Source organism: Epinephelus lanceolatus, chromosome 6 (genome assembly GCF_041903045.1).
Source record: "Epinephelus lanceolatus isolate andai-2023 chromosome 6, ASM4190304v1, whole genome shotgun sequence".
NCBI lineage: Eukaryota > Metazoa > Chordata > Actinopteri > Perciformes > Serranidae > Epinephelus > Epinephelus lanceolatus.
In genome coordinates this window covers 13,255,133-13,498,925 of record NC_135739.1, presented here as the reverse complement: position 1 = coordinate 13,498,925, position 243,793 = coordinate 13,255,133, and the positions used below count along the sequence as shown (strand labels likewise).

The 243,793-nt window shown below is 41.3% G+C and overlaps 5 protein-coding genes across 5 annotated transcripts in view; 1 reads left to right on the top strand and 4 right to left on the bottom strand.

Moving 5' to 3' along the window:
• Positions 1–3,705: 3,705 nt before the first annotated feature.
• Positions 3,706–41,445, bottom strand: fgf22 (fibroblast growth factor 22). Its single transcript, XM_033620818.2, has 3 exons — positions 40,201–41,445; positions 9,046–9,149; positions 3,706–6,860 (listed from the first exon to the last, which is right to left on the bottom strand). Exons 1-3 carry the CDS (start codon positions 40,571–40,573, stop codon positions 6,666–6,668), a joined length of 672 nt encoding a protein of 223 aa, XP_033476709.2. The 5' UTR covers positions 40,574–41,445; the 3' UTR covers positions 3,706–6,665.
• Positions 41,446–53,883: 12,438 nt separating this feature from the next.
• On the top strand, positions 53,884–126,230 carry polrmt (polymerase (RNA) mitochondrial (DNA directed)). Its single transcript, XM_033622729.2, has 21 exons — positions 53,884–54,077; positions 56,243–56,341; positions 56,681–57,549; positions 58,537–58,670; positions 67,035–67,221; positions 72,766–72,915; positions 75,870–76,037; positions 76,546–76,716; positions 78,219–78,458; positions 80,034–80,819; positions 81,154–81,276; positions 83,835–83,957; positions 85,636–85,815; positions 86,919–87,005; positions 90,526–90,639; positions 105,348–105,400; positions 114,317–114,415; positions 115,818–115,890; positions 118,598–118,689; positions 121,602–121,675; positions 125,386–126,230. Exons 1-21 carry the CDS (start codon positions 53,936–53,938, stop codon positions 125,433–125,435), a joined length of 4,014 nt encoding a protein of 1,337 aa, XP_033478620.1. The 5' UTR covers positions 53,884–53,935; the 3' UTR covers positions 125,436–126,230.
• A 19,437-nt stretch (positions 126,231–145,667) lies between these two features.
• Positions 145,668–216,283, bottom strand: hcn2b (hyperpolarization activated cyclic nucleotide-gated potassium channel 2b). Its single transcript, XM_033620893.2, has 8 exons — positions 215,337–216,283; positions 213,294–213,717; positions 205,793–205,954; positions 189,249–189,467; positions 167,842–167,988; positions 166,709–166,949; positions 155,769–155,933; positions 145,668–146,830 (listed from the first exon to the last, which is right to left on the bottom strand). The coding sequence occupies exons 1-8, from the start codon at positions 216,170–216,172 to the stop codon at positions 145,869–145,871; spliced, it is 3,156 nt and encodes a 1,051-aa protein (XP_033476784.2). The 5' UTR covers positions 216,173–216,283; the 3' UTR covers positions 145,668–145,868.
• Positions 216,284–219,984: 3,701 nt separating this feature from the next.
• Positions 219,985–238,085, bottom strand: bsg (basigin). The gene is made up of 8 exons (XM_033621673.2): positions 237,846–238,085; positions 228,155–228,323; positions 227,255–227,343; positions 225,110–225,246; positions 224,618–224,894; positions 222,020–222,044; positions 221,856–221,928; positions 219,985–221,725 (listed from the first exon to the last, which is right to left on the bottom strand). Exons 1-7 carry the CDS (start codon positions 237,907–237,909, stop codon positions 221,868–221,870), a joined length of 822 nt encoding a protein of 273 aa, XP_033477564.1. The 5' UTR covers positions 237,910–238,085; the 3' UTR covers positions 219,985–221,725; positions 221,856–221,867.
• A 3,301-nt stretch (positions 238,086–241,386) lies between these two features.
• Positions 241,387–243,793, bottom strand: part of LOC117254477 (E3 ubiquitin-protein ligase RNF126-like) — a 9,461-nt gene continuing 7,054 nt past the window's right edge. The window contains exons 8-9 of the mRNA XM_033622816.2: positions 241,999–242,114; positions 241,387–241,873 (exon numbers count right to left, since the gene is read on the bottom strand). Coding sequence (XP_033478707.1) covers positions 241,697–241,873; positions 241,999–242,114 — 293 coding nt within the window. The 3' untranslated portion in view covers positions 241,387–241,696. The remainder of the gene's footprint in view (positions 241,874–241,998; positions 242,115–243,793) is intronic.

The window sequence follows — 243,793 nt, the reverse complement described above, 5'->3', positions numbered from 1 at the left end:
TATAATACAAGATAACGATGCTCCCACTTGTGTTTAGAAAGTTTAAAATGTCAGATTCAGATAGTCCCAGATAAAGATAAAATTGTCCTACTTTGTACTGTAAAACATGGTATTGTTTCAAATCACTCAATGCAGTGTTCAGGCACATTAAAGCTACAGCAAACCCTCTGTAAAGGAAAATTACGAACTATCATTTTTGCACCACGTATCACTGAAATTGAATTAAAGACAAAACCTTGAATCGCTTCTGTATTCTCATGAATTTGGTCATAAACATAGTGTATACCTGATAATCATACACACACATGCACACATGCTCACAAACTCACATACACACTCATCCGTCGTCCACCCTTTAGTCCATCTATTCAGCATTATAACTTGGGCTGTTTTTGTAACAAAACAAGGCCTAATCCTAAATTCAGGGAACTGTGAATGTGCCTCAACAAATGGCAGACAAATGAGAAGGATTAGCGAGGGCCTGTGAAAGAGTGAAAGGTTTGCCATTGATCTACGGTGGTCCTGTTCTCTTTCAGGGCCACTCGGTTTGAAAACCCCACTGAGTAAGAGCATACAGGGCCACTCCAGAGCCCCCTAGGCCACCGAGAGACACACAACAGCCACAATTAGTCTCAGAAGCTGTAATGGCAATTCAATAAGCGCTTTAAAATTGTGCCTTAGTCCGTCTGCCACCCCCCAACCCCTCCCATCCCTCCCATTTTCGTCTACATACATAAGATTGGTATTATGAGTGGCGAGGGGCTCTTTTTTTCTTTCCCACCCACCACAGTTCTTTTCAGTCACTGTGAGAGAAAATGACCACACAGGGTTTCAAAGGTTCCAGAGGCTGTGGTTTGTTGTCGCTGAAGCAGCATGACTTGTGCCCCTGTAGATTTTGGCTAAGGCCCTCAAAATGGGCTTCTATTATTACTTTTTTCTGTCACTCAGCTGCAAATTAATTTCGAAGCAGTCAAAGTAACCTTCTCTATAAACACTATTTTTATTGGGTCATGCAGAATACCTTCATCCAAGTAATGTTTTCATGCATGTGCAGTTGTAAAGATGTGTTGTGCTTTATGGTGTTTTAAATGACAATTCAAGCAACTTAAGATTTTGAAAAGGCCTCTGCAGAAGACATGACGCGCTGTGCAGCTTACCAGGTGCTGTCTGACAGACACTTCAGCAACAACATCATTGCATGACTCACTCTCTCAGTCCTCTGCTTACACCGATCAGATCAAACACAGCCCAAACACCTGTGCTCCTGACATCAACACATCATGGCAGAGGAGGAGCAGAGGATGTCTTCTGGATGGCTGTCATTTCCATTCTCCTGGGTTCTCTTTTGGACATTCCTCGTTGATTTTACACAGTGTTTAGGTTTTTCCTTTTGCTTCGTGATCAAAGGCCAAAGCTTTTGATCAGGACTTCCAAAGGATCCCTCTTGTTTTGCTGGCGAGCACACTGACAGGACAGTGGTGGAGCAATGATAATTACAGCTCCCATTTGGTGTCCCTGGAACTGGCACCAACAGGCAGTCGCACCCTCAGGCCAAGAAGAAAGGAGAGATTCTTGGACGGTTAAAAAAGGAGAGAGGAGAGGTAGAGGAGAAAACATGGAGGACACACTGACAAAGAGGCGAGTCAATCGAGAGAACAGGCAGAAAATGGGATTACTTTGTGGCGTGCATGTTTTAGTGTGTCTTTGCCAGCTGAGGGTTGGATAATGATCATATGTTCAGAGACACCTGTAAAACTTAAATGCACTGTATTTGGCACAGTTACACACAGGAGTATTTTCTTAAAAAGACTGAAATATTTATTATACGTATTCTCTCTGATGAAACTTGACTGAGCAGAACAACTTGGAACACAGGGAAACTGCTAGGAAAAACTGGTCTCGAAAACCAAAATGTAAAAACAAGAATGCTGTTTAACAGGGAGCTATTCTGGGGACTGCTCATTGTTCCGATGGCCCAAAAGTTCAAAGCCTTGATAGTCCAAAAAATGTCCCATTGGACCAAAAACCCATTTCTCTGACAGCCCATTATCCAAAAAAGAAACGCCCATTGCTCCCAAATCCTGTTTTTCCAACCAAGTCACCAGAAAAAATGTTCACCTTATAGCTACATTTCGGTAGATCATTCGTTACATTTGTACATTATTTTAAAGCAGATACGTTGAAACTGTAAGTTTCTCAACAATGCTGTAGTGAATGTGTGTTTAGGTAAAGGCACAAAAACCTCTTGGTAATGGATAGAAAAAGATCATGTTTTAGCTTGAAGCACCCACATTTGGTGGCACAAAAATGCTGAAAAAGCAGGGACAGGTCAGCGAAAAACACTTGGGTTCAGTGGCTCAAACACCACTGGGAAACGGAGTGAAGGTTCGGTAAAAATGCAGAGATTGGAGGCTCAAATGCAGCAGGGAAACGCAGCGAAGGGTTGGTAAAAACACAGAGTGATTGCTCAAATCCCGCCAAGAAACACGGTGAAAAGTCTGTAAAAACACCATGGATTGGTGGCTCATATGCTACAGAAAAAAGCTGCGAAGGGTCATTAAATACACCCAGGATCAGTGGCTGAGATGCTGCTGGAAAACTAAAACTAACTGTAAGGAGTGTGTAACTTTCAGAAAAACAGGACTTCGGAGCAATGGGTGTTTGTCTTTGGGATAACAGGTTGTAGGAGAAATGGGCTTTTGCTCCAATTGTACATTTTATGGACTAATGGGGCTTTGGAAATTTGGGCAGTTGGAACAACGGCATGGCACCACTATTTCTTGGTTGGGCCCAGTGACTTCTTGGAGTTTCTGCAACTGGCCATTTCTATACTCTGGCATTTGTACAGGTAAAACAAACAATATGTGTTTTCTTTGGTGAGCTTTGGTGTTGCTATGCTGATTTTGTTACCTTTAGACACCCCAATTCCAGTCTTTCTGCTAAGCTAAGTTAGCTGGCTGCTAATGAAAGCTTCATATTTAGCGTATAGACATGAAAGTGCTATCGTCTTTCTCACTTAACTTTTAGCCAAAAAAGCAAGAGGCCAAAAAAGCCAAACCTCTCTTTTAGATGACATGTCTGTGTTTTACAGTTTAAAAATAACAGCAACAAACAGAACAATTACAAATAGTTTAAAATTTAACAATCCCTCACAGCTGAGAACAAAGACATTTGCATGGCAACAGTACTGGCAGACCCCCCATACTGATATTTGTGTGCTGCACCCAGACCTTTTGGAGCGGCACTACAGTGTGACTTCACGCCATTCTGACCAGACATGTACCCCGTCACAGTAATCTCACATTATGACAGGCTGAAAGGTTGGCCTTTATTCACCCCAAACAGCCACTATTCATCCCAGACTCTCCTTTCTGTTCACTGAAAGGACCGAGTGGCCTCCTGTGCCACTGGAGGGCTCGTCTGTGTGTAAATGACCTTGATGCTTGGGTGCATAGTTCATAACCGCAGACCTTTCATCAGACACGGGGAGATCCTCCACATCAACGCCTCTCCTGCTGTGAGTTTTGTCATGATTATGATGAGGAGGGGGATTATGTTGGAGAGCTCTGATGGAGATGTTAGCAACACTTAACAATCAGTGCCACGCACGAGACAAGATTAAAATGCTGTCTTTGCACTTCATACTTTTTCAGACTAGATTCTAAAAAGGCTTGCTAGCGTAAGGGAGTGAGCCATGACTCATGATTCATCCACATTTTTTATTGAAGTTTACCAAACTCAGCATGGACCAAGGCACTCGAATGATTTCACTTTGCTGAAATCAATCTAAAGACTTTGTTCTGAGACGTTGGCCTTATATACAACCTACTATTACTGGCCTATATAGCTGACAGCTGTTTATGATAAGTGGATCACAATTGTACCGATATCCAGTAGTAATACCATACAAAATGAGCTGAATATGGACTTGAATACGATTACTTTTTTCCCTTCTTCTTTTTTTAACAGTATGACTACAATCCAACACAAGAAGTTGACAATAACAATAAACATCAACTTCAAACAGTTAAAGAGTACAAAATGTTTTAAATATATTAAATGTTCTATTAGCAACAGCCTTTTTGAGAAAATGTTAGCTAGACTTAACAGAGAGGCAGTATGTAATAACCATTTACTACTGTGTACAAAATTAATGAAGTTGTCACTATGTGACATCTGCGTTACCTATGGCTGCTATAATGCATTAAATGACTCAAAATGTATATTATTATTTCACGACTGAATTAAGGACCAAGAATCAGAGACTAGAGACACAATGCATTTTTTTCTGATACTGATTCCTAATCTATTAGCTGTGGGTTGAATGAGAGAAGCAGTCCGACAGAAGCATGCACAAACATGTAAAAGGTCATCCAGCATATTATCCCAGTAGTTAGCTTAGTTTCTGTTGTGTTCTTATCATACGTAGACATATACAGACAGAACAGTACATTTATCAATGTGTTTGAGTCAGCAGAGATTTTATCTCCTCTGTGCAGTTCAGGTGCAGATCAGTGTCTCTTCTTATCCAGTAGTGTCAGTACGGTATATCCCAAGCAACAGTCAGGGTTTTGGATTTGCAGCAGGGCCATAGCCAGGATTTTAGAAATACTCGGGTCACAGGTCCAAATCCCCCCTTTTATTAGTTATTTGTCATGTTGTTTTTGAATGATATGAACCCTCACCACTTTACTCCACATTATATAAAATCTGTTGTTGAGTTGTTTTGTTTAGGCCTACTGTTGGTCTAGTCCAGGGGTAGGCAACCTGCTCTGGAGCCACATGTGGCTCTTTAGCCCCTCTCCAGTGGCGCCCTGTGGCTTTGACAAAAAAATGGAAATGAATAATAGTTATTTTTTCGACATTTTGATTTTATATGCCAGTGTTGTAGGCTCAAAGAAATTCTTACATTTTCCAATAGTAAAAAATATGAAGCCTATATACCAAATAAAGACAACTAAAATGTATGTAGTCCAGTTGAAACTTTGCCGAACCTCAATAGCAGTAGCTAGTCTTGAGACTTCCTAGCTGGTTAGCTATGGATGCCAAATCCAAAAAAAGTAAAAGTCTCGGAATAAAGTAGAGACTTTAGTAGTGCATGGACAGATTTGTTTGCTTTCACTGCCAGCTCTGCAAAGTTAAAGTACCAAGTAATTATAGATAGAGCCCTGCAGAGCGGCCACATTATGGTAAAACATGAAAGAATGCTCATTTAGTTCTATTAGTATAGGCTAATTTGGACTTAATAGGCTGTTTTACCTTCATTAAAAGTGTCAAATATGTTTTGCGCCTCCACACAGAGGTTTGTTTTTTGTTTTTTAAATATTTTTGTCAAAAATGGCTCCTGTGATAGTAAAGGTTGCCGACACCTGGTCTAGTCATATTTAGCCTTACAAAAAAATAGCATGTGAAACTTTTCACTATCACATTTCATGTATGAAATGTCTAAAAAACGATTTTTTTTCACCATGATTTTGCGTGAACAAAAACAATCACTTCCGAGCAGGCAACTGGTAATTGATTTATTAAATAGTGGAGATGTATAAAATCCACAAACTTGTTTATTCATGTTGTCTTTTTTTTAACCCTATCTATAAGGTTTAAATATATATTGTTTAACATGGTGGTCCAACCTATCTGACATTTCTGCTGTGCTTGTTTTATGTTTTGTGTTGCTTTTTTTTTTTTTAAATCAGTGTAAGTAAATACTATGTTTGGAATATTTTCACCGCTTTAACCTTACACACTAATTGATCGAGGCAGTGGAGAGTGGCAACTCCAGTGTTTTGCAAGGTAAAATTACTGTTTTTGTCAGTGGAGTCTAGTGACTTTACAGCTTCAGTTCCCAGAATAGGCTGTCTGACAGCAAGGTAAAGCAGTGAAAATATTCTAAATATAATGTACACTTAAACTAAAATTGATTACTTTAGGTGGACCTTTTTTTAGGTAACTAAAAACTAACCAATTGAGGCAGCGCTTGCTCAGCACAGTTTCATTTTATGTATGTGATGTGGGTGTGTTTTCCTACCCGGAAGTCATTACAAACAAACATGGTGATTTGGTCTATATGTAAATTCAGTGAAATACTGGGGACCCCAACCACCTAAAAGTCAACCAGAAATACAGAGAACATCAGCATCCTCAGTCGGAGCTGTGGCCCTGGCTTGTAGTTATTTCAAAGTTGCTTATTTTTGTTTTAATAGTGAAACTTGAAAATATAATTTTTGCTGTACCTGATGCTTTCGTTCATATTTAGCTGAGCATCAAAAAAAAAAAAAGGCTAAATAACAAACCAGTGAGCCGTATTTTGTTGTTTCTTAGCCTTGCTGTCCCTTTTCAGCCCTCTTATAGCCTCTTAAATTCACCCAAACATTGCTTTACATGCAGTTCAGACACACAGACAGATACTGTGGCCAGACAGATGCCTGGAGTATAATTCTACTGTATATTTACTGTATTATTGAACATCATTAGAAAATGGAGAAAATAACTTAAAAGTACATATTATACTAACTCTACAAATGTTACAACCCTCAACAAATGTACATTTATGTGACAGGAGGATGGAGTAATAAAAATAAAGATTGCTGTCATGGCTAGATCAACACTAGTGCGAGGAGGCAGGTGAGCCGGCCAGTCGCCGGTCAGAGTTCAGGCTTGGGCAGCTAGGAGGGCAGCATGGGCAGGAAATGAGTAGACGGGTGTCTTCGACGAGCCTTGTGGCCTCGCCGTGGCTTTCCCCGCCCATTCAGCGAAACAAACATCTGCCTGCCACCGTGCTTCCAACGGAGGGAGGCGTACGTGTTGTAGCCGTTCTCCTCAATGCGCTCCTTGAACTTGCAGCTCGGGTTGTACTTCACCTGCGATCACAGGGAGGAAGACAGAGACGTTAAAGAGGTTATAACAGATGAGTGAATAGCAAACAGCTGACTGCTATTCCTGCTGTGCTATGCTAGGCCAGCTTCCAAGTGCACAAAGGTTAATATCTGTTGTTGCAGTAAAAGACCTGCCTGGTGTTTGTAGCTGATAGAGTTCTGCATCAAGTATTAAGCTGGTTTGTCTTTTTAATGCTACAGTAGAAGCAGAATCAAAGGGCTGGTTCACCCAAACTGAAAAAAAAACCAACATAATTTTGTGTCTAGCCAAACAAACAGTTTTGAGGTTTCGAGATGTCCACCTCTGAAACTTTTTTCCCATCAACCCATACAGTTTGCGTCGGTGGAATTTTGTTTGTGCTGCTCAAAGCATTGAAGAATTTAAACCCAAAAGCAGCATGTCTTTCCAGAAACAATGTTCTGGTTACTCGCAATAATCCACAGTTAAGTTTTCATTGGGACTGACCTCTGAAAACTGATCACTGACTGAAACTGATCACAATGAGGTCTGTGATATATCCTGAGTAACCAGGACATTGTTACTGGAATAAAATGTTGCTATTTTTGAATTACATTCTTTAACGGTTTCAGCAGCAGACACAAATTCAAAACCTCAAAAGAGATCAGAATACCACAAATTAAACCTAAAATATTGAGAACATTTAGGGTGAACAATGCTCTTTAAGGTCCAGTGTGTATGAGTCAGGGGGATATATTGGCAGAAGTGGAATATGATATGACAAGTACATTTCTTTAATGTATAATCACCTGAAAATAAGAATTGTATTTTTGTAACCTTAGAATGAGTCATTTATATCTGCAAAGGGAGCAGGTCCTCGTTTATGGAGATTGTCATTTGCACCACCATGTTTCTACAGTAGCCCAGAATGGACAAACCAAACACTGGCTGGAGATAGAGCAAACATGAAGTTAACAGAGGTTAACAGGAGCCAGACTCAGACATGACAAACAGCTTTGGAGAAATACTGATTTTTAACCTGAAACTGTTTTCTTCAGTGTTTTACTGGTTTTATTCTGGCCTGTTTGTTTTTGAGAGGAGGAGGAGACCTTTGCGAATAAATTGGCTCCCAGGAAAAACTCTCAGAACTATGAACACTGAAGGAATTCTAACCAGGAGAAGTTTCAGCTCATTGCAGTCTGCAATCCTCACTGCTAGATGCCACTAAATCCCCCTAAATGTTACACACTACTAGCGAAAATTGATAAAATATTGAGAATAATTTGAGTGAACAAAACCCATAGTATTCTCAAAATAAAGTTATTAATGAAAAATACCTTTTTAATCAACAATTGATGTGAAAATCATTGTTTCTCCTTTCTGATCCAAGTCTTCTTTTAAGTAACGGGCCTTTTTTACAGGTATACTGATCTGTGAAGGTAACCCAACAGCCACTTTTTCCATGGGTGGTTACCACCTCTTATCAGGCAGTCACAGAGTCTTGAAAGATATTGTAGTGACAAGAGATTCTGCTGCATTCCCTTTTCCAGATCCTTATCTGCCATAATGAGGCCCTGTCTGTGATAGCATCAGGATAGTATGAGACTGCCATGATTCACCTGCCTTTTTTCTCATTATGTGGGGTTTCAGACCTGGGTCTTCAGATCTGTTTATGTCTTATTTACTACGGTAAAGGCACTTCTCTTATCACTGCTGCTGACTGATTGCTTGTCCCTGATTTCTCCGTTTCCAAGATGTGAATACATGAGCTAGACACCACACACCTCAGGTCTGATGTGTGGCTGATTTTAACAAAGAGAGGTGATTACTTTTGAAAGCTTGCTGTGGGAAACAACAATTGGCAGATGGCACGCGAAGACCTTTAAAGGAGCCCAGCTGGCTCTTTGTCACTGCTGGTTGGGTGTCTCTTCTCTGCTATTTATTTTGACAGTGGAACAAGCCAACTCAAGCTGCAGGTATCATCAGCCGTGGGCCCAGGTGTACAGCCATGATTGATTGTAACACTCTGAACTTTCTCTGGACTTCCCGGCAGAAGATTCCCTTCTCTTCAGCAGAATCAAACATGTTTGGGTAGGCACTCATTTGGGACCCCTATACACATATACCTCCCCTACCCTCGCCACCCTCCTCCCCTTTCACAGCCCTCCCATCTTGACCTCCAGAAACAATGTTGCCAGGTTGTATACGCACCGATCCAAAGAGCGTGCCTTTCTTGGACATAGCTAAGTACAGCCCGGTGCTGACAGATTTGATGGCAACAACTCCCACACTGACAGATCGGATTTCCATCAGGCCTGGAAAATAAAAGAGGGAACAAGAGTCTGGGTTAGAAACATCTAGCTTTGGGAGTTTCCCCATCAAAAAGCCACTCTATCATTAGCGATTAGGATACCAGACAGCCATATGCTCCGGGGAGAGGGAGTCCAAGAGGAGAGAAAAAGAGACACACATACACAGGACATGCACAATGGCCCGAGAGAGCTCCCTTTGTGTGAAGACAAGTCAAGCTTAGCATTTCTAACATCATTTTAAGGTTTGATCATATCAGAAAAGGCAGAAAATTAACATTATTTTCTCATAGAAGCTTAATTGAGCAACTTTACCAATGCACACCTATGGACCACATCCTGAACTACATAAAATTTGTCATACACACTTCTGTAGCACACACATACATGCTGTCTGAGTATGCTTCCATTCAAACCTCCTGACTCCAGATGTGACACTCCATCCTTATGATGCCCAGTGTTGTTTACTGAGGGACACAAAACCAGTGTCTGCGGGCCACTTAAGCAGCCACTCCAACTCACTTCACCCCATGAAAAAGCTGGCAAGCTTGTGGGCTAATTGTTTCCTCTGGGCACTGATTGCAAACAAGTCCCATGTGGTTCACTCTTGATCTGGTTTTTGTCTGCACACAAAAATAAAGGCACACACCCATTGTCATGGCTACGACGAGGAGATGTTTGGGAGATGACCTGAGGGCTTACCGCAGGGTTCTGAATAGCAGCTAATTGCTAGAGATGAAGCTCTCTTCTGGATGATATTTTTCTGGCTTTATTCACCCACTTACACCTTCAAAAGCGCCCTGATGTGGCCCTGCTATCTGATCAGAGCACGGAATCATCTTTTAACACCCCTGAAAACCAAGTCTGTGCAGAGAAAACATGTTGCTGCTCAAGGGCTAGGCACTGCAGTATATTTGTGAAAAGGGGATTGTTGGCTTTGGATAGATGCTGTAAACATAGCACCAGATCAAGGTGCTGACGGACAGGGTGATCCAAAGCTGGTAGGAAACGCAAGTCATAAAAGCAGCAGTGGGCCACTGGCCACCCAACTGACCAACCCCCAGCTGCTTTGGTACAACCGCAAGTCTTGTGCAGGGCAGTGACTGAGCAGTCTCACTGGTCTAACCCATCCAGCAATGAAAAATAAACGCTCACATCAGGGGTTTTGCAGGTGCTACCCCCCTTTCTACTTATTTATTTGTGCAAATTCAGATTTTGTTTGGAAAGAAGAGTAAAGCTGAACTTGGCACAAAGGCTTGACTTAATATGTTGTTGCATGAAATAATGAGTTATGTATTTGTTTTAGAACTTTAAAGGGTACGTTCACATTTTTTCCAAGTCTGTCTTAATACACAAGTCCTCTGAATTAAATGGCAAAATAAGTTGTTTGTCCATCCTGATTTTATTACCCTTATTGGCGAGATGACATCATTTGAGTGTACCTGCCAGAAGCATCTGTTCTCTGTTTCATAGTTTACGTTTGGTTAGGTTTAAGCACAACAATGACTTGGTTAACTTTAGGGAAAGTTCATGGTTTGTTTTAAAATGAGTACTTGGGTAAGGTTATAGAAACATTGTGGTTTAGGCTTAAATTACTACTTTGCTAAGCTTATGGATGCTTCGGCTTCATGGCCACAATAGTAAACACCTGGTTAAACTGTTCCCTTCCAGACATGTTTCAACGTGTGTAGAAATACTAATTGATTAATTAACATTTTGTTTGAGATGGTTTTACCATATACAAAGAAAAAAGAAAATTATCCCTGTTTGAGAAGTTCTGGATCTGGCCTCTGCCTACGCTGTTCCATTCACTTTCTGCTTTCTCCAGTGCTAAAACAAAGTGTGGAGATAAGTCTGACTATGTGAGGCTAGTGCTAGGTTGACTGGTGGAAGAGCAGTGTGCATCAAGATGGCTAACATTAGCTAGTGGCTAACATTAGGAGTCTGCTGTGCACCAAAATCAGCAGTTAGCAGTCGATCATAATCGTTGGTGGAGTTAGCATCTTTCATTTGTTGATGTTGTGTTTTAGCTTGTTAGCTTGTAACTGGCAGTGGCTGACACAGTGTTACTGTCTGTGAAACACACAATAGTATCTGCTAAGGCAATTGGTACAGTAAATTTCCAGCACAGAGCTTTCATTTTAAAGTGCCATTTCCTGCTGTAGAGAGAGTGAATAATGGACAGCTACTCAACAGAGACAGAAAACTAGCTTCATGACGTTGCCAAACACAAGTATAACTCTCTCTGTGTGGACCTTGAACTAATGACTATGGAGAAATCTGGAACACGTGGCGGGACCAGTTGGGAACCACTGTGCTAAGGTGTTACAGTGTGTTCACATAGGTGTAGTTTACACCCAAAAACTAAACACTCTATCATTTGCTGTCAAAACTGACACCATGCTAATGCGAACTATTACTCTCTGTACTGACAAATCCGCTCTGTGCTGGCAGTTGCCGGTGTTGTGTCGAACTCTTTTCCCCCACCAATATGTTTGCCATATCTAGTCTAGCTTGCCCAGTGTACATTTGAATCTTGGATTTTAGGTAAATACACAGTAATGGTAGCCTGGAAATCCAGACCCAAATCTAGAAAGATTTAGGGTCTGGCCATGAATAATGAAAATGGCCCAACTTGAGGGGTGGCACCAAGCATGCATTTGTAAATATCACTGCACGCAATTGGATAACACTACGACCAATCAGAACAATACACGGGATGACGTATACGCTTAGTTTCCAGCGGAGCTAACTGGTAGATTAGACTCTTGCCTTAACCGGTCGGCAAAACAGCAAAAACGTCCTTCTTGCAAAGGAAAGATTCGAGCACCGTCTTCTGTTCCTCTTTTAGAGAAAAAGCCAAGTCTAACTCGTTCATTGTAGCGGCCAAAGCCGTTTCAAACAACTGGTGTTCATCCGTAGCCATCTTGCAATGTTTACTCACTGATTCCGGACTTCGTCGTCGCAGCGCTGTCGTCATCTGTTTAGCTCGCCTCTGGTCCGCCTATATTGGATACACCGATGTGATTGATGCAGCTCGGTTTCATGGGCATAGGTAATGAGCATCATTACTGATTGCCAGAGTGACTCGCTGAGCAAATTCAAATTGCGCTCTCGCGAGAACTCTGGATTTCCAGGGTACAGTAATGGCCCCCTTCAGTGAAAACACCTCGATTGCGACGAACTTAAGGCTTGGGAACGATTGTGGCCTTGCTTAGAAAAAACAACACTGACTGTCGGTTGTAAATCTGATGTTTTGTTGACTATTTCAACCATGCAAACCGTCTCCCTATGCTGACTGTTTTACTCTAATGTAACACCTGACTTCCTCCTTTGCTCCCTCTTCATTACTACAGCTGCTGGAGGTCTTTGTCACTTGATAGCAAACAGATGTTTTGAGGCTCACACTGAAACAACTGGTGGTGTTGTTCTTGGGTCTCTAGCAGGGCTGCTCCCGACTAAGAATTTTCCTAGTCAACCAATAGTCGTTACTCAGGGCCATTAGTCGACTAGTTGCCCGCATGTTTACGACATTAATGTAATTGTTAAATTGTACATTTTGGGCGGGGCAACACAGTGATTTGAGTTTAAGGTTAAGTGACTTCTGTCTGACTGCCGAGCATGGCCACTTCCTGTGTCTGTCCTTTCAAATTAAATTTTGTTTTTTTTTCTCTTTGACCAAGTGACTGATGAAATCTTGCCGACTAATGACCTTTCTGGTCGACTAATGTTTGGTCGACTGTTAGGGGGCAGCCCTAGTGTCTAATACAGAACTCAGATGCTCATATGTGCATTGAAAGTGCTTTTGGTTTTCTGTATTTGTACCTCTCATTACTACTATGTAGTTAAGAGATCCCCTTCTGAAGTAATCTGATGCAAAGAGATGGGGAAAAAAACTCTTTACAGCCAGCATGGACAGGAACAATAATTACAGCGACACAAACAGTTTCCATTTGGGGCATGTGAGTATTCATAACAGTCTTGAAAATGCGACTGCAAACAAAGGTGCTACTAACCGCTCTCTACAGCTTAGCTGCTAATATTATCAGACCACTGGTTTCAAAGAGCACATCTGAAGAGCTCCACAACTTAAAAACACACATCTGCTGGTCCCATCACTCTAAACACAACTATCTCAAACTTTTTTCTTTTTTTTTTTTCAGCTCTGAACATCCCCAGTCGTGCTTACCAAGTGAGGTCATCTACTTTATGCACAAAGAAGTACAGAGAGTAAAGAGGAGGAAAGAAAAGACGAGGAAGGTAAACAAACACAAACTCCTGTTGAGTGTCTTTCTTCTCTGACAGGACCGTGTAAATGAAGCCCTCTCTCCGCTCGCCGCAGCTGCAGGGAAGGGAGGGGAATGCCTCAGTTGAGTCCATCCAGGTACCAGCCCAGCTGCACCCCCATCATTCCTGCGCTGCCTCTGATCCTCCGAGGAAACATTAACACTTTGATGGCAGCCTCCTCTTTACGAGCTGTGTTTACAAACACCGGGTGTGCTACGGTGGCACCTGGAGCGTGCAAGGGACTCATAAGCAATTAGCTGAGGCCCGGCTGGTGATTGGAGTGCTGCAAGGATTTATGGGGGATTAGTCCAGGCCAATGAAAACCGCTGGTGCCTGAAAGTGGTGCCAGCAGTCATTGCCATTATTTGCTGGTTTGAGTTCCAGGCACAGTAGGTGTGTTGGATGGATGTTTGTCACATCTGAGACATTGCAAAGAGTTGGCCGTGAATAGTTAAGTCAGGTTTTAAGTGTTTAAAAAAAAGTCTTGAACAAATCGCAGTTTAGAATAGTCTACTAGCTAATATCTGTATTGATAGGTAAGTTTGTGTTAGCAATAATTTTGCAAAGCTTTTCAGCAAAAACAAGACTGTAGCACATTAAATATTGTTCAGTCTCTTTTCGAGTCTCATAGGTACCCTACATGTCATTTCATTCATACATGCTGCTGTAGCAGCCAGCAGACACAAAAGATCTGAGGACATGAAATGGGGATTTCACATTGTCTCGAGGAATCACTCGGGCTCTGGACGCTTGACCACACATCTATAAAGACCAGTTAGATCCATATAACTCACAGTCCCCCCTTTGAAAAGTCACTCCATTGTGCTGGAAGCCTGAGAAATCAGAGCGAGGTATTCCAAGCTATTAGAGGGTTTTCCTAACTGCTGAAATCCAAAGGTCACTTTACTGGAGGGAAAGGCTGTGTGCTGAGTTTAGCCTCTGGACTTTGCTGTGATATAGATGTTTTCTAGAAGTATATATTTTTGACTGAAACTTACGTTATTATAAAAGGGTTTTAAAAATATAGTCCACCGATTTGATTGATGGCAGCTCTTTAGAAATGCTAAAATGATTTATCTGGATTTTTTGTAGCCCCCTGCAAACCAACGTAAATTTTGGTTGTATCTCACATTTTAAGTGCATTATGGGGGTAATCCTCTCTTTAATAATCCTTTTTTGTAACATATGGCCTGGTGTAAATTCAAAGAATTGTAATCTACACAAGGGGACAGGAATATTTAGCTTGCTCATATAAAATGATCTTATTCTAGTATAATGTTTGACTATGTTTAGAGAAAATTAAAGTTTTTAAAATTGTGAATAATGTTCATTCAAGAACTGTTTCAAATCTTTAACAAAATCACAATTGAAAAGGAGAGAGAGTAACAATTGAGACAAATTAATTCTTTGTTCCTGAGTTGCATTGGAAACTGAGGGTCACTCCCGCTCCATGTTCTGCTGAGCAAGTATCAACTGATGGCCCTATTGAGCTCAAGAAAAAGGTACTTTTGGCTTCCCACTTGCAATTGGCAAGATCTCTTAACCTTTGACATGTTTTGGCTGGGACTGTCAATAAGCTCAAGCTGCCATTACAAGCAAATCCTGCACTATACATGTCTAGTCAACTGTGGACTTGCCATTTATTTCTTCTCTATGGGATTTTTAAAAGCATAGAAAAAAGTCTTTTACCCAGTCTTTTTTTGTTTACTCTTTCTTTTCTTTCCGTCCCCCATTTTTTGGACGTTAGCCCAACGTCAGATCATTCAAGCCTTTTCTGACTTTGAAAAAAAAAAGGCAGAAAGGAAAGAGAGAGACACTCTCACGGGGTTCCCTTTTGTCAGACTCATGGTATGGGGGAGGAGGAGGGAGTGAGTACAGGGTGAAGGTGCTGGTTATAAGATGGGGGTTTCGGTGGTGGGGGCAGGCGCTTCCAATGGCTGCTCCCCCAAATAAGTCTTTGTTACTCACCTGAGAGGTGAAGAGCTAGACAAGATCTTATTAATGACCAAGCGTTTTGAATGGGGCTCTACAAAGTGTGGCAAAATGGTTCCTTTCATCGCAAATTTAAAGCAGAAAAGAGTGAAAGACTGAGCAAAGAGAGAGTGAGAAAAAGAGATTTTTCTGCTCCTTTCCTCCTGTCTTCTTTTTGTTCCTTTTCCCAGGTCTTTAATTTCTTGGGTTGCCCCCTTGAGCAGCCCTCCATGGCTCAGTGCTCGACCAGAGCAGAGCCTGGGAATCTTGGAGTTCCCGCTGTGCTCCTGCTCTTGATTGACATACCTTTTCAATTATTTCACAGTTTGCTTGCTTTTTAAACGAAGAGGGCCCTGTTGTTTTTTTCCTTCTGCCCTCCTTTTCAAAACACAAGCTTTTCATGTCGGGTCTGGGCTGCCGGGCCTAATGGCTGTGACCAGCACCTTTGATCTGCCATGACCCCCTCGAAGGGTCTGGTACTGGGCGAAGCAGCCGCCTGTGTGTATCAGCACAGACAAAGGCTGCATCACTCACTATTGCTTTAAACACCTTGAGAGATTACCATGAGAACAGGCGCTCTAGTGGAGGCCATCACAGGTGCTGTGATATGGAAACTTGGACATTAACCCTTGAATGTACAGTACAGTACCAACCAATGACTAGCAAGGACTTATGGAGAACCTGCATACAATTTATGTTTTCACCAAAAAAACAAACTCAGGTATATTCTAGTATATTTACGCATCTTTGGCTCATGGACACCACTGCACAGTTTTCACTGGTTTTTGAGAAACTATTGACAACATATACTCCACTGACAAAAAATTAAACAGAAGCTACACTCACTACGGGCTTTAAATGCAAGCCAACCTGTAATCCACTTGGTGTGTTTTCTGATATAGATTACAGTTAGAAACATCAGTCAAAATGTTGTTTTCAGTGTTGCTTGCACTGATGCAGAATTTCAGAAATGTTTGAGACGATCTGACAATCACACCAAATTAACGCAGTGATTGTCTGGAGGTGTGGATGCTGGCAAGATTTGAACTTCTCTCTTTCGGCGTTTTCTCACATGAACTCAGGAAAATGTCCAGAGATTAGGTCCGTACATTGTCCAGAGTTTGCACGTCACACGTGTAGCACACAACATGAGATTATCTGTGTTGCATGCGTTCTCACCTACTGGAAATACTCAGTTTGGTTGAGGCAAGGGATGGTGCATGGGCTGAGCGTGCAGGAGGCAGAACAAGACACGGATTACAATGCTGTCACGTAGCCAGTTGGCCATAAACAACGGTGTCTTGCCGTTCCTTGAATTTGTCTGGGGATTTTGGCTTTTGCCCTCACCGACAGAAGTCATCTCTCCATTTAAACATTTCGTTTCTGTCTTTGTTTAAATTACCTGTCTTCTTCACCCTTGGATGTTTATTTTCTTCTGGTTTTGAGCTGCATGATAGAAACATCACCAATATGCCCACTTGCTCACTACGAATTTTCGGACAGTGAACCCCTATATTCACACATGAGCTCAACCAAACATTACACAGACTTTGTGTTGTGATTACAGTGATGTGAAAGTGAAACAGAGTTCTTGGGCAGAGATTCTGTGGCAGTGGGGTGCAGTCAGAAGGAGGCTGTGATGGCAGGGTTTTCCCCACTTTCCCCACTAAGTTTTGCCTGTAGATGTGGTCAGACGACACATCGTACAACCCAGTTTATTTATAGCACACAGAGGCTTTTAGGTATATACAAAACAACCAAGATATTAAAGGGATGCTTCAACCATAAATTGATATTTTGTACATCCGTTACTGAACCCATGAGTAATTAAGTTGAATTTGTGAATAAGGCTATGCCTCCACAGTGAACGAAGAATCCAAAAACAAACAAAATTCTGTTTACAAACTCCCACACTACTCACGTACCGTATAATCAAAGCCTCATTAATCCAGTCATATGCTCAGTACTTCCCAAACACGTCACCTCACTATTTAAAAACTACATCAACAGTCTCACGTGCATTTGAACTGCTCAGTAGAATGCACTCACAGAGTTCAATCGCACACGCTTGCCCAGGTGAGCTACTTGTATGTGGAAGTGTTTTAAATAGTGAGGTTTTAGCCCAAATGTGTGTAGGAAGTACTGAACATACGACTGGATTAATGAGACTTTGATTATATTGCACGAGTTGGGTGAGAGTTTGTAAACAAATTGGTTAGCATTGTCGCCTTACAGCAAGAGGATTTCTGGTTCGAACCTGGGGTGGAGGGTTCAGGTCTCACGGTGAGGGATCCCCTCTGCATGGAGCTTGCATGTTCTTCCTGTGTCAGCGTGGTTTTTCTCTGCGTACTCCAGCTTCTTCTTACAGTCCAAAGACATGCAGGTTGGCCATAGGTGTGAATGCGAGTGTGAATAGTTGTGTGTTTCATGTGTCAAGCCTGCCTCTTGCCTAGTGTCAGCTGGGATAGACTTCAGCACTGCCGCAACCCCCACCAGGATAAGCTGTTACGGACAATGAATGAATGCATGTTCCTAATACGACCCCCTTTTACCTTAATTCATCAAGTATTTTCTCTGTTTTTGGATTCTGCGTTCACTGTGGAGGCGTGTGGGTAAAACACAGTTTTCTTTACAAAGTCAGCATAACACAGGGTGAGTAATTGATCTTAAACATAATCTTAATCAAAATCTTAAACATGAATTTAGACCACATATAAAAAGTGGCTCAGAAAATGGTTCCATTGTGATTTTTTTCTGAATGTGGTGCCATTAAGAAGTGATGTGTTTCACTTGATAGGAAAAGAAAATCTGATGTGAGATAGGTTTACCTGCAGTCTGAAAGGCAGCCAAAGAAAAACAAGCATACATGCACGCTTGCCCTTTAATTTAATAGTCCATAAAGCGTAATCATGACTTTTGATTTGGGGCAGAAGCCACTGTTTATGCCCTGACAATATAATGTTGAGCCACAATAACTTTGATCACGGCCCTTGTGGTGACAGATCAAATCCAAAGCAAGTGGTGTGTCAGCAGAAAAATAACAGCTTCTGTGTCAGTGGGTCAGAGGCCATGCGGAGAGCAGAATCAGTGCTCTGCTTTCACTTTTAAACATGCTCTGTCTGAGAAATATGCTTAACAAATGTATACACATAATGAAATATCAACATAACATATGTTTCAGTCAATAACTACATATCTGTGTTACCTTCCTAATTCTTGGTGTGAGTGGAAGAAAAATCCAGACACTTTATAATGATTGGTAGCTGATGAAGAAATGTCTTGTCAGGAGACTCGTATACTGAGAGGCTGATGGTTACTTATACACAGTCATCAATACACTGATACATCTACTTTGTGGCATATGATACTGGATCAGTGATGATCTCATTGCAGTGAGTGGCTGATAGGAAAGCTGATCTTCAATTTGCTGTGGGATATGACAGTGCTGCTGAGGCAGAGAGATGATTTACAGGAAACGCAGTGTGCTGGACTGAAATAGTTTGCAATTTGAATTTTATTGTGTATTTTACTCTTTCACAAAGACGATGATTAAGTCTCATGATTTTTAAGGCCTTACACCAAACAACTTTTCAAGTGATTTCACCGTCGCAGACAAATTTTGATGATATGAATATTGATAAAATATGGTGATGCCGAATTGACAAGAATGCTGTAGACATATGATGATTTTTGTCTTGTTATTCTTGAGTTATGTCTTTTTGCGGACATGTAAGGGATTGTTAATGCGTCATTTTTCCTAAAGAGAGTCTGCTGTAATGTGTTCCACCAGGAGCAGGATGGGAAATAACCTTCAAAAGGAATATAGGTGTAGTCTTGTAAAGAGTGATCCTATAAGATCCCCTGTTTTTGTAACATCTGATAGTGTGTGACCAAAAGCTGACATTGTCTTAAGATGTGAGATGGTCTCAGACTTAAGTATTTTCAAAGAAGTTGGAGATGTATCACAACACACAGATGCACAACATATATACGAAAAACACTCAAACTGAGTCAAAGACAAGAGTAAACATGATCCTCCTTGTGGACCAAGACTTCAGTGGCTGACTGAGTCTCCCCTGGTAAAGTATACTTTATCAACCAAACTTTTGACCCCTGGGATAAATCCACCATGTGCAGACAGCCCTTGATTAGACGTTGGTGTGGAATTCCCTAAATGGCTATTTCCAGTGCTGAGGGGGTCGGTATGAGTTTAACCCATTCAGATTCCATGTCTATTCCAATGGCCATAATGTTTCCGTCTGATTACTGTCATCAGACTCTGCCCAAGTGCACAAACTTATTTGATGAGTTTTCTGTAAGCCAATCATGGTGTTCTACATCATCTAAAGTGGACTGCAGTAGAGCCACGCCCCCTTTTCTAACAATCGTAAGTACTCTATCATAGGCAACTGGACTTGATTGCGTCTCTTGAAGACGTTTTGCATCTCATCCAAGAAGCTTCCTCAGTTCTTAATGACAGGTATGAAGTTGCAGGCTTTAAACCCTGTGTGGGTGGGAACCCTTGCAGAGTCGTAGGGGTCACATGTGAGCGCTTAGTTTCAGAGTCGTCAAGGTCACAATGTGAGTCGTTGACCCACCTGGCCACCATGTGAGTTGTGAGTATATGTAGGATAACCATGATTATTGCTGGCCCTCATGGGTCCCCACCTGGTGGCTGTGGCCAAGAAAGCCCACCCCCTCCTTTATGGGCAACCCTGACCAAGTTGCATTTCCTCTCCTGCAGCCACACACAGCAGCCAGCCTTCAACATTAGGCTTGTTTGAGATGAGACAGGCCTGCGCAGATTCAATCACCAGCGGTGGCCGGTTAGATTTGTGCCTGACTTCATCCCAACTTTCTCCGACGTCATACAAAAGTAGACAGAAACAACCTCGTGGGATCGAGGTGGCCGCAGTGGCAGCTCATTTAAAATGGGGGTTCAACCATGAACCTAAATTACAGATCGCCTTTATTGCATTTATATAGAGTACTGTGTCATAATTTAACAGTTGGAGACTGCAAACAAACTGATATATGGGCATGATAACATTTATAATAAATAAGCATCAGATCTAACAGGATGTGAGCGTTTGTGTGACTTCCCGTACAGACTGAAGGCTGTTGGATACTGTCGGGGAAACTCAGCGGCTTGTTGTCACCGCCTCCTGCTGCAGCCGCCTGCTCTCGCCCACTTTCTTGGCGAGGCGCAGTTTATCTCAAACGACTTGACTTGGGTCCTCACCGGGATGATGTCACTGTAAAGGACATCTCTAACTTGGTGGTCAGCTGCCAGTTTTTATGCAAACCTGTATTCCAAAACATCAACAGTGATGCTGAACAGAGACTTGGTGTTTTGAGTGCAACAGACTAATGAATATAGGGACTTTTGCCCACACCCCAACGAGCGATGTCAGAGCAGGTGTTTTACATCTGCTTTTAAAGGCCAGACTACCTGCTTTGACTGATTGGAGTGCCACGATGATTTTCTGCCCTGTATCTTAAACAGCATTATAAATTAGGTCTTCTTTGATCCCCATTTTCAGTTTTAATACAGCTTCTAGGATGTTTCAGGCCCATCTGAAACATTCTGGGTAAGGCCAGGGGATTATACTTTATGCTCTTTACTCTGAAGTTTACTCTGAGGAAGGTTAGACTTTATTATTTTGGTTAAAGTTGAGGGTTTGCTCAGGATTTCCCTTTCATTAATGTAAAAACACCCTGGCTGAGTCACTGTCCATAATGTTTCACACACATAGTGATGAAATTATGACATTTATTTTTGTTTGAATAAGTGTGATCAGGCTCAAAATACATATGATGCAATGCTGTTACTGGTTTTAATTGAGCAACCAGTTCTGGACAGCAATATAAAAATTTACAGTCTCTTTAAAAGGAGCTCTGACGGCCACTCTGAGAGCTCTACTGTTCCAGCAGAGATTCGTATTTTGGTGTGTGTGTGTGTGTATATATGTGTGTCTCACGTGCAATTTCATGTGTGTTTGTGAGCGGCCCTCTGTTGCAGAGCAGAGCAGCTGTCGGGCAACAGGCAGCTTCTCCCTCCCTCACGACAAACTGTACCTGTCTTTCTCTCCTTCCTCCTGTCTCCCATCTGCCAGCTAGCCTTTCACTGCCCGTCTGTCCCTCACTTCTCCTCTGTCGGACTCGCACCTCTTAGGTCTCTCTGTCTCAGTCTGGTTCTCTCCCTGCCTGGGTCACCCCTCTTCTCCCTCCCTCCCTACCAGCCTGTCTGCAGCGGGTCTCCGGACATGCATCATACCTATTAACTCTCACAGGACTGGGATGATTTATTCATCCCTTACCGACAGCTATGAGATATGTCTGCCACGAGCTGAGCCGGGCTGGACTGGTCGCACACAAATACGCAAAATATCCAGTCTGCAGTTACAAATATCAAATTTTCGTCACTTTTTTTGCAATAAAAGCAAGATTAAAACAACCTACGAAGGATAAAAACAAGAAATGAAATGAACTGAACAGCCCTCGCTCTCATCACCCACCACGTTTGTCAAAGCAGCACATTCAAGCCAACATGCCAAGTAATTCAGTACCTCAAATGAGCTCAGACTGTCTGGAGGTCTGAACAGTGTTTCTCTTGCCTAATTTAGCTCTGAATTCCTGGACAGTTAGGGATCCTTCAACTCGACTCATATTTGATCAAACAGAATTTATAAAGCACATAATTAAAGTAACAGCAAAGGAAATAAGAAACAGGATTATTTTTGCACCTTTCTTTTTTCTGCACACACTTGAACTTTTGCAGATCTAAACACACTGTCACTCTCTAATTCACTCTGTACACACGGTGTGCATGTGTGCTGACATTTAAATATGACTGCGTACAATCAATGTCCTCTATACCTTGAGGAAGTAGGACGCAGGAAAGGCTGTTCTGCATGTGTTGTGTATTTTTGTGAGTGAAGTCCCTCGCACGCGGCCCGCCCTGTCAAGGAAACAAGGACGATGGATAGAAAAGACAGGAAGAAAGGAGAGAAAAGACTGGCAGAGGGCTGGTCTTCCCTGCCCACATATCACTTGCTGTTCCTGCATTCCATTAAAATCTCTGGGGGGACAAGATGAGACTGATAAGATTATTTTCCTCCTGTCTTTTTAATCTCAGTCCATATTCAGTGGCCAGTGCCTTTTGTTCAGCGGTGGTTTTATTATTATCATCGTTATCCTTATTATCATTAGTTTTGCTATTAAAAGAATACTTCCCCCGCAAAATGACTATTTGAATAGCAATAGCCTGTGTTACCTTGGATTCAGGAAGAAAACATTTTTCTCGCGTGCCTCCTCAGAAAAAAAGGCGAATATTCTTCATAAATTGAAGTCATTGGGGACCACATTTACCAAAAGCAAAACTTCATCAAAACATCCGTTAACAAACAATCACAACTTGTGCAGTAAAATCCAAGTCTCATTTATCCAGTGGAGTGCTTTAGTGCTGCCCCCTATGTGACTGAATGTTAGTCAACCAGAAAGGTCATTAGTCGGCAAGATTTCATTTGGTCGCTTAACAAACAAATGTGAAACTATTAGGAGCTGTGCCTTGTCAAAATAAATTGAAACCTATATGATTGGACCATGTGGGAATTTAATTTGAAAGGACAGACACAGGAAGTGGCCACGTTCAGCAGTCAGACAGGAGTCAGGTTAATTTCCAGGGCTGGTACCTGTGGTTATTCCACAGGCTAGTTAATAATATGTCGGGCAGGAAATCTAAAGTGTGGGATCATTTTGAGAAGGTGAAAGACGAACCCAAGGTGATATGTAAACTCTGCAGGCAAACATTGCAGGGTCATTAACAGGCGGCTCGCTCAGTGTGTGACGTGCACTTGTAGATAAAATATAGGCCTATATTAATGAAGGTTCATTAGTACGGTTTTGTATTTCTCTGTTATGTGGCACAGTGTTAACAATGTTACTCATACTATTCTTTCTCACACCTTCAACTCAAACCATTGTGTTGCCCCGCCCAAAATATACACTTTAATAATTACATTACTATTGTAAACATGCAGGCGACTAGTCGACTAATGGCCATAAATGATGACTAGTGGTAGACTAGGAAAATTCTTAGCCGGGTGCAGCCCAAGTATGCTTAGTACCTTGCAAACACATGTATGTTCGCTTAAATATTACAATATGAAATACTTCCACCTATGAGTGGCATGTGCGTTAAGCTTGTGCATTCAGCCGTCAGGCTTGGACAGGCCATTGGGCAATTCTGGCACATGCCAGATGGGCTAGCCAACCTTGTGTGCCGCATGGCCACCACCAACAATGCTGTATAACAAAATTGCTGCCTGCAGTCCACTTGATGTTGGAAAAGCCTTTCTGATTAGGGATCACACGGTCCTTAGACTGTCAGCAGAGTACCTATACTGTAAGGTATGCGCAGTGGTACCAGCCATCATCACCTTCCCTCACACCTTCAAGTGAATCGGTCCATCATGTGATGTCAGAGGTCAAGAAGAAAATAAATAAGATTAAGACAGAGTGGAGTAAGTTGAATGAAAATACAACCTAGAAGAATAAAGGAGCTAAAAAACAATACGTTGAACAGTAAAGGTCAGAGACAAAAGGAAAAAAGTACTTGAGGCTGATGCTCCAAAGTGTTTCTAATATTAGCAGCAGTTATAACTATAAAAAATACTCTGTTTGTGGCACCAAGTAAAGCGGAGGAAAGAGTAGCAATGGCTACTGTGGGCAACGATGGGGCTGGTCTCAAGGAAAATTGCCAGACAATCATTTTGTTCCCAGTCTGATCCTGTTGGCCATGCATGAGACTGCCTGCACAGATGTGTTTGGAATTTGTAATGTTTTAGCGAAAATGCTTGTGTTTGGGAAGTACTGAGCAAACAACTGGATAAATGAGACTTGGATTATACTACACAAATTGAGAGTTTGTAAAGGATGCTTAGATATAGTTTAGCTGTTTAACGCTGTCGTTGTTTACTTCAATTTATGGAGAATGTTCACCTTCTTTTGGATACTCACTATGGAGGCATGAGAGAAAAACAAAATTTTTCTCAGAAATTCAAGGTAACATGCAGTAATTGTTATACAAATGGTCATTTTTTGGATCAAGTATTCCTTTAACTGGCATGTAGTAATGATTTCAGAAAATCTGTGCCGTTCACCAATTTTTCGTGCAGGTTGCTGTCGGAAGGAACGTCTTCCATTCTAACACCTGACAGTTGTCAGATGACGTCTCGTCATGGAAAAAGCTTTGCCTTAACTTCAAGTCAAACCATTCCGTCTTTATTTCTGCTCCTCTTGCAATCTGCAATACAAGGGATATCAATCTTTTCTGATATTGAATGAGCAAATGTCATGAAGCAGTACCTTAGCACAAATTACAAAAGGAAATCTGGAAACAATTTGAAGTGCACTCTCTCAGAGTTGTGTGCAGGCTGGTCTTCGGCCAGTTCCCCCCGCCTGCCAGACTGAGCCACTGAGGGAGGTGTAAAGCAGAGACAATCTTCTTCTCTACAAGCCGAGCCCGGGTTTTTTTCAGCCTGTGAACAAGCCACATGGTGGTGATCTGCTGAAAGCTGACTCCCGCACTCCCTCGGCCCCAGCCCCGGCCGCAAGGGGTGACATTCTCTCACACACAATCCAGAGGCCGGTCCTCTTTCAGGACTCGCACTCGGCCCTGTTACCCCCACCCTTTCATACGGTGCTGCTGGGAGAAGTACTCCAGGGATTAGCCCAGCCAGGTCTTTCAAAGGCCATTAGAGCAAATTACAGGTATCCTGTTACCAGTGCGCTGGGACAGGCCAGGTGAGGGGCGCAGAGGCCAGGCGGGAGAGCAGGGGTCAGCTTGGGACAAAAAGACAAGGCCACCCTGGGCCCCACTCTATCGGAGTGTCTCCCTGGCTCCACAAACTGGTAGGCCTGCATCTATGAATGGCTCACTTGATGGGACCTCAGAGACATTGTCTCACCACCGTAACTTTAGCCTTTTTTTCTCAGTACCCCTCCACCCACCCCCACGACTCACTCTCCCCACCCTGGTTTTCTCGTCTTTCGATTGATGTGGGCACGGTTTTGCCCAGATAACTGATCACACAAAACAGCTATAAAACATGAGCAAAATTCAATAAAATACGACACAGGGCTGTTTCATATCGACCGTGGTATTGAGAGAATGACCTGCTGCAGACACTCAGTTATGTCGTCTCATGGCTACGCTATCAATATGTGCCACATAAAAAACTCTGCCTTGGGCCAAAGATTTGAATTACATTAACCATTTTTATTTAAAACCTAAATTTAAATTGTAATGGCAACCACACAACCATTAATGTGTGTTCTGTCAATGTATCAGTATGGTGCAGGCATCATGAGACTGATGCTGCTGATAATGCTGTGGAGATGGCCATAGGGAGTTCCGCATCCTGCCATTTTCTCTACTCACACACGCTCTCGCCCGCACACACATGCCTCTTGGCCACTTGCGCCGGCCGCACTCACACAAATACACACACGCATGCCTCACCCAATCCCGACTGGTGGATGACAATCTAGTGGAGGAGTTGCGGAAGTGTTTCATTAGCCAATTACCGCTGGTAGATAAAGCCCGCGTTCCCACAGTCCACCAGGCCGGGGGTCAAATGTGACCAATTACCCTCCATCTCCTCACAGGACAGATTAGGCTGTCTGATTTATCCCCAGACGGACTGACCTAGTACTCCAGAATCACCACCCACGTCTGGATATATCTGTGTATGTGTGCAGAGAGGCGGCTGTGTGTCTTTGAGCAGTTTCAACACACACACACACACACACACACACACGCACGCACACGCACATACACACTTCCCATCATCTAACAGTGATTAGTGTATCTGCATGTCCTGTCAACATGCACCCCATGGTAGTTATACCACTGAACACTAACTTCCTCGGACATGCTAAGCTGTGATTGTATGTAATGAAACATCAGTCAGTTCATTAGGGACCTCCAGGATGCTGAATCAGAGGGGAAAAGACCCTCCGCTGATCAAACCCCAAATTTACAAGCACAGTGGGGGCAAGCCAGCCAGAAAAGGTAACACTAGAGGACAACCTGAGGGATTGGGCGGGCGGTGGGGTGTAGGGCTGGTGTAGTGAGGCTGAGGGATAGCAGAGGTGAAAAAGGTTAACGAAGCCCACGGTTTGCTCGTCTGCGTCTGTGTGGTACTGAGGGGCCGCTGTCTTACCGACCAAGAGGCCTTTTCTTTAATCAAGGAGGGCAAACTGCCTCCAAATCATGCATCACATCCGTAACAAGCGAACAGCAGGCTATCAAAGGCTTCACAGATAGTTACGAACAGATCTGCCCGCCGAGAGCTTTGTGACTCACGGCTCCTGCAGTTTCCTGCGCTTTGGTACCTTGGGAGGGGCAGCTGGGGATGGCGGGATCCACATTAGACTGAGGTCATTCTCCTGTGCCACTAAATTGCAGTAGGCTGGTGTCTTCCATCTGTGGCTGGTTTGGTTGGCCGTCCAGACCAGACTCAGCCACCCTGAGTGGAAACATAATCAGGACCAAACAAAGGCCTTGTTTACAGTTTCCTATCTTCATCTTCTCTGGTAGTTATTGAAGAGCATCTGCATCTGAGCCAAACCAGCATTCCCTGACAGTTTTAACCACAGTGAATCTGTGTCTACACTGGCAAATACTCTTATACTTTTAGATTAAATTAGAGTAAGCCCAGTGAGCCACTTGTAGTGCCTTCCTCTCAAGCACAATGGGCTCAGATATCTCTTAGGTGATGATTTTGCAGGCTGACTAACTGAATTTGTCAAACTACCTAGTTGCCAGAAGAAAATGTTGGCATTATATGTTTCAAACCATGAATACATTACAGTTGCATGTTTCATATGTATCATATCAATTTTTCTAAAGTGACGTAATATATGAGTTGACTGCAGACCACTTCAGATGACCAATCAAGACCAACAGACGACAAAACTGGTTGTGTGTTTGCGAGTCGTTGCTGTGTTTCCAACAAATGTTTTGGCTCCAAACTTGACGATAAGCGTCTGTTTTTGCCGAGACATCGCTGCTTTTCCTGCTGTGATTGACTTAACCACATGGGTTGTTAAAATGTAATGTTTCAACATATTTGCTACATAATGACATGGAAATGTAACGTATCAGTGGTTTTCGGAAATGCTCAGTGCCACCATTTTTTCTGGTGGTTGTGTTGTGTTGAAATATTCACTCATGTTGCATTCATAACATACAAAGTTATCGTGAGTAAATGTAAATGTAAATGTAGTAAATGTATTTAAACCTGAATTTTGTGGATATTGAGAAATATTGTCAATGCACATCACTTTTAAGGCCCAGACAGACAGAGCACATTGTAGCAGCCCTGGGCGGCTTTTGTAATTGTTTTTAATGAGAGTTTTACTCACTGGTTTTGCGTTGCTGAGTGTCTCACATTTTTCTGCTCTATGCGCCTTGTGTTTTTGCAGGAGTGCCCTAAATGCCCTGAATCCAAAAAAAAAAAAAAAAAAAAGTGCCCAATTTCATTAGCATTTCAGCCTATTGTCTAGTTGGATTAATTCAAAGGTGGGCCTTGTGTGGTGGCAATTGACAGCAAGTTATAGCGTACATGGATTGTGTGAAGCTTATGTTAGCTCACTCTCAGTGTTGCCCTAGGTAAGCTGCAAGACGTAGGTAAGCTGTCCCCAACTCTAAAGTAAGCTTTGAACTGACCATCATCCAGGTGAAGCTCCTGGACCAGCCGGTAGTATTCCCTGTGATTTTTCCTCTTTCTGGGGGTCTCATATACCCACAGGGGATCATGTCATATTTCACTTTGGCCTGAGACTTTTTAATCATAACGTGTGCATTACTAATTGGAGGTGTGATGATTGGGAAAAAGTTGGCATGTAGGAGGCTGGGCAGGTCTAATAAACTATCCAGTCGCATTATAGAAAATGTAGGATGCTGTGATTTTGGAGCTTGACCCAAACTTGGGACCAAAATTAGATATTTCGGCCTGTGCCGCTTCAAATCTGACCATTCCTCGTTGAATCTGTCTCTTGTGACTCCCTCCCTGCATGTTTTCTGTTATTCTCAGAACTTTGTCTACCATGTTAGCTCCATCTTTCCTGGACGCCATTAAACAAACAGAATACAGGGGGTTTTTTTGTCAGTAGTTCTGTATTCAGCAGCAGTCTGAAAACCCACTGAATCTGAGTTGGAGAATACTGCCGACTAAAAGTGTGTGCATGTGCAGCTCAGGTGTGCAGCAAGGTTCCAGTGAATGAGCACCAGGACACAGAATATTCTCTGTGGCCTGAGCCTGCCCCATATTTACATTATTAAAATGAGATGGGCGTACAGGGAGGTGACAGAAGGCACAAGAGTGAAATCAGGGCCCTGTCAGAGCTGTCACTTGCTCCACTGGCCAAAGGGCCCTGACCCCAATCCTATCCACTGCAGGGGAGGAGAGGGGGAAATGGAGACAGCAGGAGAAAGAGAGGGATGGTGATAGGTAAAAAGGGGCAGACAGACACAAAGAAAGAATCAAGGTGAAAGATATGTGTATAGGAAAAAATATATGAAGAGAAATGGGTACAGAGAGGCAGGAGGTTCACATCAAACCAGCTTCTACCTGTGCCAAGATGAGATGAAAAGCTGGTGTTTAACATGCACTTGAATATTTCTCTGCAGGAAAACACTTTATAGCTGCAACCTTTTGTTCTTGAGTCACTCAGAAATAGATGAAAAGGGGGGTAATTTTATAGATGAATGTTATGATAGTACACCCAATTTGTCATGCTCTGAGAAACTAAATACGCAAGATGAAATTTGTAGTAATGATTCAGCAAGACAGACGCTGCGTTCAAGGACAAAGATCCATACAGGAGTGGCCTGATGTGTGATGTGGACTGTACTGTCCTGCTTCAGCTTTATCACTGCAATCCTCTGTGCCACCCTCTGTGTTCTAATGAGGAACACGGCCTTCCAGACGGGAAGAACACCCGTGTGCACACAAGCTTGCACATTACGGCTTGCGCACAAACACACACACACACACACACACACACGCTTCTGAATTGAGTGCAAGGTAAGGTCTGGTTCGTATTAGCCATTAGGGAGAGGAAACACACATCTTTTTCAGTTTAGGGTCCACTTCATGCTCCCACAATGGCACAAGTATAAACACAGGCACATGCTCTCTAAAAAGTACACACACATTCAAAAGAGTCCTGACACGATACTCACATCCTGCTCGTGGTCGTTTAGCGAAATGGCCTTAGAGATAAAAAGCAGGTACGGCTGAATGTGTGTAATGCGGTTCAGAGAAGACGCTTTATAGTCTCAACCTGTTGGTCTGCGCAGACCTGCGTCCGAGCAGCTGTTTTTAGCCTTCCACATTTGCATTAATTATTCTACTTTCAGGAAATGTATTCGCAAGTTATTCAGTCCAGACAGAGACTTCCCCTGAATGTGGATGGTCTATCTTCAGATATGCACTATCTGTACTCCACTTCATGGACTGCAACAAATTGCAAACTAAATTTACTATAGTCTCACATTGGGGCTTTAAGAGTGAAGTTCACGGAATTGCTATATGATCTTAACACTTAAAGCTGCAAATCCTTGGCACATATATTCTATATAAAAGCCGTCACAGTCATTCATCATTTAAGCTCACAACCTCTTCAGTCTGATTTCCACATTCATGATCTTGTTCTGTCTGGTTAACTTTTTTTAGCCAAGTGAGCAGCATGGCTTTGCTACAGACTGAAATATCTAAAAAAAAAAAAAAAAAATCTTTTGCATGGATAGTCATCACAGTTTGTACAGAAATGTATGGTCCCTGGAGGAGCAATCTTAATGATTTTAGTGATCCCCTGACTTTTCCAACCCAACTGCCAGAATAAATGTTGGCATTGTACGTTTCTGCAAACCACAGACAGGGGCTTAAATATAGACAGTGCAGGGAGTACAGTTGCACTGGGTCCCGTGGGGTGGAGGGCCCTGTGAAGGAGAGGGGGCCCTTGATTCAGATTGGTACCTTGAATAAAAACCCGCATTCAAAGAGGATTGATTAAAAAAAAAAGGATGGTCCTAAATTAAAAACAGTACCATTTGCTGTATATGTCCTCAAAAAGGCAAACCAATCTACATCATGATTTACTTTTTCATTTTTATTTATTTGAAATAGTAGCTATCCAATACGAAATTTTATGCTTTTTCTATATAAGCTATAAAATCTATAAATAAACCATAAAAACTATTCAATTAAATGATTCATTTCTTACTTTCTTTGATATTTTTGTCAGATATGCAGTGATGATTGCCAGGTAATATTATGTATGTTGATGTTAAATGTCAAGTCTGTATTTCTGTCAACACAATACATGCACGATAGTATGCACTGGGGCCCGTCGTAAGTTCCTTACGCCACTGACCACACACAGATGCTGTACATTTATACGTTCCATATGTAGCTATATGTAGTATCTGGTTCAGTTGCTAAAAATATGGCAGGAAATGTCCTGACCTCTTCTTAAAAAGTACCCACTCTTGTTGGTTTCAAATAGTGGCATGCTGCTTGGCAGCTGTCTCACCCAAGTGTCATGTCATCCACCGTCACCTCCTCCTCTTTAACAGAGATTGAACAAATCCATAGTGTGCAGAAACGTACAATGCCAAGATTTTATTCTGCTGTCTGAGCTGCTTTTCCTACAGTGTTTTTCTTCTGGTGCCATTTTTGTTTTTTAATTGAAATATCTCGACAGATTTCTGTCAGACTTTGTATCTACATTTATGATGCCCAGAGGATGAATGCTAATTTTATGACTTTTTATATAGTGCTACCATTAAGGCAAAGTATTCACTTATTCTGTGAAATATCCCAGCTGGCCATTAACATCTTTAGACGCTGATGTTTAGCTGAATGTAGCTTGTGATGTCGGGTGACCAAAATTCTCTTTCAGAACAACTTGTAATGCCAACGTCAGTTTAATGTAGAATACTGCCAACAGATGATAGTGATATCTTGTTGGTTGTAAATTGTGTTGTTAAGTAATCAGAATCCAACCAGCCAATCTTCCAAACAACGTGGAATGACAACACTTAGTTGTAAGGTATGAAGAACAAAACCCAACATTTGCCATAATGTCATAATGTTAATATCCACACAAGATGAAATTCTAACTTCAGTAGACATTTAAAATGTTGGCAACTCAGTCTTCATCGCAACCAAAATTTAATGTCTTTCTAACGTCATATTGACATGAGGTGCCAGCTGGTATCTTAGCATCTACCAGATGGATTTGTATGAAAATTTCCGGAACACAATTCATGTTCCCCAGAGGTTGAATCCTAATGACATTGTTCATCCCCTGACTTTTTTTCTAGTGCCATAATCTGTTTACAGTGAGTATCACAGCCTCACACAGCAGCTGGTCTGGCTGTAGACTCTTGTGTAAACTTGTGTAAGCTTTACAAACTCTTAACTCACAGGGAAATACATGACGAAATGTCTGCATGATAAGAAATGTTTGTTTGTTGCAGGCTTTCTGGTGCTGAGTGCGATCAGTTAAATATAAATATATGTTGTTTCCAGTTAGTCAGCACCATTTCTCCACAGAGGTGTCGTGATTCAACAGAATTCCAGTCTTCTACACATCGCCAGGTGTTGTAAACTAGATTTTTATGACCCAATTGCCTGACAGCGAGTCAATATTTAGCCACACAGATTGATGCACAGGTTGTGGTCACTCCGTTTGCGTGTGTCAGTTGTTTGTGGCTGAGATTAAAGTCTGCTGAAAGTCCACGGAGCTCCCATGTGCGCCTGTGGCTGAAAGCTTCACAGGGAAAAAAGGGTGTGGAGCCCCAGATTTACCTGAATGTCACCTATGAGAAAGACATGCCAGATTTTACTGCTTGTTATTGCTTCCTTTATGATTGTGAAGAAAAATCCTTCAGGGAGGGATATCTGTCCTCAGGGCAACAGGTGCTTTACATTCCTGCTATTATTGCTTCCTAGTCCCGGGCTCCTTGTGATTTTAGGTTAAATTTGAACACCTTTAAACTCCTGTAGCTTTAGCCAGTCAGCCGTAGCTGTATTTAGGGATGCCAAGTTGTTTTTTTCCTCCCGTCTACCAGGGGTTCTCTTTCAGCTTCTTTATTCCTGGGCCAGTGGTTAAACGCCTTCCAAGACATGATGTCTGGCTCAGTTCGAGCAGGGAGGTGAGAGGCTTTATTGGAAGGGTCAAAACAAAACCATTAATCTGTCTTGGTCTATCTAGGGTTGAGGCAAGACCTGTCTCCCTCGACTCAATGGGCTGATTACGTCAGCGCATATGTGTGTGTGCGTGTAGGGTCCGAGATGTGAGTGGCGGCTGCTCCTTGGTGAGAATTTCCTTTTGCGAATGATTTCAAACATGTGGTGCTGCATGAGTAAGACTAGCTGGCCGACTGTTCCCATCTGATCTAATTAATACTCATTTTACACCTTTCACAAAAAAGCACACAGAGTAATAACAGAGCTAATGTGTTCTCATTGAGGAAAAGGCCAAACTCTTTACCCCCATTTTAAAAACTTACTGCCTGGCTGTGACCATGTTCAATATTACATTGCCATGCGGTAATTAATAGTGGCTCATTACGATGATGTATTAAGCACCTAAATCATTGAGGGAGCAGCTTTTAGAAGGCAACAGATCATCTGCTTATGGGAAAGAGACAGAAAATCAAAGTATAATGGTTATTTTTACTGGCCCGAAGAATATTTAAAGGTCAAACCTAAACTTGCTCCATAACACTCTTTAATCATTTTCTGATGTTCACACTATTTCTTCCTTCGAGTATTTAGAAATGGATATACTTGAACCTATTCAGTGTCATTCTCTGATTTTAAAAAAGCTTTTCAGGACATCAGTGCAAACATCTTTTATCAATGGCTTTAAGATCCAAGTAGCTGGTTACTGGCACTGTGAAGTCTTCTCCTTTGTGTTCCCTTCACACCCACAGGATGTCCAGAGCTGTGGGATGCTATAAAGGAATTGGCTGCTGGAGCCAAAGTCAGACTCTATAAACCTGCTGATGAACCCAGTAAATCCCAGAGAGGAGCCGGAGCCAGACTGCTAAAGGTTGTTAGCTACTAATTGCTACATTTCTCGAGCCCATTCATGATATCAAACCCTGGTGGCATAAACCAGGGATCCTCGGCTAATTAGGGTGACACTGACACTCTTGTCCTGCGATGTTCCCAGGATGGTAATAGTGTGTATGTGTGTGTATGTGTGTGTGGCTGTGTGTGTGTGTGTGTGTGTTTGAGAGAGATTTAACATGAGTGTTCAACATGCATGCGTGTGCCAGTGATGTTTTATTTAGCTTTTGGCCTCTTAATACGAGGAACAACTGACAAAGGGTCGATTTTCGTTTGTCTCCCACATGCTGAGGCCATGCACTGTCCTCATTGAGGGGATAATAAATGCATGATTCGTGGGATTTTACCCTCCTGTTGGCATCCAAAATGTCCACGAATCCCCTCTCAGTTGAGACGACCCAGAGGAAACCTTACATAATGCCTAATGAGCAACGGGAAACGCTCCAGCACTCCTTCTAGCCTTTAATTTCCACCTCAATACTGAGCAGAGCACGCCCCAGCCCTTCTCCTAGCCTCATTAACATGTGTATTCTCCCGATTCAAAACACCAAAGCACTTCCTTCGGCCAGGTGCTTCCCTCTTTAGCCCCTCCAGCCCCCGGTGCTCTTGATCCAGTCACACGTCCTCGTCTGAGCTCTACCAGAACTAATGGTGAGTCATGGTGGGGATGTAGAATGGCCAGAACAGAATAAACTTTCTTACACCTTTAAAATGGCAGACAGTGCGGAACAGACATTTTGTAATGTCTGTGACTTTGGCATGTGTACGCCATTGTCCTTAAATTGCAGCCGAGATAACACATGAGCTGGTGGTGGAGAATAGTGGTATTTTTAGTCTGATTTTATATTAATTTAAAAAAAGATGAGGGCTTTGTATGCATATATTGTATCCAATTAAAATAGTTTTAAGTGTTTTCTGTTTTAGTATATTACGATGGTGAGTACTTCAGAGCTGGAGAATACTTAACTGTATATGACTGTTCATAAATGGTACATAATGGTACTATTTCCTGAGAATGAGGTATGACTGAAGCAGCATTTACGCCTACACTTACACCACCTTCTCGCCAAAATAAGCGCGTGTATGCAGGTTTTTTAAACTAGGGAAAACCCATGAAAATATGGCGTTAGAGTGCTTCCTCACTGTCAGTAGACCAGAACCATGTACAGTGATCTGCAGACAAGCATGCCTTTCTGTGTTTTTTTCTTCTTTTTTTTTCCTGGTATGTCATGTCTGACATCACAACCCGTGTCCAGTCAGGATAGTAAACAGTAGAAAACAGCATGGAGGCCAGTGAAAATGTTAAGGTGGTTACTTGTTTTGTTATTTCTATTACTTATTCAGTCTTTCTCAAACTCAGTGCCAACTAAATTAGGATGATATTCAAGCTCTGTTTGGACAGAGACAGATGGTATTTTCTGGCAGCCCGTCATAGCGTGAAGCCGGGAAGAAGGCTAAAATTAATGCATCCACCCACCTGGGTGGATCACTGCTGACTGGAGCCAATCGTAGCTGGAGACAATGAATACCCATGACTACTGCAGAGTCATTTGACCCACAAGCGAATGCTGATTGTAAGATCATAAGATGATAGCAGTGGGTTTTTTGCTCAGTGGTAAAGGGACAGTTCACCTCAAAATCAAAAATACACATTTTCCCTCTTATCTGTAGTGCTATTTATCAGTCTCAATGTTGGAGATATCGGACGTAGAGATGTCTGCCTTCTCTCGAATATAATGTAACTAGATGGCACTTACCTTGTGGTGCTCAAAGCCCCAAAAAATTGCATTGGAAAAACTCAACAGCAATGTCTCTTTCCAGAAATTATGACCTGGTTAATCAAGATAATCCACAGACCTTATCATGAGCACTTTCGTGTAGGAACTGTTTTCTTTGTACACCCGCCAACCGTATAACTGCGCAGAAGGAAGTGTGCATCTGCTGCTAGCAGACCTTGCACTACTGAGCTAAGTAACGTTTGAGTTCAGCTGAGGCAGATGCCATTAATGTTTACATCTCGTACTGTCACAAGCCTCTCGTCCATGAGTGATATGATATGATATGATATGATATGATATGATATGATATGGTTAGTGTTGTAGTCTGGTAGAAAAAAAATAGTTGACCTGATGAAGAGTGGTAGCTCGAAACGTCGTCATTTTACTCTGTGAATAAATTGCACTGAAGAGGAGCCCTGCAGTGTGCGAGCCTTTTCTTTACCTGCTCAAAGAAAATAGTTCCCACATGATTTGTTCCCAACAAGGTCTGTGGATTATCTTGAGTAACTGGGTCATGATTTTTAGAAAGAGACATTTCTGTTGAGCTTATCGAATGTATTTTTGTGGCACCTTGAGCACCACAAGCCGAGTGCCATCAAGTTCAATTATATTCGAGAGAAGGCAGATACCTTTATGGCTCATATCTGCAATACTCGGCAACTCACACCAAAACAATTTAAACTGATAAATAACTCTACAGGTAAGAAGAAAAATATGTGTTTCTGATATTGTGGGTGAACTCTCCCTTTAAGTTCAGTTGACCCATGAATTAAACAAATCTTCAAATATGAGGAGATAAGATTAAAAAACACCCACACTTGAAATTCACATACCAGTGGTTTAACTCTTCATTACTGCCAACGCTGTCGAACTAGTCAAACCTTTCTGGTGGATTTAGTCATCTGTCTGCAGCACTCGTCCTGTCTTTTCCCATTTCAAATTCAAGTCAGTCTCTCCTTGGTGTGTGACAGTTTCCCCTGTCTAAAACAAGTTTGAATAATTTCCACAACATATTTCAGTAGGGTGGAAGATTTTCTTCCCATGGGTCCCATCCAAGTCAAATACACTCATGAACTAGGAAAACTCTCACATCAAACAGCAAGATGTTGCACACCAAGGGAAATTTGGTAAACACAACACACCCTGGCTGTGAGAGTTGTGCGGCTGTAGAGGCAGAATGGAGCTTGCCTGGCCGCAGTGACTTCTGCGATTATAGCGGCGTGGCGAGGTGACCTTATTCCTAAGGGTGAACGGGCTGTCACTACCTGGAGGCTGCACAAGCGTTTGATGCCTTCAGCTACACACACCCAAAATTTAACAGCCCATCCTTTAAAATGAGATGAAAAAATTAAACATTAAATTAAATATATGCAGTGCAGCATGCCAAAAAATACACCTAAGAATTTGTACAACAAAACAGAATGATGGAGTTAAATAAAAAACAGGCTTGTAATTAAAGCCATAAAATTTTAATTAGCATTCATTTATTATCTGAATTCGACTTTAGTGACTGTACATGCAGCATTCCCCCCCTGGACTCTACTCTCTAGTCCATACTACTGTACTTTATGATTTACATTGATTATGAAATGGTTGCTGGGTGTGCCCATGCAGCTGTTGTGCTGCAGCACTGTCTAATTAGCAGGCAATGACCGATGACCCAGGACAGGATATGATGCGTACCTGCCTTTGGAGCTTTTGTAAACATTTGGGTGTGTTTTTCCCCTCGATCATTTTCTGCTTTGCCATAGGTCAAAAGAAAAACATGTCGAGGCCCTCCCCTTCGCTCCCTCAAAGTTCTGTACTTTGTCTCTTCTCGTGGCTATTTCAATGAGTTATTTTTAGAAACTTTGATGATAGCTGTATGGAGTTGGATCTATATTTAGAGCAAGCAGTTTCACATGCGGATGATAGTTAAGTCTTGAATCTTATCTGATGTCTGTCTGATTTGATTAACAAATGTATTGAAGCTTATGGTAAGCTTACAGTACAGAGTGCCTGATTCTACAGAACAGACATCATGAATTGACACCTGAAACTAAAGTGTTTGTGTGTTTGAGTGTATGCTTGTGTATGTTTCTGCATGTGTGTTCTCAAGGCAGGACATTTTTCTCAGGACACTTTGGAGATGGAACTGATACACATTCAGCCTGATCTGTCTGTTGCGGATGGAAGTTTTGAATTTCATCACTCAGACAGCATTTAATCTCTTATCTGTCCTTTAATAGCACCTGATGAGGCCTTTTAAAAACTGCTGAACAATATTTTTGCGTGTCATACTTGTAGCTAATTCCTCATGCACTAAAAAGCAAGACTGACAAACAAATACGCATCTATGTACCATTTGTGTTTTGTGATTTTCTCTATCTCCCGTCAACCCTGTCCGACTCTCTCATGTCTTTCTCCCTCTCGCCTCTTCCCTCAGCTGTTCCATGCCCCTGCTCCACTGGGATTGATACAATATTTTCCAACCTCAATTAGCAGAGAGCCTGTTGACTAATTCCAACTGTTTTTGCACCTGAGAGGGAGTTGGGAGTTGGGGCTGGAAAAACTGAGTGGGGTGGAGGTGAGGGCCGAGGCCTGGGTGTAGCAGGCAGAGCTGTCGGGGCAATATAGCTGTGTCGACAAGAGTGTAAGGGCAACACAGAGGACAGAGGAGGGGTCGGCCAGACTGCTGGGCAGCGCTCGGGGAAGCTGCATGCTAGGGTCAGCTAGTGTAGATTAATGTTGCACAATGGAAGAATGTGGGAATTGTAAAACAGGCCAAAACAGAGCTGTGCCTCCAACAATGTGTATGTCTGCATTTGTCTATTTGTGTGTGTGTGTGTGTGTGTGTGTGCTTGAGTGCAAAAACTCAAATCTCAAACTTTTTTTATTTCATATTAGACAAAAAAAGATATGTCAAAAGTTAAGCTAACATCCTGAGAAGAAATGTGTCCTTTTTCTTGTGTGAGACTTTATGCCCATGTTGCACTCTGCGTCACCGCTCTTGTCATGAAATATGCACAACTTCCTGCTTGTCCTGCCACTCTAATCTATAGCATGGCCACCGTATCAGTATCAAGAAATTGTCTGGGTCAGGAGGCTTTAAGTCTGATTGAAAGCCTCCTTATGTGATGGCAGTAATGGTAGCCTCACACAGAAACAGAGTGAGACCTCAAAACGGCCTTAAACCAGATCTGCCCCATTGTGAGGCGCAACCACAGGCTGACCACAAAGTCTACATGACTGCTGGTTTGGCGCTGTGCTCAGCTCAGGGTGCAGGTACACACCCTCGCTCTGTGCGAGCGAGCAGATAGAATCGTTCTTTCCACCAAAGGAAATGAGAGGATGATGGCTAAAGTGTATGAGGACATTATATTTAAGAGGACTGCACTTTTTCACAGAGAGCTACTGCAACCACATAAGCATTAATGACATGGCAAGAACAAGCATGGATTTCTAACTTATAACTTTTGCTGCTTTCCAAAGACTCTGAGCACTTGTTTCAATTCAAACTCCCTCATGTTGCCAGATTGGTATTGCTACCACTCTTCCAGCATGACCTCTGAAGTGTCAAATTCAAGCACAGTTTGGGAGCAATATTTTATTATGGTAGCTGACATATATTACCACTAATATGAGAGAATAATGTCCCAACTTGGAGAAGCCCACAGGTCCAGATTTAACACAGTAATAATTCATCTCAACTTGAATTTCTACCAGTGTGTGTGGTTTTAAAAGATTCTGCCAGGTGACTAATCCCGACAGGTTAACAAATGTCATCCAGTCTGCAGCTTGGAGCTTATTGAAACAGTGGCAACAGACTGGCTGGCCTGTTGGCTGGACGCAGCAGCTGCTCCAGCCCCCGGTAGCCGTATGGAAAAACTCTGACTCACCCACTTGTATAAAAAGGCATTAACGACCAAATGCATAAATATTACCGTCAAAGGCATAAACGTCTCTAAGGGCTATCCAGTCAGTCAGTCAGCCTGTGACTAATGGAGGAGGAGGAGGTCAGATCACGACCAGACTCGGCTCATCTGACCTGGTCAGGCATCTGAAAGACGTCCATTGATGGACACGGTGAAGAGGCACGGCTGCTGCATGAGCAACCTCTACTCAGGTGTCTCTGAGCCACAGATACAGACTACACAATAACCTATGTGGGCCTTTCTGGAACTGCACCATTGCCCGCTGAATGTTGTCCCGCCTGAGAAGCTGCTAAGATTTATTATTGTGTGGTGCAACAGAGAGCCACAATCATATGAGACTCTGTAGAGGGATTTACAGCTGTGTGCGTGAGTGTCAAAAACTATGATGGCAAACAGTAAATTGCTCAACAAAGAAAGCACAAATACAAATGCAGATTGCATGAGGCTTTAAATTGAAGCTTTTTTTCTCAGCACTTTAAATCTGACGTCTGCTGTCTCATTATTTAAGACAAATCAAACCATGAACAAAACGCTTCATCCGTGTTTGCATATGTCGGAAGAATGTGTTCTCATTTACACCTGCTACTTAAAACTGTAGCACGTTCGTCACAGTTTTGACAAGTTAATCCCCAGTGAAACTTTTTTTCCAAGCCCAGTTTGCATTGCCAACTGATGCTCAATGTCTCTCCTCAAGTCAGCTTTCTTGTGCCGGCTTTCCCATGAGGAGTCTAAATCCACACTAGGGTATTCCCTTCTTACCTAGCAACGAGTCTCTCATGCTCCAAACACAACACAAATAGCTCAGCAGTGATAGAACCATAGGGTATCCCTATGAACTGCTATAAAAGTGAAAAGATAAGAGTCCAGCCATAAAAATAAAAAAGAGAACGTCACAGGGCATCCTGTCCTCTCTTTGACACACATAGGAGCTACAGAACTTAGATGCACTTACTGTCTGCGTAGTTTTTCCGCCGAGTGCCGTCCACCTTGCCTGTTTTGTCAATGCAGAGGAAGAACTTGTTGGCGGAGTAAAGTCGCCGTAGTCGGACATCGCCCTCTAGGTGATTGTAACTGCGAGTGTGCCTTTCCAACGTCCATGAACAGTTGATGCCACTCGCCAGCACCTGCAGGGGTTCATGTCCAACCCCAGGAGGACAGGCCCCTGTGGCGGTGCCAGCCGTGACCAGGAGCAGGGTGAAGCATGCCAGGCAAAGGGAGGCTGCGCTGGGTAAGGGGAGAGGTCGCCCGGCAGAGGCTGCGATAGTGGTGGTGCCAAGGGCAGGTTCAGGACGGAGATGAGCTACGGACGGCGTCCATCTGCACATGGTGGGTCAGACTCCCAAGGTGCACCTTGTGCAAGCTGTAGGCATGCTGATGATGGCGAGATGTCCAAATGGAGGGATGACAAGAGGGTGGGAGTCCTGAAGAGAGAAGGGTGGGAAATGGCACTCACAGCAGATCCTTTGGATGTCACAGATGACCAATCTCCACTTCAGGCTGACAGCAGGCCTTCCTACAGCAACAGGCTTGTCAAAGTTTCTCCAGTTGTCATCTTCAGTCTTGTTTTTGGTTCTATTTGTCCGATCCTTTCATGGAGTGTTGTAAATTTATGAATCCACCTCTGAAAGTTCCTCTTTAGTGTTGCTCCTGTTTGTTGTCCTCCTTGGACTGAGGTCTTCTTTCCCGTACCACAGATAAAGTCCTTGGCTGTATGAGGATGCGCATGTGTGTGTGTATTTGTGTTTGTCTGTGTGTATGGATAGGTGTGTTTCAGTGTGTTTAAGTATGTGTGTGTGCACCTTGCGATGCTCTACTCTTTCCAGCTGAATAGGAACAAGGTGCCTGTCTGAGCTGCTGACCCGTGGCTGAGAGGGAGTTGAATGAGGGTTGGTGACTGACTGCGTGCACGTATGTGTGTGTATGTGTGAGTGTGTGATACTGAAAGAGAGAAAGAGAGAGAGAGAGAGAGAAAAGGAGAGAGCGAGTATGGGAGGGAGAGAGCCGGTGTGTGTTTGCGACAGAGAGAGAGGCAGTGAGAGTGTGTCTGTGTGTGTCAGAGTGAGCGGCAGTCAGCGAGTGTGTGGCAGCTAGCACGGGGCAGTGAAGCAGTCAGTGAACGGCCTCACGCTCTGCTGTGCGCAGTCAGTCAGTCAGTCCTCTGTTCTGTGGAGGCACCGGCTGAGTTGTCCTGCATTTTATCCTGGGCAGGGCCAGCATCTAGGGGGTTGAAAGAGAGAGAGGTGGGGGGGTGGGGCCACCGCACTCATTCATAACCATTTCAAACAAATGAGAGAGCCTGCATCAAGCACCGTCCTCTTTCTGCTCTCTCTCAGAAAAGTTTACTCTGTTAGAAACAAGTCATTTGCTTTTCACCTGAGGATTTTATTGTCCTCTTTTCTTTATCTTCCTTTCTTTGGTCACAGACACCTGGAAAGACTTACATCCCCTTTCCTATCCCATGACCTCTGCTGTCTCCCCTTGATGTGAGCATTTTGTAACACGGTCAAATCAGCTCCATTACTGTCTAGTGAACCAGCGAGGAGGCCGTTTTTTGACACCTTCACTCTCTTTTCTTCTCTCTGGCCACATGGGGCAAATTAGGGGAGCCTTTCTTTTTCTTTTTTTTTTTTCTTTTACTGCTGCTGGTTTGAATCATCAAGCAGTCGGAAACACAGAGCAGGTTGCAGGAGTGTCAGCAGAGTTAGTCCAGATGAAGCCTGAGAGACTTTCTGATCACCTGTGTTAATATTTCAATGAAACACCCTCTCTGATCTTTGCAGTTTAATTTGAGACAGCAGGACGGAAATGAAGAACACCTTTTTTGTGACTTCCCACACTCTTGTCTGTTTTTTACAAGCTGTGTAATGAGCCTGATTAAGGCAAGGCATTAAAGCTCAGCCCACTCCAGTCAACGGTGATGACCCCTTTATTTCAGGCATTTGCTTTTATGCAGTATTTTTCTTAATTTTCTTAATTTTAATAAGAAGAAGAACAACAAAAAACATGTAATACTGTCTGTGTGGATCAGAATTTAAAAAGAAAAGTTTGCCTTTTTGGGATATATGTTATGAGAAGGTTGATACCACTATAATATCTGTAACTGTAATCTGAAACTTTTATGCTCTCTTCAAAGCCAGGCTCCATTGACAAAAGCTGTAATTTTACCCTTACAAACACGGGAGCTGCTGGTCTACCACTGGCTTACTTAGGAGATTGTTTGGGTTATATTGTGACTTTGCAAAACCTGAATTTATCCTTTAAAAACAATAACAGACACAATTTTTACTGGTTGAGCCAGTGGTAGACCAGCAACTCCTTCATCAAGGTAAAATTACTGTTTTGTCAGTGAAGTCTGGCTCTGAGGAGAGCATGAATAAGTTTCACTTTTAGGTAAGCTCCCTGTCGGGAAGTGCTGCCTGTTTGGGAAGTACTGAGCATACGCCTGGATAAATGAGATTTGGATTATACTGCATTAGTTGTGTTGGAATTTGTAAACACCCTTTTACTCCAATTTATCATATATTTTCTTTGTTTTTGGATTCTTTGTTCCCCATGGAGGAGTGAATAAGGAGACCACTGCCCACAGAAAGCAACAGAAAACCTAAAACTCTTGGTCCTCTAGTTATTAGATGATTGTGATGTCGTCTGACAATCTGCATAAATGCAAGTTAATGTTTTGATATAATTTTGCTGTTGTTAACACGGACCCCTATGACTTTAATTCATCAAAACTTTTCTGTTTTTTTTTTGTTTTTGTTTTTTTATTCGTTCACCGGAGGCACACAAGAAAAACACAGTTCTCTTCACAATTCCAACATCACACAGGGTGAGTAATTGATATACAAAAAATGATTTTGTGGGTGAAATATTCATTTAACCCTCTGCAAAAAAAGGAAATAACTGCTTTACCAAAATGACAAACTATTTATTGAAATTTTTCATTTCTGAAGTGAGATTAAAAGAGAGAAATAGAGAAAACGCAGAAGTGGGGCTGTCCTGTCAGTGGTAGCAATTACCTGCTTTTTAAAAGAGTCCCTGTTTTAATTATGAGTACCACCCTAAGGCCACGCTTGTCTGGTGCTGGAAGTGTGTTTGAGGAGTGTGTGCTCAGAGAGGGTGACAGTCACTTCACACTCTTTAGCTTGTTAACTGCCCCCCAGAGATTTGCTGTCCCCCTAGCCCCTATTTAAACCTTCCCATCATAAAAGAAACACTTTTGAGAGAGAGACCAGTCACCTCTTTCTCCAAACTCCCAGCTCCAGCCCCACAACTCCCCCCGAGCCATTCCTGTCTACCTGCCGGTATGTTCTAGCCCTTGGTGCCCGACAGGCTCCTCATCAAAGCTACTTTCAGCATAGATCTACTGTATGTGGGCTCTTCGTAAAAATCACAGTCCTTCACCCTCAATTAAACCACGCTGCCATGTCTGTTAACTTCCTCTGGCTTTAGCCGCTTCAAGGTTCTTAGCGCGTCTTTTCTCTCTTCCTGTCTCTGTCCTCGGATGTCAAATCTCTTCTGCACTTTTTAGTCACCACAACACATGAGCTTTTCAATATCACTGGAACTGATAGGAGTCAGGACCAAAAACAAAGCAGAGCAAGAGAGAGGGGCAGAGATGATTGTAAATGTGTTTTTTGTTAGGGTTGTATAAACTTCTTTCCCCATCTTCAACAACTACAAAAACATCAGGACATCTGAGTATTTGCAGGCTTGGCTCGGTACTTCATTTATTGTTCTCTCTCTATCAGCACTGTGATAGGAAATAACACTCATGAAGAAGTTATATAAGGTGTTTGGATAGCAACTGCCTTTGCTCTATGATACTTAACAAGCGTGTAAAACATTGATGGATCAGCATCAGCGTGGCTACTCCTGAACTCTTGGTAAACTTATCCAGTTAGTAAGTGAGGCATTATTGTTCTTAAGAAGTAATACATTTAAAGCTCACTGTGAAAATCAATCCTACATACAAGGTGCAGCTCTCTCTGTTTCCCATGTTGATTGACGCTGATTGTTTTGTTGCACATGCTTGCTTTAGATGATGCTTCCAGCTAAAAGTCCCAACAGACTCCACCTGTCAATTATAAACTCTCTAGCCCTCGCCATTTATTTTCCCAGTATGAAATTGGTAATGTTCAGAGCAGACTTGCCAACTGTTTTCATTCTTGTCATAGAAGTTGTGCTACTTTTTTCGTTACCTTAAGCCCAGTTCAGACCAAAGATTTGCGAGGAGACAAGTTGAAACAGACAACTCCATGCAACACTCCATTCTGCTACGTTCTGAAAAACTGCCCATTCACACTAATGCAACTAGGTGAAATGGTGTATCATCTATTTGCAACGACTCTTTGTTCTTCCAGCTGAATATAATTTGTAGCTTCTTAAAATATGAATGAGGATAGTGATAGTGAGATCATGGCTACAGTTACATTTGTAGTAGTGATGAAATGGTGAAAAACATAAACAAAACAAGTATCAGATTGACTGTAATCATAATAAGTACGCCACAATAATATAAATAACCAGCGCCAATTAAACAGTCAGTGAGAATGTGAGGCATAAGCACATACAGCAAGCAGCAGCAACGACCTATCGGCACACCTTGAGGACAGAAACAGAGGACTTGGTGGGGACGGAGCACCTCCCGCAGCAAGAAAACACACTGTCTGCAGTCATTTTAACTTGACCAGCAGACTTCACTACAAGCTGACTGGGTGTTGAAACAGCCGACGTGCTTTACGTTCTAAAGCCAGCCACCGGCAGACTGGCCAGTTTCTCTGCAGTGTCCGAAAACAGTTTTGTCTCGCTGTGAATCACTGGTCTGAACTGGGCTTTACAATCAGGTATTCTCTAATCAGATGAAAAATACAGAAATTTTACAGTATATGAAAAAATACAGTATTAGCTTTAATATTTAAAATCATGTCTGTCAATGTCTTGTTTAGCTACGGTGATGGGATATAAATTCAAAATACTTGAAATAAAAAAAATGACTTAAATGCTTAGATTTGTGCACACTATTAATCAAATGTTACAGTATTTTGCATGTGTATGAGTTATATTAGAAAATTTGTAATTTTATCATGACTGAATTTAAAAGTATTTCAAGTTCTTTGAAAACCAGTGGGGACATGGTCGACCTTTTCAACGGTGCAATATAGAGCCTTGCTTTGTGTTAAAATACCACAGATGTATTAAAGTGCTATCCTTATCTACTGACAACTGTAAATGATGTGGTGTTCTTTTTAAAAATAAAATAAAATACACTAATAATCACTCCTATTTTAATTTATTACAATACAATCACCAGAATAATAGTCGGCATTGAACATTTTTGCAAACTAAATGGATGTTATCATGTAGCAGATATGTTAAAACTTTATGTTTCGTAACATTTCAACAACACTGTGGTTAAGGTGGTTTTGTTTAGGCACAAAAACACTTGGTTATGGTTAGGAAAATATCATGTTTTTGCCTATAATACCTGGTTTTGGTGGCACAATCGCTGCTGGAAATGCAGCACTGTCTTGCTAAAAAAAAAAAAAAGTGGTTTTGTTTGTTGGTCTTGAACAGTGGTCTATAGTTTGGCAGCTGTCTCACTGCTGCGTCACAGCATCCACCGACCCCTCCATTCCCACTTCCCAAAGACAAGGTCAGCGCACATGCATGTAATCAGAACTACATCACTTTAGAAACGCTGACATGATACATATGAAACATACAAATGTAACATATCAGTGGTTTGAAGAAACGTCCAATCCTGTCATCTCCTGGCGACTGAGCTGCAAGTTCTTTTTATAATTTTCTGCTAAAGTGACGTCTATGTGATGATATTGGAGTGAGAATGTGTTGTTCTCTGCCAAACACATGCAAACAAACAACACAAAGAGAGACAGAAACACAGAGAAAGTTCCAGTTTTCCTTCCTTTGCTGAAATTCCCCATAATTAAGATCATACAATCACTCTATGTACTGTATAATTTCTCAAAAATCAGAATGCCCCCTGAGGTCAACAACAAAGCTTGGGCCTCATGTGAGTGTCAGATGTGGCAGCAGATTGCTTTGTGGTGTCCTGGATACAAATGTTTGGGCTCTGAGCTCAGTACCAGAGCAGACTCAGGCATAATGAATTTCTTTGTTAAAAGTCATAAAGTGCAATCTCTAGCTGTTTTACAGCATGCGTCTTTGATGTCGAAAACTAACGTCATTTACATTATTTCAGCCTCGTAACACATCCTGAGGATTGTGTGTCCAGTTGAGAACTGACAATCAAGTTAGGGTGTCATCCACTGCATAACTTCAGATTTTATAGATCAGAAAAAGATTTGGGCGGCATGGTAGTGCAGTGGTCAGCATTGTCACCTCACAACAAGAGGGTTCCTGTTTCAAACCCAGGGTGCATGTTCTCCTTGTGTTAGCATGGGTTTTCTGCGGGTACTCCGGCTTCCTCCTACAGTCCAAAGACATGCAGGCTAGATTAATTGGTGACTCTAAATTGCCAGTAGGTGTGATTGTGAGCGTGTCTCTGTGTGTCAGCCCTGCGATAGTCTGACAGGGTAGTCAGGGTGTACCCCACCTCTCGCCCAATGTCAGCCCCCCCCGACCCCCCGAAAATTAATGAATGAAATGAATGCTCCCAAACTGGCTTTGAGAAAGGTATCAAGTGTTCTTAAGTCAAAAGGCTGAAGTCCAAGTGAAGTCACAGGTCACTGGTGTTAAAGTCCATGTTTGGTCAAGTCTAAAGTCATCAAATTTGTGACTCAAGTCTGGCTCAAGTCCAAGTCATGTGACTCAAACACAACTCTGCAAACTACAGCTATGGTTAATAATAATAAGAGTGCTGTGCGAATTTAAAAAAACACCTGATGGTGGCCAGTAGAGGGACTGGTAAGGGATCAGCAAGTTATCATAATTCATCCTGAGGAGAACATGAACCATAAATGTCACCCTCATGGTGGTGTTAGAGGAAGAGTCAGACAATCAGCAGAGTCATTGGGATTCCTCCTCTGGGGACCATGAGTGTCTATACAAACTTTCATCTCAATCCATCTGACAGTCGTAGAGATATTTCAGTCTGGACCAACATGGCGGTGATCAACTCTCAGACTGAGCTGAGTTAAGCTGAGCTGTGTGGGTGTGCCCTGAGCTGAGAACACCACTCTGTGAGCCAGGCACCCAAGGAGGATGTTCTCAAGTGGAGGAACCTAATCTTTCCCAGCAGGAATCCAAGCGGCCCTGTAAGTGTATGAATAGAGATAATATCTCTATAATGAGGCCTGTTTTGTACCATCAAAGTCTTCAAAAGGGTCTGAAACCCGACCTCCCTCCTAGCACTGACAATCCCTCAGTAATAGCTCCCTATTATTAATTGTTTTGCCTGCCTGCTAAGTCCTTGTCCCTCTCTTTCCCCCTCTTGCTCTTGTAGTTGTGTTTTAGCTCACCCATGACCTTGTGCTTTAAAGAGTACTGACATTCTGCCAGTTTGTAACTTAGTGGTAGAGAGGCATTTGTTTTTAAAATGAAACTGTTTCCAGACAGCAGTCTGATTTCTCTTTATTTTATAAGCTAAACTCCAATGAGTTACAACACTCACATAAGGAAATTATCTCAATCACATTATTTACGGCAGTACGTTCTTATAATTTCAGCTATTAGGCAATTTATCCTTTTAGCGTGTCCAACACCGCCTGTGTTGTTGCGTCAGAGCCGACACAGGTGTGCTTGATATCTTTGAGCTGTCGGCTGTGGTTGGCCAACAAACATCCGGACGTGGTTAAAGGAACTGACCAGACCACCCCAACTCAGCCCCACGGAGGACGTGGTCTTTTGCATATCCTGCTTGTGACTATTGTCTATTGTCAGTAGCATTATGATAAGTGGGTCGTCTATCTGATGCTGCAAAACGTTCTGAGAGATCCAGCCCTCCCAGTTCTCCTGATAGCAGGCAGAGATCCAACTGTCTGATAGCATTTGATGAAAAAATGTGACTTGTCGGGGTGATTTAACATCTGTGCACTGCTAATCTGATGTATCAACTCAACAGAGGACACAGACAGAACAGGATGGCAGTGGTGATGACAGAAAAAGAACTTTAGAGATCTCATATTGTATAAAGTCAAATTTTCATGTTTTTTTTTTAAATGTATATTAAGTGTGTATAGGTGCTAAATAAATACCGTGCAAGTATCAAAATGCTTAATCCACAGAGAAATGCACACAGTATTCAGAAACTGCCTTCAAATGAACCGTCATGACTTGCGTGAAGTTGTGATTTCACAACTGTATTATAGACAGAATCACTGTGACATCAGGCTAACCACAACAGTCATGGCCAATCAAATGTGGAAATATGTGAAATCTGCAAACTTGTTTGTTTCTGTAGTAATTTTTTAGCCTAGACCGTAGCATTTAAAAAGATATGTTTAACATGATGGTCCGACTTATTTGAGCATTTTTTAATGTACTGCGTTGCTTTGTTAGCATGTTTGATAAAGTGGCAATGTAGTGCTGTGAACCGGGGCCACAGAAAAATGTATTTAGCTACCTAAGGGGCCGTACACATGCATGTCTTTAAGCGCCTGGAAAATGTGAGTTCGGGCACTGGGCGCTACTTTTGTGTCTTTTTTGAGCCAGCTTTCAAGAGTGAGGTGGTAGCTTGCATCTGAACTTACGAAGCAACCTTAACAAGCACCGTATTATAGTCTATTTACCTAAAATCCTGAGTGCAGAGCTGATCTTCTTCCAGGCGCTGTTTATAAGTGTGTGGGCATATCGTCCATGGGACAGATATAAAGCTCTGGCAGCCCTGCACCAAAATGATCGACTTTTCCGTGTTTATCACAGACTGATATTTATGGAGGAAGGGAAAGATATCTGTCACCGTTCTTAGTGCCTTTTTCAGGCTTGATTTGCTTATATTCTTGAAGCAGCATTACGACAACAACCTTGTTCTGCTAATCTGCTAGTCTTCTAACGTAGAAATTAAAAATTATATGTCCGCTTGGGACCATCTCTTGTTTTTAGAGGTTGCCATCTTGTCACGCTACATAAGTCATCGCACCAGAAGGGCAACGAAACGAGCATGTGCAGAAAGACCAGAATGAACTTAAAGAGGAATGAGTGTATACAAGTGTGAGCAGTGCTTTCATTCGGAATTAGAAACGGAATATTCCAGCCCCTTACATCGGAATGAATTGTCAATCGCATTGGCCATTTTCATTCCGAATTAGGTGTTTACAAGATCACTTTTAATAGGAATGAACTTTCATTCCGAATGAAAAGGGAATTAAACTGTCCATGTTGCGTTCCAAAAGTTGAATTCTGTTTATCTCATAGTGCCGTTGTCGGGCCCTGAAAAATAGGCGCTAGGGAATGCACGCGCGCTGCAATGTCATTGCTCTGGCTTTTAGCGCGCCTGCAGAGCATCATCATTGAAAACAATGAATTTGATAGCACAAAAAACACGGCACGTGTACATCCCCAAAAACGACTGACCTTAAAAAGCATCCGTTTAAGTGTATGCCACATTTGGAATATTCTCTCTGCTTTACCTTACACACTGACCAATCAAGTCAGCTGTAACATTAGACCAGCAACTCCCATCTTCACTAAAAGTACTGTTTTTGTCAGTGGAGTCTGGTGGCTTTGAGATAATGTTTTCAGTTCCCCATCTGAAATGGCGGCAAGGTGAAGTGCAAAAAATATTCTTAAAATAATGTACACTTAAACTGCTATTGATTTCTTTAAGTGGTCCTTTTTTTAGGTGGCTTAAACCTAACCAATTCTGGCAGCGTTTGCTCAGCACCGTTGTTTTTCATATACATGACAGGGGTTTCGCACCCACAACTTATTGTGAACAAATATTGTGATTCCGTCTATACAGATAGAAAGTGCGCTACAGTGCCGTCAGTCATTTCCCTGCAAATGTGGAAGACCCTGAAACATTGGCCAATCAGAGCAGACTGGGCTTTTTTGGGAGGGGAGTTTAAAGAGACAGGGGCTAAATGGAGCGTTCCAGACAGAGGCTGAAGACAAGTATATTCAGGCAGACAGTACCAGAAAAATAATGTGTTTTTGAGCTTTAAAGCATGTAACTATGTCCTAGTAGCAACCCAAAATACAAACATGAACCTGATAATGAGCTTGGTACCGGACCTTTAAAAAAATTCTTGCTGACTCAGCATTTCTTGGGTGCAGTAGCTTTGTATTAATGTTGAGGTTATCCGAGGATCACTGATGTCTGAAGTATACATGATTCTTTTGAATTATTCTATTAAGATGCACTTGTGAATAGTAGCATGACACATCTTAAAACATTTTAACTGACTCACTAATTGAATCCATCTTTAAATGCAGTAAGAGCTGTGTGAGTCACAGCTGTCCAGTAAAGGCCTGTGCAGAAGCCCGAAGGCTCCGTCTGATGTCTATCTCTCTGTAATGGACAGTAATGGACATAAAGTGTGTGATGTGATGAGTAATATTTCATAATTAATGTTTGTGTCAGTGCTCTGGAAGTTTAGCGAAGACAGTAAAAAGTACTAATGTGCTGCACGTCCCAGCTTGAGCCCAGGAGTGTGATTTGGAAAAAAGAAAAAGTTAAATAAAGTTTTCAAAGTGAGCTCTAAATATGACTTCTCAGATGTCACATATGTGGAGTCTCACGCGGGGAGTTTCAGAAGGTTTTTTTCCACAGGTCACTAATTCCATGTAAGTGGTGCAGACACACACACACACACACACACACACACACAAGAGACTCACGCACACACACAAACACATGCCAGAGGCATTTACCAACACAAGCATCTCTTGGAGAAGTATCTCCATCAAAAACAGCCCTCTCTCCATCTGTTAAACAAATAGGGAGCCCCTACAAAGGTGTGCAAAAGAATCCACATGATCAAAGTGTATGAGAATGGCAGCCTTGTCCTGGCCTGGCCATTATCAGGCCCCATGAATGCCTGTCTTCTCCTCTTTTGTCGGCCGAGGCATTGACAGTCACTCACCCGGCAATGACTGTCACACCAGCGCAAAGAGCCAGCCGCCGACAGGGGCCAACCACATCAAACGAGGCTGTCAAGGGGCCCTGCTCGTGAACCGTGGCAACAAACACCTCCTGATCCTCACCTACAGCTCAGCAGCAGACACCCACCGCTGTGCTCTCAGCCACTGCCTCCACTGAGAAAAGATGTACTGCCTGGACCTCATTTCCCTCTCTGCCTCCCCCCTACTCTCCCTCTCTCACTGTCAAGTAGTGCTTGTGTTAACCTCCAGCCTGCTGAGACACAAAGGGCCGCTAAAGTGTTTAAGAATGCTTTATGGATGCATGACGGGGGAGGCTGACACTGGTGGGGGTCAGAAAGTACACAGGATGTGAATGAGATACATTCAGTTTAACTTTCAGTTTGGGGCTGAGTCGCACTTGATTTAAACTGTGCGATGTTGGGACTTTAAAAGTCGAGTGGAAGAAGAAGACAGTCATTTTAAATTGGCTGCAACAAGTACTTTGGTCGAGTCAGCATGAGTGCGCATTGCATGTGTAAGCTACCAGCTTCAGATTACTTCCATGGAAATAAATATGACCTCATATGCAGCGTTTGTTCTCCATTAATGAGATATTAATAGCCATAACTGTGTAACAGTCCTGAGACAGTGTACACACACACCCACACACCTGTCTAGAATTTTGTGTTTGTTATTTTTTAAGTGGAAATCTTTGTACTGACAAAGCTTGAAACATTGAGACTTTTCTCTTCACTTTATTTTTCATGTTGAAGGTCTTCTGCAAATGTATTCACAACTTTGCTGCTGTGAATTCAATAATTATGTCCACAAAAGAAAAGCTAGTGTAGGAAGTAAATCTGAGTGCTGGACAATTTTCCACTTCAATTAACTGGTACACAGTTAAAACTTAACTTATTTCCTTACCTTTAAACTGTACCAGTGACATTAACATTGCATTTAAATTACATTATATGTAAACAGAGTGGAAAAATAACATAAATGTGGATACAAATGTCAGATTATAATACAAAATGTGTTACTTGTATCTTTGTGGGACACTCACTATCACCTTAGTCTCCTCTTTGACCTCTGTTCCTGCTGTGGTTGACTGTGATGAGACTGCCACCTGCAGGCCGAAGATTATCCTCCATCCAATTTCATCCAACATTTCATTTGAGTCATTGAGGAGACAGATAGGAAAAAAGAAAGATTTTTATGCATTTTTAGCAGTAAACAAGAGCAGATCTACCTATAAAATTGAGAAGAAATAAAATACAGCAAGTCAATTCAACACAAGGTGGATGATAACTAACTTGTCTAAATTACTGCTGACCATTTGAATATATCCAACTAGGCAGGAGAGACAAAAATAAACTAGCCGCAGACAAGATGGTGGATGTCAACCATGATGATCATCCTTATACAAGAAGTGAAGTTCATATGCACAACAATGACATGCAGAGAAGCAGTTATTGGCAATGGCAATTTTAAATCTCCCTCTAGTAAGGCTGACTCAAGAGCTTACTGTATGTTTAAGAAAGAGAATGACACAAGTTAAAAAGAATTATGAGAATTTAAGACATAAAACAGTGCAAGTTAAAACATAGGGATAAAATATATGTGGTAGATAGTACTTGTAAATGGATAAACTGAATGTAAACAGGAATGTAAAATTAAGTTAAAATACACAGGTACAACTGGTACCTGGAGAGGTGCCAGCCTGCCTCCTGGGCACTGCCAAAGTGCCTTTGAGTAAGGCACCAAACCCCCCCAACTGCTCGGGGTGCCTGTCTATGGGCAGCCCCCTCACTCTGGCATCTCTCCCTTTAATGCATGCATAGATCCTGTGTGAACCTGGTGTTTGTGGTGGCAGCAGTTAGAACAGTTTGTGGCAACAGGAGGAAGTGGCAGCATTATTTTTTTGTATTTATTTAAGGGATTTTTTTCTGCCTTCTTATCATATCTAGTTCACTTCTAACATTTCTTTGAGACAATAAAAGTCACCCTTTTTAAGAAATATTTTTGAAAATGTAAGTCTTGATTGTTTACCCACTACAACATATGAAACGTTTGTAAAACCAGAGCCTCAATTTGTTGAATATTGTGTGTAACATTGAATTACATCACTATTCAGTTTCTAGTTTGTAATGTTTAAATTATCATACAAGACACATGCACCATGTAACTGTTACATATGTGGACACCTGAATTTCCAACTCAAATTCAATATTTTAACATGTAAATAAAAAAAAAACCTCTACCAGAAGTAACCTACACAAAGTAGGCTATGTGGACAGGTAAGTCTACTTACTTTTGGTGATATAATCATACCATAATCACACAAGCACATGTGTTCTGTTTGTTTTATTGTGATGTTTGGTCTTGTTGCACCAATTTCCTTAAATCCAAGACCCCTTTCTCTCATGGGGGGCAATAAAATAACCTTAACTTCAATTAAATGTCTTTACAAGCACTCCAGCAGGTCAAAAGCTGACATTATATCTCAATAAACTCTCATAGAAACGATCAACTACACCAGAATCCTTGTCACATGTAGCCGCTCGATTTATCTGTGATCTTCTAACTAGGCCTTAAACTGCGATAATCGCTCCCTCGCGACTAGCTTGGTCTTATTTAAGATGGCGGCCTAGTGCTGAGAAGTAACGCGGTTATTACATGTCAACATGTCACTTCTCAGAGTATGTGCCTTCACTAAATGTCTCAACCGTCGCGGTTTATTTGAGAAGTTTGCTTTTCGCGTGTCTCCGGCGGAACATTGTCAGCTGTGTGTGTCTCTGAGGAACGGAGCAGTCAGACGGATATCAGGTGAGTCTGTCTCAGCTTCATGACCCAACCTGAACTGTTCAACACAGTGTGATGGACAAGTTGTTCCACTATCATCGAGGACACTTGTCTTAAATGTCCACATACGAACATGTTTATCTAATATGGGGTTCACCAAATAGTTGTTGTAACAGTACACGAGCTCATGGCACGTGGAGCAGTTGGGTAAGGGGATTTGTTATTGAGTTTAGCCTAAGGTTATGTTGTTTGTTAGCAGTTAACGGTTTCTGCGGTGAGTGAGAAAACTTCTCAGACGGGTCTTTGTAGTTGTATTTCTCCATTCAGGTGATATAACTGTCACTGATAATGCTAGAAACTGTCTGGTAACACCTGCTGGACCGTTAATTACACCGATCTAATGTTATCACTACTCCATTACGAACCTTACTTCACTAAACTATCATTACATAACCATAGTGGCGCCATTGTAGCCCATTTTGGCACGTTGTGTTGTGTTGTGGTTGAGGTTCAGGTGATGGAGCTGGTCACACAAATGGTTGTAGGTTCGATCCCCAGCTCCTCCTGGTCCAACTCCCACATCCTCCTCGTCTTAATTTGGTGAAAACGTAGCAAAATGAGCATAATAAAATAAGCAAATGTTTATTAATTACAAGAAATAAGCATTATTTATAGTTAGGGCTGGGCAGCAGGAAGATATTTTATCATTCTCGAGATATTAGACTATATAGGCTATCGTTTTAGATTTTAGATATTGTTGTGTCGTGATGAGGCATAAATGGTGTTTTCCCCCTGGTTTTAAAGGCTGCATTAGAGTAAAGTGATGTAAATTTATCAACTTACCAGACTTAATCTGTTTTAACACTTGCCTCAACCCATTTAGTCATTACGTCCACATTATTGATGAAAAATTGTTAGGCTAATATTTTTTAAAACCAAAAACAAAACAATTGTCATCCGTATAACGTCTTTGCATTAGAGATGGTTTTTGGTCAGAAATATTGTGTTTGATTTTGTCCCCCAGTCCTAACATGAACATAATGAAGTGCTTTTGAGGACAATTGAAAATATTGAGCTACTGTATCAACCATAAATTGAGATATAGCTTAAAAATATCGTGATGCAATTTCCAGGACAAATTGCCCAGCCCTATGTTTAGTTTATTTATTCACACATACATGTGTGTAGAAAAGACAGAATAAAAGCATTGTGCAGAGGAGGTTTGAAGTCAAAAACGGCTTATGAAGATACTTCCATTATTAAATGACAAGAATCATTAGGGGTGGGAATCACCAGAGAGGATCCACGATACCATGTTGTCACAATACTTAATTCACGACACAATATTGTGATTTTAAATATGTTGCATTATGCTGAGTATTACAATAAAATATATTGCAATTTATTACCTTTTTTCAACCGTCAGTTATGTCCCCACAGGAAAACTTTGTCAACATCTGTTTTATCTAATAAAATGAAGTTTTCAGTCTGTTCATCAGCCTTTTTTTCTTTTTTTTTTTTCTTTTGCAGCAAGACCTATCTAGTGGACTGAAAAAAGTAATTGATGATATTATTCTGGGGAGCTACCTACATTTTTGTTCGTATTTGTAATTGTAATAATTCATATACTAAAAAACATGATACTTGGCACTGTGTGACAATACGATATTGCCACACAAAAATATTGCACTACTATGCTGTATCGACTTTTGCCCCCACCCCTAATAATCAAAAGATAAAAACAAAGACTGCATAATTGAACAAAAGTTGTTGAATACTGTGTGATTGGTTAGGAAGTGGTGGTTTATTGTTATCAGGTTTACAACAATATGAGATTTTCTCAGTAAGATAGTTGTCACAGGAAATATCAGTTTCACGGTACGATGACAACACACAATTTTATTGTCAGTTTAAAGGATTTATTTATGGTTGAACAAATGCTTTATTACTAAAATTGAAACTTGCAAGTATGTAAAAAGTCTCACTTTTGAAAATAGCTAAAATGAAGATTTAGAGATTCTCTGTTGCTTTTTTCTTTATCAATGTCGTAGATAAGCTAATGTACAAGGTATGATAATCGCCAATTTTAATACCATGGAATAACTTTAAACTGGTATACTGCTGTACCCTTAATTAATTTGTATTTTTGTATTATCTCTGATGGTATATGACTGTTCTTGTTGTTTCAGAGACACCCTTGCAGCTTCAAAGAAGAAATGTTTCATTTGTAATCCCAAAGAGAGAAGAAGCAAAGAAACGTGTACAGGAACAGTTTCAGTTATTAGACGGTATGTTATCTTAGACAGCTGGTTGTCAAGCTCCTGCATCTCTAACCCCCAATATCACTAAGTAACGTGTTATAAGTAATTTCAATTTCATATAAAATACTGATACATTGGAGTTCATTGGTTTTCTACTCTGTATGCTGCCAGCTCAAACTGCACGTGTTTACCGTTTTGTCCTGCCTGTCAGATGTTAGAGTACCTGCTTGGCCTAATCAGGGATGATAGCCCGTAGTTCTGTCTACTTTCCAGTCTGTTACTCTGAAATAGACTGGTCATGCCCTTTCTGTTCCTCTCTCTCTCTCTCTCTCTCTCTCTCTCTCTCTCTCTCTCTCTCTCTCTCAGTTCTTGAGGCCAGGATCCAGCAACTCCAGTCTGACAACGTTTTAGATGTCCAGCATGCAAAGGTGCAAATTGTTAAAGTCCCCTCTTCTGGAAGTGGGAGTTTATCTGGTAAGGGTCCCAAAAGCACCCCTAAGGAGACAACTGACATTCTTAAATCAGGACCTATTGGTGCTAAAGGGGTTTTGAAATCTCAACCCAGCCGCTGGATGGAAAAAATAACTCAGGAGCAGAAAAACAAGCTAAAAAAACAGCAGCACCTCCGTCAGAAACTACTGAAGAATGTAAAGGAGAAACCTCCAACCAAATCTAAAGGGAGCAAAGGCAGCTCGTTGCTCCCTGGTACATCACGCAAAATTATACCTACCACAGCTAAAGAGACTGTGCCCTCGATTAAGAACAAGAGAGCTTGGATGATAGTGTCTGATGAGATTAGTGCTGCAGCTTCTTCAACAGTTCCCTCCACCTCTGCTGCTTCTGCAGCTGGGACAGCAGCCATTGCACATAAACTGTCTAAAGGAAAACACAAGGGCTCTAAGAAATCAAGAAAGGAGGGCCAAATGCAGACTGTTGCTGACGCCCAGACCAGGGCCCAAGAGCTGGCTGAGGTGGAGGAGCTTCAGAGGAGGCTTAGTCAACAAGTAAATCAGTGGACATCTTCAAGTAAACCAGAGCACCTACACGAGGATATTGAGAAAACTGCATGTGGTGACATCCAGCCGAGCATCTACTCTTACCTGGAGACGTGCGCGTTTGTTGGGGACATTGACAGGGCACACAGTTTCCTTCTCAGTCAGCACAGAGTCATGAGTCGACGTAAAATTCTGAACACCAGCATCTACAACATCATGATGAGGGTGTGGGCCAAAAAGGTGAGTTCAGCAATTAAGACACTGTGTTTTAAAACTGAGCGTGTGTGTGGTAGGCTGTGTATTTGTGTGTCCCATGAAAAAAAATCAAGTGTCATTTTTAAAACAGATTAAAACTAGCATTTGTTCAGCACTTTTCTGCAGGTTTTTATGTGTTTGTGTGGTCAACCAATTAAAATACTATCAAAGATATATGAGGCTGAGGTTTAAGAAACTTTAAAAAGAAGACAAGCCAGATATTAAATTCTATATTAATTGCATTGTTCCTGTTTATGACGGATGGCAAATGTCCTCAGAAAGGTAACTTATTTGTGAATGAGATAATAAGGTATTAAAAATACCTGCACATGCTATGGGTCTCTGGTAGGCTCTCTATTGCACATTATTGCAATGTTAAGGTCCAGTGTGCAAGAAATAAGGGCATATATCAGCAGAAACAGAATGTAATTGTGTTTTTGTTCACTTAAAATGAGCCATTTATATCTACATAGGGAGTAAGTCCTCGTCTGTGGAGATCACCATGTTTCTAAAAACCCAACACTGACTCTGAATAGGTTCTCACTTTCGCTTCGGCCACTGTAGTTAGCTGCCCCTCTGTGATGAGAGCGTTGTAAAAACATTGACTTTCTGATGTGAACTGCCTTATTCAGTGTTTTTATTCGTTTAAATCACTGGGTCTGTTGGTTTTGGAGAGGGAGAGACCTGGATAATTTTGCTCCTGGTAAAAACCTCCTGAACAATGAAAACTGAAGGAATTCTAACCGGGAAAAGTTTCATCCAGTTGCAATCTGCAATCCTCACCACTAGATGCCACTAATTCCCCCTAAATCTTACACACTGAACCTTTAAGTCTCATCTTTGATCAAACATTTTGTTGAATTTAACTGTCACATGTTTCAATAAACATTTCTGGGGTAAGCATTGGTATAAACATTGCACATGCGAGCAAAGTTTAATGGCCTTCCCATGTATCTCTTGCTCTGTTTGTAGGGCACTTTAAACCAGATTGGACGCATGTTTATTCTGTTAGAGGAAGCTGGCCTGAAGCCAAATCTGGGATCATACTGTGCTGCTCTGGAGAGTATGGGCCGCAATCCTAACTGCTCCCCGAAGATCATCACAAGGTATGTACATATAACACACACACTAACAAGACTCATCAACAGCTGTGTTTGTGACAAGAACAACTTACAAGTTAACACTTTTTTTTAACAAGACGGGTATTACCAGAGTCCATTGACAGATGAGACAGCTCACCTTAGACTCATTTCCTGTATCTGCATCATGTGGGTTGCCCCTTTAGGAGACCAGCATTTGTCCTGAGTCTGTTCATCCCAATGGGAAAAATTAACGTGAGCACAGACTATCACTGATTCTTTCGCCTTATAGTCAGTGCAGTGCAGTAAATAAAGAAACCAGTTTTTTACAAGCCACATATCTCCCAAACAATCCGACACTGAAATGGCAGCTTTGAGACAGACAAATTAGGAGAAAATTAACTTTGTTTGAGACCTTTCTCTGTTTCAGCACACCCTCTTGCGAGATCTGGCAACAACTGAAATGATCTTGTACTTGATTGATATCTCACATTAAGCTAGCAGATAAAATGAGCTGCAACATTTTAGAAGCAAGCAGTGGTAATACAGAGACTTACCAGCAGGGGTCATGCTGTGCTCATGGTTCTTTTAATTCTGGCATATAGTATTTCTTTATGATTGTAGCTGTGATTGTCACAAATTGTGAACATTTTTTCCCTAAAATCAGAAGTCGCACAGTGAAATAACTCAAAAGTCTCTTTTTCATGATTTGCATTGTTGGTTTGTTGTTGATTTGAAGCTGAGGGTAGCAGGATTGTGGTGTTGGTCAGATGGTGGTTTTATCACTTTGGTTATATTCTATAACAATTCAATTAAAGTGCTAAATCAGTTTAGCTCTGCTGTGACTGTCAAAGGTTCCTTTTTATTATTTCTGCTTCATCCTGACTGGTCTCACTGTCCTGTGTTTCAGTTGTAAATTAAGACGTGTTCTTTTATTCTGAGTGCCAAGCAGCACCAGTGTTTGGTGTCTCTCCTGTATTAAGCAGAATCAAGTGTTCCTCACACTTTGCACTTCATTTGCTGTTCCTTTCCCTCATTGCTGATATTGTTTCCATGGCAACCCAGCATCACACTTTCTTTTTTTTTCTTTTTTTCCCTTAAAATTTTTGTCGATAGTGGAGGTTTGAGTAATAATTATTGTAGCTTCACAAAGCCACTTAGAGTTGTTTTGGTTGTGGCAGCATGCTGACACAGTGTTAATGAGGTTGGCTTCGACTAATTAAATTGTAATGTGACAGCAGAACTCTGCTGTCATGCACTGTGGTGTATATAATTAATTTTTGCTCAGACAACCCCAGCAAGTTTTTGCAACTTTTTATTTCATCAAGGACAAACTTGACAGCCGGTAGCCCAGTTGTGTCTCAGTGGTAACTAGGTCATCCTGACAACTCACTGTTAAGTATTATTAATGACTTTGTTATGTTACTGACTGTTTCAGCCTTATACTTAGATGTATTACATGACATACAGCACATACAGTGTACACTCGGTTTGCACAGCTTACAGCTTCAGCAGAATGCTGCATGTGCCACACTGTGTGCGCCTGTTTGATGGCAGCCGATACAATCAGCTGGCCTGCTGCCCAGACAGTGGCAGGGCCCATATTGACTTTTCTTTTTTTGTCTTAGAGGCCTGACATTAGTCAGGAGTTATGATAGCAGGAAAAAGGTACAGGGTACAATCAGTATCTGTTTCATTTATCCTAATGTATGTTGATATATAGACCCTGTTGCACAATGCACTTTCATGCCCTGTGTGAACTGGGCAACCTTAGACATGTCCCAGTTTAGCAGTCGCCTTCTCCACAGTCTCAATTTCAAGAATATATCAAAACATGTTGGCAGGGCCCTCTTACATTAAAAGCTTTTAACTCTCAAACATTGATATCTGCATTGTGCTCAAAAATCCATTGTTGGTTTGGTCCATATATTTACTGTCATCTCAGTGCATTGTGGGAGAAAGTTATGAGAACTTGTACATTAAACTTGACTGTTTACTCCTGTTAGTTCCCGCAAGGCCTAGGTGGTGTCAAGGTAACAGGGTATACAGCGATATTTAGAAATCCTTAAGGAATGATTTTCAATACCAGAAAAAAAAGATCCTTCTCTTAGTATTAAACTGATACAGAAATGCTGTATTGAGGCAATGTAGTGCAGAGCACATGCCACCAGAGGTCAGTCTCTAATGGTGGAACAGGCAGCTGAGCTTAGAGAGATGGAGACAGCGAGTGGTGGGAATAATAGCCCCTTTTCCACCACAGGAACTTTTATTAATTATCCGGAATTTTGAAAAACCTCTGCGCGTTTATTATTATTTATTATTATTTCCCTCACCCCTAAATTCACTCTGGAAAAAGTACCTAGTAGGGGGGTAGGACTTTTCGGATTACCCGGAATTCTTGAGGGGCATGGCTGTTTGCCGAAGAACACTGATCGGTGGAGCACACACTTGCAGCGTTCCGCACTTCCTGGTACGGACAGCGGCTGAAAACTTTTTTTTTCATCTCTACAGGCTTCACTTAATTTGTGTTTTGATTAAGGATGGGCACCAAATCCCGGTACTAAATTAGCCCCAGAGATAAATTATTAAAGACCATAATATTGATCAGCGCTAACGGTATCATCTCTTATTATCTTTTGTGCCGGTGCTGATCTCCTCTACACACACATCTACACACCTACGCGACACGGTAACGAGTGAACAGCTGAGCGGACGCGGTGGAAACAAAGTGAAGATAACTCGAAAATGACTCGAGTTGACCACAGCTAGACTCATTACTGTAAGTGACATTAAACCTTAGCGAGTAAGAAGCCAATACTTTATCAATACATGTGTTCAGCAGCATGAACATGTAAACTTGTAGACAGTGATATTCAATATGCTCCATCCACAGTCTCTCATCCACCGACACTAATAAGGTTATGTCTTACACAAGGACAGCACGCTAATTGTCTTAACTATAAATGATGAAAACTCTGTCTGTCTGTGTGTCTGTTCCATGTTTTTCTCCTCACTGACTTGGTCAATCCATGTGAAATTTGGCACAGTGGTAGAGGGTCATGGGAGGATACGAATGAAGCAATATTATATCGATTGGCCTAAGGGGGGCACTATAGCAACTGATTGAAATTGCAGACTTTGAACGGGCATATCTCATGCCCCGTATAACGTAGAGACATGAAACTTTGCACAGAGATGCCTCTTCTCGTGAGGAACAAATTTACCTCAAGGGCTCCCCCTGTGGCCGAATGTTTTTGGGGTTTTTTTCTCTAATTTTTGGTATGACTAAGTCATGGTATGGTATGCTGTACTGTACATAATCACGGAAACTGTCAGTGTGTCATTCTGTCAGTCAGTCATTCTGTCTGTCCCACGTTTTTCTACTCACTGACGTGATCAATCTATGTGAAACTGCACATACATGTAGGCATTGAGGATTGGCATAGGTAGAAGGTGACAAAGCTACCAATGGGTATGGGCTAGTTACTAATAAGTTCAAATGACAGCTGTCTGTATGTAAACTAACTTAGTTTGACACTTATCTTAAAATACTTATAAACTTAGCTGCTGGCTGAGACAAACAGCCCCAGCTCTTTACCAGCACATAACCAGTCAAGCTAGCGGAGCCAAATACAGGGCACATTTCGAATCATCTACGTCATCACACTAATTTGAATAAATTATCCGAAACTTTGAGGTGTGGTGGAAACGCAAACCACACAGATTGCCTGGAATTCTTTTACCCAGGTAAACAAATTCCCGGTAATAAAAGTTCCTGGAAATGTTGGTGGAAAAGGGGCTAATGTCACAGACATAGTCAAAAGGAAAAAGCCCTCTGCCCCTGTTTGGGAGTACTGCCACATAAAACTTCATCTTGAGATGATTTTTCCACCAGCAAAAGCAGTTTATTAGCCATGAGATTTTATTCAACACACCATCTCCTTTCAGCCCACTGATGTGTCGGTGTCTGCTGTGTGTTGCAACGTCATCTGGTCCTCCAGCAAAAAGAGTGCTAAATTCCTATTAATCCATTTTTCTGTGGGTTGTAACTATTCAAGCCAAGCAAGACTAGAGCAGGCAAGTCTTAGTGGGCTAACTACATATTACAAACACAGCATTGTAGGCAAGCTAGACCAGTGTTTCCCAACTTTCTTCCTTAACGGACCCCTTTTCTATCATTGAGTAGACTGACGACCCCTGACTATGTGACATATTTTATGGATACTTCATATTATTGTACAGAACAACTTTATTTTGTTTTGTTTTTTGAGTTCACGTGTTGCCTGAATGCACCACAAATTTTGGTCTTCTTGACGTAACACCCCTTCATTTGGAAAGAGAGTGCAGGTTCAGCCCACAGTCTTTAGTCTTCTCATGGTCTGACCTTCTTAGGTTATGTCCTTTAAAGAATGCACCTTGTGAGCCGGGACACAGCTACTGTAGTTTCTAATCACACCGTGCAAAATAGCCCACTTCTCGGACATGATTATGTAGTGAAATGATGACGTTTCATCACTCCCGCGTGTCACTGCAGGCTTGATTAGTTGTTTGAGAGCTTCATCAGCCTCAGTCACGTCAAGTGCTTTTGCACAAACTACACACAGGGACACACATACTTTCTCCCCTGGAGTCAGGGGACATCACCCTATGCAGCATGGTCCAATAGCGGGACAGGTGGCAGGGCGTTAGGGTTGTGTGTAGGTATCTGGTTGGTCCATTGATCACTGTAAGCTGATGCTTGTATGACATTGTTGTTCTGCAGTGGTGCACTCCTGCTCAGTCTCAGGCCAGGCAGCCTCTCCTACAGTCCTCACTGTCATCATTTGCTCTGTTACTCAGTGTGTTTGTAGTGCCTGTTCTTTTCTTTCTGTGTTGTCTCCCCTTTATTACGGTCAGACTGCTGTACTCTCCTAATATCACTCTCGCCTCTGAAGTCTCCCCTGCAGCATCCTTGCCCTCAATGTACCAATCTGTTCCCCTCTCCTCTGACTCTTTCACACACACGCACAAACCCACACGGACTCACGCACACACTCATCCCTTTAAGTTTTCCCTTTTGTAAGTGCTGTGTCCTCCAGAGCTCTTTGCTCCCTAGGGTGCAGCAGAGCAGTCACCAGGCTGATTATGCTCTATCTTTCAACCTCTCTGCTCTTTGTTCCTCTGGACCACAGTGCCAGCACCCAGACTAATCCTCTCTTTGTTCAAGGCTCTCTCATTTACTCAGACCAAAATTGCACATTGCATCACAAGAGACTCTGAGGCATGACGGAAAATACTAAAAAAAAATTGACCTCATTGGCTTGCTTTAGAAATAAAACATACACTTCATGACTTCAAACACAACAGAATATTATAATGCAATGCTTTCTTCTCTGTCTTCATTCATTCATGTGCAGAACCCTGCTCACTTCTGATTAGATTAAGTCAGGGGAAGTTGCTGAGTCAAGGTTTCCTCCAGATGGTAATTAGCGTGCTGTTACCTATAATTGTCTTGAGGAAAAGGTGTGCAGGGTGAAGCAGAGCACTCTCATCCTCTGTGGTCGATGACAAATGGGTTTTGCTCGCTCCTCTCTCTTGGCTTAGTCATGTAGTTTCTGTGTTAACCTCTAGAGAGCAGTGCAACCAAACATGGCCTTGAGGCTACTCAATCGTTGGGCAGCAGCTTTTTACCCCAAAGTGTGCCTGGCACTAACAAGGTTTTACCCCTGAAGACATGTGACACCTGTAATTACACATATAAGAAAAAGTGCACACTGTAGGTCATACAAATAGCTTACAATACCAGGAGAATATTGCATTGGCCCAATTTAATGACCAGCAGAATACATCAGTGTACAGCTTAATAACATTACATACCAAAACTCATAAATAATTTACAGATATGTATCACTGTAGCCCCCGCGTCTCACCAATCATGGACAAATAAAGATCCACTAGGCTGAAAATATTAATTCACCAGGCCTCTTAGGTAACATATATCAAATTGAGTTATAATATAATCATGTTATTGCACCTCTCATTTGTATTCCAGGGACTGGTTGCACATTAGTATTATCTGCAGTCCAGTCATGGAGACCGTGCTCTCTCTAGGAGATTCTATTTAAATAAACATTTCACTGATGTCGTCAGTGCCCATCTGCCTCTGGATCAAAATCATAGTCTGACAGAAAGGCCCGTCAATGCAAATACTTGGATTGATATTCCGCAACTGTAGATCAGGGCGGGCGAGACATATACAATGATCCCATAGACATGGGAGTTTTTAAAAAGCTGAATTAATCAGTAGCCCAGCAAGTTATATGATTATCGTACTCCCATTCCCACATCAACAGGCAGGTCAGAAGGTTGTGATCTCTGAACTTGTTATTAGACTCAAAAGTTTGTTCCACTATAATAACCATAATCTTCCACGTAAATGTAAATCTATTTCTCATGCGCTCTGGCGGGCTTGTACTCTAGCTAACTTTCTGAACACTGAGCTAACCTGATGGAAAGGAAAAGTACTGTAATAACTTTATGCAACAGAGTTTCTGCCTCCCTAAATGCACCACAAACCGTTAGAAATCGTCCTTTGTCCCGTCTGCTATCGGTTATCTTAACCAGCAGTGATCATTAATGTCCATGATTTACCCCTGACAGTGTGTGATACTGGAGACTGTGTGTTTAGTTGTACTCACGACTACTGTCTGTATCTCAAATTGCCCCATGGGGACTTGAACTTTACCTTACCTTACTGTACCTTTAGAGTTGTATGGAGGTTATGTTTTCTTAATTTCCCTGTATATATATGTGCCCGTTAGTCTTTTGTTGGCATGATATGAAAAAATAAATAATGACATTTAGTGGACTGATACCCTTGCACAGATATGGAGGAATTACATTTTAATAGTTATTATATACCAGTTGTATTAGCCACAATTATTATTGCACACTGTGCACATGTGATGGTGAGAAGGTCAAAAGTCTGGGACAACCAGTTTGGCTGCTAAACAGTATTTATATGCTATTGTGTGGAAAAATGAACATTAACTGAACCCAATTAATCATCCACATTATGAAAATGTTCATTTTCCCAGCAGAGGAAACTCTAATAGGTTATTATGTAACAAGCCATGTGGGTTTACACATACATGAAAGTCTTAGCACACAGATGCGTGTTAATCATGGAAAATGCAGGCAGGGTTTTTACACACAAAAAAGACCGAAAAAAAAAAAAAAGCCAAACAGTCAGAGGTATTTTTCATTCATACATTCTGACTTTACTTTTCAGAGGGAAAAAATATATTTTCCAATGAATCACGAAGCAAGGTACAGAGCTTTGTTGTTTAGAGTCCATAATGTTATATTTAGACAGCACATTCTGTTGAAATTTTGTCTGTATATTCTAACTAATACTGAATGCATGTCTTTCGGTTATATAGTGCATCTTTATGTGAATCTACTGTAATTGGAATGGGAGGTAAAGTCAAGGAATTCTGCACCTTTAGTGTATGTCTTTGGGTATTAAGTAGCACAGCAAGTGCATCAAAGGGTAACTTTGGTATTTTTCAGTCTGGACCCTATTTTCATATGTTTCTATGTCCATGTGACTAATGGGAACAACAGCACATGAAATTGGTCCAGTAGTGAGTGAGGCCGCTGCAGCCGGCAGCCGGCAGCCGGCAGCCACGAAACAGGCTACAGTGTAACCACTAGAGGTATATGCACTTCCAATGTACGTCTACTAAAAGTGCTTGTTTTTGTCACTGACGGGCTCAAAATAGTATTCTAAGGATCCATACAGAGATAGATCTTTTTGTTAAAGAGTAAGATGCTTTTTGTCAAACCACAAACTGCCTCAAAATCGCTATTGTCAAACCCACCAGGATTAATTTAAATTAACTGTCAACTTTGAATGAAGTGTGTTTTATGATAATAAAATTACTGATTATGTCAAGAGAGTTTGGTGGGTATGGCGATAGCAATTTCTTGGCTGTTTCTGGCTAAACAAAAACAACCTTACTCTTTAACAGAAATGTCTGTCTCTTTAGGGGTCCTTTCCATAATGTCGATATGCTTAGATAATAATTATCTAAGCATATCAGTGGCAAAAACAAGCACTTTCACTGAACGTAAGTTGACAGTGCGACCATGCCGGGAGCAGCCCTCTCACTCAACACTGGACCAGTTTCAAAAATTTTATTTCTTTTAGTTACTTAGACACAAAAACATGTGAAAATAGGGTCCAGGTAGAAAAATACTAAACATGCCCTTTAATATTCTGGTCACAAATTTCAGAACATGGCTAAAATAATCTTGTTCTGTTGAGCATCAGGTCCCTGCAGATGTAACATGGCTGCTTAAGGGCCAATACAAACCTGGTGCACCAACTGTATGTTGCTGTGTGTGCAGGTGCCTGAACCAGATGAAGGAGGACGGCATGTCTATTGACGACCTGTTCAGCCGGTGTTTGTTCCGGGAAGATGAGCGAGACATGGTGCTAAAGGCCGTGCGCATCGTCCAGCCCGACTACCAGCCCAGCATCAAATCAAGCACAAGCGAGTGCTCCTCATCACTGGTTAAGGACTTCTACACACAGGTATCACAGGCTAACTTGTACCATGTGTTTGTAGTTATTGTGATACAGTACACAGTAGTAGTTTACCTAAAGGCACTGATGACTTATTTTCTCAATCAGCTTCTGTGTTTGAGATATGATGTCCTACATGAACAAACAATTTTCTACTAATGTTCAAACAGTTAAGGTTATTTACATGAAAGATTTCTGTATTTCTTTTCTCACTGGCTTGAAGTGGACGGGGTCTGTTAGTAAAAAGGTTATGTCTCAGATTTCTGTGCACCAGTCAGAGTTTAGCATTGTTTGTTATCAAAATTTAGCAGTTGATGGGTTGGTTGCTCATGTTGCCAGACCACTGTCAATGACATCTGATCAAATCAAACCGTAGACTGTATACATGTAAATGGATGGATGACATGAGAGCTCCCCAAAAGTAAAGCAAAAACATCTTGATTGCCCCCTGGTGGCTGGCTGCAGTATTGGTCATAAATCCCTTCCTCTCTGTGTGAGTGGATAGGACTTGGGCCGACTCAAAACATCGAAGTACACATCAGATAAATTCATCCTAAAGATGGTTTCTGTCATTTTAGACAGTTGAAGTGCTAATTTTTCTAATAAGTTTGGTTATCACAAATTATTTAATGCTATTAAAAGGGGGGTTGATGTCGGATTGACAGCTGTGTGTGTCAGTTCGTTTGCTCAATCAGTGGCGCTGCTCGAGATTGGTCTGACGGGTGTGTGGGCGGGAACACAATACCACAGAGATCTCTATTGTGCAGACTCTGGCTCCAAATGACATCAGTGGCACAAGATGCAGCGTATCTTATTTTGGCTTAATTTTTTGTACAGTTGGAAGAACTTCTAGTTAAGCATTCAGAGATACATAGAGTTTAGCATGCATCATTCTTTAAAACAAAACACTAAAGCCACGCTTCCACCTAACACTTTCAGTAAAGTACCCTTAAAACCGTATGTAACTCATATGGACATGTACCTAAACCTTAGTTCTGTTTAGTGTGTCTACTGCAGACAGTACTCTTAATGTAGGCAGTTACCGGATAGTTATTGCATCACTGCTTCCAGCTTTCGGTTTCTTTTCTTTTCACCGTCAGTGTCTGCACCTATCATATTCATATAATAAATTTGCACAACATTTTCAGAACAAAACAGAACAGGCTTGAGTGTTTAGAGCAAAGGTGTAGTGCTACTGGAGCACACAGGAACGATGCTCCACCACTTTCTTTTCCTCCAAGTAAGGAAAAAGAATATTCAGTTTGTTTAAACTGGTTGATATTCCAATGTATTCTCATAGAACAGTTCGTCTTATATCCTACAAATTAGTGCCCCATGAATGAAGTTACGTCCTTAAAGTACAGTTACCTAATTGATGTTAAGATACAAAGGTTAGGTTGAAGGCCCGAACATACTCGGGCGGAACGTACGCGGAACGGACAAAGCTCAGATTTTACGACCGCGCGGACTCCACTCCGCGAACCAGTGACTGCTCGGCATGTATTTTTCACATCACAGGGATTTTTCACGGACATTTTTACAGGAAACTACAATGCAGAAGTGCGCTCGACTATGGAAGCCCGAATGACTGCGGACATTCCTCGCGGAGTCCGTTCCGCCCGAGTATGTTCGGGCCTTTAGACAAGTGAAGTTATCGTGGTTGGGTTTAGGAAAAGAAGCATTGTGAGGACATGCCTTGATGGTTCCGAACATTCGTCTCCAGGGAAAATTCTGGACGAAAGTCAGGTTTTCTGTGACTCATTCACCACCCAACCTCTCTCCTTAAAAGACCACTTGGGACTGCTTCCTTGTTTACTCCCATCAGGGCACTGGTCACGTGTTCACAGCCTTTTAAAATATGTGGGTATGTACGAATTTTGGTAGCTCCACCTTTTAGTATCAGATCAGTGTGCGAGGTACCTCAACAGAGGGGTAACAAAAAACAGGATAGAACTGAACGGTTCAGTTGGTACCATCCACAACTGTTTATGATGGAAACACAAAAATAACTGTTTTAATGTGAACCGAACCAAACTGAACTGAACCGCGCTGCTTCGTGGAAATAAGGCTTTAGCAGAGATGGCTGAGTCACATAACCAATATAATGTACATCTAAGTGTTGGCGGCTGGTCTTCATGCTTCAAATGATCTTGAAATAGATGTAGAGGATGTAATAGTGATTGCTAAATGCTAATCTTCTGATGCAAGATGTTTGTTGTAATCAGCAATTTTTCACCCCAGTTTGTGTTACTTTAAAAAGATGAGATGTAGAATAAGCGTCCATACCATGACGTGCATGATAGAAATTAGCTAAATTTATTCAGATACCACATGGGTCTTTATGTTTAAGAGTGATAATGTACGACTATAAATACAGATCAAGAGTTTTTTTCCCAGCCTGAGTGTTGTGTATGTTTTGAGAGTCAAAGCATCACAGAGCTGGGAAAGTTGTCAGAAGGCTCCAGCGTGACTACGAAAGATTTGATTGTCACCCCTTCACAGCCAGACAGGCACTGGCCTATTTATAGTGAGCCAACTCTGCTTTCTAATGGGTCCTCCGCTTTCCTTGCCTCTCCTCCTCTCACCTCTCCTCCTTTCTTTCCACCTCCCTTCCCCTCCTGATTCTCACATGATTCATTAACAGCTTCTCGTTCAATTGCAGTATTTTTAGCCTCGATCCTTGCGCCACATTCACTTTGGTCTTCATCTGAGTGACATATTTTCGGTCTACTTTATGGTAGCAATCAGCAGGTTGTGTATTTTTATCATGAGCGTGTATGTGAAACTATGCCACTTAGTGAAATGTGAAACAGGTCAAATGTGACTGCTCCATTACTGCTCCCTCTGATTGCGTTTGTAAGGCTGGTTATCTGACTGTGACTCTCTGGCAGGTTGATTTAATGACTGAAAGGCTGTCCAAATAACTGGTCCACTAGATAACAGAGGAGCAGACTGGATGGTCTCTAGAGGATTTCAAATCAGTGTTAGCAGCAGACACACAATCTAATTAGAATATTGTTTGTTGTTGTGAGATGGAATTTTGATTAAGCTGATGCTCGTACAAAATGCAGTTTGATCTAGTTTCAGCTTGCCATCAGAGAGAGATTGTATGGTATTCTTTCATGTGATTATATTTTTCATCTGGAAACTGGCCTGTATGTGTTCTCATTTTATCAAAGCATTTAATTTTGCTTACCTCGCAATACTAAAAGTAGTTTGTGGACTCCTCAGTCTCCAGGTCAGATCTTGTTAATCCATCCAGTGAATGCACTGTGGGTTTGACACAGTTGGGACAAGATGGAAAAACATGATGGGTTTTGAACATTTGAATGAAAGGTCCAGTGTGTAGGATTTAGGGGGAATCATTGTGTTTTTGTTACCTCAGAATGAGCTGTTTATATCTACATAGGGAGCAGGTCCATGTCCACAGAGTCTGCCATATTGGATTGCCATGTTTCTACAGTAGCCCAGAACGGACAGACCAAACACTGGCTCTAGATGGGGCCATTTTCATTTTCGATTTGGCCACCAGTCCCTCCATGATTCATTCTGAGTCAGACTAGGGGTGTGCCATATCATCTTGTTCACGATGTACCGGTACCGGTATAATTTTTAATATCATATGACTCCGCGATGGTTCCAAAAAGAGGAGCAGCTTCAGTGGTGTGGAATAAACGGTAGCGTCCTGAATGTTTTATGAACAACCCAGACTTCTCAGACTCTTTTAGTGACTTACCGCTCAGAGGGAACTCATTCAGCGGCTCCTCCGGCAGCAGCACAGCATATCTCCCTCTCCTCTAACGCCATGCGCGCACAGGAGTAGGTGTCGTAAAGTGATTTTGTCATAGACCTTTGGTAATGTAAATCTACATGCCCCTCATGGCTCAACAAAAAAGTATGTTAACTTTATGTTAATGTGCGATTGTTACCATAGCATACCAGCCTGTCACAGGTTACAGTGTGATGATTAGAGGAGAAATGGCAGAACATAAAGGTCCAGGTGGGAAATAAAAACCAACTCAATCGTTTAGGATTTTGCTAAAAGAGAAGGAAAGCATCTGCTGATCTACATATAGAGTATATAGATCCCAGGGGACATTTTTTATATCTGGGAGCTGTTTGAAGGTGTAATTAGTGGTAGATTTTATTTTGTTTAACAATTGATATTGTATACAGAATCTTAGTTACTATTGTTATTCACAAACTAAAGAAATTGGAGATAATTTGTGTCTAGTTTTTAATAAATATTTCAAGGCAAATTGTTCGGTTAATATGTAAAACTATATTATATGACTATGTACACTATTTTATGAACACTGAAGGAATTCTAACTGGAAGGAGTTTCAGCTGTTTGTAATCTGCAATCCTCACCGTTAGATGCCATTAAATCCCCCTAAGTCTCTCAATGCTCCTTTTATTCAGTTTTTTTATTAAGTAATCTAATATAATCACAAAGCTGTACTTAAACAATATTTTATTACAGTCCTTTTTATAGAGCTTTTGCTTTATTTTTGTACACAGTTTTCAAACTAATCATGCCAGCACATTTTTCACTTGCTTTTTATTGATTTTACCCCCCAAAGATAATGTGCTGTTGGCTTCTCTGCTCATTTATTGTTCTGAAGTTGGAATATTGTACAAGAGCTGTCTAGTGAGCAATTTATGTGCCACAATACCTTAAGCTTCGCTCTGGCTGCTGCCCATGCTCCATCTCTCCGAGGCCTGATTTACAGTCTATCTTTTCTGCTGTCTATGAGCTAATAAATGTTCTTACTGCTGTACTACATCCACTCATGCCTACAACCTTTCCAAGACGTGCACAGTTAATATGCTCTTGGCAAGGTCACTGTCTCTTTAAACAATAATTGACTTTAAAGCACCCACTTTTAGCAAGAAATTTAGCGATGTCTGACAAGTCCGCTGCTTAGTTAGTCACCTTGTCAGTGCAAACCACTTTGATCTGGTGAGATGTAAGGAGCAGCGCGTTATGGGTCTGTTAGCAAGGCGTTTGAATTGTGAAGGGCTGATTTACTAAGCCTACACACACACATACACTTAGCGATCAATATTGGCTTTAGCAGACCAATTTGTTTGCTGGATTTATTTCCTATCATGCAACAAGGACTTCAATCCAAGCTTCAGATCAGCTAACCTACTATTAAATGTTTAGTCAAATCTTGAAAATAATAAACATGTTTAGTTGTTTGCTCTTTTGCAAAACTGACCCAAAACGTGTGAGATTGAAACTCTCTTGGCAGCAGACTGGGATGATTTTATGACTTGGCCTTTGCTGACTGGCCTGAAAGTTCTCTCTTTACTTCTTGTCCTGAATTGATCCTGTTCAATGAGGTCCTCAGGTTGTGTACTAGCATCCTCCTACAATCAAATGCTTACATTTAGGTAGGTTAGAAGTGCTTAAAATTAAGGTAATCTTGCTGTCTCTAGAGGTTGAGCAGGGGCAAGAAAGTCCCTTAATGTCATTGAGTACGACAGAGCTGTTATTATTTATGTTTATGTCCTTCTCACTGTTGTTTGTGTTTGTGTGTGTTTTAGAGGGTGGACCACCATTACCCCAAACTAGACTTCACTCTGAAGGAGCTTCAAGAGCGTTTCAAACATCAGCTCAACGTGGAACAAGCCTGCACTATCACCATCAAATCTGTGGAGGATCCTAAGCCTGTCACTGAAAAGATGGCCAAAATGGTAAACAAAGCCCCCTTTTGCCTCTCATCATCTTCATCACACTCTTGGTACAGTAGACTGTAGGGCCGAGCAAGATACTGAACCCCAAATTGCTCCCGATGGCTTTTCCATCAATGTGTGTGTGTTAAAACCTCAGTAGCAGGTGGCACCTTGTATGGTAGCCTCAGCCAACAGTATATGAATGTGTGTTTGTGCTGGAAGAACAACACAACACTTGTTTTGTGCTGTAATTTTGCCTCTCGAAACTGCAAAACAATCCTGTAGATTTCCTGCAATGTCCAATCTGCTGGCTCACAATACAGACGTAGAGTGTTTATTTTGGCAGTTGTCTGTTTGGAGTGATTATACTAATATAACACCATTAATGTATTAATAATGTATTGACACTAGTTTATTTTTATATCTCAGGTTGTCTTCTCGGAGGGAAGTTTCTCCAATAAACTTTTGTATCATATGTATTTAGGCCGGACAGGTTAGAGAAAGAAACGTCATATTCCTGTGGTGTGCCTTCTTTCCAACTCTGGCATTTACAGTCCAGCCTGGCTCGTCTGCCTCTGCAGATGGGCTACGTGGGAAGCGAGCAGGCTGAGAGTCCCTGGTGGTCAGGAAGCATTTACAGACAGGCAGGCCAGAATAATAATGTATTGTAATGGAAGCCTCTGGAGAGGATGCAGAGTCACCTCTCCATCCACGATCCAGACTGTGTCTCTGTTTCAGTCAGACTGGATAAAACTCTTCAACTGAAGAGTGAACACATACACACAGTTGTGCACAGAACATACATTTAATTTCAGGCACATGCATGAACAAATTGCTCACCCATCTACTAATTCTCATTTTCTGTGATTCAGTTAATCTCATGTTTATCATGAAAGCCAAGAAGCATCTTGCTGAGGCAGGTGCTTTTTTTCTAGTCACAAGCGATGTTTTCTCCCCCATTCAAAACATGTTAGACCAAAATATGCACCTCATTGTGAGAGCACAGCGGAGCACTGGTTTAGATGTCTAATTTGAAATAAAAAAGGAAGATAATCAACACAGCTGAAAGGTACTAAGGTTTCTTCTTTCTGGCTGTTGTGAGATGACATTTTGTGTAGTGAAAGTTATTGACAAAGGAAATAAATAAGTAATAAATAAATAATAAGTAACTTTAATCACAGTCAAGAGCAGGAAATTCACCAACACCAAATGTGAATGTAACGGCCACAGAACAAAGAAATGCCTGTCTTTAGCCACGTCATCTGGTGGTAGTTTGAACGTCCAGTTTGTTGGATTAAGTGGCATCCAGCAGTGAGGAGAACTATGGTGGCCAATGCAACAGTGCAAATGGGCCTACCTAGAGCCAGTGTTTGATTTGTCTGTTCTGGACTACTGTAGAACAACATGGCAGTATCTGTGGAAAAGGACTCATATGTAGATATAAAGGGCTCATTCTAAGGTAACAAAATCACAACAATTCTTAATTTCAGGTGATTTTAGAACAGTTATAAAATTTGTATACCATTTCTGCCAATAGATGCCTGTAAACCTACACACTGCACCTTTAAACATTTAATACTCTATGTAAAGCAATGCTAAAAGACCCAAAATACCCAGTGGCTCAGTGGGTGGAGCCGGTGTTAGATTTGCAGGGGCGGTGTCCTTGCCACAGTGGCCGTGGGTTTGATTACAACCTGCTGTCCTTTGTCGCCCCCTCTCTCCCCATTTCACACTACTGAAATACTATCTTGTCGATAAAAGGCAAAAGAAAAATTATCAGTCAGACTGTCATGGTGAAGAGGGAGCTGAGCCAATGATTTACTGGTCCATCTACGTCCCAACCCACACCTATGGTCATGAGCTGTGAGTAGTGACCAAAAGAATGAGGTCGTGGATACAAGCAGCTGAAATGATTTTCTTCTGTGGGGTAGCTGGGCTCAGCCTTAGAGATAGGGTAAGGAGCTCGGACATCCAGAGGGAGCTTGGAGTAGAGCCGCCGCTCCTTCTTAGCAAGGTGTCACTTGAGGTTGTTCGGCTATTTGATCAGGTTTTGGGCATGTCCCTCTGGTAGGAGGCCCAGGGCAGACCCAGAACATGCTGGAGGGATTACATATCTCATCTGGCCAGAGAACACCTTGGTGTCCTCCAGGAGGAGCTGGAAAGCATTGCTGGAGAGAGGGATGTCTGGGGTGCTTTGCTCGGCCTGCTGCCTCCGTGACCCAACTTTAGATAAGAGGTTGAAAATGGATGGCTGGATTAATTATATTGGGGAAGCCATAAATAAAAAAGGATCCATGATGAATTTTAGTGAATAGAGGTCAACATGATAGCATCAGCAAACTAATTTGTTTATTTTCCCTCAGTAAATCATATTCATTCAACTGTGTTTGACGCCCCACAGTTTGAGAACCACTACTCTAGCTTTATACTTAAGTGCTATCAATCCTCTCCTTAGGAAAGTGAATATTAAGTGTACTGTATTTTGCGAAATGTTTGCGAAAACAATCGGTTTTATTTCTGCTGGAATGTGAGTGACGAATGATGATTAACCATTGATCAACTGTATACATCCCAACTGCAAACCTTTTTAATGGTCCAAGATTCTGGGAAAGGTAGAATAGGGTTTTCCTCCCCATAGAGTTTAGTCTTAGATGAATCAGTCTGTGGCCCGGTGTGCTCCTCTCAGGAGGATAGTCTGTTTTCTCCCTGTCATCTGAAGGTATCTGGGCCAAACAAGCCTAACCATCAAATACAATGCACGCTCATGCTTCACAATACCTGGCGTCCAGTGGGAGGCGGCCCTGCGATCAACTGTTTCACAATTTATAATGACGTTCCATGTGGTTCGTGCAGTATGTGATAAACAAACATCGGTGCAGCATTTCTCATTTTATTCGATACGTTCTTTGAGAGGTTTCTGGCTGGCAGTCGCTGTGATGAGATGAGGATGACTTCCAGTTGTGTTGTCCTTTCAGAGGAAGCTGCTGGCGGATCAGCAGGCACAGTGGAAGAAGATCCTCCTCCAGGCCCTGAGGGACAGTAAGATGATCCTGGCTAACACTGACACCAAGGACTACAGGCTTAACCTTTATCCCTACCTCTGTGTGCTGGAGGATAGCGAGTATGTTGATATCATGATACAGGTAATACAAACCACCTAACCTAGCCTAACACTCAACCAAAATGCCAGAAGTCTTGGATTTAACAAAGACTTGTCAGTGTTTGAGTCAAAGAGATTTGATGGATGACAGCTTTACTTTACTACATTATAAAAAAAGATTTGCAGCGTTGCCACCGTTACGCTCTTTTGTTTTCTCAACACTGTTGTTGTGCAATACGACCCAACCAATCTGGGAGACCACAAAACACAAATCAAGTGGCTGACGGTGACAACAGCTGCAGAAGCATCAGGCTTTATCTTTGGCAGCAAAGGAGAGGATGCTTTGATCAGATACCTCTGCTTCCAACAAAGACAAATACATAGAATGTGATGTTAATTCTAAAAAAGACCATTTTCACTTTGATTTCCCCTCTGACTGAAGGATTGCTTTTTCATTAAAACTGAATCACATCTGCCGAAAGATCTGCTGTTTGTGACAGAACTGTCATAAATGTTTTCTTCTGCGTGACCTGTGTCCTTCTCTTGTCCAGAGTGTTGCCAGCCTGCCTCCCAGTGGACAGTCACTGAAGATTTTAGCCGGCGATTTGGGCAACAGGGTCTACACCAAGTACACTGTGCGGCAGAAGCACAGAAATAAGATGGTGGGAAAGTTGGGCAACATTTACAACGCTTACGCAGACCTGCTGGCCAAAGATACAAAGGTAGAAAAATCATCATGTTACATTTCTTTACGAATATGCACTTCTTATGTGTATTAGTTTTGCCACAGAAAATGTATTCCCTGATAGTTTATCTGAAGATTTCTTTTGAATGCACCACATTGCAACACAATAGAAATTTGTTACAACAAAAAGTGCGAGGCAAACTTGTTTCTTTGTTTGGGCGTATGTCAAAAGCTGTGTTTCTGACTGCATAACAACTCTGATCCCAAATGATTCCAAATGCAAAGGAATAACAAGCGACCATAATTATTACCCATTAATTGTATATGTCGGTCCTTAATAAATTGTTATAATCGTCCTTATTCCTGTTGATTTTAATTTTTAATAGGCCTGCATTTTCCGCTTTTACAAGTTTATCATCTCAACCACTTGCCCAAAAGGCAAGTTAAAAGCTTAATGTCAAGTCCTGCACATAATCAAAATAACTGTTAAATTAAATTGTGTTTGTAGTTGTCAATCCATTTTCAGGACTCAGAATGATGTCACAATAAAAGCTATAGACATACTATATGTGCTGTACTGCACAATGAACACTGCATAACCTGCAAAGGTGCAAACTGAAGGACTTTGCAGTTCATTGCAACAGCTCTAATTACATATGAAAATACAGTACATGACTCTCAATTCTGATTTGCAAAATTAAATAATTCACAACTCATTTAGTTTAAAATCTGCTGAGCAGCTCTGCAGTTGTTGGGCTGAGCTGAGCTGATCTCCTCTGTTCTTGTCATGTCTTGTCGGTCTTCCATAATTGCAAAGCGCTGCTTTTGTTTTGTGTCAGAGAAACCACGCTGAATGACTCAGCTGTTTTACTCTGAACTCGTAGATGTGATGCCTCTGTGAAGTTCCATGTTGTAGTGAATCAAAAATGAAATCTAGATTCAGGAGTCATGTACTCGTTATTTAGTACTTTGTAGGAAAGTTCTGGAGTCACAACACCACAGCCAGTATCATGGACTCTGTGTTCCACCAGTGTTTTGATGCTTCTGGTACACTGGGGAGAAAAATACTCATGTCATCAAGACTGTAATGAGCAACAGCTCATTATACTGCAGCAGCTAGTTATACTAGAAGTTAGTTAAGGTGTTTGTTTACATGCAGCCTTTGTAGTTAAAATGATGCCTATTATTGTGCTTTGTGTTGCTGTTAGGACACCAAACATTAATCCAACTTCTTACTGGTCTGAGGACTAAATAATGTCTTTATTCTCTTGGATCATCGCTTTCTTTAAGGCTCCCTAGCTGCAGGTTTTTGTTTTGGCTGATATTTTAATGCATGCAGGCTTTTACAATAGTTATCATATGTCTTGAAACATGAAAGGTATCTTTTGATTAGATCAAAAAACAGTGCCTGTTTGACAATTTCTGATCTTGGGGATATCTCACGCATGTCGACATGCCTTCCAAACACTGTATCTTATTGTGGTGAGTAATCCATCCATACCAAATGAAAACAACTACTTGTATTTCCTCTCCCTCTAGGAGTATTTCGTCCTTCCTCGAGAGCACTGGTGTAAGCTCGAGACAGAGCAGATTTCAGGACCTGTGCTGCGAGGAGGAGAGACCCACTGGCCGTACATAGTAAGCCTGGAGCTGGGCACTTACATGGTGGATATGATGGTCAAGAACCTCAAAATTAACAGCGACATCCTGAACCCGGCTTTAGACAGGAAGCTCATCCCCATCATCTACCACATGTACACCTTTCGTAGCACACGGCAGGTACAGTGGATTTGCAGGTCTTTTCAAGTTGCTCGCAGGGATATCAAAGGAGCTGGCTAACCTGGAGTTGGTCGCGATTATGCTAAAGGGTCTTGCCAAACAGACAGGGCTTTGATAACCTGGTAACAGGATTCCTGAGCATTAAACCCAGACTACAAAAGATCCTTTCAACAGAGATTTACGTGGAAAAATGGTCAAGGATTATTTTTAAAGAGATCTCCTGAAAAACTAACACTGAAAAAAAATATTCAAAAGGGATTAAAGCTTACAATGAGCTTATCATCATAAGAACCCTCCATCAATCAGATCAAATTATTGTATTCATTGTGACTTTTTGGAAATCACACACAATTAGCCTGATTAAAAGATTTGTCAGGCGCTGTTGAAGTAGTTGCATAATTAATATTTCTAATAATATGGAAAGAACCACAGTGGAGCAGAAACAAAGGAAATACCTGAAAACACTTGACCTTCACTTTGGACAAGAATACCGTCTGTCACTCTAAAGCCCATTGCCTCGTACAGACTTGTGCACCCACCTATTCAGTGCGAAGCTCCAAAGAGTGTGAATTATAAAACTATTTCCCTCTTGTGTGAATTGGCAGCGGGAACAGTCGAGCAAGATGAATAGGTTCCGGGCTAATCCCTTTTTTAGTGTCCCCTTAATTGGCTCGCTGATTTGGTGCCACAGGACCCTGCAGGAGGGTGAACCGACCGTGTCAGGGGAAAGAGGCAGAAAGAGAGAGACTTTTGGACTTGATGCACTTTGACACTGTTGCAGAATTTTGCTCATGTGTTTTTGTTTTTTTCAGTTTTCTCCCATTACTTTCTTTTCTCCTATTCTCTCCCTCCTCTTTTCTTTCTCTCTTTGGAGTTTGGCTCATCAGGGGAGCATCCTAATGATTTTACAGCACAGCATGACAGTCTGACTAATGCAAGCAGTGCTGAGGTGTTTTATTTTGCTGTCAGGTTACTGTATCTTTTCTTGTGATAGTATTTATGTCGAGTCCTACATGCTGTATTTGTGAGTTAGAACTAGGACGCATTTATTCTGTCACAGCAAAGAAAATGGCCTAGGAAAAAATATCTTCCTTGGTGAACCAACCTGACTCCTGACCAGGGTTTTACTCAATTAGATATAAGAAAAGCAAGTTCAGGGCAGCACGGTGGTGCAGAAGTTGGTATTTTTCATAGTGAGAGGGTTCCTGGTTCGAACCCAGGGTGTGGGGGAGCCCTTCTGTGCGTAGTTTGCATGTTCTCCCAGTGTCAGTGTGGGTTTGCGCAGGGTACTCCGGCTTCCTCCCACAGTCCAAAAACATGCAGGCTGGGTTAATTGGTGACTCTAAATTGGCTGTAGGTGTGAATGTGAGCTTTCATGGTTATCTGTCTCTATGCGTCAGCCCTGTGATAGTCTGGCGACCCTGCCTCTCTCCCACTGTCAGTTAGTATTTAAACTTCAATTTAACAGATGTTTGAGTCTCATCTCCAAATATTTATTTATCAGAATTACACTTAATTTTGTGTCATTTAGATTTCTGCTTCTAATTAAATTTTTTCTGATGTTTCACCCTCCAGATCGGCTTCATCAAACCCCACCCTATCCTGACTCAGATGCAGCAGGAGGCCATGGAGACCAAGTTGACCTTTGACTCCTACGTGATGCCGATGCTGTGCCCTCCCGTGCCCTGGACGTCTGTCGAGTTTGGAGCCTACCTGCTGACACCTACCAAGCTAATGCGCTCAGTGGAAGGGGCCACACAACACGAGGTGTTGCTAAAGAAATGCCAGAACCTCCATGCAGTCCTGGACTCTCTCAACCAGCTGGGCAGCTGTGCCTGGAGGATCAACAAACCTTTGTTGGATATTATTATCTCCATCTTTAATGATCGGGGTAGTGAGAAGCTAGATATCCCTCCTCCTCTGTCAGAGGCCCCCAAAATACCCCACTTCGACCCCCATGATCCCACTCATACTCCTTCTGAGAAAGCCCACATGAAGAGGGAGATGATGAATGCCAAAAAGAAATACAGTGAGATGCACAGCCTGCGTATGGACGCTCTGTATAAACTGTCCATCGCCAACCACATGCGGGATGAGATCTTCTGGTTCCCTCACAACATGGACTTCCGGGGACGTACCTACCCCTGTCCTCCATACTTTAATCACCTAGGAAGTGATGTCACACGGGCTATCCTTCTGTTTGCAGAGGGGAAGCCCCTCGGTCCGAAAGGACTGGACTGGCTAAAGATCCACTTAGTCAATCTGACAGGACTGAAGAAGAGGAGCTCACTAGATGGACGGCTGGAGTACGCTAACTCTATCATGGAGGACATACTGGACTCTGCCGACAACCCTCTGAATGTAAGTTTGTCTTTGTTGCTGTTTCCTGTTCATTGATAGCTTAGTCCAACCATAGATTTATAGGTCCACGTAGTATTTATTGTTATGATGTATTCGTTTTGAAGTATACACTATTACATTTTACAGATATACAAAAGCTGCTGAAATTGTAAATGACTGAAATTATAGATTATATCCCATTTCTCTCTTACTGAGGGAATGGTCAGTTTAAGCAGTGACAAACCCTACAGGGATATGATATAAATATCTGTCCAAACACAAAGTGAAAATGCTTTCCTGGCAGTGTTTATGTATGCAGGATAATGTGCCATGTGCTTGTGTTTGTCTTTCTCAGGGTAAGAAGTGGTGGATGAATGCAGATGAGCCTTGGCAGGCTCTGGCCTGCTGCATGGAGATAGCCAACGCTGTGAGATCTCCCGATCCAACACAGTTCATCTCTCATTTTCCCGTTCACCAGGTACCATAAAGCACTTGAAAGAATTATTTATCTGTTTATTGAGGTGCACAGTGATTTAAGTCACACGCTGGATCTCCTGCCAGTGTGTTCTTTCATAAGACGTTCAACCAGAAATGTAAAGGCGAATTCATTATTTTTCACTCGGGTGAAACAGAGATGAAAAATATACAATGATAAGCACAGATTATTTTTAGGAATTTAATCGCTCAGGTAAAATATAGCTCCACTTTATAGCTTGCTAAAAATAAGGTGTGCCATTCAGTCATGCTTTATAGTGCTGTTTTAGAGGGCACATCAAAGTTAACAAGGCAAGACCTCTGCAGCCATCTGGGGCCATTTTATGTTATCTGTCATAAACCTGCAGCCCTAACCTTACCGACCAGACCACAGCTTCAGATATCCTGTGCTGAGATACAGACCAAAGCCACAGACAAATCATCTAGGATAGTGTTAGTGTCGGGTGTATACTGGTACACTATGTGTCCTAGTAATGTGCAGCCTTGTGTGAGAAATTCATGAATTGACAGGTTTAAGCATAATGTGTGGCTAGTAAAAATACTGTCTACTCCTCAGGCTTTTGTTTATAACCTCGGTGTAATGTTGCTTTGATTTGGCACTTAAGAAAATGTCTCTCATGCATGTTACTTTTAGGAATGCCCACTTTATAAAATTCCTTTGAATGATTAATGAAATAAACTAAATAAATTTTGTGAAATTCCCTTTAAGTGCAGCAGTAAAAAAAAAATGCAGGTAATGCAAGTGGCAATGAGAATAAGGGCATTTAAGCAAAATATTCTGACATTAAATGCAGTGTAATTGATGTGGCTGAGTATTTAGCACCTCCTCCTCCTTGCAGCTGTTTTGAAAGGACAACAGCTTTGAGGTTTTCACTCAGCGCTGCTTTGAACTTCAACCTGCTCAGAGATGAAAATTAGCCTTTCAGCTAAGTCTGTCACATTTTCATCAAATTGATGTTAATTCATGTGTACTGCCCCTGATGAAGAAAATAAATAAAGGAGAGGAAAAAACTAAATAGCCAAAAGATAAACTTGTGTAAGGGACTTTTAATTGCACTTAAAGAACGTCAGTGTTGTGAGTGCCCGTTATTTCTCCACACGACACAGATGCTACAGCTGCAGTCGAAACATCAGGGTCATATAGGTACATTAGAGAGACATTTAGGTCAGAGGCCACATTACAGCTGGCAGGAACATGGCCAACTTAATTGCAATATGTTTTAAAATTTTGTGAGCTTAAGATGGAGACATTAATACCAAGATAAAGCTTTTCTCCTTTGAACAAGTCAGTCTGGTGGGCAGCTTAGAGTCCAGATGAAAAGACGTTACGAGAGTATCTAGCTTTGGTATCGTGACGCATTATCAAGTGGAACAGGATAAGAAGGCAGGATACAACGTTAGGAGAATGTTGATTTGATCATTGAAAAGTGGGCTTGTCATAACAGTGATGCCCAACAGTGTAAGGCTAATGGAATAGTACGATCTGTCAGGGGGAGAGACACAGTCCATGGTATGCTCCATGTGATGTCAGTTGATGTCCGCTGTAAAATGCCTTGCACATAATCTGAAGCTGTCACAGGTACAGGGTGTCTACAGATATAACCAAGTTAAATTTAAGACTTTGTAAGACCAAACATACAATGGAAATAGAAATTATATAGATGTGTGTGTGTGTGTGTGTGTGTGTGTGTGTGTGACACACATGTAAGTACTCTTTCCAAGTTAACACACTGATGTGACTGATGAAAAATGACAACAATTGGGTGTGTTTAAGTTGAATGTGTTTAATGTAACAAGAAAGCAAAATCTCATCACTGTCATAAATGCTATTTATTATTGCAGTTCTTTTCTCACTGTGAATCAATTCCAGCCAGCTCCCCTGTAACCACGGTATTTTGGGGAAACAAAGACATACCCAACTTAATCTGAGCTCTGTGCTCAAGTTATAGATTAATTAATTAATTGATAAGTGGATGTCATGGTATTATTAGCTGAAATATGTTGGTACTATCTTAGGTGAGCACATGTAGGCGCATGGAAGGGCAGGGAGGTTTGCCTCTCTGGAAATGAAGTTTTCTTTGACATAATTTGCATTTGGAAAAAAGTAATATTGTTACATGTTAAGAATTGCAATGATATTGTATTGTGACTTGTGTATGGGGCCATTGGAGATTCCCACTCCTCGCATTAAATGTGATATTCACTTTGTGGCTTTGGACTGTGTGACATAGCAATACGTTGTTATGAACTAACAGCCTCAATCAAATCTTTCTTCTCATCTACTGAGTTGATGCTCATGTGCTTTATATTTCCGTCTCCCTTGTTCCTGTTGTCTCTTTCCTCTCCTCAGTTTCTTTGTTGTTCTTTTCACTTCCACGTTCTTTAATTCATCTGTTCTCTGTTGTGTTCACCTGTAACCTGCCTCCCATGCTGCCCTCTCACTTCCTGTGCTGATCTTTGTAAGTCTTTCTCTGTCTCTGTTCTCTCCTCCTCCACATCACCGCTTTAATCTTTCCTCTCCTTATCCAACCTCTCCTCCAGGACGGCTCCTGTAATGGGCTCCAGCACTACGCTGCTCTAGGCAGAGATGTTATTGGTGCCACATCGGTCAACCTCATGCCCTGCGACTTGCCCCAGGACGTGTACAGCGGTGTAGCACAGCAGGTCAGCACCAGTGGGCTGTTTTTGGTTTGCATTGTTTTTGTTCTCTTCTTTGAACTGCATAGATTTGGAGTTGTACAGCATAACTGAATTGTGGTTCAGTTGCAAGTCACGTTGCAGTCACTCAGCTGTTAATATTCAGATGACTCACTATATCCCACAGTGAGTGACAGATTAAGAATATATTTTAAGTTTCTCACTTCAGGTCTTGCATTAAGAAGTGCTAAGTTTCTCATGCCTTGCATCAAAGTGCAGTGAGAGTAGACTGCCTCCCATATCCAGAGGCTCAAGGGGCAAGTGTGCCGACAATGCTATCAAAGAAAGCAAACTTGCTGTGAACCAAGCAGAAACAATTTGAAGCTAATTGTTATGTACTGACATTTCAGCACAGAGTGTGCTGAGGAAAAAAGTTTGTCCCAGGCCATATCGAGGGCAGTGACTGTAATCACAGACCACATGGTGGAGTTGTTAGTGAGCTGGTTGGCTGACTGGAAGTGGAGTGCACTTTCCTGCAGGACACTATCTCACTGTTGTATTTTTTACCTCTGCAGTTATTGTAAGATGATCCTGTAGATTATATCAGGCCTGTGAAATAGCAGCTACCTGGATGAATGAATCTTGTTAACTCGTCAAGATAAGCTGCACAATAAGTAACTGTGGCAACAGTCATACATCATTGTAGACAGCTGAAGTAGAGCTAAAATGATTAGCTTATTCCTCCATTAGCTGACCAACAGAAATGAAATTTCTGTCGGCTGTTTGATGTTTGCATGTATGTTTATTCTGCACCAGGGGTCAAATTACAGAAACTTCCTATCTTAAATCTTATGTTCTGAGTTAGGATAGGAAGAGTCTAAAATATGATTTTCCCGAAGCAAATCCAAACTAACTTTAGGAGTTCTATCTTATCTAACTTAATTCTATCTTTTCTCAAGTAAGAAAAGCCTAAATACTCAATCCAACCTCCCTCCTCAAGTGTTACTGTTACCTAGCAACCAACGCCACTTTTCTCATGTCACCAAGCTAATGCTGTAACTCGCTTTGTCTCAGTGAAACATACAAAAATCGAGCAAAAACAATGGGCACTTAACTTTAACACAGATGAGTTATGAGCTCACTCAATCTGACATACTGAACTCTTACCGAAGTTAACTCTGGGCTTGTGGATGTCCTATACGACATACCATTACTAATGATGAATATTCCTATAACGCTGCATGCGAGGGAGAAACTTAGGACTATAATTAGCCCAGAGGCTAACGTTAGCCATCCCCCAACCTCTCCAGAGCCTAATTAGCCCTTCTCAATGAATGAGTTACGACATTTCGTTGGTTGTATAAAAGCAATAAAAGAGCAGCTGTATGGATTAAACATGTTGGCTAACACTACCTGATGGCAAAGTGAAGGTTAGGACAACTTAATGACCATCCTAATGTTAGGAGATTTTAAAATTTTGGGAAATTAGGATGCTGGTGTAATAAACCTTTGTTATCTTAAGTTTGTATAGAAACTTTGACTTAGGAGCTGTTTATCTGTAATGGCTTTTTTCCTAAATCAGGGTTTATCCCTAATTACCATGGTTACCAAAGAGTTAGGATAGGATCTGCAGGTTGATAGGTTTCTGTAACAAGTCTGTAAATTTAACTTCTGTATTTTACTTTGACATGTCCATGTGTTTTAGGTTGAGGAGTTCCGAGCGCGGGATGCAGCGAGCGGTTTGAAGATCGCCCAGGTCCTGGAGGGCTTCATCAGCAGGAAGGTGGTCAAACAGACGGTGATGACTGTGGTATACGGGGTCACACGCTACGGAGGACGCCTCCAGATAGAGAAAAGACTGAAGGAGATTGATGAGTTCCCCAAGGTACAGTAGCAGTGGTGGATAGGGGGCTTCCCTCGCACTGCATACTGTTTTATTTTTAGCATTGTATCAGCGTGGTGTGGGAGAGTAGCCATTTAGCACAGGATCTCCTTTATATGGGGCTCCCGTTACATCTTCCTCTCAGGCTATACATTATTATACACACACTGAGTCCAGAAGGACTCATAATGAAGTATGGGGTCTTTTCTGCTGAGGTCTGTCCTCCTTGGATGTTATTGCTCCATTGTATCCTGCATGAAGGCATTCATCACGCAGTTGACAGTGGCTACATACGGTATAATTTCAGCACATTTGATTGCACACCCAAAGGGATTTCACTAGCTTTGACCTTGATTTTAAGAGTCCCACCACATTGTCTCCAAGTGAGCTGCTTGGAGCAAGAACAGAAGCTTTTTAAAGCCTCTTTTAATTGAGTTTATTTATGTGTTATCTTATTGCAGTGGAATCAGATATTGCTTGGTTGTACCAGCGAGGCCAGGAGTGTAATACAACAACAGATATATTTGATATCCTTTACACAGTTGTTATGCATCTATTTTTAGTTCAGAACCATTGCACTTCGATTTGGTTGAACAGAAATGGTTCTTAGACGGGCACACCCAGTCTGTCAAACGACACCGCGGCAGGAGAATGGAGGCATTTAATCTTCTTACAGCTCTGTAGTGCCTATTATCTGTCAAATAGCTATATAGTTCCTAACAATAGTTGGAGTCAATCTCATTGTCTGTGTCGATGGGATTGGCACGATCCTGCTGCCAGTTAATCTACCATCTTCCAGCCAGAGGATTGTGCTAAATGACTTCTTCATAATACCCCTAATTGTTTAAACAGGGAGTTAGTGGAAAGCGTGATTGTGAGTAATTACAGGGGGGTGGGTAGGGGGCGATGAGGAGGCTCCAAACCTATCGCTGTAATGATATAAGAAATATACCACGCTCATTCATTATCATTTATAACTCCATTATATATTTAATCTCTAAATATAAATAAGCGAGAAAAAAAAATGTTTTAATGAGAGAATGCAATGGAGCGAAAAACGTCATGTGTGTCGAAAAAATACACCAACAATCGTGTTGTGTTTCCAGGAACACATATGGGATGCTTCTCATTACCTGGTGCGAATGGTGTTCAGTGGCTTGAAGGAGATGTTTACAGGAACCAGAGAGATCCAGGTGGGTCCATCACACCTACATAAAGTCACATACATACATTTTTTTGTCCAGCAGATCACCACCAATGTAAATTCACACTTGTGTGTTATTTATTATATGACAGGGTGGACATTCAGTAAAAATATTGTCTAAAAACTACAGTTGCTCCTCTTATTGTCACAAAAATCTACACTAGGGCTGGCATGATATCAGATTTTCCCTACATGATTATCATGGCCAAAAGAGGTCATGATAACAATATTATCGCAATATCTGTAGAAAATAAGTACAGAAAACAAATAATGCTATCAGGCAAATTAATCCTTAACTTTGTTTATTGTGCATTTTGTATCTTTTTTGGCAAATGAATCACACTCAAAATACAATAATTGGGACGGTTTGTAGCCATAACTGTACAAAAATCATACAAAAACAGAAATTACACTTAAGGGAGAGTGAAAACAACCAAATGGTGTTGGGAGAGGAGTCAAAGCGAGAATGGAAGTACATGGAAATGATCTGAGAGGTGCTGGATTATTTATGTGATATTATCATGAGTGTATTGGTAACATGATATCACATGATATTTAATTTTTAAATATTTTGGCTATTTTTACATAGTAATTTCTCAATACTAATTTCTCAAGAAAATCCTCAAGAAATTTTCTACAAAGGACTATGTGTGTAGTTTGGTACTTATTATGGCGAAAATAGAGCCAGTGGTCAACTAACGCACTTAAACTTAATTAATTCCAATTAATTGCAAGTGTAACCTAGAGAGACTTAAGTGCACAGCAGGTCAGCTAATCATGCAAAATTATACAAGTTCTCTACAGACAAATACACAGATCAACATATATGGAGAGTAAAGGTTCCAATAATGAATAAATATTACATTTTGTTTACATGGAATACGTAAGTGCTATATCGTAGGCAACTGGACTTGCTTGCGTTTCTTGAAGACGTTTCACCTCTCATCCAAGAAGCTTCTTCAGTTCTAAATGACTGGTACAAAGTTGCAGGCTATAAACCCTGTGTGGGTGGGAACCCTTGCAGAGTCGTAGGGGTCACGTGAGCTCTTAGTTTCAGAGTCGTTAAGGTCACAATGTGAGTCATTGACCCACCTGGCCACCATGTTGGTTGTTAGGGTCAGGTGGGACCAGGGGTGAATGGGTGTGAAGTCGTCTGGGGAGGGATCCCAAGACTGCATTGTAGATGGGGAATAAGTAGTGCCATAAGCCACCCCCTCTGTTTAACGATGGTCGTTCCAGCTTGACGTAGATGGCTTCTTTTACTCCTCCTTCAAACCATCTTTCCTCTCTGGCCAAGATGTGCACATTGCTGTCCTCAAAGGAGTGTCCCTTCTCCTGTAGATGTAAGTGGACAGCTGAGTCTTGACCCGAGGAGCTGGCTCTCCTGTGCTGTGCCATGAGCTTGTGGAGTAGTTGTTTTGTCTCCCCAATGAATACATTGACCTACGATATTAGCACTTAAGATTACCATGACCTGGATGACTGAGAATCTTCACCGACCAGTTTACATGGAATAGTTGTTTTTCAAGTATATTTGTCTTTAAATCCACCTCAAACTAAATCATAGTAAGATAACTTAGCTAATAGAACTTGTCCTGTAACTAAAGGGCCAGTGTGTAATATTTAGGGGGATTTAGTGGTATCTAGTGGCGAGGATTGCAGATTGCAACCAGCTGAAGCTTCTCCTGGTTAGAATTCTTTCATTGCCAGTTGTTAGGAGGTTTTAACCAGTTGCCAGATTATCCACAGAGGTTTCTTCCTCTCCAAGTAAATGGACCATGTGATTAAAACAGGTAAAAACACTGAATAAAGTAGTTTCGCATTACAAATCAGTGTCTGTCAGATTAATTAAATTATCCAGAGAGGTCTCTTCCTCTCCATAACAATGGTGCTTTAACATGGTACAGACACAGTGATTTAAACTGGCAAAAACACTGAATAAAGCAGTTTCACATTAAAAATCAGTGTTTCTCCAACGCTGTTTGTCACAGATGGGCTTTTAAATGCAGTGGCCAATTCAAAAATGTAAATGGATGTTCTAGGCTACTGTGGGAAATATGGCTGTGCATCATGGTGATCTACATAAATGAGGACCTGCTCCCTATGTAGAGCTCATTCCAAGCTAACAAAAATACAACAATTCTTATTTTTAGGCGATTATACACTAAAGAAAATGCACTGAAAATATAATATTCCATTTCTGCCAGGATATCCCCCTTAATCCTTCACACTGGACCTTTAATAAAACATTTTATTGTCTTTTCCAGTTAACTTAGGAAAGACCTGTAGAATAAAACGTGGTGTCTGACGGTTGACCTACTACTCCACATAGGATGATATTTTATTTTTATTAATGGCTTGTTTACTTCACTATTACCCTGACAACGGCACCCATTCATCACATAGACTCCATTTATAGATTAAGGACGTGCACCTGCTGGGGGATTGTATATTATCTCCACAGGCAGAGAGGAGTCTGGCGAGCAAATAGAAACACCACCCAATGCTGGTGCATGTGTGTCCTTTGGGGAGTGTGTGGGGATGGCCCAGTCTGCGATGAAAAATCCCCTTCCCATCATACCTTGGTGCCGACCTGATGCTTGTGTGTGAGTGTGTGTGTGTGTGTGTGTGTGTGCACCTGCTGCTTTTAAATAGGTCACATCCTCTGGTGTTTCACAGCAGTGAGTTGAAGTATGAGTGAGAGTGAGGTAGCTGATCAATCCCTGGTGCTGTCATCCCTGACCTCTCCTACGCTCTCTGTACATTTCCCATTTATTCTGTCAACACTGCTATTCATTCTCTTCAAACTGCTCCCTCTGCCCACTCTTCACTCTCTGCCTCTTATCAATCTATTGATTGATCAGTCAGCCTCTCCAGCTACCCAGCTAATCTCACTCCCATTTCTTTGCTTTCATGCTATCTTCATTTCATTGTGCCTGAGAATATAAGGAGGGAGGTGATGATGAATGGAGGCAGCTTTAGGCCAGACTGCTGCCTTGAGTTGTTAGGACTTGTATATCTTTCTTACAGCTCCCTGTGTGCCTGCATGTGCGAGGAAGCACTATAATAAGGCTTCTATTCTTGGACATAAACTGTGCCAGACACTTATGCAAACATCAGTGTAATTTTTAGAATGAAGCAACAACTCCTCACCTGTTCCTCGGCAAGTTTGCAACAATTGTCTGCTGCTCCAGGAAGTAGAACATCAGACCTAAATGCATAGATCATCTGTGACACTGTGGAGAGAAAGTTCCTATTTTGTGTGTGTTGTTCCACATGCAGCACAGGGTCTTTTTATTTGTAGCCTGATTTATTAAATCCACCACCCAACCATCCGAATTCACTGATTTGAACTTGATTGCTCTGCTGTCCAATACACACTCTTACAAACACAACAAATAGGCAGACTCACACTCTTGATTGGTGAAGGGCTTTGGATATTTTCTGAGTATGCTTCTCAATCTAGTGTGTGCCCTCGATTCACCTCTGCTGGCATCTATGTGTTGCAGGATTGGCTGACGGAGAGCGCCAGGCTCATCTCCAAGTCTGGCCACACTGTGGAGTGGGTGACACCCCTGGGTTTACCCATAATTCAACCCTACCACCGCACACGCCACCAAGTGGTAAGTCTCATACTAAGGAATATGTGGGGGTTCACCAGTAGTCTCTTTAATAGGGTTGCTCCCAATTAAGAATTTTCCTAGTCAACCAATAGTCGTCATTTAGGGTCATTAGTCGACTAGTCACCTGCATGTTTATGATATAAAGATGGTTATTAAATGATATATTTTAGGCGGGGCAACACAATGGTTTGAGTTGAAGGTGTGAGAAAGAATAGTATCAGTAACATTGTTAACACTGTGCTACATTACAGAGAAATACAAAACCGTACTAATGACCCTTCATTAATATAGGCCTATATTTTATCTACAAGTGAACGTCACACACTGAGCGAGCCGCCTGTTAATGACGCTGTGGGCTAATGGGCATGTAGCTACTTCCATGTTTCAGATGATACGTCATGTTTGTAGTCGACCAATGAAGATGAGTTCACATATCACCTTGGGTTCGCCCTTCACCTTCTCAAAATGATCCCACACTTTGGATTTCCTGCCCGACATGTTATTAACTAGCCTGTGGAATAACCGCAAGTACCAGCCCTGGAAATTAGGGGCCGTACACATGCCACGTCTTTAACCGCCAGGAAAACATGAGGTCGGGCGCTGGGTGCTACTCCTGTGCCTTTTTGTGCCAGCTTTCAACAGCACAGCAGCAACTTGCTTCTGAGGTTGCTAAGCAACCTTAACAAGCATCGTATAATCTGTTTACCTAAAATCCTGAGTGCAGAGCTGATCTTCAGGCGCTGTTTATAAGTGTGTGGGACAGATGTAAAGCTCTCGGTAACCCTGCACTAAAATGATGAACTTTTCCGTATTTATCAGACTGAATATTTACAGAAGGGGAAGATATCTGTCGGCTGTGATTGGTTTGTAACGTGACTGCTTTCTGACTGCTGAGCGTGGCCACTTCCTGTGTCTGTCCTTTCAATTTAAAGTCCCACATGGTCCAGTCATATAGGTTTTGATTTATTTTGACAAGGCACAGCTCCTAATACAGCTAAGTTGTTTGTTTTTTTAAACCAACATTTGGTTGACTATTAGGTGGCAACCCTACTCTCTAAGTAAAGTTTTAATAATCTGTATTTATCACACACATCTGTGCGGTTCCAGTGGCTACGTTTGTACCATCAATATTAGAATTAATGTCACTTGTAGCAGGCCTTACCTGTTATCCTGATGCCACAGCCACTCTTTGCACCATAGTTTCATACACCGTGTGACAGACAGCGTAGCCAATTACAGGCCTGTTTTCATTCTCTGTATTTTCAGACCTTTCTGAAGTCCTCCTCTTGTATCTTAACCTGCTTGTCTTGCTCTTTTTTGCTCTCTCACAACATTTTCAATACTCCACGTACACAACACAACTGACCTTTACAAAGCACACACTATATACACTTCTTTGGCTCACATACAGTGCTCATTTAATTCTCTGTTGACATACAGACAGGTAACAGGTTAGAGGAAAAACCCAGTGGGGAAATATAGTGAATGCAGATGCTTCCACACAGATGCAATGCATGGTACAGATATACAGTTAACATCCAATCATGCTCTGTGGCATGTAAAAATGCCAAGCAGGCCCATATGATTCTGATTTTTGTATCAAGATTGCAAAGAGAAAATATCAAAGTGACTTAGATGATGGTTCATTGTAGGGGCACAGATGGCAGGGGCTTCAGTCACAAAGTCAGCTCTGGTGTCTAGTCAATAGGAACAGTGACTAAAGTGAAATCAGCATTTAGATCTAAGGGAAAGACGTCAGTAAATAGGGTTGGAATTGTGATCAACAGCGCACATTTGATGACCTTCATGCTCGTGCATTAGTGCAGTATACTGGGAAAAGAGAAACTTTTTCTCCGGTGACTGAGAATGTCAATGCAGGACGTGGTCAGACTCTCAGCAAGAACAGTCCCTGCGACAATTACATAAAGAGGGATATTATAGTAGTGTTGCAGTGCATAAAGCCCTCATTACAAAGATGAATGCATATTAGAGAGTTCAGTGGTGCAAAATAAATAGGCACTGGTCTACAGAGAGGTGATATGGCCAGTTGAGTCATCCTTCACCATATTCTCCATAAGTGCATGTGTGGAGTGCACGAAGAGAGAGGCACAGGTCTGAATGCTTGACCCCTACAGTGAGGGGGCCGATGCCGTTGTTATATTGTGGGGAACAATTTGCTGCGATGGTTTAGTCCAATTGTCCCCTAGGGTGAAGGGTCCCTGCAAATCAATAAAAGTTGTGTGAGTGATCAGTTTTATCCTCTGATGAAACTAGTGATGCCATATTTTGCAGAAAGCATTAAAACTCAAAAGTTTGAAAGGCTGACACTTTTATATGTATGAAGAATCAGTCTGCCCATCTCTAGATGAAACATTTCTATCCTGATGGGAGTGGTCTCCTCCAGGATGACAATGCCCATATCCATAGAGCATGAGGGATCACTGAATAGTTTGATGAGTCTGAAAATTATGTGAATTATGTGTTACGATCTTCGCAGTCACCAGATCTTAACACACTTGAACACCTATGGGAGATTTTGGACTGACATGTTAGACAGCATCCTCCACCACCATCATCAGTATCTTTTGAAAGAATGGTGTTCATCCCTCCAGTGGAGTACCAGATCAGTACCAAGGCACACTGAAGCCATTCTGGTGTCACATGGTGGCCCAGCACTTTACTAATACCCCTTTTCAACAGTCATGTGTTGGCTTGGCTTCGTTTGGTTTTGGCTGTCAGCCCAGTGCAGCAGGGATTTGCATTTCCATTACAACAGAGCTACCTTCTTGAAGGTGTGTCTTAAACTGATGAAGGCTTGCCTAGAGTGATGACGTTTAAAACAGAGGGCTAATCCACAAAATCCCCTGTTATTTTTGCTGTTTACAGAGGGGCAGCAAGAGCCTGTTGTCTGCAGCTGTTTCTGCTTTCATTTTCCTTCCTGCTGTACTTGCCTTCATTGAAGAAAGCTGCTACAGGGTTCCGCTAATTCAGTAATAACACATTTAATTTCCTATAGATTCCTCACAATAACAAATGTATAAACTTTTATTATGAGGAAATGTTGAGTTTTCAAGCAGCAACTTCACACAACTTCTAATACGATGGACAGCGAACATGAAACAGTAAAATAAAGCAGATATCTAATGTAAAAACAGGACGCAGGGCAGAAACTAAACGCCACTGCTACCTGTCTGAGGGCAGGCGGCCCGGCTTTTGGACCTACTCCTGAGAAGGTCCAACTCCCGCATGGCTTGACATGGCACAACATGTCTAAACTAACAATGAAAACACAAATCAGCATGGCATGGCTTTACTCGGCGCGGCCAAGAATGACAATGGAAAAAGGGTACAAGGCACATGCAAGGTTATGTCTGTTTTTCCTTTAATTCGTCACCTATCTTTACCGACCAATTATAGAAAGCCTGTGGGCACCAGCTTTTTGCTGTTATATGTGTCAGATTCCACCCATCGTCTTTTTGCTCTAATATTTCCTTGAGGTATCGAGGCGCTTTAGATCATCATTTTCACTGTAATCATAATTTTGCAGTATAATTTCCACTTATTATATTTTATTGGACTTTGATGGAATTTCTGATGAAGCTGATAATAGACCAGAGTGGCCAGTTAGCAGTGAGTCAGTTGGTTGGTTTTAAGTCAGAGGTATGCAGTATTCTATCACACACTTGAGTCCAATGAGTACTTACACACAGATATAACAACACTAAGAACAGCATGTCTCCAAATAGCTGTCATTTTATAACAACTATAAATCTAGTTAAAATTCAGTGTTTTAATCCACTGGGAGCAAGCTGTCGTCCTCACTCAGCCTGCCCACAGATTTAGTTTCACTCATTGTGGTCTGGCGAGGCCCAATAAGCATTTGCTTGAATTGGGGTTACTGCCAATGTGCATAGGCCAAAACTACTTTGCATGCAATTTGATCAGCCTTTTTTCAGAAATAACACAATTACAAATAATAAACAAATTGACAAGTGCTCTTTGCGGCTCAAACTTGAACATGACTGGATACACTCGACACTCACTGGGCTGTCCAGGCTTTAGGATTTCTTCCCAGAAAAAAATGATGACTCTTCTGGTTGTAGCTCTGTGATGGCGACCTGTCAAGGCTTTTTTTTTCTCTCTAGAATAAAATCTCAAAGCAAAAAGTGAGCTTGTGAGATACACCGTCGTCTGGCTTTGGCTTTAGTGTGTCCACAGCTCATCCCTTTATGTTGGCCTCAAAGTATTTTTTGGTGAAACCCATTTTTTTTTATTTATTTATTTATTTATTTTTTAAAATAACAGGGACAGTACATCTTAATAGACACTTGCATGTACATATGTAGGATTGTAGCCATTGGCTAATTTCCATCCTTTGTCCCTGGGCAGGTTGATGTTAATGTACAGTCAATAAAACAGAGATACAATAGCAATAAAAGGTGAAAAATACAATGACATTAAGACAGACAATAAACCATGTCACTCATAACAGACCAGAATAAAGTGACCATAATTCTTATAAAGTAATTCTTATTTTTGTTTTTTGCTCTATTAAATTATTCTCCCCTCTCTTTATTCCCATCCTTCCTACTTTCTTTTTCTTCTTCAGCTCCCTAAAATAATTATTGTTTCATTCATCTTATGTGCAGGACACTCAACCTGTCATGAACGTTTACAGGGCAGCTCTGTTATATTATTTTATTTATTTATTGAGGTTTTTGTTTTGTTTTTTTTTTAAAATCACATTTTGGTTAAAATGTGTATGTTGTAGTATCAGAATGTTTGTTTTTCCCACGATACCTGATGTAGGTTTCTGCACAATGGGGTTGCTACATATCAACCCATGTACAGCTGTGGACACTACATTAGTTTGGTACCCAAAGTCACACAATAACTCAAACAAATTAAACAATAGGGGCTGCAGTAGACCAGCACCTCAGTGGACTGTGAGATAAAATTACTATTTCTGTCAGTAGAGTCTGGTGGCCTTGAAGCAGCTTCAGTTCATGGTCAAAAAGGGCCGTCTGATAGCAAGATAAAGCAGTTAAAATATTATAAATATAGCGTACGCTTAAACTGATGCTGTTCATTTTTGGTGGTCCTATTTCAGGTGGCTGAAATACATGTTGCTGCTGCCCACATCCACAACCACTAGACAGAAACAGCAATTTTACCTTGCAAAACACAATGAGGTCTTGGTCTACAGCTGCCTTTTAGGGTGCTTTCAGACCTAGAGTTGTCTTGCTTTGGTCCAAATCAGGGACTAATTTTGTTGCAAAGTTGTATAATTGCCTAGAGTTGGTTCGTGTTCTCACGGCAGCATTTACAAGCGGACCAGATAAAATGCCTTGCGTGAGAAAGCTGCTCTTGATTGGTCAGCATTTCCATGCCAGGAAGTAAACCAAACGTTGAAGAAGAGTACACATGCAAGATAAATGTGACACTTTCTAATGTCACAATGGAGGGACAACTACGCAGGTTGATTTTAGCGCTGCTCATCGTGGACTATATTGCTGTCATTGTTCATTTTAGTCAAACCATACAGTTTGAAAACGAGGCGCGACTCCAACTAGAAAACAATGTTTTGATGCATTGGATGTGCTGAATGTGCATATTAAGGCAGTACAGGAGGAGGTGCACATTAATAATCCTCCAGGACTGTAACATGCTCATGTTTAACCCAAACAATGTGTCATGTGACTGCAGTTGGTTCAGATCGAGGTCAGAACATGTTCTCACCACAAACGAACCACACCAGTGTTTGTTTGTAACCGGACTGAGACCACCTCTTCAAGAGGGTCTTGGTCCGGTTGTTTTAGTGCACACCTAAGTGCGATTGCTGGGTTCACACCTGCCCAAACAAACCGCACCTTTGGGGAAAACAAACTTGAGTTCGATTGAACCGAACCAAACAGGGCAGGTGTGAAAGAACCCTTAGTTTAGTTTAATTTGGTTCATTAGTTCATTCAACAGAGCCAGAGTGACGTATATTGCAAATTTTTGTCTGCGGTCCCTGGGCAGGAAAATCTTAAATACTCAATTGATGAGTTAGTGCTAATGTGTGACTTTCTGAACCAAACTAAAGTGGCGTCCACAGCAGTGCATGGCGCAGCTTCTGTGCAGTGATACTACTGTCTGCTTCCAAACTGCAGTTTACTGTTAGTAATACACTGACTGAGGGTCTATAAATTGTTTATACAGCAGACCCGCCCTTTAAGTACTGCATGCTTTGCTGGTGGAATGTCCCAGTTGGGCTTTCCAAGTCTTGATTGTTTGGTGCGGGAGTGCGTCACTGATGGTGTAATGTGATTTCTGTGAGTGGCCAAACTTTAATGGAGCTCAGCAACATCACTGGAGTTGTCCGTCACTAAGGAGATCCTGTCAGTAGCACGTCTTACAGATAAAATGGCTCTGTGCCAGCATGACTGCAGATAACATGCTTTTGTGTGCATGTGTGTGCAAGAGGAAGAAAGTCTGCACATGTCTATATCTGTGTGGTCATGTAAAATCCATTTTCACCTCTAATATCTTTAAGCTCATTAAGTAAGTGAAAGACGGAGATGGACATATAGCCAAGATAGCCAGAAAATGGATTTTTTTTTATGTTTAGGACAGGCAAACAGCACACCGTCTATGAGACTTGCCCAGTGTGCCACCTGCTCTTTCAGTATGACATCAAGCAGAATGTTGGCTTAGAGGGGGTGTGACACCTCATAAGAAGGTGCAAGAGAGCGAGGGTGACAGATGGTGGGTCCCCTGAGGGTGCATCTCTCTCTCTTGACATAGTAGGGCGAGCTCCCTTCATTTGATCTACTTCTTTTAATGTCCAGCAGGCACAAGGAATCTGATTACCCTGTGCTTTTTTTCCCACAACCTAAAGATGAATACATGAATGAAGCGATGACTTAATGGATGAATGAGGTTTTGGCTCACATTTTTACAGATAACTTTTTTCATCCCCTGCAATAATGCTCTAATCCAGTTGCATCATTGGACAACAAAAATGAAACTTGCAGAAAGGTCACCTTTTCCCTGCGTGGCTGGATTAAATTCAATCTCCCAGTCTCCTCTCCGCCTCTTAAATCCAAGGCCAAAATGATTCTGGGGGTCATTAGTAATTAGACTCTAGATAGAGCAGGAAGATGAAGTGTGATGCACAGAAAGAAAACCAATAACGGCTGAAGAGAAAGTATCTACAGTAGCATCACATAATCAGAAAGGAGTGTGTGTGCCTGTCTGTGTATCTTTGGGTTTTGTTTGTTGGCCCTTTTCAGCGCGCACACAGAGATGAGTACAAATGCCACAGAGTGTAGTCGAGTATTTTCCATGGCTGATGGGAGGTGAGGAAATTAGAGTAGGATGGAGTTGCTGAATGGAGCATGAACATACATCAGGGAGGCTGCTTAACAGGATTGGGAGATACTAATCGGATCAGAGGTCACTCTGGCTCAGATTCCTTGTTTATTTTTCATTCTCCTCTCCCAGGCAAGGTTACAGTAAAATCTCACTCTCATGGGATGGTGACACAAGGCAGTCGTCAGCGGGATTGGCTGGATTTGAGTGGATTTCTGAGTTTATAGCGTGACTAAACGCTCAGTGATCTAATGTCCTCTATGTGGAAAGATTCAGTAAGGTTTGGGTTTTTGGTGGTAATTGGTGATTTCCCTGGGCAGTGTGTAATTTATTTTTAGAACAGTAGTACAAGTCCACTGTCAACATCACAAAATGGTTTAATATAATGTGCTTAAAGCTTTACACCTTTTACTTTACTAATCATGAGCGGATTATGAGACGATGACCCCCTGAAGACATGTACATATCAGGCCCCCACTGCTCATACATGCGAGCAAGACACCCAAACCAGAAGAGACACACCTTTTACATCTGTTTGTTGTTGTTTCCTGTCAGTTTGTGGTCACTTTGTATTTGTTTGTTGTTATTTTTGGTCTCTTTATGGTTGTTTTGCATCTATTTTTTGTTGCGTTATGTCTCTTTGTTGTTGTTTTGCATCTCTTTGTCGTCGTTTTATGTCTCATTATGGTTGTTGTGCATCTCTGATGTTTTTTTTTTATGTTTCTTTGTGGTTGTTTTGCATCTCTTTCATGTTGTTTTGTGTCTCTGTGGTTGCTTTCATCAATTTGTTGTTTTTTGTCTCTTTGTGGTTGTTTTGCATCTCTTTGTTGTTGTTTAGTGTCTCTTTGTGATTGTTTTGCGTCTGTTGTTGTTTTTTGTCTCTTTGTGGTTGTTTTGCATCTCTTTGTTGTTGTTTTGTGTCTCTTTGTGGTTCTTTTGCATCTCTTTGTTGTTGTTTAGTGTCTCTTTGTGGTTGTTTTGCATCTGTTGTTGTTTTGTGTCTCTTTGTGGTTGTTTTGCATCTCTTTGTTGTTTAGTGTCTCTTTGTGGTTGTTTTGCATCTGTTGTTGTTTTGTGTCTCTTTGTGGTTGTTTTGCATCTCTTTGTTGTTGTTTAGTGTCTCTTTGTGGTTGTTTTGCATCTCTTTGTTGTTGTTTTGTGTCTCTTTGTGGTTGTTTTGCATCTCTTTGTTGTTGTTTAGTGTCTCTTTGTGGTTGTTTTGCATCTCTTTGTGGTTGTTTTGCATCTCTTTGTTGTTGTTTTGTGTCTCTTTGTGGTTGTTTTGCATCTCTTTGTTGTTGTTTTGTGTCTCTTTGTGGTTGTTTTGCATCTCTTTGATGTTGTTTAGTGTGTCTTTGTGGTTGTTTTGCATCTCTTTGTTGTTGTCTAGTGTCTCTTTGTGGTTGTTTTGCATCTCTTTGATGTTGTTTTGTGTCTCTTTGTGGTTGTTTTGCATCTCTGTTGTTGTTTAGTGTCTCTTTGTGGTTGTTTTGCATCTCTTTGATGTTGTTTTGTGTCTCTTTGTGGTTGTTTTGCATCTCTTTGTTGTTGTCTAGTGTCTCTTTGTGGTTGTTTTGCATCTGTTGTTGTTTTTTGTCTCTTTGTGGTTGTTTTGCATCTCTTTGTTGTTGTTTTGTGTCTCTTTGTGGTTCTTTTGCATCTCTTTGTGGTTGTTTTGCATCTGTTGTTGTTTTGTGTCTCTTTGTTGTTCTTTTGCATCTCTTTGTTGTTTAGTGTCTCTTTGTGGTTCTTTTGCATCTCTTTGTTGTTATTTAGTGTCTCTTTGTGGTTGTTTTGCATCTGTTGTTGTTTTTTGTCTGTTTGTGGTTGTTTTGCATCTCTTTGATGTTGTTTTGTGTCTCTGTGGTTGTTTTCCTCTCTTTGTTGTTGTTTTGTGTCTCTATGTGGTTGTTTTGCATCACTTTGTAGTTCTTCATCTCATTGTTTTGTGTTTCTTAGTGGTTGTTCTGCATCACTTTGTTGTTGTTCTGCATCTATTTGTTGTTGTTTTGTGTCTGTGTGTGGTCATTTTGTGTCTCTTTGTGGTCCATTTGAGTCATAGGTGTTTTGTGTCTCTTTGTAGTTTTGTAAATCTCTGTGGTCATTTTGTTTCTCTCGGTGGTCAGTATGCGTCTCTTTGCTAAATGGATGACATGCTGTGTCTGCCTGGCTTACTTTTCCTTTGTGTAGAAGCAGGATTACTGCAGATTTGGGGACATTCTCCGGGCTTGTACAATCAGAGTGGGTCGGCTTTTCTAATTCAGGGGAAATACGTATCTCTAAATGTCGGCGTGATGCCCTCCATGCCTCCTTTTGCCTTGGAACAGAAGCGAGCCGTTCCCAGGGGTAGCATGGTGTTTCGTTGATCTTGCAGAATCTTGTGGCATTTTGGGGTGAAATAATGAATGCGGTTTGAGTTTCAAGGACACCCCCGAGTAAAAGAAAAAGAAAGTTTGGTAGAACGAAGGTCTGGAAAAGGTCAGTGAAAGTGTGGCGAGACTCGGGGGTGTTTACAATGAGTCTGCAGCAGCTGTCTACAGGGGGAGAAAGCGAGGGAGAGGACCAGGTGACCCGGAACAGCAGAGAAAGGAGGTGTAACGCAGAACTGCTTCTATTCAATTAAATGAGACTTGTGTTATTAGCCACTATGTGATGAATGGGGATTCCCTTTTTGGCAGCGTGGCTTATATGTGGTTAGTGATGGCTGTTGTATCCATGACCATCTGTGCTCTAACTCTCATATGATTTAGACTACAGGAGCCTATTCCCCACAGACGCACAGCAGGGTTAGTCAAGGTCTCATTCATCACAGCCTCAGGGTTTGAGTCAGGTCTTGTACACAAATCATGCACGTATGCATTATAATGAACAGGGGATACGGTGTAGTGTAATGACCTCATTTACCGTGTGGCAGTCCATTAGTCACATCAAAGGTAACCTCCATCTCTTTCAACCTCACACCTTTTTGCGTTACAGCTTCTCCTTTCCCTCCCTCTAACGTGTCCATTCGCTCACAAAGAGGCGGTGTAAAGAGGGGGATGATGGACAGATTCCCCGCACAAGTCCTCCCAGAGTGATGATGGATGAGATAGCGGCCATGGCAGAAACTAATGGGGTTTTACCACACGACGCTTCTATTTTAAAACCATTTCTTGATAATTGTGCGATTCTGTCATTCATCACACAGCGACCTTCAAGCATTCGACTGGAATCACAAAACGGAATAGCACGCTGGCTCCTTGAAGCTTGCTTTAATGTCCTTCCATCCATGTCAACACCTGTCACTTTAATCCCTGTATATACATGCCTTTTTCAATGCATGCTAATCATTTCTGTATTTGATTTTCACAAGGCTGTCATAGAAATCAGACAGAGCACAGAATGCATTATTTCAGCCTTATTATCAAGAAAACACCTACGTTTTTTTTCTGCTCTGAGAAGTAACTGACGTAGAATAGGGTATCTTGAGTGTAGGGAGGGTGCCCCTAGGGGTTCTTTGGAGTACTGCATGGTCAAGTCAAGTCAATTTTATTTATGTAGCACCAAATCATAAATTGAGCATAGCGTTAATTCAGGCAAGACACGATGTCAAGCTCAGCTTACATCCCAGTTACATCAGCTGATCTCAAACAGTCAATCAACTGATGGAGCAGCTGATTGATAGAAGGGAGTCAACTGATAGATCACATGATTCCTGCTAGCAACCACTTGGCAAATCTCATTCAGGGTGCCTTATTTAAACTGCTCTGGCCTGCCTATTGTTGCTGCTCCCTCTGCAAGCCACTGTGCAACCTGCCTCCACCCCAGCTCCTCCTTTTCATGCTGTGTCTGACTTATCAGTGTCATTTCTGTTTGTCATTGATGCTGCTCTGTTCTGTTCCCGAGGGGTCTTTGCTGCTGCTCTCTCTGCCTTAGGCTTTCCATGTAGGCGCATGGAAGGACAGGGAGGTTTACGCTCTCTGTCGCTGGCTTTCCTCATTTGTACGTGGAAGGGCAGAGAGCTGTGCTCTCTTCATCTTAGGCTTTCCATGTAGGCGCGTGGAAGAGGCTTTCTGTGTAGGCCCGAGAAAAGGCAGAGAGCCCCTGGAACTGAGCCATACCGCCAAATATAATACTGCAAATGGAAATAAAGTTTTCGTTCCTGAATGAACAAAAGTTATCTTTGGACACTTTTTAGTTGCAGGGGGTATGTGAAATTTTTTAATTTAAAAAATATCTGTCATGCATAGTTCCTAAAATAATTATACTGTAGTAAGTTTAATAAAGAATGTAAATGTAAGTTCAATAAAACCACATTTTCCCATTTTCAGTGCATTCATAAACTGAACTGCTGCAACAATCTCAAACACATTCATGTTTACCTTTTATTCACGGTGTGTTTTGCACTGGTCAGGGGGTACTGTTTCAAAGTGAGTGCATTAATAAAAGTTTGAGAACCACTTATGTAGGAGTTAAAATCTAACAAAAGTTTAATCTGTACTAATGATGAACTTGAGAAAACAACTTAGAAAACTAGATTTTCCATTGAGGTCTTTTATATTAATACTATTTTCATACTGCTAGTGCTGTGACTCAAGGAATGGTTCAGTTCAATTCAGACACCACTTTGGTTTGCACTGAAATATCTTGACAAGTATTGAATGTGAAAATTGGCTGCTTTTTCCCCAAATATTCAAGAGTCCTCACAGGATGAATCATTCATCATTCTCAGACAATACATTCTGGTGATTTTGGTGAGTCATCATGACGTTGATTTTTGTGTTTTTGAAATCTCTCCAAAACTATTGTGTTGATTGCTGTGGAATTGGCGCAGACATTTGTGCTTTCTTCAAAGTGAATTGAAAACCCTGTAACCTTTCAACTAGTGTCATCATCAGGTCAGATTTTTCATTTGTCCAACATTTTGTGTGGACTCTTTGTTTTGTTGAACTAAAAGAGACGGAATTTGAAAGACAGACTGAAGTAATAAGATTATATAAAGACAATGAACAACTATTACGACACATGACATTACCATGACGATTTTTCTGGATTAAGGAGACATTCATAAGTCTTACTTTCGTCACTCGTAAACTTATTTTGATATAATATCTCAAACAAATGTTCAATTAGTGCTCAGACTGTCAATATGTTAGTGGACCAATTATAAGAAACTGTCACCTGATGTCATTACGATCAACACTCTTGATGTCCCAACATCCAGCTCAGCATTTTTGACTAAAATCAGTAAACAGAATCATATTTGTATTTTTCTGTTTATTCTATCCCACACAAACACAAGGCATGTAAGGACTAACCTCTGAGCTGCTGTACTGCCCAATATGAATTTATTCATTTATTTTTTCTGCCTGCTTGTAATGTAATTTGACCTAAAAACAAGAAAATGAATGCAAAGTTGTCCTCATATGAGCCTGTTCATAATTAGGGACAAATGAACTCAAACACACTTTCTGCCCATTTAATAATCTCTGACTTTTCAAAATAAAAGCACTTTAATAATTCATAGCACAGACAGATCGAAGCGCTTGCAGCACTCAGACACAGCGAAATGTTTCTGCATCAAAGCAGCTTTCCATCTGTGAAAAAATAAAATGTGCTCAGGCAGATCAGCAGACAAAGAGACACTCAGATACATTAGTGTATTGGCTAAATGCAAGGTAAACACACTAATGCTCACATTGTCGAGCAGTTGGCTGCCTGTTGCCGGTCATATCTTGCTCCTGATAGCAGCCCCTCGTTCCCACCCAGGCACGGTTCCAAGGGTCAGGGAAAGACAGCCCTGCCACAGATGCCTTGGTGAGGCTGATTGGATGGACCCTTAAGGCTCGGGAGATTAGAGTGCTAAGTCTTCACTCCAGTAGGAACTAAAGGCTTTGGTGTTGGTCTTAGAGTGTGTGTGAAAAAATGACAGAATGGAGAAACAGCAGGGATCAAAGGGAGATATTCGCCTGATATCCTCTCAGTGTGCACAGACTGGCAGATGTCTTGCTGTGCTTAATTTATCCTTAGTTTCCACTGATCATTGCTCATTAGAGTTGTATTAATAATAGTCCTACATATACTGGTACACCATAGTAAAGAAGTAGTGCTTTACCTTGATTACCACTTTAAGTAAGGTAGAATTTTGTTGCATACTGGTGGTACTGTTCTTGACTTCACATCTCTCTCTCTCTCTCTCTCTCTCTCTCTCTCTCTTTTTAAATTTCTCTCTGCCCTCTTTTTCCCCACTCGCTCTCTGCTTGCACATACCAGCTCTCATAGCAGCTCTTTTTCTCTGCTTCTATGGCAGCTCGACTCCTCTCCTCACCATTGATGTAAAAAGAACTCTGTAGCTGTTGCTATGTGTCGTGTGTGACAAAGAATGGATCAGGAGAGACTCGTTGTTGAGGTTGAGAAATATCCTGAGCTAAATGACCCACAATCCGTCATTATAAAGGCAATGGCCAAAAAGATATTGACTGGCAAGTCATAGCTCTGGAGATTGGCTCTTCAGGTGAGAAATCACATTTAGTTAGTGGCTGTCCACACAAGATTTTAAGCTAATGCACAGGTGGAGGAAATACAATGAGCTGCAGTGGCGCCAGTGTGTTTTCAGCTTAATATTTTGTATCTCCTTGGTCCAAATCTTTATTTAGGCTGTATTATGCTTGTATGGAATAAGATGAAAAACTTGATATGGCATTTTTCATTGCCGCATTACCAAATATATAGACTTTTTATACATCATGAATTGGACCTCGTACCTTATAGTCCCCCTCCATTCAAAAATGTGTTTTTTGTTCTGATTATGTCCCCTGAAATGTCTAACCTTGACTATACTGACTTGTATCTGTGCAAAGTTTGTCACTAGAGAGATGTTTCCACAGTCTTCTACTGAAAGGGGTGATGTCTTTGTACTTCCCTAAAATAGGAGATTTCATTCTGATCTGTATGCTAGTCATCGATTTTTGTGCGCTACAGACTCATCTGAGTCTGGGTTTGACTGAGGCCCAAACATGTATGGCAGAATCTCTCCCAATGTTTTCTCTAACGCTAACACCAGCCATCTTGATGCACATTTCTCTGTCACCAGTCGACCTTAGCATGAGGAGTGCTAGAGAAAGCATAAAGGAAAACCTATCTCAAGGAGCGGTTGTGGGTGGGGTGGAGGCCAGATCCAGAATCTCATGATGAGGGAGAAACAGCAGATGTGCTTTTAGCCCCTTTTCAGATTTTTTAACTCTTCCTGTGAGAAATGCATTTAAAAAATAATAATAATCATAGCAGCATATTGTTACACACTTTTAAATGTGTCTAGAGCAGCCAGCTGGATTTGAGATTATTGACCCTTTCATTTCTTTGTTTTGCCTTTCCAGCTGAAGAGTACCATACAAATTATCAACCTCCAGATCAACCATGACGCCAAAGAGTAAGTCTTCCTGCAAGCAACATCTGTCTCTGTTTCTCCACTCTCCTACTGAATCTGACCCACATCGGATGTAATGTCTTTTTTCTCTCATGGCGCTCGTTGAAATTTTGTGCTGAGGTGTCATGTTAGTGACCCGGAACAAAGACAGAGGATAGCTGATGAGAGAAATAGTGTTTATAGCAGGTAATTTCTTTTTTTATCTGTTGCTTCAGTGAGTTTACTGTCACAAGTTTTCAAAATGTAGCTTCAAATCGCTTGACAACTTTCTGTTTAGCTTTTAGAGGTGAATGGAAGTAGAGAGTGGAGATCTCTGGAGGCAATTAGCTTACATTTTCAAGAACTTCAGTTGCACAAAAGCTCCGTCTCCAGTGGATATTCCCACTAATTGCCTACTCAAACTCGGATGTAACTCTGCATTTGTCATAAAGTAGGAAATGCCATCACAAGTGTTCGGAAACTCCTTTGAAAGCATCATTTTATGCTTCCAGTTTCAGATGGAAGAAGTTGAAATAGGTCTTTGCTAACAGGAAAAAAAGGTAGTTCAGACTCTTTTGTCCAGAACCTTCATTTCTAAATGTTGAACACAATATACTGCAAAATCATATTACTGCCAAAATACACTCATTAAAAGGGAGATTATGCAAGAAAAAGGTTTTGTGAGTGGCAGATACACTTAGTCAGCAGCAAAAAACACATCAGAGGTGGTCAACAACAGATTTTGAATGAGATTTTCTAATGAAAAGTATGTGTCACTATTTAACATGACAAAAAAAACACATATGATTATGTCCATGTGTAGCTCATTAAGGAAGCTACAAGGAGTTTAACTGGTCATGAACAGTCCCAATTTAATTAAATTGTTTTGATTATGTAATTTAATATCGATTTATTGACTCTACATGACCTGCATCAGTAAACAAGACCATCAGCATGAAGATTGGCTAATTCCATATATTTATTCTTAAAGCCTGTCCTGAGGTACGATTCCTCATGTCAGACAAAATAGATAGATAGATAGATAGATACATAGATACATAGATGGATAGATGGATAGATAGATAGATAGATAGATGGATAGATAGATGGATAGATGGGTAGATAGATGGGTAGATGGATAGGTAGGTAGGTAGAAAGGTAGATGGATAGGTAGATGGATAGGTAGAAAGGTAGATGATAGGTAGGTAGGTTGGTTGGTAGGTAGGTAGATGGGTAGCTAGGAGAGCTAGGTGGATGGATGGATGGTAGATGGGTAGCTAGAAGAGCTAGGTAGATAAATGGATGGATAGATGGATGGATGGGTAGACAGAAAGGTAGATAGGTATATGGGTAGATGGGTAGGTAGATGAGTAGGTAGGAGAGCTAGGTAGATGGATAGATGATAGATGAATGGATGGATGGATAGATAGATACTACAGAGAGCTGTTACTTCAGTAGATATACTATGCCTATGTTTCCATCTCTACGGGAAAGGTTTTTCAATGAGTAGTAGCCAGTTAAAACGAAGCAGGAAGAGATTTTTCTCAAGAGAATTTTATTTTTGACATTATATTTTGTGGTTTTGGCTGATTCTGCGGCAGGGTCAGCAAAGAAAAGAGAAAAGAACTGATCAAAGACCAAAAAGAAGCTGAAAGGGACAATAACACAGCAGCAAAAACACAAGGCAACCTTGGTCTGTCATTCAACAGATAGAGAGACATGTTTTTATGTCAGTATATGAATTTTCATGTTACGGTGACATATCTGACATAGCCATTAATAGATATGTTACATCACTGCTATGCATCCTGCAAACAGATGTGTTTAAATAAGAAAAGTGATGTTTCACTGGCTTCCAAAATAAATGCACATGCTATCAAGATCAAGATCTTTACCACATGATCATGGTGTTGCTCATGGGAAATTGGAAAACATTAGAGCTTTTGTCCACAGGAGCCGCCAAAATCAACTTAAAATAAAAGTTACTTGTAGTTGCTTTAAGTAATATTTCAACCTTTAGATTTGTTTTAAACCAGTGATGTTATGCCTGACCGATGACAGGGACTCTACCTCCTTCTGATGCCAATAAGTTGATCAGGGGAGAATATACTTGAGAAAATACTAAAGACGTTTCACATGAAATTATTACACCGGCTTCTTTTGCACCTGTGATTTACTTTATAATTTGACCTTTTTGGGAAAATGAAAACCATGATTTGTGATTTTCTCTGTATAAATGTTAGTTTGGGATTAGTGAATGACTGCTATGGTGGAGAGGTGAGAGAAAAATGTGTCGATAGAGTTTTAAAAGAGACGACAGAGGAACGGTGATAGAGGTGAGTAGAGAAGACAAAAAGAGACAGAATGAGAGACAGCGACAGACAGTCGAGGGAAGACGGGAGTGAAAGCACTGAAGACGGAGATGACACAGACTGACAGCCGTCCTCAATCTGACATCTACAGTGCTCTACAGATCCGGCAGTGTGAATACTTAAAAACTAGCCGAAGCAGACGGAGGGGTGGAGGGAGCTGAAGTTGAGAGAGAGGGGAGAGAAAGGGCAGGATGCCGCTCAGAAAGGCTGTCTCGTCTGAAACTAGAAATTTGCTGTCAGAGAGAGCATCAGTGTTTCACAGGCTGACATTCTGAACTGAACTTGACACAATCGCCACGGCCAATTTTCCTCGGCTTTCCCTTCCACACGCGACTGCACTCGCTGTAATTAAAGACCCCGAAAAAGCTTGTCCAGCATCTAAATATGTAAATAGAGTCACAGTTGGAGTAGTGACAGCCTTCAAGCCATCGATTTTCTTCCTTTTCCATCCGTCTCTCTCGTCTTTAGCCGAGTGCTGATTATTCAAGCCTCTAAACTGCAGTGGGAAATAAAACATTAAACGCTAAGCCCTATGCCAAGCTGCAGCATCTCTGGTAATATGAAGTGAACCATCAGCTCTATAGGGAGAACAGTTACACTTAAGAGAGCTGTGGTTGCTAACCCTTAGAGTACTGACAGTGCACCTTTCCAGTCTGTCAGGCCTCTGGGAGTTAAAGGTCACGTGTGTGTTTTGTGTGTGTGAGTGCTGGTGTGAGTCAAAGGGAAGGGAGGGAGACAGTCTTGCTCTAAGTGCAGACAGCTGAGTGAGCTCGCAAATAAATCTCAGGGAATCTTGTTTTTGTTCAGCTCAAGCCTGAAACAGCAGAACTAAACACACTCTGATAAAAGTCTAACATTTCTAAGCCAAAAATAAAACAGACAGACGGTAAACGAGACTGACAGACAGTATGCGCCTGTGTGCATGTGAGTGTGTGTGTGTGTGTGTGTGTGTGTGTGTGTGTGTGTGTGTGTGTGTGTGTGTGTGTGTATGTGTGTATTTTAGCTTTGGGTTCGGCCCAAGCTCTCTCCGCTCTGTCTCCATTCCCATTAGAAGAGCGTTCTGGTCTGTGGCAGCCCAGAGGATTTGAATGGCACAGGCTCAGGGTAATGGGAATACGGGGATACAGATTGGCAGGATGCTGCTTTTTTTTTTTTTTATTGCCAGTTCCATCATCAGTAGCAACAGCACTGCATTTATATTACCTTGTACTATTTTCTTTTATATCACTTCTATATTTGTATGCTCTCATATTGACTGTTGTTTTGAAAGCACAGAGCCACAGAGTCCCCCAGGGGTCACATAGCAGGAAAATAAATATTGATGTTGAAATCCATGCACACAAACAGACCTGTTTTATAACAGACTTTCTGAGAAGGCGAAGGTGTGATGCAGTCACTGATAGTGGGATTAATTACACCTGGTAGTCTGTTAATAAGACTTCCTATACAAGCCTCTGGCAGGGGATGTCAATTGTTAACCGCTTATCAGTTAACTGAATATTTTTGACCAGTTACACATGTCTAAGTTATTTTGCTACTCTGTAGTTTACTGCACTGCACACTGACCAGGTCTGGTGGAAGCTAGCTAGCTTCACTGCTCATTCTGCAATTACCACTAGTAATAGTAGTAGTAAGAAGTGGTCGCCACCTTCCAGTCTCCTTCCAGGTTGCCCTGAAAGCATTGCAGGTTGCAAAACGCTGTCTGTGTAATCGGGGCCTAAGCTGCTTAATTTTTAACAGCAAACCTCCCTTAGCATTGTTAACTATGTTATCACTGTTAGCTCTGTTAGCACCATTAGCAATTTCAGCACCAATAATGCTGCCAACATAGTTAACCATGCATAAGGGGTCTTGCAGCTCAAAATGAAGCCGCTTATTCACTGGTACTACCTGAGGGGAGACCAGAGGGTGGCCACCATCTTCCAGTAGCTACAGGTACGGGTCAACCATTAATTGACAAAAAAGTAGCAGCGCTAGCTAGCTCCTTTTCCGAGCTTGGTGGTGTGCAGTGTAGAGCAGCCAAGACTGATGTTAGCTAACCATTAGAGACCGAAGGGTGAGCACTGTGTTTCCAAATGTTGATGCAGGTAGCCAGTTGTCTGTTAGCAAAGCCAACTGAAAATAAGATAAAAGGCAAGACATTTCCATCACAAAACATTGAAATTTCACCACCTCCAAATGAATAATACTTTGAAAAGCAGCGCTAAAGTTCACTGAGTCAGTGGAGCACTGGACTAAAAGGAAAGGCTTCTTGTATTTCAAAATTTTTTGCTTTTTTTTTTTTTCCTTAAAAATAAACAGTGTATGTTTGTTAGACCTCCGACCTAAAACTGAAATAATAAAAAAACACATAATTTGCTTAACATGCTTAATCCCTTGTAGGATGGGTTCACATGTAAAGGTCTAGTTCCTGAATCGAATCTTTGCGGATATGATACATTCTTTTAATTTTTCAAATGTCCAGTTTGAGTTCACAAAGCCAAAACTCAAACAAAAGCCATGTGTTGAACTGGTGGGGTAAGAACCTAATGAGTCCCTCCCAGTTGCTGGATATGATGCTGGATATGTGTTCTTATGCACCTTTTCAAGGAACTGAGTAACGAAAATTCAAGAGGCATCTCACTTTATAATGAGTCCAGGTTTGTCCCCTGCCATTCGACATTTTGATAGCAATATTGCAACTGCTCATGTAGACTACTTTTTTAACCAATGAAATGACACATAGAATGGTACGCTTCTTGTGATTGGTTTTAATGAACCAGAAATGAGCCGCTCCAGAGTTCAATTGACAGTAGTCCAAGACTACCCCTTCAAGGCGCACTGGAGAGTTGTTGTTCGGTTAGCATCAAAGCTGGTTGAGTCTGGTGTGCAAACCAACTCAAATGACCTGCACCAAGGGGCTAAACGCTCCAGGGTTTGGCTCCACTGCACTAAACAAGGCTGGTGTGAATGCAACTTTAGATTTAGCACAATGACTGTTTACAGTGGAAACTGCTGGCCTGGCACTATGCATAGGTAACAAATCTGCCCACCAGCCTCTATAGCTTACGAATTAACATGTTTTCTACAATAGAAAATAGTGTTTTTTTAATCAAAATTTCTCTGTTTCCTTCTGAAAAAATGTAATATTTCTGTTTACTCATCTTAAAGTTGGAGCACAAAAACGTACCCAGTCAGATGTGGTGTGAGACGACTAGCTGAACAGGCCCATCATATAAAACAGCTCTTATTAGGTTGGGGATCTCAGTAGCTGGTAGGAGTGTAACGGTACACAAAAATCTCAGTTCGGTACGTACCTCGGTACACAAGTCACGGTTCGTTTTTTTTTTCGGTACAGTAATGAAAAAAATAGACAACTATTAAATATCTTTTACTTATTGGTAACCTTATTAAAACGTACCACCACAGCAGTTAACTCTTTTTACACAATTTTTGAATGAAACAAATATATACAGTACAGGCCAAAAGTTTGGACACACCTTCTCATTCAATGCGTTTTCTTTATTTTCATGACTATTTACATTGTAGATTCTCACTGAAGGCATCAAAACTATGAATGAACACACGTGGAGTTATGTACTTAACAAAAAAAGGTGAAATAACTGAAAACATGTTTTATATTCTAGTTTCTTCGAAATAGCCACCCTTTGCTCTGATTACTGCTTTGCACACTCTTGGCATTCTCTCCATGAGCTTCAAGAGGTAGTCACCTGAAATGGTTTCCACTTCACAGGTGTGCCTTATCAGGGTTAATTAGTGGAATTTCTTGCTTTATCAATGGGGTTGGGACCATCAGTTGTGTTGTGCAGAAGTCAGGTTAATACACAGCCGACAGCCCTATTGGACAACTGTTAAAATTCATATTATGGCAAGAACCAATCAGCTAACTAAAGAAAAACGAGTTGCCATCATTACTTTAAGAAATGAAGGTCAGTCAGTCCGGAAAATTGCAAAAACTTTAAATGTGTCCCCAAGTGGAGCCGCAAAAACCATCAAGCGCTACAACGAAACTGGCACACATGAGGACCGACCCAGGAAAGGAAGACCAAGAGTCACCTCTGCTTCTGAGGATAAGTTCATCCGAGTCACCAGCCTCAGAAATGGCAAGTTAACAGCAGCTCAGATCAGAGACCAGATGAATGCCACACAGAGTTCTAGCAGCAGACCCATCTCTAGAACAACTGTTAAGAGGAGACTGCGCCAATCAGGCCTTCATGGTCAAATAGCTGCTAGGAAACCACTGCTAAGGAGAGGCAACAAGCAGAAGAGATTTGTTTGGGCCAAGAAACACAAGGAATGGACATTAGACCAGTGGAAATCTGTGCTTTGGTCTGATGAGTCCAAATTTGAGATCTTTGGTTCCAACCGCCGTGTCTTTGTGAGACGCAGAAAAGGTGAACGGATGGATTCCACATGCCTGGTTCCCACTGTGAAGCATGGAGGAGGAGGTGTGATGGTGTGGGGGTGTTTTGCTGGTGACACTGTTGGGGATTTATTCAAAATTGAAGGCACACTGAACCAGCATGGCTACCACAGCATCCTGCAGCGACATGCCATCCCATCCGGTTTGCGTTTAGTTGGACCATCATTTATTTTTCAACAGGACAATGACCCCAAACACACCTCCAGGCTGTGTAAGGGCTATTTGACCAAGAAGGAGAGTGATGGAGTGCTGCGGCAGATGACCTGGCCTCCACAGTCACCGGACCTGAACCCAATCCAGATGGTTTGGGGTGAGCTGGACCGCAAAGTGAAGGCAAAGGGGCCAACAAGTGCTAAACACCTCTGGGAACTCCTTCAAGACTGTTGGAAAACCATTTCAGGTGACTACCTCTTGAAGCTCATGGAGAGAATGCCAAGAGTGTGCAAAGCAGTAATCAGAGCAAAGGGTGGCTATTTTGAAGAAACTAGAATATAAAACATGTTTTCAGTTATTTCACCTTTTTTTGTTAAGTACATAACTCCACATGTGTTCATTCATAGTTTTGATGCCTTCAGTGAGAATCTACGATGTAAATAGTCATGAAAATAAAGAAAACGCATTGAATGAGAAGGTGTGTCCAAACTTTTGGCCTGTACTGTATAAAATCCTGCTTTTTCACATTGTTTGAATGAAAATAGAAATATAAAAGTGAAAAATAAAATCCTGCTGTTTTTTTAACACATTTTTTGAATGAAAAATGTAAATATACATTTCTGCTTTAACTGTTTTACTCAATTAAAATAAAAAGTATAGTGCAGTTGATCAGCTTTAAAGCCTGCTCAGATTCAGTTTTACTAGGAACTTAGTTAGCTTTCCCACTTTGTTAAAGTGCAGTAAACAAAACAATTTTACTCAGCTCCAATGGTGTTGGTTATTTCTTTAGCGCGATGGTCAGGGAAACGCTTTTTCGTTTTAAAAGACGACGATATCGTAGTTTGCACCAGATTGCTTTTTCTAGTCGTGCCGGTTAACGTTCAAACTGGTGGTGTCGCTTTAGATGCGTTAGCATGTTAGACGTGTTTCCAAGTACATACCCGACCACTGTTCTGCAGTGTTGGCACACTGCTTTTGTCTTGTCCACTTGTTTATTTCCATCCTCATATTTTACCCTAAAACCAAAGTGTTCCCAAACGAAGGACTTAAGGTTTGCGGGTGGGTCTTCAGGTTCATCAGGCTCACTTGCCATGTTGTCAAAATGCGAGAATGCGCTGTACAAAGTGAAAGCGGAGATTTACGGGACTCGGTCCGTCACTCAATTATGTCCGTCGGGGAACTAGATATTTTAAATGGTTCGGCTCGCAAAAACGGAATTAAAATAAAACAAAATAAAATAAAATAAAATAATATCCTGCGCCCAATAATTCGGTACAGGGTCGTGCCGAACCGAAAGTCGCGTACCGAACGGTTCGACACAAATACATGTACCGTTACGGCCCTAGTAGCTGGCAAAGTGATATATGATGGGTCGGAGGCCAACGGTCCTCTTAAGCTTCATAGATAACTGCAGCTCTGTATCATGCTGTATTCACTAAGCCATGACCACTTTTGAGAGATTTAATCACATGTAAAGGATTTAAGTCCCTATTGTAGTAATTTCCTGTCCACAAATTCCATTGTCACCAAGGAATTCATCTCATTTGGTAAAGGTACACCCACTGAATGACAGCACAGATTAATGGTCTTTGTGAGAACAATAATTCAAATACAAGACTGCTTTTAAAGTACAGTACAGTAAAGTACAGTAAAACAGTTTATATTACTGTTTGTACCATTCAGTGCACAGATTGTATGTTCAAACACTCCTTTACTCATCTACAAATTTACTGTAACATTATCAGACTTAAGAGCATCCTCGGTGGTACAGTGGTTTGCAGTGCAATTGTTACTGTCTTCCAAGTGGTGCACAAACTTAAAAAGAGAATCAAAATATAGGATTGCTAACTGTCTCCCTGGGAATTATCAGCGTGGTTCATAATGAGGCCACTTCAGACTTGTGAGATAAGAAACATCCCATTTAATATTAGAAAGCAGCAAAGTACAGGAGTGTTTTTTAATATGTTTGCTTGGCTGTCTGTCCCTTCTTAGGAGGCCAGACACAGTTAAACAGAAGAATGCCTTCCCGCCAAACTTCATCCACTCACTGGACTCCACACACATGATGTTGACTGCTCTCCATTGCTACAGGTATCGTTCAACACACAGTGCTTACAGCATGGATATCTGTAACACCTGAAGTAAAACAGAGATACATTCCTTGTAATCCCTCTTCCTTCTGCAGAGTCATTTTGCTTGTGTATTATTGTGTGAGTGACGGAAGACAGTGTGAAATATGCATCTGACGTTGACTCTTTATATTTGCATGCATGGGTGGACTATGAGACAATGGGTCCCTGGGCACACACATGTAAAAGGCCACACCACCTCTCCCACATAGGACTGGAAACACACACACAGACTTAGTGGTGATTTTGCCTCTTTTTGTGTGTCAGTTTGTGTGTCGTCATTGTCATTTTGTCTTTTTTTTGGTAGTTTTGCCCCATTTTTAATTTATTTTTTGTCTGTTTGTAGTAATTTTGTATCCCTTCAAGATAATTATATTTTTTTACGTAATTTTGTATCGTTTTCATCATTTTTGTGTCTCTTTTTGTATGTTTTGCCCCCTTTTGTATTCATTTTGTGTCTCTATGTAGTCGTTTTGTATGTCTTTGGGGTAATTTTGTAATTTATAGGTAATTTTTTCTTTCTTTGCAGTCATTTTGTGGCTGCTTGTAGTGTTTTGTCTCCTTTTGGTTGTTTTGCCCACTTTTGTAGTTATTTTGTGTCTTTTGTCATTTTTTTAGGTAATTTCGTGTCTTTTTGGTCACTTTTTGTCTCCTTTGTCCCCTTTTTCACTTATTTGTGTCTCTTTGTAGTTGTTTTGGGTCTCTTTGAGTTAATTTTGTACTTTTCTTAAGGAATTTTTTGTCTTTTTTGGTGAATTTGTGTCTCCTCGTAGTCTTTTTGTATCTCTTTTTTGTTGTTTTGCCCCTGTTTGTACTTATTATGTGGCTCTTTGTAGTCGTTGGGTGTCTTGTTGAGTTAATTTTGTGTTTTGGGGTCTAATTTTGTGTCCTTTTTTTTGTTCACTTTGTCCCTCTGTAAAGTCATTTTGTGTCTCTTTTTAATTGCTTTACATCTCTCTGTGGTCATTTTGAATCTTTTCCTGGTCAGTGCATGTTGATTTGAGTGATAGTTTGCACTCACACTTACACCTTGGGCCCCTGGGTCTGTGGGCATTATGTCTATTCAGTAGTCCATCCATGTATGCATGACAATGTACCCTCTCATCTTGAATCCAATTATCACCTCAGATAAGCATTATAGGATATGCCTTGTAATATCAGCTCAATTCACAGAATGGGCCTCTTGACAGGTGTGATAACTCAAACTGCCTTTGAATGAATGTACACCAGGGTTTTAGCAATTATCGTTGCTGTAATACACCTTTTTTCAAAGTCTGCCTATTTTTAATGACTGTCTACTCTTTCTTTTATGTTCTGTCTGTGATTTCAATCGCTGCGTGTGGACTTTGCTGCTCTCTGCTCAGTGCCGGCCTGACGTTCGTCTCAGTTCACGACTGTTTCTGGACCCACGCCCTCACTGTGGACACCATGAACAAGGTATCAAATCACAATACAATGGTTTTTTGTCTTTAGTCCCACCTGTCCAGATTCCTTTACCATTCCTCTCCTGTGTCATCCTCTCAGAGCTGTTTCATCTTGTCTCATATATCATCAGGGTTTAGAATTCTTGTTTTTGTGCTGATTGATTGAAGCTTCAAGTGTCACATGTGAGTCAATTCTCCTGTGTCTCTCCTGCCTTTACATCCAGCCTTTTTTTAGCATCACTCGAGCCTCTGCTGAATTAAAAGCCTCAGATTTGTGAAGCCAGTAGAACAAACTAAATATTTCCACAGTTTCATTCATTCACAGGCTGCTGGCTGCAGGTAGCACCATCAGACAGAGCCTGTTGTCGCTTAATAAATGACTGTCTGCCCCGCCTGCTGAAACTCGCGTGTCAACAGGCCCAGACTTAGACACAGCGTAGCATAAAATGGATCAAATTACCATAAAGTCCCAGTTCTGTGTAGATGTAGCTTCAGAGCACAGTCACAGTTTTATGTCTTCATCCAATCTCAGAGGAGTTACGAGCAATGAAGCAGTTCCCTCTCAGTACATTTATTCTCTCTCATATTCTCTTGATGTGTGAGTGTACGCTTTCCTCATTACACAGGTAATTGAACACGGCGGCAGAGGAGGGGTATTCAATATCTTAGTCAACACCTAAGCGCATGAAAAAAGTCCTTATTTTAATGGCACCTGATCCCTCCCTCATCTACCCATTTTCTGAACCGCCAGGCTGCCAGTGTAGATGGTTTTCTGAGTGATGTTATCGCAACATGTGTGCTCACATGGGGGTAGAAAACAAATCAGAATGACTGAGAGCTTCTGAGAAGATCAGATGAGATGTGTCTGTTTTTGTTCTTTAAACTGCATGAACCACAAAAGTAACACGTGGAAAATGTCCAATATTCCAAGAAGGAAATCTGTTGGCTTTACTGGTATGGTCAGAGCTCTTTAAAAGGTGGTGGATAATTTTTATGCCGAAACTTGTGAGGAAGAAACGTTAAGTTTATACATGCGAACATTACAGTTTTTCATGGTAATGTTATTTGTGTAAGGGCGGGTCCCTGCTGTCCGATGATGGTCTGAGACCCACAGATCATTGCTCACTACCTGCAGAGGTAGTGACTCTGTGTACTCTGTGTTAGAGTTACTAGCTTCTGTTTCTCACTAGACTTCCATGTGTCATGTTAGCCAGCCAGAGCCGCCAGATGTGCCTCAAACAAATTTAGCAAGTTTGTGTATTTTATATTTTGGGTTTGGGAATGAGTAACTGCCTCAAGCGAGGGAGTTCAAGTATCTCGGTGTCTTGTTCATGAGTGAGGGTAGGAGGGTAGACTGGAGCGTGTGATGGATTGGCGTTTTTTTTTTTTTTTTGTGGCATCTGCAGTGATGCCGGTGCTGTGCTGGACCATTGTGGTGAAGAGAGAGCTGAGTTGGAAGGCGAAGCTCTCGGTTTACTGGTCCATCTACGTCCTAACCATCACCTATGGTCATGAGCTCTGGGTAGTGACCGACAGAATGAGATCCAGATACAAGCAGCCGAAATAAGTTTCCTGGGGGGTGTGGCTGGGCTAAGCCTTAGATATAGGGTAAGGAGCTTGGTCATCCGGAGGGAGCTCGGAGTAGAGCCGCTGCTCCTTCACGTCGAAAGGAGTCAGTTGAGGTGGTTCGGGCATCTGATCAGGATGGGTGCCTCCCATCTGTGGTGCTTTGCTTGGCCTGCTGCCCCTGCGACCTGGCCCTGAATAAGTGGAAGAAAAAGGATGGATGGATGGATGGATGGATGGATGGATATTTCTAAATGCTCAGGATGTCAAGATCAGAACATTGTGGCAACATGTTTTCTAACCCCTGCTAAGTAGGTTCTGATAACCTTCAGCTGCTTCTTTTTCCCAGGTGTCATACTGTCAACAGTGATCTTAATCAAATCCATGCTAAATCCTACATATATAAGGTCTAACCTTTCTTCTTTTGCAGCACATTGTTATCTCCATTCACTCAGGTCTTTTCACACTGCAGTAGTGGTAGTTGATGAGGTGGATGTAGTAATAGGTAGACGGGTAGGCTACCGAGGAGAAAATGGGAAGTCTTCTGTATATTTCAGTGGCTTTTATGCTGATAGGTGGGTATACCCCCTATACCTGCATATACCCTACACTACTGCGTATACTTAGCCCAGGGCTTTCCTTAACTCTGGGCTAACTTAGCCTCTTTTCACATGCATTGTTAACGCAGGTTCAACCTAAGCCTGAGACTATGCAATGTACATTGTACCTTTACTAGTCTTGGGTTAATTGTCCGTTGGAATGTGTGACTAATGTTTATAATGTTTTGTTGTGTGATTGGACAACAAAAACATGGTGCAAATTCCAAAAGCTCCATTTTACATATTCAGCTTTTAGCCCCATGTTTAGTCGATTTTCAGGGGAAAACTCTGCAAACTCAAGGCTAACCTTGCTCCGGAGCAAGGCCAGCAAGCCCTATGCTAAAGTCGGGGTTAGCCCATTTAGGAGTGTGTAAAAGTTCCTTTAACCCAAGGCTAACAGATCAATTAGTCTGGGGCTGAGTGCAATGTGAAATGGCATAATCTTAGCAAGAATGGATGTGCAGCCAAAGCAGAGTTGTTTGAGCTTGGCAGTCAGGTTTTTGGGCTAGAGTAACTACAAATAAACTTGCATCTGCCTCTTCCTCCTCGTGTCAGGTCTGTCGGGAACAGTTTGTCGCCCTGCACAGTCAGCCAATCCTTCAAGACCTGTCCAACTTCCTACTACAGAAATACTGCAGCCAGCTCCCGTGAGTTTACACACCCGCATGCACGAACATGTTTGATTCTGCATGCACACGCGCACACACATGCACACACACACACACAAAGTTCCTCTAGGTCTCAGGAGCAACACTGTGGTCAGTAATCTATCAGGTACAAGTAATTGTCTACATTTATCTATATTTTAGCAAAATGTTACGTAATAGTTAGAAGGTCATATTTTCACATTTAGAGGCCACCATCTAAAATCTGCATCTGTTTTTCTGTTTGAATTGTTCTTACACAACAACTATCACAGCCATCAGTTTCTGTTCGTCTGTCTGTGTTTATGCAACACTGCAGGAGCTTTATGGACTTTTATGACACAGACAAACACCACCCTAAACTAAACCTGCAACTCCTACATGTGCATCCATTATAAAACAGTCCAAACAGCAGGTACAAACACAGAAGAGATTTTAAGATTGTAAAAGTTTTATCAGCGTGCCAGAGTTTTTCCTCCACTTGTCTGTGACATTTGATAAAAAATGATTCCCCCTCACTCTCTTTCCGCACATCCATCTTACTGGCCTCAGGCTGGGTTATGCTCATCATCTGACTGTGTTTTTCTCTCTTTGGGATAATTGGACACCTTCTCAACAGCCTTTACTCCACAGCAGCCTTCGTCCTCTTTGTCTTTCTCCCTCCCTCTCACACAGACACGTTACTCTTCCCTAAGCCTCGCAAGGACATTATTCATTCTTGTAGGCGCCAGAGAGAAAGACGTGGGAATAGAGAGACTTTTTGGGTTCCTTCAGTTGTCACAATGTGTAACTAAATTGATTTTTTTTAACACTCCCTGCAGTTAAGGCCAGACTTTTTTTTTTTTAAATATTAATTTATTGATTTAGCCAATTAGACCCTTGTAATGTGTTTAGTTAGTTAGAGCCAGACTACTGTTTTTAGGTAATGCCAGTCTGTCAGACGGTCAGTGATCTCTATGAACAGATAATCTGGATATAAATACAGATGGGACAAGATTTTGGTTGTGTTTGAGTTTCTGTTTGTAGTCTGGTTAGTGTTGACCAAACAAGTTTGAGTGCTGAATGAATGCAGATAAACAGTCCGTGTGGAGAGCAAGAGAAGTGGAACGCATTGGCCAAATCTTGAAGCCCATCGACTATCGTTTGACGAGGATTCAGCTTTTTATTAATCTCTATAAACAGATATCTGTGTATGAATGCAGATAATAAAAATAGGAATAAAAAAAAGAATGGCAATAAAAAGCTGAATTATCGTCAGGCTGATGGCCAATGGGTTCTGAGATTACTAATTGGACTGTAAACAATGAATATTGAAAGGAAGTCTTGGTCTGGATATCTGCTATCTGGATATCTGCTATCTGGATATCTGCTATCTGGATATCTGCTGGCTAAATCGAAACCTACACCAAAATATTGGTCATTGCTCCTAGAGGCTAAATTGTCAACAGATCGATAGTCAATAGGTTCGAGATTGGTCGGTCCACCACTTTGGTCCAGACTGAAATATCTCAACAATTATTGAATGGATTGCCATTGAATTTTTTTCAGACATTCGTGGTCCCAACAGGATAAATCTTTGACCTTGATGGCCCCTGAACTTTTTTCTTGTGCATTTGCGTCATGTTTTGTCCGAAATTGCAGCTCTTCCAAAAATGAATGCGACCTCATGTTGTGTCAATCACATTTGCACACTGAGTCAGAAACTTTCATCCGTCATTAAAATGTTCAGAACGGTTTGATTTTTTGCGTCTTTCGCATCCGTTAGAGTCTTTAGAGATGTTTGACCAAGAATCTGTAAAGAAAATGTGGCAGCAGGACACAGCCACGACAAGACAGAGAAATGGGGTGTACAGAATCATCTCATAACTCAGACAGCTCAGTTTCAACAGGTCAGATAGTGATATTCAGGCAGATGATGATGAAGAGGCGGAGATTGTTGACCGCACTCAGAATGTGGGCAACAGCTCCGCCCCTTCATGCAGCTGCGCTGCCAAATGAAAGACAGGGAGGGAGTGGTGACAGCCAGATAGGTAACTCCAGTGGAGAGAGGCAAAGGAGGAAATGTGTCTTTTTATTTTGTCACTTATTGCAACGTTTCACAACGAATAGAACGATAAAATACGTCTGAATCAGTGCGCAAGCTTTCTGTGCGTAACGATTTTTTTCAAATGACGTATTAAGAAAACACTCCCAAAAACAAACAGACTCAGTGTGCAAAGGCCTTTAGACTGACATTTGTAGTTCAGAGTTAAGTGTCTCTGCAACTATCTAATGGAGTACCATAAAATTTGGCTCAAACATTCATGTCCCACTTTTAATAGCTTCGGTGATCCCTCAGCTTTTCATCTGGCACATCATCAGGCCAAGTAATTTGATATATGTTTACGACCAAATATCTACAAAACGAATGACATTCTCATCAGCCTCAGCTGTACTTTGTGTTTAGTACTAATTAGCAAGTGGTGGCATGCTAACCTGCTAAAATATGATGATCATACCTGGGTAACATCAGCATGTCTGCATCGTCAGTGTGAGTGTATGAGCATGCTTTCAACTTTGTACAGAGCTGGCAGTCTGTCAGAGTCTATGTAGTGTTGTCGTCCTGCAGGTAGAACAGTACAGCATCAGTCATGTCCCACACATTATAAGTACTATTTATGTGCTAATTCAAAGGCAATGACTCGCTGTTTTAGTTCTCAAAAACAACTCAAATGTGACATCCAGGTGTGAGCAACCTGCAGACGTTTGAACAGCATCAGTCAGCAGAACAGATGAAGACTCTTGAATGAGGGCCGAAGCTTCCCCAGAGACAACTCAGAAAGTGCAACTGTCTTTGACTCAGCACTTCTACAGACACACAAACACGTTCTTCTGAGACTCACTGAACTTTTCTCTATTCTCCTTGTTTGTTGCAGGACTGAGGCCAAGAACAAGAAGTACCAGGAGTACAGTAGGCTGATGCTGCTGCTGGCCAGAGTGCCCCAGACAGGTCAGTTTTTATGCAGCTGTCTGGCTCCCAAACACCTGGCCTCGCTCAGGCTGGGATATTGTTTGAGGGGACCAACATACAGGATGCTGATTTTTTTCCTAATTGGATTGAAGAGGACTTGTATGTCCTGAAGCTCTGTCTGACAGGAATGTTATTAAATTGGGTTCTTGCACAGTCCTGTATTTCTATCCTGGTTTATAATTGCTAATTGTTACCACCTATTGTCAGTAAAGTTATCCCATTGTGTGTTGTTGGTTGTCTAGCTGTCTGTGTTGCCCAGACATGGTATTCAGCCGTCACACTCAAACAGGAAAAGACATTCAGTTTGGCTGAAAATCAATTTTCACTCAAGCTCCTGTCATGAGTGGTGTATTCTGCACGGCCACTAGCAGATCCAGATTCCCCTGTTTTCCTTTGACGCCACAGCGAGTGTGTCTATCTATTGTTGTCCTGAGTGGAGGTACAGTGGCAGCGTCTCTCTGTCAGTCAGGTGGATGGAGGCTTTGCAGTTATGTAACGCGTCGCTCCATCTCCATCTGTACACTTACTGTCTACTTGGCGCTGACAGCTGGGTTGTATAAATTGATTACTATTAATTGTGTCCCTCCTCTGCATAATCAGCTTATGTGGCTGAGATTAGTCAGGTGTGCTCCTGAGGGGTGTGTGTGTGTGTGTGTGTGTGTGTGTGTGTGTGTCTGTCTCAGAGTGTGTGTGTGTTTGTGAATGCCCACTGTGCTCAATGTTCAGTATGAGACTCAATGAATCCCGGCTAAAATCCACCATAATCTTCACTAAAATGGATCCTGAACTTGTTTTTAAGGTGAATCGGGTTTCACTGCGTGTAATCCAGCAGGAGATCTGATGAATCAGGTGTATCTATGACCACAGAGGGCGGAAAGATTGGAGAGCACACGGAATAACTTAGAGCTGTTACTGTGTTTCAGCAGCTGGCTGGGGTCGGACTCCAGTAGGCCTGCCCTTGACTAAGAATTTCCTAGTCGACCACTAGTCGTCATTAGTCGACTAGTCGGCTGCATGTTTATGATGTTAATTGAATTATTAAAGTATATATTTTGGGCGGGGCAACACAATGGTTTGAGTTGAAGGTGTGAGAAAGAATAGTATCAGTAACATTGTTAACACTGTGCTACATTACAGAGAAATACAAAACCGTATTAATGATCCTTCATTAATATAGGCCTATATTTTATCTACAAGTGCACGTCACACACTGAGCGAGCCGCCTGTTAATGACACTGTGGGCTAATGGGCATGTAGCTACTTCCATGTTTCAGATGATACGTCATGTTTGTAGTCGACCAATGAAGACGAGTTTACATATCACCTTGGGTTTGTCCTTCACCTTCTCAAAATGATCCCACACTTTGGATTTCCTGCCCAACATGTTATTAACTAGCCTGTGGAATAACCGCAGGTACCAGCCCTGGAAATTAACCTGACTCCTGTCTGACTGCTGAGCGTTTCAAATTAAAGTCACACATGGTCCAGTCATATAGGTTTGGGTTTATTTTGACAAGGCACAGCTCCTAATAGAGTTTCATGTTTCACATTTGCTTTATTATTTATTTTTTCTGCGACTAAGCGACCAATGAAATCTTGCCGACTAATGACCTTTCTGGTTGACCAACATTTGGTCGACTCCAGCAATGATACTGCCCAGCAAGCATTTTTTGGTTTAAAAAACATCTAATAGCCGTCTACATGAAGACCTGACGTCTAGGCTAAATCACGGCTGAATTTGGGCTGTTAGTGAAAATTTGGTAGACGTCTAACCATAGCCAAAGTGTAGACGTCATCAATTATACGGCTATGTAGAGACCATGTCCAAAAAATGGAGATAAACATATTTTAATTACTGTTGACTCTCCATACGTGGTTGAATATCATACCGCACGCCATCTGCAATGGCGAAAATTACATTTAATCAATTTCAAAATTAAATCAGCTAATTTTGGGTTACATGTAGCTAGACTAAATCAGAGCTAAATATAGCCAATACGTTTAAATCACGACTATTGCTTGCTGGGTGTAGTTGTCCGATAGGATAGTAAATTCTCTTATTCAGTTCACTAATTACTTCTGTCAAAGGCTGGCATTTTTAACTTTGGTGTCATTTGATACCACTAAGGCAAGAAAGAAAAAGAAAAATGTCATTTTATTTTTATGTATTAAAAGCTCCAAGTAGTTTTTATTGTGAAACATTTCAATCTAAAGATCTTCGTCAGGCTTTGTCAAAACTGACATTTGATAAGGTGTGACGGAGATCTCCCATAGATAGAAAAATTGCACTACTAAAGTTGTTGAAAGCTTTCAGCAGTGTGTGGACCTTTTGTCTGATTTTTGCCTTAGTTTGATTTTTGATCCAGCAGATGTAAAACTTTTTTGGATGTGCGCACTCTGTTTCTTCATTTTGTGTTCCTTCACATTGGCACACAATGCAGATATTATGTCATCATGGTAACACTCTGTCTGTGTGTTTCCATGATGACATAATATTCTTACACAATACAGAGTAACTTTAGAAAAATACAATATAGAAAGTAAACATTGTGCTGTATGGAGGAGATGAAGTTTCCTTGCTGTGAGGTTTAGTGTGTTAATGAGCATTAATGAGAGGCAGAGTTTATATCAGTTTCTCCAGCGTGTGAATGTTTTGACACGTAGCGAAACATCTGTGTTGGTTAGTTAGTACGTTAGCGTAAGCATTTATATCAACATCACTTTCCAGCTAAAGTAAGTTTTTACATTCTTAAACTTTTCATGGCCTTTCCTCAATAATTCAGGCTGCAGCTCCTGCTGGTGTAGGCAGCTATGAGAGAGGCAAAGAGCACACAGAGTGCAGGACAGGGCCTCGTCCAGAGCTAAAATTAGTATTCAAGTGGTCTACTAAAGTTCATAGAAATGTTACTGGTGCCCAGTAAAACTAAAAAGTCCTATCTGATTTAAAAATTGAAAGTTCCTCAATCTGACCCACTTATAAAATCAACTTCTCTCTCATGAAGTCCTTTCACTGGACGTCAGAACAAACTACATTCTCTCTCTCTCTTTAGCATTGTCCTTAATTAATCACTTACCACATCAAGGAATACATAACAGAAGAATCACTGTACAGATTGTGCTAATGTCTTCTCTGTCAGGATAAATAAACACCTTGAGATGTAACATTTTCACAGTCTTATGAATTAAAAGCTTACAAAAGCTTGATATGTTTTGTAAGTATTGGATGGATTGCTGAGCAAATTTTTACAGACAGTTGTTATTCTTGGAATATATTGTAATATCTTTAGAGATCATCTGACTTTTCATCTAATGACACCATGAAGTCAAAATTTTATTTTGTTCAGCACTTTGGTTTATGACTTAACCCCGGAAAAATAATGACATTCCCATCAGCCTCAGCTGGACTCTGTTATAACTTAGAGCACTGCCATTTCTAAACACAGCCTCACAGAGCTGCTAGCGTAACTTAGTCGTCAACCAAATTTTAACAGTAATACTGATCAATTATCCAATTGTTTAATTATTTTCCTAGTCCCAACCTCTTCTCTTTTATAAAGGTGTTTTTTGTTAATGACGTGGTAATTAGAAGTGTTGTTTATAACTGAAGCTGCAATACATGTGATTTACTATATGTAACTACTGTCCGCTGACTTAAACCTTCTCTAACACCCTGACTCTTGTCTCTCTAGGTGATTTTGATCTCCAGCAGGTGAAAGAATCCACTTATTTCTTCAGCTGAGAGACTCACGAGGGTGAGCCAGCGGAGGGAGATGAGTGGAATTGACAGAGTACGGCAGGGAGGCTGCGGGCCCCTGGGTCTTGACTGGCTTCATCTCCCTCAGACATCAGGACATTGATCCAGCCGCGCCCAGCCTGCCTCCTGGTCCACAGGCAGGCTGGAGCTGCTGGAGGCGTTAACACAGTGAACCCGCCTGATTAACTGACTAGTGGGCTGGAGGAAGGGAGGGTGGGACACTCATCCAGGCGAAATGATGATGGAATCAGCACTGGATAGGAATGTCAAGACTTCAATCAGTGAAAAGCTCTTTTTTTATAATGGACGCTTAGGCCATATTCAGGCATATATATGTGTGTGTGTGATTGGTGTACATGAACCACAGTGACTTCATCACTCAGCAGCACTTCTTCTGCTCAGAAAACTTTTCAACCACTAACTGTAATTGCTAGTGATTGGTGGTATGTGTGACCCTGCAAGCATTTTCATGCTGTGAAGACCTCCACAGAGCACCGACCTGCCTCTCCGACTATCCCACCTAATCATCGATCCCATCACTTACTGGATGGCAGGACGCTCTCACATCATATTCAAACATTTTCTGAAGAAGTTTGACAAAGAGACGTTTGACAGGAAATGAAACACTTGCTAAAAATGTGGGGTACAGGAAAGAGAAATGTCGACAGATGAGTCAAGGGGTTCTTAGAAAGCATTGTGTTCCAGTGTACTCTTGATTCTTACCTTCTCAGAGTGACTAAGCACCTGACAATTGCTCTAAAATAAATGTGTTTCTTAAAATGTCTCCTTATTCATTCCGTGGTTCAAAGAAATAGCTGGTATTCTTAGTGTGCTTAAATAGGATGAATGAGAGCCTGTTATTTAGTTATATCTGCATATTTCAATCCTATTGTGTATCATGAGATGAAGGCCTCCTTTTAGATGCACCACAAAGGGTTTGCAGGCTTCACTAATCAACTCAGATCTTATTTTTCTGGGCCAGTGCTGCATCTAGAAGTAAAAATAGCAGAAGTGCTATCTGATCATTGCTGGAAACGTTACAGCAGTTTCAGACAAAAGGTGCCGTTGATGTTCAAAGGCAAATGTAGACTCAGCCAAACAAAGCTGGCTGAGTGACAATGTAATGAAATGGAAATAATCTTTGAGGGGGCATAAATAGTGTGGTGATTAGACTTTAGGTTTACAGATGATTTGCATGGTGACATGGAGATGGGATGATGAGAAGTGACTTGCCACTTTGAACAGTTATTTTATTATTTTGGTTGAAAAAAAAAGCTTTCTCCTAATGACTTGATTTTACAGTGAACTCTTCTTTGAACTGTGTTTTTCATGCTCAGTGTTTCTTTCTGTGAAGACCAGCCATTAATATTGCCAAAAAACAGGTATACACACACACTGTAGAAATAAGTTTAAAATGAAAGGTTTGTGTGTTCCTCACCTGATTAGAATTGATAATACAACCTGCTTTCCTTTCATGTTTACAGAAACTTCAAATGAAAGCAGACCTTTAATGGCACCAGAAAACGATAACTTGGATTTAGCTGTTTTGTGTATTAAAATACTTAAGCAGTATTGGAAATACTTACTGAGAGTTAGATGAAAAGTTACGACTCTCACACTTGTACACTAAATAAATAACTATTGCTAGAAGCTGCTTAGCATAGCATGAATGTCTAGCAGTCAGGCTAGCTAACTGCTAACTGCTTCATCCTGTTTCCTGTATGTAAGCAGCATAATATAGTATGTCATTCAAAATCCTGGAAAAAAAAGTCATAGTATAGTATTACGTCAAAAATCATGAAAACGTCATAGTATTATGTTGTCAAAAATCATAAAAACAAATGTCATAGTATAGTATGTCGTCCAAAAATTATTTTAAAAAAGCCATAGTATAGTATGTCATCCAGAATCATAAAAAAATGTCATACTATAGTATGTCATCCAAAATCATGAAAAAACATCAAAGTATTATGTTGTCAAAAATCATGAAAAAGTCATAGTATAGTATGTCGTCAAAAATTTTGAGAAAAACATCATAGTATAGTATATCGTCCAAAATCATGAAAAAACGTCATAGTACAGTATGTCATCAAAAATCATTAAAAAAAATGTCAAAGTATAGTATGATATCCAAAATCATGAAAAAAAGTCATAGTATACTGTTGCCCAAAAAAATGAAAAAACATCATAGTATGTTGTCAAAAATCATGAAAAAAAAATGTCATACTATATAGTATGTCATTCAAAATCCTGAAAAAATGTCACAGTATAGTATTTTATCAAAAATCATGAAAAAACGTCATAGTATAGTATGTCGTCCAAAATCATGAAAAAAACGTCATAGTATAGTATGTCGTCCAAAATCATGAAAAAACGTCATAGTATAGTATGTCATCCAAGATCATGAAAAATGTCATAGTATTAGGTTGTCAAAAATCATAAAAAAGTCATAGTATAGTATGTCGTCCAAAATCATGAAAAAACATCATACTATAGTATGTCGTCAAAAATCATTTAAAAAAAAAGTCATAGTATAGTATGTCGTCAAAAATCATGACAAAACGTCATACTATAGTATGTCGTCCAAAGTCATGAAAAAAAAGTCATAGTATAGTATGTCGCCCAAAATGAAAAAAAGTCATAGTATGTTGTCAAAAATCATAAAAAAAGTCATAATATAGTGTGTCATTCAAAATTATGAAAAAAACGTCATAGTATAGTATGTCATCCAAAATCATGAAAAACGTCATAGTATTAGGTTGTCAAAAATCATAAAAAAGTCATAGTATAGTACGGCATCAAAAATCATGGAAAAAAATGTCATAGTATAGTATGTCATCCAAAATCATGAAAAACGTCATAGTATTAGGTTGTCAAAAATCATAAAAAAGTCATAGTATAGTACGGCATCAAAAATCATGGAAAAAAATGTCATAGTATAGTATGTCGTCCAAAATCATGAAAAAACGTCATAGTATAATATGTCGTCCAAAATTATGAAAAAAAAGTCATGGTATAGTATGTTGTTCAAAATCATGAAAAAAAAGTCATAGTATAGTATGTCATCCAAAATCATGAAAAAAGGTCACAGTATAGTATGTCGTACAAAATCATGAAAAAATGTCATAGTATAGTGTGACATTCAAAATCTTGAAAAAACGTCATAGTATAGTATATCGTCCAAAATCATGAAAAATGTCGTAGTATAGTATGTTGTCAAAAATTTTGAAAAAAACCATCATATTATAGTATGTCGTCCAAAATCATGAAAAAACATCACAGTATAGTATGTCATCCAAAATCATGAAAAAAAGTCATAGTATAGTATGTCGTCCAAAATCAAGAAAAAATATCATAGTATAGTGTGACATTCAAAATCTTGAAAAAACGTGATAGGATAGTATGTCGTCAAAAATTTTGTAAAAAACGTCATAGTATATTATATTGTCCAAAATCATGAAAAAATGTCATAGTATAGTATGACATTCAAAATCTTGAAAAAATGTGATAGGATAGTATGTTGTCAAAAATTTTGAAAAAAACATCATATTATAGTATGTCGTCCAAAATCATGAAAAAACATCACAGTATAGTATGTCGTCCAAAATCATGAAAAAATGTCATAGTATAGTATGTCGTCCAAAATCATGAAAAAACATCATAGTATATTATGTCGTCCAAAATCATGAAACAAATGTCATAGTATAGTGTGACATTCAAAATCTTGACAAAACGTGATAGGATAGTATGTCGTCAAAACTTTTGTAAAAAAAGTCATAGTATAGTATATCATCCAAAATCATGAAAAAAGTCATAGTATTGTTTGTTGTTCAAAATCATGAAAAAACGTCATAGTATAGTATGTCATCCAATATCATGGAAAAAAATGTCATAGTATAGTGTGACATTCAAAATCTTGAAAAACCGTGATAGGATAGTATGTCGTCAAAAATTTTGTAAAAAACGTCACAGTATAGTATATCATCCAAAATCATGAAAAATGTAGTAGTATAGTATGTTGTCAAAAATTTTGAAAAAAACATGATATTATAGTATGTCGTCCAAAATCATGAAAAAACATCACAGTATAGTATGTCGTCCAAAATCATGAAAAAAGTCATAGTATTGTTTGTTGTTCAAAATCATAAAAAAATGTCATAGTATATTATGTCATCCAAAATCATAAAAAAACATCATAGTATAGTATGTCGTCCAAAATCATGAAAAAATGTCATAGTATAGTATGTCGTCAAAATATCATAAAAAATACCATAGTATAGTATGTCGTCCAAAATCATGAAAAAAAGTCATAGTATGGTATGTCGTCAAAATATCATAAAAAATGCCATAGATTAGTATATCGTCCAAAATCGTGAAAAAACATCATAGTATAGTATGTCGTCCAAAATCATGAAAAAAAGTCATAGTATGGTATGTCGTCCAAAATCATGAACAAATGTCATAGTATAGCATCTCGTCAAAATATCATAAAAAATGTCATAGTATAGTATGTCGTCCAAAATCATGAAAAAACATCATAGTATAGCATGTCGTCCAAAATCATGAAAAAACATCATAGTATAACATGTCGTCCAAAATCAAGAAAAAATGTCATAGTATAGTATGAGATCCAAAATCATGAAACAAATGTCATAGTATAGTATGTCGTCCAAAATCACGAAAAAACGTCATAGTATAGTATGAGATCCAAAATCATGAAACAAATGTCATAGTATAGTATGTCGTCCAAAATCATGAAAAAATGTCATAGTATAGCATGTCGTCAAAATATCATAAAAAATGCCATAGTATAGTATGTCGTCCAAAATCATGAAAAAACATCATAGTATAGTATGTCGTCCAAAATCATGAAAAAAAGTCATAGTATAGCATCTCGTCAAAATATCATAAAAAATGTCATAGTATAGTATGTCGTCCAAAATCATGAAAAAACGTAATAGTATAGTATGTTGTCAAAAATCATGAAACAATGTCATAGTATAGTATGTCGTCCAAAATCTTGAAAAAAAGGTTATAGTATAGTATGTCATCCAAAATCATGAAAAAACGTCATAGTATAGTATGTCCAAAATCGTGAAAAAATGTCAATTGTATAGTATGTCGTCCAAAATCATGAAAAAATGTCATAGTATAGTATGTCGTCCAAAATCATGAAAAAATGTCATAGTATAGCATGTCGTCCAAAATCATGAAAAAATGTAATAGTATAGTATGTCATCAAAAATTGTGAAAAAAACGTCATGGTATAGTATGATATCCAAAATCATGAAACAAAGTCATAGTACAGTATGTCGTCAAAATATCCTAACAAATGTCATAGTATAGGATGTCGTCCAAAATTATGAAAAAACGTCACAGTATAGTAATTCGTCAAAAAACATGAAAAAACATCATAGTATATAGTATGTCGTCCAAAATCATGAAACAAAGTCATAGTATAGTATCTCGTCCAACATGATGAAAAAAAAAGTCATAGTATAGTATGTCATCAAAATTTCATAATAATTTTCATAGTATAGTCTGCAGTATATAACGTGTAATCTTTAAAAAAATTGGGATTTACCCCTGACCCACCTAAAGTGTTGCGTTCATAGACATGAGATAAATATCGATCCTCTTGTTACTCTCACGATGAAAGCCAATAAGTTTATTTCACGTTACATTTCCAAACAGTACATTTCCATTCTCATATAATCTTAACATTCTCAACTGAGCTGATAAAGCAACTCAGTGTCCTTTACACTGAACCTGCCACCATCAAGATGTGAAGTCAAACTAAGCCAAGGTCTCCTTCCAGCAGGCGTCGGCCCAGCATGTCTCCTCTCTCGTCTCTTTGAGGCCATTTGTCAAGGACAGCTCTCTCTTGCAAAGTGCTCTCAGGATCTCACACACTTAACACATCTAACATTTCACTCCTTAGCCTATGACACACAGCTGACATTTTTTTATTTTTTCATGCACTGCATGACCTGAGCTCAACATTGAGGAGTGGTGATGAATGGATGGATGCTGATGGTATAAGTGTCTCAATCAATAGCTGTGACTCTGTGACTGTGGGGCTGCTATGAATGAGCTTTAAAATGCAGGCAGTACAACACTTAAAATAGCAAAACATGTAACAGGGTTAGTGCAGAGGAGCCTTTCAGGGAACACACTTGACTTGATGACGTGTGTGTTTTGGGCGTTGACTACCGTTGACTTTGGCTGAGGGAGTAAACAGGATATTGAAGGTGTCCTTACAGCAGAGGCTTGATGGGCCCATCTCAGTTTCTCTGGGGTGATTCCAAGGATGTCTCCTGTTAGATCTGAGAGCTGCACCGGTCCAACCTGCAGTAATGGAGCACAACTTGTACCAGGAAATAGTCTAGCTTCCATTACGGATCCTCTCCAGAGAATAACACATCTTGTTGATGATGATTCCGTATTAGGGAAACATATTGCAAAGGTGGTGGAGTTCTGCCATCTCCTGAGAGAAGAAAATGCAATTATACACTTCCTTTTAAAATGTTTTCCCCTTCGAGCCCACACAGGTTTTATGCCTGACTGATGGACCGGCCTCTGTCGATGCTGACGGCAGTAAAACACACAAAGATTTTCAAGTATCCCTATTTTACAGTCATTTTCAAGTGAACGTGTATGAAATGCCTGCCACCATAAATTTGCTTATTGATTCCTTTCTGGATGTGCATGTACTATAATATATTAATATTAATAACATATACATGTATATTCAGTCTGTCATAATATTTAAGGCAGCTGGATGTTGACAGGGTCTTTTTTAGTGTCTTTGTTGGATTTCTACACTGAAGATTGACATCACTTTTAAAGTTAAAGGTTTTGAGGTGAAATTCTCAAGTATCCAATAACTCAAAATGCTTCTATGTAGGTGCTACAGTAAAAACTAGTTTAGCCAGGAATACTTCAGTCAAAGAAAACTTTATTTCCATTTGCAGTATGGCTCTGTTCTGGGGGCTCTCTTTCTTTCCTAGGCCTACGCAGAAGGCGGAGAGAGCACACCTCTCTGCCCTTCCATATGCAAACAAGGAAAGCCTGAGGCAGAGAGAGCAAACCTCCCTGCCCTTCCATGCGCCTACATGTAAAGCCTGAGGCAGAGAGAGCAGCAGCAAAGACCCTCCTGGAACAGAACAGAGCAGCATCAATGACAAACAGAAATGACATTGATAAATTAGACACATCATGAAAAGGAGGAGCTGGGGATGCAGCAATAGTCAGCAGGCCAGAGCAGTTTAAATAGGGCGCTTTGAATGAATGAGATTTGCCAACTGGTTGCATATAAAGGAAACATGAGATCTATCAGCTGACTTCCCTCCGTCAATCAGCTGATCCATCAGTTGATTGGGCTGTTTGAGATCAGCTGACGTAGCTGGGATGTGAGCTGAGCTTGACATCATGTCCTGCCTGAACTAACACTATGTTCAATTTTATTTTTTCTTTGACTCTTGCTCTCTTTTGATTAAAACGGTTAATGTTGCAGGCCTGGCAAAGGCTGTGGATATTTTTAAATGGTAACAAACACTTTAACTCCTCACCCCACCTAGCATTTCCAGGTTGTAGCCTATTATTGTTGGTGCAGCTGTCACAAAGACAGTCGGATCCAATTCTGTTTTCTGCCAACTGCCACAGTTTCTACAGTTCCTCTGGTTGCTCCTTTGTCCACAATTTCCCTTACTGGAAATAGTAACTGCAGAGAACTTACATAGATACTGTTTGGTAACTGGGAATAGCTACTGAGAGCTACTGGGGAAAACAGAAGCACTGTCTGCTTCCTGTTTTGGTTGCACAGTGGTTGACGCACTTCTTTTGGGCTGTAAACTGAACCTTCATTTTCACAGAAGATCATACCTGCTAACCTGTGGTGTCATTTTTCTATCACCGTTACACTATGCATAAATTAAAGCAAAAAACTTTATCATTTGCTAATATGCAGTGAGGGATCCTTCTTTACGCAACATAAGCTGCAGCCCAGAGCACCTCTGGGTGGCTCAAAGAAACTGAACAGGAGAAAAATTATCCAAAGGTCTAATGCTATACTATGACATCCAATACAGTCGGTCTGTAAAAGGAGTATGATCTTTTGCCCTGGCAATGCACTTCACCTTAATGTGTTCATCAGTGAGTGATCATCACAGTCAAAGCATTGATGGGTATGGCTGAGTGGAGTGTATGTGCAGAGCATTAGAGCAAGAGACAATGAAAAAGCAATAGCCATTCAGGGCACAGTAAGAAAAAAAAAAAGGTCCAGCGGTGCTAATATGTGGTATATTTTGCAATTTAGACTGATTTTAAACAAGCTGGAGGTCCACTTACTCGCCTTTTCTTCATCAGCAGATAGAGATGCAGATTCATCTGCTGCTGTCTGATGAAGGCTCAGGAATACAGCTTAAAGCTCTGAACGAAAAAACCCTAGCAGTCAAGGAGCATTTATTCCGCCATGACAAGTGAGCAGATTCTACCTTCTGAAGATGACAGTGCTTTGCAGTTGAGTGGGGTAACATTTCGATACTTTGGTGTGATTTCTGTTACATTTAAAGAAAACGCCTCTGACTTGAACTGTGCGTGTTGCTGTCTTGAACGTGGAAAAGTAAAGGCAGTTTAGCTTGGTACAGGGGTAGGCAACCTGCAGCTCTGGAGCCATATGAGGCCCCTCTCCAGTGGCTCCCTGTGGCTTTGATGAAAAAAAAAAAAAAAAAAAAAAAATCACATGAAAATGAATTACAAATTAGCCTATGTACTGAATTTAAAAAAAAAGAAAGAAAAAGTTTTGACATTTCGTCAACAAAAATCATACATCTACGGCCTTTACCTCTAAATTTTGGCAAACCTCAACAAGCTAAGCTAGCAATGGATTCCAATTCCATAAAAGTGAAAGTCTCATTTTACAGAATTTAATAGTACGTGGACATATTTGTTTGCTTTCACTGGCAACGCTGTGATGTTAAACTGCCAAATAATCAAAAATACCCCACTGCAGAGGAGCCATCTTGTGGTTACACATATCTTTGAATGTTGATAGTTGAATTAAGACTTAATATGCAGTGTTACCATAAGGCTTAAATATGTTTTGGGGCTCCAGGCAGACTATTTTCTTCATTACTTTTGGTCAAAAATGACTCTTTTGATAATTAAGGTTGCTGCCCCTGGCTTGGTAGGTAACAACAGCCAGTGTCCGGACAGTGTTCATTCTGTTTCCACGTGGAGTCACGTCTTCATTCAGCTCGTCTGCTCTCTGCAGACAGATGCGAGTCAAGTGGAGGCTTGAAATTGCTCATAAGTGTGAATGTGAATGTCCCTCTATCAGCGTTAGCCTTGTGATATAGATGACCAAAAGTAGACATAGAGAGTGATAATTATTTAGCATGACAGACGTATTACTATGGCCAGTTTTACACATATATTACATTTGAACTAAATGTGCTGATGTATAATGTGACTGTACCATACATCTAGCACAGACGGCTTTTGGCAAGCTCTTTATTCCTGCAACAGGTTCATCAGGAAGGAGACACTATGGAAGTGTTGGTCACTATCTGAGAGGCATGCCAAAGCTGGAAGCCATTCTTAGATAGCTGGACCACTCACTCTCACTGAGAGCACTTTGATTTCCCAGCCAGGCTCCTGGGCTCTCCCGGCCCTATCTCCTGCCCCGTGGCATCATGAGTAGCCAGCACTCAGCAGCTCTAGCAGGGGAAGCAGAGTGTACAGACAGTCCTGGAGTGAGCAAGCAGGGCCGGAGCTCTCTGTCAGCAGGGGGAGAGGAAGCAGGAGAGGGAGCACTGGTGTTTGGATAAGAGAGACAGGTGGTACAGTGCTGGCAGGTGTGTGCGTGCCAGTGTGAGTTTCCTTCTTCTGACCTTTACTCTGAATGACAGGCAGTGATGGGTTGATTAACAGCCATCGAACACATACAGTGCACACACATCTGGTGCCTGATGCAATGATGCTTTAGTGGACTGGACCTGCTTAGAGGAGGGGTGTTGGAATATAATTTAAATCTAATGAATGTTTTTTTTATTTTTATTTTGATGTAAATATGTTTCTGTAAGAGATTTACTTAGAGGAGATTTATAATGTTGTGGAGGTTTGGACTTCTACTATGGCAAAAGAGCCAGCAGTAAAATACTTAATCCACAGAGGCTTCTTTAATCATCTGCATTTAAATTTTTTGATGACAAACTCACTCAAGTCTTTTCAGTTTCCCCTTCGGAGACCATCTGTCCCAGCTGTGCAGGGAAAACTGGCTGTCAGGCCAACAACAAATGCCTCACTGTCTTATCAAGACTGGCCCTTGCTATTTCCTAGTGTTTATTATTGGAATATTGTTTTACCAAAACAAAATATTTGGGGTGACCTCTGGCTCACCTGGTGGAGTGTGCGCCCCATATAGGCAGAGACCTTTAGAGCAGATACCTTGTGCACAAACTAACTTGCCAACAGTTTGCAAGGCTGTAGTAGAGATGCATGCCTGAATGAAAAGCCCACATAAGTGGTCAGAAGGAGAGACACACACACTTTTAAACATTATGAAAGACTTGGAGATCAACAGGTGTTTGGATATGTGCAAATACCGCATTGTCGACCTTTTCAAGAAGGTGGTTGAAAGAATAAAATAGGGAGGCTGTATTCGCACAGTTGAGCTAGTCGGCACCTTTTATCATCTTTGGAACATTGCTAAGGTCACACCTTTTCTAACCTAGAAAGATGCCAAAACACTCACTCATGCTTTTATTACCAGCCGTTTAGACTACTGCAATTCCCTTTCCACTGGACTACCCAAAAAGTCAATAAGAAAACTACAGTTAGTCCAGAATGCTGCAGCTAGAGTGCTTACTAAAACAAGAAAAATGGATCACATCACCCCACTGCTGATGTCACTACACTGGCTACCTGTATCTTTTAGAATTGATTTTAAAGTTCTTTTACTAGTTTGTAAAGCTTTAAATGACCCTGCCCCTCCATCCATCAGTGATTTTCTATCATTTTATGTTCCAGCCAGATCACTAAGGTCCTCCATTGCTTTACTTTTAAATGTTCGTGTGTCCCAGAAAAGTACTGGTGAGAGCGCTTTTTGTTTTTACACCCCTAAACTGTAGAATTTGTTACCTCTGGATATTATAATGGCGAGCGCTCTCTGTATTTTTAAATGTAAATTAAAGACCTACCTTTTTAATCTGGCTTTAAATGTGGAGTAACAATACAGTCTTTATTTTTAAGTTTAAACCACTGGTTTTCACCTTCTTCTATCTCTCCTGTTCATTTTTATTCTATTTTATTCATTTATTTACTCTTTTTTTATTCTATGGAGTTTTAATCATCTGTTTTGTTAGCTTGTTCTGTTTTGGCTGGTTTGCTTTTTTAATATTTTATTGTTTTGTGTCTGTGTCATTCCAATTTTGCCATGTGAAGCACTTTGGGCTACACGGCTGAATGTAACAGGAAATGTTAGTGGAATATTTATTAGCCATATTAGCAGCTTGGTGTTCATTCGTCAGTGTTTTTGGAAGTCACTCTTTTTCACAGGATGGGTTAGTTAGCCCCATGCCAAACTCCTAACCTGGAGGACCAGGGACTGCACTTGTCTGCCTTCTCCCCCTCGACCTATCTGGTGTGGTTAAACCTTCTGGGGGTATAAAAAACCCCTCTGGCATAGCTCTCATAGCTTGGGTGAAATGGAGGACATTCGTCAAAGGCCTGTGTTCCCCAGAGGAGCAAAGAGCTTCAGTCAAGTAAATCTTATTAGCAGCTTAATAGGTATATTGTCTTTTATAGAATAAGGGCAATAGCAAAATATTTTGTGCTTGTAAACATAATCATTGTCCGGCAAGGTAAAGGGAAGTGTAGTATATCTAAACTTCACCTCTGGAGGCAGATTTCTGGTAAATTCTTGCTAGTGCATAAACATCAAAATGTCAGTATAATTTAGAGATTACCAGTTGCATTCTAAAATATTGACAACTGCACATAAGAAGGCTTTAAAAAATGTTAAATTTTATAATGACAGCATTCAAATACTCTACATATGATTCCACTAGTCCACACGAGAAATATTGCAATCTTTTACTGCAGGGTATTTTTCTCTAAATAACCAGGCAGATAATCAAATGATATTAAATCTGTGAGAATGTAAACAATCGACAACAAAGATTCAGAGGCCATTGTAACGTTGACACATAACATCATGACTAACAGAGAGCAGAGACATTCACCATCACATGCCTTTATTGCATTAAGAGGTTCTGCTTCTAGTAAGAATATGCAAAAGGATCATAACCTGTTTGTGCTTTTCTAAATATGCTACCTCAAGATTATCGACCTAAACATGAAGCAGTGAAATCAATTTGTATTCAAATACAATTTATTGTCCTTCTTACATGTATTGCAGTGGGATGTTGTAAGGAGCTTGCTTTTTTTTTCTTTTTTTCTTTTTATTACAGCCACACAAAAAGAATTTAGTACATGTATGTGGAAACTACAGTAAATGCTAGTAGGCACTAGGTATGCACAGTACATGTTATGGGATGTGACAACTGCAGAGTGGCTCAGTAAAAGAAAATCAGGTCCCTGACACAGAAACGCTTGTACTGCACTATTAGTGTCTGATTTCACAGACAGTGACCGCCTGAGATCGCCTGTTCCATTCAAGGGAGTTCATGGTTACTGCTGAATAACTTGGTGTACATTATCCAGCCTACATTTGTCCGTGGTGTTTAGGTATGTGTTAGTTTTGGTGTTGGCTTTGTACTCAGTTACTGTATTACTGAATGTCACCAAGGGCCCTGACACACCAAGCAGACGACGGAGAGACCAATGGCGTGATTTACTGACCGATTTTGACCAACCCTAGTTTTTGTGGGGTGTGCCACACCGTTGGCAATAATCAACCTATGTTGGCTGTTTTTCAGACGATTCAGCATGTTGAATCAACTCAACGAAGGCTGGCGGTTGAGAGAAGTCACTCTGATTGGAAGTTCAGCTCAGTGCACAATAGGACAAACTGAAGTGAGAAAAGCAGATAATTTAGGTACGATTCTTTTAAGCCATTGAGCTCTGTAGCAGAAACGGATCGTAATTGTTTGCGTTAATGTGCACAAGTGCATGTTAAATGTCCTTGCTTGCTTCTCTAAAAGTGTAATATATTACTCCTTACTCTTTACTTATTGCTCCCTACCAACAGTAATTTGTTACGCTCCTCCTCATATTACTCTTCCATTACACCCTATAAAATTGCTAATTGCCCATCTCCCCAAAATTCATAAGTGTGCCTCTGTGTGTAATTGCCGTTAAGCGTAGCTATGGCTAGATAGCTTCTATTTACCTGGGTGTTTTCTGTTGCATGTGACCAGTATTTTCCCAAGGCTCTGCCCGAGAGAGTCATTTATGAAGCAAGATTTAATCCACAACATATTTGCTCACAAGTTTCATCACGTCTCTGTAGCCTGCAGCTGACCACAATTTAAATCAAGTTTTGGTTGTTTAGCCTGTTTAGCCACGGCAGATGAGGGCTCACCTTTGGTTGGGTGTATTTCCTGGAGCTTCACGTTGTTTTGCTATTGGTTGCAGTAGCCAAAGTGTTTCAGACTGGAGGTGATAAGGTTATGGGAATATATGCAGTTGCTAAGGTAAGCGTTTCCAATTAGCTTGCTGCTTTGTGACATGCCTGCGCAGCGCAACGATTACAAAACTGAGTTTGCTGTTGTGACTGTTGTATTTCAAGTCAGCAGTGATGTGATAACAAAAGTAATGTAACGAGTTGTTTGGTTTTGGGGTAACTGTAATATTACTACTGAAATTTTATTAGTAATTAGTTACACTACTTGTTACTGGAAAAAGTAATATTATTTCCCTTATTGAATGACAAGTACAGAGTACCGCCACCTGCTGGTGTGGTCAGTTATTTCCACTAATGAAGGCGCAGAGCAAGTGTGCTACCTGGCCATTGACTGCTGTCTATGTGGTGTGTTCAAGCACAACTTTTTGGCCGAGACATGGTGTGAGGTGACAACAGTCAGCCTTTGTCGCTACTTGTTTTTTTTATGTTGGTCCGGTGTGTCTGGGCCCTATCAGTTCTGGGATCTGAAAAATTCAGGAAGTTCAGCCAACAAAAAATCAGGAATTTAACGGAAATAAATAAATGCTGAATCACTGCTGTTTGATATTGAATCATATTGTATTGTATCCTATGAAATACATAAAAACTAGTATAAAAAGTGCATTATATGATTTTCAGTGTTGGCGCAGTTGTTATTGGCCAATAAGAGAGAAATAATCTGAACTGGTTAGCGTGGATGTATCTAAGTGACAAAGTCAGAGACACAAAATCACATCATTGCTCAATTCAAATGAACAGCCCTTGTAGGTAAACATTTTAAACACACTGAATCTCCATGCTTTACCATCATTAATGAACCCAAGACACATTGGAATGGAAAATAGTTCCAGCTCTGGAGAAGCATTGAAGACAGGAAGAAGGAGGATCTATGCAGAAAGTCCTTGGGAAAAAAAAGCATTTTGAAAGCATACAGCTTGGCAAACACAAATGCTTCTGTTGATGTTGCCGCGTGTGTGTGTGTGTGTGTGTGTGTGTGTGTGTGTGTGTGGTACAGACACCATCCTTCCCAAAGCCTGGAAGGTGTACTTAAAAAGTTGAACAGCTGCGTTGTTGTAACATTTACATAACACCAACTATGTTTGTAAAGTTGCAAAAAGAGGGAAAAGTGCTTTTACAGATTTCTGGGCAACATGCTAATTAGATGTCAGAGGCATCAACAGAGAAGGGGGAAAAAATAAAAATAAAAAAGCAGCTTTGGTCAAAGGACTGGGACTTGTAAATGGACTGGACTAAGAGATTAGAAAATTAAATAAACAAATAAAGCATACACAATAGAAGAAACCATGCAGACCTCACAGCAACTGGCACAGGATTATATACAAACTGTGGGTGGTACTGTGAGCGACTGTAGAAAAAGAAGTGATACATCTTCTGTGATGCAAATGGTTTTGTTCTGCTTTAATTATATGTTCAAGTAATACAGGTTCATACCAGATAATATGCAATTTGTCAAAGATTAAAAAGATATTCCATTTTCAGACATTTTTTTCGGTATGTCTACAGTTAGAGTAAACTAGGCTAAATAAATAGTCCGGCTTACATGATGATGTTTACAGAGAAATAACAACCATGTCAATCAAGTTATTGTCACTAATGAGCGCAGATTTAAATCTGAATAAACATTAAACTAATTCTAAGTAGTACGTAAGTTTAGGAAATGAATCCAAAAGGTGAAATATTGCATCTCCATTAACACCTCAAGGGTACAACAGAACATCATCTGCATAGAGTGACTACTCACTCTGTTTCAAACAGTTATTGCTGTCAATGTGACTCAGTGAGTTTAGTGTCGTTTCTGATTGGTACGTTTAATTAATGTGAATGATTCAGTCTGTGACATGTCATTCGAATCTTAACATTTTAAAGAACTTGCATACAGAAAAAATCAACTTTGGTTTCACTCTGTTCACTCTTCAGCATTTACTAAAGGGACAGTATCAGAATCAAATGTACATATTTTTCCTCTTACCTGTAGTACTATTTATCAATCTGGACTGTTTTGGTGTGAGTTGCCAAATGTTGGCGATATCGGCCTTAGAGATGTCTGTCTTCTCTCCAGTGTAATGAAACTAGATTGCACTTGGCTTGTGGTGCTAGAAGCAACAAAATTTTACGTATGAAAAACTCAACAGCAATGTCTCTTTCCAGAAATCATGACCAAATTAGTCAAGATATGAATACTTGGTTGTGGGCAGTTTCATGTAGGAACTATTTTCTTTCTACTGAACTACATCTGCAAACTGTATCACTGCGCAGAAGGAAACGTGCATCTACTCATGGACAAGAGGCTTGTGCTCCTGACAGTGTAAGATGTAAACATTAAGGGTGTCCTCCTCTGCTGAGCTGTAATATTAGCTAGCTCAGTGGTGCTAGGTGAGCTAGCAGTAGATGCACGCTTTCCTCTGTGTGGTGATTTGGCTGTTGGGTGTTGTTCGGTAGAGAGAAAATAGTTCCTACATGAAACTGCTCACAACAGCACAACAGTGAATCTTGAGTAACTGGGTCATGACTTCAGGAAAGAGACATTGCTGTCGAGTTTTTGAAATGTATTTTTTTTGGCACTTTTAGCACCACAAGCTGAGTGTCATCTAGTTCCATTATATTCAAGAGAAGGCAGACATCTCTACGGCCGATAACTCCAAGACTCAGCAACTCACACCAAAACAATCTATACTGATAAATAGCTCTATTTTGGGGTGAACTGTTCCTTTAAGATTGGAGTTGTTTGGGATCATTAGTTACTGATATCTGCTTGTAATTTAGGTTTACTTACTGACCTTTTCTCTCTCCTCTTACCTGTCTTCCTCTACTGTGTGCTTTCTAATGAAGTAAAAAATGTCTATAGACTTATTTTGTCACTAAATGCCTTTCCTGTCCTAAGACAGTGCATCCAGGACACAATGTGAAGTTCAATAAAACTCTATTCTCATAACAAGCCTCTATATTAATTATTTCTCAAGCCTCCAAATAGGTTCCACTGGGCATAATTTGAGCATAAAACAAAAACACAACAGACCTCAAAAGCACTGTATAAAAATACTTACAAACCTTCAACTTTGTCCCGTTCGGAACTCTCAAGGTGGATAACAACGCAGGAACTGAAACTAAACAAAATGGAAATGCAAAATGATCACAGAGGAGGAACTTATCATTGGCACTGAATAATGAAATCCAATTGAAGGAGAATAATAACAGTCCCAAACCGACCCTAGGGATTCCAATTTCCACTCTCATTACCCAGTAATGGTTCAGGCATTAGTGAGATGAGGTGAGTAGAATGTCAGGTCCAGGAGAAAAGGTTCCCTTTCTAATGCTTTTGGACACAAATCAGTGGTATCCGATGGACTCTGAGTGAGGCATTAATGACAGAGGCACACTGCAATATACACATCCTGCAAAGTATCTGAGCTGTCCTTGGCTGTTGATCAAAGCTGTAGCGTTTACAGTACGGTGGAGTTTCGCAGGAGATTCATTATCTGTATGAATTGACTTTGGCATAGTGACACATTGCCCAAACTGCGGCTGCAAGAAATGTGAGATTCAGGGTTAGAAAAGAATGGATTTATATTCTTGATTATGTGAGCTTAAATGAATTTACATTTTGAATCGTATAAAATTCTTTGTAATTAACTGGCAGTGAATTATAATTTCTAAGATACAGTAAAATACTTTCACAGAGTGTGAGATATTACTACTCACATGACTACAATCCATAACCCGCTACTTCAGATATCAAATCTGCTGTTAAGAGGGAGTAAGGTGTATTTCTATTGGATTTTGTTGACTCATGCATGTTAAAGTTGCATTAATCAATGTTTAAACACAAATGGAAAAACAAGCTGACAGCCCTGATGTATTATTACCTAATCAAGTTGTCATGGCAGACAGGTTAGCAAACAGTTGGCTGCTTACATATTCAATAGTCACGAGCAACATTATAAGGTCCCAATCACACAGAAAGTGTTTTGCAGGTTGGCACACCGCACTGCCTTTTTCAAAGATTGAACGGCGCTAGTAAAAAAAAAAAAAAAATGCTTGCCGTGCCTTTTTTATTGTCACGATACATTTCAGGATGTCTCTGGGACAGTTTGACAAATACGCTTTCTGTGTGATCAGGGCCTAATCCCACTGTTGCTATCTTTTTGGTCACCATATCTATATTTTTGCGCCTTTTAGATCTGGTTTAGTTGACATCTCTGTGCAGGTTACGCAGTAGGTTTGCTGAAAACCTGTGGACTTTAAGCGGGACCTATTATGCTCATTTCAGGTTTATACTTGTATTTTGGATTTCTACGTGAACATGTTTACACACTTTAATGTTCAAAAAAGACTTTATTTTCCTTACACTGTCTGCACTGAAACACCTGTTTAGCCCTCTGTCTGAAATGGTCTGTTTTAGCGTCTTTGTTTCCCGAAAAAGCCCAGTCAGCTCTGACTGGTCAGTGTTTCTGGGTCTTCCATGTCTCTGCATCTCTGTATCATCACTGCAGCCAGGGAAAGACTGTAACAGAGCATAGCAGCACTTTCTACCATAAAAAAAAAAAATCACCATTAAAACATCTTCACCAAAATCTCCACAACTGGACATACTCTGACAGGAGTATGATCTGAAATCAGGGAGAAATTAACAACGTCAGCAACCAATACTAAGTTTTCCTGACATTAGCTTGTGGCTACATGTAGCAGTGTACTTGCAGTCGAGGAATGACTGTAACGAAGTATAGCGGCACTTTCTACGATGAAAAATCACCAATTAAAGCATCATAACCAAAATCTTCTCCACCTGACATGTTCTATAATTAATACAGTCCAAAATCAGGTACAAATTGAAAACATCTGCAACCAAGATTACATGTCTGACTGACATTAGCATGTGGCTATGTGTAGCAGTGTATTTTCAGCTGGGAAATCACTGTATCGAAATAAAGTGACACTTTCTACCATGAAAAAAAACACAAGTAGAAGCTTCTGAACCAAAATCAGGGCAAAATTACCTACGTCAGCAAACCAAGATTACATGTTTCCCTGACATTCGCATGTAGCTACATATAGCAGTGTACTCTCAGCTGGGGAATCACTGTATCTGAGTATAGCAGCACTTTTTACCATGAAAAATCGAAGTAAAAGCTTCTAAAACAAAATCTTTACAACTGTTCCAACACTGATGCAATCTGAAATCAGGGAGAAATCAACAACATCCGCAACCAAGATTACATGTTTCCCTGACATCAGCATGTAGCTAAGTGTAGCAGTGTACTTGGGGAATGAAGATGCTGGAAAATGAATGCAACGGCATACTGCAACACTTTCTTCTGTCCCAAATACACCCTTCTAAACCAAAAACATCACAAGCAGACATGTTTCGGCAGATATATGCTCCAAAACTGGGGAGGATTTAACAACACTGGCTACCCAGATTACATGTTTCCCTGACGTGCGCATGTAGCTACATGTAGCAGTGCACACTAGGTAATGTAAACTCTTGCAGTAACGTGCCTGAAACAGTAGAAATCTGTCACAAGCTGAAGTCAGCTTGTCTCAAAAGTAAAAAAAGACGTTGGAAACAGAGTATTTAGAATGAAGGCTGAGGTTTTTGCCCACAAGGATTACTTCTGCATACATTAACCTCACTATTCTAAACTTCGGCCAACCTTACTATGAACATGCAATACCTTAACATAATATATATGACAGAAAATAACGAAAAGCATAACAGGTCCCCTTTAATGTCTAAACAATGAGCTTAAAAAAGGCTAAAATGCTTCACAGAGATGCAGAGCTGAGTCATCATTCTCTGCGAGTTCATCATTACAAACAACTACCTGAATATGACCCTTTGTCATTTGATTTACTGTTAATATCTAAAATATTGATTGATGCAGCTTTAAATTAAACAAACATGCAGACATTTCCTGTAGAAATCAATGGCTTGGCTGGAACTGGACAATTTGTCCTGCAGCTGTAATTTCAGTGTAATGGATATTCATTTTCCGAGATCTGAACACCTCAGGAGCTCACGTATTTATCTGTGGGGACTACAAGAGGCAGGGAAGACGTACAAAAGAGGCCAACTTGATTTCTGAATATACTCATCCATTCATAACAATAGTGTGGGGAAAATATGGCTTAAAATATTAGTCACTATTGAATATTACCTAATTATGTGGTTACAAATTTGGTCTATATGGATACTTAGGAAACACATAAAAACCACACAATTTCAATGTTCAGCTTTTTTTGTTTTTTACAAAACCACAATTATTATGCCTTTGTGAGAAGATCGTCCCTTACAGCCAGCCTACTGACAAAATGTGGTCGATACACTGGTTAAACCCCATTAAAGTGCCAACTTCTGATATCTGAAGCAGGTCCCTGATTTTCTTTTAGTCCCATCCAACCTCAAGTTTGCATTAAATAAGGTGAATGAAAATAATGAAGCAGATATGCCCATATGTTGTTGACTATGCTGTAAAATACAAAAAATAAAGGGGTTGGAGATGGGAATATGCTACTTTACTACTACTGTGCAACTACTGTCTGTGAGTAGAAACATCTCAATGCTGCAGATTCAAAAGTCACCATACAGACTTTATTATGTTAGAACAGTCTTCTCTCAGATTCTCCTCGCTGCCACTCACTCAACATTCATACATTCGGATAGTCAAACTGGAGCAGAGAGAGAAGAGGAACTGTAGAAGAGCAGACATCCCCCCGTGTCCCTGCAGTCTGGCCCCTCACTGAGTCACTCCCCCAGATGAGTTTAATTAAGATCACAAGTTTGAGGAAAGCCTGGATCTGACTTTGCTGTGGTCTGTCTCAGGAAGGCTCACTATTGAGTCCTTCTTGGGTCGTCCCGAGTCCCCCAGACCTGTTCCCAGACCCCCTACTGCCAGCCCTGCACCGGGCCCGAAACTCTGTGCAGAGCCAGGCAGGGATGCTACAGGGAAGGCCCCCACAGACATCTGGTGGGGCAGTACCACTCTATATGGTATAGCGCTCCGGACGCCTGTGAGACCTGCTGGGGTCTGAGGGGGTCCAATGGAAGTGGAGGAGACTTGTGTAGACTGGGGGGGACTAGGGGCACCTGGTTGTGCCCCCTCATGAGGCAGTGAGGGCTGAGAGGCTGACAGTGCCCTGGCGTCTTGGCTCAGACTACCCATTTGCAAGGAATGAGTACTCTTATGTGCACTGGGTCGGTGTGCTGGGCTGGCTATGTGCTGCTGGGCTAGAGAAAGCTGGGAGCCTGAGGTTTGACCAGCCAGGGCACTGGATCCATACTGGAATGATCGTCCCCCAAGGGCCAGCGGGCTCTGGACAGGGGGGCTGGAGAGGACAGGAGCAAAGGCACCAGAAGCAAGGAACTGAGACTGCAGTGGAGAGGCTGAAGCAGGAGTGGACACACTTTCCATCACCTGGAATCTCCTCACCATCCTGGGGGACTGCAGGTTCCCCGCTCCCATTGTGTTTCCTTGCATGGGGGCACAAAAGTTCATGGCTACGGCCTGCTGCAGAGTGGCAATCGCTGAATTCGGAGCATGGCCTGGAGAATTAAACATTCCACCATGTAGAGGAGGCGTCATGGACATGGCCCGCGGTCGTGGTACATCAACTTGTTGAACCATCTCCCGATCATATTTAACTATCTCTTGGATCATCTCGTTCTCGCGGTTGTTGAAAACACCCGAGTTCAGATCGTGCTGAACTTTGTGCATCAGGATTGAGTTCTTCTTGCCTGCAATGAGAAAGAGAAAGAAAGTAGCACTGTTGCTGAAGTAGGAACTATGGTTGCTAAAGGAAACACAGCCTGAGTTATAAAAGTTTGGTCCCCTAGCATTATCCTACCTTCTCTTATTCACAGTCAATTTTACCAGAGACAGAAATAACAGCTTCACTGTTTACCTTTATCCTATTCCTGGCCGTGATGGATATAGTAGCCTATAAGTGGAACTATCTGCTGTTCTCTCCATGCACAATATCCATCACTGACAACACACAGAGATAGAGAGCAAAATAGAGATCATCTTATATTTTGCACTGGTGGGGATATGGGGACAGTGTTTATGCCAACCAGTGTTTTTGCAGAGTCACCGCAGTGCTGACAGTGTGAGAGAGAGAGAGAGTGTGTCTGTGGCCAAAGCATTTGTTTATTTGTGCCTCTATGTCTATGGATGGACCACCTGTGTGTGATTAGACCATGCACGTGTTCTTGTGTTTTATTATACATGGCTGGTGCTTGGCAGGCATTTGCCAAGCACTGGGGAAAATAAACGTTATTTGGATGTAACTCCAGCTCTTTGGGTGTAGCCATTGAACAGACCTCACCTTTTCTTAACCCCCACAACTATGCAGCACCAGAGACAACTGATGCTTCTTTGGCTAATTAGATGGTGGCATGCCCTACACAAAGAAACACCAAGCTCACAGCTTGAACACTTGGGTTTGATGGGTTACACGGCGTATCGAGGGTGATGTGAGGCTGAACAGAGACATTATCATCTCAGCTGTTATTGTGGTGACAAAAACACATGGTTGAGCAGTTGCTGTTTCTGTTGACCTAACTGCAGTGTGCACTTTTTGTAGCTGATGGAAAAACCCTGACATGTTATGTACTCTCATTTCTTGTTGTGAGGGGGGAAAGGCTCAGCAAGTTGTCTATGTAGGCTACATCAGAATCCCAAACGGACCGTCTCTTCGTACTGAGAGAATATGCAAAGATGAGTAGACACCCAAATGTAAGAAGAGAAACAAAAGATGCACCTGCATTCAAGGGCACAAGCAGTGCACAAGCCTGCAGTATACAGAAAGGACCAAGAACAACTTCTTATGATCAAGACTCAACCGTTTACTGCATCCAGACCTCCATTCCCAAGCATTTTCACACCAGTTCACACCGTAAAGGAAGACTTTGTCCCCCAAATTGATGATTTGTATATCAGTTACTCATCCTGTGTTATGTTGAATTTGTGAAGAATGAAGAATCCAAAAATTCTTGATAAATTACAGTCATAGGCGACCCTGGTTAACAACAGCAAAACTATATTAAAATATCAATTTACAAACTCTCACACAACTTGTGCAGTATAGTCCAAGTCACATTTATCCAGTTGTATGCTCAGTACTTCCCAAAGAGACGGGCCATTCCGACGGGGAGCTGAACTTAATTTTTTTTACATTTTTTAAAATATTATATACTTTATTAATCCCCAAGGGGAAATTCATTTGTTTTTCACTCTGTTTGTCAATTACACACAGGTCCGAACACGCACATGCACAAACTGGACCTATACATGCACTAAGTGGAGAGATGTCAGAGTGGGCTGCCACAGGCGCTCCGAGCGGTTGGGGGGTTCGGTGCCTTGCTCAGGGGCACCTCGGCAGTGCCCAGGAGGTGAACTGGCACCTCTCCAGCTACCAGTCCACGCTCCATATTTTGGTCCGGACGGGGACTTGAACAGGCGACCCTCCGGTTCCCAACCCAAGTCCCTATGGACTGAGCTACTGCTGCCCCTGTGAAAATGTGAAATTTATCTACGCTCTCTTTGTAGCCAGACTCCATTAACAAAAACAGTAATTTTACCTCGCTGAACACAGGAGCTGCTCATCTACCTCTGTCTCCATCAGTTACTTTTTTTTTTGGTGAGTCCAATCTAAGCAGTTACAGAAAATGAATGAATGAATGAGAGTTGTAATATAATGTAATAAAGTTTTGCTATTGTTAAACGCAGACCCCTGTAACTTCATTTTTATTAAAAAATTTCTCCACTTCTGGATTTCCCGTTCACCGGAGACATGCAAGAAAAAGTTGTCTTCATAAATTCAAAGCAACATCAGATGAGTAATTGTCATTTGGGGCTAAAGTATTCCTTTGATTCAAGTGACACTGATGAAGGATATGAAGGCTATGCCACCTTCACAACTCTCATGTGACATCACGCTGTGAATGAACTTTTAATGCTTGTGACCTCTCACCAGTAAGTAAAACTGTGGAAACTTCTTGGAAGAGTGCACTTAAGACTAAATCAGCAAGTCCACGTTTCCCTCTGACTCTCTGATAGATTACAGAAGGGCGTTTGTGGAATCAGCCTGAATGCTGTTAAACGTAGACTGATGACTGAACTGTAGGATCTCACTTGGTCCTGGAATAAGGCTGCATGGCTATAGCCAGGCAAAGTAATGCCAGATAGAGACATCACAGCAGGAAAGTGTATGAGAGAATCATCACATCTAATCTCACATGGTTTCATCACAGCTGTGCTGTTAAAAGAAAGCAGTATATACGTCACAAAGTGGTGAGGTTCAACCCCCCCTGGGTTCTCACCGCTTTCAGGTAAGATGAGTGTCTTAGAGACTGCTGTGTCTGAAACCTGCTGAGAGTTGAATTTACAAGTTCCACCTCTGACGTAATGGCTAGGAGGGGCAATGGGGGAGGTTAACAGAGACATCGCTCTTCCTGATGGAAAAGGAGAAGGAGTCTATTTGGGGAACAATTCTGTCTAACCAGTGAATCAATTGCTCGGACATGTGAAGAGAGGTAACTAACGGCAGATCAGTTAAAGAGAAAATGAGACAGTTGAACCAGACGGGACGCTTCTCGGTGTTAGATACACATTAACCCCTGCACAGCTGAACCAGGCTCAGGTTTAGATGAAGTAAAAGAAGCAAAGAGTTTTCCTTGATGGACACTGTTATTTGTTTTCATCTTGTTTTTACTGGATTTTCTGCAAGATGGATGAAGTTGGCACTCTGACTTTACCCAGGCCTGCACCCAGCTGATAGGAGGGCTGAAATGCTGGAGCAGCCAGCCAATGATGATGATGATGCTGATGCTAAAGGGCAGTCACAGGGCTGCTCTCTGCTCATAAATTCTGCTGAGGGAAAAGGTTGTGACCAAAGGCTAGATTTCAGCTGCTTGCTGGCCTTCTTAGCTGCATCCAGATGATCAACCATATGCTGTACACTGGGGACACAGAGGGCTTCATAGGAGATGGGCATGTAGAGACATGTGCATGTGCCTGTGGGAGACTTCAATAGCTCATATAGCTCTTGTGCATTATTGTCACTTGGTTCTCTGATGCAGCAGGTGGTCTAGAGAGCTGGCAATAAAACTAGGTTGTTAGTCAGCACAACAGCTTCAGTGATACCCATGTAAGAAGAGGTCAATAAGGCTGTTGATGAACTGTAACACAGTCAGCCACCCAACCAGAAGGAGGACACAGATCCAGACTGTGGTGACTCCTGTACTCTCCTTGCATGTTGTATGGGTCCCACTTGTGGACTTTCTGTAAAACACAGTTTGGCAGTCAAGGCTTTGTGACGACATCCCCTCTATGAGTTCGGAAGTTGGAGACAAAGGAATCTCCATTTGCTGTGCTGCATCTTAGAAAAGCCTAGGTGCAACATTGAGAGAGTTCTTCTTTAAGGAGTAGGCATGCTACAATACCAGAAATTCAGTACTTGATACCAAAACCGGTGAAAGTCCCTAATTTTTGATACCCAATTCAATGCAATGCAACATTAAAACAGAAATTAAATTTCAACTCTGTTATTAATCCCTGAATGCAAAGTACTCGTCAGTGTGGGTTCAACTCATATTCACTGACCTCACCTTGTCACATATTGATATTTGGTCATGGACTTTCCGCGTCCAGATACAACATAGAAGTTATCCTGGGTGCATTGGTTCTGGAACGCTGTGTCAAGTTCTGCCTGTTACATGCATTGTCTTCTTTCAAAATACACTTCCATTCTCACGAGAAATTTACCGTTTACACTGTCTCTTTCAAAATACATGCACCACGTCGGTACAACATTGCAAAGTGACTTTTTTTCCCCTTAATCAAACTAACGTACACAAACACTGCTCTCCCACTTGATAGTCGGTGTTTGTTGGACCTATCCACGACCTGTCCCGCCCACCCTACTCAGACTTTCACCGCCTTTACTTTTGTTCTTGTCCTGCTGCGTTTCCCTGCTGATGCTGTCAGCCGCTGTCAAACAATATCAGCGACTGGCCATGTATCATGCCGACGTTAAAGGATGGCTTTTTTGGTCTGTGTCTGACGTCAGAAGTCACAAGCGCCAGATTTTGATGACTTCAGAGTGAGAACGGGTTGGTGAGTTCATGAGATTTTGTGGACAAGGATACAGCATTTGACCCAAAGTTGAACATTTTTCAACTCTCTGCCACCAGAAAAAAAACACCAAATGTGCAGCACTTAGCACAGAGTAGTTGCACAGCAACTACTGTAGTAGCATAGTGTAAATACATGGCGCTCCCATTGCAAAGAATTAACAAGATATGCTGGCCTCAGGAAAAAACACTTCTTTTCGACAAGTCGAGGCAGAGCTGTTGTTCTTCTGCAGTGGTAGGCGTTCTTTTTCTTCCTCTGGCATTTAACACAAGGAGGTTAAAAAGAGGAGAAGTCACAACACTGTATTGGAAACCATCCCTTTATTTCTAGCCCTGTCTGCTGTAACTCTCCAACATTACAGTTCCAGTTGCACCATGCAGGTGTCATACCCGTAGCTCCCACGGGGTCAAATAGCGTCTCAAGGCCTCTTTTGAATAGCCTTGATTTGACGTCAGTCTAAAACACTTGTAGGCGTATGTGCTGCCCCGTCAGGTCCGGAAGATTTGCATCCCCAGTACCTATGACATCTATGGTACAAGAAAAAAATGACTACTGTTTTGTTTTGTAGAATGTTGGCATTGACTCGGTACCGTAGTATGAATTCTTGTGGCACTCCTATCAAGGAGCACCAGGTCTTCCTTGCAGATGCTGGGGTTGTTCCCACTACACTTCCCTCTGAAGAATCAAGAAACAGCAAAGGTGTCTGCCTCTGCCTGGTAGCACTGACCCAGTGTTACCAGGCTTCCATCACTCTTGGTAAGTTATAGATGGCAAATAGATGCTATAGGTGATACCTCAGTGTAATAATAACTCTGATGGCACTGAAAGAAAAAGGAGCAGCGCAAGCAACCACCTGACTGAGACGTAGGCACATGAGTTGTTTGAGGTGTCAATGCAGAGCTGAAGCTGCCTCTTCTGCAAAACTCACACATCAGTTGCATAGCTGTTTTTACAACAATGCCTATTCATTATCAAGTAACACCTCCATCCCGCCTTAAATCACTGCTATACTGCCCCGTCTGCTGATCTTATGTGCCACTGTGTTCAAAATGTGATGCATTAAGGGTGTGAAGACGATAGACAAGGGATTGGCTTATCTCTATGTAGGAATGGCTCAAAGGTGAGGGACTGTGTTCATAAGAAATGGATGAATGGCTGCTGGAGTGAGCTGAGCTCTTTCTAAAATGTGTTATTATGGTCTGTCAGGCTGAACTGATCCTAAAAAAGCACTCCTGGTCACAGATGCTCAGCAACAACAAAAAATATGATGCAACTTAAAGATTTGAGTTTGATTGATATTTGAAGCACTGGATTTTATAATGAGGGCGTCATAGAGATGAATCCAACAATCGCTCTTTACATTTGAAAGGAACAAAGCTTGTGTCATTATTTGCAAGTCTGTATTTACAGTTCATATTCTTAACATGGCTTTGTTCTGATAGCCCTCTGTGTGTTTGATCCAGATGCTTTTTCTGACAAACACTGCTGACAAAGCCAAACAAAGGAACAAATTATTGGTGGTCATTATTCATCACATGGAGCCTGATGGGAATATTTGGTCGGTGGATCTGTCCTAAAACAGTTAGACAACCCCCTCAAAATATGTGAGCGGGCTGACTGAAGGCTGCTCATGTGTGGAATCTGGCTGCTATGGCAACAGCTGGCAGGTGGCAGATACAGGGCTTTTGTAAACATGGGAAGTGTGGTCATGTGAAAGGAGGATGTGACATCAGAAACACTGCTGACCTTGGGAGGCATGATGGGAGGGGAGAGGTGTCAGCATTGTGAAGAAAAATAACATGTTTGTGTTTATTTGTTGACAAGGGGCCCCCATGGCTTCGCTAAGACGAAGCAGTCTTTGCATGTTTGTGTGTGTGAGTTTTGTGGGTGTGTTTCAAAGACAGATTCACTGCCGAGCAATCATTTAACAAAACAGTAAACTCATCTGGAGCGAGCACAGAGGCACAAAACAGTGATTTTGCACAGCGGTTTCTGCCATGATATTCACAAGAGTCACATATGTTTTCAATATGGCAGATACCCACAGAGAGCATTAAATTGTGAGGACAGATTTACACTCAACAAACGACATGACAAATGATTCACAGCCATGAATACATTTTCACCATCGACTCCTTTCCTCCACCGCGCACACCGTCTCTAGGATCATTCACACAGCTGTCAGACAGTGACAGAGACATCAGGTTAATGAATGAATACATTTTCCTTATGCTTCATTTCATCTTACGAATGACTCATATGCCTATGAAGACACCATACCTGTGGCTTTTATCAGTGAGACGTAATGCTAATTATCCATGACTAAATCTCCCAGACACATTTCATAAATCAGGTCTGGATGGAAAGATGAATTTGTTACTTTCAGGACTAAGAGCTGAGAATTATGTTACTAAGTATGAACCTGAGTTAACTTCTCCCCAAATGAACCAAAAGAAAACTAGAATTACTGCTTTTGTTGCTGTATGCCTTCGCAAACCCCTCAAGTTGCAAATACAGTTTACATCCATGTCTGTGAAAACCTGGATGCTTCACAAACATCTTCCCCTCATTAGCACAGAAGATCTATACAATCAGCACAGTTTCAAGGTGGCCACTCAAAATTAGAGTCACCTGTACAGTATCTGATCAAATGTCTCCCCTTCTGTTCCTGAGCTATGGTGTGAATAACGTCCAGCAAAGTGTTTCTGCAGAACATTATGATGTCGCAGTGAAGTTGACCTTTGATCTTTTGGATATGAAACTTCATCATTTTCAACCAATTAGACATTTGTGAGAAATTTTGTCCTAATTAAAATTAAAATTCCTGATTTAAGGCCAAAAGCATGTTTTGTAGGTCACAGTGATCTTGAACTTTGACCACCAAATTCCAATCAGTGTATTGTGGAATTCAAGCGGATGTTTGTGTCAAATTTGAGGAAATTTCCTTAATGCCTTCTTAAGATATCATGACATTCACAAAATGAGACGGAGACTGATGCAAGGTCACAGTGACCTTTGACCACCAAGGTCTAATCAGTTCATCCTCAAGCCTAAGTAGATGTTTGTGCCAAATTTAAAGAAATTCTCTTAAAGTGTTCTTGAGATATCATGTTCACAAGAATGAGATGGATGCAAGGTCACAGTGACATTTGACCTTTGAACACCAAAGTCTAATCAGTTCATCCTTAAGTCCAAGTAGATGTTTGTGCCAAATTTGAGGAAATTCCCTCAAGGTGTTCTTGAAATATTGCATTCACGAGAATGCGACGGACCAGGTCACAGTGACCTTTGACCACCAAATTCAGATCAGTTCACCAATGACTCAGAGTGGACATTTGTGCCAACGTTGAAGAAATTGTCTCAGAGTGTTCTTGAGATATCACATTCACGGAATAAGATGGTTGCAAGGTCACAGTGACCTTGACTTTTGACCTTTGACCACCAAAATCTAATCGGTTCATCCTCAAGTCAAAGGAAAAGTTTGTGCCAAATTGGAAAAAACTCCCTTAAGGCATTCTTGAGATATCACGTTCACAAGAATGAGACGGATGAGGTCACAACAACCTTGACCTCTAACCCCAAAAATCTACTTAGCTGGACATTTGTGCCAAATTTGAACATTTTCTCGAGGCATTCTTGAGATGTCGCGTTCAGGAAAATGGGATGGACAGATATATTATACAGACATATGGACGGACGGACAACCCAAAAAACATAATGCCTTATTTATAGCAATCTGTATCCTTCCAGTGGTGCTCCCTCTGTATCCAATTTGGAAAATTCAAATTTTGGTTCTTAGTATGTTTTTTAGCATCAAAATACTTTTTTCCTGAAGAAGAAAAGAACAAGAAATTCTTTCTTAGAATTTGATATTTGGGGTCTTATGCTCAGGTGCCAAAAATTGTCTCAGTAGTGCCCCCCACAAAAGTTCTGCGAAACAGCCCCCAAAGCTGCTTTCACCTACATGTACAAAAATCGGTGGGCACATGTAATGTCCGAAGACATACATAAGAGTCTCTTGGACCCATGCTCTAAACCCAACAGGAAGTCGGCCATTTTGAATTTACTGTGCAACTTTTGTGCATTTTTGGCCATTCTAGGGGTCGTACTTTTGAACTCCTCCTACAGATTTATTCCAATCGACTTCAAAGTTGGTCTGTCCCATCAAAAGACCTTATCGGTGACATACAATTAAATTGATATTGATTTTGTTAGGTGTTTTTTTAAGGTGGTGCTTATACTGGACAAATGCAGTGTTCACCTGGTTAAATAAAGATTTGATAATAATAAAATAGCACCATCTTCCACTTCAAAGTTCAGATCTTCTGAGCTAACACTCTCCTCACTCTCTGCGCTTACACTGTCAGCAAACAGCGTGTCTGGGGGTTGGCATCAGTGTTGTAACCTACATCAATGCTTTTTGATAACAGCACAGCAAGAGCTTCCATTTAAAAATGAAGAAGAAAGAACACAGATGGACCTGCCCTTTAAATAATATCACATAAAGTTCACTCTCCTGTTGCAGGTTACCAATCTTACCTATCCTGTCCAATCTGTCAATGGCAACTGTCTCAAAGGCCCTCCTCATCATGGGATACTCCTCCAGCACCTCATTGAAATTGTCCACAGAGAGAGAGTACAGGCGACAGTAGGTGTCCGCTCGCACGCTGGCCGTCCGTCTGCCGCGGGTCAGCAGACAGATCTCTGGTGAGGTGAAAGAGAACAGACAAGAGACAAAATCACAAAATGGCAAACTGACAGCTTTCAGGGTGTCAGACGGCGACAGAGAAAAGAACAGAGATACTATAAATATGGAGGGATCTGTTTAGCAGTCTGAAATTGACACCCCCAAAACTCTTAGCCTCGAGCAAATGTGTGATCAGAATAAAAGTGGTTCATGCATGCAGAGGTTCTGTGTAGCCAGTGTGACCCACTGACAGTAAAACTGAGTGTGCTTCCTCCAGCCCTGGCACAGCACTGACAGCTGTGTGAAGGAAACACTCTATATTTGGAGATGTGCAGCTAAGCTTCATTACATTCAGTTGTTCCCCTTCCCTTCCCCTAGTATCTTTATCTCTCCAGCTTTCTACTTCTATGATCTGGGGCTGACGGTTGTCTTGACAACCATATGCCCTCCTTTTCCCCCACCTAAAAGGTCGATCTCCTCTGACTCTCTGTGGGAAAGAGAGGAAAATAACGAAATGTGAGGAGACTACATTAAGAACATACATAGGGGCAATATAGTGGAATGCACTGTGACTGTGTGTTAATGATCATGGTGTCCCCTGCTGCAAACAGGAAGCAAATAAACCAGGTGAGCTTCAACATACTGCAGACACACAAACATACGCATGTCATTAAAGCTAGAGTGCAGGACTTTTACATATAAACAGGGCTGGTTATTAGTATTTGATACCTTTAAGATATGAACCTGGTAGTATTGAAATTTCTTCAATAAAACAATATTAGATGCATTTGATCATTTTTGTATCCAGATCTAGAAAAAAAAATCAATTTGTATGGTTTTGCAAGCAGCCAATCACTGCAAGTGTTCTTTGATTTAATGCAGTATGTGATTGGCCCACTACCCCAGCAGGTACAACCTATACAGTCTGTGGCGTGGTGAAGTTGAGTGTGGTGTAATTGACTGAGCTGGCAGTTCAGCGTGATGAGATGCCACCAAAACTGTGGCGTCTGGTGGCATTTTGCGCAAATCAATCAAATGAAGTACTCTATTGGTATTACACTGCTCAAAAAATTAAACAAACACTTAAATCACACATCAGATCCTGAAGAATGAATTATTCAAGTTGAAAATCTTTACTGATGTTCATTGTATAATTTGTTGAGAATAAAATGACATAACAACGGTCAATGGAAACCAAAATCATCAACCCACTGAGCGCTGGATTCAAAATCACATCGAAAAATCAAAGTAAAAATTGAAATCACAGGCTGATCCAACTTGTGCAAATTTTATCACAGCAACTCATAATAATAATAATGATAATACATTTTATTTATAAGGCGCCTTTCATGGCACTCAAGGTCGCCATACAACAATTAAAAAAAAATACAGGTAATACAATTAAAACACATCTAAAATACAAGAGACAACAGTGCAGAGTTTGCAGCAGAACATTAAAAGACAGAGGAAACATTAACACTCATACGCCTGCCTAAACAGGTAGGTTTTGAGGTTGGACTTGAAAACTAAAATAGAGTCAATGTTCCTGATGTCAGGGGGGAGGGAGTTCCAGAGACGAGGGACAGAGCGGCTGAAGGCTCTGGACCCCATGGTGGATAGATGGGCTGGGGGGACAGTCAGGCTGACAGAGGAGGCAGACCTGAGAGACCGGGTGGGGATATTGATGCGTAGGAGGCAGAAAGGTATGAGGGAGGGAGGTTATGGATGGCCATAAATGTATGGAGGAGGATTTTATAGTTAATCTGGTGTTTGATGGGAAGCCAGTGGAGTTGATGTAGAACTGGGGTGATGTGACTGATGGATGGTGTTCTGGTGATGATACAGGTAGCAGCGTTCTGGACCAGTTGAAGTTTATGGAGGAGTTTGTGGGGGAAACCAAAGAGAAGGGAATTGCAGTAATCCAGGCGGGAAGTGACCAGAGAGTGAACCAGGATTGTGGCGCTGTTGGGAGTGAGTGAAGGGCAGAGGCGGTTGATGTTGTGGAGGTAGAAGTAGGCGGACCGGATAGTGTTGTTGATGTGGGTGTGGAATGATAGGGTGCTGTCGAGGACGACACCCAGACTCTTAACCTGAGGGAGGGGGAAACCGAGGAGTTGTCTATGGTGAGGGTGAAACTGGGATGTTTGGTGAGGGTGGACTTCGAGCCAATGAGGACTACCTCAGTTTTATTACTATTGAGTTTGAGGAAATTTGAGGAGAACCAGGCTTTGATTTCCTGCAAGCAGGCACAGAGGGAGGAGGGCGGGAAGGTGGAAATGGGTTTGGAGGAAACGTAGAGCTGGGTGTCGTCCGCGTAACAGTGGAAATGTATATTATGTTTACAGAATATCAGTCCAAGTGGGAGGAGGTAAATAATAAATAGAATAGGGCCAAGGACAGAGCCCTGGGGAACACCGGAGGAGAGAGGGATGGATGGGATGTGTATGATTTCAACTGGATGAACTGAGTACGGCCAGAGAGATATGAGTGAAACCAGTCTAGGTGTGTGTTAATTATACCAATGGAAGCTAGTCTGTCAAGGAGGATGGAGTGTGATATAGTGTCGAAGGCCACGCTCAAGTCAAGGAAGATGAGGATGGATAATAGTCCGGAGTCAGCTGCCATTAGGAGGTCTCTGTGCTGTGGCGGGGGCGAAAACCGGACTGGAACTGTTCGTAGAGGTTATTGTTGGAGAGATGAGCCTGAACCTGTGATGCCACTGCCTTTTCCAGTATTTTAGAGAGAAATGGCAGGTTGGAGATGGGACGAAGGTTATTGTAGTTGCTGGGGTCTGAACCTGGCTTTTTCAGTATCGGTGTCACTGCAGCAGACTTAAGAGATGGTGGGACAGAACCAGTGGTCAGGGAGGAATGGATAATGGCGGTTATAAGGGGCAGCAGAGAGGGGAGGCAGGCTATAACCAGGGAGGATGGCAGGGGGTCAAGTTGGCAGGTGGATGACTTGGATAATGTGACTCAGTAGTGTGTATGGCCCCCGCGTGCCTGTGTGCACTCCTGACAACATCTGGTCATGCTCCTGATGAGTCTGTGGATGGTGTCCTGGGGGATCTCCTCCAAGACCTGGATCAGTGAGCTCCTGGACAGCCTGTGGCTGTACTTGGTGGCATCAGATGAATTGAAACATAAAGTCCCATAGGTGCTCAATCTCAATTAGGTCAGAGGAACGAGAGGGCCAGTCAATGGCATCAATGCCATCGTCATCCAGGAACTGTCGACACACTCTGGCCACATGACGATGGGCATTGTCCTGCACCAGAAGGAACCCAGGGTCCACTGCACCAGCGTAACATCTGACAATCGCTCTGAGGATTTCATTCTGTACCTAACAGCGGTCAGGGTACAGTTGGCTATGACATGGAGGTCTGTGCAACCCTCCAAGGATTTGCCTCCCCAGACCATCTCTGATCCACCGCCATGATGTTAAAGGCAGCATAACGTTCACCACAGCATCTCCAGACTCTTTCAAGCCTGTCACATGTGCTCAGTGTGAACCTGCTCTCATCTGTAGAGAGAACGGGGCACCAATGGCGGACCTGCCAATTCTAGTGTTCTCTGGTGAATGCCAGTCAAGCGGCACGGTGCTGGGCTGTGAACACAGGTCCCACTAGAGGACGTTGGGCCCTCATGCCACTCACATGTTTAAGAGGTCTTATAGAACAGATTTATGTAACTTTATACAAAAAAATAAAAGTCTAATAAAGGTCAAATAATTTTTCAAAAACATTTTCTACGCTTCATTTGTCTTTTTAGGTAAAGGTAGTGAAGCTGAGCTAATGTAATTAAAACTGACTATTTGCTACAAAACAAAAACACTTTTGATCCTTTATAGTTGTTAAATATCCATATTATATATATGCTGAATTAATTCAATCAGTATGATATTACTGTCTACAGCCATGCTCAACCAAATGGTTGAATTGTACCATGAAGTGACTTCTTATCTGTCTCTGCACAACAGATACTGTAAGTACAGTACATTCACATACACCCACATACTGTGAGTCAGGAAACAGCAGCTTTATATTCAGAGATTATTTAAGTGTGACCTTGAGTGTAACTATGTTTTCTGCCCGCCTGATAAAGGATTTATAGTTCCTCTGTAGATTAATGATTAATAACCTACGCAGATTGACGCTCCACTGCTTACTGTACGTTGGTGATTGCGTCAGCAGCTGTTTGAACTGTATGAACTCCTTTAGACAGAACTCTGACATGTAAGAACTCACAGCATTACTCTGTACATTGATACACTCTGTGACTCTGAATACAGCATAGTCAAATTAGCTACATGTTAGTGAAAATAAGTTTCTAAGTTTTCTGTCTTACATATGTTTGGTCCAGTCATGTTTTAAGAAACAAAGGTTATGCATTATAGATGCTCCAGTTTTGTAGGAGTTGTCAAAAAAACTCCCACAAGAAGTTCCCGACTTCCTTTTATAAACTGTCACTTGGGATCTTCCTGCTTATACAAAACACAACCATTTACATATTGCCGGCATCATTAGTGGGACGTGCTGGGAGAGAATAATATTCTAATGAAACCACCGGGGCTGCATTAAAGAGCTGTTCAAACCACTGGGTAATCATTTGTAGCTTGCGGATAGGGGCAACTGTCACGCTCAAATATTTTGAAAAATACAGAGAAATCCAGGACAGGTGAAGTGAATTGTAGCAGTGATTTAAATATTTGTAGCACTATGCGGGATCATGACTGCTTTAGCCTTTTCCTTTAGCTTGAGCCGCAGTGTTTCCTGTTCACATTAGTAGGAAATATAATATCCAAAATTCTCTTTTACAGTTTTATCATCTGATATCTTCACAGGGACACCCCTTCTCCTGTTTCTGATATCAAACATATTCTGTCCCTTATTCTCCTCTTCTGAATTCTGGAAATTGATGCTGGATTAGAGATAATCAGTTAACCATATAAGCCCCTCCTACAGTTAAGTCAATTTCAGGTTTTGCTGGTCTGAGCTGGTGTATGATGGTATGATGGTGGTGGTGTGCCATATTATGTCATTCACAATAATACCGGTATAATTTTTAATATTTTATGAAAAATTCATATCATGATACTTGCCACATTTTGACTTGTTGAATTGTTGACATATTGACGTCATACTGTTACCCACGGCAACAACAAGCATGGCTGAAAGCAAAATTATTACCAAATCTGCGGTGGTTCCAAAAAGAGGAGCAGCTTCAGTAGTGTGGAATAAACTGTGGCGTCCTGAATGTTTTACGAACAGCCCCAGACTTCTGAGACTTCTGTCATATTGTCAAGAATATCATTATCAAAAAAATACCCTGAAATATCGTGATATTATTTTAGGGCCATATCGCCCACCCCTATGAAGGACGTTAAATTTTGGTGGAGGAGGGAAGATGAGAAAAGTGCATGTTGTGTTTGTCTATCAAAAAGTTCATGTGTTGGGGCATCAGTAGCGTAGTGGATAGTGCCGGCGCCCCATGTACAGAGGCATTGCCTCGCCGCAGCAGCTGAATCCGGCTCGCGGCCCTTTGGTGCATGTCAGTCCCCAGTATTATCGTGAACGAGATGATATGGCACAACCCTAGCCTACAATAAAGATAAATGAAAATTAAAATGTTCAGAGATAACCGTAATTCATTTCTGTGTAGCCTAATTTTTGGTCAAAGCCACAGGGAACCACTGGAGAGGGTTAAGAACCACATGTCACCTACCTCCAATTTAGAGGGATTACTTCCTTATGAATGTACTTTTCTTTTTAAGGAAAATCCTGCATTGTATGTCTTTAATATCAAATCACTTTTTTTTTCTTTTTACAATTTTTTACACTTGCCCAACCCTAGCCCCTTCACCTCTACTATTATTAATAAAAATGATTTTAATTAGAAGAAAAAAATGTGACTATGAGGCAACATATTGTGAAAGTTTTGGCAGTTTACACCAGTCACAGCAGCAGTAACTGCAAACTAACGGAGCAAACTGCAAACTCTGTCTCCAATATTTTCAGCAGTTACCTAATGAGTAAATGCAACTGTAATGCTTGTGATGGCTCCGGCTGGACAAGTGGTGCATTGTTCTGTCTGACAGCAATTTGGACAAATAGCTAGAGGTTAAGCTGCAGACTCAGCTGCATTTACAGCCACAGAAAACTGTTTACAAAGCTCTGTCTTCTTCTAAATACATTAATACAATAATGGAGTCGGTCCAGCCAGAGTTATAAATATACTGAATAATACAGAAAAGAGACAGTAACGTAATGATTCCCTTCACTTCTCTAAACACAGCTACATTCTAAAAATATGAATTGGCGCAAAGTCATGTTTGGCCTGACATCATCTACTTACTGCTACTTATTAATTGAGAGATTTTACCACAAACACACACTGTACTGCAAACACACACTGTACTGCACCACACTGCGCTGGTTAAACCATCTTGCTCCTCCAGTCCGACCCTGCTGTTAGTTTTGTGTATAAAGAGGGACCTGTGATTTCCTCCCTTGTGGCAGAGACGGCACTGAACAATCTATGCTTGACATTACAAATTGCTCCGTCATCACCGTGGTACTATGCTAATTAGGTGATATTAATTGGATGTGCATACGTGGGATGTGTGTGTGCATGTGTGTCCATGCCACTCCAACTGTGCCCTGGGCAGCTGGCACATCAACATTACTGCCGGTGAACTCTGGTCTACTGCTGTGGGCACCGCATGTTAAAAAATGCAGCCTGAACCATCAAACCACGAGGAAAAAAAAAACGGTGTGTGGGTGTGTGTTTGTGCACGCCTGTGTGGGTTTATGGGTGGCGATGTCAACAGAGGCACCACATGTTTCTAAACAGCCACAGAGGAACAACAGCCTGGGAAAGTGGGACAGACGTGGCTGTGAGGCAAGACTGCACAAGAAGTCCAAGTAAAATGTCAGGGTTTCTTTTTTTTATTTAAATGCTTGTTGCTACGATTCTTATTGAAATAGTAAACACACACGTCTGTGATATTACTGTAGTGGATTCTATTGGGACTATAAGAGTGAATAACACAGGCCTGGAAGCATCGAATTGAATAGAATAATTATTATAAGACAACAGAACGTAACAGAATAGAGTTCTGTCGAATCCTGTTATTCTTTTCTGTTATGTTTAGGAATATTTTATTATCTCTTCTATCCTATTCTACTGTGCTCTGTTGTATTCTATACTATCTATCATGTTATAAACAGAATATAACAGAGTAGCATGCAACATAACGTGACATAATACAACATGACGGAACATGATAGTGTAGAATAAAGCCGCACTCAGACTACAGGAGTTTTAAAATGCCAACTCAAATCAGTTTGCATCAAGTTCATAAGGAGAAACTTCACAGATTTTTTTCCTTTTAATCTCAAACGTGAACAGTAGGGATGCACGGTATATACTAAGCCGATAATAGGGCTGTACCCAAATATTCGGATATTTGAATATTCGTTTCTATGGGTAGGTACAGTACAGGCCAAAAGTTTGGACACACCTTCTCATTCAATGCGTTTTCTTTATTTTCATGACTATTTACATTGTAGATTCTCACTGAAGGCATCAAAACTATGAATGAACACATGTGGAGTTATGTACTTAACAAAAAAAGGTGAAATAACTGAAAACATGTTTTATATTCTAGTTTCTTCAAAATAGCCACCCTTTGCTCTGATTACTGCTTTGCACACTCTTGGCATTCTCTCCATGAGCTTCAAGAGGTAGTCACCTGAAATGGTTTCCACTTCACAGGTGTGCCTTATCAGGGTTAATTAGTGGAATTTCTTGCTTTATCAATGGGGTTGGGACCATCAGTTGTGTTGTGCAGAAGTCAGGTTAATACACAGCCGACAGCCCTATTGGACAACTGTTAAAATTCATATTATGGCAAGAACCAATCAGCTAACTAAAGAAAAACGAGTGGCCATCATTACTTTAAGAAATGAAGGTCAGTCAGTCCGGAAAATTGCAAAAACTTTAAATGTGTCCCCAAGTGGAGTCGCAAAAACCATCAAGCGCTACAACCAAACTGGCACACATGAGGACCGACCCAGGAAAGGAAGACCAAGAGTCACCTCTGCTTCTGAGGATAAGTTCATCCGAGTCACCAGCCTCAGAAATCGCAAGTTAACAGCAGCTCAGATCAGAGACCAGATGAATGCCACACAGAGTTCTAGCAGCAGACCCATCTCTAGAACAACTGTTAAGAGGAGACTGCGCCAATCAGGCCTTCATGGTCAAATAGCTGCTAGGAAACCACTGCTAAGGAGAGGCAACAAGCAGAAGAGATTTGTTTGGGCCAAGAAACACAAGGAATGGACATTAGACCAGTGGAAATCTGTGCTTTGGTCTGATGAGTCCAAATTTGAGATCTTTGGTTCCAACCACCGTGTCTTTGTGAGACGCAGAAAAGGTGAACGGATGGATTCCACATGCCTGGTTCCCACTGTGAAGCATGGAGGAGGAGGTGTGATGGTGTGGGGGTGTTTTGCTGGTGACACTGTTGGGGATTTATTCAAAATTGAAGGCACACTGAACCAGCATGGCTACCACAGCATCCTGCAGCGACATGCCATCCCATCCGGTTTGCGTTTAGTTGGACGATCATTTATTTTTCAACAGGACAATGACCCCAAACACACCTCCAGGCTGTGTAAGGGCTATTTGACCAAGAAGGAGAGTGATGGAGTGCTGCGGCAGATGACCTGGCCTCCACAGTCACCAGACCTGAACCCAATCGAGATGGTTTGGGGTGAGCTGGACCGCAGAGTGAAGGCAAAGGGGCCAACAAGTGCTAAACACCTCTGGGAACTCCTTCAAGACTGTTGGAAAACCATTTCAGGTGACTACCTCTTGAAGCTCATGGAGAGAATGCCAAGAGTGTGCAAAGCAGTAATCAGAGCAAAGGGTGGCTATTTTGAAGAAACTAGAATATAAAACATGTTTTCAGTTATTTCACCTTTTTTTGTTAAGTACATAACTCCACATGTGTTCATTCATAGTTTTGATGCCTTCAGTGAGAATCTACAATGTAAATAGTCATGAAAATAAAGAAAACGCATTGAATGAGAAGGTGTGTCCAAACTTTTGGCCTGTACTGTATACATTATGAAAATTTGGTATTCGATATTCGTTTTTTAATTTACTTATATATATATATGTATATGTATATATATATATATTTGGTGATAAATGTAGTCTTTTTGTTGTTGGTAAATGTAGGTTATCAATAAAAATCAAAACTTTTAAATTGCATTGTTAAAAATGTGAAAATATAGTATAGCCTACCAACGGAGCTTGTGCGCACGGCACGCTTGAGCGCATCTGTCTGAGGCTGTGGATCAATGCCAAGTTTTACCACTTTATCACTATTCCCTCTAACTTGTAGCTGTTTTTTCGTTATCTTTTGAATTTAATATGAATTATGGAACCGTTTTTGTCAACGTTTGTTTCCCCCGTTTTGTACAATAAATTATTGTTTAAAGTTTAAACAAGTTTCTTTTGGAGTGTGTTTTGAAAACGACCGCGGACTGTCACCTGCTCAACGCATCAGTACCTTCGGATGCCATGACAGTAATAGCCAATAATGTCAAAATATCATTTACAGACCGATTTAACAGACGATCACTGCTGCCCGACCCGCAGGTCCATTTGCGGGTCCCGCAGGTCCATTTGCGGGTCCCGCGGGTTATGGGTCGACCCGCGCATCACTACTCAGCTCAGTCTATAAATGCTGTACACAACAGTAAGGCTATAGACATTATATTCTATTCAGGCCGGCAGAACCAGCAGCGCATCGGCTCTACAGTGCACGGCACTGCTGATTAACCATTTTATTGCAGCACAGAGTGTCTGCCAGCAACCAATTACTTGCAGAGGCTTCCTACAACTTGTTTCAACGGTTCCGATTTAAACAGAAGACAAATTAAACAGGATGACTAGCCAATGTGAAAATCCAAAGAAAGCATAGAATAATGTACCGCTATACAATTAGGTCCGAAAAAACCCCGGAGTCCACCGCCGCCACCAGCCGCCACCTAGACTGAACATCAGTACCGACCAAAGTCTCAAAATGGATTTTTCCTCTGATCGTATGGAGAGGTGAATCGGATGCATATTGGCCCAAAACTGCTGTGGTCTGATCCCAGTTTAAGTCACAGAGGAGTAATATAACAACACACTAGAATAGAGTAATAGGAGAAAACATAATGGAGTCTATTCTATCATATCATCTAGGGATGCGTGATAATATCTGGACGTCATCGGTATCGTCCAATACTGGCTTTAAAAAAATTCTTTAACATGCTTTTTCTTAGTTTGCAAAATGAATGAATATTACATACATACAATAGCATTGTATTTCATGTCTGCATCTGCTGGTGGGCCATCACAATGAGAGTATGCATGTATAATATGATGTTAATGCCACTACAGAAGAGACTTGGTGATCACTAAAATTAGGTGGGGAAAAAGTGGATATATCCATATTGGTATCAGTTAAATGAGTTGTTGCATATCGGATATCGGCAAAAGAATCCAATATTGTGCATCCCTTATATGATCTATTCCAATCTGTCATGTAAAAAATACAACAGAACAATGTGATAAAACAGAGCAGAGCAGAACATGACTGAATAGAATCAAGCAAAGTATAATAGAGCAGAACAAAACAAACCCATAAATAATAAAATACAACAAAACAGAGAGGAATAAGGGAGCAGAATAGTGCAGTAACTGATGATCCAAAGGTGACAAAGACATCGACATACCTCCAAAGTAGGAGCCGTCCATCAGCTTCATGCCAATGCTTCCTTTGGTCAGGACGCTGACCACCCCATGCTGGATGAAGTACATCTTCTTGCCGATGGTGCCCTCTCTGATGATGTAGTCTAGAGGCTGGAAGACTTCAAATCTCAGTTTGGTCAGCATGGCCGTCACAAAGTTGGGATCAGCGTTGGCAAACAGCGGCATAGAGGCCACCAGCTTACGGCAGTTGAAGTTGACGATTTCCTACATTTGAACAGGAAATAGCAGCGGATCATAACAGTGTACTGGACTGTTGGGCGTGTATGTTACACTTTATAAACGCCTCCATCTGTATTAAGGCTTTCTTCTGCACTGCTAAAAAGATTAATTCCGACATCAGAAGAAACAGTGAGTTGTGGAAAGTAGGTGATAAGATTTAGCTTTGTTTTGGGGCTGGTCTGCTTCAGTATATCAGGAAAAACAACTTGCATAACTACTGAGTTTATGATTGATTCAGGGTAAGCACGTTTCATAACTTTCATTTTTGTATTTTGAAAAAAGGGAAATAATCAGAGTTTAATTTTTTAAAAGGTTTATATAATCAGATAATAGTAACACAGTTTCCTGAGCAAACACACATGTACATGTTTTTGTTTTCTTTTAATTACCCTGAGGGACCCTGGCAGAGCTCATTCGAGTATTCTCCCTATTTTCCTCATTTTCTGTTACCTTAAGCGTGCTCTGGGCTGTCCTTGAAGCAAGAGGACCTTATTTACTGTAAACTGCAGTAAACAGTGTTTGCTGGCAGCAGGAAAAACAACTCTTGGGTGCGTGGGAACATAAAGTCCATGTGAAAATTACTTTTAACCCATCTGTTCCTTTTCTTTTAAACCTAGTTATTTTTCAGTGAGATCTGGAGGCACTTGAAGTAACTCCACTGACTACCTGGTGAGTGAGTAAATTAAGAACAGTTAATGAGTAAATCAATACAGAGAAAGCTGGAAGTGACATTTTTAAACACTGGGTTTTTCTACTGGAGAACATAGCTGAGCATTATAATGAATTCATTCCAGTCCACTTCATCAGTAGAGAGCTGAGAAGTGTGTGTTTGTGGGTGAATGAGCACATTATAGTGGATGCTTGGGTGTTTTCATACCTCGCGCAGCGGCTCATTAAGCTCCTCCAGGATGCTCTCCTCATCAAACATCTTGCCCTGGTATCTGTGCTCGTAGTAGTCATGGATTTTCTGTCGGAAGTCGGCTGGTAGTTTGTGGAACGACATGTACTGCTCCACTTGTTTGTACTGGAGGATGGAGAGAGACATGACAGATAAGCATAAGTTGATGAAATCAGGATTCAGCAACTCTTTTGTTAATTCTGACAGAGTTTGTCCTACTTTGCAGCGTCATGTGCAGCTGTGGGGACACCATGCATTTCTCATGTATATTCAAAAAGCTTATTTCTCAGTGTGTCTCGTCATGTGTGCAGTTACTGAGACATACAGCTTAGCAAACATGACAATCCTGCTACCCATTTATACCTCGTAGCTATGGGAGGAAAACGGTGATGAAGCCGTTAAGGAAACATGACAGCTCTGTTAAGCCCTTGAGGATTCATCATGCTCCGCTGTGTTTAGAGAAGAAAGACGCTGCTATTGTACATCTCAACAGTGAGTCTCTCTTTATGCTTTGGCGCACTAAATGCTTTATTTTGATAGGACAAATGTACAGAAATTTATCAGGCTTTCCACGGGGAAAACATGTCTATTACAGCTCTGTGATTTTCATGAGTAAAATATATAAAACAACTCTTACATGATCTGAAAAAAGACACAAGTAAATAATTAAATGGAACCAGTGGGCATCTGTGTACTCAGGTTACTATTCTCAGAAAGGAAGATGTTTGCTATTTATGTTGGATTTGATAAATATGTAACTATGTGCAGAGAAAAAGAACACAGGAGGCTGGCTGCGGCACGTTGTGTTCACTAACCCAAGTGATTCACACCATCACATATTCGCCACTGTTATGTTTATCTGCAGCCAGAATGTCCACTTCTCTCAACTCATTATGACGCTCCATAACACATTTCATGCCTGGATTCCCTGTGAAAATAGCAGCCACTGGATCTACTGTATGGCTTCTGCTGTGAGGTGGAATTGCATGGCACCATGTCAGCTGGGGAGTAAATCTCGCTATTATTCGCCATTCTATGTACACAAATGGCTTTTGGGGGATGCTGCATTCATACCAGGAAGATGGGACATTGTATGGTGGTTTCACACATCACAACCTTCCTGCACCACCTGGCTTGTGTTTTAGAACAAAAGGCCAAGAAGATAACCCCTGAAAGCAGTGGAGAGCTGTTCCTTCCTGTTATATCAACAGCAGATTCACTAACACTTCAAAAAGATGGCTTTCGAGCCAATCACAGCACAGAGAAGGCACTGGTCAGGATAAGAAAAAACTCTCTGTATTCGTACTACTCGATCTTACCGCAGCCTTTGATACAGTCGACCACTAAGCCACTTCACATTTTCATGTAACAAGGGATGAATGTTTATCAGAAAGCTATAAACTGGATTGTGGGGTCCCCCAAGGTTCAATTTTAGGTCCAGCACTTTTTAGTTTTTACATGCTGCCACTTGGAAATATCATCAGGAGGCGAAGCATCAGTTCCATAGTTATGCTGATGACACACAGCTGTACATCGCTGTGTCTCCTAATGCCTCGGGGCCAACTGATGCCCTTTTTTACAGTATCTTAGATATCAAGTCCTAGATGTCAGAAAACATTCCTCAACTTTCTTCAACTCAACTAGGACAAAACCAATGCCTAAGTTATTGGTCCTGAAGCTTATAGAGAAACTGTTATATCAGCAGCAGATTGGCTAACACTCCAAAAAGAAGCCGAAAGATGACTTTCAAACCAATCACGGCACAGAGACAGCACTGGTCAGGGTTGTTATTGACCTGAGATCAAATATGGATATGAAAAAAAAACCTCTCTGTATTCGTACAACTTGATCTTACAGCAGCCTTTGATACAGTCGACCACTCAATTCTTTTAGCTAGACTTCATAATCTGGTTGGCCTCTCTCGTACTGTTTTTAGCTGGTTTAAATTTTAGCTTTCTGACAGAACATTTTATGTAACAATGGATGAACGTTCATCAAAAAGCTATATACTGGATTGTGGGGTCCCCCAAGGGTCAATTTTTGGTCCAACACTTTTTAGTCTTTACATACTGCCACTTGTAAATCAGTCATCAGGAGGCACAGCATCAGTTTCAATAGTTATGTTGATGATACACAGCTGTATATTGCTGTTTCTCCTAATGCCTCGGGGCCAATTGATGCCCTCTTTAATTGTATTTTAGATATTAAGTCCTGGATGGCAGAAAACTTTCTTCAACTCAACTAGGACAAAATCAAGGTCTTTGTTATTGGCCCGGAAGCTCAGAGAGAAATTGCAAGAATAGGCCCTAAAACCCTGTCAACAAGTGAAAAACCTTGGAGTTGTCTTTAATTTGAATCTTAGCTTTGGATCAGCTGGGAAACATCACATTTATTCACTTTACTTGGAGCTACAGTTAATACTGAATTATGCTAAATGTTTGCTGAATGTGTTAGTATCTCTTCATAAGTCATCATAAATCATAAATCATCTTTAGAAGGAGTGAATGTTTACCTTAAGCTAGCTCGGGCCATGTTAAAGTTAACAGTATTTTAACGGAGCAAGGTAAGTTAATTGCAAGCATGCTTGGTTGAAAAGGAGTAAAAACAATGCTTTGAGATGGCTGTCAGAGATGGCAGAGGTATGGTCACATAATACCGTTTGAGCTTTAACAGGTGATGTGTTCCACGTTTTTTTCTCCTATTGCTCTTGGAAAGAAGAATATAGTACTGTAAAGAAACTGTTACCACTGGAAATCGCTGGTTTAGGTTCAACGCTGGAGGTTGCACCCATAATTCACGCAAGGTATCATGGGGGCTAGGAATAAGGTGTTTAGCGCTTTGTGTTGAATTCTGCTTTTATGAAAAGTGCTGCATAAATAAAGTTTGATTGATTGATAGATTGATAGATGCAAGAAAAATCTAATTGGGTAAGAATCAAACATACGAGCAGGAATAATATGAATGGATCAGTTTTTCAAGGACCCTAAGCTGCTTCTGTAACAGAGATCAATACTGTGCAATACTGGCTTCAAAATGTTACATAAGGTCTCCCTCTCACCCAAGTGTTTGTGTGTGTTTAGCAGCATGAGTCATCCCTCTGTGGGATAAACTGTCAATTGGATGAGTAGTAGATTCCAAGCAGAGGGGTCAAGGGAGAACCTCCCCTGTTCAACACCACAACATGATGCAGCTTACATCTTCTATACAGAGCTCAAATATGATTGTTAGAAAAACATTGCTCAAACAGCCTTACAGTGCCATTTACTGCCAGTGAAACAGAAATTGATTGCACCCTGTCAAACAAAGCCGTCGCTGTTTACCGCTCACCTGTGGTTTTGCAGGGTCTGTATTAATCAGCAGAGTTATAATTTTTTTGAAGTTATAGTTATTCTGGCTGTCAGTTTTCAGCATTTTAACCTCAACTGGGGAATAACATGTTAGAGAAACAAACAGAATATGATAAAATAAGACTTGGCTGAGGAAATCCTTTCAATTATTAGTTGAGTAAACTCAAAAATGGTTCATACAACACACTCAGTTGACATTGGTGGCGGTGGAGGAACACATGAATGTACCTCCATACAGGTCACAAGGGGTCAGTGAACAATTTAATGAGTAATGATGTGAATTATAGTGGGCAATATTGATTTAAAGGAGTACTTCACCTCGCAATTGACCATTTGTATATCTATGACTAACCCTATGTTACAATGAATATGTGGAGTAAGCTTTGATTTTCTCGTATGCCTCGTCGACGGTGCTGCTGTAGCTGACCAGCACATCGGGAACCCACAAGCGGGTCTTCCAGCTCTGGTGTATTAAAGGAGCTATATGTAAGAAATCTAAAGCAAATAGTCATAAAATCATCCTAATATGTCACAGAGACTAAGGAATAATGTTCATATAACATACTGATCTCACTGACAACAATAGTACAGCCAGAATATTCGCATTTAAAAAAATATTTTACGATCCGCAAATCATGTTTATGTTTTGAATTTGTGTTTTGGCCTGTTGCGCCACCCACCGCCATCTACCAGTCACGCAGTCAGTAGAGCCTCAGCATCAGTTACAGTTACGACTGAGCTACAGCAGCATGGCAAGCAGCATTAGCAGTGTCCCGGTACATAGCATTAGCAGCCGGCTCCTCCTCAGCTGTATCCCGGCAGCAGCGTTAGCAGCAGAGAAGCCGGACTTGCTTGAATGGTCTGCTGGAAAACCGAAGATCACGGACACGGCGACACGGCCCTGCCACGGCAGCCGCCTGTGGGCAAACAAATCAGTTTCCAGCGTGCTGCTGTCCAGCAACCTCGAATCTGTAGGGGAGGGGGGGCAGACACGACTTGCGGCGGTATTTTGAATTTGAGTGCAGTAACCGTTTTGGCCACATTCTTACATACAGCGCCTTTAATTTGTGCTTGTCATAGTGATTTACTTGCATGCCATTCTGTTTGTTGTGCTAACCCTATTTGTTTATTACGTTACATATCATAGGCCCCAAAATATTTATCCATATCTCAGAATTATTAGACTGTGATCCTGTGCCTGCCCCTCCCTGTGTCCACGGCCCATGTCCATTTATTTTAAACAGTCTATACTATTTAATTGTTCTATATTATCACACTATTACTGATATAAGCAGGGGATTTTAATTAAAGTATTATTATAGGTAAAGAATGGGTCAGACCTGTGCAGCATTGGATTTGAAATGAACTGTAATAAACTGGAGCCTCTGTGCTTTGATTACCTGCTGTGAAACATGACCCTCATTCATTTAAAAGGCCACTTTGGTAAAAGTAACGCAAACGTAATGTAATAAGTAATTTATTACTCTACACAGAGAGTTATATTGTAATGTAACATGTTGCTTTTAAATAAAGGTAACCAGTAATATGTAATACATCACGTTTTGAGAGTAACTTGCCCAACACTGGCCAGACTCCACTGACAAAAACAGTGATTTTACCTCGCTGAACACAGGAGCTGCTGGTCTACCGCTGCCTCGATCCGTTAGTTTCTTTGTGTTGTTGTGTGACTTTGGTGAATCCAAACCAACCCTTTAAAACAACAGTCACACAATAACATAAACAAACTAAATCATCGAGGCAGTGGTAGACCAGCAGCTCCTGTGTTCAGCAAGGTAAAATTACTGTTTTTGTAAATGGAGTCTGGCTTTGAGGACAGCATAGATAAATCTCACTTTCAGTTCAGTTTCCTGTCAGAAAGGGCTGCCTGTTTGGGAAGTACTGAGCAGACGACTACATAACTGAGACTTGGATTACATTCCACAAATTTTGAGAGAGTTTACATTGATATAGTTTTGCTGTTGTTAAGCACAGCCCCCTATGATTTAAATTTATTAAGAATTTTCTCTGGTTTTGGATTCTTAATTCAACAGATGCATGAGAGAAAACCAAAGTTTTCTTCACATATTCAATGTAACATGCGTTGAGCACTTGATATACAAATGATTATATAGTTGGTGAAGTATTCCTTAAAAAAGGAAGTGTTTAATGTTACAGACACTTGGAGACTATGTCAGCAATCATGAAGGCTTAAATGGCTCAACACTTGACTGTGATGGTCACAGCCACACATGGTAATGTTTTCCCAATCCACACTCTTTAAACTCATCAGTCTGTTATTTACACAGGTTACTTTAATTTATGGTCAACCACACCTACAATTCACATCACACAGTTGGTTTGATTTAGTATCTACTTATTTGCTTTTAACCTCCCATGGTTTAATTAAGTGTACATATTCTAGCATCATAGGGTTACACAGGCAAACTGTTTGATATTAACCATCTGTTTCTTTGTGTTTGAGTTACCATGGTTGTTTGGGGAGGTCACTTCCTGGTGGAGCAAAAGGCGTGGCTCAGGGCTGAGGACTCATAAATGGAGCCAACTCGTTGTGTATTATTTGTTTTTTCCAAACCACTATATTTGCTCAGTCAGGTCTGTTTGTTCATTTCTTGGTTTAAAATTTTTCATGCACTTTTTGGGGTATATAAAAACCCCCAGTTTGGTCAACAGCTCCTGACAGCACCTTTTGTTTTTCCTTTAATTTGCCACCCATCTGTATCTCATTAAGTCACTAGACGGCCAATAGAAATTAGACCTATATAGACCTATGTATGAACTGAGGTGTGGAAAAAGTGGAGCAGATCTAACAAAGGATAATCTTCAGCTGCCTCTTTGTGTACATACTCCATCCACTTCTTTAATCATTGAGAGTGCTGATACCTTCTTACCACCCAATCAGGATTTATAAGGACACGCCATGTATGGAGGGCCAGCAGGGGCGCTGACAGTGACCTTGCATGTAACAGCCGATGACAGGTGCATGTGATAGGATGGCTCCCTGTGTGGGAAATTACACTGCGTCACACTCTAAGGTGACATATGGGTTAGAGAAGAAAATGGAGGCTTGACCCTGGTGGCTTGGGTGGCACGGCAAATCACAATATCCTTTATATAGCACATACTGGCTGTCATGGTGCGACATCATTAATTTTGTTTCTCTACAGGAGGATTTTCTCCCCATAATATAAAGCAGCGACAGAATGTAAGAATTATGTAAGAAGTGCAGCATCGGTGGAAGAGAGTGACATTTATCCTTATTTTCAGGAAAACTTAATTTCTATTTAGATTACTATAAATCCACTTTATCTCTTATAATCCTGCTTTTTATTAAATTTTCCACATACCCTTTCTTTCCCTGTCTCTTTCAGGCACTTTTATCCAATGATTGCCCAGTATAATACTGTTCTACAGTGTGATGCATGTCCTAACAGATAAACACCACATACACAGCATGACCTTATACTTGACAAAATGAAAATCTGAGTGGATCGCTTACTTTAATGAGCTGCATTATGAAATTACATCTGCAATAACAATTTACTGCATCCTATTCTTTCTTACGTAAACCAATTTCAAACTCAATCTCATTCAGTCTTAATTAATTGCCTTGAGCCATGGTTCATTTGGCATGAAAAGCAGTGGCAGCGCTAAATGAAAACCTTTACAGGGTGTCATCTTCAGCCCCCCGTTCAGATTTCTAACACATCTTGAATGTAGACGACAACAATCTGAATTTTTCTTTCAAAAATTGGTAAGAAAAATGAATTCAGGACATCAGAGGGGGATCCCCAAAATAAACATACTCCTAACTAACCCAACAAGGACGAAAGACATGTCACTTAAATGTGACAAATCTCACCCCATTTGCAGTGAGTCAGTAACAATAAAGATGCAGACGGCTTCCAGCTCATTCAATCAAGCACGGGGATAAACTGAGGGGCTCCTATTAAGTGTTTCCTGCCTCAGGATTCAGCGTGTGGCAGTCTCGATTAAACTGGAATGACATCTCTCTCTCTGTCTCTCTTTTGTTCCCCACTTCTTTAAACGTGCTTGTTGAAGGAGCTGAGTTTTATCGACTTTCTGATTTTCTCAGCATTAGACTTAAAGTCAGTGGGACTGGAGTGAGAACTCAAATTTACAGTAAAAAAAAAATTGCTGGTTTAGTAACTACACAATTTGTTGTGGCGAAGCTGTTCAATGATTCCTCTTGGTAGGATATATTAAGAAAATATGTTAAAAATCCTTAATGCATGCTGTGGTACCATGCGGTTATGTTGTTGAAACATAACAACAACATAACAAAGTGAAAGATGGGAAAGATGACGAGTGTCTGGCACTCTAAACTGTAAATCAATGTTCTGACTCACACTGTATTACACACTTCTGAACAAGTGAAATCTGAACAAATGCCAGCATTTACAACCAGATACGAATATCTACCCTCCATGACGGCAAGTTCTCAGAAACTGAACTCCTTATTCCACTCAGTTTGTTTTAAAGTGTCAGCACAAGGAATACATACATGCCTGAGACACAGACTGCATAATATAGATGAAATACATGACAGCTCCCATTTTTATATACAGTATTGGGTCTGACACAGCTAAGATCCTCTTATATTGTAGTAATAATGCAGTGTCCTTCTTATAAAATCAAACTTTGCTGTGGGGGGATGTAGATAAGGCTGGACTTAGACCCTCCAGCGGTTCTTGTATAAAACCAACAAATGTATTACATTACTGAAATCCAATCAGTTCTGGACTTAGTTAAGGGGGGGGAGTTGAGGCAGCACTGAGGTTTTTTATGGGACATAAAGCCTCTAGTTGGTGGCTTGCAAGCATGATCCATGGCTGTCACTGTAAGCTGCCACAGAGGGAAGGGAGAAATTGAATTGGCCCTCCCATTAATGGGCCATGTCACAGAGCGTCAGGGCTCAGGATGTGAGTCCTATATCTGTGTGTGTGTGTGTGTGTGTGTGTGATGTCCTGCGTGTATAAAACCCGAGTTGACTTCAGCAGTATCTTTTAGCTCACTGACTGACAAGTGGAGACAAACCCACAGAAATACACACACAACACACTTTCAGGCACACACAAGTATGCATGCACACACTCACTACATTACTAATGTGTTGATGAGGGCATGGAGGGACTGAAAAAATATGGTTTATCCATAAAACACTGTATGTAATTATTTTGATAGATATTGCGATATGAGTTGCAATTTTAGTGGAAATGGTTATTTTGCATTTAATTCCCAGAAGAAAAATATATATAATTGATAATGATGTAATTTTTGCCAGGGGCTGTACCAAACAAGCATGTTCCCTTACGTCTGGAATATAATTTGTAGACCGCAAAATCAATCATGATTTATTTTGCAGCCCTATTACAGCCCATCAACCCTTTGAAACTGAAGGAAGATATGACCCAAAAAATGAGTAGGAAATTGGTAAAAAGAGAAAATTAAAAACAAGAAAATTAGTAAAGAAAGAAAGTTATAAACAAACAAAAATGGAAATGACCCAAAAATTACAATAATTCTGTAACATACTCTTAAAATGTAACAATAATAATTATTACAAATAAAGTTTTTCCATATTTTTTAAAAATAATTTTCAATTTTTTTTTTTTTTTGCAAGTTGCTCATTGCCTTTTTCCCCATGTTTTTAAAAGAAATCACACCAGTTTGCTCAGGGCTCAAAGGTTTGAATACTAGCGAAAGGCATCTGAAAGCAGCACAAGAAAAGTGATGTCGCTCCAGCTTTCAAAGGGTTAATTACTGCATGACCTATATCCTGATTTCATTATGATTTGACAATATATTTCGGTTGTTACATACATCTTGTGATGCAGATTCTTGGACACATCATCAGTGATAGTAGCTAGGGTCACGGGGGGTTTTGGGTCTCTCAACTTCAGACCCCCTCACCCAGGCGACCCGACTGGGAGTGATCAGTTCCCGGCCTGTGTCCAAGAAGGGATCGCCCACTGCTTGTCCCTCCTGATTCACAGCCATCGTGAGGCTCTCTCTGCAGCCTCGGAAGCTGTACTGATGGCTCTTCTCTTGCATGCTCCTGTGATGCCCAGGAGGCTGTAGGCCTTACAGAGTGACTTTCCTGCAAAGCCCCTTCCCCCGACTTCAGCGGGCAAGCACCGCGCACGCCACCCCCATCTGCAGCACTCCTCCACCAGCTCCGCATATTTCTCCCTCTCTTCCTCTCACTGGCTTCCTCCATCCTCTCCTCCCAGGGCACCGTTAGCTCCAACAAGACAACCTGCTTGGATGTCTCTGAGAGCAGGACGATCTGGTCTAAGGCTGGTTTCCACGATGTTTTCAGGGAATCTAAGTTGCTTTCCCAGGTCCACCCTTAGCTGCCAGTCCTTCGCTGTTCCCAGGAGGCCTGTTTGGGCTTTCGGTCGGGAAGGTAATTGTTCTCTGGCTCGCACGAATGAGATTTCACGCCTTGGTGGTTGCAAGCGCTTGTTCTGGTTGATGGCAGTGTTGATGGACTTCAGCACCTGGTCATGGCGCCAGCAATAGCGGCCATCCCCAGTTGCTTTAGGACAGCTGCTGAGGATGTGCTCCAGAGTTCCTCTTCCTTGACACAAGGGACATGCCGGAGTATCGACCTTGCCCCAACAAAAGAGGTTTGAACGGCTGGGCAGGACATCATAGACAGACTGAATGAGGAATTTGATGCGGTAGGATTCCGCCTTCCACAACTCAGGCCATGAGATCTTCCTATCCATGGCTTCTTCCCATCTGGTTCATGCGCCCTGTTGTCTCAATCCCACCATCTGGCTTGCACGCTGCTCCTCGACCCCAGCCCTCAGTTCGTGTTGGACCAGGTCCCGCCTTTCCTTGCCCTCAAGTTTGTTGTAGTGAGTTGTTGGAATGGTTCCCAGGCCTGCATGGCCGGTCGCCACATATCCCACAAGCTCTCTGTGACGCAGCCATGACTCTGCCTGGTCCACAGCCTCCTATGCCCTCCACTTTCTGCCAGTCCTCACCTTGATGCCAGCTTGAGATACTTTTGGGTCCTAGGATTCCCTGTACTGGAGCACCTCCCTCGCTCTGGTAACTATGAACTCCTCGGTAAGGCTGTTGTACTGTGTTGTTATACTGTTATACATACTGCTATGCTGTTATACTGTGTTGCCGTATAGGGCAATGCTGCTTAGACTTCGAGGTAAGCCCAACCAACGTCGCAGGTGGCTGCTGACCCTCCTCTCAAGTCCTTCCACAGTGGAGATTGGAAATTCATATACCAGCAATGGCCACAGTATCCTAGGCAGGACACCATGCTGGTATAACCTTGAATTTCCCCGGAAGACCTGACTTGTCGACTGCAGTCAGCCAACTCTCCAGTTCATTGGTTGCCCTGATGGAAGCGGCATCCTTTAGGGAGCAGTCAAAGGTTTTTCCGAGGCTCTTCACGGGTTTCACTGTGACTGATGGAATATGGGTACCTCTTAGAGAGAAGTGGAACCGGTCGATGGCCAGGGCGAAGAGTATCACTGAAATGGTACATCCAGTGATGATCCCTTTCTCCAGTCGGTGCCGTTCAGATGTAACTGTGCTGGAGGTGAACCTCAGATTAAAGCTGTTATAATAATCCATGATGAGGACTTTGATGTTGCTCGGGACATTCTAATATTAGAGACACCGCCTCCCCTCACGTGCACTGATGACATAAGTCATAATGCCAGGGAGAACTGTGGCTCAGAGGTAGAGTGGTCCAGAAGATTGGCAGTTCGATCCCCAGCCCCCCCCCCCCCGCAGTCCGCATATCGTAGTATCATGCAACATACTGAACCCCAAATCGCTTCCGATGTGTGTGAGTGCGTATGAATGGTTACTGATGAGGTGGCACCATGTTCAGTAGTCTCGGCCACCAGTGTTAAAGGACTTTGAGTGGTTGGAAGACTAGAAAAGCGCTATACAAGTGCAGGCCATTTACCATTTAAAAGTCAGGACATCTCCTCCTCTGGTGCATGAATTTTGGCCAATAAAATCATTGGAAAAACCCTTGAAAGCCACTATCTATAGGATTTGAAAATGTATGACTTTAGCACCTCCAATAGTCATATGAAAAAATCCATCAGCGACACTAAGAATGACATGTCACCTGGATTTTTACAAAATAAAACATATGATATCTTTATAATTTCTAAGAATCTACAATGAGGAAAAATAAATCTACATATAGTGGCTATAAGGCGGTGAAGACAGTGAGAAATTGAGCAGTTTGGACTTGGACTCTTTAAAATATAAGTTTCAGATGAAGTTGAGTGTGGCTGACAAAAAAAAAAAAAACTTAACTCAAGGTCCACTAGCAATTTCTGGAGCCTTACACCGTATCTGACTCACTATGAGATTTGGTTGAAAGCTTCAGAAAAAGCAAGTGAGTGGACCTTGAATTAAATTAAGTTTTTTAAGTGTCAGTGGCTCAGGTAGTCCAGGTCAGGCTTCAGTGGGCATCCAGGTTATGAAGTGAGCACTTCCTCAAGTCGCTGTTTCATGTGTCAAGGCCCAATGGATCAGTGCACATCTCCAGAGGCCCCAGGGGTCACATCTCGCTCCTCTCACTACCATTTGGACACGCTGCTCTATTGCTCTTGAAGGGGGGGAAGTGATGGGGGAGGAGGAGCGGGAGTGCAGTTACATAATGGCTAATGCCCTCTGTCCATGTGCGGTGTCCGCTGGCAGATGGTGTATTGCCCAACAGTCAAGGGCAAATGGACATATGAAGCAGGGGAGGGCTGGGGGGATGGAGGGACGGAGATGGAGATGGAGATGGAGATGGGAAGAGTGTTGTAGAGAAACACAGGATGAGGGCACCAGTCACCTCAACATGAAGAAGTGGATGATGAGGGAACACTAAGCTGCTGCCACTGCCTCATTTTACTGTAGTAGTAGTACTGTTTGTAGAGATGCACATCTACAACTTCATGTCAGACACTATGGTCCTGTCTAACCGTTGGCCACATCACACTCCAACATGTTTAAGAATTATGTTTGAGAATGGAGATGCTGTGAATCCCAGCCACGGGTACTTGTATCCAGGTAATACTCTAAGGATTGTGGAGTGTCTTAGGTAATTTGAAAAAACAGAATTTATGATTTGATTTTAAAAATATCAAACATGTGAAATGGCAAAAAGTAATGCAGAAATGGTTGAAATAGTCAGTGGTGAAGAAATTGATAGGAAAAAGCAGGGGGCGTCATTTCAGCAAAAGCTAAGGTATGGCAATATGACATGACATCACAGAGCTACTGATGATGGAGTTTCAAAAATATGAACTTAAATAAAACTTCACTTTGGTCTTTGACCTGTCAGAAGTACATACTATGCTATTGAAAACTGTTTCAAAGAACATAAAGCTGTTTCTCACATTCCTAATACCTCATGTCTGCATGTAATGCACGACTTGGTGAGAGCAGTGAAAACATCGGACCTATTTCGGCGCATATTTCAGCACCATGGACAGCGAGGGGACGTTTAATTATCATTAGTCATGTGTTTAACTTCACAGAAAATAAAGAAAATAAATTGATTACAAGCTCATTTCTAGAAGATAACCAAGGGGTCCGGTGTATGAAACACAGTAAAACAAAGGCCAATTTGGTGCAAAACTGTATAGGCGAATTTATTGGAGTGTCTCCAGAGACCCCCCACATACAATCAGACAGGCTTCAAAACATCATTTAGACAGGCTGTCTACAGCAGCAGAGCAAAATGCTTTTACAACACACAGATACCGTATTTTTCCAAATAGTAGCCCGGGCGTTTATTTCACAAAATCGATTTTGACCCCAGGCATTTAAAAGAACCAGGGGCTATTTGCTCAAGGCTTTTTTTTTTTTTTTTTTTTTTTTTTTGCACCGACCTGCACCAGGCTGTTATTTGGTTACAGTTCCTGTCCAGTATGTTTTTAGTGCAAAAATACTGTATAATGTAAGGGTGAGTTCGTGTACAAAAATCTCCAAACATTTAGAGTGGGTCATTTTTTTCGTGTACACGTGTACACGGGTTTCACCGCTGGGTGGTGCTATTGCATTATACCAGTAAAGCCCCAGTTATCCGAATACCAACCGAACGAGCCATTTAACCAACAGTTACAGGCCACCACACCGAAATATCGCCATCCCGATGGTCCGCCATCCCGAATTCTGGTCCCTGAGTCCTGACAGTAAGCTATGGCGAGCCTGTAGAAGCTGTATTCCCCCATGCATGTCAGCGATTTTCACCGGGGACGCACGTGAGTAATTCAGGCTTACATTACCTGTTTTTCAGCGAACTCTTCTGGTAATTTTGTTAAAGGGCATGGCATATAGGTCCACAGTAACTTATTATTATTATTATTATTATTATTGGGTCTTATAAGAGTGGGCTACAATGAGTACCGGGCCATCAAATCACAGCATCCGCGGTGAGAGGACACGGAATTGTGTGCCCTTTACGCACGCGGGTGTAGGTGATCATGGATATTTGATGTGGGAAAGATGCAGCCAGATGTATTACCTGTTTTAGATACGTGGCTGTCCGTCCGTCCGTCCATCCGTCTGTCTGTCCGTCCGTAGCACGAGTCATGTACACCACTTCACCACCGAGCCGTGCGTAAAAGCGCAAACAGTCCCTCAAGGATGGACAGCCATGAGGCAATGAATGAGGAAATAATCACCTGGGCGTTTAAACGGACCGGAGTTTAATATGCAAAATGGGGTCAAACCCCTGGTGGCTATTAGGTGCCCGGCAGCTATTTGCCACCGGCGACTATTTGGAAATATACGGTAACTCACATAACTCATAACTCGCGGAGGAGCGAAGTGGCGAACAAATATTCAATAACACTCGTATTCACTGATGAGCATGTTATTGACCTATTTAAGCGCAATACAATGAAAACAACCAGCCAGTGCGCCTCCAGTAATGACTACAGAACCTCTCTCTTTTTTTTCTCCCGATTCCAAGGTATGGCAGCTGCCATACCTCACCATACCTAAATGACACCTATGGGAAAAAAGCTAAAAGTAACAGATTAATAGTTTAAAAATTGAAGGTCAGCTAAAAGTTACCTAAAGTAACAAATAAACAGGTAAAACAATAAGCAAAACATAATGAATAGAAAATGAAATTGTCAGCTGAAAGTAAAGGACAAACAGGTGAAATAATTAGCTTAAATCAAGGGTACAATGGTTGAAATTAAATCAGTGGATAAATTGTTGAAATAATTAGCTAAAAGTAAAGAATAAATGGTTGAAAAGACTGACTAAAAGTAATGGATACATGGCTGAAATAATTAGCTAAAAGTAATGAATCAACAGGTGAAATAATTTGCTAAAAGTAATTGATTCACTGTTGAAATAAGTAACTGAAAGTAATGGATAAATAGTTGAAATAATTGACTAAAAGTAGTAGGAAAAGGGTTGAAATAACTGACTAAAAGTAACCAATAAATGGTTGAAATAATTGACTATGGATAAATGGTTGAAATACTATACTAAAAGTAACGGATAAATGGTTGAAATACTATACTAAAAGTAACGGATAAATGGTTGAAATAACGGCAAAAGGAAAAGATAAATGGTTGAAAAAAATGGACTTGAAGTAATGGTAAATGATTGACATAATTGACAAACGTAATGGATAAATCGTGGAAATAAGCAGCTAAAAGTAGTAGGAAAAGGGTTAAAATAATTGACTAAAAGTAATGGATAAATGGTTAAAATACTAGACTATAAGTAACAGAAAAATGGTTGAAATAACTGCAAAAGGAAAAGAAAAATGGACTTGAAGTAATGGTAAAATGATTGACATAATTGACAAAAGTAATGAATAAATCGTAAAATAAGTAGCTAAAAGTAATAAATAAATGGTTGAAATAATTAGCAAAACTAATACATAAATGATTGAAATAACTGACTAAAAGTAACAGACAAATAGCTGAAATAATTAGCTAATAGTAACAGAATAAATTTGCTAAATGTAACTTGATAAACAGCAAAATAATTAGCTAAAGTAATGGATAAACAGGTGAAACAATGAGCTCAAAGCAGTGAATAAATGGTTAAAAAAAGTCCATCTTCTGCCACCATAAATGGTATTAGTGCGAAGGCAAACCAACATAAACACTGACAATTCAACTGAATGAAGAAGTAGTTGACAGCTGGGAACCACTGCTTCACAGCGTTTCTCATTAGCGTCTCTCTCTTTTATCTCACACTTATGTGTCTCTATTTATATTCCTGTTGCGAGACCTGCTAAACACACCGCTCACCAAACAACATGTGTCCATTCTGATAAAACAGAAATATCACCAGCAACTCTCCAGCCCACACTAAACAGTTTGGATCCACACTTTCTTTGGTCAGCAGGCGTCTGCATGCAGACAGGACAAGATGCTTAGTGCTGGAGCTATTATGACATTTCTGTCTCAACGCTGAGCACGATGCTAACTGTTTACTTTGTGTTGTGTCAACACAAGTCCATGCTGTCGCGAGCATTTACATTATCTTGGACAAAGAATCTGTTTCGTCAGAGAGGCAAGTTTCACCCCATAGCTCTGTCTCCAGCCTGCTATCTGATGGCGGTAATTTATTGCGGACTGCAGTTCAGCATGGTTCAGTTCATTGGTAAATGATGAACAAACAGTCATGGGGGACTGGAGAGGGACGGACATGTTGGATGAGTCGTCTTAGTCCAGCCTAGCAGGGTGTTTCCACTCTGTTCATTATTTCACTGCTGTGCATCATGGAAGAAGAGGAGAATGAGACTGATGGCAGGAACTGATTGCTGCTGACGTAACAGCACTGACAGAGTGCAGCTACACATAACTGACATGAAACAGAGACTCCAGCATAGACTCAGCAGCTCATTTGGCCTTTCTCTCAATTTTTCTCTTCAGTGTCTGAGCTCGCTGCAAGAGGTCGTCCTGTAGACTCAAAGCATTAATGTCAAATAGCCCGTCTGGAAACCAATTACAGTGTAAAAGTACAGCAACTTTTTTCAGGTTAATCCAACTAAGTTATGTGCCACATTTAGCTCAGACTGGATGAAATTTACAGGAGGTAAAAAACCCACTAGAAGTTTATGGCGAAGTATTTCCCTGCAAAAACTCTGGTCTCTGTCTGTATTACCTTATTTACATCTTCTGTTCTCTGGACATTAATGGGCGTGTACCCCACAGCTCTCAGGTAAGGTCGGGGCTTTATAAAAACAGAGCGACCAGGTGCCAGACTGTAAGCAGCAGGCATCCAAGAGACACAATACAGCAAGCCGTAACACCAAACAAGAGTGAATCTGGGGTTGGCAAGCGTTTTCACAAAGAGTAATTAACAGCGGCTGTGGTTCAGAGGTAGAGCAGGTCACCCATTAATAGGCTGCTCGATCCCTGGCTTCTCCAGTCCACATGTTGAAGTGTCCTTGAGCAAGATACTGAACCTCATATTGCTCCCGACGGCTGTTCAATCATGTATAGTATATCTGTAAAATGGTGGAACGTCTGTTAAGGCAGATCACATCTTGATCTCAGACCTTGATCTACCTTTCCGGCAAATTCCACTAAAATCTTTCCACACTTTTTGATGTGGCTGCAAACTAACGCCGCATTTCCACCAAGCACTTCAGGTATAGTATCCTTAGAACTGGAACGTAACCTGTATGGACATGAACCTAAATCCTAGATCACCACAGACCGCACTCTTAAATGTAGAGTTGTTAGTGCATAGTAATAGCGGTGCCACTGCTCTGTCCAGCTCTTGCTGTATTTCGTCTTCATGGGCAATTCAAAGGATTGTCTGCACCTTGTTCATCAGGTTTGCACGCTGACATTTTCAGAACAAAAAATGATAGGCTGAAGTGTTTACATTCTCTGTCGCAATCGATGGAATATTTAAAAATGATGGGTTTTTGCATTAGTCCCTTTTAGAACAAGAGTAAGGGTTCTCTCTTGACCAATCAACGGACTGCAGTGTTTCCAGCTCCACCTTTTAGTATCTGATCAGTATGCGAGGTACCTCCTCAACAGAAGGTAACAAAAACACTCAACTGAATAAAACACTTCTGTCGGTACCATCCATAACTTTTGACAATAGAAAGTAGAGATGCGCGTTATTGGATTTCTTGCCGATATCCGATATGATGATATGCAACAACAACTCATTTGACTGATAACTGATACTAATATCCACCTAACTTTAGTGATCACCAAGTCTATTCTGTAGTGGAATTAACATCATATTATGCAAGTATACTCTGATCGTGACTGCCCATCAGCGGATGGGGACGTGAAACGCAATGTACGTAATATTCATGCAATGTGAAAAATAAGAAAAAGCATGTTGGCTGATTCTGTGTTTATTTTAAAGCTGATATTGGCTGATACCAATGACATACCAATATTATCAGCATGTTGGACGATTCCAATACTTAATTTCAAAGCCGAAATCGGACGATACTGATGACCGTTGTTCTAATGCGTAATGAACTGAACTAAACCAGACTGCTTGGTGGGAACGAGACTTAAGAAAAGCACAGGCAACAATATAACCTTCTTTGCAGAGACGCTAAACTTTGAAAATAGCACCTAACTAAACAAAGTTTATCACAGGAAAGCAGAAAGAATGAAATAATAAAAGGCGAAATAATGAAGAATGAAACACAACGAAGATGTAAAAATAGAAAACATGATCAAAAGAAAAAGGAACTTTGGAAAATGAAATTAGATTTTAAAAAATGCATAGAGAAACAACACAAGGTTAAAAGTTGGCAAGATCAAAAGGCAATTAGATAAAAGCAAGTCTATGAGAGGAGTGTGTTTTGAGAAGTGGATTTAAAAGATGGTACTGAATTAGCAAGTCTGAGTTCTTTAGGCAGTCTGCAGGTCTGAGGCCGCTGACTGAAAAACGCAATCACTGTTTAAGGGTCTCAAGTTAAAATCCAATATGTCAGTGATGTTTGTGTGATAAAAAATGTAAATATAATATTTAAAAGTTCAGTTTCAATATGTCCAGGTGACTGTGGATAATCACTGTCCACGATTTTCAGTTAAGGGGTAAAAGTTATTAGAAAAAGGGGTCATTGTTTTCTGAAAAGAGATGTTTCTGTTGAATTCTGAATCACTGTATCTTTCACACACACAACAAAGACCCGTCATGTGTATATGTATCCACTGTGTACAGTGTAGATGGATGTTGTACCCCAGATCCATTGATAATGCATCCATTCGCTGCAGCATTAACCATTCTCATGAATCTGACACATACATACAGTAGCTTCATTACTTTTTCAGTACCACCACAGCCCCTCCCACAGGAGTGTTGGTCTGCTATAAACTCAGCATCATCATGGATGCTCACTGATATCATGACCTAGAAATAACGCAAGATTATTATCTCCTCAACATGATGCACAGCCAAGCCTCAAGAGCCAGAAAACAAACAGAATAAAGCTACACGTTACGGCCAAAACAGTATATGATTGAATAAGAGGGACGTAAACCTGATCAGTCTTTGTTTTAAACATTGGCCAGAGGCTTCGGCTAAACAACAAAGCTCAACCAATCACTCTGATGTGCATGTGTGTGTCTGCACGCATGTGTATGAGTGATAGATAGCATGAGACTTCTCCACATCACGCAGGATCTAAGGAAGCTAACAAGACGCAGAGCACCGCTGACACCATGGCCTTATAAAGCAGGAGCCTGCAGACACCAGGAGCTTTGATCAGCCGGCGTACGGAGACGTCAGACAGGACGAGGCCCAGCGAGCTGCAGCTGTGAATATCGAACCGATAGAACAGATGCTGTTACCATCAAAGTGTGTTTGACTCAAATGAGCGAAGCCTCGTATCAAATTGGATAACCTTATTCACATCGTTGTAGAGGACAAGCACTGTAGATTAAAGCTCTTTATGGAGTCTCCTTATGGCGCCGTGCCATGCTCCAGATAGAGGGACCACCTGGGTGCTCGTAAGGTAATCCTGTAGCTACCTGTGATGTAAAGTGATCTAAAAATAGACTGTAGTAAAACCACTCAATAAAAACTAGCAAGCTGTGCTATTTACTCAGATATGTTTGAGTTTAAAGGGTTAGTTCACCCAAATGACAAAAACAAAGCAAATAGATTAAGATTTAAAGATTTATTTTTGAGATGCCCATGGACGATTTCTGCATGCTCACCGTTCACAACACTGAGAATCTAAATTTAAAAATATCAACAGCAGCATCTCTTCCCGGAGAAAATGTCCCTGTAACTCTCTGGGATAATCCACAGAACACACAGTCCACAGTTTCACAGGGATTATATCTTTGGTCTAAGGTTGTTCTAATCACAACTGTTTACAGCCCAGTCTGTGGATCACTCAGAGTAACCAGGACACTGTTTCAAAAGAAGTGACGCTGCTGGATATAACTAAATATAGTCTGGAAAATAAACATCCTTGCTGTCTTTCCGAGAGTCAGGTGAGAACACTGACACCACTGTTATGTCTGTGCACTTAGTTTGAAGCTAAGATCAGAAACAGATTATTTTATCTTTGCATAAAGACTGGAAGAAGTGGGAAGCAGCTGGCGTGGAAGTAATTCTTAATGCATGCAACTCCCGTAAAAACACAACTTTTAATTGTAGTTTTGATAGATATAGTGTGCTAATTAGTGACCTTTGAAGGTGCAAGTGTGCATTTTATTTTTAACTTTGCACGGAGCCACCTATTACCTCTTTTCAACAGTCATGGGCTGGCTTGGTTTGGTTTTGGCTGTCAGCCCAGCACAGCAGGGATTTGCATTTCCATTACAACAGGGCTACCGTCTTGAAGGTGTGTCTAAAACTGATGATGGCTTGTCTTGAGTGATGACGTTTAATAGCAGAGTGCTGATCCACAGCTAAAGTCCCCTGTTATTTTTGCTGTATATGTTTTTCCACAGCAGGACAGGTAAAAGAAGTTCACCTGTTGGAGGTGAGCGGTTTGCAGAGGTGCAGTAAGAGCCTGTTGTCTGCAGCTCTTCATCAACATCTCACTGTGGCTGTTTCTGCTCTTACTCTTCCTCCCGGCCGTATCATTAGACTTGCCTTTATTAAAGAAAAGCTGTTAACAAAGCTCTGCTAATGCAGTGATAAACACATTTCATTTCCTATAGATTCTTCACAATAAAAATCCCTCATTATTTTGTTACATATAAACTTTTATTGTGAAGCACCAAAATACGGAAATGTTGAGTTTTCGAGCAGCAGCTTCACACAACCTCTAATCCGGCGGATAGCGAACATGAAACAGTAAAATAAAGCAGATATCTAAAGTAAAAACAGGACGCAGGAGAGAAACTAAACGTCAAACCACAGAGATTCAGTGAGAAGCTACAAAAGTACTGAAAGCTGAACACACAGAGACTTTGAGAACGTCTTTCTCTCTGGTCTCCTGCAGACAGAGGTGAGTAGGGTCTTGCAACATACACGCTTACTTGGGGGGCAGAACGGGGGTCGTCGAGGGGTTGGCTGCAGTCGGCGAAACACCACCGCTACCCGCTTAGGGGCGGACGGCCCGGCTTTTGGAACTACTCTAAAGGAGATCCATCCCGGGCATAGCTTGGCGTGGCACAGCGCGTCTAAACTGACAATGGAAACACAAATTGGCTCGGCACGGCCCAAAGTGACAATAGAAAAAGGGTATAACTGATCCTGCTTGCTTCACCTTTATGCTAAGCTAAGCTGCATGCCTCATGGCTCTAGCATCATACTTAAAGGAATACTTCACCTGCCTAATGATCATTGGTATATCAGTTACTCACCTTGTGTTAGGTTGAATTTGGGAAGAAACTAAGTTTGTCTCACATGCCTTCATGGTGAACGATGAGACCACAACAGGGAAAATACTTGATGATGTAAAGTCATAGGGGGCCACGTTCACAACAACTATATCAAAACATCCGTTTATAAACTTGATGTACATCCAGAAACATCCAGCAGTAAACATCTTGTCAAATAACTCAGGACACCAAAAACTAGCCAGATCCTTACCTTCTCTTGGTATTGCCGTCTGGATGAGTCCAGAGATTGGATGAGTGCGGTTGCGTGGCCGATGAACATGGCGTAGCAGGTGGCTCCGACGATCATACTCAGCATGGTCAGCCAGATGTCTGACATGCTCTCCGGAGCTTGTCTTCCATATCCAATGCACAGCATGTGGCTCATGGCCTTAAAGAGGGCGAAGGAGTAGAGCTCGCTCCATGTGTCATTCTGTAGGAAGAGACGGAGGGAGAGCAAAGAGACAAGACAGAAAAAGAAATTAGGGAAAGAGGAAAAGTTATTCTGCCCTCCTAGAATGGGAGTTTTATAGTTTCCTTCACGCTGCAATGATTCTGACCTGATGACCTGAGCCGGTCGTCTCTGCCAAAGGTAGACTGTTAAGGCGCACAGCAGTGAAATTTATACAAGTTAGAGGGTGACAGAGGCGGTGGTACAGAGTGAATTAAAGTATAAGCAGTCTAAAGGATGAGACACTCCCTGTGAAGTGAATGAATCTGTGTCTGGTGATTGTTTCAGGTTTGGTGGAGAGCTTTATTATCATCACTGAGCTGCCTCGCCCCGTCTTGGACAGAGCAGAAGGAGAAGAAGCAAAAAAATAAAAAAGCAAGTTAATGAGGAGCCTGTACATCTGCCTGCTCCAGTCTGGCTTTGATTGGTGCTCACACACTCAGTCAAACCTAATCCTCCTGTGTTAGATTCATTAGACGGCCCTCCACAGGCACAGCTGAACCTCACATCCTCCTCTCAAACAGCTGTCCGGGGTTCACCGCTGTATGTGTGTTTCCTCGCAAACTCCTCCTGTCCCTCTCCAGGACAAGTGTTGTCCTCAATCGCTGATTGACTGCTTGGGTTCGTTTCTGATTTTTGTTTTTCCAGGAGCATTTGCATTTCATTTGAGATTCAAATTCGGCTGGTTTTGCAGGAGGTGAAAGAGGACGAACTGGCAGATGAAAAGAAGTGTTTAGAAACAGCAAAGGAAGAAGATGAGATTTTAGAGGCACTTAGCCTCAGGCAGCGGGCCCTGGTGGCTGACTGTGAGCCCCAAGCGTGGCTCAAAGTTTCATATCTGTTTTGAGCTGTCAGCTGGATCAGTGGCTTGGATTAGTTTGAGGAGATAAAAACCGGGCCAAGTAATCTTAGATAAAAGACAGAGAAACACACGACAAAAGTTTGAAGCCTTTAAGATTATAAGCACCATCATCACATCTCTAGCTTTGTTGTTATTTCTATATGACGCAGCCTTGCAGCTGCAGTCCTTGTCTCACTGTCATCCTCGAGCCTTAAGCCCATTACAACAAGAAATAATGCAGACGAACCCTAACAGAACATTTAAAACAATTTCAGGCTGAGCGTCATCCCCGCTGCCCCCCGGGTGGTGAACAGGCCCGCAGCTGAATCCCTTCAGTCAGCCATCAGCATGCTGGCCACATCGCAGCAGGAGAAGGACCTCACCCAGAGCCCAGGCACAGAAATAAACACCTTCTTACACATGGCTGCACCTGTCTGTCTCACTCTCACAGACACACACACATTAGGATACAGTATTTCAGTAGACAGAGCACAAGAGAATGCCTTACATGTCACTGGGGTGAATCGTAAACATACTGAACAATACATTGTACAAAAGAAACTAAATGCTAAACAATAAAAATGGACTGCTGAGTAGATCTATACTTATCTACTACTCTCACATACTGCTGTGGCATCTATAAGACCACATTACTGTAAACGCACCCGAGTCCTGCAAGTGGATTTTTAATCATCTTGGTACAGAAACAAGAGGTAACAGTATAGCTCATAATGGGCCGAGGGTGCATTGCTCTCAGTCTGTGTGTGTGGTGACTGTTAGTAAAAGCCCATGGGTATAAATCAGCTCGTCTCTCCTCTGTTCCCAGAAATGTTTTTGTCGATGTAGACTCATACGTTCCAGGTAAGTCTCCTGTTTCTGATCTGATTTCCATAAAAATGCACAACACAACTGTAAACCTGGATTCAGCAGAACTAATACTCCGAGCTTAGCTACTGAAACAAATGGATGCATTTATATCATATGAATGTTTATATATGCTGCAATTAAGGTCAGTGGACTGGTTACATGTAGGCCTGCTTTAAAGAATAGTGCATTGCATTCTTGTCAGGAGTTAAGATGAGAGGATCAATACCACTGTCATATATGTGTGGTAAATATGAAGCTACAGCTAATTAGCCTACCTCAGCAAAAAGACTGGAAATGGGGATACAGCTAGCCTGGCTCTGTCCTGAGGAAACAAAATCTACTGACCAGCATCTCTAAAGGCCCAAACACACTGAAAGTATCTGATACTCGTGCTTTGAGGTACACGTATTGTTTAAAATGGCCGAACACACACCATCAGCTTTATGAGGCGCCTCAAATAAATTGCTTTGACACCCCTACTGTGACCTTTTATGAGTGTCAATAAGCCTGGATTTGTTTTGCAGGTTTTGTTTTCTGATTTATATATTTCAAATTTGAGCATAGCGTTAGTTCAGGCAGGACACGATGTCAACCTCAGCTCACATCCCAGCTACATCAGCTGGTCTCAAACAGCCCAATCAACTGATGGAGCAGCTGATTGATGGAAGAGAGTCAGGTGATAGATCACATGATTCCTGTCAATGCAGCCAATTGGTAAATCTCATTTAGGGCGCCCTATTTAAACTGCTCTGGCCTGCCTACTGTTGCTGCTTCCTCTGCAAGCTGCTTTGCGCCCTGCCTCCACCCCAGCTCCTCCTTTTCATGCTGTGTCTGACTTATCAATGTTCTGTTTGTCATTGATGCTGCTCTGTTCTGTTCCCAAGGGGTCTTTGCTGCTGCTCTCCCTGCCTCAGGCTTTCCATGTAGGAGCATGGAAGGGCAGGGAGGTGTACTCTCTCTGCCTCAGGCTCTCTGCGTAGGCCTAGGAAAGGCAGAGAGGCCCCAGAACAGAGTCACACCGCCAAATATAATACCGTAAATGGAAATAAAGCTTTCTTTGACTAAAGTGGTCCTGACTGAACTAAATTAAATTGGCTGAATAAATTGGTCCCTCTCTCCCCTTAAAGATGCAAAATGGTTTAGCCTGCCCCTACACCAGGATTCTTCTCTAAACACAGCTAGATTTGAGTGAGTGACTGCTTATGCTGCTGAAGCACCAATGCACACTGCCACGTCTATACCCCAAGAAAGGGAAATCAGGGTTCCAAAAAAAAGAAAGAAGAAAGAAAGAGAGAAAGGGAAAGGAGGCAAACTGACTTTATAAAAAAAAAAAAAAAATTAAAAAATCAGCTAAAAGGTGCATGAGAGAGACATGGACCCAGAGAAGGATGGGGGGCCCACAGAGACTGCTTATAGTGCGCACAGTGTGGTGCTATTTCTTAATTAGAAATGTATAAAACATTTAAAGGGGTATCTGTAAAGCATACAAACTTTTCCCAAAGCACTGCTGGTTATGTATTGTTAAACAACTGAAATGTCAGCATTACGGCCCAAACGCCCTCAAAGTGATAACTGATGTACCTCATTTGACATTTAATCCTTCTCAGTACGTTCAAAAAGGACACATTATTGTCTTAAGGGGTTTGTGTCTTCTTTGCTGGTCACCTGGCAGCTAGCCAGGGTAGCTATCTCTTCCTGTTTCCAGTTTTTACGCTAAGCTAAGCTAACCAGCTGGTGGCTGAAGCTTCATATTAAGTGGGCGAATGGTATCAATCTTCTCATTTACTCTAAGAAAGAAGACAAGACAAAGGAGGCAAAATAAACGTGTATTCCTTTACAAGTGAGTGCATTAGCAGAGAAACCTTTAGAGACAGAGACAACACACATGGAGCAGCTGTAACCAGTCCATATGTGTTTATGTTTGAGATAATAGCTGATTAAAACTGACAGTGTACAGCTGTCTCTTACTATCAAAAATTACAGCCTTCATATTAACACAATAAACTAACTGTACAGAGATACCACTCTGTGAGGGGCGGGGGGAACAAAGAGGAAACAAATGAAATTAACTCTGGTGTTCATTTTATTTGCTCTCAGTCCTCACTGAGCAGCGTGGATTGTGGCTAATTATACATAATGCATTTAGGGAGGAACCCAGGGACATCTATGATGCATGATGGAGTAAGTATAGAATAGTGAGTGTACGTGCATGGTGGCACGTCCGTCTGGGTTTACATGCTGTTTGGGACTCTGTGTTTGGATGTGTGTGTGTGTGTGTGTGTGTGTGTGTGTGTGTGTGTGTGTGTGTGTGTGTTAGATTTGTGCCAGTCATGCTGCCAAGCACCTCCTTGACAGTGTGCAGTCTCTCTGACACTCCAAAACTGACACGGGGAGTTTGTTTGCTTGAAAGGACTGACATTTAGATGACACTGACATTTAGAATTTTAATATGTAAACTGCCATAAAAGAGCTTGTTAGCACTGTTAAGATTCATTATTTAGAAGCAGTGGGTTCGAGTTTGTATTCATTATTTAAAACCAACGAGTGTGGAAAGTTGCAAGACGGGGTGGCGTCTGCTGGAAGCACTTGACAATATGAATGAAGAACGCTGACATTAAGGGCAGAAATATTACTCTTGATTGGAGTACTCATGCATAAACTTAGATAGGAGTGTGTGTTAATGTGGAAATAACAGACTAATCAGCAGAATTTCAGCGCATCACGGTGGCTGTGTTTGAAAAGGTAACTGCAACATCACCAGTTTGAATTCAGAGCTCGCACAGGAACATTTTCTGTCTCTGAATATAACAAGCAGCCTATTAAAAGGTCTTGGTTGACCAAATGCAGCATTTGTATGTTTGCTGAAAGACGGGCTGACTTAACAATAAGTGGCAGCTATAATGTATTTTCTACAGAGCGAGTTACTGCACCACAAAATGAGAACACAGAGGCTCATGCACACCTTCAAAAACTTGCAGATGTGTAGGAAGACACTTTCCACAGATAAAGAAATAGTGAATTCCTGCACACTGTCCTGTTTCTGCAATAAACAATGTTTCAATCATCAGACCTTCATCAGGTTGAGTAAAACAACAAAGAAAATAGAAAAATTCTTCTTTTACTGACGTATTTTATGTTGTAGATAGGGATGTCCCGATCCGATCCTCGGGTATCAACACAGATCACGTTATTTTTACAAAATCGGAATCGGTAATAAAAGATTGGAGGAATCAAAACAACAAAAATGGCCAGGTTTTTCATCTATGTTGTTCATTGTTGCCTCCGCTTTCCAATGTATTGTAACCGAGCGTCCTGGGACCGCCTAACTGAGTGTAGCTAATGAGCAATAAACAGACAGTAGTTGAGACAACAGGTTCAGCGGCCACTGTTCTCTCTTTATTCCGAGCAACATAGCCACACCTAACAGCGGAACCTCGCCTACCACAGCCCTACGGCAACTCTGGAAGGACAATTTGTTTACAATTCAGAATTTGTTTACATTTTGTGCTGCTGAACCACTGATAAGCTTTTTGGATACTATTCAAATAAAAAACAAACCTTATGGGACAACTTGGATGCATTCTTTTTTTTCTTTCTTAATGCTTTGCAAAGTATCGGTTTCAAAATAAAGGACTCTGTATTGGATCGGATGCAAAAAAAATGTGATCGGGACATCCCTAGTTGTAGACAAAATGTTTAAGTCCCTCAAGCTTGTGTTAACCACAAACCTTTTTTCAGGCGTCAAAAAACCTGCTGACTCTAAAACGAGGTAACCAGCAGTGCTTAAAGTCTTACTCATTACTGGTATTCAGGACTATGAAAGTTGCTCAGTGGTGTTTGAATTCTCGGGTTTAAAATGACCCGTATCTTCTGTATCACTGCGCCCATAGAGCAGGCACACTAGAGACCTTGTCGGCCAATCAGCTAACTCCTGCCAGCCGAGCCAGCTACTTCCGGTTTAGCCTTGTGCTAACTTGAATGGGGATTAAAATGACTCTAGAATTTCAAAATGTTAAAAGACCACATGGATCAAATCCCGATAGTGAAACAGGTCATGTTACTGGGGTTGTGACGCTCAAAATAAACAGCATCCATTGATTTACAGATGTCTCTTTCCTAAGTAAGTCTATGGAAAATGTCTTTGTGGGCCCGATGGCATCACGGTGCTGATCCAGAAGTTGTAGTTACACAGCTTGGCCACTATGTCAATGGGCTTCAGAGTCTGGCACACTTTCTGGGGGCCTGGTCTTGGCCTTGGATGAACAGTGCAAAAGCCACACTACATAAAATATAAAATATGTTGTGTTGTAAAAGCTGATTTGAGTCTTTATCTCTGGCTCATTTGTGGAAGTCTTTCTCAGCTGACTCCTGTGTATCTTAAATTCTGACTTCATCAGACGTCAAACGGATGCTTGTAAGTCACGTGGCAGGATTTTAATTGATTTGCAAGAGGAATTGGACTCGACGGATCATAGCTTTGCTGCTCAATAAACTGTTGTTATTGAGTTTGAGTTCATTAGCTTGAATTGGTTTTTCATCTTTGATATCGAGAGGAAGAAGTTAAACATCATGTGCTTGATGAACAACTTCCACATAAAGTACTAGATGAGATGAAAGGGTCTGGACTTGTTGATTAAACTAACTATATTTCATATCTTTTGTAAAGTTACAGTGGAGACTCAGCAATCACATTATTTATACATCACTGAACTGTTACATAAAAAGATTACAGCAGCTAAAGGGAGGGTAGTGTGTATTATTTGGGAGAACAGGAGAGGGGTGAGTTTTCTCTCCCCAGATTTATGTTTTCAGCTCTTCCTTTTAAAATCTATTGTACTTTTTTAAATATTAACTTCTCCCCTCTGACAACACAAAATACAGATTCAGCAGGATTTGTTGCTTCGTAAATCATCGTTATACATATATATATATATATATATATATATATATATATATATATATATATATATATATGAACACATATGTACAGTATGTAAACATTTTGAGAAGGCTATATTTTCCCAGCTTGACATCTGTAGGTTGTTTTTTTTCATCCTCCTCCCTGAGGTATTCAACTTTGGCAGAACTGTGATGGAGAATACCACAGCTGTCATTCCTCTGCTTTCAGCAAACCAGAAAATTTGCAGAGAAGGTGTGCAGAGGAATGAAAAATACAGGTGCATTTGGAGGGAATCATTTGCAGAGGAGGAGCAGGTTCAGTCAGGCCTTCAGATCCTGTGAAGGACCCACCTTGGTAGGCTGTGTCCTTCACAGTATCCAGCCTCTGAATTGAGACACAGCTGTAGATTTCAGACCGCTGTTGGTGTGCAACCATGTGCATCCGGAGAATGTGTCTAGTTGATGATGCAAGCTGTGGCCATATGACTCAAGCCCAAAGCATCTGTGCTGTTATGGTCATGACAAGTAAGAGGCAGACCCTTGTTGTAGTAATGATAATAAGATACAGAGGAATAATTCTATAATGCTTAAACTTAATAACATTTGGAAGAGCCAAGTGCTTTTTTAGCCGCTGCAGCGTGGCTCTATAAACTGAGATATTAGTCGGTCCACTCCTTCGGTCCCGAGGGAAATATCTAAACAACCACTGGATGGATCACCATTTGTCCATGATAACAAAATGTCTGTTAAGCTAATGAGATTCTCATTAGCCTCAGTTTTTAACATTTGTGCTAATAAGCAAATGTTAGCCTGTTTGATCAGCTGTAGTATCACACGGCACCCTGCAGTCTATCCTTTGCAGCAGGGGGCTGTGGGCTGGAATTGAGCCTGCAGCCGCTGCGACAAGGACATTGCCTTTGTACATGGGACACCAGCTCTACCCACTGAGCTACTGGGGGCCCAGTAAATACCAAATTAAAATAGAGGTATATAGTCTTTTTACAGAAACTCCAGCATCTGACGGAGTCTTATGAACAGAGCTGCCAAACATGCCGAGCCACATCTGTTTATTTATATCATCACATAACTAATTAAAAACAAACTAATCAAGGAAAATGACCACATGGACAAACACCAACGTGAAGAAAACCCGTCCAAAGTGATAGAAATCACCTTCCTTGGAGAAGAATTTATTTGACGAGAATTTGGGGGTGGGGTTTATGACACTGCAAACAGCTGCCGGGGGGGCGATCGCATAGATGTATAAAGAGAACTGGACACAGAGATGGAGGATGGGCTTGGTTTATTCCTGTGAAAGTTGCTCAGTGGTGCATGAAGCCAAAAAAACTTTCAACTGCAACAAATAAATTACCTGGACGACTGGCACTGACTGACATTGTGTGGCCCACAGAGAGCAGGCGCACTAGAAACTTCTCCTGACAGAGCTAGCTACTTCCACTTTCGCCGACCGCTAACTAGAATTGGGATAAACTGATTAAATTGTGCAGCTCTTCTAGACTTTCCAAATGTTATTGGACCAAATTGATCAAATTCTGGTAGTAAAACAAGTCATTTTGCAAAGGTTGTGATGATAAAAACAAAAATCATCCACCTATTTACAAACATCTCTTTCGCTATGTAAGTGAACAGGAAAAATTGTTTTGGGCCACACGGCATCACATGATGGACGTAATTATGTTTGACTACCAGGATGTAACGATCCATCAATCTGGATATATCGATTCAATGATCAATGATCTAGATTCATCGACCCAAAGTGAAAACATCGATCCATATCATCTGTAGTATACGCTTTTATTTTGAAAGTCTGTGTCACCATCAAACAACGGCAGGCAGACGGCAAGCAGCCAAGAAGACAATGTGGATAGTGTTATTTACTCCGTGATAAATCAGCAGTGTCAAAATATTTTCAATTTCAGAGAAAATAGAGATCAACAGACAGAGCACATGTTGTATGTAAAACAATTTGTTATGAGATAGAACAAGATGTAACGTTACCTGCCTGGACGGCATCTCACTCTGCTAACTTCTCACTACAGTAACATTAGCTGCTCTGTTTTAACAACGTTCGTCTGAAAAAACGTGCATGCAGGCTGAAATTTTAACGTGCTTAGACTTTGTAATATCAGCAAATATCGTATTGTTGTCCAAAGAATCAATATAATACCGTATTGCGATGAAACTGGTGATTTACACCCCTATTGACTACTACGAAAATTAACCTCAAAGCCCGGCACGCTTCGTGGGGCCTGGGCGATTGTATTAGTTTGACTTTAGGCTACCTCTGGAGCTGATGTGGTCCATCTTTACAGTCTATGATATAGCCTCAGAGAACTGCTATGGTGGCTGTAGATATTTTCTTATTAACAAGTGAAACGATTGATACATTTCTCATCTTAAAGTGATTATATGTGACAGTTTCAAAGTGATAAGCTGGCCTGAACCTGAACTCACTGAATTCATCACTGCTCAGCTAAACATGACAACTTTTCTTCTAAAAAATGGGGTTGGTCTCACGGGGGGAACTTGCCCCACAAACACCGCAGTGCCAACCAGGCTGGGCAGTATTATTTATTTATTATTTATTTATTTAAATCTAGCTGAGGCTTGACCCAGCAAAACACAAAATATCTCAGATTGGAGCCAATAACCCTCTTTAAATGAGTCAGTTATAACCTATGGCAAATAAAACTACTTTACCTGATGGTTTCATGTTTCTAGAGGCCTGCACATCTCAAACACCCCGAGAAGAGCTGTGTAAGTTAAGAATTCAGTCACTCTCTTGTGTTGCCTATGTTCTAAATCACACACATTACTGTACCGCCCACTTTAAATGCTGTTCTCTGCAAAATGTATTTAAGAAATGGACGTTATGTCACTGACATCTGTTACACTTTATAGGAGATAAACCAAATTAGTACTGAGAGAAGCTGTTGGATTATAACAAGCAGTTGTCACTCAACTCACACACACACCGACACCTCCACACACACACATCTCACACAGTAACTGTCCATTATTCTTATGCGTGCTGACAGGCCTGCCTGCCAGTCAGATCACTTCAGTAATTGAATGAATGGGGGATATCCTTATTAACTTTCACAGCCAGAGGGTTTCTTGAAGTGCATCTGTGTGTGTATGTATGTGTGTGTGTGTGTGTGTGTGTGTGTGTGTGTGTGTGTGTGTGTGCATACAGAGCACATGCATAGACAATAAAGCCACACAAATTGGGGAACTATTGCAACTCTTCCTCTACAGTAAAAATGTCTCTCAGCAGCCTAAATATTGAACACAGAAACACTGCTCAGACTGAAGCAGGACAGGAAGACAGAGGCTTTATTCTAATGTCATTGATCCCAGAGCCAATCAGGCGGAGGCAGATGGGACAAACCCACCTGACATCCATGTAACAGAACGCTACTTAAATAACGGACTGTAATGATTTTGGTATCTTGTGATCAGTATGCTGTGAGGCTTATAATAAACTCCAGTCTGCTGCGTGCATATCTTTTACAAATGACAGATATTGTTTTTTAATGCTTTGAGGCAGAGCTGAAGACATTAAAGGAAGGAAGAGTCGGAAGGAGGCTATTTTGATTATCATGCAGGTATAAGAGTGCCTTCAGGGCGAGTTAATGAATCACGTGTTGTTTCTGTCTGTCTGTTTATAGCCTAAGTGCACAGATGATGCAAAAAGGAATAGCAGGGTGGAGTCCGGTAAACGTCCAGCGCGGGCAGGCAGCCAGCCAGCCTGAAGTGAGGATCATTTAATGCTGCGTCTCTCATTCAAAGCAGCTCTGAAGAGGATCTCTGACCTTGATTACCCCGAGATGGAGAGCAGCAGAGCACACCAGGCGGCCACGCCCACATGGGTGCTTGCTGGCATTGTGGCATCTCGCTCAGATTTTGGCACACGGGCGTAAACAAGGCACATCGCTCTGAGGCATTGAAGAGAAAACTGAATGTAAACACGGTGAGATATATTTCTCCGCATTCATTCCCTTTGGTGGTAATAAACATAATGCACAAAAATGTCTTTGTGCCATATAGGAGCTGCCTGAGATTGGAAAACATTAACACAAAATGAAGCTTTGAATTGGGACTTTAATGCCTATAAGAGGCTATCAACACATTTTTATTTGCAACTAAAAGCTGAGGAAACAACTCCAGATGCCGAGGGAGCAGCAGGCGTGTCTGAGCACTATGGGCAGGATACAAGTGGAGGCTAGTAACATTCAAGCTGTTGTTGGTTTTATATCTCAGTCAAACTCTGTCAAAGTCTACGATACTTAACGTTAATGAGTCAAAAGTGACATATAAAGTTGGCACACAGAGGCAGGCGTCTTGTGAAAAAAGATGGCCAGAGATGAAACGAGAGGTGGAACGATGGAGAAGCAACAGTCATGCCCCCTAGGATCAATGGGTGTGAGATCCATCTGTTCCTGGAGATCACACTCACACACACACACACACCAATGAACGCAAGCACGCACGCCACTGTGTCATAGTACACAGTGTTTTCAGAGGAGTATTTTCGAGGGTGGGATGTCACAAATCTACGTGCCAGAATTAGAAGGTTCAGCATATGAAGCATTTCTTAGCGACAGCGGCGTCAGACAGCTCAGGAAACAGACGGCATATGACGAATGCACGAGGAAGGACTCATCCAGTCTGCTCAGCTTCCTCAGACACAACAAATATGTGATTTCACTCCAAGAGATAGTTTCAGCTGGTTAAAATCATTTGCAGCTTCTGATGCTGCAGCAATGAGCAGCAGTAGGCCAGCGACACCGTTTGGCTCTCTCACAGTGGCGGGGTGGTTTATAGGGCACATGATGTTGATGTCAATCAGGAAACTGTGTCATTTCGCACTAATGCCAACTATTTCTCCTCGGCCTTAAGCAATCACTTTACTCCACATTCCTCCTGCAGTTATTACCTCTGCAGTCAATACAAACTCTCCTCTCTAACTGCCGAGCCATTTATCCTAATAGTGCCATTCTCTCTTTCTCTAGTTACTCCCACAGCATTTCAACAGTGTTCACTAATGCACAGCATATATCAGGGCTGCAACAAATGGTAATTTTCATCATTGATTACTTTACCGATATTTTTTTTTACAAATGACGTATTAATCATTTGGTCAGTAAAATGTAAAAAAAAAGTGAAAAATGCTTATCACAATTTCCCAGAACTCATAGTGACATCTTCATTTTGCGTCCTTTGTCCAACCAGTGGTCCAAAACCAAAAGCCTATCATATATTTACAACATCATACATCACTGACTGTCATAAATGGCAAAGAAAAGCAGCAGAACCCTACATTTAAGAAGCTAGAAACAGCAAATGTTCAACATTTTTACTTTAAAAATGACTGAAACTGTAAATCGCTTATCAAAATACTTGGTGATTAATTTTCTTTAGATCAACTAATCAATTATTGAACTAATTGTTGCAGCTCTAGTATACACACCCTGTTTACTGTGTGCTCACAAGCAGGATTCACAGCCTTTCATTAAGTCCATTATATGCTCGGGCGGTATCTATTTTTTCATACCTTCATACCTTCCTGACCTGCATCAGGATATACGGATATGACAGTCCATGTGAAAAACAAACAAACAAACAATCAAACGAACAAAAAAGTAGCCTAAAAGCTGAGCTACTAGTGATAGGAGTCATTGTCACATGTATGACATTGTCTAGCCCAGTGGTTCCCAACTGGTCCAGCCACGGGTCCAGATTTCCCCTTAGTCGTTAGTTCAAGGTTCACACAGTTTAATACATTCAACGTCATACTTGCGTTTGGCCATGTCGTCGGGTAGTTTTGCTGTCTCTGCCAATTAGCTGTCCATTATTTACTCACTCTAAAGCAGGAAACGGCACTTCAAAATAAAAACTTGCGTTTGCGAGTCACTTGCCGTCCATTCAGAATGGACCCGTGGCCCACTTTTGGACCATGACCCACCAGCTGGGAACAACAATGCTGTGTTTTTACTGTGCAATTAGCCCACATAGACAAGTTGTTCTAGGTTTAAATACATACAGTACGGCCCATAGAATAATGAATAGATAGGAAATAAGTGGCCTTCTTTATAGATTCTTGCTCGTTGCCACGGCGGATACCGACACATCAGTGGGCTGAACGGTGATGATGTGTGGAATAAAATCACATTGCTGATAAACTGCTTTCCTTTTTTTTTTTTACGACTCCTGTAACGTTATCCCCACCACTCACAGTCCCCATCTCTCTCAGCTCAGCTGCCTGTTCCACCGGTACAGACTGACCTCTAATGGTGCATGCTGTGCACTAGGGATGCACAATATTGGATTTTTTGCCAATATCCATTACACCGTTATATAACAACTAATTTGGCCGATAACCAACTATATTGATTGATAATTCCATTTTTTCCCCACCTAATTTTAGTGATCAAGTCTCTTCTGTAGTGGAATTAACATCATATTATGCATGTATACTCTTATTGTGATGGCCCACCAGCAGATGGAGACATGAAATACAATACTTTTCAATGTTTGTAATATTCATTCATTTATTGTGCAAAATAAGAAAAAGCATGTTGGCTGATTCTGAAAGTTCATTTTAAAGCCAATATCGGCGAATACTGATGATGTGCTGATATTATCGTACATCCGTACTGTACAACACAACATCTTTGTATCAGTTTAATTCATAGAGGAGCATCTGTATATTTGAGGGTATGGAAAATCATATCTTTGGGATTTCTAAATACCCTGGTATACTGTAATACCTTGATACCGCCCAAGCTTAGGCCATAGTCTGAGCAACAAGAACCGTCAAGATGCAAAATGTTTAAGTCAGCTCTAAAATCTAGGCTTGAATATTCTGCATCATGAAAACCATGAATATTTAAATTTGTATTTTTGGTCTCTCCTGGCTACACTGCCAGCAGGCATACCACAGGCAATACAGGCAACATATGTTAAATTGTATAAGGGATGTCGCTGATTATTTTAATTTGTAATTTAAAATGCTTGTGTGTTTTTTCCTTCCGTAATGTTGAAAAATGAACTCCCTGATTAATAATTGTGAAAGCTGTGAAACAGTGATATTTCCTCCGCCAAAACCCACGATACCAGGATCTCATATAGTGATATCTCTAACGTGTACTTGTTAGTGAAATATAGCATACTGTATAAGTTCAAAGAAGAAGTGTGACACAGGCAGGTATTGAGCAACAGGGCAGACAGGCAGATGTGTTTCACTGCTCATATCCCCTGACTTCTCCCTGCCTCCGGCTCTGTCTGTCACCACCTCCCAGCCAGTTATCTCTGATACAGAATGACAAGTCAGACAGGGTGGAAGGGGTTAGATTAGAAAATGATAAATACATGGGCAGGGGAAAAAACATTTCCCCATGTCCTTCTGTATTTCTGTGCTTTTGCTCTGTTAAGAGTCCCATATTATGCTAATTTTTTAGGTTCATACTTTTATTTTAGGGTTCCTCTAGGACATGCTTACATGCTTTAATGCTCAAAAAAAGCTTTATTTTTCTCATACTGTCTGCCTGAATATATCTGTATTAACCCTGTTTGAAACAGGCGACTGTCGCTTTAAGCCCCCCTCTTGGAAAAGCCTGGTCTGCTCTGATTGGTCAGTGTGTGCAGGTCTTCAACAGCTGCGCTCTCTCTCTGCTTACCTGCCCCATTATTGCAGCCAGAAAATGACTGTAATGGCACTGTAGTGGCAGTTTCTACCTTTATATAGACCCTTTTATTGTTAGTAAACAGTATGATGTTTTTGGTGGGCGGGGCTTAGCTGGAGGCAAAACAATTCTCCACAGACATTAGTTAGCGCTTGCTAGCGAGTTCTGTTGGCTTGTGTTAGACAATGGAGGAAGATGATCACTCAATGGATGGATGATGTCACAGGAAGCTTTGTGGTTGATTACTATGCCAATCTTACAAAGGAGGGCGACACTTGAACGGTTTCCACCAGTTTGTTTTGCTATCAAAGCTAACGTTAGCTAATGTGCTAAAAAAGTTAGCATAACAGAGAAATCCAACAGTCCTCTTAATACTTCCCTATTTTCTGATGAGGTGGACATGATAACCTTTAATACACATAACTTTATTCATCCCTACAACAGGAAATACTTTTTCCCTAACCTGATATGAAGTGTGTGCTGCACATGGGAGCATATTTGATGATCGCCTCCGTCCAGTCCTTTCGTCTTATCACATTTAACCATAGTTGTCTTTGTTTTTGTTGACAGGCAGTGGCAGCTGGTATGTGATAAAATTTAAGTTTTGAGCCATGACTCCTTCTATTCTGGCTCCCAGTAACACAACAAGACAACATTTTAAGACTCCTATGTAGCCTACAGCCCTGTGCTGGAGAGTCATGTTTTGCCTCCAGCTAACAAACTGATGCCATTGTGACGTCAGACCTAAAAGGGCCTATAGTATAGATGTGACATCACAACCTCCTGGAAGTCCTGACGGCTTGTTTAAAGGCAAAAGTTTGAGCATTTCAATACTTTCACAGTATTCAAATGGCACCTATTCCTGCTATGTAATAAAAAAAGACACAGAAATGTGACTTTTTTCAATATGGGGACTTGAAATTCCACTAAAATACCAAACTAGTCAGACTGAGTTGTGGGGAAATTTGTCCAAAAAGATAGAAAATCATATTGAACTTCTTCATCTGATGTAATTGTGCAGCCATAAAAAAACATCTTTCCTTCAATAGTGTTGTAACGAGCAGATATATACTCTCAGTTGCCAGTTTATTAGTCCCTCCTACCAAAAACTAATGCAGTCTGACAGCACTGCAATAAATCATTCCTTCGTTAGGTTGTAATGCTCAGTGTTCCTGGAAACAGTTTTAGAGAGATTTAATTCAACTTTATGGTCATTAGGAAGCTGTTTGTGGCACTGTTGTATTTTACTAATGTGTGATATTGATATCTGGATTTTTCTCTTGTCTTAAAGCTTCTCGGGAGGAGATTTAAAGTGAATATTAGGGTTCAAGAGGTTGACTGAGCAACTGTTTCTCCTGTTTGGCAAAACACTGGTTCATAAAGGGTTAAAGTTCGAAAGAAAAATGTTTTTAATAATAATGATTGTTCGTTAATTGTCTGGTTAGATCATCATTTCCTGCAGCTTGAGTTTCACCACTTGCTCTCCAGAGAGGTTTTTTTTCTTTCGTGCCAGCTATAATTTTGGAGAAAACCTCTCCTAATGGCCTGTCTATCAGCAGATGGCCAGTAGCTACCTGCCAGCTAGGAGGAGGGAAGGACATCTGAGAGGAGAAGTAAATAGGAGAGAGAGAGAAAGAAGAGAATGGCTAAAGAACAAACCACATGGCGTGCTGTATGAACCGAGCAAGAAAAAAAAAAGCCTCTTTTCTCATCCCTCACTCCTGCTTTCTGTACACTGGCATGTCTCCTGGGTTTAACTAGAGAGAGTTTAATTGAGGCCGGTCCTGTGTGTGTGTGTGTGTGTGTGTGTGTGTGTGTGTGCAGACTCAACCTTAAATAAATTCTATTTCCCCATCTGCCTGCAGATAACACACCCTCCTGCTCCACGGGGGATATGTTTCATGCTTTAGTTTTGCAGTAATTCTTCTTAGTATACTGATATTCATGTGATCGTGTGACTTACAAACACACACATAGATCGTTTAGCTTACCACCATCTTGTTGAGCGAGACCCAGCAGTCAGACGGAAAGTCCTGCAGCATGGGAACAAGGAACTGGAGACAGCCATCCCAGTGACACAGCAGCAGCATCATACCAATCAGGTTGAATATTCGCATCACAGCACTGGCCAGGTCATAGGTCATGTGGAAGATCTGTCAGGAGGAAAACAGACGGGCAGAGAGAGGGTTAGAAAACTGGAGAGGAGGAAAGACGTGTGAGGGGAATGAGAATTGAGTTTATGTTTATACAGATGGAGGTAAAATATAACAGTATATTGTTATAGTGAGGAGAGACCTGGAAACAGCTGGTGATATTTTGCTGTATGGTCTACAGTACATCAGGGGTCCAGATCCTGATTCATTCAGAGGTTTGGACAACCAGAAAACACCTAGTATGTTACTATTTGCATGAGAAAGTCATTAAATCATTTGACCCTTCGCTAAGCCCCGCCCCTTTGTGATGGTACGACAAGCTGTCAGAGTAAGCATGGAGCCCACACTGTAACTAACTGCACCCCCTGAAGAAATATTATCATATTTTTGGAAAAATGAAACAGTGATTCCAGAGAGAAGCAGACAGAGGGGTCTGCAGTCTGTGTTTGACGGATATATCCAGGATGTCAAACTGACTCAGCAGCAACAACAGGTTAAAAAGACAAAGATAGTTAGAAGCTAAAGCCGAACTATAGGCTACAGATCACAGTGTAAAAGTGAACCACCACATCACTGCTGATCGCCACACAAGACAATGAATATAAAGGGAAACTTCTCTGATGTTGAACCAGCTGTGTGGCATCGCAGTGTGTGCAGATGAACGGTGTTTGGCTTCGCCCCCGTGCTGCTGACAGCACCCGGACCTCAGCCGCTGGACAGGCAGGGATCTGTGGAGGAAGTCAAACAACGTCCATCTGCGCACACTGTGATGACACACAGCTGGTTGAATATCAGCAAAGTTTCCCTGCTTCCCTTCACTGGTTCCTGTACAGCAGTGTTGGTCTTTGTTTCACTGTTATAATCATTAAAAAGCAAAAGCAGCATGTGTATACATTCAGTAGGCTATATCTTCAGTAGCTAGCTAGCTAACCCTACACTTTTCAGGGTTTGATTTTGGTTTGGGAACAGAGAAGAAACATACACTTTTTTCCAACCTCTCCAGGTAACGAGTATCATTAATACACGACGTGCCCCAGGCACAACATTTAGCTCCAAATCCACAAAACCAGCCTGAAAATGAAGGAAATCTGAAACGACTGCATTAGAGTCAATGGAGCACAGGTGTGTTGTTGTCTGACCCTGAGCTGAGCCGGTAAGTAGCCCCTTTCACATTACAGATAAACCTGTTATTAATGTATAAGTATTGATTAGTGCAGCTTTGAATGAAACAACAGCCTGGGAGGAAGAGCTGCAGGGAAGTATATGTTTTTCAGTTGTGGTGAAAACTAGTGGGTTTTTCATTGATATATATGCACTTCATATAGTGAATAGAACAGGATGTATGATGAAGTGACTATTCAGTAACAAGCCGACGCCCTGTGTGTCTTTCCTCCTCCATCTTAGTCGAATAACATCATCAGGCAGATGGTCTACATTATAACCAGGTGGGGAAAATGAACAGGAGTCTGCGGTCTGACTTCATTCATGATGAAACCTCGTCAGACGCTGATGAAGCTTTGATCAGCGGCGCGGCCCGGCCCCCTCTCTGCTGTTTCTTAGATTTACTCCCCTCAGGTAAGAAGGCTTATTTGTGTGGAGCTGGTGTTGTGGTCACAGCCTTGTAAACACCACTCGCTGTGGCTTTGTTGGCTACTGGCCAGGCCTTGTTACCAGTACGTGTGTTTGTGCATTAGAGTGGGTTTACATCTGTGTGTGTGTGTGTGTGTGTGTGTGTGTGTGTGTGTGTGTGTGTGTGTGTGTGTGTGCACTCCTGTGAAATCCGTAGCATAGCTGGGCCAACTGGGCCTTGCTAAATTGTAAGTAAAAGCATATTCCCCACAAGGGACAGAGAATTATCTTTAAAGGGAAGTAGGCCAGATGCCGCACATATGTCTGCATATTATATATACTTATGCATACTGTACAGCCCTGCTTTATGGGCCAGTTTATGGTATGTTACCGGAAACAAAGGCTCATCTCTCACTTAAGACACAGGAATTGTCCTACATGTGAACTAGGCCAGATACTGTGTGTGTAAATGTGAAGGGGCACCCCCGTTTTGAGTTTACATTTTGGGAGCAGCCAGGTCGGGACATTTGACGACTCATCCCGTCACCTCAGAGACCTCACTGCCCTAAACCTTCAGCTCACTTGCATATCAAAACCTGCATTTCCTACAGAACCCCAGGGTGCAAACATCTCTTGTTAGTTACGGTGCCGACACAAGAGAGTCAACCGGTCCAACATATTCCTCCATCGCAAATTATGCTCCACTCGCTAATGTGCAAGATTGATTCTTGCTCATGTCGCTCTGGGCCTGTTTCTTATAGTTGGTGTGTGGCCGTGCTCACCAGATCCCATGAATTTATTTGACTTTTTCTTACATGTAATTTACATAGAAAGTTCTTTAAAGGGCAGCGCTAGTATAATTATTATCATTATTCATTATATTATTCCGAAAATTCAAATTTTGGTTGAAGTATGCATGTTTTAGCCTCAACATGCTATTTTCCTCTAGCAACTTTTTGCCCAAGTGACGTGATGTCGGTTTCTGTATGATGTCGTCGCTACATATAAAACCATGTACTGCTGTGGATGCCATGTTAGTCCTTTTCCGAAAGTCACACAGTAACAGACAGATTAAACAGATGAGTTGGCGGTAAACTAGCAACTCACTGTGTGATGTGAGGTAAAATTCCTGTTTCTGTCAATGGAGTCTGGTGGCTTTGAAGTAGGGCTGCCCTCAAATAGCCGATCAATCATTAGTCGACTAGAAGGGTCATTAGTCTGCAAGATTTCACTGGTCGCTCAGTCGCAGAAAACTTACAAACAGACAAACGTGAAACTTTATTAAGAGCTGTGCAGGAAGAGGCCACGCTCAGCAGTCAGACAGGAGTCAGGGTACAAACCAATCACAGCCAACAGATATCTTTCCCTTCTTCTGTAAATAGTCAAAAGTTGATCATGTTAGTGCAGGGCTACCCAGAGCTTTACATCTGTCCCACGGACGATAGGCCTGTACACTTATAAACAGCTCGTGGAAGAAGATCAGCTTAGCACAAGAGTAGCGCCCAGTGCCCGACCTAGAAGGTGAAGCACGAACCCAAGGTGATATGTAAACTCATCTTCATTGGTCGACTACAAACATGACGTATCATCTGAAACATGGAAGTAGCTACATGCCCATTAGCCCACAGCGTCATCAACAGGCGGCTCGCTCAGTGTGTGACGTGCACTTGTAGATAAAATATAGGCCTATATTAATGAAGGTTCATTAGTACGGTTTTGGATTTCTCTGTAATGTAGCACAGTGTTAACAATGTTACTGATACTATTCTTTCTTACACCTTCAACTCAAACCATTGTGTTGCCCTGCCTAAAATACATCATTTAGTAATTAGATTAATATCGTAAACATGCAGGCGACTAGTTGACTAATGGCCCTAAATGAAGACTATTGGTCGACTAGGAAAATAGTTAGTCGGGGGGCAGCCCTTGTGCATTGCTTAGCTTTTTGTGTACCAATACTCCTGCCTGCTTCTTCACACTGGAAGCTGACTATGGATCTATTAATGTGTTTATACAGTACAGATTGCAGTATTATACTGAATATCAATGTATCTTCATCTGGTTAAATAAAGACGTAATAACACCATGTTCCACCTCCAAGCTCAAATCTTCCAAGCTAACACTTTTGTCACTCTTGGTTCTCACTGTCAGCGAACAGCATGTGGCATGATGGGGGTGGGGGTAATATGGGGTATTAGCGCTGTAACCAGCGTAACCACTTTGTGATAATGGTTGTGTGGGATTTCAGTTTGAAAAACACAGAAAAGAACACAGATGGACCCGCCCCTTAAATGCTCATAACCCTTTTCCTAGCTGTCTAAACTTATCTTTAGCTTCATACATTCAGCATCAAGGTGTTTCTGCTTGGTGGATTACATGCTATTTGACTATCTATCAAATATATGTTGAGTTTCTTTGTTCTCCACTTTTCAGCATATTTTAAGTTCCCCTTTCCCCTTGTAAATTAGCTCCAGACAAAATGCCAAAGACACTACTTTCTCTCCTATAGCAGCTAATGGCCTTCGCTAATGTGGAGAAGGAGAAAGGGAAACACACTGTGAGGCCCTGCCCTGTGATTAGGAAGCATTCCCATCATGATTAATGAGGCTCCAGGACTAATGTTCCCCCCCGACACCCGAACAGCACCTGGCCATGTGTCACTGTCAGACCACAATCTGGGTCAAAGCACATTACTGTGACCAAAACTCACAGCCTGAAAAACACAGATAAAGTGCTTTCCTGCTCCCGTCTGCTGCACATTGTCAAACACACGGCGATCCGGTCGGTTCCGAGGACAACGTTTAGAGAAAACTATTGAAGCTGATGAATAATACTCCCACTACCAATCTCCACTCTCACGCACACACAGATGATCCAACCCGTTCACCGTCATTGTCTAGCTTATGAAAAAGGCATCCTCCAGGGCATGCCAGCAAGTGGAGAGCCTTGATACAAGCTTCCTGCTGCAGGAAATTGCTCTGGTTATTCCCGACAACCCTTATCTCTACCTTTGTGTTGGCCGCACACAAACACACGCAGCAGTCTATTCAAAGCTCACGTAGAAAACACACAACTTGTTCTTTCCTTTTATTAATTATGAGAACGGCTGTTGACTCGGTTGGCCTGCAGCTGAGCTGAACGGGGGAAATCATCTTCTAGGAAATCCCGCCGCAGCAAGCTGAGCTAAGCTGAGCCGAGCTGAGCTGGACAGACACGCAGCCAGCCACGTTTGGATCAAGCTGAGCGGAGCAGAGCTTGGGATGAACTAAGCTGATCAGGGGGCAGGGCTGAGCCGAAAGCAAAGGAGCATTCAGTTGTGAGTGTTTGAATGAGTAATTAGGGTTCTCATGGAGCTCAAATTACCACTCGGTAATCAGAAGAGCAGTGGTTATTTTCAGAGTGAGGGAACACACACTTTTGATTCATGGATGCTCGTCAGGGGTCCTCAGTTTGCATACGCAAGCACATCACAGGTCAGGCTTAATCGTGATTCTGTGGCGTATATGATGGATGATAATGCATCTATCTATTGACAAACTGGTGTATATGTGTTCAGAAAGTGTGTGTAGTTGCGATGCCACATTAAAATAATTATAGAAATGGAGGCAAAAAAAGGTAGCTTTGTTATGAGAGCAAAAAAAAAAGGCAATTAGTGTCTCACGTGGTTGAGTTCATTCCTCGGAAAATCCCTCTTCACTTTCCCACTGATAAGCACAAATTAATTTTTCATGAATCCTTAACTACATCAGTACACTCATTTATAATGAGCCATTATCCAGCTATCAGGCTTATTGCTATACAACACTGTAAAACCTCAGTTTTTGTGTGTCAAGGAGTAATTATACAGAGGATTGTTTTGTTGATGAACAAACAGAATTACTTGTATACTGACATAAACCACTGAACTGGAATCCAATATTGTATTATTAATTAGAGCACAGTCAGAGTAGCTTTTTTATGAGCCAGGGAAATACTTTGTCGTGATATCCACACTGCAGCTGGAAAATCAGTGATGATCAATACAGCTCTGATGCTTTGATGTGTCGCAGGAAGCTGATGGGTCTTTTCTGTTAGACTCTAAAATTCATCGGCAGGATTCATAATAACTGTACTCTAATGTGAAGGCTATATTATAATCTGCACATTCCTTCACAGATGATGGTGACAGGTAACTCAGGATGAGTTACACTGAGGAAATGTTAGGAATGTTGTCTGCAAAGGCTAACAGTCGTTTTATATGGCCTGGTTGGTTTCGATATACAGTTTTAAAAAATCTGATAAAGATATATCGGCAATAGTTTTTATTTAATTTTTTTAATACATCAAATAATGATCGTGTTACGGATCCCTTGAATTTGGTTTTTAACAAAGCGAGACATTTCACAGTTGAAAAAAATCAACTCATAAGTGCCCTCTGGTGGAAAAACTATGTCATAAATGACCACAAACCTAATGTGGCATTTCTGTACAGCAATTCCTTTGTTAGTCATCAACCAGCATAAACACTGACACCAATACATCTGTGATAAACTATCATTTTCATTGTCGATTAATCTGTCGATTACTTATTTGATCAGTTCTATAAAACGTCCGAAAATGGTGATAAATGTCGATCACAACTGAAGGAGAATCTGTTTAAATGGTGAATGTGCTAGGAAAGGTAGTATCGGCACGGTCGCTACCTGGAGCTCGCATAAACGGAGCCTGGGTTTGTTGAAGGTGGCAGTGTTGTTTGGGCTGAGAAAGCCATGTGTAATGTAAGATAAAGGAGGTTGTTGGGTCGGTGCGGGGAGGGGAGCAGTGAGAGCTGGCATTAGGGGAGTGTCTCTGGGATGCCAGAGATCACTGTCTAGCCTCCTGGAGGTGTCGTGGGACCAACTACACGAAACAAAGGAGGTTTCTTTCACTAGAGCACAAACTTCTTGTGTTTATTTGAATGAATTAAAGTCATAGAGGAGTAAAGACACCACCTTAATAAACTACTCAAACCGATTAATTGATTATCAAAATAGTTGTTTTAGCTGTTAGCTGTTTTACTATTTTTCATAGTTTTACATAATAAAAGTTGTTATTTTTTGGGTTAAACACGAATTAAGTGATGAGTAGAGAAAGACAATATTATTGGCTATTACTGGTTTATCAGATATAGTAGATATGCAACGACAAAAATACAAATAGACTTATGTAAATGTTTAAAACAGTGATTTTTCCTATATAAATGACCCTCATTTTTCAAAATAAAATTGTTTCTATATATTTCTGTTTCTATTGATGATTATTATACATAATCTATTTTTTTTTTTACTGTTTTTTACCCTGACACATTTTGCTGTTATTCTTCTTTCTTCAATGTATTGTTCAATCATTAAATACTTGATTAATATAATTTGATGCATCAACTCCTAAAATGTCTGTTTCTGAAATATCCTCCCATATATCACATCCCATATCAGTCAGTGTATAGACAGGCACAGCTGCACAGATGGTTCAGATTAGCGTGACAATCTACCACTGCCTAAATATAGCACACTATCTAAAACAGTGGTGCTCCTGCTGCGTTCCTCCCTTGTTGTTTCTTTAAATGTCTCACTACTACATGAGTGTGTCATCTTTATAAGCATGTGTTATCAGCAGTATGCTCACTGTATTCTTCATATACTGTCAAAGGGATGATAAAGATTAATTCTCCACCCTAAGTCTCTCGTCCTTGAGTGGTCAGAGTAAACCCCAAACCTTTTCAGTGAAGATCATAAATGTTGAATCAGCCTACCTCCTCCCACTGGTGGATGTAACGGATGAGTCTGGACAGCCTCAGCAGCCGCAGCAGACTGAGGATCTTAGTGAAGCGGACAATGCGGAGCGCCCGGGCCGTCTTGTACACCTCCGAGTCCATCCCTTTCTCCACGATGAGGAAGATATAATCCACAGGTATGGAAGAGACAAAGTCCACCACGAACCAGCTCTTCAGGTACTTCTTCTTGATCTTCTTGGGGTCGAGGATGATCTCGGTGTTGTCCTCGAACACGATGCCGGTCCGGAAGTTCAACACCAGGTCCATGAGGAAGAAGGTGTCAGACACCACGTTGAAGATGATCCAGGGCGTGGTGGTCTCGTCCTTGAAGAAGGTGATGCCCACGGGGATGATGATCAGGTTGCCCACCATGAACATCAGCATGGTGAAGTCCCAGTAGAACCTGATGGTGAAGCAGAGGGAGAAGATGATTAGAGACAGAGACACTGCCACCCTGAACACCGTGACAAATGGTTTAAAGTGCACTGTATCTTGTTCTGGGGAGGCAACCTATACCATCTGACTCAAGACAAGGTCAAACTAAGGACGAGCAGACAGACAGATGGATAATCGGAAAGATGAGCTGGGTGCAGTTCAGTCTAAATCAAAGAACAGACACAGGCACCCATACAGTAACGCTACTGATGGAGGATGTGTCAGCAAAATGCTCCGCAATGCTTAATCATACCACAAAATCAAACTGTAGTTTAGAATTTAAAGCACTGCATTGTAGAGATGAGATGATTAGTTGATAAAGAAACAATTTTGATAATTAAACAATTACAACTTTTTAGGCAAACAAGCCAAATATACTTCAGTGTGAGAATTTCCTGCTTGTCTTTATGTGATCTTAATCTGAAAATCTTTGAGCTGCACCACATTTAAAGACTTCAGGAAACTGCTGATTTTTCCCACTATTTTCTAACATTTTATGGACCAAATACTAAATCTATAATATCTATAATAATAAAACAACCCTTAGTTGCAGCTCTCTATGTGTTCTTGCCATGGTTGCTCACAAAGTCACACTGCTGTCTGGCTGAAAGTACGTGGGAGCCTGCAAAGCAAAGGGAGGAACTGATTGAAGAGCGTTGCTGAGTCATGAATGTTCCCTGACATAATTCCCCACAAAACCGCTAATCAGTATGCTTATTAAATCATAATTTAATGGCAAAATCTGAGTCACAGCCAGTTAAGAGCTCAGAAAGTTGTCTCTCTCTTCAGAATGCTGCTGATGTACACTTGGGATAATTGGAGGAGCTGTCCTCGGTGCTGAAACAGTTGTTCAGACGCATTCCAAGTAAAGACGTAACTTTTCCAACTTGACATCAAGTTCAACAAAGACTTTTTGAGGACACTTGCTTGTTATAAATATATATATCATATTGCAGATACCTTAACGTTTTGCCAAAGTGAGCAAGAGTTGTCCAGAGCGAAAGCATTTAGCAAAACCAACTCAATGTGGGAATCACTATCTCTCTAAGGAAAGACAACCCTTTGGCACCCTGACGAAGACCTTAGGGTTGAAACCGGTTGGTGTTTTAATGTAAGCAGCCATGTTTTGAAATAAAGGCTTTTTAACTTTATTCAAATGCATCTGAAGTTCCTTTTTCTTCCCAAAACAAAACATGTCTTCATCTGTCCCTTGAACTGGGGAGATCAAAATAGTCAAAAAATAACAATAATAATTCTTTATAATGGATCAAGTTCTCCTCTTAAGTTTCATTTTTTTTGCTCCTGAGAATTTTAAGAACAAATGTCTAAGGTTAAAATGTCTATATTTGGATATTTGGATCATTTTGTGTAGGTATTTTTGATTTATTTTAATCTTGGCTCCAACTGAAGGAGTTTTTTGAAGATGAAATTCTATTCCCAAAGGACCTTTACGCATACCTGAATTTTTATTATATGTTTTGTCTTTCCTCACACACAGTTCGATAGAATCAAACTCTATCTTCCATGTAGACCAGCTCAGTGTAAGAGTGTGAAGTGTTTATGGACCTAACTCAATTTGACCCATACCTGAAGTCGCTGTATGGGTGGATAATCCAATTACCCGCTGACTTTACGCGCTCCTGCTCTTTCTCCACCGCCTTCTGGCTGCCAAACATGCGCAGGGAGAATTTGTTAACTCCGGGCTGAAGCATTGAACTAAACTGCCGCTGCATGTACGTCCGGTTCTCCCTGGTGTCTCCATCATCCGGCACTATCTGAGAGCCGTCCTCAGCTTTGGTAAAAGTGACAGAATTTCTTGACTGAGTCGGAGTGTGTCCTTTACTAGTTGGGGCGTTGGAGAAGGAAACTCTGGAGTCCTTTTTCTCCATCACTGCCGCGGTCCTGACCTCGGCACTGCCCGGCCCCTGTGTCAGGGGCCCCGGTGAAGTGACAGAGCCGTCCATGCCTGCAGCCTGCCCCTTGCAGTCTTCAGCAGCCACTACTCCATCTGCCTGCTTCTCCTGCCTTGAGATGAGAGAGGAGAGGCTCCCTGAACTGGTCGGGTCCCTTCTACAATCTCCGTTTTTGTTGCATATCATACCGATGGCTCCCTCTCCTATCACACCTGCCTCTGAGACTGTGTCCCCTCCAGCAGCATCCCTCCGGCACAACTGAGCAGAGGCTGCGCTGCTGCCACTGGCACTGACAGGTGCGGAGTCCTCCTCGTCTCGCAGGAGCCACAGCTCATTGTTGTTGGAGTTTTTGCGCGCAATGGACGCGGCCCCGCCTCCTGGCGTCAATTTCTTCATCTTGGTTCCTCCGCTGCTCCCATGGTCCTCGCGTCCGGCCGAGCTGAGGACTTGAGGTGGTCGAGGCTGCTGGAATTTGGGCTCCTCCTCGCCGTCCTCCGCCTCGACGTCCATCACGGGCAGAACAAAGACAAGAGGGATGCTCCCCGTACCTTGAACCTGGCGACACTGGGCGGCGGCGGGGGAAGGAGTGAGGAGTTCAGAGCAGCAACAGCCCTCCTGCTTTCCACTCCACCACTTTAGGATAACAGCGCACCGGTGGCGTTGCTATGGCTGCAACCTGGCTACTGTAGTTGTGTGTGTGCATGTGTGTGTGTGTAAGAGAGAGATGGCAGCATTACCTTTGGGCTGCAACCACTACAGTTAGATTATATTGAAGATACTATCAAAACAATAACAGTGAAAACTCTATTTTGCTAATAAATAATCACATCAAATTTATTATTAAACACAAATAAAATCACCTGATGGGAGCGAGGAACAGCAGGACAAAGGTGACAGATGAAGGTCACAAGAAACAACCAACTTCTCCTTTGTCATCCACAGCTTTTCTGAAACACACTATAAGCAGATAACCCACTCTGTCATGATCAGGTGACCCATAGTGATTCTAATACTTGATCTAGTCTTTCTTCACTGAGAGACTGTTTCAACAGCGTCTGCCTGTTGCTTTAGGTTGACAGTCTGCCAATATGGTTGGCGACCCTCCATTCTTGGTTAAATGGCTCCACCTTGTGGACAAATACACGCATTGTACCCAAGTTTCCTGAGCACCCATTACACCAGGGGTGTCAAACATGACCCTCTAAAGGTCCCAGTCAGGCCCCCTGGAGGAGTTTGCCAACTAATAGTGATGCACTTGTGAAGGCTAAGAGGTGTCAGATTTCAGGACTAAGTTAAACAGCAGGCATAAGCGTTATATCGTAGGCAACTGGACTTGCTTGCGTTTCTTGAAGACGTTTCGCCTCTCATCCAAGAAGCTTCTTCAGGTCCAACTGACTGGTGTGGAGTGGCAGGCTTTAAACTCTGTGTGGGTGTGAACCCTACAGAGTGGTTAAGATCACATGTGAGACGCTGACCCACCTGGCCATCATGTGTGTCGTTAGGGTCAGATGGGACCAGGTATGACTGGGTGTGAAGTCGTCTGGGGAGGGATCCCAAGACTGCAATTTAGGTGGGTGATAAGTGGTGTTGTAGGTCACCTCCTCTGTTTAACAAGGGTCACTCTAGTTTGACGTAGATGGCTTCTTTCACGTCGCTTTCAAGGCATCTTTATTCAATCAATCAATTTTATTTATAAAGCCCAATATCACAAATCACAATTTGCCTCACAGGGCTTTACAGCATACGACATCCCTCTGTCCTTATGACCCTCGCAGCGGATAAGGAAAAACTCCCCAGAAAAAACCCTTTATTCTCTGGCCAAGATGTGAACATTGCTGTCCTCAAAGGAGTGTCCCTTCTTCTTAGATGTAAATGGGCAGGTGAGTCTTGACCTGAGGAGCTGGCTCTCCTGTGCTGTGCCATGTGCTTGTGGAGTGGTTGTTTTGTTTGACCTATGTATAAATCTGTGCATTCCTGGCTGCACTGAACTGCATACACTACATTACTCTGCTTATGCCTGGGTGTTTTGTCCTTAGGGTGTTCATGCTTGTCTAGGTTGCTTCTTCCTACTCCTTTTTGGACATGAAACTTGAATTTATATTTCTCATTTGTCTCTGTTTTGTAGTTTTTTTTCCTACAATATATTCTATTATTATTATTATTATTATTATTATCTAAATGTTTGAAATAAATAAATCAAATCTTGCCTCTGTGTTGGATACAGATTGCTGCCTTTGCAATATAAACATCACCTATCTCTTCTGTTCTCTGTGTGCGAGTCCTCCCTTGCTGCACTATAGTCCCCCCCCCCCCTCCAACTACCACACCAGAGAAAAAGACCAACAAAGGACAGTTTTTAGGGCGCAGCGCAACCCTTGTGAACCACTGTATAAAGATTAAAGACATCTGTACTTTACTATGAATTTCAGATGGACTCCGCTACGTTGCATCGTGTTTGTTACATTAAACCATGTCTAACTAAAACTGCTGCTGCTGTCAAAAAGGAGGATTTGATTTTAAGGATTAATTTTACTTTTAAGCCCATACATTGCTGAACCTCTCTGCCCTACTCAAACTCCGATCTCTTAGATCCTATGCACAATGTCTTTTAACTGTCCCACTATGGAAGCTGGTGGGTAAGGGAGATCTTGCCTTTGCCGTAGCTGCTCCAAAGCTCTGGAATAGCCCTCTAGTCTCAAACAAATGCTTCCCCTTCACTGACACTTTTAAGACAAATGTTAAAACATACATGTTTTCAATGGCCTTTGGTTGTTTGTAGTGGTTTTAATATTTTAGTATTTTCATCATTTTACCTATGTAATTGTTCTTACCAGTGTTATTCTTTTTTATAATTGTTTGTATAGTATATCTCTATATATTTGTGTGTCATTCTTTTATTTTGTACAGCACTGTGGTCAACTGCGGTTGTTTTTAAACGTGCTATATAAATAAACTTGATTTGATTTAAAATTACCGCCTTGCAGTTGTATGTCTCTGTGAACCAGTCACAGTTTACATCCATTCCTGTCCAGACTCATACGTAGCCATCAAAGTTGACAATGCTTCAGGTGTTGCTACAAAGATGATGCATATTCTAAAACGTGGATGCTTCACACACATCTTCAACCTGGCAGCACAGGACGTCACCACAATGACTACAGTTTCAAGGTGGAAACTCAAGCTTAGTGTCCCCACGTCAGTATCTGACCAAATATCTCAAGTCTCTTCCTGAATTAAGAGAAGTGTTTTTGAGAAACATTATGGTGTCACAGTGAACTTGACCTTTGACCTTTTGGATATAAAAATGTCATCACTTCATTATCTTTTTCTGTTTGACAATTGTGTGAATTTTTGTCATAATTAGTGGATGAATTCTTAAGTTGTGGCTAGAAACATGTTTTGTGAGTTCACAGTGACCTTGCCTTTTGATCACCAAATTCTTACCAGTTCATCTGTGCATTCAAGTGGATGTTTGTGCAAAATTTGAGGAGATTCCCTGAGGGCCTTCTTGAGAGACTGCGTTCACAACAATGAGACAGAAGCAAAGTCATAGTGACCTTTGATCGCCAAAGTCTAATCAGTTCATCAAGTCCAAGGGAACGTTTGTGCCAAATTTGGAGGATATTCTTTCAAGGCGTTGAGACATCACGTCCATGAAAATAAGACAGATGCAAGGTCATAGTGGCCTCTGATCACACTGATCATAAAATCTGATCAGTTCATTGAGTCCAAGGGAATGTTTGTGCCAAATTTGAGGATATTCCTTTACTTTAAGACGTTCTTGATATTGCATCCATGAGAATGAGACAGACGCAAGGTCATAGTCCCCCTACCTAAACACTTCATTGTTGAGTCCAAGTGCACATATGTGCTAAATTCGAAAAAAATCCCTCAAGAAATGTGATATTACGTTCATGACAGTGGGACGGACGGACAACCTGGAAACATAATGCCTCTGGCCCTGGCTAGTGCAAGCCCAGAGGCATTACAAATAGATGGAGCATGTTTTTTTGGTACGTCTACATCTGCTCAGATGTGCAAAGTTGCAGTGGAGTTCTTGGATTCTCAAAAGTAAAGCTTTGAATAAGGTTTAACCTACATGTTTAAGCATTTCAAAAAGGTATGGGATGAGAAAGACCAAATTAATTCTTTAAGTTTTTTTTCCTTGTGATCACATTGTGTTTGTTTGCAGGACTGTGACTCCAACAAACAAAGTGATTATGATCAGTGCAGCCATTTTGGCCTCCTCATATACAGTGCTTCCTGTCTCGCTATTCAAGTCACCCTTTGAGTTTAAGGTTGAGCAAGTAAACACAAACACGTAAAATCAAATACCTTTATTCAGTTTGTGCAAGTTGTACAACAGATGGTTGTTCCAGGTATTCGGAAGGTACAACACTTTACACAATTCTGACTAGGTCTTCTTAATTTGTGTAACTCTGAAATGGTAACATCCAATCACAACACTACTCAGGTTAAATGGAACATATGGCTTCTGAATCATCTACACAGTGGAGGGAACAGAGACGACGGCCCAACAATCGCACACAGGATGTTTTTTCTATCTCAGATCACATCAAGTGAGAAAGAAAAACATCTGAAACGATAATCTCCGGTACTAAATATAAACTTCAGTGTGTAGTATTCAAGTTGCGTTCGACAGAAGCAACAGATGTTACTTGCACTTGGTCCTTAATATATTTTTACTCTGGATGTGACATCGGCAACAAAAACATCAGTGACTAAAACTTCGATTTTAAATGTTAATAGGAAAAGGAAATAAAAGCTGGATTTAAAAGGACAAATGCTTTCCTACTAAAAGAACTGTAATTTCTTATGGCAACCAAACCTTCATTAATTATTTCAGCATTTAATTTTAAGTATCACATTTACACACAAAAGAGAAAATGGTGCTTGTTAAGGCAAAGTATAAAACTCTGCAAAAGGAGGTGTGTGGTGGAGTAGGGACAGGTCAAACATGAATTCAAACGCACTCCAGTGATGAATTAGGATCTAAAATGTTTCAGATCCTCTCAACTGAACTTGTGCTGTTTTGCAAGGAACCATTCCAGATAGAATATAAAACAGGGTTCCCACACATTTCTACTGATGAAGTTTCAAAACCTTTCCTGTGACTTTTCCATAATATTCTACCCCATTTCCACGACTTGAAGTTGTTTAAACAGGTAAGCCTATACAGAGATACAGCCATCATTATGAGACACATACTTAAGGCATGTGCACAAAAGCAAGCTCCTGGCGTTTGATAACTTTACTCACTTGTTAGACATTCCTGCCACCAACTAGCTGCATATGCCAACAGACCAGACTGGCACATACAGGTACTTTGCAAGCTGCAGTTAACCAGCTACACATAAGCTTCTGTTTCTCTCCCGATGTCATAGCTTATTTCTCCCCCCCCCCAACAGGGGGCGTGGCCTTGGCAATGATGCCATGCACATCTGGTCTGTGATACTAGTGACATTTCAACAGTCATGCAGCGCAGCAAAAGCTTCAAGGAATGTATTTTGCTTAACGCAAGACATGATCTGGGATTTTTAGTAATGTATTTTAAACTACAGCCAAAACGATGCATTTCCAAAACTCTGTTAATTCCAAACCACTTCCAAACCTGGTTATCAGTTTTTTCCAATTCCAAAACTTTTTCAAGTAGCTTCATGATTATGGGAACCCTGTGTAAAAGCAAAAACCGACAGCTGTGAGGTCAGTGCAGAATCAGCATCAACAGAAAAATAACCACAAACGAGGCATTCCTCACATGAACGGTCTAATGATTTTACAACGAACACACACTTTGCTAATACGGCATTTTAACTCATGCAATATTTGCCCCGCGGCCTCAAGCAGAAATTACTTCACACTATGTTCTGTGGCTGCACAATGTGGAGAAGAATATAGAAGAAAAAAAATAAAACAAGAGGAAATCAGTCAGTTTCTTAGAACATTAACACCCAAGCACAAAAAAGGTACTGAAAATTGCAGGGTGCACAGTATGATGTGCCACACAACAGCTGAGTCCTGGACTGCCATCTGGATGTCCATCTAGGATAGAAGACAAGATGCATGAGTGAAGAATGAAAGTGGTTTAAAAACTTTTGTCTCATATTCAGACTGAGTAGAGCGGTAGCCCACAGAATTTATATTTCAGGGAGAACATCATAGTCTGACGCACCTCGTTCAGCTTCTAATTAGAATTCCTTTGCCTCACATTCTTGTCTTTGTGGTTTGCAGTAGAATTGCTCTTCCTGAAAAACATGTTACAGAGCAAACATGAGTTCTGTAAAAATATATAAACTGCAGAGACAAACAATATATGGAGCTGCTGTGTTTACTTACAGAGGAGCAGAGCCTGAGTCGTCATCTGTGAATGATCAATGAAGGAGGGCAAACAAAAACAAGAGTCAGTTGATAGCAGGTTACATGTCTGTTACTGGTGTGAGCAACACATGCCTGCCCCCCTCCCCCACAGATGATGGTAGCAAACGTTAGAACATGACATCCTCTGCAACATGATCCAATGAGGTTATGTTCAAATCCAACTAAACATGAACTGAAGCATGCCAACCTGCTGCATTTCTGGCGATGAATGATGTAACAAAATCCTTTTACGCAGCAAATCTACACACAATCATTTATGTTCTATAAAAAGATGTCACTTAACAGACTGCTGTGTCTTTTTAGCAAATCTGTGATAAGATTTGAACATTTCTATTCATGAACATTTTTGTACACTGTCTAGAGTCACCCCTTAGCATCACAGAGGCTCATGCAATACAAGCAAAGAACACCAAATGAACACTGCAGTGGCTGTAATAAGATAAAGAAACAGTAAACACCTTTGAACTGGCAGAGCTAACACACAACCTGGCATGTACAGTGGCAGTATCACACCAGAGCAAGAGCACGTAGTCACAACTTAAGGCTATCTCTGTGGCCGAATGGTGAATGAGACAGATGTAAATGATGTACTGACCTGGAGAAGAGTGTTGCCTATCATTTATCATGCATAAAGTACAAGATGCAGGAGACATGCAGACAGAATGCTGAAACCTCTCACTTGTCAACCTGTTCAAGTTCATGTCAAACCATTACACTAGCTTACGTGTCTCATTTGACTCTTTCATTGGCTCAGACGCATGTTTTAAAAGGGGGGACCAATAGAGAGTGGGGAGAAAATACTTTAAGCTTGCTCTGAATGCAGGGCCAGTGAAAGAGTGACCAAATCTTTGAGCGCATTCCTCTTAGAAGTGGTGACTATGAAAGCAGTTCATTCAGACTCCCATAGCTTTTTCCACTCGGTCATCTCAGCTCAACCACTTCAGTCTGACATGCAGTTTTGTCCACTTACCAAAATGCAAAATCAGCAGCGAACAGAGAAGTAAAAATGTAAATAATAAAAATAATAGTTGCTATCACAGATCGTTTATAGAAAAACGGAAGCTAACTCCTGATCCTCAGTTTAAAATGTAAATTATAGCAAAATCAAAGACAATAAGGATTCATATTGAAAGCATGCAACTATAGTCCATACATCCCCATTTTAATTGTCTTAATAGTCTTCAACATGCCACTGAGGGATATAAATCTTCTTAAACAAGGCCTACAGTTTGACACATTCTTGTCCTGTTGGAAGTTGAATGATTTCAAAGGGGCTTATTTATGTTCTTTTAGCCACACAATACAACAAAGGACAGAGGATGCAGGTTGGAAAATGTCCATATCTGCCCTCAAAATGTATATTTACTTCCTGGTGGATATTTGGTCACTGTAGTAGCAAACTATTCATGATATTAGGGTATTTTTCCTCTACCAAAACCTGTGTAATTTAAATTCCTGTAAAATAGGAAAATGGCCGGCAAGTTTTGGAATTCATTAATGATTGTGTTGAATTGACAAGTAAAATTCTCAATTCTGAGTGGCTGTTCACACCAAAAACAGCACTGTATTAAAATAGGACAACACTGCTGACGACGTGTTGCTTCAAATATTGTTGAAAAGATTAAATACGACCTAGGAGGCCTAGTAACTGTATCAGTAGCACTTTGAGTGCTTTACGATGAGACAACTGTAGTAAGTTATCACAGTATTGATAAACCATGGGCACAAAATAATGTTGGGCCTTCGGTGAACGTCTGTCGCCCAAGTTTTGGCAGTGTGTCCTACACTGTTGGCACTAACTGCTTTTTTTTTTTTGATAATTTAGCATGTTGAATCAGCATCGGAGACAGCAGAGCCCGTCAATTAATGAAATCTTTCTGATTGGCAGTTCTGCTCAGAGCACGTAAAGAGAAAACAGGAGTTAAGAAATTAACAAATGGCTAAAGTCAAGAGCGTACAAGAGCAAAACAAATTTGTTAAATGAGGTAAGGTTATGTTTTTAGCTTTTTGTTTATGTTTTATTCGCTAGCGCACAATAAATATCTTTTGTTCTGTTCACATCAGGTTGTGTTGTCAATGTGCTAATTGGCAAACTAGCATCTTTAATCTGTCTAATCCCTAATACAGACTACCGCCGCCTGCTGGCATGGAGACTTATTTCCTCTCACATGTGCAGAATGTACATGCTACCTGGCTGTTTGCTGTAGATTTTGAGGTGTGTTCAAGTGCAACTTTTTAGCCGAGATACAGGTGACATGAAGGGACGCAACAGTCAGCCTTTAACGACACTAGCTTGATGTCGGTTTGGTGTGTTTGGGCCTTTGTATTTTAAAGTTTGCAAGGTTAAACAGCACAATTAGCCTATTCACATAACAAAATAATGTCACCTTGCATGTATTTGACTGGGAAATTCAGTGTCAGACCAAATGACGTTTAACTTATTTGCTCATAACCTGCCCCTTTTTGTTTTTGAGGCAGTGTTTTTTCACACAGTGCTTATGTCAGTTTGAATACAACCGCAGAGTTGTAGTGGTGGAGGTAACATGGTGTACATACCGTCATTGATCTCATCAGGCTTTCTCCTCTTCTCATAGATGAAGATGATGGTCACCAGGATGATGACCTCGGCCACGATGCCAAGGAAGGGCCAGAGAGCGGCCAAGCGACTGCGGACACGCAGGTGGATCTTGTCAGTAGTTGTGCCAAGTTCATTGGTTCCGGCACAGATGTAGTCTCCAATGTCGTTTTCGATGCTCAGGTCATTAATGGTCAGAGTGGTCTTGTTAGGGGTGCTCCTGATCTCATATTTGTCACTGGTGCCATTGAAGATAGGCTGAGGGTTGTGTTTAAGCAACAAGTTAGTCATGCAAATAGCAAGACAGGTGTGACCATTCATTATTATTCAATGTTCTACAACTGAATTACTGGACATACATCATTTACAATTTATGAACCATCACAATATTTAAGCTGTTAAAAATGTTTAGTTTTATGTCCACCGGTTTAGAACTCTAGATCAAAAACATCATAAATAATTTTAACACATACTACTTGGACACCATCTTCCTCTTTGTGCCAGTTCCAGTTAGTGGGCAGTGGATAGCCATGGCTCACACAGACCATCACACCTTTGTCTTTCTCATTGCCGTGCTCAGAGTGCTTGTAGGCAGCAACGTGGGGAAGTGCTACAGCAGGAACAGAAGCACATATTCAGATTAGAATATGAAGGTTTGTATATTAAAAAAATAAACTGCCTTCATTGTTTATCCTGAAGCAGGAGGCATCTTCATATAAGAGTTTGAAGGAGCTACCCACATTGTTTGATTAATTCCCATTTAATCCCCAGTTTGCTTAACTTCAGTTCAACTCAATTATCAAACGGTCTCCCCTGTGTATGTGCAGATGACACCCAGTTTTCAGCTGTGTTTGATGCAGATTGATTTTCTTAAATGGTGATTTGCACAAAGAGAAAAAAACATCAGAGGAAATCAGGGCTTATGTCGGGTAAGTATCTCTCAATAAAGCTCCAGTGTTACAGATGTTCAGTGACTTATGTCTCTACACCAACCACAATTTTAAATAGCTTCAAGCATACAATAAATGAAATGTATTCCTGGTAAAGTGAAGTAAAGTAAGTGAAGCCAAAACATCTCAATCATCCCCTGGTGCAAGCAGATCAGGAGCCAGAGCCTTCAGCTATCAGGCTCCTCTCCTGTGGAATCATCTTCCTGTTACGGTCCGGGAGGCAGACACCGTCTCCACATTTAAGACTAGACTTAAGACTTTCCTCTTTGATAAAGCTTATAGTTAGGGCTGGCTCAGGCTTGCCCTGTACCAGCCCCTAGTTAGGCTGACTTAGGCCTAGTCTGCCGGAGGACCCCCTATAATACACCGGGCTCCCTCTCTCTCCCTCTCTCTCCCTCTCTCTCTCTCTCACTCTCATCCTATTACTGCATCTTGCTAACTCGGCCATTCTGGATGTCACTAACTCGGCTTCTTCTCCGGAGCCTTTGTGCTCCACTGTCTCTCAGAATAACTCATACCGCAGCGGTGCCTGGACAGTGTGACGTGTGTGGTTGTGCTGCTGCCGTGGTCCTGCCAGATGCCTCCTGCTGCTGCTGCCATCATTAGTCATTAGTCATACTTCTACTGTTATTATACACATATGACTATTGTCACACAAGTATACTGTCAGATATTAATACATACTTTCAACATATTGTACCACAGTAGCCAGAACTATAACTATAATATTATTACTTTCATTAATGTTGTTGTAAGCTACTGTCATTACCTGCATCTCTCTCTCTGTCTCTCTCTCTCTCTCTCTCTCTGTCTCATTGTGTCATGCGGATTACTGTTAATTTATTATGCTGATCTGTTCTGTACGACATCTATTGCACGTCTGTCCGTCCTGGAAGAGGGATCCCTCCTCAGTTGCTCTTCCTGAGGTTTCTACCGTTTTTTTCCCCCGTTAAAGGGGTTTTTTTTTGGGGAGTTTTTCCTTATCCGCTGTGAGGGTCTTAAGGACAGAGGGATGTCGTATGCTGTAAAGCCCTGTGAGGCAAATTGTGATTTGTGATATTGGGCTTTATAAATAAAATTGAATTGAATTGAATTGGTGGCTGGCTGCAGTATAGGTTATAAAGCCACGCCAAATCAAAAATCATGTCAAATGAATTTTCCCCAAACATGGTTTCTGTCATTTTAGATATTCATTCTCATTATTTAATTTCATAAAATGGCAGATTTGCATGATTGACAGCTGTGTGTGCCAATCAAGTGCTCGCCATCTATAGCACTGCCTGCAACTGGTCGGATGACGGGAACTTAGTACTGCAGAGGAAGCTACTGCGCAGACTATGTCTCTAAATAAAGTCACTAGTGCCAGATGGCAGCGCCGGTATCCAGGATATTTTGGCTTCATTTTTGTAAAGTGAAGGTAAATGGAGACTTCCACATCCATATAGCCAAAGCCTGGCCTTAAATATTAGCAGTACTTACTGTTAATAAAAACAAACATCAAATTACGTTTCCTGGAAAACTGCTGCCGCTTAAGGATAAACTGTATGTAAAACGTCTATAAAAACATTTACAACCATGTTAAAACCCCAATGTAAACATGGACATAAACTTGACATGAAATAACCAACAAATACAACTCTGATCTGTGATATTTATGAATTAACTTACTTTTGACTTCAATTGTCTGCTTTGCCTCTGGATCAGTCAGAAACACACATTCATACTTTCCACCAGAGCTGTGGGTGATCTTGTCCAAACTATGAGAGGAAAACAAATAAAGGATGTGAGAACTCTGGGTGTCACTCCTACTTAATATACCACAGGTAAATATTTCTCTGTAGATGTAGCCTAGAGCAGGTGGACCAACTCTGCTGATGCCACTTCAATGACAGTGATTAGTTTTCCACTTAGTTTAGTAGAAAATTCACAACAGAACTCTGTGTATGCTCAAGAGCCGGGGGTAAAAAATAAAGCTGCTTGTCCATGCAACAAATATTTAAAATTTCCCCTGGTAATCACAATCCCACTTTTGTTTGGTGCTGCTGTCCCGTACAGTTCTGCCTGCTCTCTCTAATGGGGAATTAAGGTCAGGGCAAGTGAGCACACTGCTAGGGGCGCTTATCCCTGCTGCCAAGACTACCGGCAAAGCTGCACGACTGCACGGTCCATCTCTCTGCTAATCAAGAGCAGTGAATGCCTGAATGGCGCCCCTAGCTTTGCTGCTAATGGAGGCAGCCAGGGAGAAAGGGAGAGCCGTGAGAGGGGGAGGGACGTCACGACAGACAAGCAAAAGGCAGAGTGCGATGGAGAGAACATTAGAGAATAAAGATGGACAGCATAACCATCAGAGTAAAGGACTAGAGCAAGACACTTTCAGGCTACAAAATGGCTTTCTAAACCAATGACACTCTTAAGTATCAAAGCCAGCTCAGCTTTCCATTTTCTAGTATGGTTAATTCACTCAGTACCGCTGAGTAAATGATCATAGGATGAGCATATTTACAGTGCCATAGTAACTGCGGGGCAGATCTGCTCATATGGCACAATTGGGTTGATGCAGCTACTTACCGGAGGACTGTGTATGAATGGGCTTCATTGGACTTAGATTCTTCCAGGACTTTGCCATTGTGCACCCAGTGGGAGCCCTTGCTGGGAAGGCTGGGCTCTGTCAAGTTGCAGCTGAGGATCGCGGAGGTCTGGTTGGTGACCTCAGGAGGTTCGGTGATGATGTTTGGGTCTTCAGATAAACAGAGACAAAAAAATTAATCATTTGCCATCCTTTTCTAAAATGTAAAATTTCAGCTAACTGGCATTAAACAGCATTTTTGCAGGTATAGACACCAATGCTGCCCTACAAAAGCAAAACCCAGTAACTACATATTTGGCCATGTTAGTTTTAACATGTATCTGGTTTTCTGTTTTACAATATAAAAATATTATGCCATAGAAATGTGTATTTTCTGTGAAAGCTTTTTACATTTGCAGTAACAAGAAAACAGAGTACCTGCACTTTGGTGTGTAGTTACTGAACTCTGCCTTTGTAGGTCTTAATACCTTTACACTTCATTACTGACCTGAAGGTATTGCCTTGGAATGTATCAGTATCACTGGGTGATTCGTTTTTAAGACATGTTTAATTTACATTTTGGCTCTCGACACTCAACAATTGTCTTTACAAAAATAAATGATTAATGGAACTAAATGTCATCGAGCATACCATGTATGTGACAGCCCTATTTTCGCACTCAATAAGCGAGGAAATAAAAAGGTAGGCAAGGTAGAAGAGGTCAACTATGAGACCACAGCACTTGATTGTTTCAGTTATTCTTCTTACTCTTGCCAGGGTGCAAATATAGATTGGGATTTTGTTAAGACAACAACTGTTGGGTGTCAAGAGGATATCGAAGTATCACCAACTATGTTATCGGCATTATCCTTCAGCTTACCGAGTTTTAGGTGGAAATCCATTCTCACAAAATAGAACAAGAAAACAGTGTGACACAAGAACAAGTTCTGAACAAATGCGCAGAACTTTCCAATAAAGGTGGAAAGAGCTCCCCAATACGGGGAGATCTATCCCACCGACACTAGAATGGAGGGGAAAACAGGAGTTGTACTGGAAATCTAAAAGATACAGTAGTCTACAACAAGGTCACAGGGAAAAGATCTTTAAATACATGCAGAAGAAGCAACAGGAAGGGGATGAAAAACTGTTGGCAGTTATCGCTGCCAATCACATGGTAAAATGTTATAATTAAGGATTTTTGCTTCAACTGGGTGAAGAAACTGACCAATTCTTCAAAACAATAATACTGGACCACAAGGCAGAAAGATACCCCATGGCTGAGTCTATTTTTTCATAAGTAGTTGCCATCTTCTGTGCCTTCAGTTCAGTCGGTTATGGGCCACAGGAATGGTCTACAAGCATTAAACAAAAGGGGCATTGCCAATGTTAGTATCAATTAAGGAAAACGCTAGCAAAATAAGTATCTACCAAGAAGTGATAGTAATCAAGAAATCTGACACCCCTTTTTTTGTTTTTCTTCAAACAATTACATACTGTTACCATCATACCATCTGCAAATTTCCAACCTTATGACCAGTATTATATGAATGACAGCCTATCATAACGCTACCTAAGCCTTGAAACAGGGTAAAAAAAGGCATCAGATTGAAGACATTATGTATCAAGTAACACGGGATTAGGGAGCGGCCCAGCCATGCTTTATGACCAGGTTCGGTTTCTACTACAGGATAACCGTGGAGCTTTTGAGGAGAGGAGGGGGAAGTGTGGACTGGGTGAAGCAGGATGGAGAGGGTACTGGACCAGGAAACATGGGAGTTGAGTGTAACAGGAGCTGAATGTCCAGGACTTCACTAATGAGGAGATAACAGCCAAGCTACTTTGACCGGAGTCTCCTCATGCTTCCTCTGCCACTCACTTTCAATCACAATAATGTTTGCCTGCGAGCGGATCCACTTGATTTTTGGCGTCTTCCTCAGATCATTGCGGTCAGGGTCGTTGGAAGCGCGGCACTCGTATGTGCCTGAGTCGTTGAGGGTGAGGCTAGTGAGGTGAATGGTGCTAGTGGCATGTGCTATATATGTGGCATTTATTTGCACACGGTCATACCGTGCCCCGTCAAAGAGCTGGGTGAAGGTCTCGTTGGGCTCTTCACCCTCTACAAACCACCACTGCACCTCAGGGATGGGGTTCCCTATCACCTCACAGTGCAGCTCTGCGCTGTCATCAATCAGCTTCATCTGAGACAGGGGAGACTTGATAAAACCCGCTGAGCATGGTTTACAGTCAGCCCAGCGACAAGAGATTTCAAGAAGTTTTTGAATGTGATGGGTTTAAAGCAAGCCAGGTGATTTCATGGATTGGTGATAAAAGGCCGTGATGGAAGAAAGACAAGCAAATAGGAAAAAGAAAGAAAAAGAAACAAAGTTAATTAAACACAAATGAAATGAAAATATGAAAGTACGCACATAGAAAAAGCATAGATCAGAGCAGCATTTCCCCCCCAATTATTTTGATCATTCCTGGTACTCTGACCCATCAAGACAAAAAAAAAGAAATGCAATTAGGGATGACCTGAGCTGATCTGAGAGTACAGCATAAAACGGCACACTCAGTTAGGCCTGTCACAATAACTACTTTTATTGGACGATGTATTATTCCAGAAATCAATAATTTTGAGACCATTTCATGTTGCTGACCTAATGACGATATTATAGCATAATATTGCTAGTACACCCATTCGAAGAGCAATGCTATTCTAATTCTTAAAAATATTCAACCGTTGGAATTGAGTGTATGGAAAAAAATGCTGGGAGGCAGGTGGTTTGCTGGAGGATTTATAGAGTGGAGGGTGAAGTTTTTCGAGGATAAAACTACAAATGACAGACTTTATGGCTCATTGCCTGAGGTTGGCAAGCTAACTGCCATCAGGACTGTGTGTCTTCCTTTTCAAAAATGCAGCTGCAGGCTAACGGTAAGCTGTGTTGTGTCATCTTTGAAATGTTGTTTAGTTTTTCTTCGGACTAGTGCAAAAAGGCGAGAGTAGAGAGAAAGAACAGTCTTAAAATGGTAAGGAAAACCCTGCTGTTGGCTAAAATGTTGGTGATATTCTTATGTCACTAAACATGCATGTAAACACAACAGGCAACATCAAGGCCAGCAAAATGATTGAGGTTATGTCCTTATATCGCAAGATAAATTGAAAACATAATTGTCATGACAGGCCTACACCCAGTTTCCAATTTATTATGTACATCATGCATCAGGAAGGCCATGGTGTTTCTGTTTATACTGTTTTAGAAAGGTAATCACTCAAGGCTATAATCATTTCAGAGGCTGTAATTTGTGTTGCAGTTGAACTGTGCAGCATTGCACTTGGAGGTGTTTCTTTTAAGGACTGAGTAATCATCTCTGTGACACACTGAATTCGTTATCAGTGGATTTTTTTTAATGTCAATTCAACGTACCAAATTAAGTGCCTTTAAAGGCCTTATATTAGCAATTACTCAATAATTCATGTTGGGCCTGTGAGCTAAAAAAGCTTGATCAAGACATCCCTAAAGGCAGTTAAAGCAAAAAAGAAATACACAAAGCAAAAAAGACAACAACAGAACATTAAAAGCATCCAACAGCATTCCTATGAAATCAATACAAATGAATGAAACAGAACATGAAGAGAAAAGCAGATGAGGTTGAAATGAAAAACATTTCACATAATAAAAATAATAATAAAAAATAAATCCATGAAAGCCTTGGGACATGCAAGCATTCTGAGCCGGTGCCATTTCTCTGCTGTGCCTTGTGTCACCCAATGGTGGTTAGGGTGTTGAATTACACATCGCCTATTTTTCAGAACATTCTGCAAATGGCTTCATGCAGGCTGTACACATGACATCAATGTTTGTGAAAGTCAACACAGTCAGTCTCCACTGAGTGGCAAATGGAAACATACTGCATTTGCCAGTGACACATTCACACTGGAGGAACATTAAAAACACTTGTTTGTAGCTGTTGCGCAATCAACTGTACCGAACAGATTAACAAAGGAATGCATGCATTGTTTGAATGAAATGTGCTGGTCAGCTTGATTAGGGTGTCAAATCCTGCTTGGGTGTGTATCAGGAAACTTATTTTGTGGCTACACTTTAAAGCGTGCAAACCCCCGACTGACTGTTGCATGCATGCAATGCATTTGCTTCCAGATATTTGTTTGCTTTCAAGTATCGCAGCTCTCCACAGTCACAGTGGGCTGGGTGGACTTGTTTGGGCACTCAGTGGTGGTCAGCGGGATTATACACTTAGGTGGGTCCAGTGAGGTATAACATTCTCACGCTACAGGCCAAGACATGGCCAGCTTTTCAATCCAAGACTAATACAGGGCACAGGTTAACAACACAAATGAAAATTGAGTTTATCCTAAACTTAAATATGTTTTTTGTTGTTGTTGTTTCACATGCAGACCCTTTTTCTAGATTCCTCTGATGAAAATATAGTCAAGTACAGGTAAAGCTAAATCAGTGATTCCTCTCTTAACACATTATACATGTTAAAAAATGCGTGTTGAAAATGCACAAAGATTTCTTTGGGTGGGGCCTGAAAACATGGCTTGATGACGCACTCAGTATGTTTACATGCACACAGTAGTCGAGCTAAGCTCATAGCTCAGCTAATCAGTGAAGTCGGACATATTAAGCCCGTTTCCACTGAAGAAGTTCCTGGTACTATTTGGGGGGCAGGAACTACTACAGGAACGTCCTCTCGCTCTGCCCTCTCAACCGCCGTGTCTCCACTGAGAGAGCGGAGTACGAGGAAGGTTCCTGTAAAGTTACGGGCTCTGGATGTTACGTAATCGTTGCACGACCATTTTGACCGGGGCGACGTAGGGACGCCGTTAGCCGATAGCGGTGTCTGTAATAACTCATTAAATGGCCCGTGAAAAAAATATTTTTTCCAGCGGATGTCTTAGTTACAACATGATTGAGCTAACTGGAGTAGTTTCATGTCATATCCGACAACGGGAGGCTTTTAACAGATGACGTCCTGATGTTAGTTTTGCTGCTGCTGTTAGCTGATGCTTTCTAGACATCGTGACTTCCCATAACTGAATAAATACCACACACAGCAACACAAAACTGCTTTGCTGGCTCAATCATGTTATAACTAAGATATCCGCTGGAAAAAATATTTTTTTCACGGGCCATTTAGTGAGTTTTTTTAGATGGCGGCGGAAGCTATATGAACGTGCTAACCCTCGTCTGCTGAGTTTTAAAAATGCCGGCCATTTTGTTGCTTTCTGTTCACGTCACATCCCTCCTTGAGTATATCCAATCAGCACCAAGTAATCCCCAAGCCCCAGCCAGGAGTCTTTCGGGGCCGTTCTGAGTACCTACTCCGAGGCAGGGACTTGTTTAGCCCCTGTAAAAGTTCCGGAACTCTGTCCTTTGGGGGTGGTTCCTGCGGTGGAGACACGCACCAACGGCCCTGGCCCCATAAAATTACCCCGAAGTTCCTGCGGTGGAAACAGGCCTTTTGTCTTGTTTGCGTATACATGCAGAAGAGAAAATCGAATTTCTGACCAAGTACATCTGACTCCGCCTCGATAGGCAGCGCTGTGTCCTTTTTAATATAGCGCGTATTGAAGTAGTACCAGTTGACCCGAAGAGGAAGCTAACGACGAGCAAAGATGGCAGAGCATAAATGTAGTTTCCTCGTCCGTCCAGAAGTGCATCTTCTGCTTCTCAGTTGCCATGGTGTTTGTTTGTTTTTCCGGGAATTACTGCACAGCTACATACTGAACTGATACTACGTCATCTTCTTCTTCTTACGGGTGAAAGCACGCAAAAGCAAAAGTGGTGCATGTCAGAACACCGAGTCTGACTCCAAGACAACATGGATACATGCAGCAATAGTTCGATTTTCAATCGAATTACCTAGGTGTGTTAGTCAAGCTACAGATAGTCCAGTTTCAGTTGGACTAAGGCAATAATTTGATTTTCTCAAGCTGCATGTAAACGTACTGACTGAGGCGATCCTTAACATAACCCCTCCCCCACTATATAGTATCTAATATTAGACCAGATGGCACCAGTGTTGCTTTGTTTATCTACTGTGTGTGTGAGTGTGTGCAGCAAGTTTGCTCTGTTCAACAAGTTCTCACGACCTTTTCTGTCTGATAAATACAGGAATAAACAACTCTGTTGTGTGTGACATTGTGTGCTACTGGGTTAGCTCCTAACGGGAGTTAGGAGTTTCAGAGCAGAGAATACTGCTCATATTTTTCAGGAATTTGAACCTTAATTTTGTATGCTTGGTGATCTTCTAATTATTCAAATTTGGCTGGGTGGTTAATAACACATTTTCTGTGGTGTGACAAACACATTTATTTTTACTCTAGCCTGACTTTTATTTTGTGTTGGATAATCAACTTTCAGAGCACTTCCAATTGAAACTGTCAGCAGATATTAATTAAAGACAAAACAAAAGAGGCAGACCTGTGGATTTGTCAACAAGAACTTCAAGCTCAACACGTACATCACGTACCCTTTCAAGCTAAGTAGCTTCCACCAGCACTACCAAAGGCCACCTACACACCACATGCTGAATGAAAGTTCAAAATTAAATATAGTCTACGCCCTAAACTTAGCTGCCAATAGATGTACACCACATGAACCCTGACAATGTAATTTAGTGCCTTTAGCCCTCTGCTCTTTAATATGAGAACCAGCTCCATGTGTTTAAAGCCCTTTCAAAGAACAAATTCCATAGTTGATATTTCCATATGCTCAACAACAAGCTACATGACCAGAACAATGTGCAAAAAAAAACCTTGGGAATCTAATTTTACCATACAGAGGAATAAAAGATTAAATATTTACTGTGATACAGAGATAGTATGCCCTTTGGTAAGCACAATAAAGTAGAGAGGAGCCAATAAACACAGACTATGGGGATACATGCTTTATCTCCATAGTTTGTTTTATATTCAGGCAGCTGGTTGAAAATTAACATCTCGTGTAGGAATTTACTGAGCCTGTTGAAAATACAAAAGACTATACACACAAAGCCTTAAATATGTAATCCTCAGGCCATTTCCAACCCTCGAGTAACAAAGTATATTGAATTTTCCACGCTGAACAGGAAAAGCTAGCACAATGTAACATCCTTTCCAACAGAAGATGGATGCTAATGCTTCCCACATGAAGAAAGCAGTAACACACATGGAAGCAGGTGCACTGTTTAAAGAGGTCATTTCAAGCTTTCATTTCAACCTTGTATTATTTGGTGAAGGTCACTGTTTGGGAATAAAAAAAACTCAGCGTTGGAAGCAAATATTTGTCACTCTAAGCCCACAGACATTCACTGGATGTGACCTGATCTTTAAGGTCTGTCTGTCTGTCAGCAGTGCACTATTCAGGTAGCCCACTCAGTCTGATCATTCAGCTGTGGTGGGACCTGAGATGTGTCACTACTATAAGAATGTCAACTCCCACACCCTAAAGAACAGCCTGCCGCTGTCAGTGCTGCTGGCTAGACTGCAGGCTTTTATCATAAAAGGGTAATTTAAGTGAGAGCAGGTTTAGCAGCTGAGATCTCAAAATGGTGGTCAATAACCAAAATGGGTCTGTGTTCACCACCATTTACCAAATTACTGTGACTAAACATTCAGCACTTAAAATGTGTGAAATGACTGCCTTCTCGTGCCTTTTTCACACACATCAGCCTTACCTGCCTGCCTGCCTCATAACCCACTTTCCATGCCAAAGTTAAGCTAGAGAAGAAGCTGAACCTCTAGGGAAATCTAATTTTACTCATGATCTACTCCAGAGCTGTCGTGACCAAAGCAGGAAACACAGAGCGGTATGAGGGCTTCTTGTGTTTGACGCACATGCACACATAAACAGCCTGGTTTCTGGTACCAACGCTCTGCGAAATATAAAAGTTGCCCGGTGTTACCCATGCTTCATTAAACCATGGCAAAGAAAGGGTGCATTTGACTTTCACAGCCCATGGTTTAACAACATACTATGTCAGAGCATGTGCTTGCCCGACTGTCTTAACTGCCTTGGGATGACGAAACACCCGAGGGGAAAATGACGCAAATTGGATATTTTGAAATGTACCTATGAGTAACTCAATGTTAAAGCTCAGTAACACAGAAAGCTCAAAGGAATTTCAACATTATTTACTTTTAAGCAGGGGTGACAAAATAAAAAAAACAGCTATTAAGAGGTAAAAATTGCAGATTTGAACAGAACAAGTTTGTATCGGTAAATTTTTAAAATATATTTTTATTTATCAACAAATCTTGAAATGGACTAATTTGGAAAACCCTTGGGCTTAAAGGGCTCATAAAGCCCATGCTGCACTTTCGACATATTTGGACAAAATAAACACTCTTACTGACACTTTAAATGAGAGATAATACTTTAACTTTAACTAAAATGCTTTTACTACAAGTGGGGCAGTGTATTAAAACGACACAATGAAAACTGAATCTGTCGCCTTTGTATACATTTTGAATTGAGTGCTGACTGTCATGATATTTTAGGGTTTACAAGCTAATTTGGGGGATCATTTTTAGGAAATTATGACAACAATGGTAGTTTTATAATAAAACTAAAACACTGCCGCGATTTGCATTGCTGACAGACATTTAATAAGCAACTAATATCGCGACCACCGAATTCCTAGGGGCATTCATTTCTTCCTTCTTTCTCTAACAGCTGTCACTGCAATGCTGACACACACATCACATCTGACACATTCAACAGATAATTGATAAGGATCACTGTAACCAAGCAAAGATCTGTGTGTGAATACATTTTAGCTTTTCATGTGTGGTCAATCAATGAAGACACAGGGTGATAGGAAGCCGTTGATAGGAAGGGCCAGTGGCAGGTCATTTAATGGCCATCAATACGACCAGGATCGCCAGCCTTTAAGAGCAAACATGCTGTTACAGAAAATAAAAGACGACTTAAAATACTGTATTGTGACAGCTGATAGCATCACGTGGACTGGGCCTACTGGCTAAATGAATCAAAGACAACTGATGACCGTCTGATCAGAACAAGCAAACATCTATGCTCAGTGGGTGAAGCTGTCATTTCTAACGTTACCACGCCGGAGCTCCGGTTCCTTAAAGGCTGTGCAGAAGAGACTTATGAAATGACTAAGATTATTTAACCATCTGGGGTGAGAGTGAAGACAACAGTCTTTATTAATTACTAATGGATGGCAACCCTTACTGACGTTACATAACAACGAGCTCAGCGGACACCACAACAGCAAACATTACCGAGGCACCATACGTTTTAAATTAACATTGCAGCTCATGTGATCGATTACATCAGCTAACGTTTCAAAAATATCTAAATCCCTTTGTGTAAAGCTGGCACAGACGAAGGAAAGAGACACTCAACGTTGTGTTAATGCTGTTTAACCACAGTCACGAAACAGCCGGTTATCTTAAACGTCCGAGTGGATTTTGCGACTGTAAATTAGCAAAATGTGCCGCTAGCATTCACACCACGCTTAGCATTGCTATATATGACTGTTTGCTACTAATGCCGGACATGTTTTGTATTAAAATCAAATGTTAGAAAGGTATTCGACCTCAAATAACATACATGTCGTTACGTTAACAAAACAGGAACCTGAATGGACATTTTAATGTTCGTAGTCAGGGCAAAGTCTACATCTTCTCAACCAACATGGCTGACACAAAATTCTTACCTGTGGACGCATTAGCTCGCCAACAGCTCAGCAGCAGGGCACTGACAGCCCACAGTAACTTCATAGCTGATATTTCGGTTTACTAATTCGTCGAATAAAAAATAGCTAAGTTGATTACGACGGCTGAATCTTGTTCCGTCCTGTCTTCAGAACTTCCAGCCAGATGTAGGAGCTGAATGCTCAACAGTGAGGCCGACGGAGTTGGTCGTCCTCTAGTTGCACCTCACGCACACACCCTGAGCAGCACGTACGCATGACGTATTGTTTCGGGGGCGTGGCCACGTCCGACGAGTTAATATTCTTATATAGTTTTGTAAAACACATCTCAGTTTATTATCTAATGAAAAACAACCAAACAAAATAGATAATAACAAGTGTTTGAAGGAAATTACATTTTTAAGGGATATTAATGTTTCAAAAAAGCATGTAATGATGTCATAAAATCATATTAATGCCACCATTTAGTGTCAAAATAGCCATTGAAAACTAAGAAATTACAGATTTTAACAGAACGAGTTTGTATTATTAAATTTGTGTGTAAAATGTTATATTTTTATTTAAGCAACAAATCCTGAAGTGAGCTTATTTGGAAAACCCATGGGCTTAAAGGGTACATTACATACCCATAAAGCCCATGCTGGACATATTTTGAGAAATTAAAGAATAAAACAATTAGAAATTGGTGTAATTGAATTACTGACACTTTAAATGAGAGATCAGACTTCCATTTAACTCAAATGTTTTCACTCAAGTGGGGCAGTGTATATTAAAATGTCTGAAAGGCATTAATGACAACTGAATCTGTCTCCTTCGTATACATTTTGTATTAAGTGTTGACTGTCATTATATTTCAAGAGTTACAAGCTACTTCGGGGGATCATTCTTAGGAAAGTGTAATAGTAACGGTAGCTTTATAATGAGGGCCAGAACCAGCCGCCAATGGGTCCAATCTAGATGACTTTTCTCACCTAATATCCTCCTGAGACCTAAACTTTTCTTTTGTATGCACTTTCAATTTCTATTTGGGATTAGTAGGACTTGATAGGTATAAAAAACGTAACATTGTCAACAATAATAAAGTCCCAGTGTCCTCAAATGAGACAATAATAAAGTCCCAATGTCCTTTAATGAGCTGAAAATTTCCAATGTCTTCAAGCGAGTAATTTCAAATTAACAGTGTCTTAGCTTGTTGCTGTCTATACTGTATTGGATCTATACTAAAAGTGTATGTACAGCAAAAGCCAAGAATGGCGTGTGCCAAACAATATTCAACAATTTCTACAATCAGGCCTCCACCTCACCATTTGCCTCGCCAATTTTCCGTCTCCAAAATGCTGGTAAGCACAGGTCAAACTTTCTCCCATCAAATCTGTTTTTATAGATCACAACTTTTGCCTCTTTCAGGCCTTTTTCTGTGTGTACATTATGTATGTAAATGAGACCCTAGGTTTCATCGAACATGTACAAACAGAAAATACTAAGGACTTTCCAACAGAGAAGGCAGGACTGGAGCACACTGATCAATTTACAGATTTTAATTGTGTAAATTAAAGGCTGTAAATTGATCAGAGTGCTCAAGTCCTGCCTTCTCCCTTGGAAAGTCCCTGTCCTTGAATTGAGAGGCACTTTTAGCCACATGCTGTTGGATGATAAGCAGGGAACACTGTTTCAGACAAACTAGGGTCTTTCTTAATCAGGTAATCCACTATAGGCATCACACTACACTAAACCATTTCAAAATTCTAGATTGTGTTGCAGAATGACAAAGTTTGTAAAAAGGCAAATAAAGATGGATGACAAAATTGAAGTATTAAAAAAAATATATGTGGGCGTAGTTGTCCAGTGGAGACTTGTAAAGAGAAACAAACTAAAAAACACACACGACAAATTACTGACAACCTATTTCAAAATAAAAAGACAGGTTGAAAGTCTGTCTGTGGCCTCACGTTAATCCCGCTATTTAAAAAATAACAATTTCATAGTACTACCCAGAATTTGAATGTTCTGTCACAAGATATTTTGTGTATTTTAAATCCAACATGGTGGCTCCACACATTGAATCTGTAACTACATACCAACCACATCGCCATATTTCACGATCCATAGTTACAATGGCACAAAAACTTGCAGTGTTAACCACAAAGGCAACAATACACCGATAATATGAATGAGCTATTTCACATTGTAAAGTCAAATTCATAGCCACAAGTGAAGTGGATCCATTCATCCTCTAGGTACACCAGTGATGTGCGTATAACAATCCCCTCACATTAAAGGCCTTTGAACCTGAACCCCAGGGGGGGAGCAGAGGTACAATGCAGAGGAAATACACCCATATGGCTGCACAATGAAAGGAAGCAGTATTTATTGGCTTATTGATAGTACCTAAACAAGCAAGCACCCAAGAATTGAAAGATTTAACAGAGACTGTTTACTATCTACGTGCCTTTGGAGCTGCCCGATCTCATAAACTGCGTTATGCATTGAGATCACTTCCAGCCGTGCTCACTAATGATGTTTTTGTTCCCTGGCTGATGCCCGGTTATTCTAAGAGCCGGCGAGATGTCATTAAAAGGGACAAATATTTGAAGCTGGGAAACACAAACCAGCACAGCTCATAACGTGCCCATTTGCCACAGAATGTTTACCATAGTATTTTTTTCTTTATTTGATATTAGGACAAACAAGTGACTGTTTTTTTATTCAATTATAGCTTATTTGCTGCACCAACGTCTAGCCTGTTTTACTGCGCTCCCATCTAGTGTCGAACCACAGCACCACACATTGTGGTTGTTCACATACAATTAAAACACATTTTGTTTGAAGTTAAAGTCCGTTTCATGACTACTGTTGCTCATGATTAGACCTTTAAAGAACAATGTATACACACACCGAGAATGCTTTACATGAATTTTGAGTGGTAGCACCCAAACAGTTTTATTTTCATATCAGTTCTTTTTTTTTTGACACAATCATACTGCAAATAAATTTTTTTTTCAACTGCCAACTTTAGAAAATATTTAATTTACCTTTAAGTTAAAATGCACTGAAATGTTTCTAAGTGTTTTTCAGCTTTAAGATAACTTAGCAAAAATCCTTAAGTGTGTAATTTAGTAATGATTATCCACATCATTATCCAAACAGCACGAGATAACTGCAATTTGACGCATCATTTTAAGTGCAAACAACAGTACCTGTGTGGTGTCAGGTAATCTGTTAGGTGGATCTTGACGATAAAATCATTTCATAAGCTATATGAATTTTGTTTTGAGAGCAAAAGGAATCGACTGTATCGTTCTAAACCACGAGCAGACTTAAGTGCACACTTTCACAGTGCACTACGGTGCACTTTGGGTCGTTTTAAATGTGAGATATGAATGCTACTTATAAAAAATGAATAACTGTACATTTCTTTTTGCTTCATAGGCAAAAGGAGGTCGTTTTAAATCATACAAGTCTGGAGATTAAAAAACAAAAAAAGAACAGCGACTGTCTTCTTGTCCCGAGTCTTCTACCTTTGGATTCCTTTGTTTTCTCTTCCTGTATGAGGTGATTCAGGCAGATTGAGCCTCTTGAAGTTTCCATGCTTCTCCACGTCCTCCCTGACAGAAGCTGCACTCCAGGCCTCCGCCTTTCCTTTGTTCGGATGCCTGACGAAGGTTGGAGCAACAGGACGGGCAGAAATACATGAACCTCACGTATCACTTTCCCCTGAATCTGGCTTGAGTGCTCCTGGCGAGATGCACTCGGGTCTCTGCCCCGAAGCGGGGAGAGACTGGAGGTCACCGCTCTGAAGTACAGCAGCCTAGGAGCTATAAACAGCTCGTGGGGTGATAAGGACAAATGGTTCTCTATGAGTTATCAGTGGAGTTCTCATTGCTGGTCGAACTTGAGGACTGAGGGGTAGAGGAGGATGAAGAGGACGAAGAGGAGGAAGAGGAGGTAAAGTTCATCCCTGATAGTTCTGGAGGGTTCGTCGCCGTGTTCTGTCCACTTAAGCTTTTCCTGCACACTGGACACGTGTCATGCTGCAGAGAAAGAGTGGTATAAATGAGAATTAGCGTCACTGCTGATGCTTCCCCATTACACAGTTTCAGTTAGCACACAGTGAATATTTGAGTGGGAGGAGCATTAGATAGCTGATATTTAATACCTGCTCCAGCCAGGGGACTATGCAATCGTTGTGGAACATGTGATTGCACGGGAGCTGCCTCACATTTTCTCCAACACTGTAATCTTCTTTACACACTGGACATTCCAGTCCTGAAGCTGCAAAACAGAACAAGTTGAAAATGTCAGAAACATGAAATATGATCTATCAAGTGGTTCTGGATGAGAGGTTTATAAATAGTTACATAACATTATGAACCATCGATGTTATTTAGATAATATAATCTACTCTTGGTAACTCTAATAAAAAATAACTTTCTTCAGATTTGCTGAGAATGTCACTATATTCACACAGCACTAAATGAGACAGATAACCTATAAAAAACATAATACTCCTCTGCCTGGTTGTGCTTCTAATGGCATTACTGCATGTAAACGAAAACAACCAATCAGAATCGAGGAGTCCCAAACGCAGCACTGCTCATGAACTGCGATGTAACTGTCAAACTAGGCAGCGCTGATCAAATATGAATCAAGATTCTGTAAATGCGGGGGAACCCAGTAGCTCAGTGGGTAGGGCTGGCGTCCGAGTACAAAGGCCATGCTCTTACCACAGCCACCATTCAACTCCTGTGCTGCATGTCATCCCGTCTCTTTCTCCCCCCTTCACACTTAATACCGTCCTATCGATTAAAAGGCAAAAGCCCCAAAAAATACCAAAAAAAAAAATTATGTTTACTATATACTGTTTCTCACCTCAACTGTTTTCAGAAACATATTCAAGTGTACTGTTTAGCTGTTAAATGAGAGTGTGCAACCAAGCTCCCACGTTGGAAACAGTCAAGCGGAAATCCAAGCACAGCCCACCAGCCGGACCAACGTTCTCATTTAACAGCTAAACAGTACACTAAAATATGTTTCTGAAACATCTGAGGCAAGAAATAGGCAATACAGTAGTTGAAGAATCTTGATTAATCACTTTTTGATTAAGGCTGTTTAGTTTGACAGTCTGACCGCAGTTAGTCTCTATATACAGACTCTACATTCAGTGAATTTAGAGTCTGTAGGCAAACCCCAAAGATCTTGCCTCCGGAAGAAGAGCGGAAGAGCCCTGGTTTCTGGTTGTAGGCTGTTTGTAGTCCGTGTGATATTGACCAATCACGTCTGCAGTTGTTGCCAGGTTAAACGGTCCGTGCGGTGAACTAACGAGGCGGAACATAATTGGCGTTACTGCAAACTCTGAATCCATCACAATGGTTCAGCATATTTACTTATATCAATCAATCAATTTTATTTATAAAGCCCAATATCACAAATTACAATTTGCCTCACAGGGCTTTACAGCATACAACATCCCTCTGTCCTTTGGACCCTCACAGCGGATAAGGAAAAACTCCCCCCAAAAAAACCCTTTAACGGGGGGAAAAAAAAATGTAGACACCTCAGGAAGAGCAACTGAGGAGGGATCCCTCTTCTAGGACGGACAGACGTGCAATAGATGTCGTACAGAACAGATCAACATAATAAATTACCAGTAATCCGTATGACACAATGAGACAGAAAGAGAGACAGAGAGAGAGAGAGATGCAGGACAGACGGTAATGACAGTAGCCTACAACAACATAAATAAAAGTAATGATATATAAACGGAAGTTGGAAACGGAGATTCGCCTCCTCCACCCAAATCAAACTGGAATGCCAAAAAAAATCGGGGGTCTGCCCCCAGAGGCTGTATCGCTGTCTGCCGGAAGTCAGACGCCGAATACAGCCGATGGGTTCCGAGAATGGACCGCAGTCAACAGAGTGATTGACATGATTGACAGCTGTGTTAGAGATTC

Excerpts from the sequence above, each read along its gene's own strand:
- polrmt (XM_033622729.2), top strand. The coding sequence starts at position 53,936 with ATGTCACTTCTCAGAGTATGTGCCTTCACTAAATGTCTCAACCGTCGC. Across the intron at positions 56,342-56,680 it reads ACAGTTTCAGTTATTAGACG|TTCTTGAGGCCAGGATCCAG; the intron begins GTATGTTATCTT and ends TCTCTCTCTCAG. Across the intron at positions 67,222-72,765 it reads TTAAGGACTTCTACACACAG|AGGGTGGACCACCATTACCC; the intron begins GTATCACAGGCT and ends TGTGTGTTTTAG.
- bsg (XM_033621673.2), bottom strand. The coding sequence starts at position 237,909 with ATGAAGTTACTGTGGGCTGTCAGTGCCCTGCTGCTGAGCTGTTGGCGA. Across the intron at positions 227,344-228,154 it reads CATTCATACACAGTCCTCCG|TTTGGACAAGATCACCCACA; the intron begins GTAAGTAGCTGC and ends TTCCTCTCATAG. Across the intron at positions 224,895-225,109 it reads AGGAAGATGGTGTCCAAGTA|CCTATCTTCAATGGCACCAG; the intron begins GTATGTGTTAAA and ends CACAACCCTCAG.
- hcn2b (XM_033620893.2), bottom strand. The coding sequence starts at position 216,172 with ATGGACGTCGAGGCGGAGGACGGCGAGGAGGAGCCCAAATTCCAGCAG. Across the intron at positions 213,718-215,336 it reads CACCCATACAGCGACTTCAG|GTTCTACTGGGACTTCACCA; the intron begins GTATGGGTCAAA and ends CTTCACCATCAG. Across the intron at positions 189,468-205,792 it reads TCTCGCTCAACAAGATGGTG|AATGACACATGGAGCGAGCT; the intron begins GTAAGCTAAACG and ends CTCTTCCTACAG.
- fgf22 (XM_033620818.2), bottom strand. The coding sequence starts at position 40,573 with ATGTGCAGATGGACGCCGTCCGTAGCTCATCTCCGTCCTGAACCTGCC. Across the intron at positions 9,150-40,200 it reads GCGGAAAAACTACGCAGACA|GCCTGATGGAAATCCGATCT; the intron begins GTAAGTGCATCT and ends TTTATTTTCCAG. Across the intron at positions 6,861-9,045 it reads AAGGCACGCTCTTTGGATCG|GTGAAGTACAACCCGAGCTG; the intron begins GTGCGTATACAA and ends CTGTGATCGCAG.